At 37.0% G+C, this 288,358-nt stretch overlaps 1 protein-coding gene across 2 annotated transcripts; it reads left to right on the forward strand.

The window, feature by feature from the left end:
• Nucleotides 1-5,876: 5,876 nt before the first annotated feature.
• PHF2 (PHD finger protein 2) lies at nucleotides 5,877-156,964 on the forward strand. 2 transcript variants are annotated; one of them, XM_087954804.1, is made up of 22 exons: nucleotides 5,877-7,174; nucleotides 91,803-91,888; nucleotides 105,086-105,200; nucleotides 110,845-111,005; nucleotides 113,802-113,943; nucleotides 116,054-116,240; nucleotides 117,281-117,443; nucleotides 119,499-119,586; nucleotides 120,691-120,797; nucleotides 122,810-122,901; nucleotides 123,382-123,471; nucleotides 125,067-125,495; nucleotides 126,299-126,418; nucleotides 128,157-128,275; nucleotides 132,838-133,016; nucleotides 133,418-133,491; nucleotides 135,826-135,983; nucleotides 142,043-142,320; nucleotides 146,179-146,274; nucleotides 147,827-147,936; nucleotides 149,454-149,781; nucleotides 153,465-156,964. In XM_087954804.1, exons 1-21 carry the CDS (start codon nucleotides 7,077-7,079, stop codon nucleotides 149,748-149,750), a joined length of 3,189 nt encoding a protein of 1,062 aa, XP_087810930.1. In that variant the 5' UTR covers nucleotides 5,877-7,076; the 3' UTR covers nucleotides 149,751-149,781; nucleotides 153,465-156,964. The 2 variants fall into 2 exon arrangements, with proteins under 2 accessions (XP_087810930.1, XP_026532985.1); XM_026677200.2 differs by having other exon boundaries at nucleotides 149,454-149,715.
• Nucleotides 156,965-288,358: the final 131,394 nt, after the last annotated feature.

A 288,358-nucleotide genomic window follows, 5' to 3' on the forward strand; every position in this document is an offset into this window, starting at 1 on the left:
CCTGTCCATGTTTCTGAGATATTTGCATGTGTCTGACAGTTCATGAAATGGCACAGAATTTGAACTAAATAGTCTTTGGGCTGAGCCTGATCTGGAAGAGCTCATCTCATGTTCTGATAGGGTCCTGGGCACCCTTTTTTTAAACTATTACCATCTGGCAGATGGTACAGGATAATAAAAACAAGGACAAATAGGCTGAAAAACAGCTTCTATCCCAGTAACTCTATTGAATTCTACTGTAAAGTGCAATATTAATGCAATATCAGGGGTTTTCAATTCAATGTATAGAATGTGAAGGATGTGTTTGTGTTTATTTTCATAGTCATAAAGTACACTGAAGATGGTATTTAATTTCATCATATGAGGTGCAATGACAATAAAGTAAACTAAAAACTAAATATCGTAGTTAAAAGTTATTTTTTTCCAGAATTGTTATTAATTGATAATCAGACTCCATTCACACATGAAATTATGGTCACCTGTATGACGGGATGTTGAGCTGCAATGATTTCTGGGGTTATGGTGGCTAGATAATTAGCAGTCCTATAGTTCAGAGTAATATTTCTCTGCAATGATGTGACTGCAAAGTTACTGTGAGGATAATATTATAGTTTAGATGTGCAATTGTCTTCACTCCATCTGACATTATTGGAGCCATAATTTTCCTTTGAAGGAAACAGGGAAAATGTTATGGAATACTTATTTCTCCTCTTGATCAACTTTTCAACTGCACCAAGTTTTGCACACAGAGAAAATATCTCATACATACATTTTAAATTGGAAAACAAATGAATATATCAATCACTACGAAATATCTATTATTTTCCCATAGCGTTTTTTTATGGGAGGGAAAAATATTGCTAGAGTGGTTTATTTTTCTCCGTTCTTTTGTATCACAGAATTAGTTTGTTTTTTCAGGTAAAGTAAGCAACTTTTCAGAAAAGAAATCTTTTTTTGTTTCACATGAGTGCAAAAAAAATATCTTCTTATTTAACTACAAATGGGTTCAGAACAGATCCTAAAGAATTCACACCTCTTAATTATTGCTGGGATATTAATAAACTGTATCTCTGGAATTGTGAAAGAACTGAAATATACTGTAATTCTGTCATAGTCTCCATATTTTCTACAAATCAAGCACTGAACCCCTTTTCCTAAAATGCATTTGGATGTTCTTAGCCTTGATGGACCATTGAGCAAAGAAGGATCATTCATATGACTTACAGATAGGTCCACCTGTAAACTATATGTTGCAATATATAGCTTACAGAGATTCCTTCAGAGAAGAGAGATACCTTAAACCCTGTTTCTTTTTTTTAAAGAAATTTTTATAATTCACCCACTGTATAATTATGGAATAAAATAAACAATGTATGCATTTGTTGCTTTTACAATTGTTGGTTGTGAACCAAGGGTCCTTTAATCCCATTTTGTTGTGGTTAGCAGATGCAGATGGCTGAGGAGAGCGAGGATTCTGATGAGGGGCCAGGACCATCAGGGAGTGGACTGCTGCCTTCAGAGATTGTGGGCGGTGGCAGCAGTGATAAGGAGGTTCCCGAGTAGCCTGTGCCAAGTGCATGTGCATGAAGGATTACTCAGAGGAAAAGAACAATTACAGCAGCACAGGCAACTTGGGAGTAAGGCTGCAAGATAATGGCCCCTCCCTCAAGAGGATAAAAGCCAGGTTTGAAAAAGCATTCTTTGCAGAAAGCAAAGAAGCTCTGAAGCTCAACTTGTGGATATCTTAGTTTGTGTTTGGAGAATCTTGTAAATTAGTTCTTATCTCTGGGGTTTTGGCAGCATTGACGAACTTGACAAGGCTCATTCTTGTTGGAGCTAATTAGTGGAAAGCAGCCTTTTATCTGTAAAGGAACAGAATTTATTATTAAACCTTAAAAGGTGGAGGCTGCTGCCTTTGTCTGTGTTTGCTCTTTGGGAATCCAGTTGGGTCAGAACACATTTTTACAGTCTTTAAAAGCCCCAAAATATCTCTGTATCGATATGTCATGATTTCTGAAGTAAAACTCTGGTTCACACAATTTTCTGAAGGAAATAATTATTAGAATAACCCACCTTCTAAATTTCTGAAAGTTTATTAAAAAGCTTCAGATTTAGTCTTTTCTTATGTCAGTCATCTCCTGGAATATAGCTTTGCAGCTATTTGCACCCCCCACCCCAATCCAGACCTCTTTGTTCCATGCCTCTTCTGTTTTGTGGCCCAGTGACTTCCAGAAACAGCTTTCTTGGAGTCCAATTCAGGAGCTGCAGTGAGGGCACTAAATAGAAACACTGGGGTAAATCTGGAGCTTTTTAATAAAGTACTTGATTTTCCTTTCCTCCAAAGTTTGATATGATTAAACTGCACAGAATGTGTGGTAAGCCCTAGATTGCATTGGTCTCAATGCAATTGTTAACTTTTCTCCTTTTCCAAAATTTAAGAATATCAACTTTAAAACATGTGGGCTTTTTACAGGTGTGTGTTCCCAGGAAAGGTAAGACTTCATTTGGTAGCAGAGAGTTGTGAAATATTCTTTAGTTTGCACTGGGTCAGATCACAATACCTCAGTGCAAATAATTCAGTATAAATATTGAATAAATCCTATAACTATCTCCCAGTTCAATGACAATTAGCATCTTAGCTTCCTTCTCAAAGTTTCAGAGCTTGCTTAGATTCTCTTAGCTTCCTGGACCTTTGCCAGCATAGCTGACAACCAGGTATGTTATATATGCAACTAAGATTGCATTTGTTGCTCTGATCAATTATCTCCTCATAGGAATTGATGGAAGCAATTGGACTATATTGATCCCATTCTGTCTTCTACCAGCACTGCTACCATTTACAAGATTATAGTGACACGAGACAGGATTGGTTATTTATGGGATTCCTTACTGCTTGCTGAATGATTTTAAAGGTTATAGTCAACTTTTCTTTACTAGCATTTCTGGATCCTTTTGGGAAAATACCATAGCAGTTAGATATTATATGAATATTAATAACTAAGTAAATAAAAATGGGTCAACCTGAAAAATAAGCTGGAAATTTTTTATTGCTCTTATTGTTGAGTTCTTTTTGGTGTCAGTAACAAGGCCTTGTCCCAAGGAAGATAAGGTCAAGATAAGGAAAGGAATCGTGGTTCTTCTTTGATTAGTTTCCCTTTTTAAGGAATATAACAATCCACAGTCACTCTCCCTTATGTGAACTGGGGTGGCCTGGCTTGGGTAGGTAGAGGTGAATGTTTAGAAAGTTGGGTTTAGCCATCTGTCACATTGACCCACTAATAATTTAAAGATATAAAAGCTACATAATCCGTCTATCCTTCAAGCCAAGTCAAAATAATTACTGTATGTGGGATGTGGGAAGTGTCTCCAAACAGCCTACATTTAGGCCATGTATTATATCATCACCATCATCATTATGGTCAGTCACAGAGTCATCTGGAGGTTTAGACTGGATTTGGCATTTTATTCACCTATCAAGTCCTTTCCAAGGACATGGGATAGGCAAACGTTGTTGTTTAATACTATTAAAGGTATTGTCACAGGATCTAAGCTGTTTCAATAAGCTGCCTTTTGCAACTGACTGGTGGGGATTTTGTTAATGCCAGTGGTGTGCAATTGGTTGTTCCAGATATTTTGGGATAGCACCCAAGGCATCTATTATTATTGATACTATATTTGCCTTCAATTGCCACAGTCATTTTACTTCTATTTGCAGGTCTCTGTATTTTGTGAATTTTCTCTCTCCTGTTGTCTTCAGGTACTGCCACTTCAGGTACTAATCAGACTTATTTTTCTTATTAACAATAGTTAAATCTGGGGTGCTCTGTGTGGCAGGTGCTTGTCTGTTTGAATTTTAAAATACTTAACTTCTTCATTTTCTATTACTTCATCTATTTTTTGGTCCTACCAGTTCTTGCTTTCAGGCAAATAGTATTTGTTGCAGATATTCCACTGCACCATCATTGCTAGTTTGTTGTGCTGTTGTTTATTATCAGCCTGTGCAATCTTCTTGCAGCAGCTAACCAGGTGGTCCACTGACTTCTTTACAGAGACAGCATTTTCTATCTGTTGTTGTTACATGCATTTGTTCTTAAGGCTGTCTCATGTAGCCTCCTGTATACTGTCTTTAACTTTCTGTTCTCAGTTATTTTCAGGTTTTTGTTGTTTTTAATGTACTGACCATGTAATATCTTGGCTTTCCATGTCTCTTTTCCAGGCATTTCTTTTTTAGTAGTAGCAGAACTACATTTTAATCTCTTTTTAAAAATGTATAACTGAAGGTTGCAAACCAACTGCATATAATACTCCTGCTTCGTATTCTCCTCACAACAACCCTGTGAGGTGAGTTGGACTGAGAGAGAGAGAGAGAGAGAGAGAGAGAGAGAGAGAGAGAGAGAGAGAGAGAGAGAGAGGTGGGCCCAGCCACCCAGTTATTGTTAACTTCATTATTGATAAAGCAGTCTAGGGTTAATCCAGAGCAGAAATTAAGTGAGGACAAACTTTAAAATGGTCTTTGCTAAAGAAGATTTTTAACTTCACATATCTTTGATTTGGGGATGTGCTAAAGCCAAAAGAACGAGGTCACATTCTTGGAAGGTCTACTGCATGGGTGTCAAACTCACGGTGTCATGTTGCTATCACATGACATATTGCGACATTTTCCACAGAGCTGGGGTGGGCATGGCCTATGCGTGATGCATCTGGCCTGTGGGCGGCCAGTTTGACACCCCTGGACTGGGACGTGTTTGTGCTGCAATTAGAAGGCCATTAGTATGAGCAATCCAGCTTGACAACTGCATTCATATTCATATAAAATGCACAATTGCACTTAGCAGCACTAAGAAACAGTAATGTCCATAATCTTGATGATACCAAAAACAATAATGTTCACATGCAAATACCACGATTATGTTCTTGTATTGCTATATCCAAAGGCAACGATTTAAACTTCAACATTTGTGTGATGATGTCATTATGTAGTTACCATCACTGCCCCTCATTGGAGTCCTTGCTCCCCCTTTTCTGCAGACACCCATGTTAAGAATTATTGGAAAATCTGTTAATGTGGGAACCTATTACTGATCTAAGGCAGGAATAAACTCAAAGGATCGGCATTTTAAAACAGCATGGTAACTCTGACCAGGGCAACTACCTTATCACACAAGGAATGACAATGAACGGTGGTAGTTACACATAAAGCTATCTTGATCCTATATAGGACACCTATATATAGAAGAGTCATAATATGCCTGGGGGAGCAACAGGAGGTGGCTATCGTGCCTTGCTGGTAATGTTTTTAAAGCGTCACTATGAAAGCCAAGAATGGCGAACTCACAGCTTTGGCCCCGCACGAGTACTTGGCAGGATTACTAACGTATCCTACCGAAAAATTAAGAAAAGCTAATAATCGGAAGCGAGGGGGGGGGGACGGGGCAGGGGCGGGGGGCTGTACTGCCGCGAGAGTTAACGTATGGCCACCACTGTGAATTAAAGCAAAGCAGCAAAGTGACACGTGGTACTTTCAAAAACTTTTGAGCTGGGAAGGCGGGAGGGGAGGGGCTATGCTGAGAGTAGCGGTTTTTGACAAAGCTACAGGGGGCTTCGTATTAAAAAAAACACACACGCATTTTTAATGGGTTCAGGGGAAATCGCAGAACGCCAAATACCGGAACGCCTAAGACCGGAACTGCTACTTCCTCGGATCAACTCTCAGACTCGCTTCTACTTTCATTAACAATTAGTAAGAAAGGAGGCGGAGTCGCACTTTCGTTTGTTAGGGAGAGAAACCTCCCCAGTTTTGCCCTAGAAGTTTATTACCCCCAGCCAAAGTAACTCGCTCCCTCTTTTTAAAGCCAGTTCTGGTGCAAAATCACGAGGGGGAGGGGAGAAGAAGTCGAGGGAAGGATGGAAAGTATTTCTGGGTTGTTCTCTCAGTTTCTTTATCCTCCAACGTTGGTAAGCTGGAAGAATGAAGAGGAAGCATTCTGTTAAGTTAAAGGTATCTCAAGAGTTTAAATGTTTTAAAACAGAGGGTGTCGTCCAATTTTTCGATCTTCCGTTTTATTACATCAGCTGATGCATCGATTCTTTGCCATCTACATAATTTCCACCCGTCCCTCTTAGCGGGGAAGAGTTTTAAGGACGAGGCTCCCAACTGCAGACGCCACTTTTTTTTGAAGTCGCGGCAATATTCCTCTTCCTTTTAATGAAGCTTCTTCCCTCCCTTCCCGCCTTTCTCATCTCCCAAGAATCCTTGGCTAAAGCGTTTGTAATTTTTTTTAAAAAATCTCCCTCTTTCAGCCGCTTCGCTTTAGCACGCCTCCCTGTTTATTTTCCAGCTTCGAGAGTGGTTGTCTTCCTGTTCCCCACCACCGCCACCCTTTTTAATATTTTGCACGGTGCCAAGCTTGGGAGTTTTCGCATATTCGCCTCCCCTTTTCTGCAGCCTCCCTCCCCAGCCCCATCAGAGGAAATATTACAATGTTGCAAGCTGACGTAAGGACATTACAAGGAAAGGGCTACATTTCGGAGTGTTTATGAAAAGCTTCGGTACTGTACTGTCACCAGGGGGCATGCAATAGAATGCATTTCGTCCAACATTTGGGATAATGATCATTTAGAAACCACTACGACCAAAACAAAAAAGAAAAGCAAGAAAACGGGAAAAAGAACGAGCGAGCGAGCTTTCAGAGAGCTTTGGAACCGGCGCCAGGCAGAAGGAGCCATGCAGTCAAACTTTCGGGAAGCCTTGGGTATTTTTTCTGACATTGCAGCTCGCCCTTGAGGATCGCTCACTGAATTCTCCGGATTTTGTTTTGCTTCTTCCCCCACCCCCCCTCCACCTCCACCTCTCCCGCCGTCTCCAGGCCCGGTTGATTCGCTTTGCCCGTGGCGGCAAAGGAGGAGAGAATCGAGCGAGCTCCCCAACAGCGAGGAAGCCGCAGCAAAACGCCCTGCCTGCCTGCCTGCCTGCCTGCCTGCTTCTCTCCGCTGGCTGGTTGGCTGGCTGGCTGGCTGGCTGACTCCCGCACGGCTCGCTTGCCTTGGGATCCAGTGTTGTTTTGAAGGGAGCTAACATGGCGACGGTGCCCGTCTATTGCATCTGTAGGCTGCCCTACGACGTAACCCGCTTCATGATCGAGTGCGACGCCTGCAAGGACTGGTTTCACGGCAGGTAACACAAAGCGATCGGGCCTTCCTCTTCCCCCCTCCTCTCCGCTCTAGGGCAGAGATCCCCCTTCCTATCGCTCGGGGCCTTTTCGTCTCTTTGGCTCGCCAGGGCAGCAGCAGCGGCGAGAGCGAGCGGGAGAGCGAGGGAGAGATGGTGGGTTCTTGGCTGCTGCTTCTGCTCTGTGCAGTTTTCCAACAGGCCTTTTTGGAGAAGAGGAGGAGGAGGAGGAGCCACTCTCTCGTTTCCCTCTCTTGTATTTTTTTTGTGTGTGTGTGTGCGTGTGTGGTTTTGTTTTTGTTTCGTAAATTGTCGAGCCCGGGCATACACAATGGACTCTCTCTCCCCCCCCCGCTCCCGGGGCTCTGGTGTCAAGGGGCTGCGGGTAGTGGTGGTGGTGGAGAGAGCTATTGTCCTTTACTCGGGGAGGGACGGCGGGCGGGCGGACTGGCTGACTGACTTGCTTGTGCTAAAGGGTGTTTCTAACCCCCCCCCTTTTTTTTCAAATTATTTTATTAGCTCCCGGTTTCTGACCCGCTGCCACCCTGCCCCTCCCCCGATCGGGGTCTTATTGGGAGGGTCCTATGGGGAGGGTTAAGGATTTAAGGTTCGATACTTCCTCCCCTCACTTTTCTCCAGAGAAGGCATGGAGAGAGCAGAACCGGAGGCGGGGAGGGGAGGGGGCAAGGCTGAAGAAAGCGGTTCCACAATGTCTGGCTAAGAGAGAAAAGCCAGACCCGGGAAGGATCCCTATGGAGTAAGCGGCAACCGCAAGGACCGGGGCAGCTGAGCCCGTGCTCCGGGCGGTCACTTGTTTCGCGCCTCCTGAGGGAAGAGGGAGACTTGGGGGAGGGGGGGGGTGTTTCCTCGCCTACTGGGCGCCGCGATTTGGTCGAGGAGCGCGCGGGCCCCGGAATGGCAGCTTGGAGCGAGGAAGCGGAGAGCCAGGGCTTTCCCCTAGAGCCGCGGCCACAGAGGGCATTCCTTGTTTCGCAGGCTGCCGGAGCCCGGCCGCTGACGCCGCTTTCGCCTCGGTTCTGGACTCTTATGGAGCGAGCCAGTCCACTCCGCCAAATAGTGGAACCAGAGCCCCCCGCCAGACTCGCCCCGAAAGGTGGGCGGAAGAGAGCTCAAGAAAGGCGAGACCCCTTTTTGGTCTTCCTGAGGTAGCGCTGTTTTGTGGAAGCCACCCCCCACCCCCGGTTGCCACGTCTGCCTCTGACGCTTTCCCGGTGGCCCCTTTTTTTGTTCCTGTTCCCGAAATGAGATATAAGGGGTGGTGTGGATTCTTCGACCCAGTCGGAGGAGACAGCTGGGGAAAGCTTAATTCCCCGGTCAAAGCTCGGGCTGCTGTCTCCTGGGCGGCAGACTGTTTTAATTCGCCTTGTCCACCGTCAGCAGCGGAATCTGAGACAATGTACGCGGCAGGGGCTTGGAAACTCCCTCGGCCACCCGCCAGTCTCCTTGCTTTTGATTAGTATTTGATTTGTGCAGGAGGAGTGTCCCCCCCTCCCCGCGTCTTTGTCAGGCTTTCTTGGTGCTTTAATTATCACTTCACCTCGCCTTGTTTGCAGGGACGCTCTGGATATGATCTGGCTGATCAACCTGATCTTTGTGCCTCGCGGTGGCGGGGTTGCGTTGCATGCGGAAGGCAGACGCGTCGCTCATTTAAAAAAAAAATATGGAGCTGCAGGAAGAAGAAGAAGGGGAAGGGACTTCATTCAGCTGGATTTCCTAGGAGTTCGGCCTTAGGTCGTTTGCAATATATAGGTCTTGTGGAAACTAAGGCACCTCTGATGGAAGCCGGTGACACTGAAACGATTCGGATCTGTTGCCTCTAGGTCCGAAATTTAAGCTGCCGTGTGAGGCTCTTGGTCGGCTCTCTTCTGATGCCAGTCGGCAGGAGTTTAAAAGACTTCGGTGTTTTGTTTCGAGTGTGTTTAGGGCTTTAGCCGCATGGACGATGAGAGGTCTCCGATGGTTATAATCGTTATAATGGTTATAATGATGGTTATAATTCTATGGTTCACCGCTGAACATCATTGCAACTTGCACAAGGGTCTCTCTTGACAGCAGCTGAGCAAGGGATCAAAAGCAGGTTGACCTTCGGGAAACTCAATTTGGAGTGCAAGGATGGTTGCCTCCCCTCGGAGGAATAGACAAGGTAGCTTTAATTAACTGATGAGGATGATAAGGGTTGCTTTGGTTATGTTGGATGCTTTTGCAGTAGTTTGTTTACTTTAGGGTTTGCCCATTGGTCTGGGAATTATGAATTGTGAAAAACCAGTGACTTATATAAAATAAGTCACTATCAGCTTAAAACTGGGCAAATTTGGTTATAATTTATTGTGAATGATGCACAGAACAAAGTTGTACTTATTCCTTCAAAATCATCCAGCTTTAAAGAGTTGTGAGAATAAGTCCTGTACTTGTATGCAATCCCTAATAACTGTCTTCATCTCTTTGGGGAAGAGGATGGTACTCTCTCTCACATACACACCATGAGTTGCTAAGGAATAATAGTTTTTAAAAAATCTGAAAGGACATTTCAGTACTTGATGCTGAAATAGTAAATAATTTTGTATACTATGAAAACCTTTCTTCAAATAAGATTGATAATAACTCAGTCCAGTCCATTAATTTCAGTTGACTAAGATACTATTATTTATGCTTTTGAGCCAAATTGCTTAAAATTAGCCCATTTATGTTTGGTTTATGAATCATAGGAGAGAGTATTCCTCCTAGGAACAAGCAGATCTTGTCTTGAAATCTTTAGTTGCACATATGTAAGTATTTGAAAAACTATAATTCAAAGAGTATGCTGTAATTAAAAATAGGGTATTGTTAGACTAGTGTATAATTTTTTCCTTTTTAACAATTAAAATTTATTTCACTATAACTTTCCTTTGTGCCATCCATGCATTCAATTTGCCAACAACTATTAAAAATATTATAACATTTTAAAGAAAATAGTTCTGTATTTAATACTCACAAAACTTTTTGCCTCTGTTTAGTTGCAACTGAGCTCTACAGAGAAATATAAAAAAGATGAGTGACTGTTTAGGAATACTGAAATAATGCACAATTGTAAGTTGAAAGCCTTAAATAATGAATTATGTTCCCTCCTTACTATGTACATGATGCAATATGTGAATGCTGTATATTTTTGAGTTCTAAGAATTAAAAGTTGGATAATTCACCTATAAAATTTAAGCATCCATATTTATTGATATATCTATCTGATTTTAGGGTAGGGGAGAGAGAGAGTAGATCCATTATATTGTCTCACCACCCATTAGTTACCTTTTGCAATAAAAAACAGCTATTAAAACAAACAAAAATACATGGAGAAAAGACTTTTAAATAAGATGTTTGTGAAATAATTTTGCTGAGTAATTGAAAACCGGGTAGCATTCAAAACAAATGTACAAACAATACATACATAATATTGTATAATGACAACATTGTCTTGCCGTTATCATTTAAGAGAGGAGCCTCTCAAAAGGATATCTATATACACAGGAAGGGGAAAGTTCAAGAGAGAACAAAAAAAGTACTGCAATAAAGTTTTCCTCTAGAAAATAGGATGATTTTCATTAGCTGAAGTTTGATTATATACAAAATCATAATAGCTAATTGGTATATGACCAATTTAACTGAAAAATAAAAAAAACCTATTTGGAATGATACATTTTTAAAATGTGCTATCTTTATGAGCTATAGGTAAATCCAGCATTATGTTTATATTAATTCAGAAAGTATTGTTTGTGTGTATTTATGAACTAAGATTTGAAGTGTGACACCTTCAGTTCTAAATAAATGCAGATATATGTTTACACCATTACATTTCAATGGATTTCACCAATAATCCTAGACCAATAATCATGCCATTTTGGGAACTGTGATCAGTTCTCAACATATCTGGAGATTACTAAGCTTTTTTAAATTTTAAATTAATTATTGTTTTCATACCTCACACTAATGGTTTTTTAAGTTTTGATTTAACAAGATGTGTATAGATTTAGCAATTGTTTTACATATGATTCTACCTTTGTGTATTCATACTCAGTAGAAAATACTTTTCAGTTGAAGTGTATAGGATTATGCTCTTAAATATCAATACAACTTATCACATCAGGTGTGAATCTGGATTTAAAAATAAGACAATATAATAATGATGTAAGCATTACTGATGCAATCATTAATTATTCCTCATATAATGTGAAAACATTATTTGTTACCTAGTGTCTTAATATTTTAGATGGCAGATAGCTCAACTACACAAAACAACAGGGAGCAGTCCTATTAAGGAATCACTTTGGAGTTGCAGGTGTCATTGGAAATTGTGGTTTGGGCACTTTTATCAGCTTTAGTTAATACCGCCAAGTGAGCTTATTTTGGCATATCTGCTGATATTTAAGCATCCTTTGTCTGGATTATTGCAATCTATGGACTATGTGATGGTCTTTGGCCTTGTGTAGTAATTTCAGTCAGCCTAACTTAGGATGGTAAGGTTATTGCTTTCAGACTGAGAGGAATTCTTCAGTTATTTAACGCAAATCTGTTAGCCTTCACTTTTTTAAGTGTTAAAACTGTGGAGGATGAAATGCTGCCCTTGGAGGTGGTTTAATTTCCATTGCATGTTGACATGGCATTAAATAGAACCTATGTTCCATACCTGAACACGTGTCACCCAGTGACCACAGGGAAGATAAGACAATCAAGTGATGTACGGTAATTTGTGTCATAATCACACTGCGAAAATGATGCAAATAATTTGCATCAGTTGCATCACAACATTACCGATTAAATAATTTGTATTATTTGTACAACGAGATCATGAGGAATGTGAAGTCATTGTGACTTGTGGCTCATGTGCCTATCCCTATGTAAAAAGCACCTGAAATTCCCATAATTATCCCTCACAACTTAAAGATTCTGCCAAATGACATGGATTGCTGCTAAAGAGAAGGCCTCTGCACTGATGACATGGCTGTCTTTAGAAGCTATACTGGTATCAAAATGTCATGGTACAAATGAAGCAGATTGTGTAATTCAGATCATTTGTTCAGTGTCATGATACATGTGATTCACTTGCTTCACTCCCTCAAGATAGTCATGAATGGGTACTCTGACTATCAAATGATCACATCAGAGAAATTGTTTGGTAGTGATAGTTGGGTTTTTTGTGTGTGCTTGTTAAAGATGTTTTCTTTTGACAATTATTTAGTTTTTTAAAGTGCTTGTATTTTCTCATTTTGCATGTCATACTTTTATTTTCATTTTAATTGTATTTTTCTTAGTTTGTTGGTACTATATTTATATTCACTTATTAGCATTTTAGACTGAATATGTTCTGGTCTGGAAAACTGTGTATTATTTATGAAAAATATTTCATAAAATAAGATATGGGAGAAGGAATCCAACAATGAATTTCTTTTGAACAATAATGTTTTACAAATTCTAATCAGTATAATTGTAGAGTAATTAATATTCAGACTTTCAAAAGAAATAAAATATCTTGAGCCATTTTGGTAAAGATTCATGTCATTTTTACTCATACATTGTTCAAAGTAACATTCTTTCCTCGTGTTGAATGAGCTTATTCATCATGAAAAGGAACAGTTTTCTATAATTTTACAGCCTATTTTGAACAGCATTCAAAACATACAATATGATTTAAATAACTGAAACAAATAGAAGTATAAAAAGCATATTTGTTATGGAATTGTAATGGTAATTTTTAAAGAAATCCATGATGTTTTGACAAGTTATAGGCCATGGATAGCAATGAAAAAAAAATACACTAATGAGTAACTATTTCATGAAACATTGCTAATTTATTTATCAAACCTTGTTAAAAATGAAGGGATAAAGAATCTTCCCATTGTAATATTCATTTTGAAGATTTTAGGACATTATGAATTTGAGTAAGTGGCATATTTTCTATATTTTCAGAGGAGTTCTGAAACCTGCTCAGTGCTGTTGCAGATCTCTTATGGAGGGGAAAAGCTTCCTCATTCTACCCCTTTTTTTACTCAGATGAGTACACTTTCAAGCAAAGCACTGAGTTGTAGTTCTTTGTTGTATATTATTATTTCAGGTGTAAAAACTTGTTATGTAATTGGTTACAGATAGTCATTTACTTATGATCATTGGTATAATGACCATTTGAAGTTACAATGGCATTGAAAAAAGTGACTTAAAACTGGTCCTCATATTGATGTAATGTCCCCAAAATCATGTGATCAAAATTCAGATTCTTGGCAATGAGCATGTATTTATATACAGTAGTTGCATCATCCTGGGGGTTGCATTATTGTCATTTATAACCTTCCCAGGGGGTTTCTGACATCAAGGTGGAAAGCCTTATTCACTTAAAGACTGCAGTAAAAATGGTTTTAATATTGGGCATGACTCAATTAATCACAGCATTGCTTACCGATAGAAGTTTTGGTCTCAATTTTGGTTATAAGTTGAGGATACCTGCATAATGCTTTTAATATTTTAAATATTAAAAATTAAAAAAAATGTTAATTAACAATTAAATTTAGGTATTTAAAAAAATACTAAGACTACAGAGGTGTTATTCAGCAGATTCTGACCAGTTCTGGAGAACTGGTAGTGGAAATTTTGAGTAGTTCGGAGAACCAGCAAATACCACCTCTGACTGGAGATTTTACAGTATCTTTCCCCTGCCAGGCCCTCCAAGCTACAGCCACAGAACCGGTAGTAAAAAAAATTGAATCCCACCACAGTAAGACTATTCTAGTTTGATGTAGCCATTGGCCTAGAAACCAGGAGGTTCAGTTCTAGGCGTTCTTTGGATATGAGGACCAACTGGGCAATCTTGGGCCTGTCTCTTTCTCAGCCAAACTTACTTCAACAGAGTGTTTGTGGTGAAAATAGAAGGAGGAAGATGTGTTGGATATGTTTGTTGCCTTGAATTATTTGTAAAAATAATAAAGGCGGGACACAAATAAAATAGACAGATAGATAGATGATAGATAGAGTTAGAAAGAAGATAGATGATGATAGATAATAGAGAGAGAGAGAGATGATAGACAGATGATGAGAGAGAGAGGGAGAGAATGAATGCATGAATCAGATGATACATGGAAACCTCACACCTCCATAAAAGTATCTCTGTGCACTACTAAAGTTGGAGAACCTTTTTTTAGTCTAAGAATCAAATTGAAATATAGAAATACTGCTGAAAACATCAGTCTAATAATGGATGTCATTAAAACCAAAATGTTAAAAATTAAAGCATAATTAGAGGTAAATGAAAAATGCTGATGATTTTTCCATATCATTGTACTTTATAGGTTTTGGATAACATTATGATGGTTTGAAAAGTAGTATCTAGATTAAAGCTCTTAGTTTCCAGACATTAGTGTGTGAGTAAGGGTAAAATTAGCCTTTGACGCTGCTTATGATGTGCTGCCCAAAATGTGCTTGAGCTAACTGTCCTTACTGTTAACATGGAATGATGCTTGTGGTGTGATTAATTTATGCTGGTAACTTATTCTCTGTCTTACTGAAAAGCATTATGTGAAAGTCTGCTTGACCAAAGCTGTCATAAGCAGCAGAAGTCCACATCTTCGGACTCTTCTGGGACATAGAAAATTGGGACTTGGGATGTAAATCTTGGAGAACTTTTATTTATTCCATCTTAAAGAAATTACCTGGCAAAAATTATGACTTTTATTTGACCCTTTTCCTGGCTGACCACTGCTTTGGCGTTGCTCAATTTTGTGCTTCCATACATATCATCTGCTTTTTTTCAGATTTGGCAAATGGTTATTAATGCCCTTTCTTTTTAATTTTAAAATATCTCTATTCATACTTGTTTTATTTTTAGTTTGATTTCTGGCCTAGTGGCTGTGATAGAGATTTGAGCTCATTCAGATTGATTGGAATGGAAGAGGAGTAAACAATAACAGGCATTAATTAACAGGTGAAGTGAAGGAAAGAAAAAATAGATATGTAATGTGCTCATAAACCGAGAAAAAGGGGAAGTATGTACTTCAGTGGTCTGATCTTGTGAAATAGGGAAATAAAGATGTACTAGGTTATAATGTCCCCAAAGGTTGAAATGTATGTCAGCAAAGGTGAATGGGTGACATCTGAATTGAAAGGTTCTTGGTTTTCTTGAGCTTGGTTTTGTCTTGCAGACATTTCATTTTCCAAACTAGGTAACATCACCAGTGTGACTGATACGTTAACCTAGTTTGGTAATGAAACGTCTGCAAGAAAATCAAGCTCAAAGAGTATTGAGGACCTACAAATATTCTCCTGTATTGACATCTAAATTATTGTGATGAAAGTAGGAATTCATAGGCTGATGATAATTGTATGTGGGCACTCTAGTGAACAATGAGAATGGGAGAAAGAACCAGACATGAGTTTTGGGAGGACATTTGGAGATACAGAAATTTTGCCTACTCACAGGGATGGTCTTGTCATTGAATGTGGATTGAGGTGATGTGACATTTTTAATTCTGTGATTAGCCTTCTTTAAGCTGCTATTGGTATAATGGGATAGGAACCCCAATAAGTACATTAAAAAAACTCAAACAAGCAAACACTTTGAAATGTAATCTAAGAGGACAAAATTATCTTGTTAACTGACACTAATGGATAGATGGGAAGAATTAGAAACAACGTAACAAGTGAGAGATACTTGTTAGTTTGACTATTCAAACTCTTTATGTAAAGATGTAATATGGATCCAGAAATTCTTCTATATCCTGTAGGTATATAGGATTGAAGTTTGTAGGAATATAGTGATGATAGAAAATGTAAATTTAAAGTCCACATATTTTTGCTTTTCTAACAAACATTTGTTCTGTATGTATAAAACATAATTACAACAAAGTTGGGAATGGAACAAGTTACTCAAATTAGAATTTTATGCATGTGTAGCAATAAAGTTAAAGAATAGGACAGGCTTTATAAACTAGGAGCTAAGGTAAGCTTGTAAAAATTGTATAGAAGAAAAAAAAAACATTTTGGAAACAAAAATGTCTCAATTATCAAAGGAACATTAAAAAAGCACCTGTAAAAAGAAGCTGTAAAGTGCTGTGAAGTGGTTTATAAGTCTAAGTGCTATTGCTATTGCTATTTTCTACTATAGTGATTTTTCTCTAGAATTTATTGTTTATCTTTAAGCACTCACCAACAGGTCCCTTTAATTGTAGGCCACAATGCCCCACAACCAGTTTTAAAGGGCACAGTCTTATGATGTTGCATTTGTTCCATTCTTAAATTACTTATAGTTCCATTTTTTTAAAGTAAAGTTTTCTAAGCCAATTTTTTTTCTGTGGCCACAGCCTGCACTGTTGCATAGCTGTTCATGACCTTTTTGTTTGTATGCAAGAGAAATCAGGTCCCTGGTTTCTGCAGGGACATCTGCATACATAATGCCAAGACCCAAACTTTGGAAAGGACTGGTAAAGCATTAAACTAGAGACTATCAATAAAGGAGAATATTAGTAGCTCAGGGTGAAATGTGGGGTCCTTGGTGCTCTCTGAACTTGGTTGCTTTCTTGCAGAGGTTTCATTACCCAAACTAGGTAACATCATCAGTGACAGTTACCCCTGTGCTTTCAGCATGCTAAGCAACAGTTGAGTCAAATTGCACTATATCTGCAAACTACACCTGCAATAGCTGAGGCAACCACATTTTTCTGCTTTTAGTACTGGGAGAATATCAATCCAATAAAATATAATAGCATTTCTGGTTAAAAATAAAATAAGTCTTTAGTTGCAATGTGCCTTTATTTTAGCCACGGTTTACTGAACAAGCTGTAATAACTCGATCCAAAGATAATAAAGGCAAACCATGAACCTAATAATATATTAATCCAGCAAAGAATATGAGGTTTTATCATTTGACTATTAAAACATCTAACAAAACAGGTATGACATCTTCCTGCTTGCTTTGTACTGTATAACATCAGAAACCAAATATTCCAATCCAGGATTTACGTTTGAAGCTATAAATGCAACTTATTTATCATTTTGACAAGAAACATCATCATAATATAATAAACAGAGTTTCATAGTTTGCAAAAGTCAATTACTTAAATTTGAAGTATAAATAAATTGGGCAGGAATCTGTTTTTAGTACAGCAAATTATATGAATAGCTGCTTGAATGTCATTATTTATATAGTTTTGGGGTTCTGTTTTGATTATAGTAGTTGCTGCACAGCATACTTAATTGCAGTTTTCATTTTAATCGAATGTTATTTTGGATTGGATTCTGATTAATTCATATTTATATTCCTATTTTTTAAAATGCAAAATAACTTGCATATGTTAATAGTTTTTAAAACCAGTTTTTCCCTTTGCGGTGGCAAATTTGATGCATGTCTCTTTAAAGATTAATATCATTTTCTAAGAAAATAAATATTATTTATTCCATTTCTATTTGGCTCATACACCAGAAAGCTGGTAAAGTAGAGTCAGATTAGTTGGTGGCTCACTATGAGCTTTTTGCAAAGTTCTCAATGGATAACATACTTGGCATGCAGTGTTGGGGCACATTACAAAGTTCTCAATGGATAACATACTTGGCATGCAGTGTTGGGGCACATTACTATGTTGTAACAACAAAAATTATTCGTTGTATTCTTGAAAATCTTTTCAGCTTGTTCACTTTAAGAGTGCAGATATGGTACCTAGAGAGGTGATAACATTTGCTCTGTTGACTCTCTGTTAAATCAGCTAGTTCAGAACTTGTTTATACTAAGAAAAATAATTAAGTTTAGGAGGGATATATTCTTATCAAAAAGCCCTTCCTTAACCCAAATAATCCATCAACTGGTCTCAGATTTCTCATTTTTGTCTAAAGTGATTAGGAATATTGAGTTTTTACATCTCCAAATATATTTGTATAATATTAATTATGTTGATTCGTTTGATTTGAGCATTTGCTGGCATAAGAGGTTGATGTTACTTTAATAAACTTGAGGAACAAGATGAGATAATGTACAGCCTTGCTAGTTATTCTGGATCTTTAGTGGTTTTAAATATTCTCAACCAGGATATCTTCCTTTATTTTGGCTGTCTGGTAAAGCTGTATTTGGTGGTATTAAGTGATACTAGCCACCATTATTTAGCAATTAGTTCTTTCACATTGAATATTTCATAGAATTCCATCTTGTCCTCTGTGGTCCAATATCTTCATGAAACCACTGAGAGAAGACTTCTAGAGTCTTGGAATAAGGTATCATCAATATTCTGATGACACCTAGTTCTGTTGGTCATCTAATTCTAAAGAAGTAGTTTATTTTCTTTGCTAGTACCTAAATCTATAGTGGATTGGATAAGGATGAACAGTGAGGAAGCCAGTTTCACTTAACAACTGCCTCACTTAGCAGCTGAAATGTTGAGATCAATTGTCATAAGTCAAGGACTATCAAGTTGTTTTTTATGTATGAGTGAAAGTATTGGTATTGACCTTTAGAGATCTAAAAACTTGGGGCCTGAAGGACTCCCAAAATCAATAGGAACCTACCCAGTTCTCATAAGATCATCAGGAGATGCTCTTACTTTCTGAGGTCCATTTGGACAAATGAGAAAGTTCTTCTGCTCTGCCCTTCTACAGATTGTGTTATCCCAGACATTACATAAACCATTACTTTTAAACTTTTAGGGAAAAATAAAGATATTCCCCTTTGATCAGGCCTTTTCAAATTCAATTCGTCATGCATAATTTTGATTTTTTTTATTAGATGTGATATAAGGGTTCAGGTTTTGGACTTGGAGTGGAGAGACCCAGGTTCTAGTCCAATCCTCAGCCACTGAACCCCCAGTTGATTAATAAATAAAGTATTATTAGACCCTTCCCTTAGCAGAAAGGTGGGATGTAAATAACAACAAAATTTCCATAATTTGAACAGCTGGATTTGGCCTTCCTGATAAAAGATTCATGACAGTGGTTTTTAAATATGCAAAAGGATCTTATGTAAAAGATATAGCAAAACAGTTCTGAACTACTTCTAAAAGCAAAATTAGAACTCATACTTGGAAAGAGCAGATTTTAACTTACCACTATAAAAGCTATGATAAATGTGAAAATGAAATAAAGCTTGGCTTTATTTGGAGAAAGGATAATGTAGCAATATCCTACACTGAGTAGGAAGTTGAACTGGATACTTTCCAGAATTCTTCCATATCTGGTAGCATTTTGGCCTTCCCCTTGGCCTAGAATTCCAGCTCTGGAATATTGCAAGAATTGTGGTGGAGATTGATGGACATCTACTAGCTTTTAATAATAGAAGGAGCAAATGTCAGACTGCCACCTAATTGATTTTTTTAGAATGGAAATTGAGCAGAAATCCTTTAAAGTTGGGGAAAGATGTTATAGTATTTTAAAGCAAGATATATATTTTACAATGTAAACAGATCTATATTTTTCCCCATTTGGGACCTGTTTTCCTGAAGTAATCAATTGATAATCACACAGGTTTCCCGCTTCTCCAAAACATAAGGTCTTTATTTCCTATGAATGAAAAGATAACAAACTAATAGTACCATAGCATCAGTCTGTTTTTGATTATTATAGGAGATCGCTATGTAGAATGTGGATCATAATGACACCATTAGTAAAATAATTGCATGAAGTCAAGAGCATATAACTAATATAAATGTAAGCAGAATACTATGTGTAACATACAACTATGTCAATTAATAGTGCACACGTATCTATTCTCATAATTGTAAAAAGTTGGAGCTTTTATTTCAGAACTGGATTAGTAGGAATCCTGCACGTGCCTCATCGTTTTTCTAAATGAAACATTTTGCACCACTTCCACTGAAAAGCAGAATAATTAATACAGCAAGACAATCTATAGTTAAGACTATCTATAGTTTTAAGACAATCTATTGTTAAGAATGGGGCTTATTTTAGCAACATTTCAATAACAAAGACAACAATTCAAGTTAAATACACAATGGTTTAAGTTCATTACATGCAAAATCAAGTGAAGGACAGACCTTGGGAACAAAATTCATTCTTAAACTGGGGCTATATATATATTTCCATCCTTGCAGCAGCAGTTTTGTTAATTTTATACAGTTGTGTATGGTTGCTTTGAAATAGCATATTCTCCATTGACATACTGAAAAGGGGCATCTCAGGTAAGGTAATTCATCAGAATTTTTCAGAATTCTATGGAAATAAGCAACATCTTGATGAATATACCTTAGTTGCATTGACCCCAGTTTCTTTCCATGGAAGTTATAGGAAAGGGATCATTCTCAGTCTAAAGACCAGTGGCTTTCTGTGATATCTCTAAAAGTTTTTTTTTTTTTAAATAGCTTTAATTGGACCTCCAGTTCTGTGTTGCAAGGTATCCATAAAATTCCTTTTTCCTACAACTTTTCCTTTTATTAAACAATATAAATATAATATTCTAAAGTAGAAAGTGTTTTAATATTTTATTTGGAATTTCATACATTAACTGAAAAACTATATTAAAGTCTGTTAGAAACTGCAAATAAATGCAGTCATTGGAATGTCACTTTCATAATGTGTTAGGGTTGAGCCATTATAACTTGTAAAGCTCTAGCGATCATATTCCACATTATTACATTTCAAGGAACTGTGTTTTCTTATTTTTTTTGTTCAACTTTTCTCTAATATCAATGGTTCATAATATGATTAAAAAAGAATTTGAAAAGTTTGTCTCATTTCCCCCCCAGTATGTGAATAAAACTTGTCTAGTTATTACAAGTAGCTAATTTGTTATCTGAGATTTTGTTTTGTATGCATGATCAAAACTTTTTTTTTCATTACTTTTGGTATTTCTTTTAAAAGGTATTTTAAAAGGTATTTTCTTGAATTTACCTTGTTTAGAATTTATGCAGCATTGTATATTATAATCTCAAATGGATATAAAGTTCAGTTTTATTACATCCGCACAATGTTTAGGATATAGGATTTTGTTTATATAACTAAACAAGGTTAGGTATAATTAGTATGTAATTTTATAGCATTTTTTTGTTCAGATAAAGTTTTAGGATATAGAGAGTGGAAATCTTTTTGTAGATCAGCCTTTAGAAGAGTTTCTGTATCTCTATTTAATATTTGCAAATTAGTGGACCAGGAAATTCTCTCTACAGAAAACTATATAGAGCAGGGGTGGGCAAACTTTTTGGCTTGGGGGCCGCATTGACTTTTAAAATTTGACAGACGGGCTGGGTCAGCACAAGATTTTTTGGGAATCGCCCCCCCCCCTTCCCCCCCTTCTCCTCCTTCCCCTCCCCTCGGAGGCCCCCTGAGTCAGGAGTTGCTACCGCTGGCGCGGCTCCGCGCGGCTGCAGTCCCGCGTTGCCTCGGGAAGGGAAAGGCAAAAAGGAAGAGCCGCGGCGGTGCTTTGCAACGGGAGCAGCGGCACCGGAGGCTCAGGCTCAGCGGCTCCTGGTTTTGCCTTTTCCTTCCCAAGGCAACGCGGGACTGGAGCCGCGCGGAGCTCCTCCGGCGGTAGCAACTCCTGACAGCCCCAGCCGGACACCTGAGCGGAGCCCGGGCGGAACTGCCTGTTGCTGCTGCCGAAGCACCGTCGGGTCGCCTCGAAGCAGCCTGCCCGCCCACCGGGCTTCCCCTCCGCCGCGTGGCTTGGGGCCAGGCGCGAGCGCCCACGAGTTAAAAGGAAGCCGAAAGTTGCTGGGAAGTTGCTTGGGTGCTGGGAGCAGGCTTTTAAAGTGCTGCCCGAGCAAAGTTTAAGCAGCCCGCCAGCCCACCGGGCGGAACCCTTCCCGCTCCTTGGCGGGAAGACGCTCCAGCCTGCAAACTTTGCCTTTGCAAAGTTTAAGCCTGGAAGCCCCGGAAACCCGAGCAACTTCCCAGCAACTTTCGGCTTCCTTTTAACTCGCAGGCGCTCGCGCCTGGCGGAGGGGAAGCCCGGAGCCTCCTCCAAGCAGTCCACCCGCCTGCCCGCCAGGCTTCCCCTCCGCCGCACGGCTTGGGGCCAGGTGCGAGCGCCCGCGAGGAAAACGGAAGCCGCAAGTTGCTGGGAAGTTGCTCGGGTTTCCGGGGCTTCCAGGCTTAAACTTTGCACAGGCAAAGTTTGCAGGCGGGAGCGTCTTTCCTCCGAGGAGCGGGAAGGGTTCCGCCCGGTGGGCGGGCAGGCTGCTTGGAGGAGGCTGTTAAGCCTGGATTCCCCAATGGGTGTTAAGGAAAACAAACTAAACAGAATGTGCAGCGAAGTCAGATAGGAAGACTCATCATTTTATTATCTTTACCCAAAACAGTTAGGGTAAAACAATGTTATCCCTAACATTGGCGACCCGGCGGCGCTCCGGGTTTCCCCTCCGCCGCGCGGCTCGGGGCCAGGCGCGAGCGCCCGCGAGGAAAAAGGAAGCCGGAAGTTGCTGGGAAGTTGCTCGGGTGCTGGGAGCAGGCTTTTAAAGTGCCACCCGAGCAAAGTTTAAGCAGCCCGCCCACCCGCCGGGCGGAACCCTTCCCGCTCCTCGGCGGGAAGACGCTCCAGCCTGCAAACTTTGCCTTTGCAAAGTTTAAGCCTGGAAGCCCCGGAAAAAAAGGGGGATCGGCGGGGACTCACCTTCGGAGAGGTCGCACTCGAAGGTGATTTCGAACTCCCAGCCGAGGCCTTTGCAAAGTTCTTTTCTTTCCTACCCCGAGAGCGCTCCAAACTGTTTTGCAGCTTTGGGGGCCATGCGGCACAGGGCAATACGCCACGCCCAGCGATTTTTTTTCAGGGGCGGGCCGGATTGGACAGACCAACGGGCCGGATGTGGCCCGCGGGCCGTAGTTTGCCCACCCCTGATATAGAGTGATAACAAGTCCTGTGATATTTGTAATGCTAAAGTGAAATCTATAAATTGTATGAAGTTCATTATTTCTGTTAAATGAGTTTTTGATTAAGCTCATATCAGAAACTCCCTTCAGGCGTCTTATACTTCAGTAATTTAAAACTACTCTCAGCTGATGAAAATTATGAAAGTGTGTGCTCTGTTTAGATGTAAAATGAAATAATGCATTCTGACATATACCCAGATACCCTGTAAAGGCCCATTGTGCTCTGCCTTTGCCATAAGGCAAGGCAGAGTGCAAGTTGAATTAAGGGAAGGGAGGGTATCTGATGCCACTGAATGTAATATGTAGTGTGTGTGTGTGTGTATGTCAGGTTTTTTCTTCAAGACATTGTGCTAAGTGTGTACAAGGTTTGGAGGATGACACTTGGAGATACATGCTACCTATTAAAGTATTCCTGTGATTTGAAAAGTGACAAAAACTTCAGTAGAATTATCAGCTGACCAGGATGATACAAGTAAGCCTCGACTTAACAACCATTCGTTTCATGACTATACAAAGTTATAAAGGCACTAAAAGTGATTGTGATCAGTGCTCACACTTAACAGCCATTATAACGTCCATGATCACATGATCAAAATTAAGGCACTTGACAACTTACATGTGTTTACAATGGTTGCAATGTCCCAGTCATGGAATCACCATTTATGACCTTTCCAGCTGACAGTTCTCCCCCCTCACCCCCAGCACTTCATAGTGGTTTGATACCTACAACTACATTAAACAGAAATATTGTACTTGTTTTCTCTTTGTAGTATTAAGCTGAGACTCAGTAACTTTCAATAATAACAATGCCATTTTTCAATGTTGCTGTTCCTTTATATTTATTACAATTCATTCTGTAGAAAATACTAAGAATGCAATGTGTTCATGGGTGAGAACATCCACAAGCTCTGATTTTATCTCTATTTGTCAAACATATTTTTCTAACAAGAGAAAGGTGATGCCTCTAGGCTTGGAAAATCTCAAAGTGACATCACACACCCATTACAGAAATACAGAAATGCACCATCAATCATCATAATAATAATAATAATAATAATAATAATAATAATAATAATAATAATAATAATATTGTACAGTTTAGTGATAGAACACAATACCATACATAATGCCCCTCCCCAATAAAGACTCATTTCAAACCTGGCATCTCCATATAAGCTAAAAAAGAGTGTATCTGAAATATTAATGAGTTGCTGTGTATGAGTAGACCAGAAGAAGAATTACACGTATCCTCTTTTATTAAGTAAAAGATTTTGTCTGTTTTTGAGAAATGTTAAGAAAGTGCATGAAGGAATTACTGACATCAAGGAAATGTGCAACTAATGTGAAGTTGCTAAGAAGTAAATGAGAGCAAGGATGAGAAGAACTAGAACGAAGAGAAGGAAGAGGAACTTAAAGTAGTAGTCATAGGTAAATGATTGGTTTGTAAGTAGTGTTGAAAGTTATGTTGAGTAAGGGTTGGTTATCATATAGAACTATTGTCATATAGATAAGTTTGTTTAATAGTTATCTAAATAGATAAGATTATATAGAATTATATAGAATTATTCATACATATTTCATAACTACTTTTCTAACTGTTTAATTCTGTAACTAAAGTTATATTTTTGCAGACTATTACCTTTTAACAATGATTTTGGAGTCCTACTGCTGTCTGCAAGTTAGTATGAATTATCACCAAGGTATTTCAGAAGATATTAAAGGAAATATTTAGTAAATTATCAGTTGAATTATATAATAGTACTTCAGATTGTGGAGCTTTTGGAGAAACCCTTAGAACATCATATAATGATTCCAAATAAAGTCAATGGACAACATCTACCTTGATTTTTTGGTTTCTGGCACTAAAGAAATGGAGTAGTATCTAAGAAGCCATATTGAAAACCTTTCTTTTTTCCCTAGGATATAACTCCTTCTTAGGATAGCATTCCATCATTACTTAAATGAAAAAAAGAAAGAAAATTTAAATGCAATGTTGTGATTAAAGTGTTGGTCTGGGATTAAGAAGACTAAACTTCTGATCACACTAAGCTGTAGCACCATTAGCTTTAACGATATAATTGTAATAATAAAATGTTTTTGTGGCTGTATTATCCCAGTGAGTTCTGGTTATCACTGAGTAATCCCAAGGCACTTTCCCTCTCTTTACTTCACAGACTCTTAAAAAAACCCTACAAAACTTAGAAAAGTGATCAGCTGAGCCAACCCAAGTGCTAATACTGTATGTACAGTAGCCCTGCTGCTAGAAATTTGGATCCTGTATTTTTTCTGCCTGGTGAACAGAACAGAAGTGACAAGATCTAGCAATAGACAATACTTGCAGAAGATTATCTTTGTTACCATATACCTTTTAAAATTGTAGCAGATTGCTAGCTGAGGATTAGAAGACAATTATGGAAGGGAGAACTGTGTTTTCTTCCTTACTTCCTTTCTTCGTGTTGCTGTTATAATAATGTGCTCAGCAGAATTTGAATTGATTGTCCCTTGTTCTCTTTTCTATGGACTTTAAAAAAAATCTAATTCTAGAGTGTAACCGGAAGACCTTACTTTAAAAATTCAGTTTGGTTTGATAAAAAGAAAAAAAAAAAGACAATATGTTAAGGATGCAACATTTCATTAAGATAGTTCCTTTTTGCCTTTGCCTCTATTTTTAATTTTATTTTTAAGAAGAGAAGTTCAGGTACAGAATAGGGTACAACATTTCCTTTATTCAATAAACAGTAACAATTTGTACTGCTAAGAGACACAAAATGTGTTTCTTAGCCCATTGTCTTTAAAATGCATTTGTTTCCATTTCACCTGATGTAGACTTCCGGGATATTGGTGTGTCCTAATGAAGTCATTCTGGACACAAACCCTTGTGTAGTGCAATAGCTCTGCCCTCTGTGCTTGGAATACAATGAGATGTGAATAAGGTAGCATAATATTGACATGATGCAATAGATTGGGTCATTTTATGTACTCAGTTGATTGGACCTGCCTTTTTGACTGTTGGATTGTCAGTATTCTCTGCTTAGTGTGCCAGGACCTGACTTCACAGCCTAGGATAGAAGATCTCCAGCTTCCCTAAAGTTCAAAGACCTATTGGCCATGCTCACATGGTTTGGGCTGTCTGCTGAGATAATATATTGGATTGTGGCTGCTGCACATGTTACAGCTACTTGATTCACAGGTGACAACTGAGCACTAAGTGGGAAACAAAAATAAATGAGCCCCTCCTAAAAAGCCCCACCACCACAGTTGCTAATCTTCCTGGGCATCCTATACACATCTGCAGTGTCAAATATCTTATGTTTTATTATGGGAAAACTTCTTTGCAAGTGAAACTTAGTATAGAGGGAGATGTTTGATATATAAGCTATCTCCCTGAATGGTGTATCAGGAAGTCTGTGGTATTGTGGTGTTTTAGTTTTTAAGTGGCACTTCTCCTTGAAATGGCACAATGTGTTTTTCTAAATGTAAATTCTAATCCACTTGTCTGTGACAGGATATGAGGAGCTGGATGAAAAAATAAGAACATCTGTTATACCAGAGCTAGTCCAAATGCACATCTTTTTTTGTAAAAAGTTTTTTATTTTTTCACATTTCAAAAACATATTTTTTAGTGAACAGCATAATTCCAGGTTTTCACATTTCCATACAAACATGACCTTGGTTACATATTCATCTTTCACATTTGATTTCATATCCTATCATTACATTACACATTTTCTATAAATTTTCTCAAATACTTTTCTCAGACTTATTTTATATATTTTCTATTCATTTCTTAACCTATTTATTTTTACTTTAAATAATTCTCATATCTTCATATTCATTATACTTTATACTTTTATCTGTCAGGTTTGCAATTTCCTTTCATATTCTTATTTCATCATTTCAAAAATTCCATCCCAATTCAAACAATTCAAAAAATTTTCCCCCACAATTACCAATTTGACTGTACCACCCCTTTACCTTATATATCATTTAATTGACTCCTCTTTAATTCCCAATAATAATTGATGTTTTAATTATCACCTAAAAAAATTAATAACAATGATCTCCTAACAACTACGTAACACATATGCATTTTAGGCCGGATTCTGCATAGTACTTTCCCCTTCAGTTACATCAAATCATTAATAATTTCAATTAAGTTAATCTATTCAATTGATCATAAAAACTGATGTTAATCTTTTTACAACAATCCTCATAATTAATTTCAACTATATTCTTGAATTCATTAAACATAGTTAATACACTTATCATAGTTTCTCTTTTTCACATTTATTCCATTTATCTCTATGTATAATTTAACAAAAAACAAGTATTCTAATAACAAGAAAACATCAATTCCAATCTTCATTTTAAAAATTTATATTTTCCTACCTTCTACCGTGTTTCTCACATAATAAGGCCGGGCCTTATTTTTGAGCCCAGAAAAACGGCTAGGCCGTCTTTTCAGGGGTGACTTAATTCCCCCCTTGCATCCTCGCCACCAGCCGCTCCTAACGGGCGATCATGGCCAAGCACAAAGAGCTCCCTACTCCCACCTTTGCTGCAGACACCTTTGGCACCCGCCGCTGTTGCTTTCCCTTCTGCCCATTACGCCGCCACATTTGGAGCTGCCGCTTCTGTGATTGGAGCGCGGTCGCCATTTGGAGCTCCAAACGCGAGTGGCAGCTCCAAACATGATGTGGCGATCTTTTATTTTGGTCCACGCAAGTTCAGGCGAGCTGACCAAAATAAAAGATCGCCCACCGTCATGTTTGAGGTTCGCATTTGGAGCTTCCGCCGCCGTTTGGAGCTCCAAACAGCGGCAGTGCTCCAAACACGAAGCCGGTTGCTAAAGAGCCAGAAAGCAGCAAGGGCGCCAGATGGAAAGGACAGGGTCGCGATCACACGGAGATGCCCAAAGCGCAGGAGGGTGAGATGGAGGGAGGACGGAGTCGTGTAATTGACGCAGAGTGAAGGCAGTAGGACGACTCTTCGGGCGGAGTGTTGCTTGGGACGCATGCGCTGCAAGGAGGGAAAGGCGAAAGCTCTTTAGCAAGGCATCGCGGTCTCCTCTCTTGCTTGCTCTGAACTTGCGCGGACCAAAATAAAAAGATCGCCCGCCGTCATGTTTGGAGCTGCCACTTCCGCGTTTGGAGCTCCAATGGCGACCGCTCCCAATCACGGAAGCGGCAGCTCCAAACGTGGCGGCGTAATGGGCAGAAGGGAAAGCAACAGCGGCGGGTGCCAAAGGTGTCTGCAGCAAAGGTGGGAGTAGGGAGCTCTTTGTGCTTGGCCATGATCGCCCGTTAGGAGCGGCTGGTGGTAAGGAATTCCGGCCCGCCGGGCGCTCCTAACGCAAGTCTCCCGCCCTTCCCCCTTATTTTGCATATTTTAAAATAGGCCTAAATTTGGGGGAGGGGCTTAATTGATTTTATGCCCAAAACACATGCTGGGCCTTCCTATTGGTGGAGGCCGTATTGTTGGAGAAACACGGTAAGTAATTTATTACTTCAAATACATTTATAATATACCACATTACCCTTTCTTAATCCTTATCCATTATTTCTATGTCTTTTAAATAAACAATTTCTTTTCATTTTTGTTCGATTTCCATATCTCTTTACTTCCTGGTTCTTTTTCTTATTCTTTTTTCCTTCATTTTTCCCCTCCTTTTCTTGCTCCAGTTTTTATCCCTCTCCCTCTTTAAAGCTTTCTTCTGTAATTCCCTTTTCTGCTGTTTCCTTTTACTTTGTTTGGTTTCCAAACATCCCCCTTTTTAATTGCCTCCTCAAATCTCCAAGTTTTAATTCCCATTCTTTTTCCCCTTCACTTTAATATTCGTTGCTCCAATTGTTCATTGTAGATGGCTTCTTCTTTAATCAACTCCTCCCCTTCTGCCACTTGTTGTTCTTCATACTCCAGAATCGCCATTTCTAACTATTGTAAGGCAAGACAGCACAACTCACCTCTTTCATGTAACATTTCAAATATTTATGGATTTTTTTAATGACTTAGTCCTGCCTTAGAGACCTGCAGTGGTGTGCTGTTATTTTGGCAAAGTGATTCTGTAATTTTGATTAACTCTGCTCCACCTCTCCATTTGTAAATAAAACAGTGTACCACAAAACTGTAGAATAGTCCAATGAAATCAGGTTCATGAAGAGTTTAATATGTGATGGAGATATTTATTAAATATTAAAATTATTTGTGAAATTGGCCTTTGTTTCTTGGTAATTTACACAGCCATTAACAAAATCTGCCTCTTCTATTTTCTTTTTTAAATTTTCTTAGCTTAAATTATGTACTCGATCCTGTAGGGAGGCCAGCTTTCCTTCCATTTGATAACTGTTTTCCATGTCAGGTAAAAATGAGGACTGATCAGGAAGGTATTCATTTTATAAGCAGATAAACCTTCAAGTGGACTCAACGACTCTCTAAAAGAATGCAAATGACCAGCTGTTGGCAAGGAGTATAAATCTTTCCATTCCCTGCCATCCAGCCAGAGCTAAAGAAGCTTCTTGGATGAGAAGCAAAACATCTTCAAAGAAAAACAAGAAAGTCCAGCTGCCTCTTGGAAAAAGCACCTCTGGGACAACCATGATATGGATGACTGATAATCTCCATAGACACTTATATGCAGAAATAATTTTATTCTAAACAAGAGTTTCTGTGATATAGATATACATTGCTTTTGAAAGAAATTATTTGTGTTATTGAAAATTGAAAACTTTAAAGGAGAATATTTGTAGCTCAGGGTTGACATGAAAGGTCCTTGGCGCTCTCTGAGTTTGCTTGTTTTCTTGCGTACATTTCATTACCCAGACCAGGTAAAATCATAAGTGCTAGTAAGGAGAAAGAAGTACAATTCTAGTGGCTTGCCTGGTTAGAAATAACTTTTGAAATGACTGAATATTTTAGTTTAATACATTTTGTTGTAATTAGTATTTGTATTATATAATTGTTTAGCAGATAATGATCTCTGATATTTTTTTCAGGTATACCCAGTTACCTGGTTTGAATTACAGATATAAAACAATCTTATATTTGATTATTAGAAATATTGAAAGATAACCAATGTATTTCTTTTTATTGGCCTATTCTAGTTATTATTTAGATTTGTAGGAGACATCTTCAATTGAAGAACACTATGTACTGTTTATTTTACTTTGCATAAAGTTTTTACTTACTGGAATTTAAATGATTATTCTATTTTAATGTTTTTGTTCCTTACTATAAGCAACTCAGAGAAGCTTTTGTGTCAGAGAAACCATAAAAATTATTTGACAGCGGTCTGTGCAAAATATGTTTGAAAGTAATTGTTGCTGATCTCGGTTTGGATACAGCATATATTGAAGTTCATGTGGGAATCTCATGTTAACTAGTAAGAAATATGCTGGCTTGACTATAATTGTTATTCTCATCTCATTTATAGTACGCCTCTTCTAACTGTAAATATATGATATGCCAAGGAAAAGTTTATTTATTTATTTTGGTTCTTTGTTTTAATTGACTTGCATTGGAATGTTAATCTGAAAGTATCTCACAAAATTTTAAGCAAGGATCTTTAAGAATAACTCAAGATAATACTAAATGTTAAAATAAGGTACATCCATTTGAAAATACATCTCATATTTGAGTGGTGCTTGGAAATACACAATGTACAGATTTCTTGATAAGATTATTAATTCCAAGACTTCTTGTTGATAGAGAAGATGTAATCATTCCAAATAGGATGGAAACCCTTAAGGAAGGGTTTTCAGGAGATTGTAATTAGGAGGAAAGAACTAAACATTATGTCTTAGATTTATTCTTATATTAAAATACAACTAGGGCTCATCCTGCTTGCTATGAAATGAAGGTGTTCCTGAAAGTGGTTTCCATATTAAAATATAATTTTTCTGCTAACTTTATAAAGACTCTTCCAGGCTAGCAATAAAGAGTACCTATAGAAAAATAATTGAATCAGTTTTGGTCAGGGTGATAAATCTGTTTAGCTGTAGATTCAATCCAGCAAATCTGTTATGGGACTACCCTTCTGTCCAATTCCTCGGCATTGCATTATTTGTCTAATGCCAGATATTATACACAAGGCATATACTACAAATAAAGCAGCAGACAGTCTTTAAAGTCCAATGGATTGAGCTACATTTCCCTCTAGAAATATGAAAACCTAATTCTCAATATATGGTAGACACCTAGCTGGGCTGAGATGCCAGGAATGGTGTAGTGACAGATTGGGCTGAGAGATATAGGTAACTGTTCTGCAAATTAAAGACAAAGCAGTTACTGCCTTCTTCTTAACACTGTATCCATGTTTGCGATTGTGAATTTATTACTAAAATAAAGTCTATGGTTTTATGATGGGTTGCTCTGGGATAGGTTTTCCAACCTTGTGTAAGTACTGAATGCAAAAAATTCACGGGGCCAAAAACAAATACGTAAGTGTCACACTGCTCTCACTGCCTCCTTTTTTTTTTTAAGTGCAACTGATGTTGTTGCCTCCTTTTTTTTTTTTTTAAGTGCAACTGATGTTGTTGTCTGGTTTTGAGAAAAGCAGCTGTTTCCTTTACAGAGGAGCACAGCTAAATGCCTAACCAAGAGATAGTATTTTTGTTAGCTTCAGCTGTTGGTGTACTGTACTTGCCAATGCAATGGTGTAGTTCTACTATGGAGTACAAAAAAAGAAAAAGAAAACATGCTGAGAATATTTTTTGTTTTAAATTGTTTTTTTAATGATTTAAATGTATACCCAAATGCTTTTAATGCACCAAATGTTTTTAATATACACTATAGTGTTACAAGGAAATTCATACCCAGAATTGAATGCTGCTGGGAGCTACATTAAAATAATTTGGACTGGCTTCAAAAGAAGCTTTGAATTTATAGTTATTGTCAGGATGATTATCAAAATGTAATAGCCCTAATTTACTGTTGAAAGTTTGGTATATTGTTCAGGCACCAGGCTAGAAATGAGGAGACTAGCTGCTAGTTGTGCCAGCCACCCCATCTCAGCCTTATGAAGGAGCAAGGGCAAACCACTACTGAGAAAAAAATTGCTTCCAGTTGCCAGAAGTCAAGACTGACCTAAAGGCACATTTAAAAAAAAAAAAGAGAGGAAACCGTTTTTTGTTCTTATCACAAACCTAATCTTGAAACCACTGTGAAGAATATTTATTAAATTTGTTTGAGGAGAAAGTCCTTTTTTTTTCTTAGTGTAGACATATTTTCCAATTTTGCATTCAGATAAATATTGTTTTAGAAAATTATGGCAAAGAGAGGAGGAAGGAGGGAGGAATTTGATTAGGATGGAACTGACTCATCTAGAATTTGGATCAGTTTTTTAATTTGTTTTCCCAACTAGGAAAACAAAGATTCTTTAGCTACTTCATCTTTGTTTTGATTATCCTTTGGCCAACAACATTCACTGCTAGATCATTTTTTAAAACTCATTATTTTTAAAATAATTACAAAAACCTTATAAATATAAATATACATACAGTGCAATGAAAAACACACACAAAGAAAGTGCTTTTTTAAAAGAAACAACAAAGAAAAAAAGATTTATCAACAACCTGTTACATCCTTTAAAACTGAAAGCCTACTATTAGTTTCTATAGATATTAATTATTAATAAATAAATTTACTGGGCTGATATTAAGAAATGAGTAGAATAAAGAATCAGAGGTTCCTGTATTGCTTAGATAATGATAGACTGTTTTAACTTTCAGAAAAAGAGTATCAGTAGACTCACAGAATCAAAATAATATTTAAAATATATTGGCATTCTGTTTTGCTTGTATAGAAAATGACTGTTAAAAGCAGCATTTTGTTGGATATATAATAAGAATAATGCTTATCTAAACTATGTTTTTACACTGTCTTACACTTACTAATTTTTTGGAAAAAGTACTAGTTTATATAAATACAACTGTGCAACAAAAGTTAAAATTTTCAGATGACAACATTCTTTTGAAGTACATACTTTGTACTTTTAATTTGGCTATTAAGTCTATTCTCCATGCCCTTATTATGATCAAAAGACTGATGATACAGCATTGGAAAGATACATGAACGTACATCCCTTTCATTCAATGGATTGAGGACCTGCCATTTATGAGCAGGCTGCCTGTAGATGTAGATTTTGAATGTGCAAATATAATGAAATATTAGAATATTTTGTTCAAAATACATTAAAACATGATACTAATATAAATCCATTAGAAATATATATACCTACATACTTGAATAATAATTGCATTAGATAGCTATATATAGAATTGCACCTCTTCACTGGTAGAGCACATCCCAGACTGTGGGCTTCTGTTTCACATTCGAAGCTTAAAGCTAAGAATCCTATTTTAGAAATATGTGTTAATTTATGTTGTATGAAATATTTATTAATGTATTATTTCAGTGTATCAACTTACTGTTAATGGTATGAACATAAGTACACCAAATTAGAAAGTTATAAAATAGCAATAGCAACAGTACAACAATAGCAACAATATTGCTTTTCAGTGCTTTACAGAGTCGGCATCTTGCCCCCAACAATCTGGGTCTTCATTTTACCCACCTCAGAAGAATGGAAGGCTGAATCAACCTTGAGCCTGGTGAGATTTGAAGTGCCAAATTGCAGGCAATCAGCAGTCAGCAGAAGTAGCCTGCAGTACCGCACTCTAATCACTGCGCCACCACGGCTCATAAAATAACAAAAATTATAACTAGTAAAACTTTAAAGGCCTGGTTGTAGAGAAAGGGTTGAATGATATTAACCATTAGATTAAGAAAAGTGTAAGAAAGATCTTAACCTTGAGCTGTGGTGGCACTATGGTTAGAATACAGTATTGCAGGGTAATTCTGCTGATTGCCTGGAGTTCGATCCTGACCGGCTGAAGGTTGACTCAGCCTTCCATCGTTCTGAGGTCGGTAAAATGAGGACCTAAATATGCAGACATTGTAAATCACTCAGAGAGTGTGTAAAGCACTGTGGAGCTGTATATAAGTCTAACTGCTATGGTTAATTCTGTTCCTGATAAGTTAAGGTTTATTTGAATTAATCATCTGATCTTTTACTGTCTAATTATTGATTCAACTTAAACCATGCTAAATCAGTATTATTATCAGACATACTGAATGACATAGAGGTTGAAATGTAATTGGTAGTCTTACATGGGAAGGGCACTGGTATCAGCAGGCTTCATCTGTTGAGTTCACTATCAGTTCTGTACCCCTTCTGTTGCTCATTGCTTTTCATGGGGGACAATGTTTCCTTTAGAATCTGTAATAGCTTTTCTTTGCCATCTTAAATATTTACTTTTTCATTTCTTATTGTGATAACATAGGCATGCCTTATTGGGATTTCAAAAATTAAGACAACCATTTGATAGCAGCAAAGAGTGATTTCATGATTGCTTGCCAGCCCAGAGTCACTTATTTGAGATGGGCAGTTTTAGAAATTGAAGAAATAAAAATGCATACAGAAATAAAGTGAAAAAGAGCTATCTAACTCTTTGGAGCTTTGGATCCCAGATATGGAAACTTATTTCAATAGCATATTGTATTGGGAAATTACTTTGAGGAAGAGAGAGGACCAATAAGGTTAACTCACCTGTTTGTAAACTATTGTGAGGCAATGACAGATAAAATATTCAATTAATTACCTTTAGCTCCACTAATTAATTAATATGTATAATCACTAGATAAAGGCACTCCTCCCTGATTCATCAACTGAGACTGTCATCAGACACTCACCTGCCTACCATTGCCATTAAATTGAATATGGTTTGCTTGCAAATAAGAAATTCTTTCTGGAGAATAAAATATTATAAAAATAAATAATATGATTGTACTGCAAAGAACAGTATTCCTTATGAATAATTTAAGTATGCTTTCCTGGCTATGTTAAGTTGTGTTTGTGTGTATGTATATATACCCAACTGCATCAATTTGGAATTAACTACATCCTAATAAGTATACTATATACCCTTGTATATTCTTTTAAGTTCTTGCCAGTCTTTTAAAGTCTCGGCAAAACTGATTCACTGTAGGCTTGCCTACCCCTCAAACACTGCAAATGGAGCAGACTGGAGTCTTTTCAACCTATGGGAAGAGCTGTTAGATGCTGTAATTTCCATAGTTTGCCTGGGGGGAATTTACGAGCTTATGAATCCTGAAGTGTTAGCAATGTGCTTGCTGAGGAAGGCAAGAAACTGTTAATAACTTGATTATCAGTAGAACCAGTATTTTCAAGAGTGCAAAGGCTTGCTATCATTATATTGTTGGACAATGACAGAGTTATTCACATGATTGGCCATAACAAGGGTAGCAGCCTTACACCATGTCATGTTACAATTCATGTGTCAGTTCTGAGATGAAAAATCACTGATCAGCCTTTAGAAATTACACCAGTGGATAATAATCCCATATTATGAGTTGATGTTATATTCTGTAAGTTTCATATTTTTAATTTTGCAATTATAAGCATTATGCAAAATAGGCCACATGTGAGCCTCCAGGCATTTGTTACTTTGGTTTTCCCTGCCTTTATTATCTTTTATAAGTAATTCAAGATGTCAAACAACTAATATTCCTTCCTCTTCCTATTTTCCCTACAACAATAATTCTGTGCGGTGGGTTGGGCTGAGAGAGAACGACTGATCCAAAGTCACCCAGGCTTTTATATCAAAGAGGGACTAGAACTCACACTCTCCTGGTTTCTAGCCCGTTGCCTAGACCAAAACTGGCAAAAACTAGCTAAACTACAGCTCACAGCACAGCCTTGCTGGATACAGATCCTGAGAATTGGGTTTTAGAAACATCTGGAGGGACATATCTCTTATTTTCAATCTTAATGGTCTCCTCTCCCACAAAATTTTTGAAGTAGTTGCTGCTGCTGCTGATATTTTTACTATTCTCACTGTCTTCCTGAAGATTCAAAGACAGTTCTTATAAGTTATGGCCAAATGCGTAATTTACAGTGTTATCTAACCTGGGGTTTTGTTTGTTTTTTTATTAGTGGAAGTGGAATTTTCTGATGCTATTCCACACATTGGAAATTATTGCATCAGGAGAGCCAAACTTGCAAATAAAGAAATTATTATGCGTAGCAGTAGTAACAATTAAAGCAGGAATACTTCGTGCCAAGAGGGAATAGATTAAACTTTCAGCTCAGTTCCCTTTGGTTTCTTTATTTGAAGAACTAAAATAAAATGAGGGGATAGGGGCCAATGTTATTTGCTGCATAAAATTTGGATCTTGGTTCCTGCACCTGCCACTGTTCAGGAACTGACCGTTGTTTATATTACTTATTAATATCTCACAACATTGGAAAGTTAGAGCATATTTGATTTTTGGTTCTGTATTATTCATAAACAAGCGCAATTGGCTCTGTGTGGTGATGACTGATATTGTCTATTAGATGAATAATGCTATGATGCTAAGTTTTTTTTTAAATGAGTAGTTTGTTGTACTATATTTCAAAATAAAATATATTCCAGTGATATTCTCTTGTCTGCTCTTCTTTTATAATGAACTTCTCTTGAAAAAAATGCCACATACATTAAAAATGAGGGTGATGGTTTTGATTTATATCAGCCTTTCCACCGGACATCTTCCACATGTTCTGGGATTGCAACTTCGAGAATTTTCAGGAAGCCAGCTAGATGGGAATTGTTTGATTGCAGCCCTGAGTTGTTTAGAAAATGATAAGTTAAGGACGATAAATTTTATGAATTAGCCTGCAGATTTTTCTTGGAAAGTTGGTGTGATAGTAGGTAAGTGGTTTTTTTTTTTTTGGGGGGGAAATGAACAGAAATACTCCAGGGAGAAAAATTGCACTAATTTTGCCAGTTAGTACAATAAGTTATTTTTATTTTGTTTGTTATAATCCTAGTCAAAGACCTCAGATGACTTGCAGTCAGGGAGATAATATAAAATCATTACACAACTAAAACAAACCAAAATAAATTTATAAAACACAACTGGACTGGAAAAAAAAAGCTATGGAAACAATATGCTATATTCAAAAGATCTGGGAAGAGAAGAATTATTCATTTAACATTTATGCCACCAGCTCCTTACAAGGTGACTCTGGACAGCTTACAGGTTATAAGACAATTAAAAAAACAGTTAAAAGATGAAAACAATACAAAGTTAAAATATTATTAAGAACAATACTAAAATCTTCATGTTCTTCAGGACACATAATGGCTGGAGCCAGCTCTACTAACTCAGGAGGGACAGAGTGGTTGCTTTCTGAGCCTGTCCCCAAACTGGAGGAAAATATTCAAATATTTTGCAAATGACCTTTGAGCTGGCTTTTCTCAGAAATCAAAGAATTGGTAACAAGTTGATGGTTTTGTTCTTCATTGAGCTGCTCCAAGCATCCAGAGAATAGGAGGTGCTTAGTCTTTGCTCGGAAGGCTGGGCTTAATTGAATAGGATGCTGTAACTCCTCCCTGGCTCCTCCCTAGCGTCCCCCAGTTTTAGCTCAGCCTTTGGTGTGATAGGCAGCTTATCCTTGGCTGGAGCAGGAACATTTCAGCTTTGATTAGATAGTCAGTATTCGAAATTCTTTGACCATCTTTCTCAATTCTGACAGCAATTTGGTAAAAAAAAAAAGGGGGGGGGGAAGCAGTCGGAACAAAGCAGATCGCTTTGGCGATCGGGCCAATTGCCGCCCACAGCAATCGTAATTTGCTTTGTGTTTTCGGTAGCCGCACTTTCCCCAGAGATCGCAGTTTGCTACTCTTTGAATATTTTCTGTCTTGCCATTGCGATTCGAAATTTGAACCGCTTTTAAGATAGCGCGCTCATTCGGTTCCTAATTACCTTTTGCCAGTGGCGTTTCCTCCCCTAGGATTTACAGGGGTGGGGGCGGTAGAGCCCTCCTGGTCCCCTCTTTATCGTTCAGTTGCACAGTATCCTTTTTTTTGTGCCCTTTTAAAACAACTGTGTGACCAAAACAACTGGCTGGCGCCGTTTTAGAGTCGGGCAACGGTCATCTTGGCACGCAATTTGCAGGATTTCACCATTTAATCCACATTGCATTGTGTGGCCGTATTCCTGAATTTTACTTTTCCTGTGAGGAGCTTTAATTTCTTCAAAGCTTAACGCAGCTTATAAAGGAGAATTAAAATTTGCAGCTCCCTTTACTCCGGTTTTGGGGGGGGGTATAAGTAGAGATTGTTGGCTGCCCTCACAGTGAACAAACAAATATATATATGTTTTCTTAAGTTTTCGCGGGTACTTACATGTATGGTATTCAGCTTTGTTTGGGTATTTTCCCACGTGATTGTAGTTGTGCTTTTAAAGTTGTAGCAACATTTCGGCAGAATCTCATCTGCCATCATCAGGCTTCTGTATTGTGTTCGTCTGTGAGTCAGACTATCACAGCCATTTCAGTTTTAAATTTGGGGCAGCCTACTGCTGTGCCAGAATAGTTTTTTCTTCATCCTGATTGGTTGGGAGTCTTGGTCTGTATTTATTGGTCTTGGAGTTTGCTGTGTTCTGCTTGATTGGTGTTTCTAGTATCTTCTGTCTGTTTTGTGGCTCTTTTTGTGTCTTGATTGGCTGGCAACATTTGTGTTCCTTTATTGGAGGCCTTTAGTGCAGCTTGGCTCCGAGTAAATGGACGGCTATCATTTGTTAGGAAGCTAGGTTTCATCTGGGTGCCTGGTTGGGGTGTGTTTGAGCTGGATGTATCAGGGGGGATCTGTTTGTGCCCAGGTGTTTGTCTGGCTAGTGGTGTGGAGATTTTTTTGTTTGTGAGTGCAGGCTTCCAAATGATTCCAAATGAAAGCCATAGGTCATAGCATGAACTTCAATGGCACCAAAACCCTAGCCACTATAGAAAACCCCAGCCACAGAATCATCAGAGAAGCCATATAGATTGAAAAAAGACCTGAAAGCATGAATAGAAGAGATGATTCCACCAGACTGTCAATCATTTGGAAGCCTGCACTCACAAACAAAAAAATCTCCACACCACTAGCCAGACAAACAGATGAGATTCTGCCAAAACGTTGCTACAACTTTAAAAGCACAACTACAATGACGTGGGAAAATATCCGAACAAAGATGAATACTATATATATATATATATATATATATATATATATATATATATATATATATATATATATATATATATATATATATACACACACACACACACACACACACACACACACACATCTATATACATACATCATACATACATACATACACGCACATGCACACACATATATTTGAACTATTTAGCAGTATCAGGCCAGATTAGCCTGCTCAGTCAGTTGTTGAAGGTCTGTTGTTGTTTTCTTTCTTTGAATTGACCTGGCATTGAGCATTATCAAATTAGACCATTTGTAAATAATATTTTTTTATTGCAAAACATTAAAATTCATTAACATAAAATCAGATAATTAAAAAAGGGGAGTGAAAGTGGTGATATGGTCTCTTGCCCTTGTGGTGGTGCAGGACCCTGGATGCGCCAACCGTCCACATATAGATATACTCACAGATATGTATATATATATTATATATTTCAATATATTGTTATTCATACTCTACTACAGATTAACTTATAATCAGAGTAACTACAGAATTGCAATGGCAAACAGAGGTGGTGCTAAGACACGGGCCCTAGATAAGTCCAAGAAATCTAAAGGTCCTTCGAAGGTCGCAGAGAAAGATGCTACCCGACGCCAGAAGGCATTGGAAAAGCAAATTGAGAAACACTCTAAGGAGGCTGAAAGAACTTCCCAGCCTCCTCCCCCAGTTCCACTATCTCAGACTCAACAGCCACCAGTAGCCTTAGACCTGTCCATGACACCCAGGCCGGCGAGCACCTTACAGGCCTTACCAAGTGTAAATATCCCGAGGTGAGCCTCCGAGGCGACCTTCACTCCAACAGTGGCTGCCTACGACAGGAGGAGTTCCTGCCAGATGACGTACCAGAAACTATGAAGGCATGGATGGAGCTTGCAATCCACAGATGCCAGCCTGTTCAGATGGGGAGCTCATTTTCACTCTTGGCTCAAGGGTGTTGGTCAACTGCAGAGCAATCGAACAGCATAAATTGGTTGGAGCTCAGGGCAGTCCACCTGGCCCTTCACAGTTTCCTCCCACATATTCAAAGGAGACACATACTAATACTGACAGACAATATCACGACAAAAGCACATATCAACAGACAAGGGGAGACCCACTCAAAACATCTCATGTGGGAAGCAGAGAGACTGTGCCTTTGGGCAGAAAGGAACTTAGCCTCTATCAGAGCAGAGCATATTTCCGGCCTGACAAACACACAGGCAGACTGGCTAAGCAGGGCCACGATCGACCAATCAGAATGATGTCTGCATCCAGACCTGTTTCAGGAGGCAGTCCAGAGATTTGGTCTGCCTGTTCGCTTCTCCCCTGAACTCGCAGCTCCTGAGATTTTTTTCAAGATACCCATCCCGGGGGATGGAGAACATCAATGCCCTCCAGTGCCGGTGGCCCTGGGGTCTCCTATATGCCTTCCCCCCTCTCCCATTGATACCCAAAGTGGTACAAAAACTACTGGACAAGAAAGCGGACCTGATCTTGGTGGCACCCTACTGGCCCAGGAGGCCGTGGTTTGGAGATCTCAGGGGCCTGTCCACAGAAGAACTGTGGAAAATTCCACCTCACAAAATTCAGCTCACCCAAGGACCGATCCAACACCCGGACCCTCAATGGCTCCACCTAGCCATTTGGAGGTTGAGCGGCAATTTCTAAGAAAGGAGAATTTTTCGGCCAGGGTGATCAATACCATTCAAGCGGCTCAGCGCCCTTCTATGAGCTGCATATATAATCCCACATGGACTATCTTCTTCAAATGGTGCACCAAATCCAGGGGCACCCATTTTTGCCGTCAATTGCACAAGTTTTAGAGTTTCTCCAAGATGGTCTCGACAAGGGCCTCTCTCCAAACACTTTAAGATGACAAGTGGCAGCCATTGCCTCAGTGGTGTCTTGGGAAGGTCTACCATCTATCTCCCATCACCCACAGATAAAGAGTTTTCTTAGGGGCACCACAAATTTGTGTCCGCCAGTGGTGCATCATTACCCCACCTGGGACCTTAACAAGGTACTCATAGCACTCATGAAGAGTCCATTTGAACCCCTGAAAACTGTTAGCTTCCATTTTCTCACATACAAGGTTGTTTTCCTCATGGCTATAACATCAGCACGTCGTATATCAGAAATTGCAGGCCTATCGGCTCGAAAGGACCTCTGTATATTCCACGCTGACAGAGTGGTGCTTCGACCAGACCCCACATTCACGCCTAAAGTCAATTCTGCCTTCCACAGGTCACAAGAACTAGTTCTCCCTAACTTTTGCCCCAGACCTTCTCAGGGCCTAGAGCATCAATGACACCGACTGCAGAGCTCTCCGTACTTACTTACATAGAACGGCTCCTTTCAGAAAAACTGAAGCTCTTTTCGTATCCTTTCAGCCAACCTCTCAGGGGCAGAAAGTTTCCCCTTCGACTATAGGCAAGTGGCTGAAGGCTACGATAGCCGAGGCATACGAGACTCAATCATGTGCCTAGGGGCATCATGGCCCACTCAACAAGGAGCATGGCAACTTCAGCGGCCTGGGCCACATAAGCTCCTATTGCAGAAATATGTAGAGCGGCAACATGGGTCTCCCCATTGCCTTTCATTAGGCATTACAAAATTGATGTATTTGCTTCTGCTGAAGCCTCTTTTTATAGGAGGGTGTTACAATGAGTCCACTTGGACAATGGGGGGGCTCCAACCCAGACGGAGACCCTCCCATAGGACAAGCCAAGCTTTGGTATGTCCCACTCTCTGGATGCTCGGAGCAGCTCAATGGAGAAGGGGCGTTGGTACTTACCTGATACGCCCGTTCTCGGTGAGCTTGCGATGAGCATCCAGCCCCACCCAATATCTGTCTGGTAGGGTCTTGTTCTGGCCAACGACTAATCTGGATATAAGTTTTAAAAAAACACACACAAACAGACCAATATAGAGGATGAGGGTTGCATCACCTCGTCTTCGCCAAAACTGGGGGATGCTAGGGAGGAGCCAGGGAGGAGTAACAGCATCCTATTCAATTAAGCCCAGCCTATCTGAGCAGAGACTAAGCACCTCCCACTCTCTGGATGCTCGTCGCAGCTCACAGAAAGGGCGTATCAGGTAAGTACCAACACCCCTTCCCATCTGAAACTACTTAAGTTGCAATTTGGAAGTGTCTGCACATGTTCCTTCACTGCATAGATTCAACTGACTATCTGGCAAATGTTCCTTAATTAATTTTTTTTGGGGGGGGGGGGAGAGAAAAGAGAGGGAGGTGGGTGGGGACAATCTGCAAAAATATACATTCCATATTCCTGAATTGTTCATATACGAGTTAGTTAATGTTAGGAAAAATGAGAAAATTATGCATAGAAAGTTGTGAATTTTTCCAAATATTTAAATAACCCTCAAATGGAATCCAATTATGGTAAAAAAATTGCATCTTCAAATATTGAAAGTGAAGTTAATTTTCTCAGTTGTACGGATTGGAGAATCCAAAGCGTGGGCTGTCTCCTGCTTCCTTGCTTAAAGATGGAGTCAATCAAAGTTTAGTCCAGTCCCCTTTCCACTGCACATGCCCAGTTTTTGACTCCATCTTCATGCAAAGAGGACACAAGGGGAGAGTGCTCAGAAAGAAAGACAGAACATATAGGATCAACGCTTTGGATTCTTCAAGGAAAAAAAGAAAAGAGAAAGAGTGAAAGTCAGCAAACCTTGAGTAAGTGAAAGAGCCGGGACCTCATCCCAAGACGGGAAAGCCCACATAGCTGTTTGGTGTTAAGAGAATAAGCGGCAGCAGCCTCAGAGCGGGCAGGCTCTCGATTGGCTAGCAAAGAAGGAGGGCAAATTAACTCAGCTTTCCCAGAGCCTTTGTTAAACAAACCAGAAGCCGCACAAACCTCCAGCGCTCTCTTTAATTGGGGGCAAACTCAGTCTTAGGCTGAGCAAGCTTCCAACACAGTCACACAATCCTACCCAGGAGAAAGGGAGGCTAGAGTCCATGCTCAGGCTGGTCTGAGTATACTCTATCAGCAAAAGCCAAAGGGAAAGACTATGGCTGAATTTTCTGAAACAGAGGCAAGCCTAGAGGAACAGGAATCCCCTGCCCCCAGTTTGAGCAGACAGCAAAGCGCAAAGGAGAGCTGGGAGAGCTTCAGAAAAGCCTCTTAGTAGGGTGTCCAAGGCAGATGAGAGGGAGGCATTAAGGAAACAAAGGGCCATTGAGAAATGCTTCCCAAGGGCGGAAAAGGAGGCGGAGAAGAATGGAAATTCCCACGCTCCAACAGGCAAACCAATGAAAGCAAAGTATCAGGAAAGGAGCAAAACACCAGAGGGCGCTGAAGACCAGCCTTTTCAGCCTGTTCTTTGTGTGAACGAAGGATTGGGTGAATCAGAAAGACAATGCTTTCAGGCATGCAGTGAAGAGCCCTACCCCAAGAGAAAGAGATTTTCAACAGAGCATCAGAAGTCAGGGAACAGTCAACTTCCGGTTTGAAGGGCTTCGGCGACAGGCAGGAATCTGCGATCGTGCGTGGTTTCTGCCTGGGCTCGCCGCTGGAGCGCCCCGAGCCGGCTGGTTTCAGGGCTAAGCCACCCCGTAGAGGTGGTGAAGAGGGGGGAGATCGCCAGCAGGGTCGAGGAGAGCCGCATCTCTCCTCCTCAGCTGGTCAAACTCCCTTTCCCGAAGGCGGTAGGAGCGGTGGTCAGAAATGGCCACCTCAAAGAAGCGCTCAACCGGAAAAGAAAGTGCAGGAGGAAGATAAGAAGTGAAAGTTTTGGCTGACTGGGTTAAAAAGCAATAACTAAGTTACCCTGGAATTTAAATATTATAAAAGATAACACCGCTCCCAAAGAAGAGTTGGAAGCAGTGAAAGAAAGTGAAAAGGGAAAGTTTTTTTTCCTCTTCTTCCTTACATTGACAACTAAGAGATCTTAATAAGAAATCGGAAAAATCCGCTTTGGCATTAATAGGCAATTAAGCTGAAAATATAACTAAATACCAAAGGGACAATAAAGATTTCTGGATATTAAAAACTTTTTTTTCTATAAGCAGGAAGGGAGAGGAAAAGAATAAGGGCAGGATCTGGAGGGAGGAGACTGCCTGGAATTCAAAAGAATCTAAAGTAAAATTTCAACAAGACTTCTAAAAGATACATTTTAACTGAAACTTTGCAACTAAATAGTAACCCCAGGAAGAGAAAGTGAAAGTGTAAAAAGAAACAGCCTGTGTGTATTTGGATTGCTTGGTGACTTTTGGATTTTTGGTTATTATATTTGAATGACTAAATCAATTGGGTGGTTGTTTACATTTTTTTACAATGGCATCATTTCTGGATGAATTGAAAATGGAACTTAAAAAAATACAAAGAAGATGCACAAGACGAGAAGGGCTTTTTTGGCTTCGCTTTTCAATTCTTAGAAATGGAGATCTGCAACTACGAGAAACAAAAAGAAAAGACTGCAAAACAAGAAGACTGGGACAAAGAAGAAGCCATCTTTAATGCACAAGTAACTCTATGTGGGGAAGAAGGGGGAAAGGGGGAAAAGAGTACGGAGAATTTAAGACTTAAAAAAACAACCAAAGAAGGGAAAAATAATTTGAAAAGTGGATATAATGTTGGAAAGCAACAGAAAAGGGGAATACAGAAGAGAGAAATGGAGGTGGAGAGACAGGGGGGTAAAAAGGGGAGAGAGAAGAAGAGTGGGGAGAAGGAAAGGAAGAGAAGTTACAAAAGTCTGGAGCAAGAGGTAAAGAAACAGGACCTATTTAGAGATAATGGGTGAAAATCTAACTGAAAAAGGGATTCTGTGAAGGTACATAAGATTGTTTTGTTATATTTGTAATAGAAATAATTTTAGAAAATTGGAAATAACATATGATTAAAAAGAGGGATGTATGGATTGGTGAAATGTTTGTGAATAAAATAAATGAAATAAAATAAATGAGAAAATTGAATCAGGAAGGAACGGGAACATTTTAATTAGTCAATGTTTTATAAAATATAAGTGAAGACGGGGGGAATTAACTATGGAAAGCTTATAATTGTTTCCACAGAAGTATGATACTTATCTGAAAAGTAATGTGCAAAATGTTAAGATTTAAATGAATATTAATATTAATGATAGAATTGAATTGGGATGGATTTTTATTTTAATTATATTATACATTTATAATTTTTTCTTTTTTTTAAGAATACAGTGTGTAGTTTTAGAATGTACCAAGCAGAATCTGAATGGAAGTTATGTATTATATTAAGTGTTATAATTTTAGGGGAAAGATATAAAGGCGTCATACTCCAATCAGTGATTACAGGAGAAATTTTGTTTAATGAGAAGAGATAGTAGACAGTTGAAACAGGACAGACAAAGAATATAAGTACAATGATTTGAATTGAGATGAAATAAATAAAATAAAATTAAGAAAGTTAAAAGAGGGGAAAAGCTATGTAGAAAATGTAGAATAATAATAAGATATGGAATGGAATATAAAAATGAGCATGAACTTGAATTTGTGTCTGTATGAAGAGATGTAACCTGGGATTATGCTGCTTTCAAAAAAAATGTTTTATGTTATGTTTTTTTTAAAACCAATAAAATTTATTTAAAAAAGAAGTCAGGGAACAGTCCTTTAAAGAGGAAATGAGGGCTATGATGAAAGAAATGATGGCAGAATTCAGGGACAGTCAGAGTAACAGACCCAGCCTAATACATAATGAAAGGAGACAGGATGCTCATCATCATTCTACTTGAGCAGGAGGAGTAAGGGAGGAACTGGGCTTCCAGGGAGACAGTTCCAGTAGATCAGACACTCACAGTGAGGCCTCTGTTTCAAGAGAGGAAGAATATGGGGAGTCAGCTTTCTCAGGAAATTAATGAACCAGAAACTCCAATGTTCACAGGTCTATTTCGTCACCAGCTGTTTAAGATGCTGCTGGGGAAGGCGAAGATAGCAACAGGCCTGGGGAGAATCACAGGGACAGAAGGGTCTGAGTTAGAACCATCTGATCCCAAAGATAGATTTTTTGCTAGAACCAAGGTTGAAAGTGAATCCATACCTTCACCTGAATTGTTCAGGGAAGGGGTGGAAGGTCAGTTGGACAGACCAGTTATTTTCCCAATGCCAAAGGGGAATGAGAGGAAATTTTATAATGCGGAACTAACGAACCTATTCCCAGTTCCCACGATAGACAGCCCTGTGGCAGCCTCCACATCTGCTACAGTGTTGGCTAATGAAGTTGAGGATGGTCTAAAAGGGGAGGATAAGAAAACAGAACAGACCCTACAAAAAGTTCACCAGGCCACGGCATGGGCGGTAAAGGCAATGTCCACGGCATCATTTTTCAGCAGAGCAGTCTTGATATGGATTGAACAGGAAAGGATGCCACCTGGAGATCTTTGATTGCAACAGGATTTGAACAAAAGAACTGCTGCAACAGAGTTCATAACAGACACCACACTTAATGGGGTCAAATATGCAACTAAGGCCATCGCAGCTTCAGTGGCTGCAAGGCGACTTGTTTGGCTGCACCATTGGCAGGCAGATCTGAAACATAAATGGAAACTGGCATCACCTCCTGTTAAAGGGGACAAACTTTTCAGGGAGGCCATTGAGCCATTACTGATTGAAACCAAGGACAAGAGGAAGGTCTTACCCAGGAAATTTGGTCAGGCAGATAGGCGACCTTCTCCATATACACAGCAACAGCCCTTTCCTATCTCGGGGGGTGGCTTCAGCCACTCCCCATACACACAGAGACAGTACACACAGACCCTTACTAGACATCCAGATAGGTCAGGATTTAGAGATAGGAGTGGACAACGGTCCCAGGGAAGGCGCCCCTTCCAGAGTTCGACTGGTAGGGCCCTCCAGCATACAAAGTGACGGCCGGAACAATGCACCCATCGGCGGGAGGCTGGGCCTATTCACCAACTGATGGGAGTCGACGACAATGGACAAGCGGGTCCTAGACACATTAAGAAAAGGCCTAGTTCTGGAATTCATCTCCATACCCCCGAGCTCATTCAGAAGATGCCCAACACCAAGGGACAGAACCAGAAGGGTAATTATGGAAACAGCAGTTCAACATCTGCTGGACATTTGGGCGGTACAAGTGGTACCAGAGAACAAACAGGGACAAAGGTTCTATTCAAACCTGTTTGTTGTGCAGAAGGCGTCGGGGGTGGGTGGGGTGGAGACCAATTTTGGATCTCAAATTACTAAACAGGCATATAGTATACAGGAGATTCAAGATGCAGTCCCTGCAAGCTATACTAGGGAGCATAGGGGAGGGAGATGTCCTGACATCAGTAGACCTCACAGATGCTTACCTACACATACCTATTGCCAGGAGGCATCGGAAGTTCCTGCAGTTTTGTTCCGCAGGGAGACACTACCAGTACAGGGCTCTACCATTCGGCCTGTCCTCAGCGCCAAGGACTTTCACCAAGGTCCTGGCAGCAGTAGCAGCCTTCCTCAGGACAAAGCCCATACAGGTCCAATGCTACTTAGATGACATATTAATACAGTCAACATCAACTCTAAGAGCACAGAGCGATCTAGAAACCACGATACAGACATTACAAGAGCATGGCTTTTCAGTGAATTTTGAAAAGAGCCACTTAGAACCAACCAGGCGATTACAACACTTAGGACCTGTAATAGACACCAACTCCTGTGAGGTTTACCTGTCACAGGAAAGGCAGGACCGCATAAGGTCATCAATAAATCAAGTGAGCACAGCTCCGGGGGTGTCCCTGGACTTGCTGTCACAAATACTAGGGAAGATGATATCGTGCATCTTGATAGTACCTTGGGCCAGGCTGCACGCAAGGACATTGCAGTGGTTCCTATTACCTTACCAGAGAACAGGCAAGGGCAATACAGGAACCAAGGTATGAGTCCCCCCCCAGAGTGAAGCAGTCACTCCAGTGGTGGAGATCACCCACAGTGACGAGGGGATGTGGGTTCAAGGAACCCACCCGACTGACTATCACAACAGATGCAAGTTTAGTAGGCTGGGGAGCCCACTGTCAGAGCCAGATTACACAGGGTCAGTGGTCTCAGTCAGACCTCAAGAACAACATCAACTGGTTGGAGTTCAGGGCATCTCACCTGGCTCTAAGGGCCTTCAGGTCAGTGATAGTGGGACAGCATGTGTTGATTCTGACCGATAACATGACCACCAAGGCTCATATCAACCGGCAGGGGTGTACTCACTCCCTAGTGCTCATGCAAGAAGCAGAGTGATTGGGCCGCTGGGTGGAGACGCACCTTCTATTGATCAGGGCAGAACACACATCGGGAGTGGAAAACTTTCAGGCAGATTGGCTCAGCAGAACAATGGTCAACCTCTCAGAGTGGCACCTACACCTGGACCTGTTCAGGGAACTGTCACAGATTCGGGAGAGCAGTCCTGGACCTGTTTGCGACACCAGCAAATGCACAACTTCCGAGATTTTACTCGAGATTCCCAACACAAGGAGCGGAAGGAACCAATGCACTCCAAGGAACATGGCCAAGGGGTTTGCTCTACGCATTCCCCCCATTCCCCTTGATACCAAGGGTAATCAAGAAAGTGATAGAAGAGGGGGCGGAGATCTTAATGGTAGCACCTCACTAGCCCAGGAGGTCATGGTATGCGGATCTGGTACATCTGTCGGTATCCAGACCATGGAGAATTCCCCTAGGCAAGGTAGAACTGAGTCAGGGAGCCATACAACATGCAGAGCCACAATGGCTGCAACTAACCATATGGCACTTGAGAGGACCACGGTAAAGTGTTTAGAGTGCTCAGACAAGGTAATACAGATACTCCAGGCATCCAGGAGACTATCAACCAACATAATTTATGATGCTACTTGGAGAGCATTTGGAACCTGGTGTTCCAAGAAACAAATAGATCCAACCACAATGCTAGTTACTCAAGTGCTGGATTTTCTCCAGGAAGGCCTGGAGAAGGGTTTAATCCCTAACACCTTAAGGAGGCAGGTAGCAGCAATAGCTTTGGGTTGCGGGACGTTGGAGTCCCTCTCACAACACCCCCTAATCTGCAAGTTCATCAGGGGAGCAACCAATCTAAAGCCACCAGTGATACACAGGTACCCTACTTGGGACTTGACAAGGGTGCTAAGGGCACTCATGACTGAGCCCTTTGAACCGCTGAGGTCAGTAGGACTACCTTCACTCACCCTTAAGGTGGCCTTCCTAATAGCCATTACATCAGCCATAATAATTTCAGAGTTGGCAGCATTATCCGTGAGGGAGGATCTCTGTATAGTTCACCCGAATAGGGTAGTATTAAGATTAGACCTGACCTTTATCCCAAAGATCAATTCTATGTTCCATAGAGCACAAGAGTTAGTACTACCAGACTTCTGCCCAGAACCAGTCCATAGCCTAGAAAGGAAGCGGCACTCCTTGGATCTTAGGAGAGCTATATGCATTTATATTAAGAGAACAAGGCCCATTACAAAAACGTTGTTCGTTTCATTTAGACCGAGTTCGTTGGGATAAAGGGTTTCACCATCTACCATAGGCAGATGGATCAAGACATGTATCACAAAAGCTTATGAAAGCCACTCATTGCAATTGCCGGGTAACATAACGGCACATTCAACCAGGAGTGAAACCACATCAGTGGCATGGAACACACAGGCCTTGATTGAAGAGATCTGTAGGGCAGCAACATGGTCATCACCATCTCCATTCATCAGAAATTATAAACTGGATACATTTGCATCAGTGGAAGCATCCTTTGGAAGAAGAGTGCTACAAAGAGTTCACATGGAGATGGGGGCTCAGGACAAGGAGTTGGCCCACCCTCAGGACAATTAGCTTGGGTACGTCCCACGCTTTGGATTCTCCAACCCGTACAACTGAGAAAGAGCGTTGGGCTTACCTGAAATGCATCTTCTAGTTGTACAGGAGGAGAATCCAAATCCCACCCTTAGATAGTTAGTCCCAAGCTCAGAATGGTCAAGAACGAGCACCAAGAACTCTCCAAGTCAACCATCAGCCTTCATCAAAAACTGGGCATGCGCAGTGGAAAGGGGGCTGGACTAAACTTTGATTGACTCCATCTTTAAGCAAGGAAGCATTGTTTTCCAGAGAAAACAATGCAGCTTGCATTATGGAAGAAAACAGTGGCAAACTATGTCTATAAATTGCTAATGAAAACTGTATGGACTTGTGTTGAGTTCAACTCGAGAGAAACATAACTTTATGTAATCCACAGTAACCCACAGTGATATGAATGTGTTCAGGGGACACTACCACACCCCCATTCCCATCTAAAACACTACTCTTTCATAGAGAATATAGTACGGATCCTTCCAATTTCAAGCAGTATGAAGTTCTGCCTTGGGTAGGGTTAGCATTGGGCTGGGCAAACTTTAAGTAGTGATGAGCTATGAAATAATGTAAACTGTTAGCATTTGAGTTGGACTGGGAAAGAAGCACTTTCTTCATGTTTTGGAAACTTTGAAGGTTTCTCCTGTTTCTCATGGTGAGTTTTGCCAGTTCCAAATCAGTTTGCCATTAATGTGATCTTTCACCACATTCCACATTCTTTTTGCTTGATTTCCCTTACAAACTTTTGCTTCTAGTTTACTGGTGGCCAGTAGATTAGTTTCTTGGAAAACCATCAACCAGGCTCTGGCATCATTATAGTATGCAAAGTACACACTTGATCTTGCTAGCTTCTGTAATTTCTTTGAAAATTAAACAGAAGGCTTTCTATATTGCAGTTGCTTGTGCTCTTAAAATGGCACCATTTGGATCAACAGTATTGCAAATCGAATCAGTGAATGAAGTTCCTGTAGTTTTTTATTTATCAGTAGCAAGAATAAAAGTGGTTTTCATAAATTTGGCATATTTTAAATTGAAAAGTATTTCTCAGTTACTACCTCGAGTAATGCTACTGCTTACCCATAACTAAGACCAAACTATGCCCACTAAACAAATACAATGGTCTTACTAATGCTGATTTGGGAATTTTTGTTAGGTTCGAGAAAATCATTTTGTGTTTCGAGAATTTACTATTTCTAAGCAGAACACTGCCTCCACCAATAACAAAACAAAATAAAATGGCGGTATAGTTTAAATTGCTGTGATTTAGCAGCTGTGTGTATTTCATTTAGAAAACAGTATCATCTTATGTCTGCAAAAGACATAAATGCTATTGACCATACAGCAAACAGAATTTGGCTACATAATTCTGACAAGCAGTGCAGCTAAGATGATCTTGCCTAATGCACATTAAAATTGCACATCACTGAAGGGAGGAAGAAAATAATGTGGCATGTGGTTGTACATGATACCACTTTCAGGCTAAAAATTGACATACTTTATTGTTCAATGTGAAACTAAAACAAATGGCTCCAATTTTTCTGTCAAAATGGGAGTTTCATGATCTCAGATACTTCAGAGAGACTCTATGTTATTATCCGTGCATCATAACAGAGGGCAGTTTGAGACGACAGCTTAAAAGCAATTGCTTACTATGATTTAACATAATACATTACCATTATGTTTAGTACTGCTTTGCATAGAAAATGTTTCTCAATATGGTGCTACATGTGTGTATGTGTTTACCATGTACATATGTAAAGTATGTATGTGTATAAACACACACACACACACACACACACACACACTTATATAACCAATTATATAACCTTCATCTATGGAAAGCAAAAAACCAAATATAACACAATAATCATAGTTCAGGCATTCCTAGTATTTCCCAAATTTGTGCATTAATTTAGAAGTAGAAATATCAGAATTTCCAATTATATAATGTGAGGAACTTGGATATGATTGCACATAGTCACCTGTGCTTTGGTAATAGAATTGCTATCATGGGAATGTATAAACTACTAAAACCCATGTTTACCTGTTTGTTTGACTGTACCCTCAAGTTAGCACGAACAATGCATATACTGCAACAATTTTTTAATCCAAGCACCAAAAATCTGCCAATTTAAGAATTCCAATACAATTATTTTTTCTATTTATGTTATATACATAAATAGGGGTTTCCGCGGACCAATACCAGTCCTCAGCCTCTCCAGAACTAGGCCGTGCAAGTGAGCAAAACCCCAACCGCACATGCGTGGGATACAGGCAGCACATGGTACCATGCCCTCCAGGTCCATGGAAAACCCACTTTGCATGGAATTGGTCCCCAGTGCCCAAAAGATTGGGGGCCATTGTCTTAGAATGATCATGGAACTGTCCAGCATTGGGGTAAAAAAATGTGGTTAACCTAAAATTTAATATTCATTCTGTCAAATCAGTCTGCGCTATCTGTCAAAACATAACCCAGTGGGTCACAAGTGGGTCTAATCTTTAAACATATTAGGAAACTTCAGTTGGTTCAAAACACAGTGGATTAGTATTGTTGAAGGCAACAAACTGTCAGAGATCATTCAAAACAAAGCATAAACATTTTGAAACAATTTTTTTTTGCTTCCTGCACATTATTGTGCTCAATTCAAAGGATTCAAAGTGCTTGGTTATGATGGGCTTTTAAAATTGTTTCCAAGAATTGCGTGTGTTTGTATGCCCTGTCTTGAAAACAGCCTTCCCCAGTTTAATGCCCTTTTGGTGTTGAGGGTGGAACTTTACTTTACTTCAAAAGTAAATTTTGTTTACTTTAATCAAAGTAAATCATTTCAAAATAATTTAAAACTTTTTTTGGTGCCCTGGCTTATGAAGAGAGATGGTGACCAAGATCAGGCCTCCTCATACTGTAGCCAAAATCTGATATCTTTTTTTCAGAAATAGCTTAATTTTTAAGAAATGTATTTCAAACATGTCTATAGTTTCTCTTCTTACAATGAACTCTGGGAGGCTCCTAATTTAATCACCATGCTTGCCCAGCCTTTATATAGATATATATGTCATAATTGCATCTACTTACGTAAAGTTTTTAAAAATAATATTTATTAAAATTGTACACATAGTAAACATAGAAACACAACACATAAACATATATAAAAATATAAATCTGCTAATGGACAACTAAACATCTAAAATATTTTTAAAAAACATAGTCTACTTCTGCCCTTCACTTTCCTAATGGCTGCATTAACTATTTCTTTCTGGTTTGTACTGTTGAATTCATTATTTAATTTTTTATTATTTCTCTGTTATCTATAAAGCTCTTTATCATCCAGCTATTTTTCTCTTCTTTTATAACATACCCCTTACATGGTCTTTAATAAAAGCCTCTATAGATTTGTCTCTCTTGAAACATGTCAGTTTTGCCATCTCCACCAAGTTCTTAAATTTAACTATGCAATCATCAACAATTGAAGCAATTTTTCCATTTTTCTGCATATGATATTCTGCAGTGATCTTATACAATATTAAGACAGCATGCTTTTACTGAGTTCTTGTTCCATAAACCCTAATGTCCAGTTTTGGTTTCATCTGAAAATGGATTCCTGTTATTTTCAGGAATGTTCTGGGGATCACGGACCAATTTTTTTTGGCCACTTCACAGGTCCACCATATGTAAGTTCCATCCTGTTTTCTACATTTCTAACTTTTCCTTGAAACATTCTTATACATTTTACATTCTATGCATCATTTTATATTTTTTTTCTTAAATTAATGCACAGAATAAATTTAATATTTTTAGTCCACATTTTCCCCAAATATTTTGTACCAATACAGTGTACCAAGTTCAGTGTCCCTTTTAATATTAAATTCTTCAACATTAGCCTGGGTATGGATAGATGTATATATGTATTTATTCATTCATGTGTTTGTTTTTCATTCTTCTTAACTGCCCATCTATCTCCCTCCCTTTATCCATTTAAACACACACAAAAAAAATCATTAGTATCCACTGTTACTATTTTTTACAGTTTTACTTTCACCTCTGCTGTTCTAATGGTGCTTTCCCATTGTCTGCTGTAAATTCATTCACAACATCTGTGTATAGGTGTATATGCCTTTATTTTTGTTCTGCATGCAAACTTTTTCTTCTACATATTAGCATGGAGACATTTACTAAAATGTATGGCAGGCTTAAAGTGGGAAGAAAACAGGATTATGGGTACAATCTATCCCACTTTATTTTATTTATTTATTTATTTGATTTGCCAATTGTTTACAAGATAATAAGTATAAGTGTATACATAGTTGTGAATACATGAAATGGGTACATATAAGAAAAATAAAAGAAGAATAAGAGAAACAATAGGACAGGGACGGTAGGCACGTTGGTGCGCTTATGCACGCCCCCTACAGACCTCTTAGGAAAGTTCCCTTTACTCTCCATGTATTCAGGTCTCAATCTAGGACTCAAAGCAGGGGTTCTGGATGTTATTAATATGTATAAAAGTATATTTAGATGGGAAACATTGTTTTCCTGATTATTTAGAGTTGTTTGCACTGTATTTTCATTTATTGATTCCATTTTTATAGTAACCCCCCATCTCAATTCATGATTGTGGATGGCTTACAATTCCAAAACTAAAAACATTGAAAACACTAAAAACAAGCAAAATAAATATACACATTAGCCAAAATAACAGTTAACAGTAAAGCCAATAAGAAATGGGGTCCTTAACACATTCAGTGCCCCAGGCTTGGGAACACAGCCAATGTATTATGCATTGGCCCTCTTTATTCTGGCCAGAAGCAACAAAACAAACAAAGAGAAAATAAGGGAACAAATAAGGTTCATGTGAGTGGAACTTTGTATTCAGCAAGAATCTGATACTGACTGGAAGCTAAATAGCAAAACCTAGTTCATTTTAGGTGATCTGGATGTTTTCATCAGCTTGTAGGAAAGCTACAAAGTAATCGCTTGACTGCTCCAGTATTATTGCTAGAAAAGGGAGAATGAAATTTTTGACACATCTAAATATAACAATGTGAAATTGTTTCCCCCAAGGGGCAGAGGCAACAAGATAGAGGAATATTGTGGTATCTTCCTGAGAATAGTGCAGAGGAGAGGGCTTTTAAAACCTGCCTTTGTGAAAGCCTAATAATATTTAGGTGTGTGAAGATAAGATGTCATCACTCTCCAATTAAATATATTGAGGCCCTACCTAAATCCAGGGAAAGTATGAATGTAACTAAAAAAATTGAAGATAAAAATTGAAGATGGCAACATTAACATTTGGGGCATAAATATGTGCATAAATATGTGCATTAATAACAAAAAGTGAACTAATATATATAACTACTTAGCTTCTACATATGTATACCTATATATAGTTGTTTTGGCCTATTTTCAAAACACACTCAAAGGTCTATGGTCTCTCACACACGAGTAAGAATTCTGTGTTATACACTAATAAAATATTAATATTGAATTGAATAGCAAAATAGTTTATTCAACAACAGAACAATTGATTTTTGAAAACATCAAAATATATATCAATATATAAAAGGGAAAGGATTAAAGAGAAAGAACAATAAAGAACAAAATTATTAATAGAGATACATATGGAATGATCGAAATAAAAAATATGACCCTCTTCCTCATTTCCACTAAATATGTGTTTGGAAGGCCAAGAATTTGGCAAATAACTGTGCAGTTGCAAATAAAAACAGAGCTGGAAATTTGGAAAGCCTTATAAACAAACATATAAATAACAGAGAAATAAATGAGACAATTTCCAGAAAATGTAGATAATGAAATTAACTCAAAAATATATAGAGACTGATGTCAGTTAGAAAGATCACCTTATAAAAATTTTAAATTCTCTTATTTCAGCAGTGGACACAAAAAAATGTAATACAGATATGTCTGGTTTTTTTTTTTTTTTAACATGACCAATATTTATTTATTTAAATTTATTGGCCACTCAACTACAGTGCAAATCTCTCCCACATAAGGCATTTTAAATAGTTTTTATACATATTTGGACTGTAACATGATCCATTGTTTCTGTTGTAAAAAATGTTATCTTTTATTTTAGAGATTAAAAAATGTGAGCTATAAAGGACATATATGTGCTATGTATGGCCTCATTCATAAGAATGAAAAAGTGTGCTTCAGTGAAGGTGATTACATTTTGTAAGCTGGTGTTCTACGATTGCTTTACACTCAAACTATTTCTCCTCCAGCTTCTGGCCACGAATGCTAACATATCATTGACCTAGAAAGCTGAGCGATTATTTCTTCTTCTTCTTCTTCTTCTTCTTCTTCTTCTTCTTCTTCTTCTTCTTCTTCTTCTTCTTCTTCTTCTTCTTCTTCTTCTTCTTCTTCTTCTTCTTCTCCTCCTCCTCCTCTTCTTCTTCTTCTTCTTCTTCTTCTTCTTCTTCTTCTTCTTCTTCTTCTTCTTCTTCTTCTTCTTCTTCTTCTTCTTCTTCTTCTTCTTCTTCTTCTCTGTCATGGTTTCTTTTGGGATAAGAGAACTTAGTTCTTTTGTAAACATTCAGAAGATAATTCCAGATAACATCCAATGTCCATGACAAGGATTAGAAAGGCAGGCATGAATGATAAGACTGTCTATTGAAATAAGAGCAATATGAGTGCAAACTAACTCCATTGGATAATTCCATTCCTATTGGAATTATCAAGAGCTATCCAATATCATTGGATTTTACTGTTTTGTCTCTGTCATTTCCTGTACCTGTCAGATCAGGTTGGAGAAGCTGTGGAAAAGCCAAACTCATACTCACTGGAAAGTGATCTAAAATAAAACTTCCAATACTATACTGTTTGTGAAAATACATGATTATAGAATAAGAATAGAAATACTTTTGTTCTGATAATACCATACTCCATAAAGCTGATTGGCGGGAGTTTCAGGATTATTAAAGCTTGACACTTCACAAGATATTCCATCAACAGACACATCGACCTACAACCAGCCTACGAACCCCTGAGAATTCAAATAAACTGCACAATCAAACACGACAGCACAAACCTTCAACCAGCCCCCAACCACCCAACCAGCATTTTGCCACCCAATGATCCTCATCTGACGTGACCCACACTTGACCATCACAAGACCCAGCACAGGGCATTCACCTGATGTGACCCTATCACAAGACCTACTGACCACACGAAGCCCTTATAAGCAGAAGAACACCAACACTGACATTCCCTAAATTCCGCTGAAGATGTTACCTAGTCTGGTAATGAAACATTCAGAAACCAACCCACAACCTCAGAGAACAAACCTCCACTCTTATGACTTATTATGTTTGTATGTAAGTGCAATTTTTTATTGACAAGTAATTTACTTGAATGGAAATGGTTTAAAAATGTATTTCCATTTAGGATTGTTTAAATCTTATTAAATCTTTTTTGTATTGGAATTAAGACAATATTCTAATCTGACAGTCTAAGGCAACTTCATTTGGCATTTCCAATTCAATAATATTTCTTCTGAGAAAACTGACACGATCAGAAATTAAATCTGACAATCGAGATATGCAAAATGCATGTCCTTGGGATTCAAATGTTTTTACTTCTGGTTCGGTGGGCATGGCTTAGTGGGTGTGGCAGGGGAAGGATACTGTAAAATCTTCAGTCAGAGGTGGTATTTGCCGGTTCTCTGAACTACTCAAAATTTCCACTACCGGTTCTCCAGAACTGGTCAGAACCTGCTGAATACTACCTCTGCATTGACCATGTTTTCTTATGACTACAAACACACACACACACACACACACACACACACACACACACACACACACACACACACACACACTGACTCTGGAAACAGCTTAGACAGGGCTGTAAAGCATTGTGATGTGGTATATAAGTCTAACTTATATTCAAAAATCCCAGCAACCAAAGAATTTGTCCTTGGCTTATGCTCTAGCAATGTTTAATTGCTAATCATTAATAGATGGTGCTCAGCAATGGAAAGTGCTTTGCAGCATCTTCCTAAATACATAACACTGTTAAAAATAGTTTTTATTTTAAAAATGGTTTGGTTCTAGACCCCATCATACATAGATTAAATCTACTGGCTAAAGAAGAATTTCACTGAAGAATTTCACTGAAGAATTTCACTGATTTCACTGAGCTTATTCCAGATAAGATAGTTTTGGAATTATTTTTATTTCATACAGTCTTTCTATGCATATTTATTTGTTTCATAGTATATACCAGAAGAGAGAAGTAGTATATGGAGGACTAAACAAAGTTGATGAACTTGTTTGCCAAGTATAGCTGGAATGTCCAGTCAATTTAAAGGAATGTATATTTGGAATGTTGTCTATTCCAAGGTACAGCCATCTGTAAATAGATATTATCAAAAGGGTTGGTGTTAGGATAAACAATAACTTGAAGTGCACAGTTTGTTTATTATTTAACATTCTGGATAAGAGGCAGGATTTATCACATGCTTATTAGCACATGCTTAGTCAGCCAACTAATTAAAAAATAAAGTAAAGGTAAAGGTTCCCCTTGCACATACATGCTAGTCATTTCCGGATCTAGGGGACAGTGCTGTTACAAAGCCAAAGAGCCAGTGCTGTCCAAAGACGTCTTCATGGTCATGTGGCCGGCATAGTTAAATGCCAAAGACACATGGAATGCTGTTACCTTCTGTTGTGGTCCACTGGCAGCCTATGGAGCTGGCAGCAGAGTCAGACAGTTGGAAGGAACATGGGCCAGTTCTGGAGTCTGGGGAGGACTCGAATGAGGGATCTGTGTCCAACACAGAAATGGGGCCAGGGCCATCTGAGAGTTATGTGCTGACTCTGGAGCCTCCAGAAACACCAGTGAGGCAGAGGAACAGGGAGCCTGTTTCCAGTGTGCACTTGCACAGAGCTGACAGAAGGCAAGAACAGTTAAGACAAAAAAGGGAGTAAGGCTTGGAGATGGTTGGCCCCTCCCATAAGACATAAAATAGGAGCAAAGGGACTTGAGCCTTTGCAGGAAGCAACTTTGTTCATTCTGGTTGGTTTAAAATCTGAAGCTCTGTGTTGACTTTGTGCTCCGTTTGGCCTAGTACAGCTAATTGGCAATTTAGTCATTGGCACATTTCAAGGGAGATAAAGGTGGGTGCTTCTCAGCCTTATCTTGAAAGACTGTGGTAGACTTCCGTTGGACTATTCATAAACTGTTTAGGACTCATTACGGACTGTGAATGTATATAATTCACAGCCGTTGAAATAAAAAAAGATTTTGGGGAACAGCGTGTGATTGTTACTGTCCCAGGAAGCCTTAGTCAGAACACCTTCCCACCAAAGTGGTCTCTATTTTTCTACTTGCATTTTTACATGCTTTCGAAGTGCTAGGTTGGCAGAAGCTGGGACAAGTAATGGAAGCTAACTCTGTTATGTGGTGCTAGGGATTCGAACCGCTGAACTGCCAATCTTTCTGATCGACAAGCTCAGTATCTTAGTCACTGAGCCACTGCGTCCCCCCTAAAAACAGAAAAAATTAAAGTTAAAAAATAGATATCCCTAAGGCACAATTTTAGTCAGGGAGAAGGACAGAAGAATGATTATATGATCAAAGCTAAGTTGTTGAAATTCCTGAGTGTCCATTATTCACAGAATCTGTCATCTTTGGCAGCTTTATTTATCAAATTATGCTTGCCTCCATTTGTGTCATTTCTGTAAGATCATCATTATGCAAATTATGTAACATGCAAATGACACAGTCTGAAAAATGAAGGTTCAATATATGTAAATAACTAAAATAAAGTAAATACAACTAGAGTATTGTTATTTGAAATGCTCATTGCATTAAGGTTTATCAAATTGAGGTTTTTTTCGATAAAGATATTTCAGTTTTTTTTAAAGTATAGAACTCTGAAAGGAATTTAAGTTTTAAATTTTGATTATGGTTAAAATTTAGGCTGGCAGTGTATACTGATAAATCCTTTTGTTTAGTTATTGGGCAGGCAAAACTTTATTTTGTATCAGATGATATTGTAATATGTTTAAAACGGGCATTCTGACAGGCATGCAGTTTATTAGCCCAAGAAATACTATGATTTCCTAGGAAAGGAATTTTAGCCCAATTTTCTCCTTACTCTAAACTCTAAGACATAATACCATAAATATACAATATTGATGAATTGCTGGAATGTCATATGTTTCATGCACAGAACTGAACTGCAGAGGACCACAGCATGCTCAGAACTGTGGCCAGACATGAATTTATTTCATAAATATATTGCTATTTTCAAAAATGCTATTGTTGGAAGATCAAATTGTACATAAGCTCCTAACTATTTTTACTTTCAAAATGTTGACATGGCCATTAAGATCTACAATGGAAAAGTCTCCAAGAAGTGAGGTAGATAGCAGAAGGTGAAGCGGCAGATATGGAAAGTGGCAACTTCAGCCAATACTGCAGATGCATGTGGTGACTTGGTTCCAGTAAAACTCTCAAGCTTATTTTGCACACAGTTTTTTATTCAGTCTTGCTAATGTCATTCTTGAGGAATTTAGTAGTGTGTGTTTACTTACCTTGTCTTTCCAACAAGAATTACACTGCATCTTCTATACTTCGATAGCTCTGGAAACGCATATGAGTTTAACAGGGGAAGCGAGTGGAGCAGGAGAAAGAAGAGGGAGAGAAAGGAGAAGAAATATTCTTCACAATAAATCTGTGCATAAAATATTAGCAGGAGCTAGTCTTTGGCCCATTCATTATATCAGTGAAGTCCATGTTACGGAGATATGAATATTAAGCTGTAAGTCTTCAAATTACATCTTTATAAGAAGAGGAACATCTGAAAGTACAATCTTTGAGTCAGATGTGCTCTTTGAAATAAGTATCCTAATTATAGCAGTCATAACTGAACATTAATTTAATGAACATCCTCATTTGTTAAGAAAAGCTTGCCAGAGAGTATGTATTGCCATTAAAACTACAAATCTCCTAATGAGCAGAGACAGCAATGAGTGGGATAAAACAGGTAGATTAAAAGTCAAATCCTGTAATTGAATGCTAGCTACCATGGAAAACCATATATTCACTCATATTTCCTTTTTCACGGTTGTATCCACAGACTCTGAAATTGCCCATGAAATAACTGCATTTGTGATGGATTAAATCTCCCGGTGACCATATTTTATTTTATAATCTGCATTAAAGCATAAAGATCCTTTTTTATTCTAGTTGACAAGTTTAATAGCAACATAAGGATCAGTAGGAACAATCCAGAAGACCAATGATTTGATGGAATGTTTGAACATATTTTTAATTTTAGCACATTTTCATTCTGGCTGGACATTTCTGGTTCAAAGACAATCTACCGGTAATCTTTTCTGAATTCTAAAATATACACTATACTGAAATGTACAGAATATGTCCATATCCTCTGTAGCTTTTTAGATAGCTATATAGCCATATAAACAGACCTGCCTTTGTTTATGAGATTATAGAGGTTGTATTTTAATGTGATTCAAATCTGAAGTATTGGGAATGAATCAGAGGTGGTATTCAGCAGATTCTGACCAGTTCTGGAGAACCGGTAGTGGAAATTTTGAGTAGCTCGGAGAACCAGCTGACTGGCCCTTCCCCTATCTCTTCTCTGCCTCCCGAGTCCCAGCTGATCAGCTGGGTCTTCTTTTGTTGCCCTGCACAGGAGAACAGAGCTGGAAAGCAGGTTAGTGGGGGTGGGGAGGGAATGGGATTTTGCAGTAACCTTCCCTTGCCCTGCCCACCAAGCCATGCCCACCAAGCCAAGCCACACCCACCAAGCCATGCCCACAGTATCGGTAGTAAAATTTGTTGAATCCCAATGAATGTCAGTGACCCTTTTCCTAAATTTATTCTGTCCTGTCTCTCTTCTAGCAAAGTTCAAGTAAAATCTCAAAACTTCCCTTTATATTAATTCAGTTTAGTACGTTTGCTAAATCTTACTATATTATATACTGATCTTTAGTTAGAAATATGCAATTGTCACAACTTGATGTGATCAATCTAAAAATGGAAGCTTCCAGACATGCTGGATGAAAAAGGACACAGAATTCTCCATTTTATGGCTTTGTAACAATCAACAAGAGTTCCAAACATTCCATCTATACAGCTCAGTCCTTAGGAAAGATTGTTGCTATATAAACACTGCAAACTACAATGTTATTACATTAGGATAAAAAGCACAAATATTATAATATATTTTACTTGGACCAGTTAAAACATTTGCTAATTTCTCCCTCTTTTATAATGGTTAAACTAAGCCAATGTGGAGTTTTGGACTAGAATTCGGAAGAGCCCATTTCTAGAGTAGTTCAATCCCAGCCATCGACATTGGTAATTTAGAGCCACTCATTGTCTCTCATCCCGACCTATCCAGAAGAATAATGTAGGAAAATCCCAATACAGATAGTCCTTGACTTATGACCACAATTGAGCCCTCCATTTTTGTTGCTGAGTGAGACATTTGTTAACTGAATTTCGTCCCATTTTACAATCTTTCTTGCTTGTTAAGTGAATTAATACAGTTGTTAAATTAGTAACATGGTTATTAAGTGAATCTGGATTTCCCATTGCATTTGCTTGTCAGAAAAGCAGATCACATGACCCTGGGATACTGCAACCATCATAAATGTGAGTCAGTTCCCGAGAATTTGAATTTTTTTTTTAAAAAAAGTTTTATTATTTTTTTAAGACAAACATAGACAAACAAAACATAAAAACATCAAGCCATCTTCCATATATATATATAGATACGTACAGTGTGTCAGTTGGTTTACAAATTGTTTTGTGCTTCCACTTCGTAGTCTTCAATTACAATTACATTGTATATATTCTCATATTGTCAATCAAATATTCCTAAATACATTGATATCATTATTAATTAATCATTTGACTATACTATTATTCATTCATGTTTTACGAGATAATCCATATTTTATTTAATTTGTTTTATGACAGTTCATATTATCTCAGATCTATCCTACAATTATTTCGTAGATATAATAAAAAAAATACATCTTTAAATATTCATTATGTTCTAAAAATCTACATATTTCATTACCATGTTTTATAGAATAGATCCCAAATTTTATAAAATTGTTTATCATCTTGTTCTCTGATTTCAAATGTCAATCTACTTATTTCAGCACATTCCAATATTTTCTTAATAAATTCCTCCTGTGATGGTATTTTCTCATTTTTCCAGTTTTTGGGCAAATACAATCCTAGCTGCTGTTAATACGTTTACAATCAAATATTTCAATTCTTTACTATATATTTCAGGTAAAATTCCCAATAAAAATATCTCTGGTTTCAAATCTATATGCTTTTTTGTCATTTTTTCCAACCATGCGTGGATTTTAGTCCAATATTTTTGGCATCCGTGCACGTCCACCACATATGGTAATATGAGCCAGGTATCTGATGACATTTCCAACATTTTTCAGACTTGTTCTTGAACATTCTTGCTATTCTTGTTGGGGAAAAATGCCACCTGTAAAACACCTTATACAAATTTTCTTTATATGCTGTTGACATTGTCATTTTATAATTTTGAGACCACAGTTTTTGCCATTTCTCTAAATCAATCCCATATCCAAAATTCTTCCCCCAAGCAATCATTGTTTCTTTAACTTGTTCTTTTTCTAGTTTAATTTCTAATAAATATCCATACAGTTTTTTAATTACCTTTTCATCAGTACCTGTCAAAATCTTATCTAAATCAGTCAATTTATCATAGAAACCTTCTGTTTTAGAATCTTTATCACACCTAGAATGTATTTGTGCATATGAAAACCAATTCATCTTTATACCTTGTTCCTCTAGTTTTTGCATAGATTTAAGTTCACCCTTTTCATTCAATATTTCACCATATCTAACTGTTTGTTCCTTTTTGTATATTATAGGATAGGAAAAAGCTTCAATAGTCAATAGCCAGACTGGAATTTTCAAATAACATTGCCTTTTAGTCTTCTCCCAGTTTAACCACAGAGACTCCCGTATATAATGTCTTCTAAAATACCCCTGTGTTTTAGTTCCTTTATACCATAAAAAAGCATGCCACCCCAACAACAGATCATGTCTTTCTAATGTCAACAATCTAGCATTTCTTAATGTTATCCATTCCTTAACCTACATCAAATTTGTAGCTTGGTAGTACAACTCCCAATTAGGCAAACCAAATCCTCCTCTTATTATAGCATCTTGCAAAAGTTTTAATTTTATTCTCGCTTTCTTACCTTGCCATATATATTTCAACACGATTTTATTTAAATCTTCAAGATAATCTTTTCCAAGCCTAATTGGAATTGTTTGGAACAAATATAAAATTCTGGGTAATATATTCATCTTGATTGTTGATATTCTCCCTATTAATGACAGTTGTAAATTTTCCCATTTTTCCAAATCTAGCGCTATCTGCTGCTTAAGTTTAATATAGTTATTCTCTTTTAGTGTACTACATCTTGCTGTCAAATGTATCCCCAAGTACTTGATCTTATTTGTGACCTGGATTTTTAATACATCTGTCAGTTCTTTCTTTTGTCTTGATAACAGATTATTTGTCAAAATCTTTGTTTTGTCTTTATTTATTTTCAAACCAGCCACCTTCCCATATACCTCTATCTTTTCTATCAATTTTAATGCTGTTTCTAGTGGGTCTTCTAAGATGAAAACCAGATCATCTGCAAATGCTTGCAATTTAAATTCTTCTTTTTTAATTTTCATCCCTTTTATGTCCTTTTCATCTCTAATATTTCTGTTTAGCACTTCCAAGGTTAACACAAGCAACAAAGGTGACAGTGGACACCCTTGTCTTGTTCCTTTTCTTATATCAATAGAGTCCGTTAATTCTCCCTCTATCATTACCTTTGCTGTTCGCTTATGATATATAGCTTCTATTGCATGGATGAATTTTTTACCAAAACCCATCCGTTCCAGCTGTAATAACATGAATCGCCAATTCATATTGTCAAATGCCTTCTGTGCATCTAAGAATATCAAAGCCATTTGTTTTTCAGGGTGTGCCTCGTAGTATTCCAAAGTGTCCAAAATTACTCTCATATTGTCTTTAATTTGTCTCTTTGGCAGAAATCCATTTTGATCAGGATGGATAAAATTATTTAAATATTTTTTAAGTCTTTCTGCCAATATTGAAGCAAAAATTTTATAATCTGTGTTTAGGTGGGAAATAGGTCTGTAATTCTTGATTTGTAATGGGTCGGCCTCCTTCTTTGGGATAAGTGTAATATAAGCTTCTAACCATGATTTAGGTATCTTCTTCTTTGACATAACTTCATTCATAACTTCTAGCAATGGAAGATTCAACAATTCTTGTAATGTTTTATAAAATTCTGCCGGAAGTCCATCTGGGCCTGGTGCCTTTCCATTGTTTTGCTTCTTAAGTGCTTCAGTTAACTCCATCATCGTTATATCGCTTTCTAACATTATTTCAATCTCTTTAGGCATCTGGGGTAGGTTAGCATTCTGTAAGTACTGTTTAACTCTTTCATCATCAATATTCTCTTGTATGTATAGTTTCCCGTAGTAGTCTCGTATAATTTCCTTCTTCTCTTTACTTCCACAGCAAACTTGGCCTTGATCATCTATTAATTGCAATATTTTCCTTGATTCTTTCTCCTTTCTCAGTTTCTCAGCTAACCATCTACCTGGTTTATTTGCATCTTCAAAATAGATCTGTTTCGCACCTCTGATTTTCTGTGCTAATTCTTCTTTTTCCATTAATCCCACTTTATGTTTAATTATATCCATTTTTAACTTAATGTCCTTTTTCTGTGGCATTTTCTGCAACTCTTTTTCAAGTTCTTTATACTCATCCTCTAATGTCTTAGAGGCTAGTCTTTTCATGGTATTTCTTTTCCTTGTATAGTCTATTATCAAGCCTCTGGCATATGCCTTCTTTGTATCCCATACATTCTGCGTTGATGTGTCTTCTTTTTTATTTTCTTTAAAGAAAAAAGCCAATTCTTTCTCCATCCTCTGTATGAAGTCTTTTTCTTTTAGTATAGTATTATTTAACGTCCATCTAGATCTTCTGTGTCCTTTCCATTTAATTGTCATTGGATTATGATCTGCCCAAATACTTGTTTCAATATTTATTTCTTGCATATTGGCTAACAATTCTGTTGACATCCGTATCGTATCTAATCTGGACCATGATGAATGTCTGTTTGAATAGAAGGTGTATTGTTTAGTCTTAGCATTTCTTTCTCTCCATACATTTTTTAAATTTATTTCATCTGTCATTTTAAAAAAGGATTTAGGGAGGGTCTTTCTATTTTGCTTTGTTGTTTTCTGTGTTGTATAGTCCAGTTTATTGTCTACAATTCCATTGAAGTCTCCCATCATAACAATATTAGCATAGTCCAGTTCAATTATTTTCATATGTACTTTTCTATAAAATTCTTCTTGATTGTCATTCGGGGCATAGATTGCGATAACGAGTGTTTTCATATTATTGTCCATTATTTCCACCATTAATAATCTTCCATCGTCATCTGTATAGATCAATTTTATGGGGATAATATCTTTAATGTATAAAACCACTCCTCTTTTCTTGCATTGTGTCAAAGAAGTAAATATTTTCCCTAACTTTGGCTGTATCAACAGTTGTTCATGTTGCTTTTTAATATGTACTTCTTGTAGGCAGGTTATATCAAATTTTAATTTCTCTAATTTATGGAAAGTTTTCCTTCTTTTAACAGCTGAATTAAGTCCCTTTATGTTAATTGTAATCAGTTTTTTCTCTTCCATGTTTATACTTTATAAGTAGGTTTAGCAGCTCTTGTAGATCTTGGTTCACGTTGTTCCTTAACTTCCACCTTTCAACCTACTGCACCTTCTTCTTTTTCAGTCGCTATTTGGCAATCCTCTTGGAATTCAATTAGTAACATTTCTTTTTCTGTCTCCTCCGCTCTCCCTCCAAAGTATTCAGTATAAAACGATTCAGCTTTCTCAATTGACCCAATTCTGTGTCTCTGTTCTTGCCATGTGAACATTAAACCTTCTGGAATCAGCCATCTATAATTCACCTCTTTTTAAAGTAGGATTTTAGTCAGGAATCGGTATTCTCTTCTCATCTCTCTCTCTTCTGGGCACTTGTTTCAGCACCACAATCTCCTTATCTTTATATTTCAATGTTTTCTCTCTTGCCACCTGCAATATTTGTGTTTTAATGGCTTTCTTTGTAAATCTGATGTGAACTTCTCTTGATAAGCTATTTCTCATTGCATATCTTGTGAAGACTCGAAAAACCTCATCTATTCCATCCATCATCTCTTTGGTTATTTCCAGAGCTTCAGCCAAGATTTCTATCATTATCTCAGCTAAGTTTTGTCCGTTTTCTTCCTCTATGTTTTGAAATCTGAGATAAAATTCTGATCTATCCATCTCCCATCTCAGCATCCCACTTTTATCTTGTTCAACCACTGTTAATCTGCCATCAATATCTCCAATCTTCTTATCTCTTTGTTTATCTTCTTCAATTTTTTTGAATTTCTCATCATACTTCATCATCATTTGTTGAATATTCTCCATCTTTTCATCAGTTTTTTCTATTCTCCTTTCAATATTCTCTGTTCTTGCTTGTATGCTTTGAATTCCTTGCATTATCATCTGCAATGTCACCTTTTCCTGTTCTTTTTTTTTGTTGTAACATTGTCTGTATTGAGCGTTGTCCTCCGGATGGTCAAGAGGAAGAAGCAGGAATTGAAGAACCAGCCGCTGTTAGTTTCCTGCTCATTTTGGACAATTCAAAATCTTCAGGTTCTTCTAGATGTTAATCCACTCGTGAAATAACCAATTGTAAATCCAAGTAAAAATAGTGGAAAAAAAGAAGCAAGATAGAAAAAAAAAATTTCTTCAGGTTCTTGTATACCTTAATCCAATCAATTAGTTAAATAGCAGTAAAAGCTCAAAAAAGGAAGAAAAAAAAAAAACCATAAACAGAGAAAGGAAAAAATTGTTAAATCTTGTAGAAGGTAGAGAAATAAAAACTAAAAAACTAAAAAAGAAAAAGGAATTTCTTCAGGTTCTTCAACACCTTAATCCAATTAAAAAGACTCAGGTATGAAAAAGTATTCAAAAAAAAAAAGGAAGCCACACACACACACACACACAAATAATATAGAAGGTAAATAAAAAATGCAGGAGAGGGAGAGAGAAAAAAAGAAAAAGCCTACTCCCTTAAAAAAAAGAAGGAAAACGTTAATACTAAGACTTTTCCTTTAAAATAAAATGCAAAAGTAAAAATAAGACTCCAAAAGCAAAAAGAAAGACAAAAGCAGATTCCAAAAGTCCAGAGATCCAAATAACTATTACAAATAATAAGCTGTTAAGGAGGGGGTGTAAGGAATAGCCCAACTTAAAAAAGAGAAAAAGAACACACTGCACCTATTTAGTTATCCAAGGCTTTTGTTAATTTTATAGCTCTCTTCTCTAGACTCTTATCATCTTTTTTCTGTATACTTCAACACCAGACTCCAGCTACTGATAGAAACCCAGAAGGGCACCTGCAATAACACTCTCCCATGCTCTTCCCTCTATCTTATCAGACAGGCTCAGAGTCCTTGAAAAGAAGTCTGAATTCTTTCTCAGCTTTGTCTGGTTGAGAGAAAAAAAGAGAAACAATATTTCTAAGCCTCTAGTTGGCAGTGTTACAAAGTTTCCTCTGTTTTCACTTTTCCCCTCCTTTTCAAAACAAATTATGATAAAAAAAATTAATTAAAAAGGAAAAAGGGTTTAGAGGAAAAAAAGGCTAAAAGGGGATCTCTAGCCTAAAATATTGTAAAGACAAAAAGGAGAAGAAACAAAAAAGAAAAATAAGATAGAAAAAAAAGACCAGTCCAGATCAAAGTAAAAAATCGTATACAAAGAGTCCAACAAAAAAAAGAAGAAAAAATTAATTTGACTTCCCATTTAAAATCGCCGCTTAATTACTTCTGTCTGAGATTTTACAGATTCTTTCTTTTCCTTAGGGTGTCCTTTTAAATCTTAAAGTAAAGAAAAAATTCTCACCAAACCGGCACACTTTCTCTTTCTATCCTCTTCCGTTTCGGAGTTGTCCCAACTTCAGCAGCTTTAATGGCTGCCTCTTTGTCGCTGGCAAAAAGAGCTTCTCCTGGATCTACCAGGGACTTTGCGGTATCCCTGGGATCGACAGGATGCGCTCTTTACATTCACCGTCTCTTCGGGACGGTTTAGATCCGTTTGGACTGTCCAGTTGCAAAGATATCGGCCGTGATCTCAGACCTCCAAGATTGTATGCCGTATCGTCGCAACGCCAGCTCCGACCTCCAGAATTTGAATTTTTATCACGTGATCATGGAGGTGCTGCAACGGTTGAAAATATGAGAAATGGCCATAAATCACTTTTTTCACTGCTGTTGTAACTTTGAATGGTCACTATGAACTATTGTAAGCTGAGAATTCCCTCTATAAGTTGACTTGACTGTGCAGGAATGATATACAGGTAGTCCTTGAGTTATGACCACAATTGAGCTCAAAATATATGTTGCTAAGTGAAACATTTCTTCGGCCCCATTTTATGACTTTCCTTGCCAGAATTGTTAAGTGAATCATTGCATTTGTTAAGTTGGTTGTTAAGTGACTCTGGATTCCCCATTGATTTGCTTGTCAGAAGATTTCAAAAGCTGATCACATGATCCCTGCAACCATCATAAATATGAACCAGTTGCCAAGTTTCCGAATGTTGATTATGTGACCACGGGGATGCTGCAACAGTTGTGAGTGTGAAAAACAGGTATAAGACACATTTTTCAGTGCCGTAACTTTGAATGGTCACTAAATGAACTGTTGTAAATCAAGGACTACCTGTAATACCTAAATAAGCTACTGTTATTTGTTTTACATTAAATAGCTTGCATTTCTAAACCAACTTTCCTACAGTTGAGTTAGATCAGGGGTGTCAGACTGGATTTCTTCGAGGGCTGGATCAGCGTTGTAATTCTCCTCTGCGGGCCGGTGGAGGGGTGGGGGTGGGGACAGGGGGTGGGGTGGAACATATGCCTCCTGCAAGCACTCTGCCAGCTGAAAATAGGTCACGGGGCCTGTTTCAGGGCCCTTTTCAGCTGACAGAGTGCTGCAGGAGGCCATGGAGGGTGTAAACAAGGCGCAGAGGGTCGCTCGCAGCCTGTTTTAGCTGCCAGAAGCACTGTAAGCCAGTTCTTTGATATTTCCAGACTGGGCCCATAGGGCGGATTTAAGCACCCCGTGGGTCAGATTCAGCCCATGGGCCTTGAGTTTGATACCCCTGAGTTAGATGAAAACAATATCTTTAAATTTGAAAACTTGACATAAAGATTATTTTTAGTTAAATAATTAAAATGAACTTTTGTGGCAAAATAAAGCACAAAATTAGGAAACACATTTAAACACCAAAGTGTTTTCAGAAGCAGCCCAATGTGGAGTGCATTACGATAATTCAACTTCAAAGTAATTGATGTGTGAAGCTCAGCAGAGTGCAAACAAATTATTTGCAACTCATAGAGAGTAAGTCTGGGTTTCTAACACAGCCTGAAAATTCAATAGCAAGATTAGATACACTAATACCCACATATTGTAAATTGTGTCGTCCTCCCTTTATGGTTGAACTCTTTTCCTGTTAAAGTATAGTCAATTTCCCCTCATTTAGATCTTTCTTCCTTACTCAGATGCATATTGATCAAGCCACTTGTTCAGGGACTTCCTGTTTTCACCTGGAATGGATTAAAAACAGCAACAAAATATTATTGGTGACTTCTTTTACCATTGCTTTAATTATCAGAACTGTGAAGAATTCAATAAGACAGATTTTTGAGGGACACTAGCATTTGGCAGCAGTATTCCAAAAAGCCCTCTTCTAGAACTAGAAACCCAGCCATAACATCAAAAAAGCATTCCACATGAATAGAATGAGTTGTGTGTTTTTGAACCAGGATAGTTAACAGATGATGAGTTTGCTAGTCTGTTTCCTTGAAAAGGTTTCAACTTGATTTGAAATAAGGCACAGAGAGATTTCAATCACCTACATAATTTGAAGATGTTTGAAGCAACACATTCTATTAAGTGATCTATCTTTAAAAGACAAGTTAGAATTGGCCAATGATTTGTCAAGGCACTCAGGATGGGAACTAACAATGATCTCTTTTATGCAAAGACAATATTTCCTTTCTCTTCAAAAAAAGATTATTCCTACTTTTGTACCTACCAAGAGTCTGTTTCAAGAGAATAAGCATCTCATCTGCATACCTGAGTGCTATTAAGATTTAAGACATTCACATTGATAGGAAAGTTAAAATGACAACATTTCATTCCCTTAGTTGCCTCATCAGTTAGTTTTATATTTACTGTCTTTATTCTTCGACACACAGTTTAAATCACTTTATAATCCAATTAACCTAACCTGCTCATTGGTTCATAGATAGTTATATTGTTTAAATGTCTCTTTTCAGTTTGACCTTAAAATACATATATCTTCTGATATTCTGGAATTACTTTTGGCTGCATTTCTGAAAAGTCATTTCTACTAAAAATAAATATTGAGCTAAAGTCTGTTCTGAGATTACATATCTAATAATCTAGAATGACAGGGAAAAGTATCCTCTAAATATTGTTACAGAGAACACTGTGTGCAGTCCTTGATATTCTCTGAGCTTGATGGTTTGCTTACAGACATTTTATTATAGACTAGGTAACATCGGTGCTAGTGAGTGTGGGGTTTGTTCATTAAGCAAAACCTATACTCACTAGCATTGATGAAGCTACCTATTTGGCTAATGAAATGTCTGCAAGCAAACCAGCAAGCTCAGAGAAAACCAGGGGCTCCACAATTCAATCCTGAACTACATATATTCTGTACTATTCTATTGATGAGAGCATGGTATTGTTCATGTATTAAGAAACATCAGTACAATATAATACTGTATATCTCTTGAAGTCAGAATTAGAATCCATACCTTACTACGCTATGTTATCAAGTTGATCTGTGAATATTACCAAAATAGGATACTTAAGTAAGTTCCTAAATAAAACATCAGAATATTCCAAGCATGAGGGATTGTGTATAATCTAAGCAAATTTTAAAGGTAAAGAATAAAAAAACACTATATTGCTTAATATGATGAAATATAAGCATTAAGTATAAAGATGTGTTGAGTCACCATCTCATTTATTATGTTTGATACAAATTGCTGGAACAACTGAAAAATTAATGGGCCAAATTTACATAATGGTGTAAGACTGACTGGTACATTTGAACGCAATTATATTAATCAACCCTTTGATATTGAATAAAAATAATATTTTTGTTTGGCTCAAAAATGACCTTAATTTTTTTAGGTTCAGCAACGTTTCTAACGTTTTTAACATTCTTAGGAAAGAATACATGGTTATAATATTTCAAAATTCAACTGCAATTCCAGCGGACTGTGGGTGGAATATAAAACAAAAAACTCCATAAAAACAGATACAACATAAAAGCATGCATACATCCCAACTATAATAATCATAAACAAGAGAGCCAATTTGGTCTAATGGTTAAAGCACCAGGCCAAGAACCAGGAGACTGTGAGTTCTAGTCCCACATTAGGGATAAAAGCCAGCTGGGTGACTTTGGACCAGTCTCTCTCGCTCTCTGCCTAACCTTCTTCATGGGATTGTTATGTGGAAAATAGGAGGAGGAAGAACTATTAGGTATATTTGCTGCCTTGAGTTATTTATAAAAATAATAAAGGCGTGATAAAAAAAATAAAAACATCCTCCCACAAATATAATAAAAAAATACAAAATATATTATCAGGCCTAGGACCAAAGCCAGTTTTAAGAACTTTCCAGAACCCTAGGAGAATGGGTGCGGTCTGTATCTCTGTGGGAATGCTGTTCCAGAGGGTGGAGGCTATGACAGAGAAGGCAAGCTAGCTACCTCAGTCCCACGAGATCACAACATTTAATAGAAGGACCTAGAACACACCTGCTCTGCAACAACGTACGATATTATAGGCCATTAACAATTGTATTACATACACAAACATTATGAGATCATCTAATATATTTATTCAGTATTGCCAAGTGAGATGAGTGTAATATCAAAAAATGAAGTTTTAAGTAGCAGATCCATGGAGTATGTGGTTTCGATGTGCAAATGATTTCATTTGCTGTGAATTTTAGCTTGGCTAATTCTGTTCCCTGCCAAAGGTATGATGGGTGAGGGAGAGAATTCAGCAACAGAAAATTCCATGTTTGGCACTGTATTCTTTGCTTCCTCAGACTTTACATGTAAGAGTTGCTTGCTCCAGCAAGAACTGGGAATAGAAGAGAGCATTATCATCATCTTTATTAGGCTTTTAATCAAGCTTCAGTGTATAAAGGAAAATAAACAGATCAGGAACATATTTCCTTAATGAACCAGCTATTAAAGCATGTAATTAGAGGATTATTATTAGTATTAAAGTATTTCATATAATAGCTTTTAACAGGAGCCTTGGGATGGAAGAAGAAATACAATCAACTGCTTCATTTTTCTGTTTTGTATAGCTACTGTAAAAATAGATGCCTTCATAATTTAAGCCATGCTAGAATACTGTTAGGTATAACATTGATACCAAATATGGTTTGGGTGAATAAATATATAAAACTTAGATATCATGGTTTAAGTGCTTATCACTTTAAGCACAATGCAGCAGGCAATTAGCCGATTAAGGGTGCGGTTAGAAGTTACAATATAAGGAAGCATTAGAAGCTGGAAAGCTTATCTGGCTGTAACTGTCTGTTACTGTAACTGTGTGCTGCTGCGACTTACTGTGTGCTACTGCGACTAACTGAGATTACTGACTGTGAGTGCCTGTGACTGAAATGTTATTGTTTGCTACTGTTTGCTGAATATCCAGCGTTTGTTTCTCTGGAGAGTGAAACCGGAGGAGGAGAAGATATCTTTATCGGCTGATAAAGATATTGCAAGGACTCTTAACTTGGACTATACTAGTGAGTCTTACTGGATGGAAATACTGTGAATGACTTACCAGACTGAATGACAATGCTTAAACTCTAACTGGATTAAAAACTATTTAAACTACAAACAGTGTTTGTATTCAGTGTGTGTATACTCTGGGGCCCTTCCGCTCTCCTTTGGCTTCCTGGCTTGACTACTGCTGCAATACTCTGCTAGGGGTTAACTTCCAAAACCCTAACATTGGTTATGGGCCCAGCAGCATAGTCTAACTAACCAGGATATAGCAGAGAGAGTTGGTGTGAGTTGCACATTACTGTAAAAACAAACTGTTTTAATTAGTTTAAAATAGTCAAAATATCTGAAGAGTAATGGCACAAGTAAATTTGTCACAACTGTCCATGATATCCAGGCTGGATGGAACAAACTATGTTTCATGGTCAATGAAATGTAGTTTACTTCTACGCAGAGAAGGATTGTGGGACATTATAGCAAACCCACCAGATGTGAGTAGATGGGATCCTGCTGATGATGATGATAAAGAAAAGTTACAAGACTTTAAACTGAAGAATGAGCAGGCTTTATGCATCATAGGACTGACTCTCTGTGATCAGCAGCTTGTCCATATTCGTGGAGAAGAAAATGCTGCAAACTGCTGGGAGAACCTCAGGAAGATTTATGTTCGGGACAGTGTAGGAGCACATATAAATCTTACACGGAAGCTTTTCGAACGCATCTTCAGAGGAATGGAGATATGTTAGTTCATTTAAACTGTATGAAGAGCATTTTTCAAGAATTGCAAGAAAAAGAGCTTATATTTAATGAACTGCAACAAGTCTACATAATATTATCTTCATTAGATCAAAGCTATGATGACTATGTGACTTCGTTGGAAGTATTGCCAAAAGAAAGCCTCTCATTAACCGAGATTACAGGCAGGCTACTAGAAGAAGCCAGAAGAAGGCGTGGCGTGACGAGCTGAGAGAAGATAAGAAAGAAGAGAAATTATCTTCAAAGCTTGAAAGAAACCAGCAAAGCAAAGTAAAGCACCTGGAAGAAGAGAATTTATCTTCAACGGTATACACAATTAAAAGGTGTTTTAATTGTGGAGGCAGAGGACATTTGGCAAGATTCTGCAAAAAGAGAAAATGCCAGAATGTAAAAAGCCAAAGAAAGCATTTGAACTAGCCACGTTTAGCAACTCTGATGTGAAGAAGAATTTATGGGTGGTTGACAGTGGCGCATCCCACTGCATCACAAGAGATAAGACAAAATTTATAAAAATGTCTACAAGCTCTCAACATATATCTCTTGCTAACGGCTGGAACCTGAAAGCGAAAGGTCAAGGTTTTGCACGTTGTCCGTACATAAACCAGGATATAAAAATGTTGTATGTACCGCAACTAAAGTTTAATTTGCTTTCAGTAAGGGTATTAGATAAATTAGGTTATGTAATTACTTTTAAGGATAATAATTGCATAATTGAAAAAGATAACAAAAGGGTAACTGCAGCTTTAAATGGAACATTATATGTATTAGATAATAGTAAGAAAGGGGAGGCTCAAACTGTATTTAATAATATTAAGCCTCATGAAGAATGTATCCATTTATTGCATAGGCGTTTGGGGCATGTAAACTTTAAAATGCTAAAACGTACAGTTGAGTTATCTGAAGGAATAAGGTTAAAACTTTGTGATAAATATTTGCGTAATGTTTGCTGTGAAGATAAGAGCAAGGTATTGCCTGCAAATAGGCTAAATGGTTTCAAAACAAAAGAACCTTTAGAAGTGGTATTTGCAGACATAATAGGTCCAAAGAAACCCAGTATGGGGGTGCTAGATATATACTGAGCATTATGGACCATTATTCTAGATATGGGTTTTGCTATTTAATGAAAAGCAAAACTGAAACATATCAACATTTTTCAATTGGCTTAGGTTTGCTGAAAGAAAGTCTAAACGACAACTGATAACCCTGGTGACAGATAATGGCACGGAATTTATTAATAACAAATTCCAGAACAGACTTAAGGTAGCTGGAATAGAGCATAAGAAGTCTGCTCCATACAGGCCAGAACATAACGCTTTTATTGAAAGAAGAGGCCAAACACTACAGGCAATGGTTAGAACAATGTTAAATGATTCTGGGTTACCTGATTCTTTGTGGGGAGGCTATAATGTGTGCTAATAACATATTGAACAACGTTGTTAATACAACAACAGGTGAAATACCATTCACCAGGTGGCATGGCAGGAAACCTGACCTAAGTTACCTGCACACATTTGGTGCACCAGCATGGGTGCATATTCCTGCACAACTCAGAAAAAAAAGGGCAACATAGAGCTAAAAGATTTTTCTTCGTTGGTTATCAGGCAAACCATAGGGCATATAGATTTTGGGAGAAAGGCACATCTAAAGTGTTATGTAGTGCTAGTGCCCAATTTCTAGAACATGAAGGATGGGAGAAATTAGAACAGGATAACAATAAAGATGTAATTATTGAATCCTATAGAAATCCCATTAGTTATCCCTGTAACTTTAAAAATAAAGTAAAGAGACAAATACAGGATGAAATAGTGCCCATAAAGGAAGAAACAGATTCAATAGCTGAACAGGATGAGGAAGATGAACAGGTAGAAGTTCAACAAAGTCCTCCTGTAAGCCCTGTAATTCCCAGAAGAACTACACGTGTATCTAGACCGCCTGATAGGTACCAGGCTAACACAGTGTGCCAGATTAATCAAGTTCCTAATTCTGTAGAAGAAATTAAAAAGTATCCTACTAAGGAAAAAGAAAAATGGTATGCAGCAATGAATAAGGAACTGAATTCATTAAGTGATATGAAGGTGTTTGAAAATGCCAAATTACCTGTAGGAAAGAAATCCATTGGCTGCAAATGGATATTTAAGGTAAAAATAGATAAAGATGGTAATTTAATCCATAAGGCAAGGTTAGTAGCCCAAGGTTTTAGGCAGAATGCTAATGACTACGATGAGGTGTTTGCACCTAGTCTTAAGGCAGCAACCTTGAGGGCAGCTTTAGTGTGGGCAGCTAGTAAAAACTATATAGTTAACCATTTAGATGTGGAAACTGCTTACTTGCACGCCCCATTAAAACATATTATTTATATGAAAAAACCTGTTGGTATTAAAAGTGAAAATAAGGATAATAATGATTGTTGGTTGTTAAAGAAAAGTCTCTATGGTCTTAAACAATCAGGCTATGAATGGAACCAGTATATTGTAAAGGAACTAGACAATATAGGTTTTAAAGCTGGTTTAGCCGATCCATGTCTGTTTAAGAGGGAGACAAATGGGAAAGTATCATTATTATTACTATTCACAGATGACATTGCATTGATAACTGAAACTAATGATGAAGCAAATAAAATAATAACATCATTAGGAAAGAGAATAAAGATCAAGCAATTAGGGAGATAAAGAAGTATCTCGGTTTGAATATAAAGAAAACACGGAAAGGTTTTAAGATATCTCAGGAAGATAAGATAAGCAAATTGCTAAAAGATTACAAGATGGAGCTTTGTAAGCCAGCTAAGACTCCAATGAGTCAGGAGTTTAGCAACACTGATGTACAAAGCCCTGAGTTTGATAAGGTGATTTATCAATCTTTAATTGGTAGTTTGAGTTATATTAGTAATTGGTCTAGACCAGATATATCGTACTCGTGAATCAGTTGGCTAGATTCAATTCTGCACCATGTGAAAGACACTGGATTGCAGCTAAGAGGATATTAAGATATCTTAAAAAGACAATGAATTATTCATTGTATTTAGAACCAAAGGGTGATTTAATTCTGAGTGCTTATGCAGATGCTAGCTTTGCATCAGAAAGAGACACTAGAAAGTCGACTTCAGGAACAGCCATAATGCTAGGTAAGACATTAATAGGCTGGAAGTCAATAAGACAACAGCATATAAGTTTGTCTACTATGGAGGCAGAATTCTCCTGTTTATCATTGTTATGTACAGAATTAATAATGTATAAACAAATGTTAATTGATATAGGTATAACAGTAGATTATCCTATAATTATACATGAAGATAATCAGGCAGCAATTCAAATGGCCACAAATATTGGAGTAAAAACAAGGAGCAAGCATACAGATCTAAGATACCTAAACGTGAGACAATCTGTAAGAAGTAAGATGATTCAGCTAGAGTACTGTATGTCGGAGGACAATTTAGCTGATAATTTTACTAAAGCCCAAGGTGCCAGTAAGCACCAGGAGAGTTGTGAAAAATATGGGATTAGATTGTAAAGGTATTATATATTTATTTCACCCAAAAGGGGAGTATGTTAGGTATAACATTGATACCAAATATGGTTTGGGTGAATAAATATATAAAACTTAGATATCATGGTTTAAGTGCTTATCACTTTAAGCACAATGCAGCAGGCAATTAGCCGATTAAGGGTGCGGTTAGAAGTTACAATATAAGGAAGCATTAGAAGCTGAAAGCTTATCTGGCTGTAACTGTCTGTTACTGTAACTGTGTGCTGCTGCGACTTACTGTGTGCTACTGCGACTAACTGAGATTACTGACTGTGAGTGCCTGTGACTGAAATGTTATTGTTTGCTACTGTTTGCTGAATATCCAGCGTTTGTTTCTCTGGAGAGTGAAACCGGAGGAGGAGAAGATATCTTTATCGGCTGATAAAGATATTGCAAGGACTCTTAACTTGGACTATACTAGTGAGTCTTACTGGATGGAAATACTGTGAATGACTTACCAGACTGAATGACAATGCTTAAACTCTAACTGGATTAAAAACTATTTAAACTACAAACAGTGTTTGTATTCAGTGTGTGTATACTCTGGGGCCCTTCCGCTCTCCTTTGGCTTCCTGGCTTGACTACTGCTGCAATACTCTGCTAGGGGTTAACTTCCAAAACCCTAACAAATACTCCTTTCAATATTTTTGGAATTGCAATATCAGTACCTATTATGCACTGTAGTGGGAAGAGTTACAGTTCTAACCATATCAAAAGGCCAGATTCAGGATGAGTTCCATGCAAAATAAGCAGGTCATTGATCTGTAAAGAATATCTGTTTGGCGTTGGATCTTATGATATAATTGATTCATCTTATGCATTATACTGGTGGCTGGTGTTATGTTCCAGCCCAGGTACCACAGTGGGCAAAATTATCAATAATCTGAGGTCTTCAGGAGAAAAGCTTTTTCTGCATGTATAAAATAGCAACAACAACAACAAAATATACTTAGCGATGTGGTTATAAATCACAAAACCATGTGACCATACCACTTAGCCACCACAGTTCTTGCAGTCCCTGATGCCATCATTGGGGGGGATCACACAGATTGTTAAAGGAGGATCTCACATGACCTTGTCTTATAACTTACTGACAGCTTCCCCATTGGCTTAAGAATTTCTTGTCAGAATTTCTCAGGGAAGGTTGCAAATTGTGATTGCATAACCACAGATATACGCCAATGGCCATAAATACGAGGACAGGCTATAATCACTCTTTCAATGCCATGGTAAATTCTAATTGTAAATTGAGTAATTTGAGACAGAATGATGGTATGAACAATCTAAGATATTAAAGATATACTTGCTAAGAAATTCATTGTTAAATGTACAATAAAAAAGAGAACCTTTCTTGCCAAGTGTCTACAGTCATGTGGCACCCTCATGGACTTCTATGGTTTTACATATCAGGAAATAGTAAAAAACCATCTAAAAATAAAAAATTAAAATTAATAATTCTTACAAGTAGGTCAATAAAACTTCAGATGAGCAACAACACAACATATTACACCATGTTGTCATCTACTTTAGAAAAAGAAAGCTAAAATGGAAAAGCAATGTATGCAAAACTAAGTATACACATGATCAAATTAACTCACAGCACACCATGTATGTAAATATTGAATTTTGTATTTAAAAAAGAGCAACTTTTACCCAAAATCAGGCAAAGTAGGCAGGCAGGTTGAATTGCTCACAGAATCACAGAATCACTTAGAGATCTGTGTTTCTTCCATCGGCTATCTGAGTCTGCACTGAATAATAGAACCTTCAGTCCTAAGGACTAGGAGCTAAAGAGCTAAAGATTAGCTACAAAGCAAGAAATCCAATGATTTCCTGCTTTCTAGCTAATCTAAATCTCCCAGCACAGCAGAACAGCTGATGGTTGGGGGGGGGAAAAGGAAAAATAGCAGGCAAGTTTGCCAGGTAAAGAGCGAGTGGGCAGGGAGGGTTCCCCATGGGCCATGTGGGTGGCACAGCGTTGTGTTCCCATGCAGCCTGGATTAATTGCTTTGAGGGGGTGCTCTGGGGGTAACATTTCTCTGTGGCCCACCAACATTTTCTCGCAGACCATCAGTGGCCCTCCCACCAGTTGGCAACCACTGTCTTAGAGGAACAATTATTGCTGCCCAGAAAGCTAAGAAGGTTTATAAGGCCATTTCCAAACAATTTAAAACCCATCATTCTATAGTGAGGAAGATTATTCATAAGTGGAAAATATTCAATATAATTTCCAATCTTCCCAGAAGTCCCAGCGAATTCACACAAAGGTCAGACTGTGCAGTGCTCAGAGAAATTGCAAAAAATCCAAGAGTTGCATCTCAGACTCTACAGGCCTCAGTTATCATGGGAAATGTTAAAGTTCATGACGGTACAATTAAAAAAAGACTGTACAAGTATGATTTGTTGGAACGGTTGGCAGGAAGAAGCCTCTTCTCTCTAAAGATAACATGGCAGTGAGACTTAGGTTTACAAACCTTGCATCTGAACAAATCACAAGACTTTGGAACAGTGTTCTTTGGACAGATGAGACCAAAGGTAAGGTGTCTGGCCATAGTGCACAGTGCCACATTTGGTGAAAACACAACATATCAGCACAAATATCTTGTAAAATATCTTGTACCAACCATCTAACGTAGTGATGGAGGGGTGATGATTTGGGCTTGTTTTGCAGCCACAGCACATAGGGAACTTGCAGTCATGCAGTTGACCATGAACTGCATATCAAAGTATTCTAGAGTCAAACATGAGGTCATCTGTCTGACATCTAAAGTTTGGGTTATGCAAAAGGACAGTGATTCCAAGCACACCAGCAAATCTACAACAGAATGAAGAAGAAAAGAATCAAGGTGTTGCAATGCCCAGTCAAAGTTCAGATTGAATTGCTGTGGAGGGACCTCAAGAGAGCTCCACAATTAAATGCACACATGCCTCAATGAACTGAAGCAACGTTGTAAAGACGTTCCTCCAGCATGACATGAGAGAGTCATATAGAAAACTATTACTTCAAATTATTGCTGCTAAAGGTGGTTCTGCATTGAATTATAAGGTGTACGCAATTTTTCCACATATGGCTTCTCATCTTGGCTTTCCTTTTCTAAAATAAATGATGACGTGGTGTAACATGTCATGTTATTATTCATGAGGTTGTGTTTATTTACTCTTAAGAACTGCTAAGCACCAGATGATTTTTACTATCTCCTGATACGTAAAACCAGAGAATTTATAGAGAGTGGACTTTTTTTTTTCACATGACTGTATCTGGATGCCGTATAAAATAGACAGTTAAGGCTCTACAGGCATTTAGTTTGTATCACAAAGATCTTTTGGAACTGTGATAATACCTTGATGACTTGGTGACTTTGTTTCATTGTTGTTTCATTGAACCAAGGAGTAGGAGTTGCAATAAATGTCCAGTGTGGTTGTTGATTGGAGTAAAATTGCTACTGTTGTGTTCTGGGTTATATGTCCTCTTCTCTCAGCTTTAAAGGTCGAGAAGGGGTCAGACCTACATTAGTGCAAGTACTAAGTAGACTCCTGGGACCAGAAGAGTTAATTAGGTGAGCAGATGCTTGTTTAATTGCACATAGCATCATCAACTAATGGAAAAACATTGATTTATTCAGGGCATTTTAGGTAGATTCTTATTAAATATGGAAGAAAAATACTGTCCAGAAAAACTTTTTCCTTCAGAATTTCTAGCATGGGATCCACCCCATTTTTTTTCTGAGGAACTTCTTGAAATCTGCTTGATTGACATGAGTAGTAAATATCCAATTAAGCTGGATGATCATATCTTGATCTTATTTACTTATTCACTGCAATTATATCCTTCCTTTTCTCAAGAGATCAAGAAATGTACTATAACGTTTTTCTCTATTTTTTTTTTAATTTATAACAATCATCTTGAATTGTATTTATATTAGAGATGGCGATTGTCTAAAATTCATCCAAACCTTGAATCCAAACTCTTATCCATGATTTCACAATGGATTTTAAGTTTCTAAGATAACATGTTCACTCTTCTTTGTCTTTTATTTTCAACATTAGCCTGTCCATCTCTATTAGCCTGTCCATCTCTATATAATCTATTATTTTCTTTATAACCATGCCCTCTGATGGTATCCTTTTCTCCTTCCAAAACTGCGCATACAAAATCCTTGCAGCTGTTAGTATATGTAATATAATGTACTTATCTTTTTTACTACATTTTTGTGTTATTATACCTAATAAAAAAATTCTGGATTAAATTCAATTTTCTGATTTATAATTTCCTCTAGCCATTGTCTGATTGTATTCCAGTATTTCTTCACTTCTGGGCATGTCCACCAGATATGAAAATAAGTCCTTAACTTACAAAAACAATTGGGACTATAATTTCAATTACTAAGCAAGGCAGGGTTGTTAAATGAACTGAATGCGATTTTATAACCTTTTATGCCATGGTTGTTAAGCAAATCACTGCAGTTGTTAAGGGAATCACGTGGTTGTTAAATAAATCTAGCTTCCCTTATTAAGTCTGCTTGTCATAAGCTGGGTGGGAGGATCGCGAATGGCAACCAGGTGACCCCAGGCTGCTGTAACAATTGTAAATATATGCTGATTGCCAAGTGTGCAAATTTTGCACATGAGCATGGAAATGATGAAACAGTTATAATGAGTTTGAGGACCAAGTAATAAGGCACATTTTTTAGTTTTGAAGTTACATTTTTTTAACTTCAAATGGTCACTAAATGAATGATTGTAAGTGAGGATCAGCTGTAATATACTTTGTGTGTGTGTGTGTGTGTGTGTGTGTGTGTATTTACTCTAAAGTGCCCAGAGAACTTTTGCTTTGTGGTAAGGCAATGAAGCATGCACCTCGCTCTCAAGCCTCACTTGCCTAGCTTCTTTTCAGATAGCGCCTTAAGTACTAATTTCTCCAGTGGAATGGAAGCTTGTGAGCATATTCATCAAAAAGCACAATCACCAGCCTTGTCCCACCTGAGCTCCCTTGAGTTGTGCAGATCAGTTCCCAGAATTCTTTGGCTGAAAATATTTGGGAGATGGAGTGGATGTCACCTTGGATGGGAAAGCTGTATAAAGGCATCTGAATAAACCTGGCAGGCCACATGCTTAATTCTCATGCACATAGTATACTGTAGGCTACATCGTTTTAATGTTTGAAGTATTTGCAATGCTTTGCCGAAGTTCTTTTAAATACAGCAGGACAGTTCCATCACTATATGGATATAGGTGTTTTTTTTCAAACTTTCCTTCGAGAGGCCTTCTTAGCACCTGTGTTTCCAGCATCTGGAATAAAAATTTTTCTGTGTTTATGACAGCTGATGGGTACTAATATTTTGAGTGTCACAATATTTAATGCTGAATTACTGTATTTTTTAAATTAATGCTGTTTTATTATATTCTTGTGATTTTGCTGTGGGTTTTTTTAACAATGGTGTATCTGATTATTGTTATTGGATGTCCCCCCCTCCATTGTTGGGGTTCCTCATATCAATATTGCATCAGAGCCTGGTATTTTGATTGCTATTTTTAACCAGAAACTCCACATTCATTGATAACATCCTGGGAGGAATTGTTGATGATACCCTACTTGTGGTAGAGATTGTTTTTTTCAATTATAGCCTCTGGATTTTTCTAGACTCTTATTTTAGATAACAAGCTTTCCACTTCTGTAACAACCTTTTGGAAGAGGTTAAAGTCTGGAAAGCTTTTGCCAACACCATGTCCTTATGTGGTCTTCTCTTGCTCTCAAATTATTTTTATATGGATTATTGATTGATTGATTTAAAATATTTCTGTGGCTTCCCCTCTTAAAACTTAAGTCTTGATAACTCACAACCAAAGAATAAAAACAATAAACAGCAACAACAGGAAACAATAAAACCATAAACAGAAAAACCTGGCGCCACAATCAAACTTCCCCCAATGTAGTCCACAAATCTCTCTTCCAGCTTTGGTGTCCTTGGGGAATAAGCCAGATCTTTCAAAGACTTTCTGAAAGATTTAAAAGCATTGAGAGCTATTTAATCACAAGGGAAAGAGTGTTCCACAGGGCAGGGGCTGTGGCAGAAAAGGCACACTTCCTTGCCATTTCTTGCAAGATAGCAGCATTTAAGGGAAGGCACTGGTGGAGCGAGCTTAATCTACCTAATCTCAGGGTGAGGGAATCCAACAAATAATTTGACCTCACTCTAAATAGAGTTTTAAATGTGATGACTAGGTTTCACAACATAACTTCATTGAACACAGGTACCCAACACTGTGCATAAGGCTACGTTCTGAACCAGTTTTAGCTTCCTGGTGTTCTTCAGGGCAGCCTCACAAAGAGCCTATAGCATTAGTCCAACTGGGACTACTATTATAGAGATTTCAATGCTTGTACCATGTATTGTATTGCATTGCATTGTTGAATGCTGCTGCGCATCTGATATCCTCTGTGGCAAAATATAAATTGGATAAGCAAGCAAGCAAGCAAGCAGGCAGGCAGATGGAAGAACCAAGGATAAGTAAATACTCCTTTATACCGACCCATTTATTTGCTCATTTACAAACATTCCATCCATATATTCCCCCCTTCTTTTTGTCTCAGAGGCCTTTTCCAGTAGGTAAGGAGAACAAAACACTTCCTAACAATGCTACCCTCCCCTCCCCAAAGATGTTCACCTACTGTATGCAGAGGAGAAAATGAATGTGTTGTTGGCTTTGCAGAGACCCCCCGCACCACCAATAACAGTCACTGCTTCTAGGAAGAAACCACTAGATAAATGCAAAAAATATATAATTAAAAGCATGCGTAGTGTGGCACAGCATTCCTTATTGGACAACTGGGGGAAATACCTGCTATTCTCAGTGATTTGAATGGCAGCAAGAAAGATGACCGTGTGTTTCAAACAGCTTTTGAGGGATGAGGAACTGGGAATATGGAAGTGTCTCCATTTCTTTGGTTCTGTTTGTGCAATTTGAAGAATGAGAGGCAAGCAGATGAATTTTGAAAGTCTTGATTAAGAGCATAGAACTTTGAAAACCATTAGATAGTTAATTTTACTGCCATGATATATGCTCAAAATTATAAACTTGCCTTTCTAGCTTTGTTCATTTCTCTTTGTCAGCTGTTTCTTTTTCAACTCTCACTGAACTGTGGTGTCACAGTGGTTAGAGCGCAGTACTGCTGGCTACTTCTGCTGATTGCCAGTTGCCAACAGTTTGGCAGTTTGAGTCTCACCATACTTGTGAGAGAGAAAATGAAAATAGAGGAAGCATTTCAACTCTTGTTGACCTTATATGGTAGAAGAAAACTGTGTCACCCGGCACTTATACAAAAAGGAATTTAAGGAGTTCAATAAGTAATATTTCTTATTTATTGTAGTAGTAGTAGTATTTAGTAGTATTTATTACAGTAAATAAAATGTAAAATGTTAGATGATTTTTTTCCACCCAATTACAAAAGACCCCTAAACCTCTTGTCTTATTTTCTGTAGGAAATATTTCTGCACTGTACTAGTAGAATAGATGTAAAACAATACAACTAGCTTGCTAAGAAAAGCTTCATTGATTGCATTGTTGTGCTGTCAGAAATATGTTAAGATAATGCTGACTTCTTATAATCCAGCCTTCTCTCAATAAGCATAGAATCTTGCAACCTTGACTATCTAGTCAGCAGTGCAGACCTTGAACCTATTGGCTGGCTTGGAGCTACACAGGAGCTCCTTTTAGAGTGAATCTGCACAATCTTCACAGATTGTTGAAGCAAATATTTGGTGGGTAAATTGCAATAATCCCAACAGGGTCAGACTCAGCAGCTACAATCTCTTGATCAATGCCACCATCATATTTTTAAAGAAATTGTTATATTTTCATTTAGAATTCTTTAGTGGGGGGACAAAAACATGCAAAAAAGAAAGCACGAAGTGAATAAACGACACTTTTATAAGCACAATAGAATTAGATAAGAATGTTCAGTATCGCACTAATAAATTTTACATAACTGAACACATTTTAAAACACATCATTGTTAAAATCCTAATGGTACATAAATATCAACAGAATAATTGTATAAAATCTACATTAAAGGTGGAAATCACACATTTCTGTACAAGCAACAGATTTGTCCTTATTTAACAGATCATTGAAGGGTAAGATAATTTATGTTAAGGGGACATAAATTTGGGGTGTGGTGTATGTGTGTGTGAGAGAGAGGGGGGGGAGGAAAGGAGGGAAGGGGAGAGAGAGAGAGAGGGAGGGAGGGAGAGAGAGAAGGAAAGAGGGAGAGAGAATGAATGATACCCCCCCCAAATCTGAATCTGTGTCAGATTTGCTTTTCAAACATGGTTATTTTGGATATCAAAGCAAACTCCCATAAGCTAGGAATTATAGATGTTTTCCAATACAAACCATAAAATTTTCCTGCAGCTGTTACTATGAGTAAAGCTTGTTCTGGGCATATAAGGTTTAGTAGGAGTTTTAAAAATAGGTTGGAAAGGAAATTCAGCATTTGGAATTTGTTTCTTAATTATAAGTCTTTTTTTTCAAAATTGCTGAGCCTTACAACATTACCACCAAATAGGAAAAGCGATCCAATCTGATTGTTATATTTCCAACAATCTTTTAAAATGAACTGTCCATTTTATCAATCAATAATGGAGTTATGTTCCAGCAGTAAAAGTTCCTATATCAGTTTTTTCTAAGTATAAAATTAATGCTGCTTTTTTTTGAAGCACTCATTGTTGTAATGGGTATCATATTCACTAGGAGTAATGGTCAGTGGTGGGATTCAACCAGTGTAACAACCGGTTCAGTGAGTGTGCGCTTTGTGTTTTAAAAACAGCCATTTTCACCTAATACTTTCTGCTGCAGCCATGGTGAGTAAAACAGCTGAGGCCTGGCAATCCAATGTGCCGTGCGAATCAGCTGGACTTCCAAAAAAGGATATAAAATGAGGACTAGGGGAGAGGTGGGTGGGTGGGGCCAACTAATTGCCAGAACTACTGGTTCACTTGAACCGGCTGAATCCCACCTCTGGTAATGGTATGTGAAACAGGGCATAGAGCCACAGAAGAACAGCTGGATAGGAGGCAGCTTTGACCAGAGAAGGTCACGGCAAATGTCTCTGAAGGGAAATTGTCTAGTTTCTTGATCTTTAAAGGCAATGGGAGAAATATATTTTCAGACTTGCAAGATTCTGCTAATGTAATCTTAAAATAAAGTAGAATTAGTCCATCTGGTTGTGCTTTCTGTCTGGATTACCTTGCCTGGGTTACCTTGCTAGGCTGACATTTATCTTTATGGTTTTGAGGTGGGAATTTTAGCACAACAAGGATGTTTGTTACAGTATAACAAAGATGATCAGGGGACTGGTGACTAAAACATATGAAGAACGGTTGCAGGAATTGAGTCTGATTTAACGAAAAGAGGTTAAGCAGGTTAGCAGTGTTCCATTATCTCAGGGGCTGCCACAAAGAAGGGGGGGTCAAGCTATTCTCCAAAGCACCTGAGGGCAGAACAAGAAACAATGGATGAAAACTAATTAAGGAGAGAAGCAACCTAGAAGTAATGAATAATTTTATGGCAGTGAGAACACTTAATCAATGGAACAATTTGCTTCTAGAATTTCTGGGTACTCCAACATTGGAGGCTTTAAATAAGAGATTGGACAACCATTTGTCTGAAATAGTTTAGGGTTTCTTGCCTGAGCAGGGGGTTAGACTAGAAGACCTCCAAGGTCCCTTCCAACTCTGTTATTCTGTTATAGTAATAGTGGGAAGAATTTGGACAGGTTTTGATCTTATCTCAAGGTTTTTGAATAACCAAATAATGTCACAACTAAGGTATTTATTTGCATCCTGCCTAAACACCACCAAAAAACTCAAGATGGTGTTTAATAATGGCAAACTTAATTCTGGACAAAGAAGGAAGAACTGCAGCTGTCACATTATATAGCAGGAAAGAAACCTCACTTTTTAATGCTAGAAATTGGATGAACGTTTTTCCATCAAAATAGAGAGAACAACATATGCATTGTCCTCATGTTGCATGTGGAAGGACAGAGTATGTGGAACCTAACAATCATGGAGAAAATCCCATGGATAACTATTTGGAGAAAATCTTATGGATAACTATTTCAGTAAATATTTTTCTGTGAAAGTTGGGATTTCTCTTAAGTATTCAAACATGTTTTGTGGATTGGATCCGTTGACTGTTCATGGATCCATTTTTCTTCCATGGTAACTAGTCTAGGACATATTACTGTAAGAGAGAAGTATTTGCAGGTAACATGCGCATATTCACACATAAATGCATCCAAAACTCACATTAGATCATCAAAGCATCAAGAACTCACTTTGAAAATTTTAACTTTTAATAGAATTATATGTCTGTTGGAAGTTGTAGCTGTGATCAATCATTTAATAGTTAAGAGAAGTACTTTGAAGACAGTATCTCTTAAAAGTAATATTAATTCCTTGGAAGATTCTAGTTTCCGTATTTTTAGTTTAAAGACTATCAGTTGAGATTAATCATTGTGAAAGTGCTTCAATGCAGTGCAGTGGAGGCGGAATGAAGAGAGTATAATTGAGCCCAACATTTCTGTTGCTAAGTGAGATGATTGTTAAGTGAGTTCTGCTCCATTTTATTACCTTTCTTGCCACAGTTGTTCAGTGAATCATTACCGTTTATTAAGTTAGTAATACCGTTGTTAAGTGAATTTGGCTTCCCAAATGAAACAAACAAAATGTTAAAAAGTTATTAAATTTATGATTATGTAAATATACATAATATACTTACGTCTATTAAAGTAACCAAAATATCTTTGCAGTCCTCAAGGTATGTCACAGCTTTTGAGCACCCCTAATGTTTGGAAATTGAAAGTTGTTTGTGAGATGGTTGCAAAAGGTGATCATATGACCCCAAGGTCATATGGGTCAGTTGTCAGTCTCCTGAATTTTGATCACCATGACCATGGGGATTCTGCAATGGTCCATTGTAACTCCAAATGGTCATTAAACAAACTGTTGTAAGTTGAGGACTACCTGCATTGCTGAACTCTCCAAATATCACTGAAGCACAAATTCCAATATTTCCTACTCCTGGGCATGTTGACTGTGGCTGCTGGATGTTCAGTAACGTCTGAAAGGCTACCGGTTCCTTCACCTATTTGATCAGCTGCACTCTTTCTCCTCAAGATGATTTTTAACCCGATGCCCTGTGAGAAAGGTCTTGTGATGACCCGGGGCGTGGCACAAAGTCAACACAGTCACATAAGTAAGAAGAATCCTTTTAATACCTCTAACTTTGCCCCCAGTGTCCAGGTTACCTTCAGTTGGAGAAAAAACTCTCCCAAGAACAGTCTTTAAGTGGAGGAAATTAAGTCTGAAAACAAAGTACATACAAACTGTAAATAAAAATCCACACAAACCACGCTGCAGCAATTAACTTGACAGGGCAGGATAAGGAATTGCAGACTTGAAAGGCCAACAAAACACACACAGTTGGGAAGACGCCAGGAACCCAGATAAGCCTCGACAATAACAGATAACTCATGACTTGCTTCCAACAAGTTGCTACCGTGTTTCTCATATAATAAGGCTGGGTCTTATTTTATTTTTTTGAGCCCCGAAAAAATGGTTAGGCCATCTTTTCAGGGGTGACTTAATTCCCCCCCCTTGCATCTTCGGGCGGGCGGCGACGGCTTGGATGTTGACCTCGGCGTTGGTGGGGCACTTCTTATCAGGGTCAACGCAGGCAGCACCATATCCGGGTGTGCAACAAAAGTACTTCCTAACGGCAAGCCTCCCCACCATTCCCCCCCATTTTGCATGTTTTAATATAGGCCTTAATTTGGGGGGAGGGGCTTAATTTCATTTCATGCCTATAAAACATGCTGGGACTTCCTATTGGGGGAGGCTGTATTGTTGGAGAAACAGGGTATGTGCAGCTTTCCTTTTTAAACACTGTGTTCCCAACTGCAGATAATGAAGGGAATCAGATCCCTTTCCTTCCCCGTAAATCACACAACTCATGTTGCTCCCTTCTCCATTCCTCCCTGCATGCCCTAGGATGAAGAGGGGGTGGCCTGGGTCTTCCTTCGAATTCCCTCTCCCTTGCTCTGCTTCTTCCCTGCTCTGCCCAGCTGGACTGTGCCCTTCCCCAGTTTTTTCCACAGCCAACAGAGCCACACTCCCACTCCCTGTCAGTTGCTCGGCCTCCACCTCTGAATCAGATTCTGACAGGGGCAGGACAGATCTTAGCATTGGATATGTGGTTTCTTTGCGGTCTTGTTTCTCTATCGGGCTACATTCAGATGACAGCACAGTGTTGTATCATACTGTAGGCTACTAACTTCAGTGGGTGTTCTGAATATGCGATGTATTTCTGACACTCAAAATGTATTTATGTCCATCTCTGTGCAGCAGAAATTGATTTTGGTAGCGAAATACTTAGTACAAGTCAGATAAATGACTTGTAAATAAATTATATATGATTAGGTGTCAGAAAAGGGGTGAATTGATAAAGTCAGTACACTGCTTCATTTTGATTTTCCAGAATTATTAAAGATACAATTTTACTCTGCTCTGATAGAATTCTGTTCTTTAAAACTTCACTTTTGGTATTCAGAGCAAATTATATAGAATAGGTGTATATGCATGAAGTTTCATACTTAAAATTGGTTGCTCAAATTATTTGGGTATTGCTAGATTTTCGTATGTGTGTGTGTGTGAGAGAGAGAGAGAGAGGGGAGGGAGGGAGGAAGGGAGGGAGGGAGGGAGGGAGGAGGGAGGTAGTCAGAAAAAAAGTGTAACTATACAAATGTGTGTTTCTAAGCATTTGGAACAATAACTGCAGTAGTAATTCTTGGAGTATGTTAAGACTTTATTTGCTGTGAATGTGACCGACTTAGCAATTTTTAACTATTCAGCAGAAGCATCTTTTGATTTTCAGACTCAATCTGCTTTCTTTTGCAGCTATAATCTATTAAGGGAAAACAAAACAGGGAGTAAACACCATAATTTTAGAACATCATCATAATTCTATATTTGTAGCCAAGTCATAAATGACAGCTTCCTATACCCCATAAGGATAATCCATATGGAGCAAAGCATGGATTAAAATGGCATTTTCAAAACAAGTGAAAAATACAAGATAGGACCAATTCCAATTAATTCTCATCCAATGGCACTCACTGTATAATTTTGGGGGAAGGGGGAAGGGGGAATGTTGCTTACTTCTTTAAATAAAAAAAACACCAATTTAGACTAAGAATTAGTGGTCCCTATTGCCTAACTTTACTCAGATGAAAAATATGCATGTCTTTGGTATTGACTTTTGACATTTAATTTAGCTACAACAAAGAAACAGCTATGCTATCGCACTCTATTCCTGTGACCAAGGTCCACCTGACCACTTGCAATCTGACACATTATCTTAGTCGGGAGATTGAAGTATATTAATTTCTAAGTACCACACAAAACTGACAAAGGTCATAAAGAGTCAGCCAAGGTCCTCTTATAGAATTTAAGAAGGTTGGACCTTGGACATAAGAGTTGTTGTATCTTGAAGTATCTGATTATTTTACTTGTTTAACATTGTTGTTTAACAATGACTTGTTTTTTTTAATCAATTTCAGCTGTGTTGGGGTAGAGGAAGATGAGGCACCAGATATTGATATTTACCACTGTCCAAATTGTGAGAAAACCCACGGAAAATCTACTTGTAAGTATATTCTTTGGTCAGATCATTCTCCTCTTCCAAAAACTGACTTTATGGTATTTACTAGAATTCATGGTATTATTTACAAATATTAAAAAAGAGAAGCTAATCAGGCATTTTAATGTTTCAGGGATATGAGTTGGTTCATAGGATTTGTATGTGAAAGAAAACACACACACACACACACACACACACACACACACGAGAATACTACAGAGAGAGAGAGGGAGGGAGAGAAAGAAGGAGAGAGAGAGAGAGAGAGAGAGGAAGAGAGGGAAAAAGAGTGGGGGGAGAGAGAGAAGGAGACAGAAGAAGGTAGAGCGGGGACAGAGAATTAGAGAAGAATCTTCTTGGAAGCTTCTTAGAAACAAAACATTTTCAAATAAAAAAGCAAGAAAGTCCAGTTGCCTTTTGAAAAAGAACCTTTGCCACAATGAATAATCTTGTCTATCTGTCTGCCTTAACTGGGGACCACCACAATCAATGCAATATACTTCAAAATAAATATGAATAGGATTGGGCTGCTCATAAGAGAATTTAAAGTGACTCAATATGGTTAAGATTATATTAAAAATAATTTTGTGTTTGACATAATGTAGCAAACTGTTTTGGGCAAGCAGTAAGAATATATTATAAAGTCTCAACATTTACATCTTTAAAATAGAATTGAAAATGTAAACGCTCTTTCAGAATGTGAACATCTAAAAGGATTCATGTCAAGGGAATAATTTTCAAATTGAATAAGTTATCTGGGAAAGAAGTATTGTGATAGAAAATCCCCCTTGTCAATAATGACCTCCTTATAAGGAATAAAATGTTAATATTCTTTTTTGGCTCCTTGGATGGTTTTCTTCCCTAATAACAGAGCAATACATGTGATTTTTTAAAATTATGACTGAAAAATAAACTTCAGTTATTGAATGAATGAATGTGAATCAGCAGTTGAAAGATAGGTATGCTACCAAGACTGGAAAAATAGGTAGATACTATTACATAAAATACTTTTTTTGGATTACTTATTGTACAATTTAAGATTACATCTGTGAAAACCCTAGTGATAGATTAAATAAAGAGGGAATAATATGTTAACATTTGGGTGCCCTTTTTTCTATTTTTCATTGTCAAAATGGTATGTAGTTTGCTTGTACAATTCTATTAGCTGTTTCTCAGATATGTTTTACTGTTATCAATCGCAGCATATTTTTTAAAAAATGAATTCCACCTCTCTTGTTACTTTTGAAAAACATCATCTATATTTTTGATATTCAAAATAAAAAGGTCTAAACTTTTTGAAAGGATGACCAACTATACTATTTCAGTGTTTATGATAAGCATATTGGGGGTTATTATTATAACTATTAGTGTATGGCATTGTTACAGTAGCCAGGAGACCACACTGCTATTGAGGAGTAGTAGTTTGGCTTGCCAAGGTACCAGCCCTGTTACAGGAAACGCTTGCACACTTCCCAAGGTGCACTGCAGAAGGTGTATCTGCCTTTGCACCAGAGGGAAAAAAGAGTGGCTCTTCCTGCAGTGTCATTCAAGGTCTCCTCCCTTGCCGGAGTTGCCTTGCAAACTGGCGCCACAAACAGGAAGGTTCAGAGTCATCAGGAATCAGACTGCCTGCACAAAACACCAGCTCAAATGGTACTTATCTATTTACTTGCATAGAATATGCTTTCAAGCTATTAGGTGGACAGAAGCTGAGATGACTGACAGGTAGTGCTAGGGCTCTAACCACTGGAGCTGAGACCATCTCCAGCGTCATTAAGTCTCTGAGCCATCATGACATAAGACATAAGAATTTATTTGTCATTACACTCGCAAGCGGGTGCAACGAAATCATGTCTCCCAATACTGGGGATTTGAACAGTCTATAAATGCATACATACATATGCTAGTGTTCCAGCATTTGAACATATGATTCACAACAGATGGCTTCTTTTTGTAAATTGTTTTATACAAATACATTATATAGAAAATCTAAGATATGATAATACATTTATAATCAGGTATTTCAAGTCTTTACTATATATTTCAGGTAAAATTCCCAATAAAAATATTTCTGGTTTCAAGTCTATATGTTTTTTTGTCATTTTTTTCCAACCACATGTGGATTTTAGTCCAGTATTTTTTAGCATCCACACAAGTCCACCACATATGGTAATATGAGCCAGGTGTCTGATAACATTTCCAACATTTTTCAGATTTATTCTTGAACATTCTTGCTATTCTTGTTGGGGGAAAATGCCACCTGTAAAACATCTTATACAAATTTTCTTTATATGCTGTTGACATTGTCATTTTATAATTTTGAGACCACAATTTTTGCCATTTCTCTAAATCAATCCCATATCCAAAATTCTTCCCCCGAGCAATCATAGTTTCTTTAACTTGTTCTTCTTCTAATTTAATTTCTAATAAATATCCATACAATTTTTTAATCACCTTTTCATCAGTACCTGTCAAAATCTTATCTAAATCAGTCAGTTTATCATAGAAACCTTCTGTTTTAGAATCTTTATCATACTTTTGCGCATATGAAAACCAAGTCATCTTTATACCTTGTTCCTCTAGTTTTTGCATAGATTTAAGTTCACCTTTTTCATTCAATATTTGACCATATCTAACTGTTTGTTCCTTGTTATATATTATAGGATACGAAAATGCTTCAATAGTCGATAACCAGACTGGAATTTTCAAATAACATTGTCTTTTAATCTTCTCCCAGTTTAACCACAGAGACTCCCGTATATAATGTCTTCTAAAACAGTGGTCCCCAACCTTTTTGTACCAGGGACCAGTTTCAAGCACAAACACTTTCTCAAGGACCGGGGGGAAAGAATCCGAGTTTGGTGGTTTGCTTGCAGACGTTTCATTACCTGACTAGGTAACATCTGATGTTGTTACCTAGTCGGGTAATAAAATGTCTGCCAGCAAACCACCAAGTTCAGGGAGCGCCTCGGCCCTGCCTCCCTCAGCCCCATCCCTCAGGTGTCTCCCTCCCTCCCTCAGGTGTCTGCCTCGTTCCTCTCTCAGTCGCTCTCTCGCTGCTCCACCAGCCCAGGAAGAAACTGATTCAAAGAAGCGGGTGGGTGGGTGGGTGGCTTTTCCTGTCGCCGCAGCTCCTCCGAAGCACCCGTTTACCCCCACCCCGCCCACCCGCACGCGGTTCAATCCACAGTGCTCCGTTCTACCTGCCTGCCTGCCTTCTTCGTTTCGGAGCAGCTTCGGCTGATAAAAAGAGGCGAATAGTTATTATTCTCAGCCGAAGCTGCTCCCAAACAACCAAACAGGCAGGCAGGCAGAACGGGGCACTGAATTGAACCACGCGCGGGCGGGTGGGATGGGGGTGAATGGGCGCTTCGGAGGCGCTGCGGCGACAGGAAAAGCCACCCCCCCCGGCTTCTTTGAAGCAGTTTCTTCCTGGGCTGGTGGAGCAGCGAGAGAGCGACTGAGAGAGGAACGAGGCGGGAGGAAACCGAAGCTGCTGAGCCAGAGAGCAGGACAGGCTTTGGTTGCTTCCTCCCTCCCCTTCTCTCATTTGTGTCCTTGATCCCCGATCCCAGCAGCATTCACCGAAGGCGAAGAAAGTCGCCATTTTTTTATTTTTTTTTCTTTGCGGCCCGGTACAGAGTGCTCCACGGACCGGGACCGGTCCGCGGCCCGGTGGTTGAGGACCCCTGTTCTAAAATACCCCTGGGTTTTAGTTCCTTTGTACCATAAAAAAGCATGCCACCCCAACAACAAATCATGTCCTTCTAATGTCAACAATCTAGTATTTCTTAGTGTTATCCATTCCTTAACCCACATCAGATTTGTAGCTTGGTAGTACAACTCCCAATTAGGTAAACCAAATCCTCCTCTAATTTTAGCATCTTGCTAAATTTTATTCTCGCTTTCTTACCTTACCATATATAAAGTAGTTCAACACAATTTTATTTAAATCTTCAAAGTAGTCTTTTCCAAGCCTAATTGGAATTGTTTGAAACAAATATAAAATTCTGGGTAATATATTCATCTTGATTGTTGAAATTCTCCCTATTAGTGACAGTTGTAAGTTTTCCAATTTTGCCAAATCTAGCGCTATCTGCTGCTTAAGTTTAATATAATTATTCTCTTTTAGTGTACTACATCTTGCTGTCAAATGTATCCCCAAGTACTTGATCTTATTTGTGACCTGGATTTTTAATACATCCGCCAGTTCTTCCTTTTGTCTTAATAGCATATTCTTTGTCAAAATCTTTGTCTTATCTTTATTTATTTTCAAACCAGCCACCTTTCCATATGTCTCTATCTTTTCTATCAATTTTGATGCTGTTTCTAAAGGGTCTTCTAAGATGCAAACCAGATCATCCGCAAATGCTTGAAGCTTAAATTCTTCCTTTTTGATTTTCATTCCTTTTATATTCTTTTCATCTCTAATATTTCTGTTTAGCACTTCCAAAGTTAACACAAACAACAAAGGTGATAGTGGGTACCCTTGTCTTGTTCCTTTTCTTATATTAATAGAGTCCGTCAGTTCTCCCTCTATCATTACCTTTGCCGTTTGCTTATAGTATATAGCTTCTATTGCTTGAATAAATTTTCTAGCAAAACCCATCTGTTCCAACAGTAATAACATGAATCACCAATTCACATTATCAAATGCCTTCTGTGCATCTAGAAATATCAAAGCCATTTGTTTTTCAGAATGTGCCTCCTAGTATTCCAAAGTATCCAAGATTACTCTCATATTGTCTTTAATTTGTCTCTTTGGCAGAAATCCATTTTGGTCAGATTAAATAAAATTATTTAAATATTTTTTTAAGTCTTTCTGCCAGTATTGAAGCAAAGATTTTATAATCTGCATTTAGTAGAGAAATGGGTCTATAGTTCTTAATTTGTAATGGGTCGGCCTCCTCTTTTGGAATAAGTGTAATATAGGCTTCTGACCATGATTTAGGTATCTTCTTCTTTAACATAACTTTATTCATTCTAGCAATGGAAGATTCAACGATTCTTGTAATATTTTATAAAATTCTGCCAGAAGTCCATCTGGGTGCCTTTCCATTATTTTGCTTCTTGAGTGCTTCAGTTAACTCCATCATCGTTATATTGCTTTCTAACATTTTTTCAGTCTCTTTAGGTATCTGAGGTAAATTAGCATTCTGTAAGTACTGCTTAACTCTTTCCTCATCAATATTCTGTTGCATATATAATTTCCCATAGAAGTCTCGAATGATTTCCTTCTTCTCTTTGCTACCATGGCAAACTTGGCCTTGGTCATCTATTAATTGCAATATTTTCCTTGATTCTTTCTCCTTTCTCAATTTGTATGCTAACCATCTACCTGGTTTGTTTGCGTCTTCAAAGTAGTTCTGTTTAGCACCTCTAATTTTCTGTGCTAATTCTTCTTTTTCTATTTGACCCATTTTGTGTTTAATTATATCCATTTTTAGCTTGATGTCCTTTTTCTGTGGCATTTTCTGTAGCTCTTTTTCAAGTCTTTTATGCTCATCCTCTAGGGCCTTAGCGGATAGCCTTTTCATAGTATTCCTTTTCCTTGTATAGTCTATTATCAAGCCTCTGACATATGCCTTCATTGTATCCCATACATTCTGAATTGATGTATCTTCTTTTTTGTTTTCTCTAAAGAAAAAAGCCAATTCTTTCTCCATCCACTGTGTGAAGTCTTTTTCCTTTAAAATAGCATTATTTAATGTCCATCTAGATCTTCTTTTTTGTCCTTTCCATTTAATTGTCATTGGATTATGATCTGCCCAAGTACTTGTTTCAAAATTTATTTCTTGAATATTAGTTATTAATTCTGTTGACATCCATATCATATCTATTCTGGACCATGATAAGTGTCTATTTGAATAGAAGGTATATTGTTTACTTTTAGCATTTCTTTCTCTCCATGTATCTTTTAAGTTTATTTCATCTACCATTTTAAAAAAAGATTTAGGGAGAGTCTTTCTGTTTTGTTTTATTGTTTTCTGTGCTGTATAGTCCAGTTTATTGTCTACAATTCCATTAAAATCTCCCACCATAACTATATTAGCATAGTCCAGTTCAATTATTTTCATATGTAATTTTTTGTAGAATTCTTCTTGTTTGTCATTCAGAGCATAAATTGCAATCAGGAGTGTTTTCATATTATTGTCCATTATTTCCACCATTAGTATTCTTCCATCATCGTCGGTATAGATCAAATTTGCTGGGGTGGTCTCTTTAATATATAAAACCACTCCTCTTTTCTTACATTGGGTCAAGGAAGTAAACATTTTTCCTAATTTTGGCTGTACCAACAATTGTTCATATTGTTTTTTTAATATGTACTTCTTGTAGACAAATTATATCAAATTTTAATTTCTCTAATTTATGAAAGGTTTTCCTTCTTTTAACGGCTGAGTTAAGTCCATTTATATTAATTGTAATCAATTTTTTCTCTTCCATGGTTATATTTTATAGTTAAGTTTGGCAGCTCTCGTAGATCTTAGTTCACATTGTTCTTTGGCTTCCACCTTTCCACCTACTGCGCCTTCTTCTTTTTCAGTCGCCATTTGGCAGTCTTCTTGGAATTCAATTAGTGAGATCTCTTTTTCTGCCTCTTCCTCTTTCCTTCCAAAAAATTCTGTATAAAATAATTCCACTTTCTCAATTGAGTCAATTCTATGTTTCTGTACTTGCCATGTGAACATTAAACCTTCTGGAATCAGCCATCTATAATTCACCTCTTTTTTAAGTAGCATTTTAGTCAGGAATCGGTATTTTCTTCTCATCTCTCTCACTCTTCTGGGTATTTGTTTCAAGACCACAATCTCCTTGTCTTTGTATTTCAATGTTTTCTCTTTTGCCACTTGCAATATTTGCGTTTTAATGGCTTTCTTTGTAAATCTAATGTGAACTTCTCTTGGTAAGCTATTTCTCATCGCATATCTTGTGAAAACTCGATAAACCTCATCTATTCCATCCATCATCTTCTCTTGAGTTATTTCCAAAGCTTCAGCCAGTATTTCTATCATTATCTCAGCTAAGTTTTGTCCTTTTTCTTCCTCTACGTTTTGGAATCTAAGAAAGAATTCTGATCTATCCATCTCCCATCTCAACATACCACTTTTATCTTGTTCAACCACTGTTAATCTATTATCAATATCTCCAATTTTCTTGTCTCTTTGTTTATCTTCTTCAATTTTTAGGAATCTCTTATCATACTTCAACATCATTTGTTGGATGTTCTCCACTTTTTCATCAGTTATCCCTGTTCTTTGTTCAATGTTCTCTGTTCTTTGTTCAATGTTCTCTATTCTCTTTTCAATATTCTCTGATCTTGCTTGAATATTTTGAATTCCTTGCATAATCATCTGCACTTTTTCTTGTTCTTTTTCTTGCTTTAACATTGTCTGTATTGAACATTGTCCTCCAGATGGTGGAGAGGAAGAAGTAGAAGTTGAAGAACCAGGAGCTGTAAATTTCCTACTCATTTTAAGCAATTCAAAATCTTCAGGTTCTTCTAAACCTTAATCCAATTGTGAAGTAACCAATTATAGTTCAAAATAAAAATAGTAGAAAAAAGCAGCCCAATAATAAAAAAAAAAAAAAAAAAAAAAGGAGGACAAAATTTCTTCAGGTTCTTGTATACCTTAATCCAATCAATAGTTAAATAAAGAAAAAGACTTAAGAAAAAAAAAGAAAAAAAAGGAAAAGGAAAAAAATTCTTCAGTTTCTTCAACACCTTAATCCAACTGAAAGGTCTCAAATAGAAAAAAGTGCATAAAAATAAACCAGAAAGGTAGATGAAAAAACAAAAATACCAGGAAAGGGGAAAAAAAGGCTTTTAAGGCTTTCCCTTTAAAATAAAAAGCAAACGTAGAGATTGGACTTCCAAAAAGAAAAAAGAAAAAAAGAAAAACAAAGACAAGCTCCAACAAAGCCAAAAACCCAAATAGTTATTACAAGAAAAAAAAAAGATAAAATGAAATACAATAAAGCTGGTGAGGAGGGATAGTACAACTTAGGAAAAGTAAAAAGGGCATACTGCACTTTGTTTGATTATCCAAGGCTCTTATTATAACTCTCTTCTCCAAAAACTTATCACCTTTTTTCCCCCTACATTTCAACACCAGACTCCAGCTGTTGATAGAAACCCAGAAGAGCACCTGCAATAATACTCTCTCATGCTCTTCCCTCTATCTTATCAAATAGCAACGTCCTTGAAAAAGAGTCTCAGTTCTTTCTTTCTCAGCTTTGTCTGGACACAGGGAAATAGAATATTTTCAAGCCTCTAGTTGGCAGTGTTACAAAGTTTCTTTGCTCTCACTTTCCCTCTCCTTTTCCAGGCAGGATATAATAAGAATTAATAAAAAAAGAAAAAGATATTTTTAAAAAATGAAATAACTAAAGGGAGCCTCTAGCCTAAAATATTACAAAATCAAAAAGGAGAAGGAAAAAAAAAGATATAAACGAAAAAACCAGTCCAGTTTCAAAATACAAGATCATATATAGAAAATCTAGCAATGAGAAAAAACAAAACATTACTTTGACATTCCTGTTTAAAATCGCTGCTTAATCACTTCTGTCAAAACTTTTACAGATTCTTTCTTTTCCTTGGGGTGTCCTTTCAGATCTTAGAATAAAAAAAAGTTCTCACCAAACCGGCACACTCTCTTTCTGTTCTCTTCCGTTTCTTGCCGCTGGCAAGAAGAGCTTCTCCTGGATCTACCAGGGACTTTGCGGTATCCCTGGGATCGACAGGATGCGCTCTTCACTTTCACCATCTCTTCGGGACGGTTTAGATCCGATAGGACCGTGCAGGAGCAAAGCTATCGGCAGCGATCTCAGACCTCCAAGATCGCAGGCCGTATCATCGCGACGCCAGCTCCGCCCTCCATCATCAGTCCGACTCTTGATGATTCTATGGTCCAAGAGTCTCCACATCTTCTGATATTGCACTGAAAAAATATAATTAGAACTGGGCAATAACTTCCTCATGATTGCAAAAGCAATTGAATCTCTGTAAACTGAAGCCAAATATGCAGTTCAAGCACTAAATGGCTCCTGGCTAGATTCAATGTGCTACAACCTTGGTACTTCCTGAATTGAGACATTTGGAACTATTTTGACTACTTTCAAGAGGACTAGAGGCCATTTGGTGTCATGATCTGCACAATATTAAAACTGAATTTGGCTATAACATTGTTTTGATGAGATTGAAAGAACATTGAATAACATGGTAGGTTTGCAAAAGCATCTCATGTCAATAAAAATAAGTTTTATAGGTTATAAGGGGATTTATAGGTTATAAATCAAAGCTGAAACATGTTAACATGTTACAAATTTGTACAACCTTTTTATTTCTATTTTATTTGACCAGGAAACACTTGAGATAAAATTTTGTACATAAAATACAACTTTGAATAATATGTTAAAGGATATTTACCCATGTGGTAGGGCTGTATTACTTTTATTCTTCTCTTTTTCCTAGTACCTTCTGCTATTGTATCTTATGATTATATTACTTTATAGTTTTATGTACACTGAGAACTTATGCACTAGAGAGAAATTCCTTGAGTGTCCAATCACACTTGGCCAATAAAGAATATTCTAGTCTAGTCTATTTTAAGAGTCATTGTTAAACCCAAACCTTAGTCTGAATTTGAATTTCTTCTTCTACATAGAAGAAAAAAACCACACATCTAACTTTGGCACAACAATCCTCTAGTCATTCTTTAAAAACATATCTACATGTCACAGCCTTCTTCTTATTCCCAATCCATAGCTAGTTTAACCAAGTATTTTTTTTTTCTGATCCAATATGGAAGCAGTGTTTTCTGCCTTCTAACAAAGCATGCTATATAAATGGTTTTGTCCCTGAAGCCGCAGTAATGACTTGCTGATTCTTTTCAGCTGCCAGTCATCCCCCTTTCTGTGTAATTGTTCCCTTTCCTGGCATTTTGGTTAGTGCTGATGGATTGAGATGATATTGGAAGATCATCATCATCATCATCTTATCAATCATTATCAATATTGCTATAAATACTAGGAGACCCCCACCTGTTTAAAGGGATTTACCTATCAGAAAGAACCTGCTTTCTCTAGTGATCTTGTGCTACTTTGTCAATAGTTAATAGTTTTAGCCTCTATGTTGACTACGATACTCCAAGATCATTAGGCAGTCCTGTAAACCATGATTTCTCTAAAGTGCCCAACCTGCCAGCCAAGACTTTTTCCACTTCCTTTGTTTGACAGGCAGTTTGCACGAAGGTTGCTAAAGAAGCACTTACGTTTTTAAAAAAAGCTCCAACAAATGGCTACAACTCCTGTGATGGCATATTTAAAATCAATCGCATTCTAAACTTAGCACTTTCAAGAGACACAGGAGTTGAATAAGAGATGAGAATCCCTACCGTAGGAATCTTGAACATAAACTGAATTCTAAACAGGGAGGACAACCTCGTTGCTATGATTTCTGTAATTACATCTCAACCTAGCCTCTTTCAGTAAATCCTGATCAAAGAAATTTGGAAGGATCTGACTTTTTATGGAGGTGGCTCCTCAAGAAGTTGATTCACATCTCAGCTCTCTGGCAAAACTTTTGCCCTCCCCAGCCCAGAGGGGCAATAATTGGTGAATGTTTTCCCCTCACAGCTAATGATCCCTTTCTATGCCTTAAATGCCCTCAGAAAAATGTGAGGATAGCCCTACTCTTCATCTTCATTCCAGAAATGAGATGGTGTTTACTTAGAAAATATAATGATACTTTACTTTTGTGCTACCTCCCAGACTGTAGAAAAGCATATTAAATGGATTGTCTATCTATGCCTGTATAGTTTGTACTTGATTGGCTTGAAGAAGGCTTCAAGTGATGCTCTCTCTTTCATGACATTTTGGCTGGTGTATATAAAAGGATTTACTTAACATTAGAATGTAGAGGTAAATTAATTAGGAAATTAATTTATTTTGGGGGCAAGTCAGAAAAATGTTCTGTCTTGTCATATTTTGTCAGCTCACTGTTATTTATTTTAGAATTTTAGGTACAAAAGATAAGGGCTGATTGTTGTTATTATGCCACTTACAGGATATTTTTTTAAACAAATGAAAAGAATGTCTGACACACACTCTTTCAGGGATGGATGCCTTCCAAATGTCAATATAAAAATAATTTCTTGTGCTTTCTATTTTGCCACTGTAGCCTGCTGGCTTGCTACTTTATACAACATTAACAATAATTTTGATTTAATGGTGTTTTGGAAGGCTACTATGTAGAATAAATATGCATTTGGTAAAAATGTACTTCTTGAGTAACTTGGGGAAAACAAAATGCCCCAAGGAAGCCAGAATTGCATGTGAATTTTATTGTGATAGAAAACATGATCTAAGTTTTCTCCTGAAAGAGGTCTTAATTCATGTGACCTCTGGCAAACATTTTGAGAGCTGGATTGTTAGTGGTTAAATCTTGAACAAAATTATGGGACTGTTCACACATTACAGCTACATGACAAGCATGTTGGGATAATACTCTACATCTTAGCAACCTTTGTTAGCAGCCATAGCAAGATGGTTATCACAAGTTTCCACATTTTTTTATAGTGAGGACACTGCGGAAGCTAATAGGCTGACTTTGGGCCAAAGGCAATATATAAAAGATGTACGGACAAGAGGTTGGCGAGATTGATTTGAAAGTCTAGAAAGTATACAGATGCATAGGAAATGATATTAATGTAAATTGTATTTAATTCTATTGTTTTTCTCTTATTTCCTGGCTTTCATTCCTTTTACTCAGTACTTTTTTCTCTGCTTTGTATAATGCTCATTCTCTCAAAAGGAAATGGCTTGATGAATAGGCATGTATGTAGACACAGGCACAGATATAGATACAGACAAAGTGACAAAGTGGTTAGAACGTAGTGTCAGAGACACTCTGCTACAAAGAAAACTTGTGATTTTAGGCCACTCTAATTTACCCTTCAGTGAAAATTTCCTCACTGTTTTTGTAAAGTTAAAATCTTTACAATTAGTCCCCATTTTAGCTGCAGTTAAAAGAAACACAGGAGCCATTGCACCAGAGTTTCTCCTGAAGGAAATGTGTACATTGAATGAGTTGATAAGAAACTGGACTTTGGGAACTGCACTACTAAAGGAATCTCTTAAATATTCTCTGTATAGAAAATTAGGGATGCTTTCCTCTTGCTTTAAAACTTCTGTATGTTCTATTAGATAACTCATATTTCCCCCTGACTCGAAGCAAGAGAAGTTTGGGACTTGCCTTAGGAAAGTTAAATAAAATGAGAATCAGAATCCATAGAGGATGAGAAGATACCTCAACAGGAATTATATGCAGAGAACCCTTTTATGATAATGACTGTCAGCCCCTATCCAGTTCACACACTAGAACCATTATATCTAAATTGTAAGTTTTCATAGGCCATGAATTTTGATATAATTAAACTTGCATTACCATCTAAGCATCATAATCATGAATGATAAATGACTGAAAGGGTTGCATCATGAGGGCTTATAAATGTAGAGTTCAGTTTTCATATCTTCCCTTAATCTGATCTGACACATCCTTTGTTTCTTATTGAATAACAGCTAAACAGTGAGCCTTTATTGTGGCAATAGGATTTAATTCATCAATTTTTCAATTGCACATTTTAATCAATAAAATAAACATTATGAAAAGAGACAGATTAAGCTTTTGTTATCTGCCTGGGCTGACTTTCTTCCTTCATACATGATTCAAAGCCTAGGTAAATAATATATTGTACCATGATTTAATTTTATCTTGCACCAGCCCTTGACGTATATGATATGTTCTACATTGCAATTTGAAGTGCTGCTCTTAACAGTGGAGATTAAAAGTATAGCTTAGTAAGCCTGAACTCTATCCAGAATTTACATTTCGCTTTATAAAAAAAACTGTATAGCTCACTAGTTAATTATATGGCTGGCTTGTTCTCAGGGTTACTAAATTATCACAGCTCAGCATACTTCACATAGGCCATAGTGTTAACATTTATAAACAGATGAAAAAATGTCAAATGTCTTTTCAGAACAAAAATGAATTTTATACTATTTTGTTAGAATTAACATTATTATCATTATGTCACACAAGAGGTCCTGTCAACGTTACAGGCAAGTCAAAATGTCAATTTTCTTCATTGTCATCCTCCCACACCCATTGTATCTAATCCCATTAAATCCGTTCTCTTTCAGTAAAAAAGAAAAGAAATTGGCACAAACATGACACTGGTCAAGCAACAGAAGTAAAGCCTGTCCAGAATGGTAGTCAAGTGTTTATCAAAGAACTTCGAAGTCGTACATTCCCCAGGTAAGTTGCTAACCCTATTCTTGTGTCATTGATATTAGAAGGAAGGTTTGGGGGCAGGTAGATTTTCCTTGGTAAAATGTATGTAGGCAATAGCTACGTAGCTTATAAGCTTACTGCATAATTTCATAATGCAAACAAATCCTTTGCTCTGCTTATTGACCAACATTAGGCTGTATTTGATCCTTAGAAAGCCTGGAACAGCTCACAATGGTGGGTGGAAACAGCATATGGTATATAGTACAACTAAAAGAAATAAGTGGCATAAGTTGTTTTCACAACTTATTGGGACGTTTAACACTCCTAAGGCATTGCTTCTCCATAGTTAGTTGGAAACAAAATTAACATGATTATGTCATTTTATTAAGATATCTAAAATTCATATGTTCTTCAAAGAGATTTCATTTTAAGTAATTATGTAACTATGTTCTATCAATTGCCAAGTTTATTTTATGATTAATGAAATATAATTATCTTGTAATATTAAATATCCCTGGCCAAGATCCTTCCATATTATTTATTTGCAAAAATATTGTTCGATAAAATCTCTTGCATCTTTAATTGGATTATTTTGAGTCTTATGTTCATATGGAGCACCCTAATGGTAAACAAACTACTACAGTTCAATTCCATAATATTAAAAAAAAAAGTGGGGGGAGGCATGGAACTGCAATTAATCCCTCACCACGTAGTGAACAGAAACTAAAGGTTATTCATGAAATTCTTCATTACAAATGTTGAGCTGAACAAGAAGCAATTAAAAGCCAAAGGTCAAAGTCATCATTTGACAGGCTGCAATGGTGTGAAACAGCGATCCCCACCCTTTCTGCAGGCTAAGTATTTGATAGAAGAATCACTGGCTGTAAAAAGTTGTGATCTTTTTGTTTTTACAGTTTTGACCTGGAATTGAAATCAGAAGTATGGATAACAGTGTGGCATTTCTGTAAACTGAACTGTGGAGCTTGAGTGCATTGGCAGGCATAACAAAACAATCACTATTTTTTTTTTTATAAAAAAACCCTGCTTTCTTCAACAGCAGTCAGGATTTATCTGTCCTATAGACTCAGATCATTAATGTTCAACTGCTACTTGCATTAAATAGCAAAGAAGAGCCTTCTATCATGTCCGTTTGTTCTTAAATTAAGGAGAAGGCTATAAGCTGTTTGTATCTTTGTCAGTGAACGGAGGAAAAGAGAGATGCACCTTTGCATGTATTTTTATTCAAATTATAGGAACTTATACCTGATCCTTAATTAACTAATTTATTTATTCATCTACCCACCCACATACTAGAGTTTCTAAAGCAGATTTAGAAATCCATTCATACAGGTTTTCTTATCCTGGATGTCCAAAGTGAGTGATCATCAAAGGCACAATTTTTGTATATCATGCTGACGACGGGGCCACTTACCATAATCCTAGGACCGCCTTCACTTGATAATATATATATATTTAAACTGAAGAAAAGTAGCTATTAAAAGATAAGACAGAATGAAACTTTTCCATATTGTCTTACATTGACTTATATGATGCTGTTTAGTAATTAAGAAGAGTTGCGCTAAAGGATTTTCTCTACAAATCAGTGTTGACAGTATGGTGGGAAAAAAGCCAGGATTAGTCAAAGCAAAACCATTTTCATAACAGGATCAGTAATAAGGCATATTAAAAAATTGAGATTTTTTTAAAAAAATTATTTCCCCCTGTTGTAGATGAAAGTGAATAATAACCTCTTAAAGTGTAATTTATACCTTCATTGGCTATCTCCCTTGAAAGTCACTTGTGTGCTTAGAATAAGTGGTGTAGTTTCAAAGAGTCACAGAAGAGGGCACTCATGCCTTACCCTAAAAAGATTTTGGTACTTCTTGGATGCGTGTTATCCCAATGAAATTCTGTGCTTTAGGTGTAAGTACATAAAGCAACTTAATAAAGTTGGCTAAAGTAAAATAACATGCCTTCTTAGAAGAAGCTTTGACCACAATACTCAGATTTTCTGAGTTTCCGTTGACACTGAGATGCTGTTGACAAAACTGACTATTCTGAGACTATATTACTATTAAGCTTGTTTTGCATCACTTCACAAACTGGTAGCTGATTAGAATATTACATCTAACCTGTTTCTAAACATCCAAACAGGAGTTAAGTTAGGATTTGTCAAACTAAGATGGTAGTTTGAATTTGGTTACAAATTTGGTGGATTAAAGCACATCATCAATCATTGGGTGAACGGTTCCATTGAAGGATTTAAGAGCATCAGCCAAAATGTAATGAGTTTTGATCATGCTAACTTACACATCTTTATATAAAGTCTGATGTGTTGTTGGAGAAGAATATTTTCATAACATTGTTATTTAAATTGTATAATTCTAGTATGTGAAGACTGAATATTTTTAAGAACACTTAATGGCAGTGTTTGGTGGTCATTTGAATCAAATATTAATAGCAGAGTCAGGACAAAAAAGTTGTTTTTTTTTTTTGTTTTTGTTTTTTAAATTGAAAATAAACATTTAAAAATTCTTGAACGTGGTGGACTTTCTTTGACATACATTATTAATGTCTTTACATTAATATACTAGAAAAAAACCATTAAGCAATACAAGCATTTATATACATACATACACACACACACACACACACACACACACACACATTTGATCTTTGTGTCATTTTATATCTTAATCATTGTGCTGCATTTCAATTATATCTTAGATTCTAATTTACATTTTATAGACTTCTTTTCATATCCCTCCATACATAGAAATTGTTCCATACTTTATAATGTTCTGATAACGTCTCATTCTTTCAATTCTAATATCGGTCTATCGAGTTCAGCGCATTGAAAAATCTTGTCTATTATTGCTACGTCGTTTGGGATTTCTTTTGACTTCCAAATTTGGGCAAGCAATAATCTTGCTGCTGTAGTAACATGAATAATTAGTAAATATCTGCTTTACTAAAATTATCTTTTATTATTACTTATAGGAACATCTCTGGTATAAAGTTTATTTTTAAACCGAACATTTCTTCCAGCCATGTCTGGATTTTATGCCCAAACTCTTGTATTTTCTTGCAATCCCACCACATGTGATAATAGGTATCCCGTTCTTTCAGACATTTCCAGCATGTGGGCGATGTCAGGACAAAACAGTTGTTTTTTTTGAAAGACATAGGCTGCATGTTGTCACTTGCCAGAAATATGGTCTTCGTCTACAGCAGAGTTGTTTTCTTTGAGTTATCATTCATCAGACAAAGGAGGAAGTATTAGCTTCAGAGACTGAAAGCTCTATTTACAAATAAGAATGATCAATAGTCTGTGTCATCTCTTTTTTTGGCACGGATTTTGAGATCCTGTGTGGGTAGGAAAAAGATAGGAAGAGAGTTGAGTATATAATTGCCGATGCTGTAGTCAGACTCTGTGTAATGACTCTTTCTCTTGCAAGGATCACCTTAAACATTTTTTCAAACCACATCTTCATTTCCATTTTCCTTGTTTCTTCTTATCTTAGATAAATGTCAGCTCAACTACCTGCCCATCCTTCTATTTCCCCTCTCTCTCATGTTCTCCTTCCGTGGTCTTCATTTTGTTTTTAAAGATGATAATTTGATTTTTTTTAAGATTTAGTTTTTTTAACACATTGATTTCATTATTCATTTTTAGTTAAGTTAAGGCTTCCTCCTCATTCAGTCATGGGTTAAATTATTATATTCACTTCTGATTTTTTTTATTCCATAAACAATTATTATAAAATGTTAATATGTACTTGTTTGCCTTCTTTGCTTGTCTTTATCAGTAGCATCTCCCATATTGATCCCATTAATAGGTTTATACTTTTGTGTATTTGATTCTCGTCATTTGTCTTATATCTTGCATCCGTTACTCACACGAGTATCTTTAAGGTGATTAGGCAGCAGTAGAGGAAGAGTGATGCCTGACTTTTCTCATGAGGAGTTGTCATGCCCTCTCCCTAAAAAATTAATGATCAGTATTTGGCTCAATTTTTATTCACTTTTAATACAGAAGATTGCACTATTCTGGAAATGTAGACGAGGAAGAATTGATAAGAGCATGACTAGGAGATTCACATCACCCTGGAATAGTTCCAGAAGAAGGCCAAGAAAATATCTTGGTTTTTTTTTAATCCATGTCACTAGAAGAGGAGAGGGTGATTAAGGAAAATGGTGATGGTATTTTTGCTGAAGAAGAGAATGCAGCAGACTCAGACTGCAGTGACTTGCAGACTCAATGCTCTGGAATAATTCCTAATAACTTTAATATCAAGCTTCATAATTCTAGCAGTAGATGGTATTCCTAAAAAAAAAAATTGGGATGATTTGGAACCATCTGGTAATCTTAGCTCTATGAATGGTGGAATCTGAATATAATACTTCAGTTTCTTCCTCTGGAGACGTTCTTGAGGATTGCCATGGGTGCCTAAGAAAGAGGGAATAAAAAGGAAGCCAATGTTGATATTTTTTTCTTAGTCAGAGAAAATAGGAAAAAAGAAAAAATTGCATGGGGGGATATTTAAAATCAAATATGAATGTTAAAGGCTTCAAATAATAGGCCAGCTCTATAGTGGGTTGGTTAATTAGTTTTCCTAGTGCAGTGATACAAACCTATTGAAATTTGGCCATAACAAAAATTATGGATATGGAATATATTGATCTATTTATTTTTCTGTATTTTGAATAAAGTATTGTAGAACTGATAAGGCTTATCCGGATATTAATATTGTATTCCATTGTATGAAGCACAATTCATTTTAAAAACTGCTTGCCAAGCTCTAATCTAGAGAAAGTAAGTTTCTGCTTTATTGATATTAACAGATTTAAGTTAGTTCAAAAGTTCTAAATCTGAATATAGGATCAAATTATATATGAATAAGCCATCTGAGATACCTATGACTACTAATATTTTCTTAGATTTAACTTCTTTAAACTTTTGTTTAAATGCTTTTTAGATTTTGAGTCTATAGCCCTGGGAATTCCTGTTTGTTCCTCCACGCACTAAGCAGATGTAACTCTATTTAGCTTTTTGAAGATCAGCCAAGATTGGCTGTTGCATGACATTACAGCTAAATTAAGATTTCAACTGACCAGCCCAATTTTTTAAAGAAAACAACTAATTTTCTATGAAAATTTAAAAGTATGCTTTTCCTTTGTCTTTAAAGTGATATTTTGGATGTTGTGTCCTTAAATAAGTTATTGGGAACATAATGGGACCATGAGGACATCCTGAGCTTAAGGATTCCTAGAACGTGTAATTTCAGGACAGTTAACACTTTGGAAAATTATATGTTCTGTTCTGTTAATTTGCATTTACTCAAAAATTTCATTAACAATCCTGAACCAGAAAACAATTTCTCAGAAAATTATGAATTATTTAAAATACAGTCAAAACTTATGACCTGGAAGAGCCTGTATTTCAAATCAGGATGCAATAAATTGAGGGATTAGCTTACGCATAACATAAAGGAAAGAAAATATTTTGAGTTTTTTTCGGAACGATGTAGTTGTCTCATGAAATAAAGCCAACGGGGTCAATACAGAAAGAAGGAGTTTCAGACCTAAGGCCAAAGGATAATACTGACTTTGGTGCGAATTTATTGTATAATTGGACTGCAAATTTTGTTTTGTTTTGAATTTTTAGTGCTGAAGATGTGGTAATAAAAGTGACTGGAAACCAACTAACAATTGAATATTTGGAAGAAAACGGATTCACAGAGCCTATTCTCATTCCAAAGAAGGATGGTTTGGGTTTATCAGTACCAGCACCAACATTTTATGTTAGTGATGTTGAAAACTATGTTGGTATGTATTGTTGTTGATGTTTTACTGAAAATGTGAACAATCCCTGGAGCTTTCAATTTGCGTAATTTCCTATTCAATGGTTAATAGCATGCTCTTTGTAGAGTTGATAGGATCTGCAATCTGAAAGATATCAGATTCGGAGATTTACATTTTTCCATTGTTTCTAATTTCCAATTAAAAATGTATCCTCATGTTTCCTAACTCATATCAGGCCCTACTGCAAGAATTATATATTGCAGCTTGGATTACCAGCAGCCCTCTCTTTAAGACTTAATTTATGACTCAAAAAGTTCAGATTTAATGAATCTGAAACTATACAGCTTAAAATAAAGAAACAGCAACTATATTTCTGACTTTTTGATGAAAGGGATATTCATTTTTTTGGCTGTCTGAAGTTATACAATGCTGAAAAAAGTGGCTTATGACCATAAGTTCTTTCACTTATGGCTGTCCCAGCATCTCATCACAGTCATGTGATTGCAACTTGAATTCTTGGCATTTATGATGGCCACAATATCCCATGGTGATGTGATCACAATTTGCATCCTTCCCAGTCATTTCTGACATGTACAGTCAATGGGGAAGCTGGCAGGAGGCCGCATTTCATGGTCACAGGATGTCTTGAGTAATGGCTATGGATGATTTACTTAATAACTGCAACTGGGATTGCTGGAATTTGCCATTACCAGTTGGGGTGTTCATGTGATGTTTCGCTTAACAATAGCTTTGTTTAGTAATGGAATTGCTGGTCCCAAGGGAACAATATCTATATGCAAATGCAGGACACTTTTTCATTCCACACATAAAGCTATCTTATTGTCATTTTGTCCTGCAATATACAGTATGATACTCATAACTGCTGAAATTAAATTAAAATTAAATAAAATGATAACACCATTAAAATGGATTGATTTTAGTGTTTGTTTCATGCCAGTTTCTAGAGATACAGTTGATAGAATATTAGAAGGCTATTGCCACTTTTGACAATGTGATAGTTTCTTCTCCTATATTAATTCAAAATGTCACTAGCAAGAATCATCCACATCTTTTTGTATAGTCTGGACTAATTAGTGCCTCAAAACCAGCACTTTATATTTAATTATGTTCATATATAATCTGTGTAATATTGTTACTATCTACCTTTAATTCCCTTTATTGTCCTTAGGATTCCCAGGTCAACCAAAATTTAATTTTATGTCAAGGAACTTAATCATACCTTGTTCTTCCTATGCTACCAACGTCAAGCATTCAGAAAATTTTTGATTTTTCTTTTTCTTTTTTTAAATTGTAATGTTGTAGTATATGTGGTATTTAACTAACAATCCATGCATTTTATTATTTTTATAATGTATTATTATTTCATGAACATACAATAATGTATCTCAAATATGATATTTACATTTCTCCTTTGTAAAGTTCTTATGCTGGTGTATGCATAAATATTTCAATTATAATTTTATAGCAGGTCCCATCCAGTTTGTATCTTGGTGGGAATATCATGTTTCTGATCCATCTCCTGTCCTTGGCAGATTTTGCTGCATTACTTGGATGCTTTTAATCTCTGCTGTCCTCTTCTTTTTTAAAAAAATATTATTTTATTGTTTTATTATAAAAAATAAAATAGAAAACAGACAAACAGACAAACAAAATTAAATAAAACAAAAGCATACATTCAACACTAGCAACAAAAAAAAGAAAAACATAGTGTACAAAAAAGTAGTAAAACTGGTCAAATAAAATTTATATTTAACATGTAGGATCTGCTTCTCTGTCTATTGACTGAAGTAACCCTGTCCTAGCCAAGAAAGCTCATCATCATAAACAAGAGAACAAATTAATGAGGGGTTCTTGGTGCTTTCTGAGCTTGGTTGCTCTTGCAGACATTTCATTATCCAAACTAGGCAACATCATCATTACTAGCACTGATGAGAGACTGCTTAAACATTCTAGTTTTAGAAACTTTTTCTCATCACACCTCCATTTAGTGTAATCTTAATGTATATACCTTCCTTAAAAAGCCAAGCATTAAAATGAACACAAATGAACAACGAAAAAAGTTCAGTGAAACTTTGGTGGATTTATTTTAACAAAGTGACTAAAAGAGTCCTTAGACCTTCCCTGGACTGTATCTGGACTTCCTCAAGGGAGGTTGACCAGAGAGTTTGGGAAATGTTGATTTAGATACACAGGCAAATGAATTTTATAACCAACATATGTTTTTACAACATTAATTGAGAAGATGGGAAAGATGCAGATGCCACCAATACATTACTTGAAAAGTCACTTTTAAATGATCTTTGTGCATCAGCTTAGAAAAATGAATAAAAAATAAATTCTCCTGAAAACAATTTAATTAGGAAAATATTTTCCGAACCAGCAAAATAGAATAGTTGCTCATTTTCTCAGGATTCCTTAGCAGCACTCTGCAACTCTCATACAATCCTGGGAACTGACAATTGACTTAAGGAAAGGTACATATTTGTGCTCCCAGTCACTTCAAACTCTTTTGGGGTCTTTAAGTTGAAAGTGTCAGTCAGAGCAACCATAAACATAGACTTGGGTGGCCAGTGAGCTATCTCACTTTCTCAATTATCAAATTATCAATTATCAATTTCCTATTTCTTTAATATCCTTTTGCAACTCAAGTTCTTTTTGTGCTGAAGAGCAAACTTTTTGCATGGGTACATTTTCATGGTTGCATGAAATGAATCTCTGTGAATTATATTTTGCTTTATAACTTGCACTGTATCCATGTTTACATTCCCATTTTCTTGGGTTGGTTGGGGTTTTTTTTAGGACCAGAAAGGAGTGTGGATGTTACAGATGTCACTAAACAGAAGGACTGCAAGATGAAACTAAAAGAATTCGTTGATTACTATTATAGCACAAATCGAAAAAGAGTCCTGAATGTAACTAACTTGGAGTTTTCAGATACAAGGTGAGATAGTACATGAAGCCATAGTTTATAAAGGTCTTTTTACCCATCATATTTAGAATATTTTTAAGAATAGTAACATTTGTAGTCTGTAGAGTAATGGAATCAGTAGTTTGATTTTATTCTATAGATTAGAATATGCTTTCCAGAGAAATTATCCAAATCTGCATCTCTACCTGCCTAAATTAAACTACATAATTTAATTTTTGTGGATTAGGAATGTAGAAAATCAACAAAAAGATTGCTAGGGAAAGAATTCCATTTTATTTGTCAAGAGACTGCAGTGATAATTAATGTAGATTACAAAAAGGCTGAAGGTTGATGGCAAAATCATTTATTTTGTAAAGTCCACATCTTTCTATTATTTATTGTTTTAATAATGTAATCCCCTTTTCATGCAAGCTGCATGATTACAGTTTAGGTGTTTAATTATTTTTTCAGCCTTCAGAAAAAAAAAAGAAAAAAGCATTTTTATTGCAAAGAATTGTTCACATTACAGTATCCTCATATACTACTGATTTAATAACTGGTTAGCAAATATATTCTTCAGCAAAGAGTATAGCATTTTAATAAGCTCTCAAGTTCTGCCTTGACATAGAGGATAACGAAAAAATAGGTTTACAATTAGAGCATTTTATACTTAATACCTCACACAAAGAGGCATTTCAAAAGTAAATTCACATCTCCATCTCAGTTTAATTAAGTTGTTTTCTATCCATTTTGAATAAATAAGCATTCAGAAAGTGCTATTTGCTTGCTCTTTCAATTATGTATGCATTTGGGGTAATAAACCTTTTGCTAAAACAGTCTTCATTTAATTTCTGTTCTGATTTATTTAGAAAAGATTGTCATATTAAAATAAGGCTGTCAGATTTATTTCTTTATATTTAATACATTTGTGCGTGCCTTATTGTACACTTCAAGGATGTTTACAAAGCATAAAAATACAAAATGCAAACCACTTAAAAAGTATAAAAGACAATGAAACTGTATATTTAATTGCTGCCTAATATAATATTTATCCACAGTTTTATGCTTTTATGTTTTATTGTATGCCATCCAGAGTTGCTCTGAGAGTAAGATGGCCATATGTAAATAAAGGAGTGGATGTGATATGTAAACAAATAAAATAAATAAATTTAAGTAGAAGAAACATGAGACCCATAAGGAAAAGTTCCACTATAGAATGCTCTTTTTGGGATGCATCACCGTTCTTACATTTCCCTGTACCCCTATATTTCTAATAGCTAATGGCCCATAAGTGTGCCTGTGAAATGGAGGTATACTCCCATTCTAAACTTTTTTCCTTAAAAATAATAATAAATTCTACACTTGTACAACTTAGTGAATTTCCCAATCTTACCAATTAGTTCTTTCTTTTATACAGGTGATATTAGTTTGTTTAAACCAGGGGTGTCAAACTCGATTTCATTGACGGCTGCATCAGGGTTGTGCTTGACCTCGGGGGACCAGGTTGGGCATGGCCAGGGTGGTTGTGGCCAGTTTGACATCACTGTCGGGGTGCCTGTGATAGTTCGAGGGCTTCTGCCAGCGAAAACGGACTCCCAGGCTCCATTTTCAGTTGCCACGGCCTCCTGCACCCCTCTGCCATCCCATTTCATTCATCCCACTTCCCTGAATTTCCCTTTGTGTTTCAGAAAATAGAATGTATTTCTGGGTTGTTCCTCCCTCTTGCATCTTCCCATTCTACCTTCTCAAATAGACCTGTTTGTGTGTGAATGGCACTGGTTTGGATACTTAAGCAACAGCACTTATAACTGGACTATTGTAAACCATGAGATCCGAAATAAGCTCTTTCAAGAGTTATGGTACCCCATTAGCATTCAATGGATTTCTTGCTCACTTTTCACCTCAAGATGCCTAATTGTAATTCAAATGCAAAATGCACAGTGTTTTTGAATCCCGTATGAATGTTAAAATTAATAAACAGTTAAATGCCTGATAGAAGAGATGTATCTTAACAGCAATAACAAATACAATTCCACGGGGAATGCATTCCTGGCAGAAACAGGAGTGTGAATCAAGAAAACCCTTTCAATGTCCTTTAATTGAGTTCAGATGCTTTATTTTTTTCTTTCCTGTTTTAAAACAGAATGTCCAGTTTTGTAGAGTCTCCTGAAATAGTGAAAAAGCTGTCATGGGTGGAAAATTATTGGCCTGATGATGCTCTGCTAGCAAAACCAAAAGTGACCAAATACTGTCTAATTTGTGTGAAGGACAGCTACACAGATTTCCATATTGACTCTGGTGGAGCCTCTGCCTGGTATCACATCTTAAAAGTAAGATACTTTATTCCAATTAATCATGAGCAATTAATAGTGTAACAAATTCACACTAATCTTTGGCGTTTGCAATTCTTGAAGGTAGAAATAAGAAAAATTAAGACTCTGCATCTGTTGACATGCAATGCTGGCAGTGACCTTGCTGATAGGATCATCAAAAATTTTATTCAATATAAGGAGGGGGTAGCATGGAGAAATAACTTATATTGTTTAAATATCTAAAATGTGTTCTAATGTGCAAGTATGCATGTTTTGTGATGGGTCAAAAATACATTTGAATAAAATAGCAACAGCACTTGGACTTATATACTGCTCCATAGTACAGCACTCTCTGTATGATTTACAGCACTCTCTGTATGATTTACAAATGTCAGCATATTGTCCCCAACAATCTGGGTCCTCATTTTACTCACATTGAAAGGATGGAAGGCTGACTCAACTTCGATCATGTCAGGATCGAATTCCAGACTATGGACAGAGGGGTTGAATAATAAAAAAATAGACTACTTTCTTTTCATTTAAACTTACTATTCCTTAGTCTGTTTTTTAAGACAGCTATCCTGTCTCTATATTCTTTCTTTCTTCAGGATAAACATATAGTCAATGCACTAACTAGTCCTTCTACATTTTTCCTTCCAACCTCTTAGTTGCTTTCTTCTGAACATACTGTAGTTTATCAGTGTCCTTCCTAAAATACAATGCCTAGAACTGGATGTAATATTCTAGAGGTTCTGATAAATGCAGAATAGAATGGAACAATCACTATATATATCTGAAATAGGTAGCTGCTTTATGCTAGGTAAAAACCATAGCCATAGAAGAAGCTTAAGCTATTCATTGGGGACTTCAGATCACTCTAATCTTTGCTTTTCTGTTACAGAGAAATAGGTTAAGAGAAAAAAAAATCTAGGGTTTGGGTTCATGTGATCTAAGAGCTTACTATTCATGATTCCATTCTTCAAAGGCTGAAAGACAAGGGAAGGTTTGAAGATAAGAAACTAAATCTGAATTGACCTTAAAAAAAAATTCTGTTTCAGGGAGAAAAGATATTTTATCTCATCAAACCAACCTCTGCAAATATCTCCCTCTATGAGCGTTGGCAATCAGCAGCAAATCACAGTGAGATGTTTTTTGCTGATCAAGTGGATAAATGTTACAAATGCACAGTTAAACAAGGACAAACACTCTTCATTCCATCAGGTAGGAAAATGGTTGCAGTTAAAAATTAAAAATGAAAGGTTTGCTTTGAACATGCTTGTTGGTTTGAATTTTGGAAGTATAGATCGGAAATGATGAGAGGTAATATAGAGTTATAAATTTTCCAATTAATTTCCTTAGAATATAATTCATTGGTTCTGCAGCATGCAATACCCAGTTATGTATCTGTGTAAAGATTAATTCCAGCAACAAATAAGTAGCATCCCCATGTCAGCTTTTAGTAAACCAGGTTTGGATTTTTCAAAGGGTGAATCTCAATTAGAAATAAGCATCCTCTGGCCTTCCAGACATTACCAAACTACATTTCCCAGAATCTTTCAAAATTGGCCATATTTGTTCAGCTGTTAAGTATTTTAGTTGAGCAATATTGGGTAGGGGAGGTGTTGCAGATTCTTGGACTAGGTGTTACAACACTTATGTATGAGTAGTAGAATGGATAATTCCATATTTAACTCTTGTTGAGTCACCTTGTAAATGCCTCACTGAATTTTTTCATCATTAAGGTCTCAACTAGAAAGCCAGAGATAAGTCTAGCAAAGAATAAGGTGTTCACAAAGAATGTTTATAGGAGATAATAAATTACAAGGGAAGGGCACGATATATTCCTTTTCTTCCAGCAAGTATCTTTTGTTGGTTCCTCCCATTTTAGTCCATTTTCCAGAACACAAAGTTGTTCTCACAGATGTTAGTACAAATGTAAGCAGGACTAGGTGAAGCAAGCATACTTATTGCATGTTTAATATCTTTTTTTTAAATTCTGTACACTTAGTGTATACACAAGTATATTAAAATTAGGCTATTTTTCATCAGACATCATTTATTTTAAATTATCATTTGAGACTCTTGGGTGCCTTCTAGAAGTTCTGCCCACAGATAATCAGATCTGAAGCCTTATTTCTGAAGTTTGGCACTAAGGATCAGACGAGATAGCTTTTGCATTGCAGTTTCTCTGCATGAAAGTTGCCTTACTTGGTCTTGGAATTGAGAACAGGCTGGGAATTTATGGCTATCCTGGCAACTATGGACTTGATCCGTGTTATTGAGGTCACAACCTATATTGGGGAAATCATATGTTAGTTTTTAGTTTTTTGTCTTAGGTAGTACAATATGATCAGTCTCTTATAATTCCCTTAAATTTCTCTGCACCTGCTCCCTGACACTGGGAGGAAGGACTATTTGACTGGTCTACCTCAGTTATATGATGAATCCTACTGGAAGGAGTGGGTCTTGTTGCAACATTTGACTGATTGTTACTTGGAATGACAAGTTAATGATCAGATTGCACCAATCTGGATAGTGTTCAAATCCTGGAGGCTTACATTATTTTTAGAGGAACTCCAGGAGATGATACATCACATAATATTTAGGATTTTAGATTGAGATGGCATTCATTACAGTTATTCATGATCTTTGAAAGTCTCAGGCTAGGATGGTGGATCCATCCTGGCCTTGCTGGATCATGCTATCCTTCTGGATTAGTTTATGAGTAGGGTGAAGGGGGCATAATTCTATGAAGGTTCTTCTCCTTCATTTGAGGCTGATTCTAGTTGGTGTTGGTGGAGAGAAGTCCATCTTAACACCCCGGCACTGTGGGATCTCCATGTGTTACTTTATACTGACTTCTGTTTAACATCTGTTAAGTAACACTGATAAGCTGATGATACTCAGTTGTATATCTCTGCCCCAGGATGCTCAATTAATTTCCTCAGGTTCTTTCTCAGTATCTAAGGACAGCCCTGCTAATTCACTCTTCTTTCCACCCATCCTCTGCTGCAATAATTCCACATATCATGGAAACTTTGAGAATAAAGCCTGCTACGTCTTTCTTACCTAGGAAGCTTTGGAATTATAGCCTGCTTTGACTGTCTGGAAGGTAGAAGTATTACCTATACAGAAAATATAAACCAGTTTCCAAAATCCTCCTGAGCTGAAAGGAGTTCCCAGTGAATTGAAAATATGAACAATGCAGTTAAATTTGTGATTATAATACATGTTTAACAAAAAGGTCTTATATGTTTCCTTGGTTTTTTTTTAAAGGATGGATTTATGCAACTTTAACACCTGTTGATTGCCTGGCCTTTGCAGGACATTTTCTACATAGTTTAAGTGTTGAGATGCAGATGAGGTAAGACAATTGTGGATAACTAATTATATTCCTTTAAAAAAAAGATGAAAATTGGTTACAGCTTTAGGCACATGCCTGAACATGTATATTGAAATAGATTCCCAACTTGTTTTTCCAAGCTGCTATCATATCACACTTAACAATTTTCTAAAGCACATTGAAAGGTGTGTAGCATTTTCCCATATTTTTTATTTCATGTGTTACACCAGGTTTATTAGAATAATTTTATTTTTTTTAAAAAAAGAAACAACACTATTATTTGCAACATTGTTCAATTACTGTAACTGCAGTCATATATTATGAAACGGATCATTTCCACTGTTCTAAACTCTGAATATTTTCTCGTATCTGTTCACAGTTAATGTTCAAGTCTGAATATGAGTAAAGTATGAGTAAATTTTGTGTTAGGCTTCAGGAGAATAAATGTTTTTGGCTATGTTACACTTAACTGAATGAGTCTGATACATTAAGTCAGATTTAATTTTGAGGAATTATGAATAGGATTGTAGTGCCTCCTGTGCAGAGGTGGTATTCAGCAGGTTCTGACCAGTTCTGGAGAACCGGTAGCAGAAATTTTGAGTAGTTCCGAGAACCGGCAAATACCACCTCTGTCTGGAGGTTTTACAGTATCCTTCCTCTGCCATGCCCACCAAGCCACGCCCACAGAACCGGTAGTAAAAAATTTTTGAATCCGACCACTGTATGTCAGGGGTACCCCAACTAGACAACTTTAAGACTTGTGGACTTCAACTCCCAGAGTTGCTGGCTGGAGAATTCTGGGAATTGAAGTCCACAAGTCTTAAAGTTGCCAAGTTTGGAGACCTCTGCTGTATATGTTGTATAATTTTGCTGTACATTTGTTTGGAGTCTGTTATTCCTTTGGTGATGATTACCAAGATCATTTAAAATCAGCAAAGATCATGTAAGACATCCTTTGTTTTGAATTTCTATATTTCTGTAGCAACTGACAATTCTAGATAAGTGCCTGGGAAATTAAAGCCATACCAGATGTATTCTGGGCAATGATAGTAGAAATATATTTTGGGTGCGGGAAAGACTTTTTGTGAGCTTTGCAATTGAAACATTTTTTGCTGTGTTTCCTAGAGCATATGAAGTTGAAAGACGATTAAAAATTGTCAGCTTAACCCAGTTTCCCAACTATGAAACAGCATGTTGGTATACAGGAAGATATCTGCTGGAATCATTTAAAGGTAAATAAAAGTAATTTTCCTGCTCCTGTTTAATAACTTGGTGTTACTTTCAATTAATATTTAAGCTGACGACTATACCTAGCCATATGTTGTAATAATTTGCATGCTTTTTTTTGTGGGGCGGAATAAACTTCACCAACGAAGCACTAAGTTTCAGTCCTAATTATGTATTTATTTATGTGTTCATATCTCACTTTCCTCTAAGGTCTCAGTGGCATATACAGAGGTGTTCCAAAATTTTATTTCCTTTCAGCAACAATATGAAGTAGGTTGAGATTGGTCCACATATCCCCGTTGATCTTTGTGGTTGAATAGAAATTTCAACCTATAATCCCTTGCTTAAGTCCAACCTTTGAATTGCAGTACTACAATACACTAGCTCTAAACTGACCTCAATGTTAATAAGTACCCTTGATCCTGAAGGTGATTTGAGTATAATACGAGCCTGTTTGAAGAAAGGACTGGAATGGTAGCAATCTAGAAGCAAAGATTAACAGGTGAATCCTCTGTATATTTGCCTAACTGCCTTTTAATATTATCACTGTATTTTGTAGTAACAAATTCCATAATTTCACCACCCATTGTATCATGAGTGGGAAATAAGTGTTGGGGGCTGACAGCTTGTAGTTCTGTCATTGGAATGATGCTTAGATAATCAGAAATGACAATACCATTTTTCCTGCACATTTTTTTCTTTTAGAGCTATCTTAAGGGCTGTAATGACATCCATCTTGGAGGCAAACTTCTCCCATTTCTGTCCTTCAATCCCCTTTCCCAAATGCTTAAAAATTGGAGACAAACTGGGTGAATTCCACCAAGCTTGTTTGAGGGAACTTAAATGATTAGCTTTGTAGAAGTTTCCAAATCATGTTCACGCTTTTATTTTGGAAGAAAATATTGTGTCATCCAAATTAACATTTTGTTGTCCTATTTTGCCAGTGAACCCAATAGCTACAAATGGAGTACTTAAGTAGCTTTCAGGATACTTGGTGGCTACTCCTGTACTAGACAAATTGTTACTTGGTCTCAATTCCAAGTTTTGGTCTATATTCTTCTGAAGATAACTTTTTAACATGAACTTTCCAAAGCTTCTTAACTTCCCCTCCATAAACTCATTCCATTTGTTCCTTTATTCTTTGTTCTTGTATTCTTGAAATTATTGTTTACTTTGACCACATGGTTTTTCATCTTGTGAGTTTCTTAAAGTACAATATTGAAAGTGTTCATCATTTCTTAACTATCGTATCAATATAAATAGCCAATTTGGATATTGGTTGCATTTGTCTAAAATACTAAACATTGGACTTTAGTAGGCAAAGGATATAGGAAAAGCTGAATTTGGATTGATATGGCAATTTTTAGTCTGTTGATACACTTATGAGATATTTGCATAGGAACATATAATAATGAATCAACAGATTAGGAATGTTTTGCTTAAATGCTTTACTTTTAAAAATATAAAGTACAGTATTGAGCATGAGAAGCCTATTTGAGTGATGAATTTCTCAAAATCCAAAACTTCCCAATATGGAAACACGGTGAGTTGGGTGGGGGAGACTGAAGTGGAATCTCATTTTGATAAAGTAGATAGAACATGTTTGCATGAATCAGATGTTGCTCGTGCAAATTTCATTTGCCCAATTTTTAGAGAGAGGGCAACAAGGAATAGAGGACATGGGAATGATGTTTCCACTAAGGCAGTGTTGGCTTCAGTTCTATGTCTTTGAATACCAGCATCCCAGATTTTATCAGTTTAGAATATCACCACTAAATCTAGCATTTGTAGTCAAGTCAGAAATTAGCAAAATACAAATGGGAAGTTATGGAAGTTCAAGTTCAAATTCAAAAGTAATCTTTAAGCTTTGGAACTACTGATTTATGATCATAGAAGTTCAATGCACAAGCTTTTTGACAGCCAGCTTAATATCTTACATATATGATTTTAAAAAGCTACATCAATAGACATTTGGTTACATTCATTGATTGGAATTCTATTTTTTTCCTCTATTAAGGTTTGCACAAAGCTGGAAAGCAGCCTCCCTCCCATTTAGTCCAGGGAGCAAAAATTCTAAATGGTGCTTTCAGGTCTTGGACTAAAAAGCAGGTAGGGATCTTTCTGTTGTATAAGTTTGCATGGCAATTCCGAAAAAGAGAACGTGAACAACTTTCTAGAATTTTCTTTCTGTAAGAGCAGAACAGTTTTACATCCAGATTTGTACTGCCATTCAGATGTACTTGTGTCATAGCACTGAAATGAATGGCTGGGAAATGCACTTGAAATTCTAAGAGGGGACCATGGCAGAATGAAGTGCAGGAAAGTGGGAGGTCACATAAAGCATTTGGGTTGGGAAGGAAACAGATTTTTAAAAAATGACACTTTCTTTCCATACATGGCTCTGGACCCCTTCCATATGTAGGCTCTTGCTGTGAATGCAAAAATGTCCTTTCATAATTCTAAACTACTAAATTTTGTCTCATTTGAATGCTCCATAAAGTTAATGCTGCATGATTTTAAATAGCATAACCTTATTAAGTTTCTTGACAATTTTTTTAACTTTCTGTATTTCGTTTTATTCAACTCAAGGCTTTAGTGGACCATGAAGATGAACTCCCAGAACATTTTAAGCCAGCACAACTAATTAAGGACCTTGCCAAAGAAATAAGATTAAGCGAAGTAAGAATATTTTATTGAATAAAATACTTTGTGCATTTTCTCATAAAATACCAGAAAAAGTTATTGTCATGTCTGCATGATCAGTCAAACTCCTTCTCCTTTAATTACAACAGCTATGGCTTGTAGTTTAATGTGGAAAAAAGTATTTATTTTAGGCTATATATCAATGATGTATGTGTTTAAATGTAACAAGGTTATTCCATTACAGTTTGCTTTAACTATCTTTACAGGTAGTTCTTGACTTATGACTGATTGATCACTTAGAGATGGTTCATAGTTATAGTGGGTCCTCCAAAAGCTACTTACAACCTGGTCTCAAAGTTATGGTTGCTACAGCATCCTTACGGAAGGCTCCATAACAGTCATGAGTCATGAGGTTATCCATATATAACTTCTATTAGACACTTCTTTTATCTGCACATAAAAGCAACACGTAAATTTATTTTTCACGCTGAGTTTGTACTTAGTTTGGCAACTTGATAGGGCAACAAACAGTAAATTATGAAATAGGAGAGTTTTGTCAAGAGGTATGGGAACTCCAGAGTGAAGTAGAGTTGCTTTGTCATCTTTGCAACTTTGCTTTGTCATCTTTGCAGCTCTTCATGAAGCTTTGAGATGCACCTTTTACTGTAAAGGATAGTAGCCACGATCTCAATAAAATTGTCTGATTTATATTGGTCTTTTACTGATCATTCTACCTTGACAGCAAAATAAAATTCTCTCTTGCATTTCTTTCAAATTAATTTGAAATGCATTCCTTTAAAACTGATTAGTGTTTTAGATAAGAGGCTATCTTCATTTCTTTTTTTATTTCTATTGTTTTAATAAAAAAGAAAAATTGGAGAAACTAGGATTTTTAAAAAAAACAAATGAATAATAGAAAAAAAACAATTTAACAACTCTATATTTAAAATGATTATATTTTATTGTTATCAAATATTGGTGGGGATGTTTTCTTAATAAAAACATTTTTATAGTGTAAGGCTGACTAGACATGTTTAAGTGAGGCTTTTTCAGATTTATTTACTTACATTAAATTATATGCTGCCCACCTATTTGTTGAGTGACTCTTTTTCTATAGAGTCTGTAGAACTTATACAACACATACAAAGAAATAAAGGTAACCTGCCACATTAACGCTCAGAACCAAAGTATATAACATTTTATGTTGGTGTATAAGGGACATTTTTCTGAAAAAACATACCAAACTGGCATTGCTTTATTGCAATATTACATGTAACACAATAAAAACCCTTTGCAAATTACAAAGATAAATAGTAAGTGGTATAAATTGTGTTTCAATGAATCATACCATTTGGGTTCAATATTCTCAGTCCCATCATGAAATTTAGGAATAAACTATAGGAGTGTAACCATAGAATGAATTATATCCTCAGTTTTCTATAGTTGTCATAAGTGGAGCAAGATATGATAAAACTATGAAGCAACTCTGGCCTGCTCTGTCAATCTTCAGTAGAACAATCTTTATAAATCTTTGGGAAAATTCTGAAAATAATGTTGAAATTTAGCTATTTTGTAGCAACAGAAATATGAAAGTTGATCTGACAATATGCTCATGTTCTCTTTCCCTGAAGAATGCTTTGAAAATCAGCAAACCTGAAGTGGGTGTTAATGTGAATGTTGAGGAAATTACTCCTGTGGAGAAAGAAGAAATACCGTCACCTCCACCACGAACGCCTCCTCCACCTCCTCCACCACCATCGCCACCTCCACCACCACCTCCTCCTCTTCCACCACCGGCTGAAAAAGTCCCTAAGAAAAAGACTCCCAAAGCAATAAAAGCACCGAAACCCACCAAGTTATCTAAACCTCCCAAGCCACCTAAACCTCCCAAGCCACCAAAGCCCCCCAAGCCCCCCAAAACCCCAAAAGTAAAGGGGGAGGGGAAGAAAAAAGGCAAAAAAGTTAAAGAACCGCCTCCACCTGCCATTCCAAATTTAGATCTTCTTGAGGCCCACACAAAAGAGGCCCTAACGAAGATTGAAACACCAAAGAAGGGAAAGGTGAGCAGAATTAATGTTCAGTAATAATTTGCAGCCAGAGATCTCTTGGTTGTTGCTTTCCTCTTTAGCTCATGGTAATAGGTGAGCTTCCAATTTTTTGATATCCAAGCATAATTTATAAACATAATTTCCAAAATTGATATACCTTGCTCAGTCCATGCCCTTGACTTCCAGCTGCCCTGGTTTTGTATGAGTTCCCTTCATGAAATTAGATACGGTGACAGTGAAAGTTTTCTATCTGTGCTTTTTACTAGTTTGTTGGTTTGTTTAAGAGTATAAATCAGTGGATGATCACACTAGAGTGGGGACTAAGATGGACGGTTGTAGTACCTTTACCACTGGCAGTATGAAGAACTTGAACTGATTCTCACAACTTGTGCAATCCATAGAGATCCCCAGCATGTGGACAGAACTTCATTACTTCATTAAGAATTTCCAGGACTTAATAAAGTAATGAAGTTTTGTTTTTGATTAGTCCACGTATTGGAGATTGCTATGGATTGCACAAGTTGTGAGAATTGGTTCATAATATGTAAAAGAGTGTATTAGATTAGCAGATTAACCCGTTTTCCTTATTATCTGTACCTTGTAGTGCTTTTAAAATAAAGAAAAACATTTTTTTGTTTGATGACCTTTGATGTTTTAACTTTCAGTGTTATATTATTTCTAGACAAAGCTTAGCTCCTATTATTTTGAAAATTCATACTAGTCAAATTGACATATGGGAATTAGTAGGAGAGAGGCATGTTTTTTTGTCTTTTTATCTGAAATTATCTGCCAATTTCTTTATTACTTTTAACTAGGTTGCCAAGAATGCTTTGAACACCCCTAATAAAGAACCCATTGATAAACAAAATGAAGTGGAAAAGTTTGAGATTCGGGAGCAGAATAAATCCAAAACTGAAGCAAAATGGAAATATAAGGTATAGCATCTCATATCTTGGACTTCAATAAACATTTTAGTAAGGACCATACTTATGCCTAGTGCTCATTAGGGATACCTATTGGATAAATGTTCTCTGAAATTTCTTCTGACATTTTTTTTTCTTCAACAAACTGCTTTTTAAAGATTTTTTTTTTGATTGAACATTTTTAAACATCTAGCTCTTTTTTATTTTCTTTTTTGAGTATTTAGAAATGGTTATCATGAAACTAATTGAAAGTGAGGGCAAGATTTCCTGTATATCATTAACACTTTTAACCTCTTCTTTTCTGAAAAAATACCAGAAAGTTAATTTGTTTTTTGTTTCAGTTATTTTGGAGGGTGGGGGTTACAGAAAAAAAAAAGGAATTTTTTGCAGCTTCAGTTCAGTACTAGAAAATTATTTCACTTGTTGACTGATCATTTTTGTTCATTTTGGAGTAGGAATGCATTGCCAAAAACAATTGCAAAAAGCATTTTTTTCCAGATTCAACTACAGTCAACTATTTATTTAATTGTTTACATATATGCTGCCCATTTGTTAACTAACAATATTTAAAGACAGTTTGCAATTATGACAGCATATGAAACACAGTATATAAAAAGATATTTGATTAAATAATTAACAATGAAATAAATTAGCCCAAGAAATTATTTGGAATTAAGAATCATATATATGTATGTATGAGAAACAATAATTATTAGCAATATTTGCAATAATATATATTTAACATAGTTCTACTTATGAGACTCTTCTGTTAAGATAAGGAAAAAGAAGCATTTTTTGCTGATATTCTTTCTCCAAATAATTTTGAAATACCAATGTAGTAGTGAAGAGGATATTTGAATAGGATTCTGCAACTAGCCAGGAAAATGTGAACAATGCATCCTTACTCTCTTCTTTCAGCAGTATTGTACATTGAATTTCATTTTGTAGATTGAAATACTTCTATTCTCACAAGAGATCTCAGAATTCAGCTTATTGTGCAATTAGTATAATCATTTGACAAATGTACAGTTCTATTTGTATCATACCAATGTATTTTTAATTGATCTTATAGATGCACATTCATTTCACAATTTAGGAAGTAGTTTTCATCAACACAGCATTCAGAGGCACAGAGCTAGCGTGCAATTCCATCCTGCCGCTGTCCTGTCTCATCATAAATCTCACTGAAGCCTGATTCACATTTTCATGTCCATACAAAGTAAGATGTGGGCTATTCCATAATGATGCAATTGCACATATCTGTGAGATGTCATGGCCCATTGGATTTGGTTGCTGGAAATTTAAGATACAGCACATGTTTTTAACCAATATCCTGTGCCCTTACATACATAAGCAACAAAATGGTAATTGTTTTCTATCACCCCCAATTTCCTTCTGCTTTCCTCTTAGTTTTGTCACATAAAATTGAACTCAATGTTTTAGTCTGCAGTTAAAACTCCATGGCAGTTTTAAGGCTCCAAGGCACATTATTGTTTTAAGCAGCCAACCATGAGAACCATTTCAGTACCCTTGTTGCTGTGTTACTGAACTATTTAGGGTTTTCCTCAGCAGCCCTACTACCAATTAAGTCAACATATGTATTTTCACTTTGTAACAGATTATATGACTCAGAACAGTTCTTATGGGAGGAAAGCTGGGATGTACACTGCTCTATTTATATTCCATTGATTCTATGCAGCAACAAATAGTCTCGCAGCTGATATAATAACGGTTGCCCTCTAATTTTCAGAACAGTAAACCTGATTCATTACTGAAAATGGAAGAGGAGCACAAACTGGAGAAGACACCACTATCAGGAAATAAAGACAATAAATTTATTTTTTCTTTCTCCAACAAGAAAATACTGGGGTAGGTGAACACTGACTAATAAAACCAATACTTGCTCTGATTTTTGAAGGCCTTCCACATTTCATAACTTACTATATATATATCCTATATTATTCCCAGTTAAACATAGATACAAGTACACATGTCTAAACATATTTGTGTTTGATGTAGTAGAATGAAAGGGAAGAAAAAGGAGGGTGGATATAAAGTATTGCTTTTTTCTGCCTTTAACTCAATGAAGAACTCTTATATGGAAACATGATGACCCAGACTTAAGAGTAGATTTGTACCACTGTTAACATGTTATTTTATTAATTTGTTATATTTTTATCCTGCCTGTTTTACCATATTAGTAAGTCAAGGCGGCAAACATACCTAATATTCTTTTCCTCTCCCATTTTCCCCACAATAACAATCCTTAGTGGTTGGGCTGAGAGAGTGATTGGACCACAGTCACCCAGCTGACAGGAGTAGAACTCACAGTCTCCTGGTTTCTAGGCTAATACCTTAACAACTAGACCAGGGGTATCAAACCTGATTTTATTGAGGGTTGTGTTTGAACATGGGGGGCCAGGGTGGGCATGGCTTGGGTGGGCATGGCCTTCTTGAAGTCACTCATGTTGGAGGCACCTGTGATGGCCCAAGCACTCTGCCAACAAAAACAGGCTCCCTAGCTCTGCTTTCAGCTGTGATGGCCTCCTGCAACCTTCTGAAAGCAAAAACTGAGCTCAGGAAGGCCACATGCAGCCCTCGTAAGCTTCGTTTCTGCGTGAGGCCTTCCTGAGCTCTATTTTCACTGGCAGAGGGCTGCCAGAGGCTGTCACAGCCAAAAACAGAGCCTGGGAGGACCATGTGCAGCCTTCCCAAGCTCCGTTTTCGCTGACAGGCATCACAGGCCATTTCTTCACTGTTTCCAGGGCAACCTCATGGGCCAGATCTAAGCACTCCATGGGCTGAATCCAACCCACCACAGGCCTTGAGTTTGACACCTCTGAACTAGACCACCTCTGAACTAGACCAAACTTTTATTCCATAGGGCTATTTGTTCTCAGAACATTGGAGTCTAGAGCTAGAACTACAGAAATGAGTTCATGCCATCTAAATGACTTCAGAAGTAGCCCAAGTTGTTTCAGTGGTCAGGTCATTAATGGAAAAAAGGAGGAAGGGAAGAAGGAAGTGAGAAGGCAAGGAAGCTTTGTTTGCCCATAGTCCTATAGCACGGGGGAAAAAAACAACAATAGATAAGGGCTTAATTTCTCTCAATCAGAGAAAGAAGAACTGACTCTTTCAAAAAGCATTAGGAAGTCTGAGGTTTTATGGGAAGCGCCTGCAATGTAACCCTGTTCTGACGATATTTGGTGCTATGTTTCATGATGATCATAGGCTGAATTGTTGTTCTAATAATGCAAGGTATATTTAATGATATGATTTATTTCCATTATGTCATGAATATGCATTATTTATATTGTACTTTATTGTTGACTATGAGCTACTAAGAATCCTAATGACCAAAGCAGCATAAAAGCATGTGTAATTAAGGACTAAATAAGCAAAGGAACAACTATATGCCTTTTGGATTTTAATTAGAAGAGTGATGTATCCAGAAATGATACATCTCTGTGAAGATATAGAAGTGCTGGAGCTATAGTCTAATTAAAATCTGACTCTTAAAAAAACTGTCAATAAGAATTTCATTTTGGGATAAAATTGTAAGCATAGGAGGAAAACTGAAGAGTTGATAGACGACAGGTCCATCTCTGAAAGATAAACCTTTGACATAGTCTTGGTAGCTTACAGCATCAGACTTGATGGTGCAGTTTTCAGATCCTGGTGGTTTCCAATGTTTTTTCTCACACCGGCAAGAATAAGGAGGCCCAGAGAGGGCGGGGAAAAGAGAAAATTGGCATGATCCTGAGTCGGGAATGACTGATTCAAAGTTAGGATAAAGATTTTCCATTTGCAGCAGAGGGTCCTTGTTACATAATGAAGAACCTTCATTAGGACATGGGGAAGGAATGTTCCTAGCAATGCCTGGTGAGAAGTAATGTTGGATCAAGAACATCTTCAAGAATTTAACTGGAAATCTACACATGCCATTGCATGATGCTATATATGCTGATTTGCTATTAAGAAGACCTTCCATCTGTCCTTCTTGCCTAATCATTTGACTCTATTGGAGTGGTCAACCATTATAAATCCCTTTTCCTTTTTTTCTGACTTCAGTGTGCTTTCATCCTTTTGATTTATAATTTGGGGAAAGGATAGAAAGGAATATAGAAGTCATAACGAATGTAACCATAAACATGTACTTTCATATTGGTACAATCCCATGTCATCACCCTCCCTCTCAATTTTTAAACATCTGCAGCTGCTTTAATCAATGTTATCACCATCATTAATAACATTTCATTTCATTCAGTCTAACCTGAAAGTAATTATTTCATGCTGTGTCTTGACAACTAAGATAAATGAACTCATTTTTGCTACCTTTGTTCAGATTTTTCTTCAGAAGTAAGAAAATCTCTTTTTAGTGATACTAATGATACTGCTCAGTTGGCAAAGACTGAATTCAATAGTACTTGTAGATATTAATAATAGAACATTTGGTTGATAGCATCTTTCATTTTTCATATTATTTTTTTCTGCATAAATGGGTATGTCTGTAGAATGCATATGAACTATTTATTTCAGAGTTTTTATATATGATTATATTATGAACCAGATGGTGCTGCATTTGAATTTAACACAGTAGTTTTTTTTCTAACTTTCAAGATCAATAGAGGTTGATCAGTTCCTTGCAAATGAACACTTTGTATATCAGATGAGTTTTAAAATAAACCACTTAATATTAGTCTACCAATGTTGGTCAAGCATTGATAACTATATTTAAGTTGATTCTCTTAGCAGAATGATAAATACCATCTGCCACATAAAAGGGATAGAATTTTTATTCATAATTATTTGTTTGATTCTTTAGTAATATATTTTTGATACTTCTATTTAAACAAGACATATAATTTTGTTATAGACTGATAATATTGGCCAAACTATAAACAAGGAGAAAATAGGTACCACACTTGATTTCTCTCAGTATTTATTTATTAGTCCTTTATGCTACCTTTGTTACTTTATAATCAGAGGTGGTATTCAGCCGGTTTGGAACGGTTCTGGCATACCGGTTGTGGAAATTTTGAGTAGTTCGTAGAACCGGCAAATACCACCTCTGGCTGGCCCAGGCCACCCACCCCCGCTGTTACCTCTCCTATATTCCCTTGTTTTTTTAGCTCAGCTGATTAGCTCAGCAGAAAGGGTGCTCTCCACAACCGGTAGGAAAAATTTGAAAACCCACCACTGTTTATAATGTACCTAATACTCCTTCCTCCTGTTATTTTCCCAACAACATCCAGCCTGTGAAGTGGGTTGGGCTGACAGAGAGTGATTAGCTCAAGATCATTTGTGGCCTTCCATGTTTAGGGCAGGACTAGAACTTACAGTCACCAAATTGGCTTGGGAACTTCCATTATGTGTGCCCACTTGAAGTGCCTTTAGACAATTCTCATCCATTCTAAGGGGAGTTGTGCAGAATAATATTTCAAATGATTGTTTCCTAAGCATATTTGCTGATGACTCAGTGCCAGAGAGCTTCAATGACTTAATCTACTTTTGCAAATTCACTGTCATAGTTTGTGGAACATATACTTCTATAGCATGTTACTGTTCTGGTTATCACTATCCCAAACAAATCCACTGCAGAAGGCAATGGACTGTTATTTGCCACATTGATCCAGGCACAGCACGTATACAAAGGAATCCAGGAATTTATTTCACATTGCAATCATGTACATGAACAGATACAACTTGTAGTTTAGCAAACAAGTTGAAGAATGAAAATGAAATAAGCAGAATAAGTAATGCCTCATTTTTAATAATGAACTTAAAATTGTATCGTTTTTATCATGAGAATAAATTTTACCCTCTTTCTACTGCTCCCCCCCCCCCATAGTTGGAGTGTGATATCTCACTTTTTTTAGTAAAGGTTATATGTTTCTGAACTGTACCTATGTAATATGTATTTAAAGTGTGGCATAGTGGTTAATGTGCCGGACTAGGAGCCATGAGATCAACATTCTACTTGTCCCTTGTGCACAGAAACTGACCGTGTATCTTTGGGCTGGTCGGGGTCTCTCCTTCTTAGATTGTGAAATGAAAAACTCTCTATCAGTCAGCACTGAACCAGGGTGGTAGATTAAAGCCTATAATCTTCAGTGATGAATTATTTTGCACTGGGTCGATCTGCTGCTGCTGCTGGTGATTGTGATTGTAATGATGGTGGATTTAGATACCTAGTTGATTAAAAAATCCACCAAAGGGATTTTGGTCTCTTATACCATACTGTATATCTTGCTGTCTACTTTCCGGTGATATTGGAAAATGTATTTATGTAGTGCACTGTTTCTCTACATATACCCACTTGTGAATTCTAAATATTTGTTATTTATTGTAGGTCAAAATGACTGTAATGTGATGACATTTCTTCTTTAAAACTTGTTTCAGTATTGCCCTTCCTGATTTAATTTCCTTAGATCAAAAGGAATGAAAACTCAGTTGAATCCTGGTATATTTGGGTCACAGCAAAATTTCAAAGAAGATAAAGCAAAACCTGTGAAGGATGAATATGAATATGTCTCAGATGATGGAGAATTGAAGATAGATGAATTTCCAATTAGAAGGAAGAAAAACACTACAAAAAGAGATTTATCATGTAAGACTGTTTCTACTCTTGTGTAAATTATGCTATTCATCACAGCAAAGCAAAAACAAAACAAACTGAGCTAAGGATAACTTTCCGTTCAAAGTAGTAACTAGCAAAGTTTCTGTGTGGCCCTTAGAGTTGCAAATGTCGAGTCACAGACTCTTGCAGGTGTGAGTCTAATTGTTTGGACAGTGTTCTTTTTTTCCAGCTTTGTTTAACCTATTTGCAGATTTGTTATATTTTGGGATGATTCAGTACATGTGCAGGAAGACCTTTTAGCTAAGAGTGCATGTGCAGAAATGAAATATTACCAGAGTAATTGGAAATACATTTTAAAAATGAGATGGATTGCCTACATGTTGTTTTTTTTATTTAGGAAAGCTAAAAACTCTATTTCAATTTCTTCCTAGTTTTATCAGATAAAAAAGAAACCACACCGCACACTCCAATGAAGAAGCCAAAAGTGGAATCAGTATTATACAAGGTATTCTGTCAGTATGTAATTACTCTCATGCCTAATAGGATTTGTGCCATTTACCAAAATCATAGACATACATTGCATATTTATTACTTTTATACACTGACAAGAAAAGTATTTCCTCCCTACAGTAATGCACAATTCTTTCCCAGATGAACTTAACATCTGTCTATATGCTACAGAGAATTCTGTCAATTTCTCTTTAATTCCTTGCAATCTTCTTCAATTGGTTGTTCAGTGCTCTGGAATTTAGAGCTCTAGGAAGAATCCATTCCACTAAGTGTCTTTTCCAGTGATGAATAAATACACCTTGACACAATATTGTATTTATCATCACACAGAAAAACAAACAAACTCAAAATAGGGCAGAGGAAGTTTTCTGTTGAAACTCTGGGTATCTATTGCAAGTCAATTGTTAATTATATTATGCTAGTTGGATCGGTTATTCGACTGGTTTATTGAAACATCTGGCATCTAGTGCCCCTCTAGTGGCCTTCAACTAACATAGGAGATTTCTTTTTATCCTCTCTGGTGCAACAAACTCTTTGCTCCTTAATAATAATTAATTAATAATTCTGTGAGTTGGAGAATCTTCAGGAACTGGATTTGAGGATATAGAAGCAAACAAGAATTGTCTTCTTAATACATCAGCAGAATCCAATAGAATCATTTAGAACAGAGATCTCCAAACTTGGCAACTTTAAGATTTGTGGACTTCAGCTCCCAGAATTCCTGAGCTAACATGACTAGAGGAGGAATTCTGGGAGTTGAAGTCCACAAGTCTTAAAGCTGTCAAGTTTGAAGACCCCTGGTTTAGAATCTGTCTTTCTAGATTATTAAAAGTAGTGTTTATTATGCAAAATCATTTTACTAATATCTGTCAAATAACAGCTGAATCCAATTAGTATAGTAGTATAGTATAGTATAGTATAGTATAGTATAGTATAGTATAGTATAGTATAGTATAGTATAGTATAGTATAGTATAGTATAGCATTTATTTATTTATTTATTTATTTATTTATTTATTTATTTATTTATTTATTTATTTATTTATTTATTTATTTATTTATTTATTTATTTATTTATTTATTTATTTATTTATTTATTTATTTATTTAGCAGGTTTATACAGTTGCCCATCTCACAAAACATGATTTTGGGTAATGCACAACCATAGCAATAACCAAAACAATATAGCAATTATTAAAATACTAAAGTACAAATAAAAATAGAAAGAAGGAAAACCAAAGCTCCAGGAGAACACTAATCAACTCTTATAACGCAACCATTTCCAAGGCCCCCCCAGTGTATTCTCAGAAGTCACTGGAAAAATGTGTAGCCTTTCTGGAAGGCTAAAAACAGTGGGGCTGAGGTGGGTAGGATGAAGCTTCAGATAGCAAAGGCGACTGGAGAAGATATGTCTTCTGCATCTCATCCGATGGAACTCTTTACTAGATGCCACTTACAGTATACCCATCTAGTAAGGAGTTCCATCTGATGAATCCAGAAGACATGCCTTTGCCACAGTTGCCACAGCTGCTGAATCTAATGTGACAGTAGATATAATTGGGAAGAAGTGGTCCTTCAAATAATGAAGTCCCATGCTATGTACGGTTTTAAAGGTCAAAACCAGCAGGTTGAATTGCATCCAGAAGCAGACTGGCAGCCCACATAGCTCAAGGACAGAAGTGTGACATGCACCACATGCTCAAGTGAAACAAACAAAATGTTAAACAATTATGATATTTATGTAGTTACTTACCAAGCACATCTAAATTATATTAAAGTAACCAAAATATATTTACAATCCCCAAGGCATGTCGCAACTTTTGAGTACCCCAAATGTTTGGAAATTGAAAATTTTGATATGCCCTACACCAGGGGTGTCAAACTGGATTTCTTTGAGGGCCGGATCAGCACTGTAGTTCTCTCCACGGCCCTGCTGGTGGGGGAGATGGGATAGACACCTCCTGCAGCACCTTGCTGGCCAAAACGGGATGCGTGGGGGCCTCACGCAGCCTCCTTGTGCCCTCTTTTCAGCCTGGCGGCCTCCTGCAACACCCTGCTAGCCAAAATAAGGTGTGCCCCCCCCCATTTTGGCTGCCAGAGGCACCACGGGCCAGTCCTTTGCTATTTCCAGGCCAGCCCCACAGGGCGCATTTAAGCACCCTGCCTTGAGTTTGACATCTGCCCTACATCATGCAGCCACACTCTTTAGCATCTGAAGCTTTGGCTGCTCTTCAAGATCAGCCCTATCTAAAGCATGTTATAGTAATCCTCTCTGGAGGTGATCAGGGCATCAGTGACTGTGAGTTATACTCTTCCTTTGACTTTTGCAGAGTGATGACTCCTCTGATGAAGATTCTCTTCACATTGACACAGAGGTCAAGGCAGGGCGCACTTCTAAAGCGAAGAAAGAGGCTGCAAGTTCAGCTGGTATTCTAGATCTTTTGCAGGCAAGCAAAGAAGTTGGGGGTTTGGAGTACAACAGCAACAGGTATGGATAAGTATGGTTAACCTCTTTCTTTACATAATATGTATTTATAATATGTATATATAAAGGTTAAAAGCCAGAGAACTTACCACATGTGGGTGAGTCCACTTCAGAATAAACTAAGAACATATCAATCACAACAGACTCAAATGCCTAGGTAAACAGTCAGGTCTTCAGTGTATTGTGAAAGTCTAGCCGAGTTGGGATTGAATCTTTGGGGAGATGCTGTTCTACCATCATACTAACAAAAATCCTTTTACATTTTAAATAACCTAATTAACAGAATATAAGAATCAATTTATGTAGCGAAATATATATTATTCATTTGCTCATTCTCCTAATTATTGGTTCATTGAAAGGATGCACTAGATAAAGTTGGCTTGGAAAGCTCAGGAGAAAAAAATTGAGAAATCTGTTTTTTTTAAAAAAAACAAAACGGAATTGCTAAAAGGTGCACAGGGAAAAGATTCCCACAGGCAATCTAAATCTCCTTTTCTTGTTACAATAAAGATGCACAACCTATTTCTTCACATTTAAACTGCATTTCTCTGTCTGTGTATACTCTTTACATCAAAAAATAATGGAGAATATGGTGGCATCTTAAAGATTAGTAAACATATTAAGGCAAAAGCTTTCCATTTCACTAATCTATTTAAGGTTGTGCAGAGTAACCTGAATTCTTCAGTGAAGAATTAAAACCAGTTCCTTATTAATTAAATTTCACATAATGTAGTTTAGTGGTTAAAAGAAAAAGTTTTAACCAATGTTGGTAGATTCTTTTTTACAATGCATCATATACGACTCCTAAAAGCTATGGTCCTCAGAATCCAGTCAAAGGTCACCACGATGTTACAGTGATTTAATGTAATTGTAGGGGAAAATGATAAAATATGCAAGAATAATTATATGTATTTATTTGATACAATTTATGTTGTATTAATATAATCAAATTTTGGAGGCTCATCTGATTCTGTCTATCTTTTGAGATTCACCCTCAATATCCCACCCAAAGGCAAATGCAAATCTTAGCTCCCCCCACTTTCCAATCTAAGTTATCTATCCTAGGGTGTTACTCTAGGATAGATATATAGTATGTGCAATCATTAGTAATCCATTGAATTGATAATCTCTGATTTGTTGGGACCAATTAATTTGACTAATCTATTTTTTTTAACAAAATGAACACTTTGCTAGCCTGCATACTGTATTTTTCTCACAATTAATTTCAAAGTAGAACATTATAAGTTTGCTTCAAACAAAGAATTAGGAATAAATGAAACTCCAGAAAAACTCAAAGTGTAAATCATTCTGTTCTTCATCAAGAAGCACTTCTAAATCAATTTGGAGTTGGTCAGGCAAATCTGGACAGATGTTATTAAATCTACGCATGAGAAGTTTATGGACAAAATGCACCTTCCATTGTTGGAACAATCCTTTGTATTGCACAAGCGTATGGTGTCTGAGCTTTGCTGCATTGCAGTATCTCACAATGTATGTTCCAGAACAATTTAGAACACTAATACAGCCATTGATCTGACTGTCCAGTATTCATTATTGCAACAGATGCAATTTATTCATCTAAATAGGTATCTATATCAGTGTTACCATTCTGAAATCACAGGTATCATGTGACAAAGATGCTGTCAGCATTCCAGAAAACCTCCACTCCACCCAGTAACTCTGAGACAGACATCTTCTCAAAAGTTCTTTTTATTTTGGATAGTAAACTGGCACAACTAGGGAATCCTGAATTTGAAAGTTCCGGGCTTCCTTGCAATAAATAAAAACTACAAATCCATCCCCTGAACCCATCATCACATCACATGCCCCAATCACCATCCACCCCAACTTGAGACTTCCCCTCACTTATGCGCAAAATAACATGACCCTGAATTAGAAAAAGAATGTTATTATGTCTAACTACATACACTCCAAGAAATCCCCCCTCCCATTTTCCCAGGCTCAAACTGTGGCAGCATGGGAGCATCTGGTCTCAATATGGCTTCCAAAGCTGACAGATGCAGGTATTGATACCAGATTCATAGCTAGGGAGATGCTAGATCTCTCTGTAGAAAGCAAGTTTTCTTCGCAAATTGGAATTGTATTTGGAGAATCTCCAAACAGGCACAATTTTTGGACCTGTGCTGTAGAAATAATATATGAAGGTAGAGAATAATGGTTCACCAATTTTTCCCTCAGTAAGGTTTCTAATACTTTTTATCACAACCATGTTGCCTTTCTGAATTATTTTGAATTAAGTGGATTCTTAAAAGAGCAGAAATGGAAAAACAAACAGACTGTGTCTGGATAAAAGAACTGGAATTATCTTTTATACTTCACTTTTAGAGAAATAATTATTATTCGTAATGCACTGGAATTTATATTATAATTATATTATCTTCATAGAGAAATGTTTTTTGTAATTACACATAGAATATTAAAAAAATACTTATGAGGCATGAACTGAACAGTTAAAGTTTGTTTATTCAAAACAAAACTGGCGGAATGACAAAACTAATCATAGTTTTGACACATAACCCATAAAATTGGATATGTATTTTTTACTGCACAACCTGCATTTTGCTTTTTCTCTCTAGATACCTTTTTAAATTCAGTTAGTACTAACTAATTAGTACAGCATAGTACAGCAGCATTATATACAAAACCTTTAAAGGATCAACATAACCTTTCATTGATAAACATAAGAATTAAAAGGAGAAGGGGTAGAAGGTGGATAAGCCTGGGAACCATGTTATAAATAGAACAAATTGCTCAAAAGTGTTCCTCCTTACCTTTTGTTGAAAAAAGGATTCATTCAAATGTTGACAATCAAGACTTATCATATATATGTTTTAAAAAGAACAAGGAGATGTATGATTATGCTACTATTATATTCAACCAGAGAACCAATCTTAATGATGTGTAGTATTCTGCACCAGCCATTCACTACGTATGGAAAAAGAACAGTCGCCTTGGTATTTGCTCTCATTAAAGAAAAATATATGCTAATAATCACTACAAGTACAAAAAGGGGATATGATTTTCCAGGGTTTAATAATTGTTTCCTGATTTATATTTTACTTTGAGCAGATCCAGAATTACTAACATGCAAATATCCTTAATGAAAAACACATTGGGCGCAATCCAATGTAAACATTTCTTGCACAGATCTTATTGATATTAAGGAAATTGTTCAAGAATAGGTTTTTGCTTTAAGCCCAAGGCAAAGTGACAGGCAATTCAGTTTAAAAAAACACAGTCTTTTAGGAACCTTTTCCATTTGAGTTCGTGCTTGAATGCTCTGTCACTTTAAGAGTTTGTGAAGAACTTGTTTTCCCTCTGCCTGCCCAGCCACTGGTTTTGATCAGATCCCACAATTTATTTGCTAACACTTACCTTCCTCTAGGCAGTTCCCCTCTAATTTTCCCTTTGGCAGGCAACTGTTGATGGTCCATTTACATTTGATTCAGGATTCAAGGTTTTAAGAGAACTCTTGGAGAAAACAAACAATGTCTTAAATGCTCTTGGAGTTGATGATAGTAATAAAATCAGGTTTGCTAATTTTTGGCATAGCACTACAAAAGGGACAAATTTCTTAAAACACCAACTCCATCCAAAAATGATCCAAACATAACTTGCTGAACATCATAGGGGTGCTTTTCCAGTGTCTAACATATTTTAGAATAGGTTGATGTATTGGCTCTCTTTTCACAAGTCTCTCTTCTGAACTCATTTTCTTAATGAGGGGAAGCGAGTGTTCACCCATATCCTGTACTACTAAAAAGAGCTACCATTTCTGTTTTCATTTCTTCAGGACTCCTCACAAGAAAATTGACTTATAAATACAGTTGCATGGCTGCTGATACATTAGCATGATACAAAGCTCACCAACATATCTTTCTGCAAATGTGTTTGCATGCTGTTTATGTATTCAAAATAATCAATTATCACGGCAGGTGCAAAACTTGCTTTCAGTCAGTAATTTGCAACACCTTTGGTGGAAATAGTAGCTTCACAATATTGTTTTAGCTAGTTGAGCCTTTTGAATTTTCTTCCTGCAAAGGTCTTCCAGCTCAGAAATAGACCTCCTATATGCATTGAAATTCCACCCCGCAATTTTTAATAATATTCTGAGGCTGTGTAGGCCAGTCTGAAACATTTATTTTTCTTTCCTGTCAATACTTCATGGTCAATTTGGATATATACAGTTTTTTGATTTGCTGAAATAGCCAGCTTGTTGTCAACTTCAGTTCCTTCACTCACCTGGGACATTAGGTTCTAGGATATGTTGATATTTAGTTGAATTCCACTCCCCCAGCATTTTCTATAGCAATAGCTGTCACAGAATACCAAAGCATTTTCATCCACCCTTTTTTCCCGCCAAATGTATCTCTTGTGCAATTGTAGCCAAATCAGTTATGGTTTTGTCAGTCCAAGGAATTTTGCTTTAAAACATTTCAGGCTTATCAAGTTTCTTATCAAGTTGCATATTTTGTAGATGGTTCTTATAATGAACTCAGAGAAAGTGTTTCCTTCACTCATGCAGATCACTGTGGAATGAGCATCATTGCGGTGTGGAACTGTAAACAAGCTATCCCAGTGAAATCTAGAATTATACTGTCATCTGCAGTGATCTATAGATTCTGTGTTGCAGATCTGAACATGTCCCAGGCAGTTCTAGAGGATATTTTTCTTGGACTTTTCACTTCTTGCCTAGTTTTGCTTTCAAACATTACATGCAAATTTCCTTACAGTGTTTCTCACTTTAAAAAAATATGGAAATATTTAGATATTTTTTTATGCTTTCCCGTGCTTTGTTAGAATAAATTGATGGAGCCCATTGTTGTTGAAAAATAAGCAAAACAACAATTACAGCCAACCAAACCAAGAGAGATTAGAAGGAGAGAAATATGTGCTTCTCGCTGGGATTGTTTGTCACCTATTTTATCCCTTTTAACAATTTACCTTGTAAGAAAAAAAAATACAATAGCATTTGAATCAGTTGAAAGGAACCATCAACAATTCCTAATTTAGCAATGTAGTGTAACATCACAACATCCATTCTAGAATTTTCATGACAATTGCCCCTTGGTCTTTTGTTTAAATATAATGGATGGATCCAATTAAAATAGTCAATTGATAAAACTGTTTCTTTCAGCAGAACAACAGGGAACAATTCTATATTCTCCTAGAAGAAGGAAATGTTTAAATTATTACAACTCCAGATGGGAGGTGAAAGGACTCTTGTGCTTCAAATGAGCCTCTGAAATCCCCTTCTGCTGGTTTGCTGGTTTCTGTATGCTTCTCCCCACAATGTCCAATTTGATCCTATATCCAGCCCATGTGGGGTTGACCTGTTTGTGGAAAAAAGCCACACATATTACAATGAATGACATAGATGCAATATGTATGTATGTATGTATGTATGTATGTATGTATGTATGTATGTATGTTTTCTTAAGTTTTCGCGGGTACTTACATGTATGGTATTCAGCTTTGTTCGGGTATTTTCCCACGTCATTATAGTTGTGCTTTTAAAGTTGTAGCAACATTTTGGCAGAATCTCATCTGCCATCATCAGGCTTCTGTATTGTGTTCGTCTATCTATCTATCTATCTATCTATCTATCTATCTATCTATCTATCTATCTATCTATCTATCTATCTATCTATCTATCTATCTATCTATCTATCTAACTATCTATCTATCTATCTATCTATCTATCTATCTATCTATCTATCCATCCATCCATCCATCCATCCATCCATCCATCCATCCATCCATCCATCCATCCATCCATCCATCCATCCATCCATCTATCTATCTATCTATCTATCTATCTATCTATCTATCTATCTATCTATCTATCTATCTATCTGGTATTCGGCTTTGTTCGGGTATTTTCTCACGTCATTATAGTTGTGCTTTTAATGCTATAATGACGTGGGAAAATACCTGAACAAAGCCGAATACCATACATGTAAGTACCCATGAAAACTCTATAATTCCTATACTTGCTTTCATTTGAAAGGTTTCTCTTTTCTCTCTTCCTTCTCTTTTAGTCAACCACCTGCATCGCCCAGCACACAGGAAGCTATCCAAGGAATGTTATCAATGGCAAATCTCCAGTCTTCAGACTCTTGCCTACAGCCTTCATGGGGCACCCATCAAGCCAAGAATAATTCCATCTCTGCCACCAATTCCAAAAAATCTGGAAGCAGCCATAGCAAAAATGCAGGCAAACGGTTGTTGAAAAAGACTGCAAAAAACAGCATTGATATTGAAGATTACGATGAAGACCAGGACCACTTAGATGCCTGTTTTAAAGATTCTGATTATGGTATGAAAATCCTAAAGTTCTCTCCTGGATAGTAATCATAGAAAGGCAGTGAAATGTCCAAGGATAGCTCTTCTGAAGCTGAAAAGAATAGCACCCTGTTTCTTTGTCAAAGTTCCTGAAGCAGAGGCCCAAATGTTTGCTGGTGGTCTGACCTGCACAGCTGATACAAAGTGAACATTAGATGCTTTCTCTTTGTGACATAGGGAAAGTTTGCTACAATTTTTTCAGTTGAGAGATTTTCAAAGTAAGGCTAGCAAAAACTTATGCTTGGATGAGTGTTGAGGCTCATGATACATGAGCTGATTGAAGGAAACTGAATATCAGCTCCAAGTTGTAAGTAAGTAAGATCAGCATGATATCAGATTAACAGTTCCAATGCTTATCTTCTGCCTTAATTTGGTAGCAAAATTGTACAGAATTATGTAAGCAGCAGGTTAATTCTGTATAGCTTGCTCACTTGGATAGTATAGTAAAGGCTGTTGGACCCAGGACTTCATCTGTTGTACACTGTTACAACATTGGGTAAAAATTGAAATGATTTTGGTTTATATTCCTATGTGTAAGAATAATTTCTGATGCCTTGGCATACAAACTTTCCTTTTATGTTGATTAAAGCAAATTCCAAGAATTGGGAATCTGTAAGTTCAGAACCATCACTTTAGTTTAGCTATGCAAAATAAAGTTGATTTTCCCAAGTTTTTACTCAAGAAAGTTACTGCCCTTTTTAGTCATAAAATCCCATAAAATCTAGAAATGCGTAGATAGACCCCTCAGTGTTACTCTTCATCATCCTATCAATTAATACTTGTCTTTCGGTTTCCAGTCCATTCTGTATCATATTCTATAAATTTTAAAAGCATGTTGCAGCATGCCAGTCCAGTACTGGGGGAGAAAAGGGGAAAGTTTAAAATGAATGATTGAGTGATTCAGAGCTCTTATTAGTGTTCATCAAAGATAGAATAACTGCATTTTAATGGAATGGAAATAGTAAAAGGTGGGGCATGATGGCTCAGTGCTTAAGGACCCTGAGCTTGTCAGCTGGAAAGTTCAAGACCAAACATCACGCAACAGGCTGAGCTCCCATTACTTGCGCCACCTCCTGCCCACTTATTAGTTCAAAAACATGCAAATACAAGTAGATAAATAGGTAGCAATTTGGTGGAAAGGCAAACAATATGTGCCTCAGCTTATAGTCATGCTGGCTACATGATCACGGAAACATCTTCAGACAGTGCTGGCTGCCTCAGTTAACCAACAGAGATGAGCACCACCCCATAGAATTGGAAATGGATGGACAGGGGAAACCTTTATCTTTACCTGTATAAGGAGAACCAGTTTGGTGTAATGATTAAGACGCCAGTCTAGAAAATGGGACACTGTGAATTTTAGCCTCCTTTGAGATATGAAGGATAGTAGGGTGACTTTGGGCTAGTCATTCTCTCTCAGTCTTAGGAAGAAGGTCATAGCAAGTCACTTCTGAAAATATTGTCAAGAAAACTGCAGAGACTAATTGAGGCAATCACCAGGAGTCAAGATGACTCAAAGGCAGCAGAAAATAAACTAAAAAAGTAACAAACTTTGAATGTATATAAAAGAGATGGAAGGGAGGCAAGGGTGGGGGAGAGGGGGGAGAAGGGAGAGAGAGAGAGAGAGAGAGAGAGAGAGAGAGAAGCAAATAGACAGACAGAATTATTTAGTTTCTAATAAATATATAGATATTAGGGACATGCACAACATTGCATTAAAATAGCTGTCCTTGGTACAACTCTTTAAAAAGATGTCATTTCTCTCTGCTTTTAGCACTATATCTGATGTGCTGAATATATACATATTGAAATTCTCTGAAATTAAATGAAAACGTGACTCTTCATTATACAGATTTGACAAAGCATAAACAGATGTTAAAATTACATTACCTGAAGACATATCACTCAAGTTAAATTAACTTTAAAACTCGGCAAAAGTGTAATGTAGAGACACGCTCTAAATGTGACATCCTGAAAGAAGAGAAGTTTGTTCTGGGGAGATCAACATTCTTGTTAATTATGTATTTACGCTACCACTTAATAGGTTTGCTTTGTTGTAAGATGGTTAGTCCTCCAAGATTCCATTAGTGCCACATCTGGTCAGCACATTTTCATTCAGCGGTTAAACTGATGCAATTACTTCTGCTGCATAAACATTATTGGCCTAACAGAAGAAATAAAAATAAGGTCTCCATTTTGGATATGTTATTTGGTTAACTTGGATTTACTTCAAACTTTAATGCAATTTAGACTAGAAACTGGGAAATACTAAATGGAAAAGAGAAATGTCCCTACAAAGTAACAATGAAGTATTAGGGAGCATTGTTGTAGAGAAAGCAGCACAAGCATGTAGGCCTCACTTAGCAACCACAATTGAAACCAGCAAATTCTTTTGCTAAGTGCCTCAGTTGCAAAGTAGGAAAATCACATGACCATGACAGACTTTTTATTCGGTCATTAAGTGAACTACTACATTTGTAAAATGAAACATCACATTTCTCTGACTTGTATTTAACGTCCACCTTGTCCATTAATCCTGCTTGTCACCAACTGGTTGGAAAACTCAAGTGATCAACATGGTCATACATGGACATAGGTTGACAAGTGCCCAAATCATAATACAAGGACTGGTTGCAAAGGGTTTTTTTCCCCCTTTTACACTGTAACTTCAGATAGATCTTAAACAAGGCAGTCGGTAAGCAAAGACTACCAAAAAAATACACATACATATACACATACCTATACACACATAGGAAATCTTAAACTTCATTTGTTTAGGGATCATTTGAAGTTCCAATGCACCTAAAGAAAGTGACTTATGACCAATCCTTGCACTTACAACTGTCTCAATGTCCAGATGGTCACTTGATCATGATCAGGTGCTTGGCAACCAGTTCACATTTATGATGGTTCCAGCATCCCAGGGTCACATGACCACCATTTATGACCTTTTCATCCAGTTTCTGACAAGCAAAATCAATGGGGAAGCCAAATTATCCAGTCCCAATCATAGCCCTAAATTCTAAATTGAGGAATCTCTCTCTCTTTCTCTCCCTCTCTCCCTCCCTCTCCCTCCTTCCCTCCTCTCTCTCCCACCCTCCCTCCCTCTCCCTCCTTCCCTCCTCTCTCTCCCACCCTCCCTCCCTTCCTCTCCCTCCTTAACTCTCTCCCTCTCCTTCCTCCCTCTCCCCCTCTCTCCCTCTCTCTCCCTCTCTGTCTCACCCTCCCTCTCTCCTTCCCTCCCTCTCCCTCCCCCTCCCTCTCCCTCCCTCCCTCTCTCTCTCCCTCCCCCCTCCCCCTCTCTCCATATGCACATGTATCAGGGCAAATGTGCTATAGGATTAAAGTTTTATTTTATCCTTGTAATGGAAAATGGTCCTTTTGTTTGTTTTTCTTTTTAAACATGTAGTATTGTGGTCCACTTACATATTGGTGACCATGAATAACAGCTTATAAAAGACAGTTTAATGTTTTTAAAATTCAGCAAAAATATTTTTGAAAAAGTGTCAGAACATAAATCACATTGCTCTCTATCTCCTTCCTACTGAACTTTGTCTCATCCTGGGTTATTATCTGAATAGCCTTATTCCACTGTTTTCCCAACTTAGGAGACCAGCCAGCTGCAAAACATAGAAGAGGCAGGAAAAAGCTTCACTCTGTCAGTAGCTAAATCTGTGGCTCTTCTGGTTCATAGCATGAAAAAGCCAAAGTCAGTTATGCAGCCAAATTGTTTTATGGGATTGAGACATTGGTCCATTTTCAACAAGCATGATAGGGTGGCTCTAATTTTTTAATGCTGTACCAGACTCTTATTTTTATTTCTTTTTCATAGTTTATCCCTCCCTTGAATCAGATGAAGATAATCCAGTGTTTAAATCTCGATCAAAAAAGAGGAAAAGTTCCGATGATGCACCATACAGCCCCACAGGTAATATTTTTGATGTTTTAAATGCAAACTCATACAGGACAAAAACTCGTGATACAGTAGATTTCAGTGATATGTGTACATGGTATACATTGAATTGCAATTAAATAAACTTTAATATGGAAAATATCTTGCTCCGAATAGCTTGTCCTGGCCTGTTAGTATCCAGTTTGTTTTCTTTATTACCTTTTAATATTACAAAAGACAAAGATAGAGAGAACTGCACATCATGATTATTTTAAGAATTGGACTTTGGAGATCAGAATCTTGAAGAATTTTTATAAAGTTTTCTGGATCTAATTAAGATCTTCTCAAACAAATTATGTGCACTAATCATATAGTGGCACTGCTTTTCCTTCCTCCTCTTCTTCTTCTTCTTGTTCTTGTTCTTCTTCTTCTTCTTGTTGTTCTTCTTCTTCTTCTTCTTCTTCTTCTTCTTCTTCTTCTTCTTCTTCTTCTTCTTCTTCTTCTTCTTCTTCTTCTTCTTCTTCTTCTTCTTCTTCTTCTTCTTCTTCTTCTTCTTCTTCTTCTTCTTCTTCTTCTTCTTCTTCTTCTTCTTCTTCTTCTTCTTTTTTTATAATCTGAGAAGTTTTGGTGCCAAATGTTCCAAAATGCTTTGAAACACTGATGATCAAAATTGTACTTAGTTCCCTGTCCCGGGGGGAGCGGTGTATGTGTTAGGTTGGGTTGGGAAGTTGGGTTGGGCGGGGGATTTGGGTTGGGGGGAGAACTGTGGGAATTATGGTAAAGTTTGCTTTAATTACAAGAAGTTAATAATATGATCATAGAAATATGTTTACTTAATCTAGCTTTAACAGTGTATGGGAGTCTAGCCTATACATTTATAGGAATAGCACTAGCACTTAGACTTATACACAGGGATGGGATCCTACTGGTTCGGTTCAGTTCTATAGAACTGGTACTCCGAAGAACAGCTGACACTGAACCGGTTCACTGGGATGAGTTTTGGTCTGCTGTTAGGCCCTCCCGCCCTCCTGGGCTCTAGGCTGTCCTTTAGTGGCTGCGTTTTCTTCCTCAGATGCTTTGCGTGGCACAGCTAAGTGCTGTTTGTCAGCTGGAGAAGGTACATGCTTGCCGGAGCCGGTAGCGCACACATGCGTGCAGCACGTGTTTGACGTGCATGCACGTGCTCCCCAAACCAGTTGTTATACCGGTTGGATCCCACCCCTGCTTATATATATTGCCTCACAGTGCTTTACAGAGCTCTCTGGGCTGTTTACAGAGTCAGCCTACTTCCCCCGACAATCTGGCTTCTCATTTTACCACCTCAGAAGGATAGAAGGCTGAGTCAACCTTGAACCCCATCAAGGTTGAACCCCACAATCTGCAGTTCAGATTGTGGACAGAGTTAGCCTGCAATACTGCATTCTAACCACTGCGCATCAGAGTTCAGGCTTTATTTTTTATATTACAGGGCTCGTATTTGTTTCTTTGCAGTGCCTGAAATAATTATGGTCCTGTCATTAGCAATATATATGGATTGTATATGCATTCCATTACCTGTTACCTTTACTGTTTAATTTTCCTTGTGCAGCAAGAGTTGGTCCATCAGTACCACGGCAGGACAGACCAGTCCGAGAAGGTACAAGAGTTGCTTCTATTGAAACTGGACTGGCAGCAGCTGCTGCCAAATTATCTCAGCAGGTGAGCTTTTCAAATAGGGCCCTACCATCGCTTTTCCAAAATGTTGCTTTTGGGAAATATTTAATGGAACATTGTTTTCCATGAACAAATTATCAATGAGAAGATTTATCAAAGGAGGGCCTGCTTTTGGTCTAAAGAATTATTCTATTCTACAATCCTCAGAATTATATGGAAAACCAGCCAATGCTGAGTGTTGCCTTTCCAAATCTTTTTGAGAACTGTGCTTGGAATGCCATGTTAGTCTTTCAAATGGAAGGACTTTTTGGAATTGATATTGATTTCACCTTCTAAAGGATAATGCAGATACCTGAAGGCAGCTCCTGAGCTGCTGCTCCCCTTATCATTCTGCCTCTGTTGCCATTTGGTCTTCCTTTTCTCTGCACTCTACTCACTGCTTCTCCAATGAGGCAGCTCACTGCACACACTTACTCTCCAGGTGGCCATTCTAGAAGTGTCCTTTTGAGTTGTCTTCAGCCCAGTTCAGGTAAACATGCCAACCCCATCACAACACAATAGGTTCTAATGGACCTATTAAAAGAATATTTATAGGGCAGCAAAGTAAAGCAAATTAAGATTTGGATTGCTGCAAATCTTAGTCTCAAGGGTAATTTTTTCCAAAAGGCAACTGGACTATCTTGGTTTTTTTCTGCTGAATCAGTTTTTGAAGTTGTATCAATTGATCTGAATTAAGGATTTATGGACAGTAAAGGTGGTGTCCTTTCAGAAACCCATTCTGCACTTTTTTGGGTGATATTATTATTTCACATCACTTCTCAATGAAGTCCATAGCTTTCTGATTTTGGTTTGTTTTTTTAAGGTGTAGTGACTATCTAGCAAGATATTTGATAATATGCAGACATCTAAAAGCTAAATAGCGCATTTCATTTCTTAATATTTTATCAGTGTATCGCAAAGAAAACACATGATTTCTAAAAAGTATTAAACAGCTCTAATCGTTAATATGTTTTCAACAACCTTAAAATACTTACACACAAGTCATGGGAAAACTTACACAACAGGCAAATATCAGAGGAATATTTTATGATCAACACCCATGAATAGTTCTGGAAAACTGAATTATTGACAAATAATTTGGTGTGAGATTAGAAAATCAGCTCTTTGTATATCAGTTATGCCTCTTGGTCTACATTTTCTCCAATGCTCATCACTTTTCTTGCATACACTGTTTGTGTAGGTGTCAGGTATGAAGAATCGGGGCCATATTTTACTTTGCAGTTCAGAAGATTTATTGCTTAAGCCTATACACAAGAATATAGTCAACTAAAGTTCAGTATTAAATTGGTGTCCGATAAGGCTCAATGGAATTCAAGAGGGGTTGGACTTAGATAGTTTCTGGGAATGTAATGACTCTAGGCTAATGATTAGTTTAACTCTGACTCTCAGCTCTGTCCACTCTTTTCCTACATCAGGACACTTTCCTTAATGACCTATTTATCACTTTTGAAAGCTAATGATTGTTATTTTCTCTCTCTTCCCCTTCTCTCATCATGTGAAAGGAGGAGCAAAAGGGCAAGAAGAAAAAGAATACCAAAAAGAAATTATCTCCCAACAATGCCAATAAAATCCCTCAGGAAGGCAGCTCTCCTGAACCTCGGCTGGAATGCCATAGCAGTAGTTTAGCAGACCATGAGTACACAGCTGGTGCCAGCACGCTTGGGGTGGCCCAAATGAACAGAGGCCCTCAGCCCATGGCCCCAGGAGTTTTCCTTACGCAACGGAGAGCCTCATCATCATCACAAAATAATGCAGCTGCCAAAGGTACTTTCCATAGATTTGTCTCAAGAATGGTGTAAGATTTGGTCAGCCAATCAAAGTTTTTTTTTGGTGAGGCTCAATTTTTTTTATTATTTATTTATTCATTTGTGTGTTTGCTTGTTTATTTATTATTTACTTTTTTTAAATAAAATTTATTGGCCACCCATCTTAACATAGGGTAACTCTGGGCAGTTTATATATCTCAATATGTCTTTTATCATTATCCTATTTTATTTTATTTATATTCTTTAACTTGAAAGGACCATCAAGAAAAAAGAAAAAAAATGGAAAAGATTTACAAGCAACATCAAATGGAATAACTTTCAAAGTTACATTGGATTAATGCTGCATATAAATACGTTTTTCTATCAACGAAGCAATTTAAAACCATTGTTAATATGGAATCCATATTTAGTAATTAACAGAGGCAAACAGTTTAATAAGAGTCATCGGAATAAATAATTAACAGCAAATTTCTATCTTATCCAAGATCTCTATTATAAAAAAAGTGTAATATTCATATTGAAAAAGCAGCTTTGAGACAACCATAACCTGGATGACTGAGAATCTTCATAGATATTTGTAATATTCAAAGTAAATAATATTTATCTTTCATGAGTATTTCTCATTGTTACATATTAATTGTCATGCTTAGTTTATAAATCTATTTAATTATACAATCTTTGACATGTTTAATTTCTGAGTCACATTTCCATAACAATTTGCTCAGTGTTCTGAATTTTGTGTTACAAGCTTTTCAAATTCAGCTAAGTTTCTAAATGTTCCACCTTAGTTTTGCAATTTGTTTTGAACTGCATTACTAATCTGACTAAATTAAAGCCAATGAGGCATTTCTGATCAATCTAAGGGAGAATCTTGAAAGATTTCACCTTTTCTTTAGTTAGGTATTCATTCTATCAAATTTATATAATTTAGATGTATAAAATTGCTTAAATTTCATCAATCTATGCTTTCTGTATTTTTAAAAATAAATTCCTAAGTACTCAATCAGGTTAATAGTTTAACAAAACAATCAGATATATTTATGTTAAAACCCTGGTATTTGCTATAAATACTACGTTTCCAATTCAGATACCTTCCAAGTAGTAATCTGAATATTAATAATCTGATGTGTTCTTCAATTTGTCTGAAAATTAGTACTTATCTTCAGATATTTTGATGTTCAGCTTCACTACGGGATGTCTCCATGCCTTGCTGAGTGCTACCATCCCAAGGTCAACTCTCTTGCAGACTCAGTGTGTCAGGCAGAAATAATCAGGAGTATTCATTGAGTTCAAAGCACAGAAGAGTTTATTATTGCTACCTTTAATATAAGAATCCACTCAATTAACAGTCAAATCTAAATTGGCATTAAATGAGGCTCAACAGAATTCATGGGAGGCTGGACTTAAGTCTCTTGTGGCAATGAAATGACTCCATACTGATGACACTTCTAGCTTAGCCTGCTCTTCTTTTACACAATGACAGTGAAAATAAAGGAAGAAGTAATACCAGAGAAACTAATAAGGGAGCTAAGATAATTGCATTCATTACACAGGTCATCCTCAGATATTCATTAAATAATACTTGAAGAGAAGTTTAGCTTTTTTGTATTTTGTAACTTTTTTCTAATTGAAAGATTTTTTATTCTTAGAAGTGGCAAAGCAAATTTCATTTAACTTTTTCCCAAAGGAATTGGGTAAATTATGGATATTGAGAAAATGTTAGGATCTCTTAAGCCAACTGTCCCCACTCTTTGCAGCTTGGCAGCCCAGCTGGGCGAGAAGGGAACTGGACTACGTGAGAGGCAAGTCAGCGCACATGCATGCAGCCCTTGTGCGAGCAGTGGGCTGGTGCATGAGCATGCAGCTCAACTTGTGTAAATGGCAGACTGGCATGCACATGCATGTGCGCAATTACTCACCAGCCCACCGCTTGCCCAAGTTTCATTCACTGCAGCCAGCCACTCACGTGGCCAATTGTAAATAAGCCATGGTCTGGTAATGGGCTGCGGCCCCATGGTTGGAGACCCCTGGCTAAAGGTATAACCAAAATCGAAGTACATAAACTTTGAATGTAACTTTCAGATCATTTAGCTGCTGTCCAACAGTTACCATAAATACAGTATTTGGCAAATCTCAGTTTCTTGCAGTACTCTCAGTAAAGAAATATCCCAAAAAACCATACAGGTAGTATAAACTAGGAGCATCTGGTTCTTTAGAATCATATGGATATTTTAGCTGAAAAAAGGTGAACAGATGGCTTCCATAGATTCAGTTTTGTTTTTCTTTCCTGGTGCTGTAAATATTCCAGACATTTGTTCATATATGTTTGGAAAGGTGAACAGATGTGGAACACTTCCGAGGAACTGGATGAGTAACAACTGGAGTTTACATTTTTTCAGAAATGGAGGTTCTATTAATACTTGATTCTTTATCCTGGCAGCCTTTGAAAAAGTCCTGGGTTCAGCCTGATACTGAGGTCTAGCACCTGAGAAGTTTGAAGTCATCTTCCACATTAATTCTTAATGATCAAATGCTTCCTTTTCTTCTTTCTTTCTTTCTTTCTTTCTTTCTTTCTTTCTTTCTTTCTTTCTTTCTTTCTTTCTTTCTTTCTTTCTTTCTTTCTTTCTTTCTTTCTTTCTTTCTTTCTTTCTTTTTCTTTCTTTGCTTAGACTAGGAATTCTGAGAGCTCTTGTTCAAATATATTTGACAGCATTAGTTTGGAGAAGACTTTAATGCATTTTAATAGTATGATTGCATACATATGGATTTTGACTGACATAAAACATGAATTAACCAGTCTCTGTATTTCTTATTCATCCTGAAAAATCAGCTTTCCAAGTCACTGAGAGTTTATTCACGAAACCCACAGAGATTTCTTTGTAGCTGTTCAGATAAAAAACTTGTACTCATTTTTATCTGAAAATAATTGTTTTTATTAACTTGAATTGACCATCCAGTATATTGGAACATATGGGGTATTCGTTTTATTGTGAGAGAGGCACGAATGGACAAAATAATGTATAAATTATCCACAGAAACACTTAGGAAATGGGTCCCAAGATAGATCAAATTGTAACCTTCTTCTAATTCAAGGTGCAGCAATGAAAGGAGGAGGCTGGAGATGCGATAAAGAGAATACTTTTAAAAACTCAAATGAATTGAAGATGATACCATTTACTACTTGTTATAAAATCTAAGAACTAATCTGAAAGTACCAGTTGCATAAATCAGGTTCATAAACGAATTTAGGATAAAACGGAGTAACTAAGGAGCTTTTTCTCAACAGATGAAGACAATTCTACTACACTTTAGTGTAGAAGATGATACAATAATAGTTCCTTCTGTGGTGCGTCATTTCTGATGGATCATTTGTACATGTAAAAATTAGTTAAAGCTGCAGTAATTTATTGATGTATGTGCTTCTTAATTCAAGGCATAGAATCATGCAGTAATATAGAGGCTTGGGGAATTATCAGATAAAATATCACTTCAATTTTGAATTGGTTAGGTGGCTATAAGCAGCTGTTCTCTTCATCCACAGCCTTATGGGGTAGGTAGAGATGCTTAAAGCTGGATATTAACTGGATATTAAATGCTTTTGTGTTGAAGAGAAATGCAGTTGAATGTTTTATAAATCCATTTTCAGTCTCATTTGTTTCGTCCTTTTTGGTCTTCAACTTCTAGTTTCTTTTGGTTGCTGCTGCTATTATATCCTGGCTTACCGTGTCTCTCTTCTGTTATTTCCAGGGAAACGTACAAAAAAAGGTATGGCTACAGCTAAACAAAGGCTTGGGAAGATTTTGAAAATTCATCGGAATGGGAAACTTCTCCTTTAAAACCCAGTCATAATTGGGACTATCAAAGCTCAGCATATCCTGAGCTGTCACGCTAGCTCTTCAACTCTTGAAGGACTCCAGTAGTATTGTGCAACATCTTAGGGACAATACCAGTTAACTTTTTGCCACCACTTTAATAAATTCTTTTTAACTTTCGGCAGTTAAAACCTGTACAGATACTGCTATAAATATTTTTTAATATAGATGTCCTTTCTCAAATTGCTGAGAGTGACTAGTTCGCAAAAAGTTAATTCTCCAAGACACTGAGGATCATTCCAGTTTTAGGAAAGTATCCATTTAACTTGTTTATAAGTGAGGAAAAAGTTGTTTTTAAGAGTATGCACATTCATTTCAATCATGCTTCTTTTATCAAATTTGAACCAATTTTAAAGAGTTATCTGGTTAAAAGGCAGAGTTTTAAAAAAAAGTTTCTCAAATTGACTTGTAGACAAGGGAAAGAAATTTATGCCATGACTGTTTGAGATATAATACATGCATGAAACAATATGCATAAAAAATAATTAGTTTTCTTTATCTGGCTCATGATAAATATGTTTTATTCAGAAGAGAAGTTAAAATTGCACTTCAGCACTGCTAAAACTTTCCCTATAACCAGACATTGGAGAACTATGGATGACTTAATTTATTTTATGTGCAATGCAAGATGATTTTTTAAAAACATTATGGATTACAAATCCAATTTAATTGGTTAATGATTTGGATATAGGTAATTAATGAACTGGTGCAGTTCTTTGGACATCAAATGGGGTTTTTTAATTAGCTTTGGTTGGTGTTGGTTTGCATCTCTTTTCATTGATAAATTTTTAGCACTCCCACTGTTTCTTATATATATATTGTTTTAACTTTGGTCCTATGGTATGTTTTCCATGCTCAATGTCTTTTTTCTTATAATTGAATATCAATGAGTGATAGGAATTAAAGATCATGTAAACAGAAAGAACCCTTCTCTTCCTGCTAAACTGTCACAATTATGTGTAATTGAGTAAAACATTACAAATCAATTGGTACCTCAAAGTGAAAATCTGAGAACATTGATTCTTGACTGTACTTATATGACATGGTTTACAGGCCTACAGGGGCTAAAGCAAAATCAAATCAATTGTACTATATCTTAGTATGTTGCGTGGGCCATTATTTTAAACTGTCATTGTTTGCTTTGGCTTCTTATGTGAATAGAGCCTCTGTGTTTTTGTAAACCATAATTAATGGATTAATGTGTTTACATCCAGTCTGAATTTGATGGGTTTTTTCTCTTTCTCTCTCACCTGTTCTAGCTAAAATTTGTTTACATGACCATGGAAACTGGACGTATTCCTTCCCCCATGCCCATATATTTTTAATTTGGCATTGCAGTTTTGAAATTATATCCTCATTAATTTAATTTCATGGCTAGGGTTAGGGTTAGGGTGGAATCAGCCATTAACTTGATGATAGTATTGTAGCTTCTGCTTGAGTGGTCATAATGCATTGATAACATGTGACATTGGAGAATATGTAAGAAAAAAGATGCCAGGTTCATCCCTAGATGCTGCTGCCAAGAATGCCTGTGACAAAACGCCAGTTTTCTTTGTGCGGCCTGAGTGGGTAGCAGGCATATCACGATCATTAGAGAGGGCTGTAAAACACTGTGAAGCAGTATATAAGTGCTATTGCTATTGCTGTCTTATAAAATGGCATCCTTAGTCAAATATCTCTTTCCTTATTTTTTTGAAGGAACTTTTAATCTCCCTCTAGCAATTCTAAACTCTAAAGTTCATGACTGATGATTTACCTCATAAATCACTTACGTTATCTTGAGATGAAACAGAGGAAGACAATGGTTCTTTTTTCACTTCCATTTCCCCGGATCATGGATTAATCCCTGCATCATGTAAACAAATCAAGCAAAGAAGCTCTTGTCCTGGGACTCCAAGCACTTATTTTCTGATCTATAACCAAACCCTTTCCTTGAGCCGCATATCAGGAGAAAAAAATGCACCAAACAAGATTATTCCCCCCCCCCCCCATGCCAACCTTTTAGAGCTTATGAATCCATTTAATAATATAGGTCAGCTGTTTATATAAACCTCAGTTGCAAGCCCTGTAATCAGGTAGAAAGAATGTGCAGCCCTATTGGAGAAGTATTCTGACATTCATATCCATCCAAGCACTTCCTTTCAGATATGCTTGTCTGAAGGAACAAGGGCTGTGCTCACCTAAGGGTCAGGCCAGGTGAGAGCCAAGCTTATCGACAGTTTAACTGGATACTTGTTGCTTCTGAACTCTCTTAGTGTTTGGTGTAGAATGCATTATATTTTACATTAAACTAGCTTGTCTGCATATAAACACTTAGAGCACAATCCTATGCATGTTTACTCGGATATCAAACCTGTTGTGTTCCATGGAACTTACTCTCATGTATAGAGTACTATGTACAGGATTGTAGCCTTAAGGTGTTGCATTTGTTTCTCAGGCAATTCCAGATTTTCATTTATAGATACGTGTCTGAAAGCATATTTTTTCATAGAATCTAGCCTGTAAATAGCTTTTTAAAGTACCTTCTTTTTTATAAGATCAAAGTATCTTTAGACATTTCTTTCTATAGAATAGTTCATTAACCTTTATACAATTTTTTTGCTGAGTATTTTGCCCGAGTATTTTAGGTTCTTGACTCTGAATGGGATACTCTGTTTTTGTCCTTGATTTAATTCCTTTTTCTCCCTTTTTAAATTTTGGCATTGCCTGAAAAACAAGTAAAACTTTGTGCAGCCTTATACAGAATCAAATAATAGTACAAAATTATCTATTTAAGATACAATATGAAGAAGAATCTTTGACTTTATAATACCAGCTCCTTGTCTCAATTCTTGTATTATGAGGGGATACAATTATTTTATTAGCACCTTGTGAAGTGTTTCTGTGTTTTGTGATGATGTAATTTATTAATGTTTGTAGCTTTTTATATTTGTACATTTCTTATGAGCTTTGTTTATATACACATTACCTGGATGTGATGTCCATGAGGAAAAAATAAAACAGCTATAGAAAACAACTGAGGCCTTATTAACTGACCTTTCTAGTTATGGTGAGCGACTGGTTCTGAATTCTCGGCATCAAAAATATTAGTTGAATAGGGCCCCAGAGTTAAGCAAGTTTTTTAAAGCTTCCCTAGTATACTGTTATTGTCAAGCATTTATATAATATAACGCAGACATCATGCTGGTTTTATTATTATGTTTATGTTTATGATTATTATTTTCACAACATGTACATTTCTAACAAAGTTTATTGTGGCTATCTATTACAGTGTTTTATTTACCAATTCATATCAAATGCTCTTGTATCAAGTCCATGAAATCTAAGTAAACTTAGATCAAAATTTTAAAAGTAAAATATTTCAGGTTTTGTATAGAATTTGTGTTGGTGTGTTTATTTATATATTACATTTAAGTTGTTCTCCACCAGTGAGTGAAGAGGATTCCCTGCTTTGTTTCTTTCAAAGATGGTTTTCTGCCACAATATGCCAGTTCTTAAAGGCACATCTTCAGCTTCAAGTCAATATTGCTCAGTCAGTTGAGCTCTGTATTGGAACCCTAATAAGATGGATGGTAATTTTTGGTCCCAGAAAATGAAAAATTTCCTGTCCTAGACAACCTCAATAAAGAAACATGTAGTCTGCCAATTCACATATTTTAAAAGCATTTCTCTTCCCTGAACAAGGATAATCATAGTGACTTTTAGTTCTTATTGGTTTGTGTGTTATTTAGCCAGTGACCTATTCACTTTAATTTCATACTGCAAGCACTGTTTGTGCTTATGTTGGTCTACCCTTATGCTTAGCTCCAAACAGCCATGCTTTAGCTGCTGCCATTTTACTCTGTTCCAATAATAAGGAATATACGCAGTGCAAGAGTTAAACAGTTTCTTGGTGTTCTCTAGGCTTTATTGCTTTTTGGAAGACTTGCCATTACCTGGCTGGGTAACATCACAAATGCAAGGGAAAGTAGGGTTTGCTGGCTGTTCACACAGTATATTGTTTGCTCTGCCAACTTCAACTGGGAAAATATTAAAATTCTAGAGTGGTGTTTCTCAACTACAGCAACTTTACGATATGTGAATTTCAACTCCTAGTCTTCCCAAGCCAGCATGCTGAGAACAAATCCTGGGAATTCCTGGAAGCTTGACATTCAGACAGATTGACCATCAACAGACACTTAGAGATAAACCGCATCAATGTACCATTTAAGAAAAGATGCAACCAGAAATCATTGAAGGAAACAAACAACCCATCTTTCTTAGCAGTCAACATCCAGATAAGAAGAGAATAGCACCAGATAAACAGTCAAAGAAGAAACAATATCCAAATCTAGGTACTGTCAAGGAAGAAACTGCATCCCAATCAATACTGGTAGGGCAACCTTTGTATTAACAGCCAGAAAACTCCAACGTGGAGTCGCAAAACTAAATGCAGTGTTAATGATGCTGTGTTATAAATACACCAGTCTGAAAGTAGGCATCTCATTCTCATGTAAAGTTTATGTAGGGATCACTAGATGCATGTGTTTAAAACTGTACGATAACAACCTTAAAAATTACCTATTAACTTGGATCTAAATACCTGTATATACTGTATGTACTTTTATTTAAATTGTAAAACAGTAATACACACACAAAAAAATGGTATTTAAGAGCTGGTACCTTTATAGCTCCCATGAGTAGAAGGAACCATGGAATTAGCCTGAGCACTTCCTTGCTGTTGGCAATATCGAGGCAAAATTGTTCTTTCTGTTCGTGAAGAATTGTAAAATGGGGCTGGGGATTTATTTACTATACAGCTTTTATATGGCTGCCCAGCTTGTGACCAATTTGACTATAAACGCTGTACAAAAAAAATATATATCAGCAAAGATATCAAAACATAGCAACCAAATAGCTGATATAATTAATTGGGAATTCAAATTTATGGCATTCTTCTAACCATCCTGACTCAGGTGTTCCAGAAAAGAGCCAGGTTTTCACTGCCTTTCTAACAGCGTAGAGGGTTAAGGCCATTCATATGCTGGAAGGAGCCAGGGGGCAGGAGTTGCAGTAGAAAAGGTTTTTTTTTGGTTGCAAAAGATGACATCATTTCAAAGGGGGGGGGGAGCCAGAACAGGCTCACCCTGCTCTTTGGGGGTAGGTAATAAGGGGAGAAGGTGATCCTGCAAACGGGCTGCCGTGTGGGCTATAGGTAATAACCATCACCTTAAATTGCATCCAGAAGTCTGTGGGAAGCTAGTACAGCTTGCAGGTAGTGGTTATTGAGCAACGCCAATTACCTGTGTCACTGTGTTCTGGACATTGTAATTCTAATTCTAGCTTCAAGGCGTCCCCAGGCAAAGGGTATCGCAAGAATCAACAGGATTATTGAGGTGTCTGTAAGTGAGCCCTCTTGATCTAGGAACAAGCACAATGGTGCACATGAAGGTTGTGCAAATTTGGCAAGGCAAACATGCAGGTGCTTAATGAGGGTGGCAACTGGCACAAGTAGCTATTGGGAGGCAAATGAGAAACTTTCACCTTCAGTCCATAAAAATGTACGAGTAGTTTTTGACTTACAACAGTTTGTTTACTGTCCGTTCAAAGTTACATCGCTGAAAAAAGTGACTTGGGACCTTTTTTCATACTTACGACCATTGCAACATCCCCATGGTCACTTGATCGAAATTCAGACACTTGGCAATAGTATTTATAATAGTATTTATGATGGTTGCAGTGTTGTGGCATCATGTAAATCACCTTTGGCAAACCTTCTGACAAGCAAAGTCAGTGAGGAAGCCAGTTTCATTTAACAACCATGCTACTAACTTAATTCTGGTGGTTCACTTAACAACTCTGGCAAGAAAGGTTATAAAATGGGGCAAAATTCAGAAATGTTGGGCTCAGTTGTGGTTGTAAGTCAAGGATTACTTGTACTATGTAATCAAGTTACACAACATTACCAAATACTATATGTCCTGAATGGGCAAGCAATATATAATTTGCAGTATGCCATTATTGCAACAAATATATTGATTTCCTGTGGTGAAAAAAATAAAAAGTAGAATTCTGGTTTGTAATATACTGTAGCATCAGTGTGAATAACTGAAGTTGGATGTTCCTGAATCAGTCAACCTGTTATGGTCACAGATCAGTAAGTAAAAACATTACAACATAATAATAGTAAAAAATAAAAGGCAGACATAATAATGTATTACAATTGGTGGTGTAGTTAAAGTTTGCCTCATTTTACATACAGCATAGCAGAATCCAACCACATTCAGAGAAACTACTTCTCTGACAACAGGAGTTGCATGTAAAGTTTTCCTAAATATTTCTGTTGCATACACATCTATATCTTTAAGCTCTATTATCAGTATTTACCTAATGTGTCACCAGATGCAAAATTATGAGAACATAAAAATAGAAGAGCTGTAAAAACAAAACATGGGATTTACAATAAAGGAGAATATTTGTAGCTCAGGATTGACATGAGGGTCCTTGATGCTCTCTGAGCTTGCTTATTTTCTTGCAGACATTTCATTACCCAAACTAGGAAACATCACCAGTGCTAGTAAGGACTGCTGTTTGCTGTCAGTTTATATTCTGGTGGTTTATCTATCAGTGATGGTGAGGGTGGACTTAGAGATTCTTTGATTGAGCTGTTTGCTGTTGGCTTCTTTGGCAATTTCTTGATTGGGGTATTTTTTACTTGATTGTTGATCTGATGTTAACCTTAGTTACAATCCTAATCCTACTCCTGGTAGCACCTTTATCAACTAACAATTTTTATTAAAAAGCACCAGCTTTCAAGAGCTGCAGGTCATTTCATCCCCTACAGAAGTTGCGGGTGCTCCAATATTGGAGGTTTTTAAGAAGATATTAAACAACCATTTGTCTGAAATGGGGTAGGGTTTCCTGCCAGAGCAGGGGGTTGGACTAGAGGATCTCCAAAGTGCCTTCCAACTCTTATTCTGTTCTGATTGATTCTGTTAAGATGTATGGTGCATTTTGTTGCCACCAGAGTCTAACACCGCTCTAATCCTACAATGTGCTCAATAGCAGAGCAAAGCTGTAGATCTAAGAGCCTGGCAGGATGCATATTCAGAAAGCCAAGGCTTTAGTCTAGAACCTGGACACAGAGCGTATGGGATATGTGGGAAAGATAGGAAAGAACAGGTTGCAAAACTGGAATAATATTTTTCTTGGATATTGAAATGTTTATTCTTGAGTTTTCTGTAACATTTGAGTTCCATAGCTCAGCACAAAAATTTGTACAAAGGTGAGATGCATTGAAACTAATGGGGATTATTCTAATTTTACAAGCACATGGTATATATCTAATCATCTGTATCCTATTTTTTTTTCAATTCTGAAAGCAGTGACTTAGAAAATGCAAATTTATATGATAATCTAGTTTACATCTTCCACCCCGGTTTAATTTCTTATTAGTCTGGAAAGACACTTTCGAAATTCATTGTGTGCCAACCAGAAGACATTTTTTAAAAAAAAATAATGTTTACTGTCCACAAGATGGCGCTCTGCTTCTGCATCAGAGATACCAATACCCTACAGTTATTTTTCATAAAATAAATGAAAAGGGTAGTTCTAAAATGAGGACAAAACTTGTTTAATATTCAGCCTCAAGATTATTCAAGTAGTAGATATTCTCGAGCAGATGCCCGTTTGCAATGACTGACTGGGTCAGAGAAATTGTGCCTATCTTGACCTTGTACAGTACAGGACCTTTCAGCCCATTGCACAAAAAATCATTCTATATTATTTAAACCAGTTTGGAGCTATAAAAAACAATTCCCAAATCCTGAATTTGGCTTGGAAATGTGCTGGCTGCCAATTCAGCTGATGGAGACTTTGGCAACACGATCCTATCAGTCAGACCCGATTCCTAATTTTACAGCTGAACTGTTTCAAGGGGTGCAGCTCATTGCAACAACCCAACTAAGATGTTATCAAAGTACAAACTGGTGTAGCTTTTCCAGCCCAGAAAAATCACAGTTTGAGTATTAATATATGAGCACCCTCGAAATAATGCCTAACACCTTCCAATATAGGCTGAATAATACCTTCCCCACATCTGGAATGCTGTTCAACTTCATCACCTTGATCAGCCACAGATTTAGAACACCTATTGCCTATTAGCTGAAAAGGACGTAAAACTGGCATTTCCATAGACAGGCCACTAGGCATTCCATTTCCAGGTCATTGCTTGCCATTTCGTTATTCTATGATTGCAGAATTAAACGTGCATATACAGATGAACATAACTGCTTGCATTTTACTACTGATTTCTATATTGTAGACTGTTCTGGGAATATAAGTGGAAGATTGCATATCTAAATAAATACATACTGTTCTTCTCTAATGCGCTAACTTTCTAGGTGCAAGGGACTATTTTAATTAAATAATGTGATTACTGTGCTAGTTCATTAAGGCAATGCATACAGATGGTCCTTGTTTAACAAATATTTGTTCAGCAAATGTTAAATTTACAAGCGGTAGTTACGAACAGTCTTCGGAGTTCCAGCATTCCCGCAGTCATGTGACCATTATTTTTGACCTTCCATTCTGGCTTCCCACAAGCAAAATCAAGGGGAAGCTGGTAAGAAGTCAGAAGTCAGGGTCATATGAGATTCTCACTTAACAATTTGTGTATTTATCACTTAACAACTGCAACTGGGACCTTAGGAACTGTCAGTGCTAAGCAGTGCAGTCTCATGATCTCATATTTTACAATGAAACAAAATTTCATTTACAAACACAATGAAATTCACTTAGCAATGAAATTCCAGTCCCCATTGCCATCCAAAATCAAGGACTTGAGTATAATCGGATTTGCTTTGTCTGAACACAAAGCTGTCTTCCTTTCCTTGCCCTGTCCTTACCCAGTCTGCTCATTTACATATACCTTCCAATCTTCTCCCATATATTCCTTTGTCTAAGCATACAAACACTTTTTATTGTTCCCCATTGGACTTGCTTTCTAAACTCCTCCACATTCTGGTCTCCTTCCTTTAAAACATGCCAGTTTTTCAGTGTCCTTTGGGGGGTAATCTAAGCTCTTGGAGGCCCATCGCTTCATCATTAGTCTCAGCAGAGCTTGACAAAACAACTTGCATCTGCAAGCTTGTTTAAAAGTTCTAAAAGGGGATTAGCTAATCTACCAGATTGGTCTGCTGGAAAACATCCTTTATATGAAGGGAACATTTATAAACATCCTTAATAGATACTTGCCTTTTTTTTCCCTTTTGATTTTCCTAAAGAAGTGGTGACAAATAAAACAATGTCAACTTAATGGAAGATCATGTAGAAATGGAATGACCCCAATCCACTGAATCAGCTTGGTCTGTCTTTCAAGAACTACTACCTCTATACCATGACCTTGTCCTTTAATTTCTTTTTAGTTAGCAGTTCCTCTTGGTGAGTTCATTGTGAAAAAAAATCTGGGGTCAATATGCTGGCTCTTCTCCATTTCCTGGACTGTCAGTTTCTCCAAGTAGACGGGACTGCCTGATATTGTGAAAGTAAGTAAATCCCAGATTGCCAATTGCCAAAATAGGAACAAGTTGCCACAGAAGCTACACGCAGAAACTATTTTACCCTCTCTTTTCACTTCTGATGGCACAAACTGGAATGAGTGTGAGAATGCAATCAGAAACACCCTTAGCTTGTCAAGATGTAAATTATTCCAAGCAGACAAACTTTAAATCAAAAATTTTAATGGCTTCTATTTGCATTTCAAACGGACACTGAGTAACCCCTGATGCAAATGAATTTATGTGAACTAAGAGGGATGCCTGTCTTTATTTTATTTATTTATTTATTTAAAACATTTATACGGCTGCCCATTTTATATTGAACTCTGTGCAGCTCCCAAACACAATTAAAACAATATCAATAATAAAACAGCATTATGCATAGAAATTAAGGCCATAAACATTAAAAACTTGGCACCAAAATTCAACTTCCGACATACAGTCCCTTATGAAATCTTCTCATTCACCTGAACCCATCCCAGCACTTGGGGATGTTGGCAGTTTGGCAAGAAAAAGAGAAGTAGGAAATAAATGTATGTCCCTGTTCTCATCAATTTTTGAAATTGTTTTCTGACCAACATGCCCTATGCCATTTTGATGGATTAAAAGACAACACCACCTTGTGTATTCCTCCCTACTCAGCCTCTAGGCTGGACTGATGTGCTTGCCTTAGAAAAATTTGATGGCAGAAATTAAAGAGAGGCTAAATTAATGATGTTATAAAATGTTATATTTACTGCTTTAATGTTTTATACTATGGCTTTTCTTATATTGTAAATTGCACAGCGTCATGTGACAGAGGGATGGCATACAAAGTTAATAAATAAATAAGAACCACATTATTATCGACAGTGACCTTTGCTCCTTTTTCTATATTGCAAGTGTGTTGGGGAAGGAAAAATTATCATTATGGGTTGTAAAGATAGTCAAGATAGATGTCTCACAAGGACTGAGAGTTGTACAACTGCTTTAAAGACGGTGTCTGGCTTTGTGCCTGTGCCCTCATGCATAGCCACATTGCTTTAGTGGAATTTTGAACAAAAGTGTTATTTTCCAATTCCAGGATATATTTCTTTTATTAACAATACAATACAACATTCAAATCAAGGAGGTAGGAAGTCTTCACATTTTGGTAGAGATCAGGCATCATATTTGCACCTATGAGCACCCCACTTGTTTAGCAGATGGCCTGAAATTGAAAGACATATTGAACAGGATAGAGTTTTCCTCAGAACCATCTGTTTCAAAGCTGCAGGAATTAGGATAAGGATGAAAGAACGGACCTGATCCTTCCTAAATCTATTGGCAGTACGAAGATTTAAGCTATCTATTGGCCCTGAGCGTGGGTAACTTAGCCAGGAAGATAGGGGAAAGTAGCAGGGTTAATCCACAGGAATGAAAAGAAACTCCAGATTCTGGCCACAATTACATTAACACTTTTTAATTCATTTATAGAATATGTATACCAGCCACTACACTTGTGTGTCTCTTTTTAAAAAGAGCCACTTCTATTTTGAGGTGATTAATGCCATCTCTTGATTAGAGTCATCTTTTTGCCTTTTGCCTTTCAGGAATATTTCCCTGTTAGATTTCTATTTTACCTTCTCCACAGCTGAAGGAATTATTGATAGTTCTCCTTGCTTTATAACCTGGCTAACTGGTTAACTGTTATTTGTTATCCTTGTGTCAAAAAGTGTATCCTGAATCTCAAGTCTAGGTCGAAATCTTAAAAACCTGAGTGGCATAGGGGACCTGCCGGAAAGTCTCAGAACATAGTAACAGTTAGTGATATGCTCATGACTTGTGTGTTGGCCAAACCATGGAATTCAAAATGAAGGCTTAGTCCCTTGGTGCAGCTAGGTGGGACGGCTCTGTTTGAAGCCTGCCTGTCAGCACACCAGGCGTGAAGCCGAGGGCTGTCAGTGTGCCATCTTGTTCATTAAACGAGGGCTTTCTGTTCTCTTGCAGCATGATTAAAGCAAATAAACCAAAGCTCTTGATTGTGTGTGTGTGTGTGTGTATATATATATATATATATATACATATATATATATTGAACATGGGTAAAATAAGGAATATGGATGTAAACAGAAATACTTGAAGTCAAGCTGTGTATATTACCAAGATCCTGACCATTTGTTAAACAGTGACTTGCTTGGCACCTATTCCTGAGGGTCTTGCTTTTCTTGGTGTAAGGAAGATTGACTCCCTGGGTTTAATAAAGCTCATAGAGCTGCCAATGTCGAGCCTAGAAAGAGTCAACTGAGTAGGCAATTTGCCTTCCAAGGTCTTCAGCCAGTTTTATTGTAATTGACAGGTCAGGCAGCACTTTGAGGTAGAAAACCCACACATGTTTGGCACACGTTTTCCACTGGAGGTTCTTCCAAGTGATGACAGACAGGCCTAAATAGCTTCATGCCCACATACATCCCATTTCCTCTGCTAGACCCTAACCCCAAAAGTGCCGGGATAGGTAAATTAACAATTGCCCCAGGGAAATCTCATTGTTTAGCTTGCCCTATCTGGGTGACAAAAGCTCATCTGGAGGAAAATGAAATGAAATGATAAAATAAGTGAAGCTTTGCTGCATGTGATTTGATAGCTCACTATAGCCTTCATTCTGAATTGGCACTGTTACAGAATAAAGGCCCAAGTTCTGCCAAGGGTTAGCAATTCATTTCGTTTGATCTTCCCCGAATCATTAGTTGCAATGTTGTATAATATTTGGACTCCCAGACAAAGCAGTTCACTATTATTTTGTACAAAACAACATGCATTTACTTGATATCTCAACTGTCTTTCAAGAAATTCAGGGAAGCATATATATACTCACCACATCTTATTTCAGCAATGGTTTTATGAAGTAATTTAGGTTGAGAACAACAATTCAACCCCCATTGCCTCATGAAGATAATGACAAATGGATATTGTCTTTGTCTTCCCTGCATAAAACCACCCAAAGAGATATACAGTTAAGAACTAATACTACTGCAAGTAAAAGTAACAACAGATACAAATGCACATCTCTGTTTAAGTCCAGCCTAGATCAGTGGTTGCCAATCAGTGGGCCGGGGACCACTGGTGGTCCGCGAGAAAATTTTGGTAGTCCGCAGAGAAATGTCACCCTCAAAGTACCCCCTAAAGCAGTTAATCCAGGCTGCATGGGAACACAAGGCTGTGCCGCCCACATGGCCCACAAGGCTTGCGTCCCTTGCATTGTGAACAACACAAGGTAGGGAGGGGGGGAGGGAAGGGGGGAGGGGGGAACTTGCCCCACTCACCCCACGTGCCTGGCCTGGTCACCGGGCTGCTTCTTTCCACTTCTTTCTCCTTCTGCTTTTGGCTGCACACAAGGAAAGCAGCAAAAGTCTTTCTTTCTCTCCCCTAAACTCTGCCAGAAATGAGTCTTTGGGACCCTGCAAGGCATCCTGCTCCAAGAGGCTGTGCCAGCAAGGACTCATTTCTGGTGGAGTTTGGGGGAGAGAAAGAAAGACTTCTGCTGCTTCTGCTGCTTTCCTTGCATGAAGCCAAAAGTCTCTCCCCTCCCCCAAAGAACAGAGTTGGAGACAGTATCCTGTGATCCCAAGTAAAAAATGATCAATTGGTAGGAAAATGGGGTGGGGAATTTTCCTGCAGACTCTTTTTGGGATTTTCCTAGGGTCTCTGGTCCGTGGGATTTAAAATTATGAGTTCAGTGGTCCCTGAGGTCCAAAAGAAGAAGAAGAAGACAGAATAACAGAGTTAGTGATCCCTGGCCTAGATGGCATGCCAGCATACTTACAAAACTACAGACAAACTTCAAATTTATTTTAGCCAAGGTAATAAAATATTTTATCAGTGGGTCTATAATTACTGAAAGGATACTTTTAAATATTTTTCATTAACAGCTCATGATGTTAATATTTAGATAAGCAATTATATTGCTTTCTTAGCCAGCATCTCTCCTTTCTACTAGCTAAATACATATGTATTTGCTTTTGTAGTTCTTTTCTGAATCCTTAAAAAAAAAGTAGTATGTACATTTTTTTTTTAAAAAAAAGGCTCTCTTTTTGAATTCACTTAGCAGAATATTTTGCATGGGTAAATTTGTGATAAAATATTAAAACCAATATTTTGTTTTTGTTTTATTGTTTTGTTTTGTTATTTTATTTTATTTTTTATTTATCACATATATATAACTGCCCATCTGGGTTGTATGCAACAATCTCATGATTTAAATTCTGAGTCTTTACTAATACTGAATGATGATGACCACCAATGTTTAAGGTTAAGGGTAAAATACCTTTAACAATATCATAAACCCACCTGGATCAATTTTGCAACATAATATCTTCCGCCATCTCATTTTTCTTGCATAATAATGGATATAGCAGATCTGACAAATTAAAAGATAAACATTAATTACTAAATAGATAGTGTTTCCTGGAGAGCCTTAATTGGTTGCCCGTCAAAGCAGATCAGTCTAAAGTGTCTCCTTCAAAGGTGTCCTTATCTTTTGTTGTCTGCAGTTTCAACTATGTTTTCAACACCCACATTACAAATGTCCATTACAAGCTTTTGGTCAGGTAGATTACACAATGACATGGTTGGTTAAAGTAGGCAAGCTGCTTTGTCTGTTAAAGCAATGACGGGTGTTTGTATAAATCTTTCATCTGAAACCTTTCAGTGTTTCTAGCATACATTTATCTCGCTAAAAGAAAAGGTGGCTGCGGAGAGTCTCCTTTGTGATAATCATTTGATTAACCTGCCCCCCCACCTTCCTGGTCTATTAATAGGAATCAGCTTTTTAATGGACAGGTTCATTGTTCCGCAAAAATCCACCAAATATTTGAGGGAATACAAGAATTTACGTAAGAATATGCAGATGTTTCAAGAATGTAATGCAAATGGGCAGGCCTTGTTCATTTTATTTGCTAAAACTACAAGGTAGGGAACAAAGGGAGGTCCCAATCATAAATCCAGCCCTTGATGTTTCAGTTTATTTATTTGCGGCATATTTTTCTCTCTCGTTATGATTTTCCTCCATCATTCTAAGCTTCAGCTCAGTGTAACACATCTTCCCAATTCCAGTTAATCTTTGTTTGCACTGGAAAGGGCTTATATGGACATCCAAAGGAATTTAGGGTTGGCTGGATTTAAACCATTCAAGGTCTGCAATTTGGCCAAATACAAAGATTCAGCTAAATGGAGTTTTTCTAGTTTGACCTGCTTGTTTGCTGTAGTATTGCCTTTGATTAGCAGGAGACAGCATAAAACTCAATATAAAAATGCCCAACCATCTTCTTCCGGTACTCTTCTACATAGTGAAATCTTTGAAAACTGCATGCTTGACATGGATTAAATTTTGTTCTATTCAGACAGCAGAACTTAAGCCTGCAATTTTTTTTTAAAAAAAAAAAGCAGGTAAAAGAAATAGGAGTGTGTGTGTGTGTAAGTGTATGTGTGTGTATCTGCCCTTGAACTATTCAGCATTTATCTGATGTTGTTCTAGAAGTGATGTGCTTAGGGTAGGAATACCAACCAATCCTAAACTAGCTATGCTGGTTCTCATCTTACTCACCTTTCAGCCATCATGGGCAAAGTCAAAGAAAGCTGGTTTTAAAATATGGAGAACATAAAACATTGTTTTATTTCTGTTCTGTTGTTTCACTAAGGATTGCAGGAGGATAGCATCTATTCAAAGGTTCGTGCTTGCTAAAGTTGGCCAAGAAATATACCCAAGAGGTCACAGGTAAAAAGTTAGAATATTTCTTCATTTTCATCCTTTTCCTGGCAATATCCCAGTTTACTATGTGAAAAAGATGAAGACTGTATTTTAAAATCAGTGATCTGAAATATTGTGATAGCACATGTTCCTTTAAGGAATTAACTAGGCTAAAAGGGCCTAGTCAATATGTCAAATAGGAGGGCACCATTGACCAGACTTCTACAGAGCAACGGAAGGACACCTTATCTGCTGCTAGCAAACATGTCACCAAGCATCTTATCACTGGAGGTACTGAAGTGAATGCTTTCCACGTTATAGCAGGCACTCTATATTTAACAGAGTACAAATCAATCAATTTATTGACTATTGTTTGAACATGGCGATTAGGAAGTAGGGATTGTCATATATGTTTATTTCTGTGTGGTCCTAAACTAGGTAATGTTGGAGAAGTCCTTGTAAACTTGGTATTTTTGGAAACAATGCAACTTAAATATAGCAGTTATTTTGTTTCAGCTGGGTTTAGTTAAAATTAATCTACATGATACTTGGAATGTGTGACGCCACTTTTCATATGAGTTTTCTTTTTAAAGAAAAAGATATATGGAATCAGCTTTTTCATGGACAGATTCCTTGTTCAGCAAAATTCAGCTTAATGTAGTGCCAGTTTGGCCTAGTGGTTAAGGCACCAAACTAAAAGATGGAGACCATGAGTTCTAGTCCCGCCTTAGCTGTGAAGGCCAGCTGGATGACTTTGGACCTATTACACTCTCTCTTCTGAACTCACCTCACAGAACTGTGAGGGAGAATAGGAGGAGAAAGGTATGTGGAATATAGTTGCCACCTTGAGTTATTTGTAAAAATAATAAAGGGGAGGGGATACAAATTAAATAAATAATATTGAAAAAAGACACATGACTCAATATGATAAAGCAAATGAGGATTTAATTCAAAGGTGTGATTCAATCCAAATGTTCTCAGTCTCAGATTTAACGCTTTCTACTTAAAGATTCCTAAAACCCAGCATTCTTTTCAAAGGAAATAATAACTGGTAGGCAGTCCCTGAGCCCTCCCAGGCCATGCCACAGGATGTCAGGGGATTGATTGCTGAAAACTGGTGCAATTTTCAGCTTTCTTTTAAAAGCATAACAGACTTCGCATACTAAAAAGAAAAACCTCAATAAAATATCATGGAAAATGAGATCTGTGCTGTCCCAGCCAGTCTGTGGGAATTGGATAGTTACTTAGGAATTATGAGCTGTCCCCTTAAGGGAATGCATCATGGTAAATGTAGCTAAAGGTATCCTGGGAAACATAGTTCATGTCACGTGGCCACATCTGTAATCCCGATTGGTCACTAATTTGACCCTCAATGGATTGGGGAAGTTTCCCTCACTTTTGCCTGAACTCCCTAACTCATGGGAGCTGCTTTCTATCGCTATGAGATGGGTTAGGAGTTAACCATCTTTTACTACAAAGCAGATATACAAAGGATTGGTTATTAAAGAAGAACTTTGTCACAAATGTGAGTTATGAGGATACCTGATGAACCAATAAATGTACTGTGTTATGGATGTCTTGTTGAGTTATCTATCTGCATCTGTACAGTTTACAAATCCACTTCTGTACAGGATACAGAAAAGTAAAAGATGCTCGATCAAATATTAAATACAGTATTAAATATTGAGATCAAATATTAAACACAGATAGAAAATCTTTAGCATACATTTTAATATTTAGAAAAGTACTTTAAGAGCACTCAACCCCACTAGAGGAGAGAAAAAGAATATTGATATTTTTATTTGCCTTAGATTAGGTCAACATTCACACTGTCTAATAACTGTATGGTGCAAAATTGCAATATCTAAGATTGAATCGCCAATAATTCAATGCCTACATTAAGAAACAAGTAAAATATTCTTGCCATAAGCTAAGGGACATCTTAAGGAAACTGCTAATTCAAGTAATTTCAACTCTTAAAGTAACAGCACTTTTTCTTCAGTTTCTCATGAAAATGAAAAGAAACAGGTGGTGTACTCATGCATCACTTCTTCAAAATTGTTTGTGGACATTACATGTACAGCCCTATGATCTTTATTTAGATATAAGACATTTCCAACATCCTCTAATCACTAACTACCTTTAGCGTTCAACATCTGGAAAACAGACGAATATATACCAGATTGAAACTCCTTTGCATAGGATTGCAAGAAATTGCTTGTTTAAGTGTTAGTGGGTTCAAAAGCATTCTTATCTTCATTAAATGTATCTTCATTAAATCATTCATCCATTAATTTCCATATATAAGTAAGAAATTGAGTCATTAAACTGCATCAAGGAGAAATAATCATGGCTCTTGTAGAAAAATCAGAAGTATAGACAACCCTAGGAATACAATATTCTTCTACTTCTTGAAAAAAACTGCCACAACAATTTTTTCAAGAAGCATCTCTTCAAAGCACCACTTCCAAGTAAAGTGGTGATCCATTTTAAAGGACTGAAATGGATTGGCTGCATGGCTTTATTGCAGTCCTTTCCTTTAGCAAATATGACATCTCTTCAAAGCACTTTGTTACATCAAGGTATTATATATTGGTGTCCTGCCTGCAGATAACATTCATCATTCTTTAAGTTTTCAAAAGAAGTGGGATATGTTAGAATCAAACTTTCTTTCCCCATTTTTCCTGTTTTGATAAATCATTTTTCACCTTCGAAGAAGCACTTAAATATTTTTTATGCGTCAAGGAACCCTTGCATACCTCTCTTTCTCTCCCTCTCCCTCCCTCTCCCTCTCTCTCAAACACACACTCTGAACATTTCACAATACAATTTATTTCTAACCTATACAATCTACATTTATATTTACAGTAGTAAAGCAACAGGCCTGCAGCATTCCCATTACCTCAAGAGCTAAAATAATGCAGCGCACAAAGTTCATGAAACTACTTTTTTTAAAAAAATCACACTCTCTCAAGAAATTCATAGCAACCCTCTAGCACAGTGATCCCCAACCTTTTTATGCCGCAGCCCGGTACCAGCATCAGCTGGGCGCCGCCATCTTTTTGATGAAAAGTGCTTCCGGTGACCTCACCGGAAGCACTTTTGAATCAAAGATGGCGCCGCCGCCGTGAGCTTTTCCGGAGAAATGGCTTTCTACCCGGAAAAGCTCACGAAGCACTGCGCCGCCATCTTTTGATGAAAAAGTGCTTCTGGTGAGCTTTCTACCCGAAAAGTTCACCGGAAGCGCTGGCGCCATCTTTTTGATGAAAAGTGCTTCCGGTGAGCTTTCTACCCGGAAAAGTTCACCGAAGCGTGGTGCCCATCTTTTTGATGAAAAATGCTTCCGGTGAGCTTTCTACCCGAAAAGCTCACCGGAAGCACTTTTTCATCAAAAAGATGGCGGCGCCCAGCAACCAGCGGCCCGGTAGGACTTGTTCCGCGGACCGGCACCGGTCCGCGGACCGGTGGTTGGGGACCCCTGCTCTAGCAGACTCCCAGTTGAGAAAGGCAGCTACAGACATCCCCAAACAAACAGACAAACAAAAACTACATCAGAGGCTGATTTCCTTTAACTCAGCTTCATGCTGGACAGGTAGAATGAGAATTGGCTAGAACAGTGATGGCTAAGCTTTTTGGCACCAAGTGCCCAAAGCATGCACATGCATGCACATCGCCAAAATACAATGTGTGCATGCCCCCGCATATGCGCCCACTCCCCACATGTGCGGCAGAGACCCAAAGACCAGCTGGCTGGTGGGAAGTGCACACGTATGCATGGCAGAACTGAGCTGCACCCAGAGAGAGGGCTCTGAGTGCCACCTCTGCAATGGTTTACCATCATGGGCCTAGAAGATACTTCATTGGTTCTGCCCAGGTGTCTAAACTGAAGATACTTCTATCCTTCTGAAAAACCTTTTCTCGATGAGCTTGCTTTGAACTCCAATGGCTGTTTCAGCTACGGGGTCCCTGAGAATCTATCGAAAAATTCTTAAAGATTAAGGTTACCAATATATTTAGATAGCTACATCCAATAGTAGCAATGTCTATATTTTGTTTTCTTTTAATTTGCAGCTGTCCTGACTCCTTTCAGTTGTATCTTTAATTAGGCAAGAGGGAGCTGAAGTGGATTTTGCCTTTTTTTGTCCCATGTGGGGTCTTCTCTTGTGTCACACTTCTGGGGGCAAGCAAATCTGGCTCTCAAGGAGAGAAATGGGAAACTCTGGAGAAAAAGCTTAGCTATTTTCAGAAGTGAAACCCTTAGCCCTGGATTTTTGTGTTCTGCTTGTGGCTTAGCTGTCAGTATATACCTAATATACAGTATACAAGGGTATAATATAATACAGTACAATAAGGGTGTAGCATAATGCTTATACTGAAATATACATTATAAAAGCTAGCCTGTTAAACAGGATATGGTGGGTGAGAACTCTTTGGTTTATAGAGTTTTGAATACTATAGGGATATCTTAATTTCAGGTTTGGATGTTTGGGGATTTTTGAGGGTACAGACTTGGAACTTGACTTGAAAACAAATTGTAAGCATCATCAGTCTACTTTACAACTTAAAAATTCAGAAGATGCTGTACTTTTTAAAATTAAACATTTTATTTATTTTTTAATTGAATCTCAGTTGCTTTTTACAAAGGATAATGATATCACAGATCCCCAATTCTTTACAGAACTATATATACTGTGCAGGGGTGGGATGCAAATATTTTTACTACTGGTTCTGTGGGCGTGGCTAGGTGGGTATGGCCATGTGACTGGGTAGGCGTGGCTTCTTCTTTTTTTGCAGCAACCTTAGGAGGCCATTTTTGCTCCCAGGAGGCTTCCCTGAGGCCCAGGAGGCCAAAAATTGAGTGTGTGTGTGTGTGTCGGGGGGGGGGGTTTTACACAGCACCTGTGCTCTGAGTTTTTTTGCCTCCTGGGCAAAGCAGTAAGACAGTGAGGGGGATCCCAGCACAGCTTATCACCGGAACAGCTGATCTTCCGGAGGAAAAAAAAAGAAATACTGCTTCAGCTGAACCGGTAGCTGTTTTTTTACTACCAGTTCGGCCGAATGGTAACATTTTTTATTACCAGTCCACCCAACTGGGCTGAACTGGAAGAATACCGCCACTGATACTGTGAGATAATAGAATGAGAAGCTGTACTGATCTGATGAAATTTGGCTTTTTCTCTCCTTTGAATATCACTTCTACAAGACCATATAAAACCTTACATTTGCATTATATTAACTATACTGGAAATATAGTTATAGTATAAGTACCTGAGAAACATGGAAAATAGCTTTGACACATTTCATCTTGGGCACTTCTTATATCCTGTTATTTCAATCTTACCTTACCCAAAGGTAAGAATAAAGTATTTAGGTCTCTTTTCAAAGCTTTTAATTTGACATTCGATATTTATCTCAAGTTGGCTCTTGGTTTCCAAATTCGAAGTGGTTTCCCTTCAGGTGTATGCTTTTAGTCTGTGTGCCTTGCTTTCATTTCTCTATTTCTTCACTGGGAAAGTAGGATTTAGTCATCCTAACCCTGTGCTGTAGCATGGAAGACATTGTCATCTGCTTTGACCAAAGAGAGCAATCCAACTTTGGACCTAAAGGTTTTCTGCATGTGACATATTTCCTGGTTCTCCTTATCTACTGCAAAAAAAACCCCTCAAATTTTACATTACAACTAAAGTTATCTAAGACTTACACATTTAGGATTCCAAAGGCCCATGGATTGCTGAAGAGGTGTGCTTTCTTGTTCACTTCAGTTGAGGGCACAGCTATGTGTTCACAAAGGATGTGAGAATATCCTTCCCTGGGGGGAGGGGGAGGTCACAGGATCCATAAATACAGTGCATTCTACACCAAATCTTGGATTAAACATATTAGTTCCTAATATATTCATGTGTGTAATAGAAACCAAGCCAGTATAATATAAAGAGAAAACAGACTGATTTTTCATGATTCTAGCTTCATTTTACATCAGGACTTTCAGAGGTGGTATTCAGCAGGTTCTGACCAGTTCTGGAGAACCGGTAGCGGAAATTTTGTGTAGTTCGGAGAACAGGCAAATACCACCTCTGACTGCAGATTTTACAGTATCCTTCCCCTGCCACGCCTACCAAGCCGCTCCCACAGAACCGGTAGTAAAAAAATTGGAACTGAGGACTTTGTCTATTATAGCTTAACATTTTCATCCGCCTCCACTGTTTGTAGTAGTTAACTCCAGATGAGTTTCATTAACAAAGCAATGGACAGCGCTGATTTTTTTTTTTTTTTTTGGTCTGTTGACCAAATTGTCCTAGTCTAAGCAGTGAGAAACTAACAAGGCATAATAAAAACAGAAGAATAGTTAAACATTTTTTTCATAAAAATTTCCTTTCTTTTATTTACATAAAAGTTCAACTGAAGTAGCTAGTTACACCCACATCAGGGAAAGAATTCGGTTTTAAACATTCAGGGACAAAATTATTTATTAAATGTTTGCCAATATAGAAAACCTGTAAGAATTATTAGTGTACAATTTTTTTTTCATGAGGGGAAGAAGTAAGTATACTTTATGATTGACTTTTATGGTGACCAGCAACTGGAAACACTTCATAAATCTACTACTTTCCAAACAAAGGATGCCATTAGCAAAGAGGTAATTTCTGCATGGATTATATGTGATGGAGCTGTCTGTCCGCTGCAGATAAATTATCGCTAATAAAAATTTTGTTTCTACTGTTTCTCTGCTCAGACCAATGAGAGTCTTTCCAAAACTGACACTTGGCACCATCCCACATCAATCTTGCATAGGTTGCATTCATTTTGGCAGTCCAGCTAAATTAGAGAAAAGCATGCGTGTTATTTTAAACAATGGCAGGTTGCCATATCCCTATAAAAAGGTTGAGATTTCCATTAGCATCTGACATCAGTTTGGACACAGAAACAGCAGATTTCACAGCAGTTCAGTAAACAGTTTAAATTTGTTCCCCAAAGACGATGTGAAACCCTGCTTCTTCTCTGCTTTTAAATGTATAATAATGATAATGAATTAGAAGGTTTTCTGCTTTGCAGAGGCTGCAGATATACAGGCTTGGGGCCTATTGCAGCTTATGTTATTTCAAACTTGAAATAATTCTGACCTTACTCTCCTGCATTTGCTAAATATTTATCTCAAATGGGTTTTTTTCTGATTAGAGGCAGAAAAAAATAAAGACAGTTGAAGATTAGCTATAATTTCCTTTATGTCACTGTGTTGTGACATAAACATACACACTAGAAAGAAGGAAGCTTGTATATTTTCTTAAGAGGCATTGTGGGTACTCTGCTCCCCTACTAAATTTCACAGAGATGCTATCCAACTCTATCCGTTTAGTCCAAGTGTGTTATTGGTGGAATGTTGCATTAATTTTAATACAGATAACAACGCTTCCTACCAGCTGCAATCAGAAATCATAAACTGCACCGTGTACAATCACAGAAAAAATTGTTGAGGATAAAGAAAGAACAACTAGTTTTAAAATATTTCTTTTTCACAGATGTTGCTTACTATTAGATAAATTGTAAATGCTGAAAATGTTTCTACCTCCCTAACCCCAGATATAGTACAAGGCATTTAAGAATCTGATAGCACGGGGACTTAGGATATTTTTCTAATAATTGTTTCATTTAGATATTCAAACAGACCTTATTAAAAGTAAACACACACACACACACACACCACACACAAAGCATCCAACACATCTGTCAAACCTGTTTCAGGTTCCCCAAGTGAGCAACAGCTGTCCTTCAACCTCTGAACAGCAGTTTTTACTCCAACTGAAGCTAATATTCTGAGCTTTTTTCAACATATCCTGATCATTTCAAATGCTAAAAACTACTTCAATTCTTACAGATATCACAATGATTTCTAAGCAGACATTAACGCTTTTTTTTTCTAGTCTCTGGCTACCCACAATCCACAACCTAAATCACCGCAAATGATTCATATGCATTCCATTTATGAGCCTCTAGTTCAGGGCTGCCAAATTCGTGGCCCGATGCATCACACGCAGGCCACGCCCCTGCCCGGTTTAGAAAAGAGGAGAAAAGTCCCGATATGTCATTTGAGGCTGCTGTGACGATGCGAGATAATATCCATACTATGTAAGGTTTGTGGTGTTGATTTCCCCAAACATATTTGTGGATAACAAGCCATTCAAAAACACTTTGTAACTATAATAACAACACTGGGAATAACTTCCAGAGATACCTAATCTCTGTTCATCTAGAACTGTGTTTCTCAGCCTCAGCATCTTTAAGATGGATCAACATCAATTTGTCAGAATATTCATGAACTGGAAGAGGCATGGTAACAAGGTCAGCCAATGAATAGGCATAGCAACTAAGTCAGCCAATGAGGACTGTTTGGAAACTGAAACTGGAAGGAGTCTAGGCATCGCTCTATATTAAGCTCTGAGCTCTGACTCTGAAAGTCTTGTCTGCAACTGCTGAATTGAAAGTGAAACTGGTCTTTGCTCTGAGCTGCTGCTTGTGTTTTTGCCTGTAACTCTCTACCATGTTGGAAGAACCTACACTGGTATTGTACATTTCCTTTTATGTTATATGTATATAAAGAAGTTAATGAATCCCGCTGAATCAGTCATCTGTGTGTGCTTTCTGGATTTGAATTTCTGCTGTAAAATCTAATACAATTCCTCATGCTGGCTGAGGAATTCTGGGAATTGATGTCCATCCATCTTAAAGCTGCTGAAGTTGAGAAATCCTGGCCTAGAGAAACAAGATTGACAAAGAGGTCAACGGCACCTTAAATTTTGGGTAGCTTGTTATGGAGCAAGCTTCCATGTAATAAAATCAGCCAGTTTGTGGTGGTACCAGCTCCAATCCGCTGACTGGATTGTGCAGTGCTGGCAGATAAAGCTGAGAGAATTGACTGGAGGAAGGTTATGGCTTTCTGTTTGGTTGTGTCCTGTTAACAGGGCCCTTTTGTTCCTTTTCTTTAAATAATAAAGGACACTTGGTATTTGTTCTGTAAAGGTAAAATACAGAAAGTAAAACTGTGGCTGAAATCTCAACATCAGGGTTCTTTCTTGACCTTTGGCAGCACGAAGTCTGATTTGGAAGCCACATTTTTTTTTGCTGATTCAATGGCTTGCTGAGAAAAAAAAAATCACTGTCTTTCCACTGCCAATGACAGCAGGCAATCACCAGCTTCAGCTGGGATCACTAAGGGGGCAGGAGAGGAAGCCTTCCCAGTCTAAATAACCGTGCTTGGCTGATCATGCCTAATCTCTGCCCAGCTGTCTACAAGCAAGGTTGCTGAAAGAAGCCACGGTGGTTGGTGGATAAATGAGTAAGGTAGGTACATGGATTGTGGCTTGTGTGTGAGCATGCAACTCCTATTTCTGCTTTTGATGCAGCTCTGGAAGTAAAACATTGCCCATCCCTGGCTTAAGGGTCTCACTGGAAGGAAATCAAGAGTTTTATTTTAAAAAGAGGCTGGGCAGCCATTTTGTCTGAAATGGTACAGGTGCTTGAGCTGGGGGTTGGACTAGAACAGGGGTGACAAACTGGAGGCCCACGGCTGAATATGTCATGCATAGGCTATGCCCACTCCAGCTCCAAAAGTCACAAAAGGTCACATGACGGCAACGTGACATGGCAATTTTGACACCTGTGGACTAGAAGATTTCCAAGGTCCCTTCTGACTCTGTTATTCAGATTAGTCTGAGATAAGTGATTTCATGAAGAAGGACTGTTGGAGCAGGCAGGCACTCGCAACAATTGAAGGTTTGGGCAATAGCCATTAATGAAGCTAAAAGAAATGATTAGGGGACTGGAGACTAAGGCATACAAAGAATGGTTACAGAAACTGGGCTTGGCTAGTCTAGTGAAGAGAAGGCTCAGAGGAGACATCATAGCAGTCTTCCAATATTTGAGGGGCTGCCACAGAGAGGAAGGGGTCAAGCTATTTTCTAAAGTGCTCAAAGGCCAGACAAGGAATAATGGATGGAAACTGAACAAGGAGAGATTTAACCTGGAAATAACGAGAAACTTTCTGACAGTGAGAACAATCAACCAATGGAACAGCTTGCCCTCGGAAGTTGTGGGAGCGCCATCAGTTGAGACTTTCAAGAAGAGATTGGACTGCCATTTGTCAGAAATGATGTAGGCTCTCCCTTTTGGGTGGGGGTTGGATTAGATGACCTATAAGGTCCTTCCAACTCTGATTATCTGTTAAATAACAGCAAGAAATGCACATTTCCCTCTCCCTTGGCTCCCCTAACCTCCATTGTTGAGGTCTTTACTCTCCAAATGACTTTACTGTTGAAATAACTTATCGTTTGAAAAACTTTTGTGAAAAACTAAAATCTTCTTTGCAAGCTCATATTAGGATTTCCTTTTGAGTTTCTTTATGAATACTGCAAAGATTAAAAAATGTACTGGGGATATTTTTTTGAAGGCAGTCCAAATACCAGATATTCAAAGTACACCTAGTCCTTGTTTGTTCTAATTTTCTTTCTTTGTTCTCTTGCTGTCTATCTCCTTGAGGCTCTTTCACTTATTAAATGAATCATAATTCATATAATTATGATTATTGTGAATAAACCAGAGTTTTGAATTTTAATATATCACTGATTTCTCTTGTGAGGAGTGAAAGAATCACTGCTATTGAATAACTGATGACTGAACTTATTTTAAATCTACAAAATGAAGGTGTAAATGGGAAGGGTTTCATATACATCACTCCTATTCATTTTATAGCAACACCTAGATTGCTTTTGTATTTATTCTGTGTTGTTATGAGTTTGGACATAAATGAGAAAAAATGGATACTTGTATGCTCTTTTTATGGATGAGTCATGCCTAATTCATTTGGCCACTTGATCTATCATTGGGGAAGTGTCTGCAGCTACAGGTCTGCAGCCAAATTCAATTGATCTGCAGTGTTTCCCCTCTGTTTTTTTCAGAAACACCAGGAACATGAATTGACTATTTATTTTTTTTAAAGTTAAGAAAATTATCTATGATAAAGTGTGGTGGCAAAAGTGGTTAGAATACCGTCTTATAGGCTAACTCTGCTGACAGCCAGGAGTTTGATCCTGACAGACTCAATAGCAATAACAATAGCACTTAGACTTATATACTACTTCATGGTGCTTCTACAGCCCTCTCTAAGCAGAGCCACCATATTGCCCCCAACAATTTGGGTCCTGATTTTACCCACCTCGGAAGGATGGAAGGCTGAGTCAACCTTGAGCCTGGTGAGATTTGAACTGCCAAATTGCAGGAGCCAGCAGTCAGCAGAAGTAGCCTGCAGTACTGCACTCTAACCACTGTGCCACTGTAGCTCAAGGTTGACTCAGCCTTTGATCCTTCCAAGGTTGTACACTGTAAATGCCCCAGACAGAGAGTGCTGTAAAGCACTATGGAGCAGTATATAAGTCTAAGTGCTATTGCTATAAATTGAAATATAATTTACTTGGAAATTATAAATACAAAATCATGTCTTGCCTTTTTTCAAATCCTTCTTTATATTTTGCTTTGGTGCCCTTGAATAAGTGTTGACTCCTGACAACTGCCTAGACTAGATCATGCAGTTTTCTTGGCAAGGATTTTCAGAAATGGTTAGCCATTTCTTTCGTCCTTCAGGGTTGAGACAGAGTGACTGGCCCAAGGACACCCAATATAGGACTACAGCTCACAGCTTCCTGGCTTCTAGCCTGATGTCTTAACTACTACACCAACCTGGCTTTCTTTATACAGTTTAAGGCTTTCAGAAATAATTTGTCAGATCTGTTCACAGATGAATATTACTGAGAATCAACTGAATATTTATAAAATAAATTTAAGATTATAATATAAGCAATAGTTTTTCAAAAACATACTGACAATGATGCTACTCCCAATTTATTTGCATTTTTTATCTTAATGTAACAAAATGTTTGCTTATTTGATAATTACTTTAGGCCTTAACCCAGCTTTTCAACAGATTTTGCCTGAAGAAGAGGCATTGTTTTGATACCTTTTCATCATTTTCCTGGCAGCATTCCAAAAGGACCACTGAAGTCTATCAAGAAAGCACCTTTTTTCTTTTCTTTTTTTACAAAAACCAATTTGACAATACAGGTAGTCCTTGACTTACAAGAGTTCATTTAGTGACCGTTCAAAATTACAACGCTACTGAAAAAAGTGTCATGACCATTTTTCAGAGATACGACCTTTTCAGCATCCACACAATCATATGATCAAAATTCAGGTGCTTACAACTGGTTCTTAGTTACAACCATTGCAGTGCTCCAGGGTAATGTAATCACATTTTGACTTGGTTCTCACATCAAGGTAAACTGTATCTCATGATTTGTCTTAATATAATTTGCCAGCCCAATTTTTGAGTCCTTGTGCAAATTCATGTATTAACCATTAAGCAGACTAAGCACGTGCTTAGGGCATCAGACCCAAAGGGGGCACCACAAAGTTGAGAATATGGCTTCGTTTGTACAGTAGGTACAAAGGATGGGAGCACCAAGATTTGTCAGTGCTTAGGGCACCAGTGAGCCTTAATCCGCCACTGTGCCATATAAATCCGTGCAAGTACAAATCAATGGACAGAGAGACCTTGCTATTGGAACATCCCCTTTCCTCCCTTGCTATTGAATTGGTGTCTGTCTGTCTGTCTGTCTGTCTGTCTCTCTCTCTCTCTCTCTCTGTGTGTGTGTGTGTGTGAAATGTGTCATGGACATTGGACTTGGACAGTGATGATACTGGTCGTCTATTGACATCTATGGTAAAGGAAATATAAAATTCTACTCAAGAGCCCTTTTCTTAATTTTCAGCTTTAATCCAGCTCCTTGACCACCTACTCAGTTTGTTTTATGACAATGTAAGTGTAAAGTACTTTTCAGTGGCTTTGGGTGAAAAATTAATGCCTCAGCAGAATACAAAATATGACTGACTCTGGGAAAGGAGGGAAAGAATTTGTGGGTGGGATAGCAAAAAGGAGAATGCTGGAGATTTCTCAACAAAGTTGCAGATAAACATTTCAGCTAAGCCATAAAACAAGACATGGGATAATGTGCAAATTGCATATTATAAGCGTAGCTTTTTGCCTCATAAAAGCAAAAGCTATAATTTCATTTTCTAGCATTTATATGAATACATGGATAACAGGGCAGCTTCTTTTATTTCAAGCCTGCAAACGTTTCTCAAGAGATTTTTTTAAAACTGGATTTTTTCTAATGGAATGAAATATTAATTGGGTTCAAAATGTAATATAATCTTTGCCAGTTTGGGTGGCCTCTCTGAGACTATACCAAATTTGGGCTCTTTTCATCATACCTGGCCTTCTGAAACCTTGAAACAGCTCTATTTGTGGTGCTTTTCTTCACCAAATTCAACAGGAACTCTTCCCTCCACCCCATCAGCTTAATAGGAACACTAACTCTAACTAGGCCATGGTTGTCTAGAAGGGGTGACTTGAAGTCAGGCTGTGGCCACTGTTTAGTCAAACTGGTGACCTGCAGGCCACGCCCACCCCAGCTCCGCAAAGTAGAAAATTGTTGTGATGTGTCAATGTGATGGCAATGTGATGCTGTGAGTTTGACACCCTTGGTTTAGCGCAAGGTACAGTACTATTTAGTCAGTGGAAACCACTTAGTCAGTGGAAGCTGGATGCAGCCTATTACAAACCCCATGTCAGCAGTGAAGAATCAGGATCACACTAAAGTTCCAGTTAGAATGTAGTCAACTAAAGTTCAATACTAAATTGGCACTAAATAAGGATCAGCGGAATTCAAGGAGGGCTGGACTTAGAGTGTCTGTGGACATGTAATGATTCTAGGCTGAGTCCTCTCTTGATTCCACCTCCAGGCTCTGCCTGCTCTTCTCTGACACACTAGGCAGTCCTGAAATAAATATTCTGAACATCATGCAGGCCAAACCAATATTTTGTTCTCTGTTGATTTCATCATTCCTGTATTCCATGAACTGTTTAAGATTAATTAGTCAGTAATTAATTCCTGAGTAATTAATTCCGGAGGGATGACAATCTGGGTAAAACAATTCCAGGAAAATAATAAGCTTTTTCAGAAAGTGGAATCAGATTTGCATGTTGCCACTGACTAGTAAATTCTAATTTTAGACATTTGAAGATCAATGCTTCCCATAATTGTTTATCCAAGGAAGGGGATCTGGAAGAAATACTTCCAATGCTAGTCAGATTTCATGACTATTAGATTATTCATTACATTTATACTCAATTTTTCTGCTTAGGTAAGCATACCTGAATTAAAACAAAATACAAATGCAATATAAATGCACATATTATAAGAATAAAATAAATATAATTGGATTAAATTAACCATTAAAAGCTTGGTGAAAGATTCTGAACAGGGAATGTGTGAATCCATTCCAAAACTCCAAATTAGCCCCCCAAATAATTTCAGGCATAAGCGCTCTATTTGTTGAAACCTGTTCTGATCCAGCCTTCGCAGAAGCAAGAAACAGATTTTCCTCAAAGAAAGCCCCCTCTTTATTTACACATTGGGAATTAACTGCATTCACCAACAGAAAGTCTAGGCAAGAGTACTGCAAGAAATTAATTGAAACAATAGTCCTTATCAGCTCGTTATGATAAATGGAAGGCTGTGAGTTCCCAGTCAGGAGGCTGCAAATTAAGTCAGTTCAAACAGAGAAATAGACAAACCTCAGTTCTGGCAAGGCAGTCTTTGTTCCACAAAACACACAAGGAACAAACTTTTTAGAAATGCAAGTCCAGATAATCAGTTTCTTGTAGTCATAGATGGATCTGTGGAACCATTAACTTCCCAATAATAGCAATAGCACTTCGACTTATTTACTGCTTCATGGTGCTTTATAGCCTTCTTTAAGCAGATTTATACGGTCAACCTATTGCCCCCAACAATCTAGGTCCTCATTTTACCGACCTCAGAAGGATAGATGGCTGAGTCAGCCTTGAGCTGGTGAGATTTGAACTGCTGGCAGCTAGCAGTCAGCAGAAGTAGGCTGCAGTACTGCATTCTAACCACTGTGCCACTATGGCTCTTGATAATAATTACAAAGATCTTCTGTTCCATAAAGGGCACTTTTAATTAAAAGAATTTATAGCTGTAATATATAAACTCTAATAAAGGTCTTAAAAATGTAAGTATAATATTAAAGTAAAACTGCATATAACTATAGTTATAATTGTTACTACTATAACATTATAACTTTAAGGGCTCATTCCCAATGCATGAAAGGGGCCATTCATAGACTGTGGTTATGAATAGCAGAACCTCAATAATAAAGTTTGTATTATCATATGATTCTAACTGCCATCTATCAATCAATGATAGAGGATCTGATGCGATCCCAGCGGAACTCTATAAGGATGGTGGTGCAGTGCTTGTCAACAAACTCACTCAGCTGTTCCAATCCTTCTGGAAACAAGGATTCATTCCTCAGGAACTGAAAGATGTGTCCATTGTACACCTCTACAAGAGCAAAGGGAACCAACAAGTCTGTGATAAACATAGAGGAATGTTACTGCTTTCCACCGCAGGCAAGATCCTTCCACGAGTGTTGCTGAACCACCTGACTGACCACCTGGAACAGGATCTATTATCTGAGACTCAGTGCGGTTTTCACAAAGAGGGTGGTACTGTGGACATGATCTTCATAGCCAGACAGCTCCAAGAGAAGTGTCAAGAGCAGAATCATGAATTGTGCACCATCTTCATGGATCTCACCAAGGCTTTTGACACTGTCAGTCGCAAAGGTCTGTGGCACATCATGTCAAAGTTTGGATGCCCTAACAGATTCATCCTGGTGGTATGTCAGTTCCACAATGGCATGATGGCTCATGTTCTGGACAACAAAGAAGCTTCAGAGGCCTTTCCCATTACAAATGGTGTCAAACAAGGGTGTGTATTGGCACCAACCCTGTTCAATGTTTTCAGCCATTTTGTCAGACACCTTTCAGAACAGTTCCTTGGGAGTTAATCTGAGATACAGGACCGATGGGAAACTGTTCAACTTGCAAAGGCTCCAGGCTGTCACCAAGATAAAGGAGACTGTGCTATGAGACCTCCTTTTTGCGGATGACTGTGCCCTGAATGCTGGATTAGAGCAGGAAATGCAAGCCAGTGTGGACAAATTTGTGACAACTTCAGCTTCCTCATTAACACAAAGAAGACTGAAGTGATGCACCAGCCAGCTCCAAAAGCCCAATACTAAAAGCCCACCATCACAGTGAAGGGACAAAAGCTACAAGCAGTGTACCACTGGCAGCACCCTCTCCTGTGCAGTGACAATTGACATTGAGGTCAACTGCAGAATCGCCAAGGCAAGCTGACCAACACGTGGGACTGCCATGAAATAAGCTTTGCTACAAAGCTCAAAGTCTACCAAGCAGTAGTGCTAACTACCCTGATGTATGCCAGTGAGACTTGGACTGTATACAGTAGGCATGCTAGGCAAGTGAACCACTTCCACACAACCTGTCTCCGCAGACTACTGAAGATCCGATGGCAGGACAAGGTACCAGACACAGAAGCCCTCTCTAGAACAGGCCTGCCACCAGTCCATACCCTGCTGTTGAAAGCCCAGACATGTGGGGCAGGCCATGTTGCAAGGATACCAGACCATCACATCCCTAAACAGATCCTCTATGGTGAGCTGTCTCAAGGAAAGTGATCGCAAGGGGGACAAAGGAAGTGATACAAAGACACATTGAAAGCCTCCTTCAAGTCCCTGGACATCAACACCACCTCCTGGGAAACCCTGATACAAGATCAATTGACATGGCACACATTGATCCACCAAGGCTGCCAGACATTTGAAGACAAAAGAACTACCACAGCACAAAAGAAGCGAGCACTCCGCAAAGCCAGAGCTGCAAATGCTGCAACAATGGGGTCCACACATGTCTGCCTGACATGTGGCAGAACATTCCATGCCCATATGGGCCTTACCAGCCACCCGTGGACACACCATGGACAGCCCACAACCCATTAGATGTTGATGTCCTCTTTGAATACGACGGACGAACATCATCAATAAGAATGGGAAAAATTTAACAATAATATCGGCAGAAAACAGAGCTTGTCCAGAGGGTGTTTGAAGGCTATGCCCGACATCTGGGATAGATGTTCTTGTATTTTTGACCCACAGGGGGTCACACACAGGCCATGCCCACCCCAGCTCCGCGAATGAGAAAAAGTCACAAAACATCACGTGTTGCAGTGAGTTTAACACCCCTGGACTAGAGCCTTTTTTTTTGGTATTGTTAATCTCTCTCTCTCTTTCTTCTTATGTTTTAAGCTGCCGAGAGTCTGCACACAACTATAATAAATATTTACCACTGAAACTATAAACATTTATTATTTTGCCACAATAAATTAACGTGGTGTCATGATAATAAAAATGTTTGGATACAACAGACCATGCTAAGTTCTGTTTTTATCAACTAGTTCTCTATAAACTTTTGACTCCAAAGAAACATTTGGCATTCTGCTGTCTTCCGATTAAAGCATTTTCTACCTTGGTTGATGATTGTTTTTTAATGCTATTGTAACAACAAGGTCTTTATTCCTTAAGCAAAGTTAGGCATGAAAGGTTTTTTTCCCCACATGATTTCAAACATCTCGACCTGCTGAATGACAATGATGAGAGCAGTAATAAATCTGTCATTTAAAAAAAAAAGCATGCAAAGCAATTTATTTTTTGTTTAAAAGTCATGGTTAACTAGCAATGAAAAGAGCTTATGGACTGTATTACTGCGGTAATGGCAGTTCTCCCCCTACCCCACCCCCGTTTGTTCAAATGGATATCCTCAGGCATGTTACCTCTGACTGGAAGCCAAAATTGTTCGGTTGAAACTGTTTATGGGAAGGCTTATTATCCCTGAAATGAAAAAAGGATGATAATAAAACTTTACCTTTTCACCTTACCTGAGAGTGGAAATACAGTTGGAAGAAACTACAAGCAATTTAGTCCAAGTGCCCTGCTCTCGGTGCGCCCTATTTGAGAAACTTCACTATTAAATACACAGCCAGTAATGTGATTTAGAAAACACCTACAAGTACACACCTCTGCTCAACAGACCATATAAAATGTTGGCTTTGTCACATTCCTGGAAATTCTAGCAAACAAGGCACCAGTAGAACCATTGTCGGTCCTCGTTTTGAAAACATTAATTTACTAGACTTAAACCCTGATATGTTACCAACAGATGCATCCACAAAAACTTTCTATTTTGAGCTGAAATTTAAATATTGGGTGAAAGATAAGCCTCTTGTCAGATAGTAAATCCTGTCTGTTTTTCTCTCCCTTTCTATACTATAAACAATTATTTTTCATTTAAAAGCAAGACAATTCATAAGCTCTTAAAAGTTTCCTGTTTGGTCTTGTTCACAACATTTATAATAATAATAAAAAAAGTCCAAGTTCATTGTAATTCATTATCTTTCTTTCTCCATATGCTCCCAGTCCCACTGTAGGAAACAAAGAAAAATGTTCAGCCAACCACAGTGAATCATTCAGACTTGGCAATAGGATATTCTTATAGTAATTTATTTGTGAGAAGAAAGAAGAGACTCTCTAACTATTCTCTACAACAGGGGTCCCCAAACTTGGCAACTTTAAGACTTGTGGATTTGAAATTCCAGAATTCTCCAGTCAGCTATGCTGGGTGGAGAATTCTGGGAGTTGAAGCAGAGGTGGTATTCAGCAGGTTCAATTCTGGGAGTTGAAGCAGAGGTGGTATTCAGCAGGTTCTGGAGAACCGGTAGTGGAAATTTTGAGTAGTTCAGAGAATTGGCAAACATCACCTCTGACTGGGGATATTATAGTATCTTTCCCCTGCCACACCCACCAAGCTACGCCCACAGAACCGGTAGTAAAAAAAATTGAATCCCACCACTGAGTTGAAGTCTACGAGCCTTAAAGTTGACAAGGTTGGAGACCTCTGCTCTAGAATAACAGCACCATAGAGTGACAATTCATACCTTCTATCAGTTGAGAGTTGCAGCAAGTTTAACATGGCAAGTAGAAGATGAAAAATGGACATGGATAGAACATTTTTGGGAGGGAGAATTCAGAAACTTGAAGCAGTGAAATGGGTGCTTTTGGCATCTGTTTATGGATGCTTAAGACACTGGTTTTCCTTATAATCTCCCACTGCTAAAAACACCCCATTTAAAAAGACATCTACTCTGTGGGAATGAGCTATGAGACTATCAAAGGGCTATTTCTGAGTTACATGGGCCTTTGAGATTGGCCTGAGTCCAATCCTCTACTGAGTGCAAAGATCCAAATTAAAGTATTCCTGGCTGCCTATGGCTGCCTATGGCTAGATTTTAAATGATGCACACGTAACAAAGCTGGAGTAGTGTGAGGGATTTGGTCCGAATATGATGCAGGTTGCCAGGGAAACCAACATTGAAGCCTGGAGCAGATTAATAGCTGTTTGGGGCAAAAAGGTATGCTAGCAGAAGACTTTCCTAAGCCAATGAAATTTTTATAAAACAAATACAATGTTGCCCAATGATTAATAGACTGGCAGGAAGACATGGATATTTTTGTGTTAGAGGTATAACTTTTTAAAAATTGTCAAGTTGCAAAAATTCCTCCGCTTCCAACACTTTGTTGCAATTTGGGTGAGTTGTTTTTTTTAAAAAAAAAAAAAAACAACAAACAACAAAATAACATTAGTTTTTAAGTTTAATGGGTCTTAACTCACCTATTTTTTTCTTTTGTTTTTTAGGAACAGGAACACATATTAGACCACATATTTCTGCCAAAGAACTTCCCCCTCTTTGCAAAAAACAAGCTCTAATCTAAAACATTAAAGGATAGTACTTTTGTAACATCCACGGATTTTCTCCAGGAGAGCCTTGAGAATCCTTACATCAGTTCTGCAAGTCCATGTCAATGTGGACATTGAGGATTTGAGGTGCTGTATTCAAATAAAAATCCTGTAGCAAAAGTTCTATATCTGCAGATTGTGATCCATTTTTTATTATCACAACTTGTAGTGTGCTATATCTAGCAAATACATTTTGGTATCCTAATTGGAGTTGGTGTTACAAGTCCTCTAGTTGCACTATCATGGATAATTTGTCATCTTAATATAAAGCTACTCAGGACTGCAGGTTTTCCATTGTTCTTCCCTAATTTATTGCCTTTATAAATAGATTCTTCATTAGCCTGGATTAAAGCTGTTCCAAGAATTATATCAATCTGTCTAAAATTAGTTAAAGATAACAGCCTGTACAGCAATTCACCCATAAATACTGCATATAAAGTAGTACTGTACTTCATTACGCCACCAGACTCGAAATTCTAAAACTAGAAAACCTCGAATTACGCCGTCTTGGTCCGACTTAAGCATGGTATATAAAATCATACATTGCAATGTCCTACCTGTCAATGAATACTTCAGCTTTAACCATAACAACACAAGAGCACACAACAGATACAAACTCAAAGTAAACCGCACCAAACTTGATTGCAGGAAATACGACTTCAGCAATAGAGTGGTCAATGTCTGGAATGCTCTACCCGACTCTGTGGTCTCTTCCCCAAACCCCAAAAACTTTAACCTTAGACTGTCTACTATTGACCTCACCCCTTTCCTAAGAGGTCTGTAGGGGCGTGCATAAGCGCACCAACGTGCCTACCGTCCCTGTCCTATTGTTTCTCTTATTCTTTTATTTTTCTTATATGTACCCATTTCATATATTCACAACTATGTATACACTTGTACTTATTATCTTGTAAACAATTGACAAATCAAAATAAATAAAAATAAAAATAAATTTTTATCAGTCCTGAACATATTAAGATACAGAGAATCAGAGTTGGAAAGGACCTTGTGTGAACCCAAATTACAAGATTTAAAATACAAAATTCTTATAATATTTATAAAAGCGTATTTTATACATGTTTAACCTAAATTAAAAAGAATTGGGACCTCCTGATACTTTAGTTTTGAATTAGCCATTTCATTCTTCAGATATCCAGATACATGCAATATTTTAACTGTGTTTTAATATTTTTTAAAATGACCTTCCTGTTGCTGTTTTGTGGCTGCTAATTGTAGTTTCTAAGTAGTTTCTGATATTACAAAGGATATCAGCTTTTTTGAATTTCCTTAAATTAATTGATGTAAATATTTAATATCAAATTGAGATAATTCCATTCTTTTCCAGTAAATTAAAATATGTGAGATTTGTTTTTTGAAAAGATGGGGGATGAGGAATGGTGAGGAAGTCATTGCAATCTGTTCAGTAGGGAGCAAATGGAAATCAGTAACTTTAACCACTTTGCTTGCAATTCTCTGATGGATTTTTAAAATGCTCTGCAATCAGTTAGTCAATCAATTCAGTCTACAATCACTACCATTCCCCAGAAAAACAGTCCAACTCTTTCCTAGTAGTCTAATACATAATGAAGAAGAAAAAGAGAAAATATATTTTAGAAAATGGAAGGAAAAAGAAATGCCAATTATAGAGATACTAAGAGTACTCATATCTTTCTTTTCAATAGAGAAGAGAAACTTCTCTATTGAACAACCTCCTCCTCCTCCTCCTCCTCCTCCTCCTCCTTCTTCTTTTTTCTCTTCTTTTCACATCTTTCTCGTCAGCAGAAGATTTTAGAAAAGAGTAATCCGCAGAAGATTTTAGAAAAGAGTAATCCTCATCAGAAAAGCAGTTATATACAAGAGAATATATGGATAGAACTTATCATATTGCCATTGAACTGTGCCTTCTTTTCTTCCAGAGGAATTAAGCTAAATAAATTTGTAACCACTTATTATTTGGGGAGTGGGCTTCAATTCTGGATAATCACCACCATCTTTAATTCTTTACCATTTGTGTTTAAATGGATAGAAAGATTGCACAGAACTATTCTACATGTTAGGAACAGAAACTACTTTTTTAGAAGTCAATAGAAATAATGGTCTAAGAGGAATATATTAGCAAGCAAGCAATTTTCACATTGGCTTCCTAACAGCCTGACCAATGGTTTGGGAAGATCAATTCATTTATGAGGAAAAGATAAGAAAAGTCTTCTTCCAGTATTAAAAACTCCTTTCTTGGATTGAATTTGTGACATTCCAAACTAAATGTAATCAGGATCATTTACAATCCCTTTTGCAAATTGATACAGTCATGAGAGAATTCATGTTTCTCTTATTTCTAGATGAGCTTCAATTGGGATAGTTTCAAACAATTTTGGCTATGGATGTGGAATGAGATCAAATATATTGTGGTCTAGAAAATTGTAATTCTGTTTGGTTTGGGATGCAGGTTTCTCTGGAACCTTACACAGATCAAATTTGGAATAAAAAAACCTAACTTGGAAATCTTGCATGCAATCTCTGAAGCTGCCTTTCCTAGGAACATATGAAGTAGCCTACATTTGAGCAAGTTAAAAGGATTGGTCTAATTAATATTTGCTACCTTGTCTGGAAATGACTCACTTTTCCAAAAAACAGTAATGACTGAACCTGAAGCTGCTCTACTATTAATGGAAAGTTCTTTACTCAATGACAGCAAATGACTGCCTCTCGATGTCCAAATATACAATTCACACAAAAGGAAAGGTGCAGTTATTGTTCTGTTGCGTCCCTAACAAATTATTTGTATTTGTAGATCAGCTACCCCAAGCAACTTATTTCAACCATGAGCCATAAATAAATAAATAAAGCCTACTCTCAAGAGAGGTTATGGATGTAATGGAGAAAAAGTCTGGCATATCCATGGTGGAAAAAAATGCATTTAGGAAAATGGTCCTGCAGTGCACAATGTTTGGAAATGTGAGTCCAACTGATCTGGTAGGTTTTTAAAAGTCTGAGCTTAGACTTTTATTATTTAAAAGGTTTTATAAATATGTTCTAAATAGACCATAGAATTAGTCTAGCAATTTTAGGGGCTGGAAATTACTCAGCCATTTGGTTCTTATTTTATGAAATGAACAAGCATTTGAACACTCATTTGATATGCTTGTTGATGCATCACGAAAAGGAGATATGCTTTGAATTCTCCTTAAAAACCCCATGTAAACATACAGCTTATGGATAATTGCAACAAAATACCATCTCCTTAGAAAGTGCTTTCACATGCAATTTCCTCTTTGACTACTGCATGTAAACATAGTTATTGAATTTGGGGAAACTTGTGGGCTTTAAATGGTGCAACTGGGATCAATATCTTAACAAATGCAAATTATATTTTACAGCGTCCTTGCTCTGGAGCAAAATACCTGCCTCATAAGAGGGACAGAAAAAATAACAGGTACATTTCATCAAGCAGAAGAAATTAATCTGGATAATGATTCAATTCCCCAGTTTGGATATTCCATCCTTCTGAAACTTTCGGTCTGGGCATTACTTGGGGGGCTGAACAATATGCTGCCATCCAGTTGTTTTTAAATGTAATTCTTATAAACACCCAATTTGTTGGGCCCATGCTCTGAGATTGTAGGAGCCATATGCGAAAACATTTGGTGGTTTTACGTCTGTACCCCTTTCAGTGAGCAGAAATATTTCATTTGGCATTAAGACATTAGGAAATTGTTTTATACCCAACCAGAATGTTGATTTATCAAGTTTAATATTACTTGTGCTGATTGGCACCAGCATATCAGAATTTCATTTTGACATCTGTCACTTCTGCCTGGAATTGTTTGAGTTTGAATTTGCTTTTGGGGGGATACAAAGCATGTGTTATATTACAGAGCTATGGTCCCCTCCCTAATTCCTTTACTCATGGGAAATGCAGCTGTGTACCACTGATTTGGACTAAAATCAGATTTACACTGATCCCATACTTTGCCCAAGGGAGAGAGACAAGGAGAGAGAGAGGGAGAGAGGGGGGAGGGAGGGAGAGGGAGAGAGAGAGGGAGGATAGGAAGGCAGTAATTTGTAGAGCTGATCAATTGATAGCAAGAGGATATTTATCTTCAGTTATATCTCTGCTACAAATAATCAGTTTTTGAGGTCCCTATAATGAAAAAATAATTCATGTATGGACATATTAATATGCTCAAATTCATACAATATGGATATGCTAATATGCTCAAATACATACAGATGGAGTAAAATCAGAGGTGGTATTCAGCAGATTCTGACCAGTTCTGGAGAACCGGTAGTGGAAATTTTGAGTAGTTTGGAGAATCACCTCTGACTGGAGATTTTACAGTATCCTTCCCCTGCCATGGCCACCAAGCCATGCCCACAGAATTTGAACTCCATCACTGACTAAAATACCTTGGACATATGACAGACATTTTATTGGGAGTATCTTTTACAGAAGGAGGGGAGGGAGGGAGGGAGGGAGGGAGGGAGGGAGGGAGGGAGGAAGGAAGGAAGGAAGGAAGGAAGGAAGGAAGGAAGGAAGGAGATATCAGAATAAAAATGTGTTGAATGCAGCAGTTGCCCACAACAGTAACCAATTACCCAATTCTACTGGTAATCCATCCTGAAAGAAAGATTATATTGCTATTGCCATTACATGTGAAGACTTTGTTTCTCTCCTTTCTTCTCCAAGTCATTAGTAGGCAGATAACAAATTCTATCATTTTATTATATTTTTAAGGAGACCTGTTTATTTTTTTTGTCATTCTGACAATTACTTTGTAAAGGAAATCTAATATTATTACCAATATAGAGGAGTCTAAAAATACTACTGAAATCAATTCAGCATTACCAGAACAATGTAATAAGACTTCAAATTTAGTCTTTCAAATTTGTATATACAGAACTGTCCGTTTTTGTGTAAATATGACAAATTCCATTTTACGTTACTTTTCTTCTTTCACAGAGACTGTATGGCATTTTTGCTTTCTTATGTTCAATATTTCTTGGAATATATTCAAGGAATCCCCAAGTTATTACCTCAAGCTATTCTTAACACTCAAGGGACAAGGTCCTTTTTTTTTCCAAACATATTACACATTTTGAAAATTTGCTTCTTTTTTATCTGCTGTCCCCCTCCAAGTGACTTTTGTGGAAAAACAAAACTCACTGATGTATAGCAGTAGGATATACCTGATTTAATTTTATTTTATCAAGGTAACTAGGTTCCATGTGGTCTTCAAAGGCAGTTCCATGAAGAGAACATTGCAAATCTTCCAGTTCTGTAATAAAAAACGTTAAATACTGATACCTTTAAGCATAGAGGAATTAGAGGAATCTTTTTGCAACAAAATGGGCAAACAGATTTAATGAGAGTAAGTTGGATATAGGACACTCCATTTTTATCAAAATAATAATTTATAGTCCTATTTGCAGTAAAGATAATATGGCCACCTTATACAACATTTCATCATTTCCCAATTCACCTAGATTAAAACACCCGTATCACACAGAAGGCAACCGTTCTACTGCAGGAGAAGGCTTTCCATAAAAATCCAATGCAGAATTGTTGAACTTATTTTTTTTTTAATCCTGGGAGGACCTCTCTCCCTTTCCTTTTCAGGTAATATTTAATTGCAACAATAATATTTGTCGTGTCACAGTCTGATAATGAGTTCTCTCATTTCTTTCAGGTAATTGCATATTAGTGAAAACAAACAAACAAACAAAAAGGAGGTAATGTCCCCCAGCCACAAGGTCATTCAGGGCATAACATGAAAGGAAATAGGTATTTTAGGTAACCGTGGGCATGGTTTTTATTTTCACTAATTTTCAGATTACTCTCAATGAGGTCTCCTCAGAGTCCAAACGTCTTGATGTGAAAAAGATACATGCTCTAAATCATTAGAACTCATTCACTAACATGTGCCACTTTTTAGGGCAATTAAACCTGACCTTGGGGTTACCTTGCTGAACACTCTCTGACCTGGGGCACTTCCTCTGAATATGAATAAAGCTGTAATACAAATACAGTCAGGAAAAACAGGGTCCCAGCTCCTGGCACAGAGATTAGATGGTTAAATGGAATTGAAAGGCTGAATGTGGCCTCATGTGGCCCTGGAATATGTAGGTTATTGATTAAGAACATTCTCAGTTGGGATTAACCTGGATTGTTGTTGTTTTTTAAAGATGACATCTGGAGTCTACCCTTTCAAACCCCCCTCAGTATGCAACCCTGTTAACCCTAGGTTCGAAATAAAAGGAAGGATAGAACCTGGACTAAATTTCACCATCAGTTTTATGCCAGAAAAGTTTATATTCATATTTTTGTCAGTTTCTGATATATATCAAGCCAAGCCCCTATATTTCCATCAAAATTTCTCTCTAGGCAGACCCACATATTCCTATTCAATTGCAAAGTTATTTCTTTGTACTCACAAGTTTTAGAGTTATTCCTGAGATTTAAATGGATAGCACCTGCACACCAGATTTATAGCCTTTTGATCTTCACGTATTTATTAGACAATATTCTCCCATGCATCCTGTGGATGAACAAACTCCTCAGGCACTCAGGCTCAGGAAACCTTTAGATATATATAAACAGTATATATGATGATGGCAGATGAGATTCTGCCGAAACATCACTACAACTTTAAAAGCACAACTATAATGACGTGGGAAAATACCCGAACAAAGCTGAATACCATACATGTAAGTACCCACGAAAACTTAAGAATATACAGGCATCACATCAAGACTGCCTTCAAAACTGACAGAAAAATAGCAGCCATCCTAAGAAACCCCAAAGATAAAATTGACCTGGAAAACCAAGGTGTATATGAAGTCCCCTGTGCATCATGCCCTGCCACATACATTGGACAGACCAATAGAAGAATAAGTACCCGCCTAGATGAACACAAAAATGCAGTAAAAAAGCTGGAACACACTTCCTCACTAGTCCAACACATGAAAGCCACAGGTCATAGCATTGACTTCAATGGCACCAAAACCCTAGCCACTGTAGAAAACCCCAGCTACAGAATTATCAGAGAAGCCATAGAGATTGAAAAAAGACCTGAAAGCATGAATAGAAGAGATGAGTCCACCAGACTGTCCATTATCTGGAAGCCTGCACTCTCAAACAAAAAAATCTCCACACCACAAGCCAGGAAAACACCTGGGCACAAACAGATCCCCCCTGATACCTTCAGCTCAAACACACCCCAACCAGGCACCCAGATGAAACCTAGCTTCCTAATAAATGATAGCTGTCCGTTTACTCGGAGCCAAGCCACACTAAAAGCCTCCAATACAGGAAACACAATGTTGCCAGCCAATCAAGACAAAAAAAAAGCCACAAAACAGACAGAAGATATTAGAAACACCAATCAAGCAGAACACAGCAAACTCCAAGACCAATAAACACAGACCAAGACTCCCAACCAATCAGGATGAAGAAAAAAACATTCTGGCACAGCAGATGGCTAGCACCAAATTTAAAACAGAAACGGTCTGACTCACAGACGAACCAATACAGAAGCCTGATGATGGCAGATGAGATTCTGCTGAAACGTTGCTACAACTTTAAAAGCACAACTATAATGATGTGGGAAAATAGCCGAACAAAGCTGAATACCATGTGTGTGTGTACACACACACACACACACACACACACACACACATATAATGGAGGCTAGAAAAGGGAAGCCAGCTGCTTCCTTTTATATAATGTAATAATATAATATAATATAAAACAATAATTATCAGGATCTGTTAAAATAATGGAACAACTTTCCCTATCTGATATTGTCCAGATGCATTGGAGGTGCAGCTATCAAAAGCCAGCTAGCATGGGGAATGATTATTTTGGCTGGGTATTCTGGGAGTTGTAGTCAACCATATCTGAAAGCCCGCATAACATTAGAAAACCATTATATGCCAGTTGCAACAAACAGCAATATTTACCTGCAAGATGAATGGGTCATTTATGTTTTCCAGCTATGGTTAATACTTAACAGTCCAGAGAAAGGCCCCAATAAACTTATTTCACTCTTCATGCAAGCTCTAAAGGAAGAGGAAGTAAGAACACATGGAATTCTTTAGCCTGGCAGTGTGTCTTATCTTAATAGACGCTGCCCAGAAATCTTATCCCCCCAGGGACCTTCTTGGGAAAGCCTGGGCCCCACCTGTTCCCTAAAAATGGTGTTCTGGGGAAACATTCATGGATTACTAATAGAGGGCAATTTGCAACTGCTTTTTTTCTTGGACATATGGGAAACAACCATCTAGCTGTGTTTGTCTAGAAATAAAAGGCTCCCCAGATCCAAAATGCAACAGAGGTCCAACAAGCTGACAGATGCATTTTGTTTAATAGGGCAATCACTGCCATGCTTGAGATACTCAGTAATCTAGTAATAGAAAAAAAATTACAGCCTAATTCAGAACAATTTCGTGCATAGTGACATAATTCTATGTGGCCCACTAACAATTCATCCATGCAGTATATGTTGCTCACAATTGGCACATATTTGGAATATATTTTAATTGTACATTGTTTGTATATATGGTGTGTTGTAGTTTGTATTTAATAAATTGCATTCCTGTTTTGTTTTTTTACTCATAAAACATTAAAAATAACTGGCAGCAGAAATAATTTTGAAGGATCTAAATTTTGTGAGTACAATATTTATAAATAAATAACATGAAGGAACATGCCATTTATTGAACAACATTTTTATTAAATATAGAATAAATGGGAGTGTACATAGAATGTGGCGATACAATATCACCTATCGTTTTCTCAGCCTGCCTTGAAGAAGTATTTCACAAACTACAGTAGATTGGGTAAAAGATGGAATAAAAATTAATGGTGCCTATTTAAACCACTTAAGATTTGTACATGGTGAATGTTCTCTTTTCACAAGACCCAGAAGAGCTACAAAGAGACACACAAGAGCTACACAAAGCAGAACTATTTGGCTTAAAATAAACCTGATAAAGAACCAGGGTTAATAAATTCACCAAAGAAAGAAAAAATAATATATCTGGAGAAGAACTTGATATAGTAAACCACTGCATGTGCCTTGGCCAATGGAGCTCAATGGAAGGTGATACAAAAAAGGAAATTGGTGTGGTAAATGAGGTTGGCAGGCATTTGGTAACTTAAGTGTAATTTTCAAGAACAACCTCCCCCTATGCCTGAAGAGAAAAGTTTTCGATCAGTGTGTACTACCAGCAAAACATAGACACTAACCTCACAACCTATACAAAAGCTATGAGTGGTATAAAGACCCATGGAAAGATACATGCTCAGCATTACAAGACAAGATAGAAAGACCAGCACGTGGATTAAAGAACAAACAAAAATATATGATGCCATCAAAAGAGTAAAAGAATTGAAATGGAAATGGGCTGGCCACATGTTGAAGAACTAATGGCAGGTGAATTAATGCAGTCATAGAATGGATCCCACTTGATAAAAAAAAAAAGGATCCACAAAAAAGATGGATGACAACATCAGCAGTGTTGTGGGTCCAATTGGTAAAGGAAATCTGAGGACCATACAGTTTGGAAACATGTGGAAGAGGCCTTCATTCTGCAGTGGATAGACAATGGCTAGAATGATTAATCGGGAGTTTTATTTTAACTTGAGATGATTTGCATTGATTGTTTTAAGATGAAAATGTTTTCTTTGCTTTCCTAATATATTCGGCAACACTTCTAAAGATTTTGGAGCAGAAAGAAACATAAGAAACTGTGTAGGCAATAGGCATGGAGTAAGATGCTTAGGAATCACTGTAGAGGTGAAGCTGACTATCCAGTTCCAGGCTTCATCCATGCACAGCATGAATATTTTATTTATTTATTTATTTATTTGATTTGCCAATTGTTTACAAGATAATAAGTATAAGTGTATACATAGTTGTGAATACATGAAATGGGTACATATAAGAAAAATAAAAGAATAAGAGAAACAATAGGACAGGGACGGTAGGCACGTTGGTGCGCTTATGCACGCCCCCTACAGACCTCTTAGGAAAGGGGTACCCGGAAGTAATGCAGTTGGAGACAGAAACTGAAAGATTCAACTGAACTCTGTGCAAACGGTGGCTTCTTATGTCCACTGTTCTGTGGCTTCAGCATTGCAAGGAGATTGTCCTTTGATTGAATTTATTCATTTTTGTCATGATTGGAACAGATCAATAATAATTCCGTTTCTTTCCTGCCTCCCCTCTGTCATCACAACACTGCATTATCTTTATTGTAGAGATATATTTGTAGTCAAAGTGGCTTAATCCTGTTCATTGCTAAATGTGCCTCTTTGTAGCCTGACACCTTCCTGACACCGAGTCCAAGGGCTCAGGAAAGCAAACATTAGAACATTGTGATCATTTTATCAGATTTAGACCTCAGGGAGGAGCTATCTGATCATCAAGCCCTGTCTAGGTCTTCAATATTCTTGACTGTATCTTGTACCAACAATTTGTGTGTGGGAAAAATTAAAAAAAATAATCAACTGCTCCTCTGAGGATAATGCACTCTTTGCAAGGTGCCCCAATCAGATGAGCCAGGGCTTTTGACCTTTGAACTCACTGAGGATAATTAATTGGGACCAGTTTTGAGAAAATCATTGCCTTCAGCAAGAACCTGCTCTCAGCATTCAGTTCTGCACATCAAACTTCAGTGTTAGACTAACCACTGACATGCCAGGCAATGAAAGAAACCTGTTGTTAAGAGGCTGAGTCACATGGTTCCCAATACATCTTGCAGAAAGAGAAAGAAAGAAAGAAAGAAAGAAAGAAAGAAAGAAAGAAAGAAAGAAAGAAAGAAAGAAAGAAAGAAAGAAAGAAAGAAAGAAAGAAAGAAAGAAAGAAAGAAAGAGAGTCAGCATGTCCACCATCTTAAATTTTTCAACAAAGGGTTGACTGAAATCTCCAGAATGACATTCAGGAACAGTGGTAAGGATGACAATGTTACTAACTAAAAATAACAGCCTGGCATATGTGAATGTGTGAATGATTCCTAAGAGATGGGAAGATGGTACATACAGGTGGTCCTAGACTTATGACTGTTTGATGTTCAGACTACAATAGCCACGGACAAAAGTGCTTTATGACCTGTACTCACATTCAGGATCCTTGCACCACCTCCCTCAGTTGTGTCATTGCAATTTGAGTGCTTGGCAACCAGGGGTGCATTTACAATTAGTTGCCGTGTCCTGCAATCATGTGATTGTGATTTGTGACATTTGGGGGGGGGCTAGTTTCTTGCAAAAAATGGCAAAAACATTTATTGGTGAAGTTGGATTTCCTTAACAACCATGTGATTTAGTGAATGACCACAGTCATTAATCAGGGAGTGTGGTGGCTTGCAGGGTTGGAGATTAGCGAGCCCATGTTTGAGACCTGAGTACTGCTGTGTGGAGGGGTGAGCTCCCATCATTTATTTCAGCTCTTTGACAAAAACATGAAAAAAGTCCTCACAGGTGTCTTCCCAGACAACATGTCACTGGCTAATCCTTTCAACCTAGAAGCACCTTAACTGGTGACTCTGACATGAACTGGATGGGGCCACAGTGATTAATTTTACAACCATGTAAAAACAGTCATAAAATCAGGTCCAGTCATATGATCACTCAGTTATGACTGTCCTGATTTATGCTCGACATTCTGGCCCCAATTGTAGTTGTATATCAAGGACTATTTGTATGCCATCCAGATGCAGCATGGCCTGTTTTTCAAGGACCCATCATTCTTTGATTTAGAGACAGCATCGTCTCTATATACACCCAATAGAAGACTTCCTGCCAGGGACTGTGGGATAATGTCAGTGTCATGCAGCACTTTCCACACTTGTCTTCTTCAATCATTCCATCTATTGTCATTCCCTAATTCTCAGAACTGAGGAGAGAGCCATGAAATCCACACTGAATCTTTCTCTAAATCTAATGTTTTAACATATGCAGGTATTAAAATTACGGAAAAAAGGAGAATCAAATTTGCAAGAGTTCCCCTTTTTATGTACCACATCTCTCTGTACACAAATGCTACAACATCCCATTTTTGTGTATTTACTCTAAATACAACTTTTGCTTCTTTAGTTAAAATAACAACTCCAAGATTTTTTGTTCATTCATTCGTTCATTCATTCATACATATATTTATATTTCACAATAGCCAGTAAAGTATTGTGATTACGGTGCTTGATTAGGATTGATGGAACCCAGCTTGGTAGCTTTGGGTTGGTACCTCACTTTCTGAGCACTAAACTGGGAAGTTAAAAACCCACTTGTATTGAACTGGTAAACAAAAGTCCACATCATTCAATGAAAAGGACTTTGTATTGCATTGGATTGACTTAATGTAAGATTGATTAACAACATTACTTTTCAGAGTGAGATGGGTGGCATTTAAATTTGATAGATTAATAAACAGATAAATTAATACATTATTGTTTGTGGGAAATGCATAAGAAATAGTTATGAGGAGCACCTTCTTGTTTTCATTTAATCATCTTTTATCATGCCCTTCAGTGCGATTGTGCTTATAGTGACTCTTCCTCACCCTATTTAACTTCCTATAAAGTAGTAGAGATTGACATAATTGAATTTATTTTATTGCAGTCACACACCGGTGCAGATTAAGTGACTGGAGGTGAACTTCATTATTGGTCCATAATCTGAAGATGAACTTTCTACAGTCTTAGTTCACACTGTCTTAGTCTCACAACAGTTTTGGTGTAGAAAAACAATTTGTTTCTTATGCTTTTATCAAAAGCTACCTTAAATTTCCTGTTTATTGTTATGGAAGTGTGAAATTGGAGAAAATGCATTATTATTAAAATGGGGGGGGGATAATTTTTTTGTATAAAGTAGCATGTTTCTTAAATATTGAAGATTTTACAGAGTAGGGAAGTCCATGTCTAGGTAATGTGCGTGTCTGTAAAGTGCCAATTCCTATCTGACATATATTTAAATTGGAAATTCTCTTCGGATAGAGATTAAATAGAATAGGGATCAGTAGAACAGAAAATATACTGGGATTTATTGAGAATCATCAGTGATTTCTGAATCTTTTTAAAAAAGAATAAAGCCACAAATTAAAGTAGCTACAGGAAAATTCTAAATGGAATTTGGCAAAAGCAGAATAGATTACTGGCTTGGTTTTGGCAGTGAAAAAAAAGCAGAGTGAGATAGATTCAGTCATATTCTGTTTAATTTTAAGGATACATCTATTCTTCTTTATAAACCAGTGTTTATTAGTTTCTAATCTTCTCAAACAGAATGTACTCTTTTGCAAAGAAAAAACCCACATGCTTACAGAGTATTTTAATAAGTGGTTAGCATCCAATAAAGTAAAATTTAGGGAAACTATTCATTCAGAACAAAAGCAGGTTCAATAGATGCAGTCATGTTTAAATAGGAATGTATATTGAACAAATGTTTTGGAACACCACAAATACTTTAAAAACCATTACCTCCTCCCTAATTTTCAGAGTTAGTATCACTGGAACTTGGAGACCAGCCCCACTTAAGTCATTTTAGCATTTTATTGCTTTCCAGGTGAGTTCAGAAACTATTCTAGGAGAATAACAACCAAACATTTCTTCATAAGCACTATAATTTTATAACATTTTAAATAGAGCATGCTGAAAGCATTATTTAATCTATTGTTAGTCTAAATGAAATTTCCTTTCAGAATTAGGCATAGCACAATAAATAACAGATACTTAAATAGTTGCAGAAAGACTGGTAATAACTCAGAAGATACTCAGCATCAAGCGGTTAAAAGTTCAGAAGAATCTTCATTACAGTATTGTGTCCTATTGTAATTAATGGTTAAAAAATTGTTTCAACAGCCTGCAAATTAAGAGATTCCTTATTGTTGGAAACCCATACAATACTTACTATGAATTAAACTTTTCCAGTTGAAGCTATAATTTAGAAATTATTTAAGCCCTTTGTTCCAAGTTTGAAACAAAGGATAGTTTATCTTCTTTAGTGAGTGAAATATCATTGAGAAAGACAGGTTTAAAAAGGGGAATAATTTACTGTTCCTTTTATGAACCGCATACTGTGATTCTATCCATCTTTCAGTCCGGGTTGAACAACTTCCTGTTAGTGACTTATTAGCAGGTATTTTAAAGACTGACTGACTGGATGTTATCACACTGGGAAGCAGAGCTGTGCGTGTTGTAACCAATCTGATTTACTGAAGTGCCATATTGTGGCTGCAGTGGTGAGAGAAATAATCTTTGCTTTGCAGGCAACAAACTGAAAAAGTTGTCAGTTCAGAATCAATGGTGAAAAAAGATATTGTGCCAGTGAAATGTTAAGTTTTCACCCACTGTTTTGTCTGGCAGGACTGATGTTTTGTCTAAAGCACGGAAAGTCTTTTAAAAACAGAATATTTATATATATATATATATATATATATATATATATATATATATATATATATATATATATATATATATATATATATATATATTTGTAATATACTCATTAGGCAGTTGACAGATTTGTTCTGTTTTACTACTTATAAACAGCCAGTTTTTCACAACGTTAAAGCTTAGCTTGCAGAAATGGTGGGTGAGAACCTCAGCAGTCATACTTGACTTAGAGGTGGCCCAATTTACTCACACACAAAGTTAATAATTTATTTAGAATTCACTGTGTGAGTTGTAGTATTACTTTGCTTATGTTGGGTTTATCTGGGTACCGGGCCCATAACTTGTTAGAAAATTCTAGAAATGGTAGCAGATGGTTATTATACAGCCATACAGATAGGTAGCAGAGGATGGTTACATAGCCATACAGATCAAAATAAAGTGTATAGTATACAGTCTTGCTGCTTAACAGTTTCAACTGTCATAGGAAACTTTCCTTGGAACATAAAGGAACCATAGATTATAACCATAGATGCAAACTAAACACTGCCATCTACTGGGGGATTAATTATGTAGTTGTTGCAATACAAAATACATTCTAACATGTATTCCAATAGCTTATCTGTCTGTTGTAGTTTCCTGATTTTTCATTAGCCATTACAAGGTCTGCCTGTAGTGAGAAATGTTGACTCGGATGGCTTTATAAGAGCAGCACCTTGCCTTTCGTTCAATGAATTCAAGCCAATATGTAAATTCTCCTTTTCTCAACAACAGCACAGGTGTCTATGGAAGGGGGGCTCACCCATTTTTACCATATGTTGTGCACATGATTGCATAGTTGTCTTAATGATGCAAATCTCTGCAGAATCCAATCTGGGTCAGTCACCAGGACCAGAGGTTTAGTGGTGACCAACCCAGATTGGATCCTAAAACATTATCCTAGGAGAAATATATTTGTCTTTATTCATGCAAATCTCTATTCTTTGGAATTCAATGTAGTCTGGCAGATGAACTGTCATATCAAAATGTCCTACCTGTCAATGAATACTTCAGCTTCAACCATAACAACACAAGAGCAAACAATAGATACAAACTCAAGGTTAATCGCACCAAACTTGATTGCAGGAAATACGACTTCAGCAACACAATCCTTACAGGATTAGGCCAGTAATTTCTTCTAACAACTCGTTCTCTGAACTGCTTAGAATGTTAACAACCGTTTCTAGCAAAAGGTGTGAACCTGTAGAATCCCACTCCTGCCCAAAATAGAATACTATTGGAAATCTGTAGAGACATCTGCAGGGAGATCTAAGAATATTTCTGAATCAAAAGATTTATGGGAAAAGAGCGAGAAAAAATATTCCAAAAGCAAGAATAGAATGATTCTTAAATGGCTATAGATATTTGGAAGCTGTTATTTCTGATGAAAAAGTTGCTTTAAAGTAGTGTGGAAAAAGGTGTCCACAGTTTTGCAGCTACTGTATTCATTATGTTTATATTTTGAATCCATAAACAGCTGCCTATAAATGGTAAATTTCTAAACTTATGTCATTATCTACTCACTCAGAGATTCATTGAAAATATATACAGTATATATAAATTGACCAGGTGTGCTTCAGTGTTTCTATGTAACTATAATAATAATTTTCTCTTCTGTCGGAGACTAGAAAAACCATGTAGCCCAAACAAATCAAAGCCTGATCTTTCCAAGATCCCTTCCAGGTCTTACTTTCTATGATTCTGTGATGTAGTTTCCAATGCAGTGATTGTGTTGTCCCAGCCAGCCAGGGAATTGGATAGTTACTTAGGAATTATGAGCTGTCCCCTTAAGGGAATGCATCATGGTAAATGTAGTTAAAGGTATCCTGGGAAATGTAGTTCATGTCACGTGGCCACATCTGTAATCCTGATTGATCACTAAATTGACCCTCGAGGGGTTGGGGGAGGTTTCCCTCCATTCTTGCCTGGACTCATGAACTGATAGCAGCCTTTCTACTGCTACGAGATGGGTTAGGAGATAACCATCTTTTACCTGTAAGGCTGATATACAAAGGATTGGTCATTATAGAGGAACTTCGTCACAAATGTGAGTTATGAAGATACCTAATGTACCAATAAATGTACTTTGTTATGGATGTTTTGTGGAATTTATTTATCTGTATCAGCACATCTACAAATCCACCTCTGTGCATGAGACAGGACAGTAAAAGATGATTCCTAACCCATCAGAAAAGTAAAATTGTTAATTGGATTTATGATAAAGCAAAGTAATATTGAAGCCAGGAATGAATGCTAAGTTCTGGGCCTCAGTTTGAATTACAGGGAAGGGCAAGAATCCCCCCTCCCCTTTTGTGCAAGAGATTTTCCAAATATCCTATGCTCTGGCTTTCAATGGCTATCAAATTTGTTGCTGAGGCAGGATTCCTTTGTTTTTGCATCAAGCCAGAAAGGGACAAATTCCCCCTCCTTTTCTCATCAGCGAAAGATTTGCTGTGTCTCAAATTACAACTCCTAACTGGGAAGAGTCAATTTGTAAAACAAAGGGAGGAGCCAGGTTTTACCAATCTGCCCTGCTTCTCCCCAGTTACTGCTTACAATTTTTTCCCCCAAACACAGTTGAATCTACAATTCTCAGCAACTGAAGATAATTTGCTACCCTTTTCTTCCTTTTTCCTTCTGAGACAAAGTCTGGATCTAGCTAGCCATTCCAACCAAAAGCTTCCACAGGAAGTCAGTCATTAAAATACCTAACAGACCCCTTTGTCTTAAACTCTCTACATGCTGTTTGCATGGTGGGAGGGGCTGGAGTCTCCCACATGCTACAAACAAAGAACTTTCTGAGCCACCCACCTCTCTTCTCTGCTCAACTTCTCTTCCTGCTATTTCAAAGACTCATTTTAAATAACAAGAGAGAAAGCAAACTTCCCATCTTTCAAGGGACAGACAAGCAGCTTCCTTTATTTCATCTCTCCCTGAGCTAACTTGGGGCTATAAATCACAGCTGCAACAAGTAAGCTATGTGAACAAAAGCAATTTCCTTTCCCTCACAAAGCATACAGTTTATCCATCTTATTTCTATGCTAGGAATTTTTTTAGCATAACAAGGATTGCAAATAATCCTTTGAACTGTTGTACTTGTTTGATTAATTTCTCTTCCATTGAGTAAGGATTAAATACCTTTGAGACCCAACCAGCCCTCTTCCTAACGGGCAACACCACATCTTGGTAAATCAGCCTACAGCCCCATCTGGTGGTCAAGGAGAAATTTCCCAAACTTTGATTTTATTTTTTTACATAGTTTCTCAAATATTGACCAGAGTGTTTCTCCAATGATAACCCCCTTTGAAACTATTGTGGACAATTTATTCAATTTGACCAGAGTGATTATCCAATGACAATTCCTTTTTTGAAACTATTATGCCATTTAATCAACTTAATTCAAAGGTCCAAAGAGTATCTGCAACCTAACATGGGCATAACAACAGCGTCTTACTGACCCTCTGCTGTCACCTTGTGAAGCAAGTGGCCCTTATAGGCATATTTCTGTGTTCTACCCTCAAGTTTTCAGACTACGCGATGCATATTTCTGCATTCAGCCATCTAGTCTTCAGACTTCATGATGCAACCTCTAGTGCCCCCTTCTGTTGCAAGCTCACAATGCACCCTAGAAGCAGCCATACTGTGTGCTGTGCTAGCATTGCCCAGACTCTGCAGTGCCACCTACGTGCTCAAGTATTAAATTCAGCAGCAATTCTACTATCTGCAACCTGCTTGAAGCGCACCCTAGTACAAAAGAAGGAATTGCACGAAAAACCACTAAATTTTTCAAAATTCTCCCTTTGCCAATTTGAAGCATGGAAACTTCTTCAGCCATGACAGATGTTTCTGATGTACCAGAAGACCCGATTCCTCCACCCACCCTTGTTGTAAACATGGAGCCTGATTCCCAACAACCACCTTTAGATGTCCAACCCTCTGGAGAAGCCACAATATCTCAGAAGGCCTATGACCTCAGACAGCATAGGAAGCTTACCTCACCTGCGGTGACACACTTTAAAGATGATTGGAAAAGGCAGTATCACCGTCATGCAGATGCATGGACAGAGCTGGTCAAGATCTGTGACACCCCCAAAAGCAAGTTGCCCCTCGAGACCCTCTTCCTAATGCAGAAGGAGTTAGAGGAGCACCTCGCACAGTGGAGAGACAGTGAAAATAATCATATATACATACAGTCGAATCTGGATGAACCAGAGTTCCAGGAACACATTCATTGCTTTGAGGAGGCAAACAAAGAACACGAAGACAGCGTTCGGGAAGGCAGAAACTCCCTCCAGGCCGTGCTCCTTGTTGCGCTACAGAAGGAGCAAATACCGAGGGAGAAGTCCACATCCGACATAGGTCTTCAATCACAAGCAGCTTCTTCCCACCATTCTAAGAATGCCTCCTCCCTCCATCCCAAATCAGTTAGATCGCAGGCAGGTTCCAGTGTCTTGCACCAATTCTCTGCTGCCAGCTCTCACTATCCTTCCAGAGCATCTTGCCATCATAGCGGCGCATCTAAGGCCTCCAAAGCAACAAGTTACACCGAACGGGCTGAAGAAACTGAAGTAGAAGCTGCAGCAGCAGATGCAGAGCTACGCACCACAGAGGAGGTAACACGGCAGCAGGCAGCAATAGCGGCTCAACAGGCTGAAATAGCGGCTCAACAGGCTGAAATAGTGGCTCGACAGGCCAAAGCCCAGGCCAGTCAACAGGCAGAAATAGTCAAAGCCCAGGCCAGACAACAGGCGGAAATAGCCAAAGCGCAGGCCAAATTGGAATTGGCTGAACGGCAAATAGACGTCGCAACAAAGACGTGCCGCAGTATGGTGGAAGATGGCCCACAACACTTCCCTCCAATTCAACTTCAAAGAGTTGGGAGAAGAGAGCCCATATACACGGGTCAAGGCCTACGTGGACGAGCAGCACTCGCTACAAAACAAACAGATGGAACCAACTCCGTTGCCTAACAGTCTCCCACAATAAGAGAGGCACAAGGATGAATCTCAACCACAGACTCTACATGTCAGTTATGCAACTGACTATGTATGACCTAAAGTACGAGATTCACTTCCCTCCAACAGCAAACCTTCCCCAACTGATCTTGTACGTAATAAGGTCCGAGATTCTCTTCCCAACACTAGCAACCCTACTCCAACGTCTCATGGCCTGCCAGGTGAGCAAATTAGCCCACCGGTGCTCACAACAACTTCTCAGCCAGTTGACCTGTAACCAATCACAATTGCCACACTCAATCCTCAGGCTAAAGAGTTCTCACCACAACCGCTAAACAACTCTGTCATACAGCATGGAAACTACACCCAACCTCAAACGGTACTACCTACATATTTGGGGGCGGATACTGACCTCCTCATAAAGTACTCTCTGGCGAACCACGTACCATCCACAACACATGCCCTTGAGCCAGAACACCATGCCTACGATGACATCATACGAAGAGATGACTTGCCCTCACAGAGAAGTAACAGAGAACCATCACTAAGGTGTGGAAGGTTAGACTTAGCAGCCAGCGGTGTGTACAAATTCAGTGACAAGCCAGGCAGAGAATACTTACTATGGAAGTCTATTTTCATGAGCAACGTCCAAAGCGAACAGCTGCTTCCTGGCGAAGAACTTAAATTTCTGTTGGCACGGCTAGGACCACGGCTACATGGTGAAACAAATTTACACAGGCTTACTTAATGACCCAGACACCGCCCTAAAACGAGCGTGGGATTCTTTGAACTGGAAATATGGCGAAGACACATAGATGGAATACTCGCTCCTAGAACAACTTTACAGTTTCCTGTGTATAGCCATCCATGAAACCCGAAAACTAGAGGACTTTTCCAACATCCTTACGGAGCTGCGAATAGCCAAAGAATGTTCTGACTTACCAGGACTGGTCTCTTCATAATGCAAGAAGCAATCATTGCCAAACTCCCAAAAGAAATATTAGACCGATGGATTGTTTTGTCCAACACCTTTCTGGCCGCAAACCGCAGACGAGACCCACCCTTTGCCTTTCTCCAAGAATTTGTCTTCCGGCAAACAGAGTCCTACAACAGCTTCAGAAACCTTCGCCTCAGACGCAGAGTTTACCAACCTAACAGAGACTGCCACTGAAACTCTGGACCTTTCCAGCCTCTACTGCACATCTCTACAGATCATCACCAAACATCAACGCATAACACCGAGATCGACTCCTCATCCACACACAGTTGGGGAGATAACTCATCTGATACAACCCACTTTAGATATACGAACACAAGGAGAATACAGTTTTGCCCTATGCACAACACTCGTCACTCGCTGAATAGCTGCACTGGGTTTGCAGCGAAATCACTGTCCCAATGAAAGAATTGCTAAGAGAGTACCAATACTGCTACAAGTGTTGCGAATCCAACATTCACCCAAATACTGCACAACCAAAGTGCAATGTCACATCTGCAAAAGTGACCAGCACCTGACTGCGCTGCATCCAGATGCCGAGCCACCATGGCAGATAACTCGTAACCCTCCTTCAGACAAGGAGCCGCAATGTAACACAGAAGCATGCAGGGTTCCTCGGCAGACTGACAAATTGCAACTAACACCAAGGATGAGTGTCCACTCACAACCAACACCAAGGATGAGTGTCAACTGCACAACACTGTGCGCTGACTCACCATGTCTTCATTCATGTCTTCCCATCTGCTTAGCCAAAGTGTACCCTGAAGGACGCCCTGAAGATGCTGTGAAAATGTACATGCGGATAGACACTCCAAGCTCCTGCACCCTAGCCGGATCCGCATTCTTTGAACTCTTTGAGGTGCAACAGGATGAACTTCACTTCACTGTATCAACGTGCCATGGACCAAGAAGCACGGTGGGGAGGAAAGCTACTGGACTTTGCGTAGAGTCATTAGATGGAAGTACCCGGTTCCCACTACCACCCATATTTGAATGCGATGGGATACCGAAGGACCGCAGTCAGATCGCAACACCCGAGGTCATAAGTAGCATGCCTCACCTACAGCACCTGGCTCATCACTTCCCCCCTCTAGATCCAGCGGCTGATATCCTACTCTTGCTGGGAAATAATGCCCCACACGCCTTTCTCTTCTCCAAGTCAGGTGGCGGCCCTGTAGACGGCCCAGTGGCTATCAAATCTCCACTAGGGTGGGGGATAGTAGGAATTGTCAGTGACGTTCAGATGCAGGCTCCAACCCAGGCAAATGCCTTAGCACCATCCATTCCAACCACTTTCCGACGCCTTTTAGCACCATCGAAAACAAGAATGACGTTCCAGCCTTAAAGGCCGTCACCGATCAATACACGTTTGCTGGGACACCCTAAATGGCCGCCAGCAACCACCAGACATCCACTAAGATGCTCTACAGGAGCATATGCCTCTGCAACACCTTTTCCAACAGCTTCCTGACGCCCTTTGACATCGTGGAAGCAAGAGTACTGTTCCAACCTAGAAGGCCGCCAGAAGCTACCTCCAGACTTTCACCTTTGCCACGAAGTGTACCTGTCAACCCTAAAAGGCTGCCAGAAGCGACCACCAGACTTTCACCTTTGCCAACAAGAGTACCTGTGCACCCTACAAGGCCGCCAGAGTTGACTAGCAGACTTGCACCAAGAGGCCGAACTTGAAGATTGAACCTCAAGCTTTGCATGCTTTGCTTTGTTTGATGCTTTATTAATGTTTACTGTTTTTTTCTTAGTTATATAGCTAACTGTTTATCTTAGTTATATAGTTATATGCTATTCAGTTAGTATTACTGTTTATTGCTTATCTTAGTTTATAGTTAATTTTTTTTCTTTTCTTTTAATAGTGGAATTTACAATTCCAGGCGGGGAGTGTGCTGTCCCAGCCAGTTTATGGGAATTGGATAGTTACTTCGGAATTATGAGCTGTCCCCTTAAGGGAATGCATCATGGTAAATGTAGTTAAAGGTATCCTGGGAAATGTAGTTCATGTCACGTGGCCACATATGTAATCCTGATTGGTCACTAAATTGACCCTCGAGGGGTTGGGGGAGGTTTCCCTCCATTCTTGCCTGGACTCATGAACTGATAGCATCCTTTCTACTGCTACGAGATGGGTTAGGAGATAACCATCTTTTACCTGTAAGGCTGATATACAAAGGATTGGTCATTATAGAGGAACTTCGTCACAAATGTGAGTTATGAAGATACCTGATGTACCAATAAATGTACTTTGTTATGGATGTTTTGTGGAATTTATCTATCTGTATCTGCACAGCTACAAATCCACCTCTGTGCATGAGACAGGACAGTGATCAAATCACAGCTCACTAGATCATGAAGGAACTTTACGCCTATTTACTTCAAATATTTGTTTTTTGTTTAATATGTTTATTTTAATCAACACGAACAGTATTATATGACTGTTGGATGATATGGTACAACCAAATTTCCTTCAGAGCCTTTGAAAGATTTATTTTGGACTTGCCAGAACAAGTCTGATGACCATATTCAGATTTGAGAAAAAACTTTGTTTCTGGAACGTTTATAGTTAAGACGCTGATTACATCATTCACTGGGTTACTTTGAGTTTATTTATTTATTTATTAAATTTATATAAAAGTAGAATGTTAACTACTTTCTGTCTAATCTTCCTTGGTTGTAGTAATAAAAGAAAAGTGGATTGGGAGGAGGAGAGCAAAAGAGGGATTTTAATCCTTAAATACTGCTCACATATTTGTATTGCAATGATGTTGCAAATTGGCCAAAAGGCTTATAATAGTTTCTTCTTCAGCTACAATTTTTTTATACTCATGCTGATTTAGGTTGTAACAACTATTTGGTGAGGCACTATAAATATATTATTATATTTGAATTAAAGCCATATTTATATAATGGATGTGTTACTGAACTTTAAGGATCTTGGCAGAAAAACAGATTTATTTCAGGAACTGAGGAAAAAATCTACTGAACATTGGTGTCAAAATGTACCCAGGTATTATTCAATGGTGAATAATTGGAAATGTGTACTGGATGGAGGGCAATGTATGCCTTTTTCTTTTACATCCATGCAATATTTGAAATGTTTAGATGTTTGAAAATATGGAGAAATTGAGAAATTGTTGACATTCTTTATGGTTCTCTTAACATTCTTAAAAAATGTACGGTTTTGGACTCCCGTATTAGAAATATTCAGACTCTTTAAATCTGTGGTTGCCAACTGGTGGGCTGCAGCCCACTGGTGGTCCGTGAGAAAATTTTGGTGGGCCGCAGAGAAATGTCACCCCCAGAGCACCTCTTTGAAACTGATCACAGTTGCTGCATCCATCTCTCGTCCACTGTTGCTTTTTTCTGAAAGGATAGCAAACTTATTCTGTAGTCTATTAAAAGGCATTGCTTATCTTTCTCCTCCACTGTGCTGTTCTACAGAATGCCAGTGTTCTCAAATAAAATAAATGAACTGTCAAAATATTGAACTGAGATTTAGGAATTTACTAGCATAGGAAGATTAAGACAATTATAGCTTAAATTGGTACCATTTTGGGCTAATTGGTTGCAGATATAGAGCAATGCCTGAATGTGTTGATTTGAGAAAGAAGCATGATTGTATTTAACTGTTAGTACAGAAGAATGAAACAGGAAGACAATTAAATTAAAGGTGTAAATCTGCATACCTATGCTAGAACATCAAGTCCACCTGATGGTCTAAACTGGTATTAAAAAGAATGTTACAAAATAGAAATGTACAAGCATGTTTAGCAATACAACTGCGGCATAATTAAGGAGCACATTATTAATTAAAACTTGTCTACAAAATGTGCACTGTAGGAGAATTGCATAGAAAATCATAGAACTATCAAGAGTTCTATGCAATTCTCCTACAATGCAGTCAATGCATTCCTCCTCCCTGCTTTTAAATCATCTTCTCAGATTGATGTGAAAACAAATTGGGAAAATAAGAAAATGAAAAAAGGAAGTTGATAGATCCATCCATCCATCCGTCCATCTATTCATCCCTTCTAACTAGTTGAAGGCAAACAACAAATTAATACAGCTAGCTATTATCATTAGACATAATTTTTCCAAAATGTGTATAGGTTTTTTTAATTTAGAAGAAGGAAAGAATTTGGGCAGTGGAAGTGGAAGATGGTTGTTCGTAGTAGTGGGATTGTTAATCTTTTCCCTCTCTAACATTTCCCCAGATTTATAGCCTGAACATATTTTAGCTCCAGTAGGAGAAATATCAGAAGAGGCTGTTTTATCCTTTGCTACAGTCTCAGGTTACGATGTTTTATCTCAGCATAATGGCAAGCCTGTTTTGTAGTTCATTTGTTTATTTTCTATTTCCAAAGTTGTCTTCAAAGGGCAGCAGATATACAGTTGCCTAGGCCTTAATTATGGGAGTGAGGTGCGACTATCCAAAATGTACTTTGGGGATGAAAATGATCAAATAGATCAGGGGTGTCAAACTCATGTCATCACATGATATATTGCAACTTTTTCCCCCTTCGCTAAACTGGGGGTGGGGGTGGCCAGCGCATGATGCATCTGGCCATCAGGCTGCCAGTTTGACACCCCTGAAATAGATGTTTGTGCATTATTTCATTATTGTGAAATGCAAGATGGCTTACAACAAACTATACAGATTATAAAACAGAACAGAGTCAATGCAGTTGAAAACAATGCCAATACTGAAATTAATTAAGAGCTTGTCTTACCTTCTCCTGAAATATTGTGAGTGAACCAGGGGTGCATTCAGTAGGTTGAGTGTTACACCAGAGAAAATCTTTTCTCAAGTCCTGGAGAGATGAGCTTTTAGTAACAGAGCATCTTAAAAAATGGCTGTCTTGATTATTTTAGTATCCCGAAAGGTTCATAGTGGTGAGGGACTGCTTTGGTATCATTGTCATCATACAATAGCTATAGGCATGTTCAGGAGCCAAAAGGGATAAAATCCACATGAGCTGAGGCTGATTTTAAAATTCATGCTGACTTGTTCTAAAAAAATATAGAGTGGCAGCTGTTTGAATTACATACCAATGTCTAACTATCCATAAATTATAATGAATGAATCTTAAATTTAAATATTAACATGTAGACTTTAACTTACCTGAGTTCTACTATCTGAGCCTGCTTGCCATGAGGTAAAACACAGACCTGGAACATGCTCAAACCTTGAAGTTATAAGTGGACCCAAATTTTCAAAGAAACCATACAATTACCATTAGCTATTAGTGTATATTGGGAAACACCCACAAATTTTAGCCTTATTGTCAGCTGTGTATGCTGCTTAAACAGACACACACATGTATGCACATGCACACACAATGCATACAAGCTGACAGGAATTATAAATGTATTAACCAAATGCAACAGCGTTGTTTTCCATTTAAGGAACCAATTGGATATAAATAACTTCTTGCTAAAAACCTTTGATTGAAAGGAGAATCCTTCAGAACTGGGAAAATTAATGTTGCTTTCAACAAAAGAGCAAATAGAAAGTCACCATCAAAGGCAGACAAATCTTAAGATTTAGTCACAAACTCTAATGCATACGGTAATTAGTACCAAAGTCGATAGGCTGTGGTAGCATATGAAACAGATCTGAGCTTGAATCAAACACTACACTTGAATGCCCTGGGTGTCTGTTTTAAATCAGAGCGAGGCTGCTTGGATCCATCTTTATTCTCAAAACTGCAAGGGTTTCTTCTAATTGTTGTGGCTCCTGCACATGTGTGATTTAACACATATGTGCAAAAATATAGTTCAGGTGGCTTCATTTTGCTTCAAAATACTTTGCAAATAATCTTGTCCAGTAAGCTGATAAAAATCAGGTTAGAGTTCACTATTTTCAGTTAGTCTGTAAGTTATTTCTGTTTGTAAAGTTTCTTGTTTGCAATGTTGGTGTCAGACTCTGGAGCTAGTCTTACCAATCTTTGTAAAGTATTACGAGCAATTAATATGTACAGAGGGGAAAAAACTACATTTTGATAGAGGCCTTACTTGGATTTTCAACAGCTAAGATCACTAGGATATGTCTTCATTCATAAATTCAGCTTTTATGTCTGTCCATGATTCTGAGTGACTAAATTTATGTACCAGACAGCAGAATCAATCGGTTCTTCTGGACTTCATCTGCAGAAACAGTAGCAGGACTTTTCAATCAGCCTTTTTGAAATATCAGTTCCATCTGGTTTCTTTTTTTCTCTGAAGTATATCTAATAAATATTTAAGTCAAAACTACACAGGAACCTTGGGAGGACATATTGATAAGCACATCGCTTTTATTGCCATCTATCAAACGTTTTGTTTTATTTTTAAGAAATGTATATGACTACCCAAAGCTTATAACATTTCACAATCACACATATAATTTCACATTCAATAAAAATGGATCCAATCTGAAGTTTTGATCAAAGTATCTGGTTGTAGCTAGCTGTGGATGGCCAAATGTTACCCCTAACTTCAATTATGCTTATGGGTTTTATGTAAGAACTATTGTAGTTCAATTATGTTTTTAGTTTAATTTTGGTTGATATTTTTCACTAATACATGCTGCACAGAGTACGTACTTCCACATTATACCACTGGGAAAGGGGGAACTGGTTGAAGTCTTCTTCCCACTGAGGGTGAAGAAGGCTGATAAAGACCATGGCATGCTATAAGTTGCCTTGAATTTCTGACCAGACGGTCCTCTGTTAGGAAGAGCAGCTTGGACATTTTTGCAACTTTTAGCCCTTCACAATGTCAGTTATAGATAAATGTAAGAAAATATACTGGGGCTTTGAATGAGGTCTGAGGGTTAACATGCAACAAATCACAGGACCCTCAAAACTGAGGAGATATTTAAGACACCCTTGAGAAACTGAAACAAAGTAGTCATTATCTGAAATAGAACGAGGATATGTGCAAAGTCTGGATCTCCTTTTTGGAGGGTTTCATATTCCAAAGTATTGAGATTAACTATAATGGTTCCTTTAAAAAACATACCAGATCTGAAACCTGCTCAGAATAGCTGCACGAGGCTGAGTCACCGTCTGCTGTTAGTTGATTAGAGACATCTTGAAAGAATTGTTGAAGCAGCCTTTCTCGCAAGTCTGGAGTTAGCCTTCTGTCATTTGGGTGCTCTTTCACAATTGAGTTCATGCATGCAAGAAAACAGTTGATTGGAAGCTTCAAGGACCTGCATGTAATCAAAAGCTTTGAACTCTTTGTAGTTTGTGAAGTTCCCTTACCCCTAGCTACAGGGTCTATCAGAATATATTACAATGACCTAAACCAGCATCGCCAGCAACAGCTGTGAATTTAATCCATACATTATTTCATTAATTCACAGTAAAATATTTTCAGCTTGCCTCTCATGCCACAGATAGGAATGTTTTGGGTGTTTGGCAAAACATATAGTTCACTGAAACTTAAACTTTTAACCAATTGTGTAGGTACTGTTCTGGTCTGTTAGGATTTCTGTTGAGCATTCTATTTTTTTCTAGTGCTTTTAAACTAAGAGTCCTTCTGTAAACATATTGATATATTTATATTGATTTAAAGCTGCATTGCAAACATAGGATGAGCACCATCTGGATGAATTTTCTAATCCTTATTTCAAGGATTACTGTAACGCTTTCTGTGGAGGTACTAAATATGTAGGCAGTCATGGGGAGTCAGGGATTTGGAATTTTGAAAGTATGTGATTTGTTTACTGTCCTGTATTGCCAAATGTCTGTCAAAATGCACATTCCTTTGGGCTAGACTGCAAAAATCTAGATAACCACCAAGATGGCAGCACAGAGATATAGAATGTCTCTATAGAGAATTTACATCATCTACTTTAAAATAACAATAAATGATGCACTAGAACAGGGGTGTCAAACTCATGTTGTCATGGCAGCCTCACATGATGTCTTGTGACTTTTTCCTCTTTGCTAAACTGGGCACGGGCATGGCCAGCATGTGACACATCCAGCCAATGGGCCACAAGTTTGACAGCCCTGCACTAGAATATCTATGCATTGATAGATAATCACATTGCTTGGATTCACATATATATTATGCCAATACATTATGACATCCTAGGCTCTTGGATGTCTTTAGACATCCTTAGCCATGATGGCGCAGTGGGCAGAATGCGGTATTGTAGGCTAACTCTGCCACTGCCAGGAGTTCAATTCTCACTGGCTCAAGGTTGACTCAGCCTTCCATCCTTCTGAAGTCGGTAAAAGGAGGACCCAGATTGTTGGGTTTGATTGTCATATACATTATTGTCAACATGCTGACTCTGTAAATCACTTAGAGAGTTCTGTAAAGCACTATGAAGCAGCATATAAATCTAAGTGCTGTTGTTCTTCTTGGTAAGAACTTGATGTGTAAAGCTAAAGGACTGGCAGCTATGACTGCATTGTTGTGAACAGATAATAACAATGCATTTCCCTCATTTTTAATCATCTTAGTGCTACACTTTCAACTAACCAATCATTATGATCATTGAAGTGGCAGATGATTGAGCTCTGTTGTGACACGTCTTCACCATGCCTTTATGGTTAGTGCTATTTTTGGTAAGAGTGCATGAAAGGGTATGAATTAAATTTGAACAAAACCATGATTTCAATGTGTGTGTGCAATTTTTAAAATAGTTTAAAATTAGTCTTTTCAGTATGCTAATACTTCCCTAATGATAGTTATTATGTTGCATCCAGTAGTAAGAAGAATGTAATGAGATGTTCCACTGCTCTTGCTCATGAAGCTGCTTAAAGCACAGGAGAGCTAGTTACCTAGATGGATTAAAACTTCAGATATTATTATGGATATGGCAACTAGGTGGAGCCATTCTTCTAGGTGCCCTGCCTGGCAATGCTATTTGCTGCTAGTACCACAAAATAAGCAAAATGCTCTATTTGTTTGTACATATGTGATTGCTGGGATGTGGTTCTGTAGCAGGCAAGAAAATTAGGAAAAAAATTAGGAGGGAAAAGGGATTCATGTATACTTCTGGAATTTGGCATGCCTTAAATCTAACGTGGCATCCTGGGAAATGACCATTAGTGAAAGACAGCCTTTCTTAATTACTGACCACTGGTACAGGCATACAAAACACTCTATACCCCCAAAGCGTTTAAATTCAGTTGTGATTTCACATGCAGAGGAAGAATTGTAATAGGCTGGTGTTGGTAGCCAGGCCCAGAAATAGTTTAGATACAAAGAAGAAACTAAGCTGAGGTCTCTAATTGAGACCAAAGCCACTACCTTCTGGTTCCATTTACTATAGACATATTCAGATAAAGTCATTTGGATCCTCTCAGAGTTGGATTCTGGATGTACAAGTCCCTTGAAGCCAACTTAGGCATGGTTTAACATGGTTTGCTGGGGAGAGTTAAAGCCTGAGGAATTGGACAGAATCTTTATAGCTATGAGTATGCTCACCTTGTGTATTCTGGCTGGTTGTGAGGTTATCAGTATGGGTGTCATCAATATGTCATGTTCTTTCCTAGCATCTGGGTTCTGTATGAATCTGAATGGCTTCAACTTACCAAGACTTTGGGGGGGTCTCTGTTTTGGGGGACTTTCCATCTTTAGTTCTAAGTGGGAGAACATTTTCTTCATTTGGGTTCTTGTGGCTTGTAGTGGAAGTGCAGGTGTAGCCATGATCAAGACGGACTTTGCTGAAATCCATCCTGTGCACCAATTGTGCCCTTCCAGGATTGGGAGGAACTGCTTGTGATGATTCATGCCTTGATCACTTACCATTTGGAGTAAGGCAGCATGTTGCAGATGTGATAAAGGAAGACCATATAAAAGAAGCCAATTGGTCCAGACTATAGTAGCATGGATAGTTATGGGTACACCATGGAAACCCATGTAAGGCCAAGTATTTTGTGGGCTGCACTGTTCCCCTATGGTTTTCTGGGTGCAATTTGTGGTGCAAATGATGACATATGAAGATCTTCATGGCCCATGGATGAGTTCTTTGCAGGACAACCTGTCTTTGATGGTCTCTGCTTGTCCTACAAGATTCTTTAGAATGGCATGTTTCAGATCTCTTCTATGAAAAAATAGCATCCAGTGTATGCCTTTGGGAACTGCCTCCCCATCTCCCAAGATTCAGATGACTCAATATTCCTGGCCATCTGGAAGGTATTGAAACCCTGGTTTTCCACCCAGGCACTAGGTCAGAACATTGGATGAGCCTGTCCTGAAATGACTTGGAATTGGAATGCTGTGGTTTGGCCTTGGTTACCATGTTTTGGATGTTTTGTTTGATGTCACTGGTTGTATATGTGTAACTACTATACATGTAAGCCACTCAAAGTCATTATTTGCTAGTTGAGCGGCCATATAAATATCTCAAAACTCCTCTAGGCTGTTTTTCAATATTCATTCACCATTTGGCAGCTGTTTCTGAGTGGAAGAGCAATTGCTCTAGATTACTATACCCTAGGGGTGTCAAACTCATGTTGTCACGGCAGCATCACCCAACATATTGGGACTTCCCTCCCCCTTTGCTAAAATCAGGTGTGGGCATGGCCAGCACGTGACACATCTCGCCCACAGGCCCGGAGTTTGATAGCCCTGCTATAGTCCAATTGTACATTGGTATGTATGTTCCAAGGAAGAAATTATGGTACATTTCCCCCACCCCTTTGTCATGGCCGAATAGCTGTGATGGAAAGCCTTGCCTTGCATGAACTCCCTCAATACAAATGTCTTCTTCTGTACAAATAGAATATGAATTTTCTTGAGATCTTTTTCCACACACATAACTGAGACATGCCACAGGAAGGATCTAATGAAGAACTCGAAATTTCTTGCTCCAAATTTTATTCATTTAGGAGACCAAGTCTATAATAAAGTACTCTGTATTCCATTTTGTGGCCTGATAGAATATTTGAAGAATGTTTTTAGATTCAACTTTAAGATGTTTGGACTTCAACTCCAGAATTCCCCAGCCAGAAACACTCTGTGAGGCTCTGCAGCCTGCTCCTTCTGTGTTTCAGAGTATTTTGGTTTTTCTATACCACATCTTAACGCTTTTAAAATTCATATAGCAGTTTCTTAGGAAATCAACTATTTCCTTTTATTTAGATATTTTTCTTGGTGGAGTAGAATGCAGAGAGTTCACATTCTCTGTTTACCTAGGCTGGTTGAGATATTTCATCTGGATAACTGATTTGCTTGCAGGTGGACTCCATTCCTATGTGCAGAGGAAGAAGGAAAATCAGACAAAGTTCAATTATGACAATTTCCATAATCCTAATTGTAATCTAAAATTTAAAAACTAAGTAATCATTTTGGATGTGTTCAGGTGATTATGAAAATATTGTTCTGTAACATACAATTTTGTTCAATAACAAGTGGACAACTTGACCTAAAATTTATAAATGCTGCAATATCAAGTGTTCTTTTTCAGATTGCAAATAGCTAGCAGTCTTTCATATCATGTCATGTTGTTGCCCTTTTAGTCTGTCTCTGCTTCTGTTCCTCACATGCCCAAACATTCAATCCTAACATCTTTGGAATGATATTTTGCAAATGTCACCTGTGTTACATCTCAGTGTCCTTTTTCTCCCATAATTCTTCCCATTTGCCACAAATTTTGGCATTCTCACAAGGATTCAGATTTCTCCTTGTCTTCAGAGTCCTCCCTTAGATTGAGCAGCTGCCACTAAACCCTGGAAAAGATGCAGCTATTTTCAGGATGCTCTCTGAGCTTCCCTTGCACCCCCGGGAATTTTTGGGCCTCAACCCAAAAGAGTTGTATAGCTCTAATATTGTATTCTTTATTGATTTTTTCTAAGCTTGTATCAGAAGTTTCTATATTCTTTTATATAGAATACTATACTTATTTTGAGTTGCAATATTGGATCCTATCAAGCCCTTCTTTGGGCAAACTATTGGTATACAGCTCATTTAATTTGGCCATATTTGCAAATTTCCTTTAATTTCTATATCTAATCCAATGCAAAGTTTTTTGGGCATTTTCAGACATCTCTTCTGCCTTCCAAGAATCAAATCCTGAGAACTTTGATCGTAGCAGTCCTCCTGTCCAAGAATCTAAGCTCCAGGTTTCTGCTGTGCTATGATCCAGTCAGAATTAATGGAACATTAATCTAAAGATAAAAATATGTACTTATTTTCTTCCACTGAAATTCAGTCCTGTCAATGAGACTTGAACATGTTTATGTCATCCTGAATCGTAGCTTAATTTGTGCTTCTCTTTCCATAAAAAATGTATATGTGTAAGGGTAGATTTGATTCCAAATGGCAGTGGATTTTCCAAAAGGATAAACTTTCATTTAGGGTAACTTCAAAAGTGCTTAGTATTGCAAAACAGCAAGAATTAATGTAATGATTAAAAAGTATAATGCTGTACGTTTCTGCAATTTATATTTTGTTGATTGCAGTTCTTCGAGGTTTCTATTTGTATTTTTGTTTTGTTTTGCTTTGGTCCAATAGAATTAAATCCAACTAACATTGGAAAAAGCAGAGGGCAGGCGGGGGGCGGGGGGGAGTGTGCTCTCTGTACCATATGTGGCATAAAAAGCACATGCTGTCACAGTTTGACAGGTGTGTGCTCGGGCGCTGCTGAAACAGCTCTTGCCCAGAGTTACTCATGAAATCCGAGAGTGTTAGTAAACAGTCTGTACTTTCTCAAAGGTGCCCTGGAGATTTGTTACAGGAAGTCAAATTGCTCAAATCTACCTAATTTGGCACGATACGCTGAAAGCACGCTTGAGTGGTCATAATTGCAGGGGGACTGACTTCATTTAGCAATCTTGGGCCATACCTTTCCAATAACAACTGCAGGCGATATAAATTCAATCTCTTGTTTGTTTCTGAAAGTGATTAGTACGAAAAATTTGGAATTTAAACACTCATAATTGCAAAGTGTTATTTACATTCACTTTTGATTAAATTCAACAACAAAAGCAACAGCAAAAGAAAAAAGAAAAGAAAGAAATTAAAGGAGAGTCACCTTCCTTTGGGAGATGGGAACTCAAGACAGCGTTTATTTGGAATAATGATGGTATGAGAACATCTAGAAATAAGGTACTGTTGCCCTTACAAACCTTTGTACTTCCTACAGACAGAACTGTAAGAAATGATGTTTTAAAGATGTGCAAAAATGGATTACACTGTGGAAATGTCATACCTTAAATATTGAGATACAACTGAAATTATATGAAGGGTTGCTTGCAAGTTCCGAGGAATAATTGTTTAGTTTGGGATAATTTCCTCCTTAATCTGTGTTTGGGGAAAGGGATCTAATGGAATGTTGCCTTTAATCCTGAATTCTGCTGCTTTCTTTCAGCAACATTGTTGGCTGAATGTATGCCTTTATACAATTCTATAAAAGTTGCTTTAGTCATAGATTTAGTAATAGTGCACTCTATTCAACTTAATACCCATCTCACTTTAGCAAACCATCTTCATGACAGCAGCATTAAATACTTAGGCACTGCCTTGTTGAAAGTCTTTGTGAAAAGAACTTTTTAAATGCATTTTGTAAATCCAAAGTAAATAAGCACAGCCAATTTTTCTACTTCCATTTTTTTAATGTGCAAGATAAATATATCTGTATTTTGTACTTCAGGGAGAATGTATTTCTTGGATAAATTATATGTGGCAGATTCAAACTATCGATATCCACAGATTTCTATATTACCTCACTAATTCAATGTTGAATCAAGTAGTTTCTTTTCATACTACACACATTAAGTTAACAAAGCAAGAACATCTTGAATGCCCACAACAGTTTTGTAAATGGCACTACATAACGTATTGGGCTTTTTGGGGGGGGGGGGAGTTTTTAAGATACCACAAGAATATTTATTGTTTTAGTCTCAAAAAGATACTTTAGTTAAATTTTGTCCCATACTTATTCTGAAAGTTCAGAATCATGTATGTAGATTGAGTGTCGAAACTTTTGTATTAACACTATTTCTGCTCCCTGGTGCTTTTTAAAGTTTCTCTGCATTTATCTTCACTTTGTTAGCCTCAAAATGCCAAGAGCATGTAAGAGCTCTTCAATGCGCCATGAAACTGACCAATAAAAGAGCACACAGAATGATATTTGATCAGTTCCCTCTTCTAAGCAGCTGCCCTTCTTGCAGTAAAAAACAAAAACAAAAGCCCCTCATGTGCATCCACGAAGGATACAAAATTATAAAGCTTCCTTGTATATTTGGGGGTTATTATGAAAGGTGGAGCTGGCATGGCGGTGCAATATATTTCATCAATTGGGTATCATCATGATTAAGAATGTACACTTATGACCCCCTACTTCATTAAAAAAGAAGAAGATACCATTGCTGGTGCTTCCTCATCTCTGACTACGTTCATTTTGTGAGCAGTGGTTTTGTCACTTCCCAATAAGAGACAGTGAGTGTGCGCTTGAGCAATTCCAATGAAGCAAAGCTATAATTCTTCTGTTGCATTAAAAAGATTCAATGGAACAGGATCCAGAAGGAGGCAAGAATGCTTGCTAATGAGAAAATAGTCCATCTATAAATTCTGCAGAGCTTCAACTACTTTTTCTAAATTTTCATACATCCAGCTTATCTCATCTCCCAGGTGTGGTTGTAAAAAATCAAACAAGTCTGAAGCTGATTCTGAACTGCTAGAAAGTCTCCATGTACAAGTACAACATGTACTTAGCCATCTAATTATTCTACTTGCTCTTGGGATCTGAATCCTGGTGTTCTTGGTTCCTAGGGTTCCCAGGCCAGCACTTAAAGCCCTCCACCACTTTTCAGCCTGCAGTCTATAGAGGTGCCTTTGAATGGAGAAGCCATAGGAAATGGAACCTTTTCAGAACCCAAATATTAAAAGCTTGGCTTTTGTTGCATTGTTTCAAAAGTATCCTAATAATCTTTAGGGAAGGCTCAATATTATTTCTCAGAAGACAATAATGACTGAATAATCAGTTCCTTTTTCCTGTATACACTATTGAAATATGGAAGAAAGTAGTTAAGTGAACACGGGAAAGCTGGAAAAACAGGTAAATGATGCTTTCTTCAACAGAAGAGGTGCAGGAGGGGGAGGCCCATTGTTCTTTCCATGATCATAAGTACATAACTGTCAACAGTTTCCTTTTAGTTTGGCCAGGCCAATTAAGGTGACAGCTCCTGTCAACAGATGAGTTACTAAGAAGTTTATCTGAACATAGCTGGTTTTCACATTCTGTCTGTAGCTCATTGTCAGCCTAGCACATTAATGGAAAGCATGCTGTGGAAATTGTACACTTGTGGCTATTAAGTTCTGTCATTGCTGCAAGGGATATTACTTGTCATTTTAGGTTTAATTGTAAATCAAGTGTCTCAGCAGTGGAAAAGCATTTAAAGTAGAAGCAAACATGATAAAATATATATCCTTTCTTGACTAGAACAGTCTTTTCCAGATACGTTTGGCTATGACTTTCACAATAATCAATTAGTATGTATTTAAAAAGGCAGTTGACACAATGGGTTAGGCTGATTTAAAAACACAAATTTGCCAGAAGACTAACTGATGAGTTAGTTGGGATTCTTACATTAAAATAATATACAGTATTTCACATGCATCCAGAACCTGAATATTACATGGTTCTTTATCTGAACAGAACACTACAATTGAAAAGTGCATATGTGCAGATCTGATTGGGGTAAATTGTAATAGTGGAACAAAAATATGACCTGCATTTCCTTTTCTCTATTTGTAAATGCCTTGTTTTGTTTTGTTTTCTCTATTTTGTTACACATGATCTTATTGTTCTATATTTTATATTCTAATATGACCTAATGGCTATTCAATAATTTAAAATTTCTTTATATATGCCTCAAGGTAACAGCAAAATAAGAGCAATAGGATGATGTGGAATACAAAAAACATCAAGTACAAAACTTTCCCACTTTTTATAATATAACTTATTATATTATCTTATATATAACTTACATATAGAATATAGAATAACAGAGTGGAAAGGGACCTTGGAGGTTTTCTAATCCAACCCCCTGCTTAGGCAGGAAACTCTACACCATTTCAGACAAATGGTTATCCAATCTCTTCTTAAAAACTTCTAGCGTTGGAGCATTCACAACTTCTGGAGGCAAGTTGCTCCACTGATTGTTTTAATTGTCAGGAAAATTCTCCTTAGTTCTAAGTTGCTTCTTTCCTTGGTTGGTTTGCACCCATTGCTTCTTGTCCTACCCTCAGGTACTTTGGAGAATAGCTTTGTGGCAGCCCCTGAAATATCATTTCACCCCTAGTCCTTCTTTTTATCAGACTAGACATACCCAGTTCCAGCAACCGTTCTTTATTTGTTTTAGCCTCCAGCCCTCTAATCATCTTTCTTGCTCTTCTCTGCACTCTTTCTAGAGTCTCAACATCTTTTTACATCGTGGCGACCAAAACTGGATACAGTATTCCAACTGTGGCTTTACCAAGGCATTATAAAGTGGTATTAACACTTGACTCTATCTTCTGCTTATGCAACCTAGAACTGTGTTGGCTCTCTTGTCAGCTGCAGCACACTGCTTGCTCATATTTAAATGATTGTCCACTAGGACTCCAAGATCCCTGTAACAGTTACTTCTATTGAGCAAGGTACCACATATATTGTACCTGTGCATTTTGTTTTTCTTGCCTACGTATAGAACCTTGCCATTGAAATTCATTTTGTTAGATAGTGTCAATATTCAACTCTGTCAAGATCCTTCTGTATCTTAAGCTTATTCTGGAGTGTTGGCTATTCCTGCTAGTTTGGTGTCACCTGCAAATTTGATAAGTTTCTCCATCTATCACCTCATGCAAATCATCGATGAAGATGTACTGGGCCTAAAACAGAGCCTCGGGGTACCCCACTGCATACTTCCCTCCATGTAGATGCAGTTCCGTTAAGGACTATACATTGAATGTGTTTGGTCAGGCAGTTACGAATCCATCTGGTGGTGATAATGTCTAACCCACGTTTTTCTATTTTATCAAGTAGTAGGTTATGGTCTACTTTATCAAATGCCTTTACTGAATTCCAACTAATTTTGTCACTTTGTCAAAGTCACTTTGTCAAAGCAATAAGATTAGTCTGGCATGATCTGTTTTTGACAAACCCATGTTGGCTTTTGGTTATTACTTTGTTTGCTTCCAGGTGTTCTCTGATTCATTGCTTGGTTATCTTTTCCAGAATCTTCCCTGGTATTGAAGTCAGGCTGATAGATCTGTAGTTTCCTGGATCTATTTTTCTTTTTCTTTTTTGAAGATGGGAACTGCATCAGCTCTTTTCCAGTCCTCTGGCAGTTCCCTGGTGCTCCAGGATCTTTGAAAGATATAGTTCAGTTGTTCTGAGATCTTGTCTGCCAGTTTCCTTCAAAACCTTGGGGTGTAGCCCATCTGGTTCTGGTGATTTGAACTCGTCTAGGGTAGATAGGTGCTCACTTATCATTTTCTTCCCTATTTTAACTTGTGTTCCTAATCTGTTTTTTGTGGCGCTGTTTTTGATAGGTTGGACTGTTTTTTCCCTTTATGTAAAGATAGATGCAAATGCAAATGTGTAAGATCTGTATCTGTCTGTCTGTCTGTCTGTCTGTTTATATATCTGTCTGTCTGTCTCTGTCTCTATCTTTATCTCTATCTCTCTGTCTATATGTCGATCTATTGATTTATCCACCCATGCATCTTACAGGTCGTGATGGGGAGAAATATGGATCCATATTGTTTTATTACATTTGAAAATAAGTAAAATTATTCCTATTATTATACAAGATATATAGTAAGACCAAAGTTTAAATTTAATCGTATCACAGAGATGAATGATTCCAAATCATTTTCTAGGAATAAATATGACCATGTACTGACTATTCTATCTTCTTATATTTCTAACCATAACAATGTACCAAAAAGAAAACAATTCAATAAACAAACGAGAAGAAAATGGTATGAAATGTCACCTAATGGGACTCACAGTTATTTTAGAGGCAGCCCAACAGTTAGACTTATCTCAGAGTTTTTCTTTCCCTTTACACATTCCCTGATGTGACAGGATATTCTACGCAGAAGGTCAATAAAAAGCAAATAACAGAAATTTCAATAAACATGAAAGGCCATAGGTACTTTAAAGAATAAAAGCACTGATTCCCTTTCTTCAGTGTGCCTCCCCTGAGGATAAGTTTATAGAATCATTTTTGACACAAAAAGGTCACCCCTGCTGAGATTTCCTTGTCAGTCTTCCATTTCCTGTCATTTCCTTGATTCTGTAATCCCTGTTTTTCTTTCATTTCTGATTTATTCATTCTTTTCAGCAGATTGCAACCAGTTCACCAATACTTATTAACAAGATTAGCTAAATACAAAAGACAAACGAGGCAACTGATTCAAGGGCTTCATAATTTTTTAGTTAGTGATCATGGCTCTCGTTATCAGATTACTCATATTTCACACACAGAGATCCACAGAGACCCAGACCCAAACACACACAGACACACAGACACACACACAGAGAGAAATTTTTGCCAAACTTCTAATAAGGATGGGCTGTGGCAAACATCTAAATTTAAATCAATTGAATGAATAACCACTTTCAATTCTTTTTCTGTAAATTAACATATTCTTTTTATAAACCTCTCTTCTATTAAAAAAAACAAATCTTCAACCTAACGTTCAAAAGCGCCCACACTTTTCTGCCATGAGTTCTACAGTTATTTGCATTATTTTCAAAAGTATATTTTTTCCCAGTGTATGGAAGACAATGGGTCCTTCCCATTCACCTCATACTTGACAAGAGGGGAGAAATTCCATTCATGTAGCTATGGTACATTTCACATAGAAAAGTGTTACAACAAACATCTATTCACAAAACAGTGTGTGCATGTGTGTGTGTCTGTGTGATTCATGCAGGTGAAGGTTCTTACTAGCAGGTCCTATGATTGTGATACCTATGTGCGGATGTATGACATGGATAAAAATTAGACCTAAATTAGTATGTTAGGTTGAAGTTGGAATGAATAACGTTGTCGACGTGATGCTTTGCATTGATTTCTTGGAAGTCATGCTTCCAAATGTGGCTGAAGTAAGACATATACAAACTTGATTTAAGATACCCTAATAGCTGTTGTGGGATTTTTTTGTGTTTTCAAGTCAGAGTTGAATAAGCAGGATGAGCAGTCATAGTCTCTCAGTTTCTAGCTTGGTGTTTTTAGTGATCGTGGGATATTGTTTTAAGAGACTGTGTGTCATGCCCCCCTTGGAGTCCGAGGAGGGAGACAAACAGCAGTCAGGGAGCGGGAGAGTTTGGCTGTGGAGGAAACTGGGGAAGGGCAAAGTCAGGCTGGGCAGAGCAGAGAAGAGGTAAAACAAGGGAGAGGGGGTTCAGAGGAAGACCATAACCTACCCCCCTCTTCATCTTAGAGCACGCAGGGAAGAACGGAGAAGAGAGCAACATGGGTTGTGTGGCTTATGAGGGAGGAAAGGGCCCTGATTCCCTTCACAAGACATACCTGGGAAGGGAGTTTAAAGGAGAACCAATTGGGAGGGGCATTTGCCGGAACAAACATTCAGTTTATCTTGTGTTGGCTACTGTTATGAGTTCCTAGCATTCTCCCAATTGGTTTGATTTATTACCTTATTTTGCCTTGTTGGATTTATAGTTTAAAGTTTTCAGTTTACAATGTTTGGACTAGAATATCTGCAGCCAAAGGCTGGTGCAGGTTTGTGGGAGAGTTTTTCTCCAGACTAGAAGGTAACCAGGTCATTTGGGGCAAAGTTGGAGCTAATAAAGGGACCTCTACTTATTATCTGGCTGGGTTGTGTTTGTGCCACTCCCCGGGGCATCACACTATGTGTCATTGCAATTGATCATAAAAATGCCTGAAATGCAACCATGTGATTGTGGGGGGAAGGGGCATGGCAACTGAAACTTCAAGGAGGTTTCAAAGTAACTTTTAGGGATGTTTATTGTAACTTTGAATGATCATTAAGTCATTGGATGTTAAGTAAGGGTTACCTGCATGGCAATACATCATGACATCCTAGGTTCCTAGAAACAACTTGATGTGTATGAAGGCCAACACTAGCTAAAGAGCTGGCAGCTGTAACTTCATATTGTCGTGAATGGATAATAATAAAATTTTATCTAATTGACAGATTCAAAACATTAACACTACATTTTTATTTAATACACTGCAAGTGAAAAGATCCCCGCTCAGGGATAGTATCTGAATTCAATTCTGAGCCATTACAAAGATATGACTCAGCTGCAGACTACTGAATTTATCACATTTCTTGCAAAACCAAATAATATGTGAAAAAGTAAACATTGGATCTGGTACTGAACTAATGGAGAAAAATGAGTGATTATGATCTCCATAAACCAGATACCCTGGTCTTGAAAGTCCCTAGACTTAAATTAAAAATTGCTGGCATTCCAGTGGCACTTAAATAATAAAATAATTTTATGTTATTAAAGCATATAAAGCCAGGGGGGAACTTATCCCTCACAAAAAAATATTTGATTCACAATCCTCCTCTCTCCCCAAAAATCATTATTTTCAAGACGTACAAACAGATTAGAAGTACAAACAGATAAATAAGTAAAGTGCTACCAATCATGACCAAGGCGATTGTGTTGCTTTTTATTAATAGGTTTAATATTTAATTAATAAGATGGGGGAACGCATATAATAACAATATATTACATTAAGATTATTTTCCACTTTTATGAGTCTTCCTTTAAAAATATTCTTATACATTTTTGGGGGGGCTATAATAGTTTTCATGCAAAAATTGTAGAGTGTATAACAAATACACTTCATATCTTTATTGACTATTGGAGTCCTATTTTGATTTAATTTTGTAAGAAAATTCAACTACTTAAATGTCTGTATAAAAATTAAACAACAAACATATATTTGGTTAGGGCCAAGCATGCCAATAAATAATAATAAATAATCTATGCACATATTCTCTACACCAACATTGCCTTCCTACTAAAGGGCATGAAATTACATAGATACCTACTTAGTCATTCATTCTCTTTCCTTCTGGAATAAGCAAGAGTAAGAAATACTAAGCCAGTGTAATTAAAGGCCTGAGATGAGAACTAAAACTGAACTAGTCACATTGACATTTATCACTAGGAATGTTCAAATCTTCTAATATATGAGCTGTTTCATACATAGCTTGACTGGTTTGGAGTTAGGGATCAAATGAAAATGTATATACACAGCAAAATGGGGCTGATGGGTCAAAGCCCAGATGTTGTGGGCAGAAGTGAGTTGGTGGAGTTAAAAGCAGGAAAGGCAGATGGGGTTCAGAATGGGCAGCAAAGATGCTTTGAAGACAAGAGATAGGCCAACCAATGGGAACTTTTACATTGGGAGTCTTGTCATTTATGGATGTCACAGGGAGGGAGTCAAAAAAAAAAAGTCATGATGGCATTCCTAATCATGCAGTCAAGAGCCCATTGACTTCAAGTTCTGCCTTAACCATGAAAGCTGGTTGGGTGACCTTGGACCAGTCACTTTCTCTCAGCCCAGTTCACTTCACAGAGTTGTTGTTGTGGGAAAAATAGGATGAGCAAGGTACACTGGATATGTTCACGGTCTTGAGATTTATGAAAATAATAAAGGTGGGATATCAACAAATGAATAAGTAAATTAAATAAATCAAAGTCTCAACCCTTATTTATGATGCCTTTTAAAAGAATGTGCCTTTCAACTCATGGTTGTGGCATAAATATTTCTGGTTTAGTGTAAGACTGTGAATTCATTTAGTCACTGGAACACATATAACGTTACTGGACATGTTTCTAAGAAGTAACATTCCATGGAAGTCAGATGGTTCATAAAACATGCTCCACCATTTTAGTTGTACACTTTGCTTTATTTGACTATGTAGAGTTACTTAGAAGGAACCTGAATCTGAACACCCAGGAACAGACTGCTTGATGTGATGGAAGAGAGAGAAATACAAAAAACTAACTTGAATGCCTGATGTTCAGATGGAGTCACTCCATATAGCACATTGAAGTGCCAAGTTTTCTTTGTTGACATGAAGCTTGTGTTATCTCCCTGCTTGAACAAGCAATGAGAAGATCTTCAAAGGAAAATGTTTTTTTTAAAAAATTCTCCATTCTTAATGACAATACTGTCTGGTTAAAGTGTTGCCCAGAGTATGCTTTAGATCTGACACTGTCAGTGTGAGCTGTAATAAATCAGAGCCCTGCTAGAACCCAAAAACCAGTCAGAAAATTAACAGCTTAATTAGGAATTGATAAATAACAGCCTCATTGGACATTTGATGCAACCCATTTTCAGCAGGACCCGGGCCTTGTATCTTGATATAGCAAGTGTTTATGTGCTTGTAACAAGGGCCTGAGGGGTCTGCATTTTGTCAGACTTTGGATTCCTTCATGACCTCCTATCCTACTTTACTTAGCCCATTTATTGTCTCTATTTAACTGAGCAATTGCGTTGGATCAGTCAAGATGCTGGGCAGTTCCAAAAGGAATTACATAATTTGGCTTTTGGAGAGTAAAGCCTTCTGTTTAGTTCATCCACACATTCAAACTGGTTAATCAATCTGCTTTCGCTGTTCTGAATGGGGAATCTCATTCAAGAAGCAAAGCAGTTAAAAACATGTCGGCTGTGGTACTAGCAGTTGTTAGCTGACCTACAGCAGGGCCAACTAGGTGTTAAAATACTTCTGTGCCACAGTTGGAAAATGATACAGATTGCAAGATAATTACAGAAAATGTGATCTGAGTCATTTTGCTTTTTTAGGATCAGGTTAAGATAACTGAGGATACACCCTACCTCCTCAGCAGGCTGATGAAATTGTCTGAGGGAAAGTCTTCAGGCAACAATATCCAAAGCAAGGTTTTTTTTTGCCCTCAGCAGACACCCCTGATGTTGCTGCATAATGAATAAACAAATATGGACCAAACAACATTAATCTGTAATACATTACCTAATATTTATGTTCCTTTAACTAAAATGATTTTTGCTTATGTTATCCAAGCCTTTTAAACAAGATTTAAAAACAAAAGAAAGAAAAAATACTCCAGGATTTCTAAGTTTTCTAAAAAAACAAAAACCCATAACATTTTCTAAAAAGTGAAAAATTCTAAAAACTATTTCTTTGTATATCAAAAGCCTTTCAGTAGCAAACATAATGTATAGTCAATTAAGTGTACAGAAAAAGTTCCTACTGCAGAATAAGGCACTTAATGTGTGGGGAGCAACTTGTGGTTACGTTTAAAACCTGCAATTTTGGATCCCTCTTTAAGTAAAGGAAATAATAATGGGGACCTTAATTGCAAAAAATTACCGTTGTTACTTTGAGTTTGACATGTGCTTAATGATGAGGTGGATGGAAATGTTAAGGCTAATACTATTTGGCAGACAACTGGGGTTGATAATCACTTCTTTTAATGCTATTGGGGATAACTATGGACCTATTTGGCTAATTCCAAGCAGAAGTGGTTTATTGTGTAAGAATAAGTTTTAGCCTGCAGCAGCAAACATCCAGTATTTGCAGACCCCAAAGAGGATGAATATTAAGAGAGACAAAATGTTTGTTCAAGCATTTTTGTTCTTTTTACAGGAAGGCAATTTTTTTTGCCACACATTTAGTCAGCTAAGAAGGCTTAGAATGAACTGGGATTGTAATAGGGGGAGGAATGACAAGGTAGCTCCCAGAATGAAATTCCTGACAAAGGGGAAGTAGCATTAACTATCAATAATAACCTACATTTTGTGAATTATGATATTCCCATTATTTGTAACCCTGGCCAGTTGCTGGCTCGGCTTCTTCCTCCCACAACAATTATGTAACTGAGCTGTGTATTAAATCTCTCAGTTGGTGCAGATGGCTGAGGTGATTGTGGCTTGGAAGAAGTGTGGGGGGTGGTATTCTATAGAGAAAACCCATCCTGGATTCTCCAGAAATGAGGAAATACAAATTATCTTCCCACCTCTTCTCTGGATCAAATGTTAGCCAACCTTCATGCAGAGACAGAATCCCATTCCTGATAAGGAAGAAAATAGTGTGTTTCTGCCACTACAGAAGGGCCCCCACAATTGTTTTCATTTTCTGGAGAATCTGAAGTTGGCTTGTAGGTGCAATTTTTTTCCTGGAAGCAAATTGTGCCTGTTCTCTTTTTATACTTGTTGAGTGAGTGAGATGAGAAGGTGTTAATGGGGAGCATGCTGAGAGGATTGTGCAGCCAGCTACTAGGAGTTGACACTCACTATTTATTTATTGTATGATAGTGTTACATCAGCCAGGAGACTACAATGTTCATACAGAGTAGTTATTTGGCTGCCTTAAGACTGCTAGATCACACTTGTGTGGTATCCATGGTACACCACAGGGGGAGAGCTAGTTCTGCACCAGAAAGAAAGATGAACATCATCCTGCAGCGTCATCAAAATCAACTTGCAAGTGGGTGTTGCATCTGGAGAGGTCCAGCATTGGCAGGGATCTAACCATCTGCACAAAGCACTAGCTTGTCTTTCCACCAAAATGGTATCTATTTATCTACTTGCATATAAGATAATTTCAAATTGCTGGGTGGGCAGAAACAGAGACAAGTGACGGGAGCTCACTCCATCAAGTTGGGGTGCTAAACCAAAGACCTTCTCCAATGTCATTAAGCCAGTGATCCACCCTGCCTCTTTAAAGGTCGACACTGAGCAGCAAAGTCCACTGCATTAAGTCAGGCAGCCCAGCTTAGTGAAAGATTGGATCGAGAGAAGAGGGCAGTGGAGCACTGGAAGCAACCCTGTGGATAATAAGCATGGGCAGCCCCAAAGTGAGGGAGGGGCTTTGGTGTTCCAGCTTTAACCTATTTTATATATGTAGCAACAGCAGGCTTGAGATGGGAAGCACAGCATGAGCTGTTTCTGGCTCCAGATGCCATTAGATATGTTGTTACTCCTGTCAGCTAACTTAGCCAGTCGGAGTCAGCAAACCATCGGAAAGCATTTTCGCTTGCATGGTGCCATGCGCTTCCATCAGCCATCCTGTAGGGCAAGTATAAAAAGACACCATTGACAGAAAGACTCTGTTCCTGTGGCTCAGGAGAGGTGGAGACCGTTGGTTACATATCCCTTTGATGTTCCTTTTACAGAGAGATTCAGAAAAAACATTCTTCCAAGAATTGCTAGGCTGTTGCAACTGGCTGTTCCAACACTGGTTATCTCCAGTGGCTACTTAAGGATGAAGAGTCCATAACTACCGCGCAGGTGGGTAGATTCTGCCTAGCAGCACTGGTGATTTGCCGGAAACACGTGTCTTCTCCACCATAGGTATTTTATACAACAAATGTGGCAAACCCTTTCTTTTCACTGCTTATTTCTTTCCCTTTCAGTATTAAACTGACAACAGGCCATACAGTTTGTGGATTGTAATTTGAGTATAGTTAGACCATGTATAATTGATAGACTGGATTTTATCATAGATTTTAGTTGTTATTTATTCTTTTATACTAGAATTTTTAATTGTATATTTACTAAGTGTTTTTATTTGTTCTGGTCTGCAATGACTGTAATAAACAGTATTTGTTGGACAGAGATGATACATCCAGCAAGGAGGAGCAAAGTGTTTCTGCAGTAGCACATAAAATACATGTGGGCAGTGCTAATTTTGTTCTGATGTTCTTAAGATGGTAACTTATTATCATTATAGTATAGCTTATTATATACTACTGCTTTTTAAAACTGGTTTGATTCAATGTTGAAGCCATGTAAAAGTACTTGTAATAAATGAATAAAATAAATCTCTCTCTCACACACGGATATCTGTCTGCTCTTATTTGTCCCTATAGTATTACCTATATATCTATTTGGATTAGTTAGGGTTGGGAATTGATTTAGTTGGACACAATGTTGTAGTTATTGTGTTTTCTTTTTAACCTGAACTTCATAAAGAAATGTAAATTACAAGTATTAATACCTGTGTTAATTGTTAGCAACCATATAGATAGATTTTCTCCATACAATCTGTCCATAATCTAATATTAAGGTTTTCCAACACTATTACAGAATTAGTAAAAAAAAAAAACTCATATATTGCCATTCTTGCTATACTTTATACTATAAATGAGTGTGTCTGTAAAGCTTTTCTCATTTCCTTCAGTCCCATCACTGAATTGACAATGACATTTACATATATACATACTATATAGTTGTAGAAACTATATTCAAGAGTTTTTGTAAGGAAAGTATACTGGTATGACATATTTTCCTTGTTGTTAAAAGCCACATTTTATGATATTTGGAAATCTATATGTATTGGGAGAAAATTCTACTTGGAAACAACAAAAAATTGATATGGTGGGGAAGAAAAATCCTGAATCTTAAACTGACCCTGAAAGACATAGTTAGCAATAGTAATAGCACTTAGACTTATTTACCGCTTCACAGTGCTTTGCAGCCCTTTCTAAGTGGTTTACAGAGTCAGCATATTGCCCCCAACAATCTGGCTCCTCATTTTACTGACTTTGGAAGGATGGAAGGCTGAGTCAACCTTAAGCCAGTAAGATTTGAACTGCCAAATTTCTGACAGCCGGCAATCAGCAGAAAAGCCTGCAGTACTGCATTCTAACCACGGTGCCCCCATGGCTCTTAGAAGTTAGAAGGTAAGTCACCTATAGGTTTTATACTGTTTTATTTCATACATATGTTTTGTTAAGTGGTCAGAATTATTTGGTTAAGGTGGACAGCCATGTCCACTTAAATGAAAACTAATTATATAAATTACAGTCAAAGACATTTAATCTTCCATAGCAAAATTACAGTATTCATGCATATCTCATAACTATTTATTTTTGATGCCAGGGAGTTTGTGTTGCTTAGTTGCTAGATCAGAAAAATGTAAATTCAGTCTGTTGATTGGTAACATATGTGCAAGGACATACGTAGTACATAATATGTAGTACACACTTTAGTCCATAGAATAGTAAAGTAGTTTGACTCTTTTTTCCCCTGCATTGAATTTGTGCAGTTGGGAAAAAAATCCTAGGTCAAAAACTTAATTTAATATATAAAACTTTATAGATGTATATGCTATGTACTTTGAAGGTGTAAAGTCTGATTAGCATAGGCATCATGTGTATAAACTGTGGAACTAAGTTACTAGGCAACTGTATATTCAAAATTATCATTCAATGGCAAAAGGGGAAACACGTTTATAGCAATAGCAATTGACTTATATACCACTTCACAGTGTTTTACAGGCCTCTCTAAGTGGTTTACAGAGTCAGCATATTGCACACAACAATCGGAGTCATCATTTTACCAATCTCAGAAGGATGGAAGGCTGAGTCAACCTTGAGCCCATCAGGATCAAACTGCTGGCAATCAGCAGAATTAGCCTGCAATACTGCATTTAACCACTGCGCCACCACCATTATCCATGCACCTCTTGTGGTTTTAAAATGTTGATAGTTATAATGTATTTGTTTCCATGCATGTTTGTTTCTCTTGTGTCCAGTATAACATGTTAAAATGAAGGCCTGTTAATTCATGATCAAATATATATTTTCTTGGGACAACCAAGAATAAGTAAAGATGATATTTAATTGAAACAGGATGATGACAGCCACATGCTGCTTGGATCCAGGCTTGTTTCAAGTAATAAATGCTCTTAAGGAAGGGGATTCAAATGGGTGATAGAGATTGTGTAAGCCTCCTTGAAAGGAAATGTTGAACTGGTTTCACTAACAAGTTATGGTAAAATCTTGACAAGATGATTGTTTTCCCGTACTGTAGTGCCAATTTAGTGCTGTAAATTAATGTGAAAGATTATTCTGCACAATCAGGGTTATAAGGCTATATAACATACGGATTTGTTGTATTATAATTTTAACATGACTTCTAATTCTATTATATTTATTTCTTTATTTATTATATTCATTATATTGATTTTGTTTGTTTTTCATTTTATGGATAGTTTTAATTAGTACTTTTATTGTACATTATTCCATATGACAGTAGAAAATTACTTTATTAATTAAATTAAATTATACACATATAATTTTCTATTGACATTTGTGATGATAAGTATAAAGCATATAATTTAATGAAAAGTCCGGGAAACATTGCAATGGCCATAGATCCTTAACTCTGAAACAGATGTCAGGAAGAACAGTACAAAATTATGCAGATCCCAAACTCTAACACTCTGGAGATTAAATCAAAGATAAAAAACATAAGAATATCTAGACTTCACATCCAGCAAATCATCCTGTACATTGAACAAACAAGATAGAATAGATATATTTGTTAGATGTACTAACAAACTACTATATCCAACAAAATATTCACTAAAATATAGGAATACAGTACAAATCGCTTGTTTGTTGGGCAGAAGAAAACCTAGTGTACATACCTTGGTATGTGTGTATTCAACAGTATTCTTTGGCCATTGACCCACCATGGTAACATTTATATTAGGCCCATGTGTGGCAGCTTTGATTTGGTTTGACAAGGTGTTTCATGCAGCTAATGTAAGCCAATTCATCTTAAAAAGCAAAATGGAAACATAATTTGTCTTGATGATGTATTGCTTGATGCTTCATAGAGGCAAAATTTGCTTTGACAAAGTGCTTTGCATCAACCCCAGCCTTTACTTTGACCCAGTGAAACAGTGAAACAGAAGGTTTGCCTGGCTGTTACAAGAGCTACAGGAGATGGTAGAAGAGAGCAAAGTCGAGTGATGTGAAGCTGTGCAATACACTCCTAGAAACACCAAAACCACACTTGTTACAAAGTGGTTTCAAGGGAATATTTCAATCAAACCTTATCAAGAAGATCTGCACTGTCCTATATAGTATATATGCTCAATTGATATGAATCTACCCATTTTTAATTGAGCAATAAGAAAGGATGTTATTCTGAACATATAATTATGTCTGAACACCAAATGTGTCTATAGTTCTATCCAGTCCCTGTCTTCACCTCCAAAATCATGTATTTACAAAAAAAAATGTCTTGGTTTTTACATTTAGCATTTAAGTATTTTTTAGAAAATAAGAATGTTGAATAGCTGCAGCCAAATGTTCTGCTTATAAATGTTTAGGATAAAAAGGGAAAAAATGATAAAGATAAAATAAGTTAGTTGGGAATTAGAAAAGATGTCAAGGAACAATCACATCACCCTGTCTTCTAGCACGGTGGTGTTTTATAACTGCCTATATTCACCCAGGTGGTCATTATTTTATGGACAATCACCATCTCCCATTGCGGGCATTTTTAGCAGCACATTCACAACAAATTCTACAAAACATTATGTGTATCTATCTGTTAATCCGAAACATCAATCCCTTCTAATACAAGCACAGAAGCAAAGTTAATTAATTTTAGTTGTGTTATAAAGTAAATAAGGGCATTTAGTTATCATACAAAAATGCAGCTTTCTATAGTTTAACCTGGAGAGATTTAACTTGGAAATAAGGATAAACTTTTTGACAGTGAGAACAATCAACCAATGGAACAGCTTGCCTTCAGAAGTTGTGGGAGCTTCATCGCTTGAGACTTTCAAGAAGAGATTGGACTGCCATTTGTCAGAAATGGTGTAGGGTCTCCTGCTTGGATGGGGGGTTGGACAAGCTGACCTAAAAGGTCCCTTCCAACTCTATTAATCTGTTAATCTGTTAATATTTCTGTAGATCATTGCTACAGAGAGATCAGATCCTCAGAAATAGGCTCTTGAGACTCTTTTCTCCAATTAGCCCTTCCATCCTTGAATCTGTTCTGTTGGGTTATGTAGCACTAATAGCTGCTGGAGATCACTATTTATTTTCTTGACAATACCTCAGTTATTGGAAATGCGCCTCTTAGGACAGGGCTATCAAACTCATGGCCCGCAGGCCGGATGTGTCACAGAATGGCCACGCTACGCTCAGTTTAGCAAGGGGGGGGGAGTCACAATATGTCACGTGACAACACGAGTTTGACACCCCTGTCTTAGGAGGTTATACATGTCAGGTGTGGATATAGCCAGGAAGCTTGGATTGTGGCAGATTCCTGAGAAGCTGGTGTTTATGTCAACCCTGTATGTTTCAGCCTCTATTGGTTTGCACTCTGGCATTTCATTTTATGGTGATGTTTCTTTCAAACAGCCTGCAGTTTCTTACCCTCTTGAGTCAGGAGAAAGAGAGGAAGACAGAGTGTGTGGTCTGAATATTTGACTTGTTTTATTAATGGGAATAAGATCCCATGAAATTGTCCATATCTTGTAACTCCATGTTCAACAATTTTTCCTGAAAAAACCAATAGCTGCTATAAATGTAAAGTCATGGCAAATTTAAACTGAACAGAAAACAGTGTTTTCTACTTAATTTGTAACCCATAACCTTTCAAGTAATACATAACACAGCTTGCTTCTTTCCAAAGGAAATAATTGCACAAGTAAAACATTTTTCCTACTAGTGCAAGACAGCAACAGTGCAATGTCACTCATTCAGAACCTAGCCCGTTCCATCACAGCCTGCAAGCCAAAGTGCTTGAGCCAATGACATGCATGCAGTGAGGTATCTCAGAGGATCAATCTATGCCAGTCTGTGTATTTGGCTCTTTCTTCCATGAGTCTTTTGCCAAAGACTCATGGAAGAAACAGACGTATAAGGAAGATTCCTTAGAACATCTGGGTTTCACAAGCAAAAAGCAAAGATCCTTTCCCCCAAAAATGTACAGTTGGAAAGCTGATTGTGAAGAAACCAGAACACATACTGTACATACACACACACAAAAGAAGAGGGGGGGAGAAGTCTTGTAAATAGGCTGTAAAAATCAATATGTATACATGCATGCAAAAATTGATTTTGGCTTGAAACAACCATAGACAAGATTGTTGCCAAAATCCAGTGTGAGATGGTATTTTGGCCTTTTGAAATCAGTGGGATTTGCACTTTTGGTCTACAAGGATAACAGAAACACTTCCCAAAAATGTGGTCATTATATAAATGCATTATAAGAAAACAAACAAACAAACAAACAGAGGTTTCCTGGATGAGTCATTTAAGGAAGCAGTGAATTTCACATGACTGACAATAATCCAGTTGCAGAAATGTTTGTTACATTTATATCCCATCTTTCTTCTAAGAGTTCATGATAACTTACATGAGGATACCTTTCATTTTATCCTACAAAAGAAATCTTATGAGGTGATGTGGATGGAGAGAGAGTGATTGGCTCAAAGCCACACAATGAATATCCATAATAAATGTAGATTGAACCTGACCCTAACCCTAACCCTCTTCTAAGACCTAGTCCAACCCCTCACAGGGCTCAAAAACAGCATATTCTTAAAACAGTCTTAATTTTATATACTTTCTTAAACCACTTAACTATTGCATGAACTAATGCCACACGATAAAATGATTAATTTCATAAGCATCAATATTCTTTCTATCCTTCTCATTCAAAGTCCAACTTCTGCTTCCTTAGAGAGCCACAGGGAAAATTATTGTCTGCACAATACTAATATTTCTAATTTAAATAACCTAATATGTTGAAATAGCTTAACTTTGTTTTTAAGTATTTTAACATTTTAAATACAATTGTTTCTAAAACCTGTGTTTTAAATATATTTTTGTAAAAGAGAAAATTTAGTGATTTTGCAGTAAGGATAGAGGTTTGAAAAAATGTAAGATGTAAACATCTTCCACTGATTGCATTCTTTGATTATCTTTTTTATTATACACAGTGGTTTGTCCTTTTAATGTTTTAAACTACTTGTGCACACTCTAGCCAGATTGAATTAATTTGGTTATTGCATTAACATTTTAGTGACATTTTATCTCAGAGTTCATGGAATGCTTTAAAAATCCCAGCTTAATGGAGGCCAATCAATCATCACATTTTTTCAAAGCACAAATTATTTTAAGTTTTTGTACTACATGGGAATAATCACTGCAGAGAGATAGGCATATCCTATTGTTTTGACTGATGTCATTCATTTCTCTTGAGGCCGACCCAACTGATGGCTGATGGCTTAAGTGCTGAAGTTAAGTGGGCAAATTGATGTGTTTTTCCAGGGGTGTTTCCACTGCAGCTGCCTTCTCAGCTCTAAAAATGCCAAATCACTGATAGCAGCCTGCAGCTGCTTCAACTCAAAAGTGCTGAAATGAGTTGGAGTGGGCAGTGGCAGCACATGTTGGTCGCTTTTCATCATCACCCCTTAAAAGTGGTGACCTATCACATTTTTTTTTTGCAAATTTCAGCTGGGAGGAGAGCACTCCTGAATGCTGGGGGTCCCCCAGGAAAACTTCAGGAATGGACCACTTTTAACCTTATTTGTTCCCCTCCTTTCCAACTTGTAAGTGGGAAATCTTTTCATTTCAAAGTGAACCTGGTTAGACCAGGAGGCTTGCAATAGTCCAAACTAAAAGAGGTAAGTTTTCCCATCAACTCAATACAAAAGTTCCTGCCTTCTTTCTGTCCCCAATGTCCTATTAAATTAACAGGATTCATGAATTCTTCCAATCATTTTCTCCTCTCCAAATCCTGTTAATATGACTTTATTTTAATCAGTATGCAGATGTTTATCTCTCCATTTGAAACTGGGAATTGGAACAGATTAGTCAATTAGTTTCCAGTCATGTGATATTTTAATATTATTATCCTTCCTTTTCCTTCCAATATCTTTCCAAAGTCACTCAGGAGATGGGATAAGCAATCTCTAAATTTGAGAAGGAAGGAAGGAAGGAAGGAAGGAAGGAAGGAAGGAAGGAAGGAAGGAAGGAAGGAAGGAAGGAAGGAAGGAAGGAAGGAAGGAAGGAAGGAAGGAAGACTGATGGAACAAACTCTGTCTTGCTCTTCTCTCCATCTTAGTATAATCCCTCTATAACAGTATCCCCAAATTCCTCTGTCTCCTTGCTTAATTTGATTAATAAATGATCTGTCCATTTATTTTCTTTCCAAAATAGTCAACCATAACACATGCTTTCTTAAATAGTTTGTTATTTTTTTCATTTGAGCTGATACATAAACGGACATAGAGTAGTAACCATGAGGGATCCTTGAAAAATTAGTTGGTTGATTTGCTTGTTTTTAAAAGTACAGCTGAAGTGTAAAATGCTTATGTGAGCACTGTGTGTTCCCCAAACATCTCTATCATGGAGAAATAATTTTAGTAGAATAAGTACAGCATCCTCTCTTTCTGTACATAAGTGACACTTGCTATCAAAGTCTTCTCTCTAAAACGCCTTGAATAGTGAAAAGAAATATTTTCTGTCTTTCTGTCTTTCAAAACAGTAGTGTAACTTTAATGATAATTAGGAGTTTTCTTTTCTTTTTTAAAATACTTATATTTATTAATGTATTTAATATTCTACTTTTCCATCTAGATAAGGCCCATAAAAGAACTTAGGAAATCAAAACATAACCACTAAAAATAATAAAAATAAATGAAATGATTGAACAACAAAAGGAAGATAAAAGATTAAATCAGCAAGAAATCAGCAGTTAAATCAATGTATCACTCAGAGGCATTTGGAAATTATACAGTTCAACATTTTAACTTGTCTCATAAAAAAGGACATAATGAAATGTTTGTTCTTCCAACCTAAATGAATTACATATTTGCTCAAGACTGACCAGATTTATTTAAAAAATATAATTGTTTCAGTTTATGAGTCCCCTAAAAAATGAATCTGAAAGAGAATTTAGTATGTTTCAATACAGTCTTATACACTTAACTTGCATTGGATCTCATATTCCTGAATGTAAAATTTATGCATGTGGCAAATATTTATCTATTTTCCGCCTTTATTATTTTTACAAATAACTCAAGGTGGTGAACATATCCAACATATCTTTCTTCTTATTGTTCTTTTCTTATTGTTCTTTCCACAACAATAACCCTGTGAGGTAAGTTGGGATGAGAGAGAGAGTGACTGGCCCAAAGTCACTCAGCTGCCCTTCATGGCCAAGGCAAGACTCACAACCTCCTGCTTTCTAGCCTGGTGCCTTAACCACTAGACCAAACTGACTCAATTGCAGCATGAAGGATTTGGCAATCAAGGGAGGACATTTTTTTAATGTTTACTGGACATTCTTAATTATCATTCTTTATAACTTTGAGAAACCCTGCCACCGAATATTAAATTGAAATAAATTAGTTTAGGATCTTGACTGGATCAAAATACTTTCTTTTGTCTTGCTCAGCTGTACTTGGATGCAAAAGAAGGCTGGTGGAACACTTCATCTCACATCAAATGACAATGATTCTCCTATATAGCACAAGTATGCTAATTTTGAGAATGTCAGTGACTTGCTGGAACATATTGAAGTGGTTTTTTGGCTTAGTGGTTTAATGACAAAAGTCCTGTGAGCATAGCAATACAAGAGATAAGTTTACTGTAATATAATTACTAAGACATTGACTATATTTCATTGGGGTCAAAGGTAATAGCAATAAAAATAGCAGTAGCATTTAGACTTATATACCATTCCATAGTGCTTTACAGCACTCTGTGAGCAGTTTATGAATCTCAGCATATTGCCTCGAACAATCTGGGTCTTCATTTTACCAATTCGGAACGATGGAAGGCTGAGTCAACTTTGAGCTGGTCAGGATCAAACTCCTCCCTATGGGCAGACTTAGCTTGTAAAACTACATTCTAACCACTGTGCCATTATGGGATCAGCATCAATACAGCAATCCATGGGCTCTGTCGTATGTTCCCCTCCCCATGCCCAGTGGCAAAGCCAAATGAAAAACCACAGAGATTAATCTCTGGAGAGACTATATTCCAAACAGCAGATGCCATGATAGAAAGGCTTTCTTTCTAGGTTCTGCCAGATGGCAGTCTCTAATAGGATGCTTCCCCTACCATATCTCATATGGTATATAGACACAATTGGAAAGAATTAGCAAGAAAGCCAGTTCCTGCCATGAAACGCTTTGTAGGTAACTATGAGGACCTTGAATTAACCCAGAAGTACAGTGACAACCAATGTAGTTCACAGAAGTTGCACTTAACTGCATTTTGCACCCACCTTAAATTCCAGATGCTCTCCAGTTGCAGTCCCATGTAAAGCGCAGTGTAGTAATCCTTTCAGGAGGTGACTGGTCCGATTTTCTCCCAATGCGATTGAATACAACCATTTCTTTGTATTGTGACATTTCTCCTGCAGAAAAAGCAGCAGAAGGAAGACAAATGGCAAAGCATTCTTCTCATCTAGCTTTAGCTGCTCAATGGAAGAGGGGAATAGCAATTTTGAGGAAGGATAAATGTTTCGGGGGAGTATCTGAAATTGTTGATTTAGTGTAATTTTCTGTTTTTTCCTCTAGCCATGATGCAGAAACATTGTCAAGATGTTTCTGTAATTTAGTGCTGTCAGTTGTGTACACAATGAAACAAATCTCATTTACATTTAACATAAACCCCTGTCTTGACTCCCATTAACTTCTAAAGTTCTGTAGATTAATTATTTAGGAAAATCTTTACAAGGTATGTAAACAAATTGCCAAAGAAACACAAGGTCAAGAATTAGATCTTTATTCTGTGTGCTCATTCCAAATCAATGTTTTGTTATTTCCTGCCTCCATGATATATACAAAATAGATGATACTTCACTTTCCCTGGGGTATAAGCAGGAAATGGCCTTTTTAACCAGTGAATTTGAAAACTGATCAAAATAGCATTTCTGTTCTGCCCATTGCAGACAATCACAGGTATATAGTAATACTGGTGGCATCATTTATCCAATAGATCTCTCAAAATTAAAAGGGGCTTTTACTTTAATGCATTGTAAAGCTCTCATTTTGGCTGTCTTGGAGGATTCATGGCTTAGTCATTTAATACAGTAATGCAGTAACCCCTGCATGAGGTGAATTCCAGCAGTATAACAACTGGTTTGGTAATTGCGTGCTCGGCGCACGCGCTCCACATTTTTAAAAGTTCCAATACTTACTTTCTACAGGAGTTGTGTGAATAAAACAGGTGAAGCATAGCAAATCGCTCTGCCATGCGAATCAGCTGTGCGCTAACAAAAGAAATAAAGCACAGGAAAGAGCAGGAGTGGGCAGGTAGGCCCACATGATCATCGCAGCCAGCTGATCTTCGGAGCAAATGGTTTGCCCGAACCAGTTTGAACCAGAAGAATCCCACCCCTGAGTAACCCCTTGATTATTAAACTAATGGAAGAAGGAATGAATATGAAATTTGAGTGGGATTTACTGAATGTGTTTTAAAAATATTTTATGCTTATCATGCATATGTAAAATGAGGAATGAGTTTTTAGGCATACCAAAAGCATGCAGTATACAAGGCATATTTTGTCAAACCAAACTCCATTAAGGAGGATGTGTTGTATTCAAAGAAGGGCTGCAAAACTTTAGCTAACCCTGAGTGAGGATTGGATTAAGAGTCATGCTGAATAGCCATGGGAGCAAACCAAGATAAAATGGGCTGTTTTCCAAATTGTGGTCAGTACATACTGTTGAGCCCTTATGTTAAACTATGAACCCATTTTGCTTCAAGGCTATTGAACATATTTGAGTAGAAGTAATACTTTCTCATGAGAAAACCTTCATAAAATACAAAAAAAAAAGGATTGATTAAAGTAAATATGTCATTTGTACATAATGGGGGAAAGTTCTGAATTTTTAAAAACCCAGTATCCCAGTTGGCCAGCATAAAATCTACACATCTGGAAGAAATAAAATGCAATCAAAAATCCATTCCACATCTTTATTCAAACACTATTCAGCTTACTTCTTTGGACAATTTGATCAAAGTATTTTACAATCCTTAATATATTTATATTCATAACATCCCTTTGAGGTGAAGTGTTTTGGCTTTTCTTTCTTTCCTTTTTTCCTTTTTTTGGTGCCAGAACAGATGGTAGTCAGAGAGACCAATTTTAATATTGAGAGAATTTTTTTCTCTGATCTGATGAACTCTGACTTCAATTTCATTTCACAAAGCCTCCAATGCATTCTCTCTGTAACATTAATGCCACCAATAAACCAAATGTCCATCTAATAATGCCAACATTTAAGGAACTAAACAGGCATTTATTCTATAATATTCTACATATCTGTTGAGAAATAGGCTCCATAATATTTCAATAGGGATTATTTCAAAAATTCTTCCTTGAGATGTATGTTCTTAAACTTTTCCCTCTTTTCTGCATTCCTTGGTTATTAATTGTAGTATGTAGTGCATTATTTCATGCAACATCAAGGTCCCTTTGGTTATCAGTCTTCTTCACTCAAAAGAGTTTCAGAAAGGAAACCTGATTATATCAGTTTTGATTTCTATCTTATCTAACATGTTCTTTCAAAAGAAAGAAAGAAAGAAAAAAGAAAGAGGAAAAAAGAAGAAAGAGAAAGAAGACAAAGAAAGAAGAGACAGAGAGAAAGAAAGATAAAAAGAAGGAAGGAAGGAAGGAAGGAAGGAAGGAAGGAAGGAAGGAAGGAAGGAAGGAAGGAAGGAAGGAAGGAAGGAAGGAAGGAAGGCAGGCTTCCCTGAGCAACTGGAATTCTGTGAAATTTGGTACTCAATGTTGGCCCTTGAGATGCAAGCTCCAACAACTATTTTTTCTTCTCCCTTGCAACAAAAAAGAAGCACAAATAATGAATATAATAACAAATATGACACTTTTATGACATGCCAAATCTGCTGTCAGAGGGAATAATTTGACTGTACTAATGATGTAGTTGATTTTGCTAAGTGGAATATCAGCAGACAGTGGCCCTGTGTTGTTTACATGCTGAAACACACATAGAAATAGGAGATCACGCTTTCTTGCATGATTTCTGATGGCTGAATTTGCATATATTCAGAAAATGCCAGTTGTATAATAAAATACAAAGAATCTTCATCAATCTGACACAAGTGAAGTTTGGATAGCACTTTCGATAGATCTGAATAGAGACATAGAGCAGCATGCACAGTATCTCCATATTTATTTATTTATTGGAATTTGTCAATCAAAAATGAGAACAAGAATAAGAGAATAAAAATACAACGACAGGGATGATACGTTAGTGTACTCATGCATGCCCCCTCTATATCAGTGGGAAAAATGGAAGCTACAACTCTATTGCTACCCATTCAAATATAAATCTTATTGAATTCATTGGTATGTATTTCTGAGTGCATTTGAACCGAGTTGTGCATAAATGTGATACTATTTACTGCAGATTCAGAGAACTAAAGCTTTTTTAAAAATAGCTTTTGGAATATTTATTTATGTATTCAATTTCTATAGCCACCCATCTCAACCAGTGACTCTAAGTTGCTTACAACTGAAATGTGACTCTACAGGTACTTTCAAATCCCATAGCAGCATCAACATAATAGCGATAAGCTTAACTGGAATATAACTATGTGAAAAAAATGGAACTTTTCCATTAAATCCATTATTCACAATATCGCTCAGATTCAATAATACAGGTAGTCCTTGACTTACAACCACAATTAAACCCAATATTGCTGTTGCTAAGTGAGACATTTGTTCAGTGAATTTTGTCCTATTTTTACGATCTTTCTTGCCACGTTTGTTAAGTTTGTGACTCTGGCTTTCCCATTGACTTTGCTTGTCACAAAAGGTCACATGACGCCAGCACATTGCAACTTCATAAATATGAACCAGTTGCCAAGCGCTCAAATTTTGATCATGTGACTACAGCGATGCTGCAATGGTTGTAAGTGTGAAAAATGGTCATAAGTCACTTTTTTCAGTGCCATTGCAATTTCAAATAATTACTAAGCGAACTCTTGTAAATCGAGGACTATCTGTATAGAACAGGGGTGTCAAACACGTGAACACATCATCACGTGATGTATCACAACTCTTTTCTGCTTCGTTAAAATGGGGGTGGCTGTGGTCAGCATGTGACACATCTGGGCCGTGAGTTTGACACACCTGGAGTAGATTATTGCAAATTGTTTATTCGTGAAATATTATTATTATTATTATTATTATTATTATTATTATTATTATTATTATTATTATTATTATTAAATCTTTGGTGAGCTTTACAGGCTTTGGGGCTGGTTGGTAGCTCAACAGTTCGAGTCCTAACCAAGGACCTAGGAACTGCTCAGGTAGCGTCGGAGGATACAAGCTGTTCCAAGTAAGGTTGTTTTTTTGTAGAATCAGGGTATTCAAGTTTGATAAATTCATGATTTCCAAATAGCAAGGCAGCCCTTTAGGTATTGCTCCAAGGGCTCCAATTACAATTGGGATAACACATGATTTCTTTTTCCAAAGTCGCTCAACTTCAATTTGTAAGTTCCGATACTTTGTGATTTTTTTTTCTTGCTGCGTGTCTACAATTCGTGCATCACCAGGTATTGCAATGTCATCATCATCATCATCATCATCATCATCATCATCAGTAGTAGTAGTAGTGGTAGTGGTAGTAGTAGTAGTATAGTATAGTAAACATTTTTAGCCTTCTTTAATTTTATATATCATTATAAACAAACTCATGTAGAGTCTATGTTTCTGGTCATTAATCCATGTGTTAGATAGACTCTGAGTAATCTTAATAAATAATTTTTCCAAAGGGTGTATAACTAGAATTTATTAATGTATTGTATTTACTGCCACAGGGAATGTGGTTTCACCTGTGTATTCTTCAGCAAAGGGGTGTGTTGTTTTTAAAGCAGGATACAGGTGTTTGTACCTGACTTGTATTGGTTCTGATGGGAGTTTTTACTTATAGAAGAGTGTGTGAAGTCATTAAATATCATTTAAAATATATCTGAAGTTCTCTTGTAAACAATTGTGTGATGGGATGGACTTTCATTTTTGTCTACACACATAAAATCTAATGTAGATCCAAAAATGTTTAGTGCCTTTTATTTCACTACCAAAGCTTAAACAACCAAAACAAAACGTTGATAGCAGCAAATGAACGAGTGAACAGAAATAAAATAGTCTATATTATTAATGCTAGGAAATGGAACAGCTTAGCGGCAACTATAAAGACAAGGCTGGGGGTTGACTGTGGAACCAATCACGAGGTAAAGCAGAAGAATAAAGCCAACCAATTTCTACACTGTGATTTTGAGCATATAACTACATTTTCAAGAAGAACATCAGAAAATACTGAAGTCCTGAATCTCACCAAGTTTTCAAGATCTCTTGGGAATAAAATTGTTAAGGATGAATGCCAGAACAAACAGTCAAAGACTAAGAAACAGAATTATCAGTGATTTCTGTTGGAGGATGCTCAGGAAAATAGGCTAGGGGATGTGTGTAGGGTTTGGTGTCATGAACTGTCCACTATATTTGAATATAAAATTACTTCAACAAGACTAAAACAGAAACAAGGAATCTGTGACTATTCATGAGGTCCAGAACTATAGCTTGAACCACATCTCTGATAGTTACCCAATGGAACATATTCATTATGGTGACAGAAAGGTAAAATAATTTGCTGTATCAATATTGCACACAAATGCAGATTAGTAGCATCTTTTTAGTAAGACTGCCAAAGCTTAAGCAAAGAAGAAAATGTACATCATCTTTGTGGGATCTGAGTATTTTACAGTTCAACATATATTTTCTAAATAGGATTTTTGGAGAAAGTGAAGATGCCTATAGTATCAATTATCTTCTATTAGATGGTTTCATAATAATCTGATTTGTTAGCAATATACAGTCTGCTCATTCAAAAATTGTTCCAAATCTTAAAACTTCATAGAGTTAATGTAAACATCCGATACAGATAATTGTACCTAACCAGATGAACTGCTATTTACAACAAAAAGTTTCTATTTATATCAGCAAATTGTAATTATTAAAAACCCAGAATGGCAACAGATGTTTGGCAATATTTAATACTGAATTCACTACATAAGAAATCAATTATCAGTTAAAGTAATGTAGTGACCCTGTATATTTATACATCCAGCTGACTACTCAGTACCTGAATTCTGCTAGATTTACTAAGATTTGTTATTTAAAGGAAAATGCATTCCGATGGAATTGCTAATCTTTGAAAGTTTTGCATATATATAAATGTAGTACTATTTCAAGGAAGTTAGTGACCTTGCAGGTGAAATTCTCATGCCAAACTATTTAGCAGTGTATTATGGCAATTGTCCAGGGTGACAGAAATGTTAACTTTTAGCCAGAATCATTACATGCTAGATTTAAACTGGGTCTCTACAAATGAGAGCCCTGAATGTTTAAAATGACTAGGTTCTGTAATTCCCAGAGGTTTTTGAAAGTGTTATGCTAAGGGAATCACATTAAAATTCAAGGCAAAACCTAAATAGATATTATTAACAATCATGGCATATTTTTTTAACTGTGTGACAATTGCTAAATCATAGAACAAGAGGCCAAACTAAGCATAAGAGGCAATCACTGCATGCATAGAAGGCAAGAGCACCGGGCTTATACCTTTCCCCTATACACATTAACTGTGGGGAAATATGGTTCTTCAGATTTGAAACCTTTTCCTGGCTTCACATAGTAAATAAATAATTAGTTCATTTACTTAAGGACCATCTTGGTACACATTGTTAGTGTGCATTCATTAACTCAAACACATATTTTCTTGTGACTCTGTAGTTATCATTCGGATCAAAGAAAACTCATTTTTTAAAAGGAAGTGTGAATAGGTCCAATAAATTTCATAGTGCTCACTTTGAAGCACATTTTGTCAGATCTGAATAACAACTTGTCTTTAACTAATTGTCTTCCAATAGACACTGAGGACTCCATTAATAATGTCATTTTCAATCATATGGTGAGCAGTCCATACATATGCTTGAGGGGGGTGGGGGTGGAGTCACTTGAAATAAAGAACAAGATGAAGCTCTTCTCAAATCCCCAAACCATCTGAATTGGTATCTGAATGATGTTCAGAACCTGTGATGGGAAGTCCAAGGATCATAAATCCTTCAGCACCTGACCATCTCTCAAGATTCTTCAACATCTGCTGCCTGCCCTGACTAATGGTGGGCCAGCCTTGTCATTTGGAACAATTAGACATGTTTACATGAATGGAACATCACATAAGAACACTTAGGCTGGGAACATTTAATTAGCATTTTCTACTGAAATTGCCAATAAACTGTTGTTCCTAAAAATAATTATTTCTTCATGTTTACAGATTAAAATGACATTTTGAGATTGGTTTTTATAACTCGCCTTTAAGAAGAAACATATTTTTTGCCGTTTCTTTTAAGTTCATCTGTTTGGTGAAAGTTGAACATCTGTCTATTTCTATGCACTCAGAGTGATTACTGTCTCATATGAGCCTGCTGTAGTCTTCTATAAAAAAAATTGTATTGAAGATGTCTTCCCCATTAATGGAAGTGGGAGGAAATAAGGAAACTGTATATTTTTTTACATCATTAGGAATTAACAGGAAAATCTTATCTTCAGTTTCAATCAGTGAGTTCTTTTAAGGTTTCAAGCGTTCTAATTTACCATAGTCACCCTATTATTATCCATGATAGCATCATAGCATGCAAGAATTTATAAGATTTATGGATTTATAAGAATTTTAATAGGGTATCACTAAACACATTCCATAGTATGGTTTTGTTTTCCTCGCTTTCTATAAATAAGCTACATTATATGAACAATTCTGACTTGTGGAATGTCTTGGGGGGAAAAGAATCATTAGATAAAATCAAGCAGTTGTAAAGGTGTTTTTTTTTTTAAAAAAGAAACAAGATTCACATTTTAATGCTATGATTCAGCTACAAAAATCCTTTATGTCCTGTGATCCAAACATGATGCATAGTCTTTCAGATGGTTTCAAAATTATGGTTTATTTGCAGACCATTTTTTATTTGTAAGAGTCATCTTTTTCAAGATCTGCAATATTACAAATGTAACTAAATTGAAATAGAAGCATTATTAGACCTTTTATGAATTAATTGCTTTTGTCCCACTGCTGAGAATATTAGCCCAATTTAAATTCAACTGAAATCAATACTTCAAGTTGATTTCTAATATAGGGCATTGCCAGTCCTTATTGTTGCTTTTTATTCTATTTCATATTGCATATATATTTATTTTATAAACTTCCAAGAACAATTTGATGAGGTGGTATATAAATGATTGTACAACTACATTCATAATAAATAAGTAAAAATGGATTGGAGTAAGTATAAATGTAAGTGGTATGTAGAGTACAGAAGAAAAATTCTTTTGATTTCTTAGCAGTGGGATTTGGATTATCCTAGTAAGGGATTCAGGGATTACAATGCATATAGAATACACTACTGTGAGATTTAGCAATAACTTTAAAGAGGTATTTAAAAATCATGAGAGCTATCAGTAGTTAGCAATTATGATGGAAATACCATCAGATACAATATACCTCTCACTATCAATAGCTTAGAGATATATGATTAGAGATATATGACTGGAGATATATGACTATGGTCATATTCTTCTCAAGAGCTTCCCAAACTGTATGGCTGGCCAATGTGGGAGAATGCTGGAATAAAAATGTGATAGTTAATATTTCAGTTTTCAGGTTGGATTCAGAATTCAAAGCATTTTTTCCTGACTCTCTCTATTCTTCTGCAAAATTTACCTCAGAAAGCAGAAACATGTTTCAGAACAGTGTGAAAACTAAAGGGGAAGTAGTGAAAGTTAAAGGGGGAAAAGGAGAATTGGTGAAAATTGCCTGTGGCCCATTTCTCTTCACAGATCCTTCTATTCATAGTATGGGACAACCCATTAGTGGAAGAATCTCTTCTATTCATGGAAGACCATATTTGAATGTAACCTGTTATGTATATCTCTTGTTATCCTACTGAAATGCATGGAAAATGCATAAGGCTTTCATCATAGGTTTGAAGGGAGTAGATTGGGGAACAGTCATAGTAGGATGATGAGTTGATTTGTTTCTTGCAAGTATGTAATTATAGGGAACAGACATAATTCAAACTGTTTTTTTGTTGTGGCTCAAAACATTCTGAATTAAAATAGCAATGATACAGGATTGCAGCCAGGCACAAAGTAATTGTTAAATTGTACCTCAAGGTACAAAAAAGGTGCAGACCTATATTGTTAACTCTGCAGGGATTTGCTTAGAAACTGAATCATGGAAGTTTTCTGGGCTTCAGATATGCTGTGAATATTATACACTAGTTTTCTAGTGTATTTTCTAGTGTATTGTGAGGAAAAATATGGTATATGGTTAGGGAACAACTGAACGTACATTTTTGTTGCTGTTACAAAATAATTAACATGAAGACAACAACAAGAAGTTTGGGGGAAAATTGTCTCTTTGTTTGAGACTGGAGGTATTTCAGACTTTTCCTGCTCTGGATTCTTCCATAGATCTCAAGATTTTTCTCAATTTTTCTTATGTGGTACATTTTGGCTATACAAGGATATGACATTGGAGAATTGGGTTTATTATTCTCATGTACCAGGAATTCTTGAATTTTAGGTATGCTAATGCCAATTGTACATTTCTGAATTCTTCTTTCCTTCCTTCCTTCCTTCCTTCCTTCCTTCCTTCCTTCCTTCCTTCCTTCCTTCCTCCCTCCCTCCCTCCCTCCCTCCCTCCCTCCCTCCCATATATCCATCCTTGACCATGAAGTCATTCAAAGTGCTGACATGAATGAGGATTTTTCTGTCTTCTTCACAGTAGTGGATTATTAAGCTGTGCAGATGCAGGTAGATAACTCAACAAGACATCCATAACAAAGTACATTTATTGGTTCATCAGGTATCCTCAAAGCTCACATTTGTGACAAAGTTCTTCTTTAATGACCAATCCTTTACATATATGCCTTGTAGTAAAAGATGGTTATCTCCTAACCCATCTTGTAATGATAGAAAGCAACTGCCATGAGTTAGGGAGTTCAGGCAAAAGTGAAGAAAACTCCCCCAACCCATCAAGGGTCAATTTAGTGACCAGTCAGGATTACAGATGTGGTCACGTGATATGGACTACATTTCCCAGGATACCTTAACTACATTTACTATGATGCATTCCCTTAAGGGGACAGCTCATAATTCCTAAGTAACTATCCAATTCCCATAGACTGGCTGGGACAGCAAAAGGATAATGTTCTTCCTCTTGAGCCATACTAAGTTCCTTATTCAAATCAAATTTTTATTTTGGTCATAGACCAGTATAAGATTCTTTATCCATGATTGAAATATGTTGCAACATTTTTCTAGCTGTGGCTGTGGATCCTATTATAATGGACATGAATGTAATTATAAAGATATTTGAATGTAAAAGTGTGGTAATGACTTTTAAGAAAAAGAAAAAGGCATTATTTTCTGCATCCACCTGTACAAGAAAAAGCATCATACAAAGTTATTACTTAGGTAAAATAGGAACATCCTTCTATACATCTGTGTTCTTTGATGAAGAGAAGACAATTTCTACATATATGTATGTATGTATGTACATACATACGTACATACATACAATGAATCAATAACTGAATTAATGAATTTAAAATAACATTACTAAAATAACTGACAAAACTTTCCAAAAGTTTTTCAATTATTGCTTCCCTGACTAGACTAATACTGTTTCTACTCACTGGTGTGAAAGAGGCCCACAACATATAGTCAGTAAGAAATCCCAAGCAGAGTGTAAAGTTAAATATAAATTATTTGGACATTTGTTACACTAATGTATAAAAACACATAATTCTATCAAGTAGAATGAGATGACTGTCAGAAAGCAAAATCCAACATGCAAAGTGAGTATGAGATAACCAGTCTGTTTAAAAAAAAAAGCTGTAATCCTTTTAAGGGATTTTTAAAAATGTGCATATTAACTTGTGGTTTTTAGCTTTCCTTTGTGGTTTCAGGAAAGTTTCTGGCAACATGGAGATTTTACAAATAGATTTAAAATTAATCAACATCTATTTATGAGAAAGTTTAAACCATTACTAATTCAGTACAAATATAACTATCTCTCCATCTAAAGAAGTGGCCTTTTGTGCCTGCCATCTGCTAAATTGTTGTAATCACATTTTTTTCAAAGTACAGTCATAATTAATTATACTTCTTGGGAAAGGAGGATCTTTAAATACATTAGCAACATTTTAAATTCCACTTGTGGAATGCAAAATTTTCCTACTGCTCTCTGTGAAAAGAAGAAGAAGGAAAAAAAACAAAAAACACCAGAGCCACATGGCTGTGTGACTGAAAACCGGTTGAGCAATGCTTGACTTGTGGTAAGATCTGTGAACATTTTGTTTTAATCTATGGTGCAGAGTGTAAATATTAGAATTTTTATAAAATAAATAAATGAACACTAACACTCATTTTCCCAAAGTACTTGAAAGTACTTGATCTTCTAGCATGCATAGAGATGACGTTCAAGCATAAACACAAATGTTTCATTAAGTTCAAAACTGTAGTACACAGGAACTGAAGTGTTATTATTGTGTCCCTTTCTTTAGTTTAACTGTTGATATATTTGAACACGTACACATATAGACCAAAAAAGTACCCATTTACTAGATACCGCTTGGACAATCTGCTAGTCCACAACTGTAGGTAACCAAAAGAGTCCACTCTTATGTAGTTATTTTCCTCCTTCCATTAGATACAAGGAAGAGTAATCCTCCATTCATCTACCTTAAAGTAGGTTGAATTCACAATTTTTATTTCTGAACAGATTATAGAACTGCACTGAAAATATATTTAGGAATTTAACCTTATCTTATATTGAAAAAATGTTTTGCATTAATTGGTATTGCCTACATTGGCAGAAGCTCTCCTAGGTGTCATGTAGGATTGTTTTCCAGATCTATCTTGTGGCAACTCTGAAAGTGTTGTGAGTTTGAATTTGTTGTCTTTCAAGCAGAGGCTTATGACATCTTAGAGCAGAGTTTTTCAGCATGCTGACTGCGGAATTATGGGAGTTAAAGTCCATACATTTTAAAATGTAACTTCCTTACAGAATGGTCAGAACTCAGTTCCAAATTAGTGAAAATAAGTTATTTCAAACCAGAAATAATTGTTTCAAAGTTAAATATTTTAAGCTTGAAATATTTCATCTTCAAAATGTTTTGTAGCATCCCTAACAATGAACACATACTTCTGCAAAGAAAAATAGGCAAAAACAAGGAGACTTTCATTGAGGATCTACTGATGCTAGAAAGTGAGCCACAAACTCCAAGCACACGAGAATGACATTGTTGATAAGCAACCTCCATTAGTGGCTAAGGATCCTAGAAGGGTAAAAAAATATTTAGAGCAGTTGGAGGCACCGGATATATTTACCTGGCAAAAAGATACCTGTAGCTTGTTCTACTTGAAGGGCTGTAATGTAGAAGATAGGGCAGAGATGTTCAGAGTTGGTCCAAAAAACTGGACTTCAAATTATAGGTTTAAAGTACAAGGGAGTAACTTTCAGGTAGTAACTTTTGGGAATTTTTTTCTAATAGTAAAGCTATTCAATAGTTTGCCTTTCAAGGTTGTGGACTCTCCTTCACTGGAGGTGTTTAAGCAAGGCTGGATAATATCTCAGTAGGAAATGTCTGCACAGGGTATGAAGAAGAACTGCTCAATGTCCAAGAACTTTCCAACTCTTCTACATATATTCTCCAAGTTGATTCTAGTTAACAATATAGTGAATTAAGCTGATGCTGGTGATTTCATGAAACTTCTGGGTTGACAACCAGTATTGTGCTTATAGTGTTCATACTGCAACATTTCCCATTGTCTCTTTTCCCCTATAGTTCCTGTCTACCCCAAATCTGCTCTGGAAAATGCATTAATCTTCTTGAACATATATGGAGGAATAAGAGAAATCTGCTCAGCAGATGGACTGAATGCTAACTTCTCTATGAAAAAAATAAAAGAAGTAAACAGTGCATAAGCTCTGGGGATGAGATGATATTGTATGGGTGTTCCGATTTAGTTGTAATAATCTGTCCTGCAGCTGATGTAGCTGAAAAACAGACATAAAAAGAGAAACATAGACTTTCACATACTTTCTCACATGGTTTCTTTCTTGAGGGTTTGATCAGATTTGTGGGTAATGTGGATGCTTTCTTCTGTATTATATATTGCAGCTTCACAAATGCCTAAGCAAGCAAAACAGCATTATCACACTGAAATAACACACTGAAACTGATGAATAAGGACTCAAGAAATACAGCACATCTCAAATTTCTGGAATTTATGGATTTTTCCATGCCCACAAAAATCATTTGTCCAAAGAATGTGCTTTTATTTTATTTTTGAGTTATTAAAAAAAATTCCAAGAGCTTATAAATTTCCAAATACCAATGTCAGCATAGTTAGTTGCAAGGAAGATCCCAAAATATTGCTCGGCTTCAGCTAGTGACTAATCACTAAACAGCATGGTAAACTCTTAGCCAATAAATATATGACTGTTAGAAGACACCAATGTTCTAATAGCTGTAATTGATTAACTGGGATGATTGCAAAATCTAATTATCTGGGAAATGATTTTTCTGAAAATGAATTTAATGTGAATAAATGTGTGCTGTTTCTTCCATCAATGTGGCAAAATATTCATATGCTGACTAAGTAAAGAGGTAGGTAGAGAAAATATAAAGTTAAATACATGTATGCAATATACATATACATGCGTGCGTGCATACACACACACACACACACAGAGACACAGACACAGACATATGAGATGAGAATAAGACAATGAAACCAAACTTAGTTCTCCAATCATGTAATCTTTTGCTAACCATAGCAATGTATTTTCTGTTGTTAGTGTAAAAATGTATTATTTATATGACACAATCTATTTTACAGTTTGAGTTTCATCAGTTTAGTCATAAAATGTTATCCTTGTTTAAGATATCTTGGTTATTTTATTTTTTAAAAATCACATATCCATTTAAAATCTAAACAAGTCTGCATGTAGTTGAATGTTGTATATTTTAAATAAAAGTCTTATTGAATACAATAATTATAGACTCATAGAATTGGAGGGGATGGTAGAGATTATTTAGCCTGTTCTGTTAATTTATAGATTGTACAATCAGGAAGTTCTCACTGATGATTTAGCCTGAACTGCTTCCTGATAGTTTTAACCACTAGTTCTAGTCCTGCCCTCAAGGATAATAGATAGTAAATCCATTCTCTCTTCTGTGTGACTGCCTTTGTATAATCTGAAGATTATTTCTCTTCAGCTATCTTTTCTATTGGCTAAACAAACCAGGCCTACTATATAGGGCTTTCTCATCACCATTTCCAGGCTCCCAAACTAGACAATGTTGATTCAAATTTAACCTCCTTGGAATTACTGTTTGACAGCCAGGTGCCACTATCAAGAAAGTCTTATTGTCCGTGACAACAGATTAGGCTTTTTTTTTAATATAGTGTAACCAGAGGAAATCCCTGATTATTTCAATTGATGAGCAGTAAAATACAAAGAAAGATACTCCCTGCAGGAGTTAAAGAACAAAAGGTAGGATTAACAGGGTAGTGGGAAAAGTGTCAGAATGAGCACTTTGCTAGTCTGCAATATTAATGGATTTGCATTAAAATGCTTTTTCTACATAGTGGGTGAAAAATAACATAATGGCCATGCATATCCAAGAAAGAACTGCTCTTGTCAGCAGTTAAAAACACATTAAAAATGCCATAGTACAACTTTCCACAAAGATCAATGTTTTATTTAAAAGCAATAAAAACAGGAGTGAAAAATGGCTGCAGTGGTTGACACAAAGGTGAAATTTTGTATTCCCTTTTTTACAGGGTTTCACTCTTCTTAGAATGTTAAAAATAGATATATTTAGACCTCTCTCTCTCTTTGAAAAATGATATATTTTATTACTATGTCATGCCCTGACTGCTGTCCTTTCATAAACTCATCCAAGTCCTAAAGCGAATGAGATTTTAAAAATTTAACTGAGAAGTTTTAATAGTTTATTTTTATTTATTTATTTATTTTGATTTATTTATTTTGTCAAGCGATTATAAGATAACAGGTATAATTATAAACATAGTTATGAATACATGAAATGGATACATATAAGAAAAATAAAAAGAAACAATAGGACAGGGACGGTAGGCACATTGGTGTGCTTATGCACGCCCCCTACAGACCTCTTAGGAAAGGGGTGAGGTCAATAGTAGACAGTCTAAGGTTAAAGTTTTTGGGGTTTGGGGAAGAAACCACAGAGTCAGGTAGAGTGTTCCAGACATTTACCACTCTGTTGCTGAAGCCGTATTTCCTGCAATCAAGTTTGGTGCAGTTTACCTTGAGTTTGTATCTATTGTGTGCTCTTGTATTGTTATGGTTGAAGCTGAAGTATTCATTGACAGGTAGGACATTGCAATATATAATTTTATGTACTATACTTAGATCGGACCGAAGGCGGCGTAGTTCTAGGTTTTCTAGGTCTAGAATTTCAAGTCTGGTGGCATAAGGTATTCTGCAATGGGTAGAGGAGTGGAGAACTCTTCTTGTGAAATATTTCTGGCCTTTCTCAACTGTATTAATATCAGATACGTAATGTGGGTTCCAGACTGATGAGCTGTATTCAAGTATTGGTCTAGCAAATGTTTTGTATGCTCTAGTTAGTAGTGTGATATTACCAGAGAAAAAGCTACGTAGGATTAGGTTAACAACTCTTAATGCTTTTTTGGCTATGTAGTTACAGTGGACTCTAGCACTTAGATAATTAGAGATGAGTACTCCAAGGTCCTTGACAGAGTTTGGATCATCAACAAGGTCTTGATTATTCAGCTTCTATTTTATTTTCTGATTTTTTTTGCCAATATGTAAGACAGAGCATTTATTTGTTGAGATTTGAAGTTGCCATTTGTTTGACCATTCTGATACATAGTTGAGGTCTTTTTGAAGGGTAACAGTATTGTCTGTGGTGTTAAATAGCTTTACATCATCAGCAAAGAGAATGCAATTGCTCTTAATATGATCACAGAGGTCATTTCTGTAGAGTATGAAGAGGTCCTAGAACACTGCCTTGGGGGACACCACTGTTGACAGGTACAGAATTCGATAGGACACTCCCAATTTTGACCTTTTGTTGTATGTTTGACAGGAATGCTTCTATCCAGTTATGCAGGTGTCCAGAGATACCATAAGATTTTAGTTTTAGGAGTAGTTTGTCATGTACCACTGAATCAAAGGCTTTACAGAAATCTATGTAGATTGTGTCTATTGCTTTGCCCTGATCGAGTTGTGTAGTCCATATGTTTTTGCAATGTACGAGTTGCAGATTACAGGATAGTTTTTTTCTGAAACCAAATTGTTTATTAGAGAATAGGTTGTTTGTCTCTAAGTGGAGGATGATAGATTGGTTAATAATTGTTTCCATGACTTTACAGGTGACGCAGCATAAAGAGATTGATCTGTAATTTTCAACTAGGCTGGGATCTCCTTTTTTGAAGATGGGGATGACTGTGGCTAGTGACCATAGGTTTGGCAAGGAGCTGGTCCTGAAAGATTTTTCAAAGATTATGCTTAGAGGTTCGGCTATGGCAATGGATAGCTTTTTTAAGAAGTAGGCACATATTCCTTCCAGTCCAAGAGAGAGAGATGGCTTTAGATTGTGTAGTGCTTTTTCAACATTGTCTTCTGTAAAATCAATATGTATTAGATCATTGTAGTTGTCTGTGGTTCGACTAGGAAATACTGGGCATGATCCATTGCTGTTTACAAATACTGAGCCAAAGAATGTGCTAAAGAGGTTGGCTTTAATGGTGTCATCATTGCAGTCTTTACCATTAAGTCCTTTCAACGGTAAGATGGACCTTGAGTCTCTTAGTTTGTTGTTTACAAAATTGTAGAAAGTGCGGGTGGAATTGGTGTGTAGAAGGTTTTCCTCTTGTTTAATGTAATAATTGATTCATTCAGTCTTTATCTGGTGGCATAAATTTTTGTATCGGTTTTTGAAGTTGGCAACGTGACCAGATTTGTTTTTCTACCAAAGTGATTTCTTTTTGGATTGACATTCCTTATTTTTATGGGTAATTTGTTTTTTTGGTTTTGGGAGTTGTTATTGGTACATATAGTTTGATGACTCTTTTGACTTCAAGTAAAAATATGTTGTAATGGTCTTCAACAGTACTGCATCCAGTGAATAGAAATTGCCAATCAAGCGATGAGAGATCGTTGTCTATAAGATCATAGTTGCCTTTTTTGAAGTTATAATTGGGGATCCCACCATTATGATGATTTTTGTGTGGACGTATGGTGAGACAAAAGTCAATCATGTTGGAAAAGGGTTCTTTAATTTGTATTCCATAAATTGAGTTCAAACTATTGCAGAAGATGAGATTGAGGCAGTTGTTAAGTCTAGCATTGTTGGTTACTAGTTGTTCCAGTCCCAGGTTTGTTACAGCATTGTAGAAGTTTGCATGTATGGGTTCAGTTTTACATTCATTTAGGATCCAGTTAATATGAGGTAGATTGAAGTCACCAAGAAAGATAAACGCATGTGGGCAGGATGTTGCCCATGTTAGTAGTGAATTTAACTTGTTTACATGTTCGATGTCATAATCAGGGGCTCTGTAACATAATAAGAATTGAAATGTGATATATAAGGACAGTTCACAGACGATGGTCTCAGGAAAAGCAAGCTCCTGGGTAATTTGGGTGTTTTTTAGATGTAGGGACTTTTGATAGAAGATAGCAACACCACCTCCTCTATGGATTTCGCGATCTGATAGGTAAACATGATAGTCTCTTACTGTGGTAATGGGGTCAGGGAAAGATGTGTTGAGCCATGTTTCACAGACAAATATGATGTTGAATTTAGCCGTATTTAGTAAGAGGAGAAATTCAGGTATTTTATTTACAAGGCTTCTTGCATTGAGTAGTTTGCATTTAAGGCCAGTTGTAGTTGGAATTGAGGTACTTAGGGGCATGCGTGCCTAATTTTGAGTGATGGTGGATTGGAAGAGGTAGGGTTGGATGCGGAGTTGTGGGTTGTGTGACTTACTTTTGATACCATCAGTATGGTAGTCAATGTACAGGTCCTTCTCTCCATTGTCTAGACATTTTTTGAGTTCTGTGCAGAGTTCACGGGAGTGGATTCTTTGCAATATGGATAAGTTTGGCCTTGAGTGAAGTTTTTTATGGTTGGGATTGGTTTTTTGCAATGGTGTTTATTGTATGAATGAATATACGTTTGCTGGACTCATTTTTGCAAACAACTCTACAAAATCTTGAGCCATCATTGTATTTGAACTCAGGGCCATCTCTGGTTATTTCAATGATATCTTCAGGAGAGATGTTTGTTGTATTTGAGTTGCTTATGATATTGCAAACTTAGGTGATGTCATCTGATTCGTTGGTGTCTTCAAGACCAAATAAGATGGCATTTGGATGTTTCTGATCACGTTCCATGATGTCTTTGATGAGTAAGGGGATATCATTTGTGGAATTATTTGATGGGATAGTAGTTATTTGGGGCTGTAGTTTGGTGGTTATTTTTGGTTGTAGTGATTGTAGTTGAGGTAGTAGTTGTGGTAGTGGTTGTTGAGTTGGGATTTGATTTTGAGCTGATAGGTATTCACTTATCTGTGCTGTATTTTTTTTTCAAGAGAGATGAGGCTTGCTTGTATAGTGTTTCAAAACGTGCTAGTAATTATTCTTCTATTGAGTGAATGAGTGATTCTATGCTTTCAACTCTGTCAGGCAGGGTACTTTGTTTAGCTTAGGAAAACAAGATGGACATAGACAAGGGAATGTATCTGATGTTTTTAGGAGATCAGCTAGGCTTTTGTTTAAGTTTAAGCAGGCAAGGTGGGCTTGATTGTCACAAAGGTGACATTTGACGTTATTTTCGCTTTCATTGATGGTTTCAAGACATTTGAAGCATGCCAGGAGTCTGGGAGGTCATTGGTAGAGATATTGTTCTTTTGTTGTTGTTTGGTAGTGGAGGATTTGGAGTTTTTGGCTTGCATGGTCAATGACAAAAGTACACTAAACAATTACAATAGCTAATTAATGTGATAGGTAGACAGTTACTTTATGAATGTTGGTAATTAATAAATGTTAATTGATAAGTTAGAGAGCAAATCAAAGGTGAAGTTACTTCTTACTAAAAATCAATCAATCAATCGACTAGATAATCAATGATACAGTATTAAATCTCTAACACTATCTCTTCACTATCAATTCAGTGAATCAGTAAATTAGTGGTTATTTAACAATTAATTATTATACTATTAGATGATAAATCAATTATTTTAGACAAAGCATTATCTATCAATATTTGGTCTTGAGGTACTGAAATAGTGGAGGTAGTGAAGTATTGGAGGTTTGTAGTGAAAAGTTCCTTTGTTTTTCCTTAAAGCCACATTGTTTGGTTTTTGTTTTATTTTGTTTTTGTTTTTAAAGAGGAAGCGTTGCTGCTTGATAGATTTGAACGGAGAAGATTTGAATGAACTCACCAATCATCTAGTTGGGAGTTTGGAATGGATGAGATTTGGGTGGGGGTTAGGTGGAGGTTGTCCAATCAGCTGAGTGGGAATTTAAATGCAGGCTGACTAATCAGCTGGGTGATTTAAATGGAGACTGGGTCTATCGATTCTCCGTGAGTCTCCTCAGTTCTCCGCAATTCATGGTCGTTCAGAATCACACTCTCTTGCTCTCCTCTAGTCCTGACTCTTTTTCAGATGTTTAGGATCACCCTCTGTCAGTTCCATCTCTTTCTCTACAGTTCAGAATCACACTCTCCACCAGTCACAGCTCATTTCATGCCGTTTAATCTATGCCACTCAGAATGGCTCTCAGAATCAGTCTCTCTGTAAGTGTCCGAATCACACTCTCAATCACAGCTCGTCCCGGCTCTTATCACTATCCACTCTCTACTATCCAGTCTTTGCTCTCTGCACAGTATCACCCTATTCGCTATCCACCAGTCCAGTTCTTTAGGTCTCACCCATTTGAAATGGCATCCTACAGAATGAAGTCTTGGACTCTGCTTGGGATGGTGTCCTGGCCTCTTGGCTCACTCTCTCCACTCTCGGGATTGCCGGCAAGTTCTAAGTTCTCGGAACCTTCTGAAACTTTCCGACAGTCCCAGTTAAAGTAGATCACAGCTCTGTTGGCCCCAGACCCCAGACCCCATCTCCAGAGAAGCGGTTAGGCATTTGCCTCGATCGCCATCAGGAGTAAGATTAAGAGTCCAAATGATTCAGCTTACATCATTATCCATTCTGTTATCCAAACATGGGGTTAAAGGAAATCAAATTAGTTTACTAATGTTTCTTAATGCTAATCTGACATTATTACATTTTCTATCCAATTCAGAGAGCAAATGTCAGAATATTGTCCTTACTAACCAAATAATCACTCTCCTTGCTATCTATGGGCATGTCCTTTTCTGACTGCACTTGAACCTAGACAGATTGTGAAGTGATATTTCTACTTCTATTGGAAGGTTGTAAAAAAATTACTAATTGCTATTTCCTCCCTGTCCCCTGTCCATTTCATCTATTTGGTTACTGTAAAAAGAAAAAAACCCTCTTGAAAGCTACCTCAAATGGATGAAGACCTGGGGGAACACTCTTCTTGGATATCATGTTCAGTGGTGGAATTCAATTTTTTTTTACTACTGGTTCTGTGGGTCTAGCTTGGTGGACGTGGTGTGGCTTGGCGGGCATGGCTTGGTGGGTGTGGCAGGGGAATGATACTGTAAAATCTCCATTCCCTCCCCACTCCTAGGGGAAGGTTACCACCGGTTCTTCGAATTACTCAAAATTTCCGCTACTGGTTCTCCAAAACTGCTCAGAACCTATTGAATACCACCTCTGATCATGTTCCAGAAGGACCACCTTCCAGGTGAAAAATTTAGAAATGTCTGTATTTGGGACATTTTTAAAGAAAAAGTTTACAGATTGAAATCTTTAAATTACATTCCTGCAGGGAGTTGGATCCCATGGCTGATTGACCAGTTTGATGATTCTATATTGATATCTTCAGAACAACCAGGACATTTTGTATAGATGGCCATTCTGGTAATAGTCTGAAATGATCATCTATTTTGGATATGAAGTTAGCTGGATGACCTGGAGGCAGTCACTTTATCTCATGCCTAGAAAGTAGGCAATGTCAAACCACTCCTGAAAAACCTTACCAAGAAAACAGCGGGATCCAGACAGTTGTCAGGAGTCAAGACTGATTCAAGGGCACCAATTAAAATAAATTAAAAATGAAGAAATTGATCCACCTTCATTCAATAGCATTATTGACACTTGCTAGATAGTTGGGAAGTTGTTAACACAGCTTGGAGGCCCCAAAGTGGAATGAAACAGCCCCAAAGTAGTCAAAATTCAATCTAACTATATGTTAAATCTAAAATATAGAATGATGTATTGGATGGGTCTTAGTAGGAAGAGGATTGGTTTTTGAATTATTATCTGTTTACACTACAAAAACTGCTCAAATGCTTCCACCTGTATTTGCTTGCTTCTGTGTAGTGTTGACCAAAGTGACTCAGTACAGGTGTTAACCAGTACAGGTGTTAACAACTGTGTGTGTGTGGGAGGGGACAATTAATGTATAAACTGTCAGCTCTACAAAAGAAGGTAAGCTTCAAATTCATTTTGTTCATAGAGCTTGTCATTACAGCTGCTTCTGGGACTTTATCCTTTTGTTCAACTAGAGTTCACCCTACCGGAAAGAAGTTATCATTTAACCTTCCTTTTCAACACCCCTTTGTCACGTTTTCCTCTGCACTAGTGAAGCCGCATGCCTTTGCCATTAGAAGCATTTCACCCCACCCTCTCCAACCCTAGACAATATTTGGGTGAGATTTTCAGACTAGCAAAGCCACCTGAAGACAACATTGCAAACATTCAAGAGCCATATATAGTTATAATTGGCAAAAAAATAATAATAATCTAACCAGGACTTCAACTGAACTCCATTTCCCGAGGGGGATGAGAAGCTAGATTCAACATTTCCATGAATTTCAGTTCCATGGATTCTAGGCATGACTTGTGCTGCTATGCTTCTTTATAATACTAGATAATATTCTAGATAACCACTAATACGTAGATAATTTTAAGTGCATTTGTACTGCGTTTTGGATTAGGCAGTGCATTTTGGAAAGATTATTCTTTAGAGATTCTTTACTTGACTTGAGATAGAAAGTAGCAAATCCTTTCTGACTAGCAGCTGCAAGATGTCATTTGTGAAATATTTCATTTTCCCTATTTTTACTTTTTTAATCACCAGGATGGCAGCAAAGACTGTGAAAGTCCTCTATCATCCACTGGCTCAGGAGAGTTGCCTTCTGAAAACTAAGTAGTGATAGCAGGAGCTATCAATCCATACTGGACCAGTATGTAGAGATCAAAATTACTTCTGAGAAAGGGTTATGAGGCTTCTAATCTTCCACCTTATGGAATCAGTTGTTTCACTACACAGTTATACAATGGTGTTATCACACCCAGCAATTAATTTTTAACTCCATATTTTTGCAATTCCATAATGCAAGTCTATTCATTTTATCATGCAATAAACATTAAATTCTTGCATTAAAAGAATTCTCAGTTACTTGTCAATATCTGATCTGTATCCCTTTTGCCTAGTGTAAATGCACACTGCAAGTTCCCATATTTGCTCATTGCCATCTTTTTAATCTTTCAGTCAGAATTCTGTCAAAAACATTGCCAATACACTAATAAAGACTAATCTACCTATGCATTTAATATTCACTCTTACCATTTCCTTTGCATAATAAAATAATTCTTTTGAATTATGGTGTTCTTCCGATTACCAATGATGCTGTCTTTATTCAGTTAACAGAACTGAATAGAAGGAAAAAAGAAACACAAGATCAGCCATTCCATAACCAAACCCCATCCATATTTAACATTTTGCAATTGTACCATCTACTGCTGCAGCAATTTATAGTATTCATTTCAATTCTGTTCTTCAACATGTCATTAATATGAAGAGTTGGAATATGAACTCAATCATGTGACCAAATGCTTGCTCATATAAGTGTAGTATTACATGATTTTAGTTGTATTTCTGTGATGTCAACATTAAGAAAAGTATAATTACTGCTCTGCCATGTTGTTCCTTCAGTGACTAATTGATTAAATAACTTAATCTTGAAAGGAGGATATAAGGATGAGTATTGTTATGTTTCTTTGTCTCTCTCTGCCTTTCCACAATGAGATAAGGGGTCAGCTTGTGATAATAACAATTAGAGCCTTGACATTTCTCATAAATCACAGCTGCTATGTTGCCTTTCAAAGAATGTAATGTTTTCATACTATGAAGGATAAGTCTCCTTTATCTGCTTATCTTATTCCCTGTCAGATGTAAAGTTGTAAAACAATTTTTTCTCCATGGGGGCTTCCTATTAATACATACAAAAATTCTGTATAACCTTGTGGTTCTTGTCCTTGGTTCATCTGCTGAATTTGGAAGATAAAATTGTTACGGACTAAGCAAACGCACTATTTAAAATCCTAATAGTTTTACTTCTATGGCAGGTTCGTAATCCTGCACTTCTGATTGGCCCGCGAGCAGCGGATCCTGATTGGTCAATTCTGGCCGATCTGATTGGCTGTTAACGGGCGCCACTGATTGGCCGCTCCCAGTGCGGCAAACTCAAAAGCATTGGCTGTTGTGACAGTAGCCAGCCCTATAAAAGGGCTGCTGCTGCCCAAGTATTTCGCTCTGTTCTGAAGTCACTAATAAAGAGTTGAGTCACTACCCGTTCCTTGCGCCCACGCTCCAGACATAACAAAAATACTTGCTGATTTTGGAAGATAAAACAGTAATTTATATCCTGTCCTCTAATTGGCATATATTGGATGAGTTTACCAATAAATATGTAGATAAAATATTATAATTTCCATTCAAATGGCAATGGGAACAGATCCTCCTGGATAAAATCTATCTATGTGGTTGCTAAGAATTGATCCCAACTTGATGGCACTTAATATTTTATTCCAAGGCGGAATCTGAAATGCTTTGGATTTCATATGGAGACATAAACTTCATGTTGCTCTTGGAGTTTTTTCTTGCAAAAGAAAATGCTTTAATTTTATGCTACTTTTATAATAATACATCATGTTGAGAGAGCTTGTGTAATGGTTAAAAGCATTAGGTTAGAAATTTGAAGACCACATATCCTAATTTTGATATAGGCATGAAGCCATCAGGGTGACTTCAGCCAATCACTTTCTCTCAGCCCTAGGAAGGAGATGGGCAGCTAAGCAATATTGCCAAGAAAACTTCATGGGCTTATCCAGGAAGTCACCAGAAGTCAAGATTCACTCAAAAGCTCATTCCCAAAATATATCTAACAGATGTAGTGGATACATTAACTATGCATGATGGGAACTATAGTCATTAAATCTGGGGAAAACTAGATAGCCACAGCAAATTTAAAATGGGCCTACAACGTAAGGCAATAACTCTGTCCTCATTTCCCATAAACTCAGATAAGCAGTTATGTTATACAATAAGATCACATAGCAAAAATGTGTTAATTTAAAGATAATTATCACCTGCTAGTATAATATATAACAGGTTCCAGTACATAAGTGTTATGCATATCCAAAAAAAGGGAAGAAGTTACATTTTTATATAAATAGAACTCTGTCCAACATGAATGAAACTAAAGCAAAGGGGGGAAATTACTAATTGGAACCTGAAGCACAGAGAAATCCAAGCATTAGTTTCAAAATCAAGTCTCAAAAGAACTTATAAAATAGTATAACACTTGAGCTTAGTTCTACTATTTGAAATCCAGTAGACTGGTTTAGAGATCAAGTCATCCAGGTAATACAGTCAAAATGCTCCCTTAAACAACTCTTTTGGGCAATGGTCCCATCTGAATTACCAAAATAAATTTATTTACCAAAATAAATTGTCTTTGATATTGGACAATCTAACAGTTGTACATGAGATCATTAGTTAGCTTTTTCTTGAAAGATGAGAAGTTTAACCCTCAACTTGGTGACATCATCACACCTGAATCCATCTATGGTTTCATATATAATTAAAAGGCTATCCATGTGGGTAGGTCTGATATATACATTTGTCTATTACATCAACAGCAGGTGCTAAAATTGGGAGAAGGAGTATCAAAACATTTGAATGGGGTTGGTTTAGCAATGAATAAAATCATGGTTGTATGCAAAACAAATCATTGAAACTCAATAGGTCTAATGGAATAAAACTCTAATTCACAAATATTCAGTGGAGAAATTTTATCTAGCACATACTGTTCCATTCGTTCATCAACTGTAAGATAAAATGCTGAGACATCAGAGCAATCTGTGGCAGGAAAAATATCAGAATTATATCATGCTTCAAGTATCAGAGTCTCCAATGCATGTTAATCAAACAGTTATAAAACTATGGAATGTTGCTTATGAAATTTGAAACAATTCTGTATCAGGATATTTCAATTCATGAAGTTGGCAGCATTGAAAATTCACAAGAATTCAAATATCAGGAAATGGAGAAGCTTGCATTTTTGGAAGAAGTCCTTGGAAGTTCAAGTTCCTCCCTATTGACAGGAAGACTAGGAATATATGAAAGAAAAATATAGGCGAGCATGATTGACAAGAGCAACATGAGGAAACAATATAATATTTGGAAAATGGAAGTGAACCACTGTTTTGAAGCAACATCAAAATTTCTTAAAGCAGAACAATAGACACTGGATATTCTGTCTAAAGCAGAGTATGAGACATTGTCAAAAGACTTGGAAGGGAATGGAAGAGATAACAAACCATGACATTCACAAGGCAGTCATAAGCAAATTAGTTGACAACTTACCTCATCAAAAGCAACTTAGCCCAGATGGCAAGAAACCGAGGATAAAGAGTTTTAAACAATTCTGTCTTAATTAATCCCCTATTGGGAAATTTCTTCTAAGAGATTTCAAATGTTTATATTTACCCAGATTAATATCAAATACATCTTACTGGAACCTGGATAGTTTTTGCTTCCTTAATTTTGCCTAGCTTCAAGGGACTTTCAGGTATCTTTTGTTGCTAACTTTATAGGAGTTAAAGCATTGCATTGAGAGGAGAATTTAAAAAAAGATTAAAAAAGAAATTCTAGACCAGTATTTTTCTTGGCAAACTTGGCAACCTTAAGATGTGTGGAGTTAACTCCCAGAATTCCCTAGTCAGCATGCTGTATGGGGAATTCTGGGAGTGAAAGTCTACACATCTTAAAGTTGCCAAGTTTGAAAAACACTGGATTAGGTGGGTAGGAATTGAGTTCTGAAGTCAAAGGGACCTAATTGAATTAAGCTTGTATATTTTCAAAGAATTTTATAAAATAGAAGCTTCTGCCAGTTGTGGCTTCTGCTGTCATTGCAATTTAGTAGTTTGGCCCTTCTTCAGAGGGCTGGATTTCCTGGACTGAGATTTTCAGCAAAGTTTTATATAGGTTCAATCACATCTTCCTAAGGCATCCATATTTAATTTCATTTTCTCAAACCTGTATCATTTCTTGAAATACTTGGGGGAATAGGAATATCTGAATTACCAATCTTTGCCCATTTTATTAAATATTAACCTTAACTGAAGTAGCTTGTTTTACCTTTTTGCTGATGAATTTCATACAAATCAAGGAATTTAATAATGATGAAAATGGTCCAGTGTGTCAGTTTTAATGGTATGGAACAATAGGTTTGGGTTTTCTCCTTAGAATAATATACCACAATAATAATACCAAAAAATGCCATAAAATGTGACTACAAAGAACACTTTTAAAAAACGGGCAAAAATTTCACTGTCACAAATGAAAATATGAAAAAACAAACTCCAGAAGTAATGTGATCTTATACTGAAACATAGCTTGCTTGGTTACATAAAATAAATTAAAATAAAATCTCAACAACTCCTTTAAACTTTGCCATTTTTGAAAAGTAATATAACCCTTTTTCAAAGAGTCACATGCAATTATTGTGAGTGTTTGAAAAGCTCAGAAAATCTTTAGGCATTGAAACGTGATTCGAGAAGCATAGAAATTTTAACATCAAGAAAGTCTGATCATAACCAAAAAGCGATTTGTGATTGTGTTCAGCTCATTTATGAATGTTTTGTGATCCTTAAAATGAAACATTTTCCTTAGCCCTAAAGGAACCTGATAAGTGGCAGCTGAGTTATATATAATTCAGTGTGCCAAATACACTGTTAAAGTACTCTATATTTTACTGGATGTTGAAGAACAGAAGAAATCTAGGAAGATTTTAATCTAGATATTCACAGAATGTATTAGAACTTATAAATTGAGCCTGTGGCACTACTTTATATCTCTATCATATGGAGAAATCCAGAGGGGGGGGATGTGATTAATTTGTTTATATGAACAAGTGACTCTCAAGAAACAATGAGAGCAGGACTAATTTTATAATTAATTTAATTTTATATATGCCGTATCTTTTTTGTCTTTTCCTGATAACTCCTAGTGTTTAAGTTCTCATTTCAATTATAAGGACTGTTCAGGGTCTTCCCAGCTTGCTCAATGAAGACAGTTCCAAAAGGGAAAAAGAATTACAGACTTTTCTTGTAAAAGATATTTTTACAGACTTTACAGACTCATGAATTCAGCATGAGAAGAAACTGCATCAGGATTCCTCAGGATCCTCACTTCTAGGATGCAGTTATCGTAGACCACTTCTTAAACTACCAAAATATTCAGATTGGCAGATACTACTTTTCCCTGGCAAAGACCTTGGTGCAGTTAGGTATGATAGAGTCTACGAAAGAGGATTACTTTTTATGGGTTTTGCAACTAAAGAAACTATGAGCCCAATAGGAGAAGTGTTCTGTACTGAATTCATTACATGTACTTAGTCAAAATACATAGTGAGAGAAGACTGCCTACAATTAATTTTGTACCTGAAGTACACAGAAGTACTGTGTACCTGAAGTACACAGAGAACACACACACACACACACACACACACTCCCTTCTAACCTTGCTGGAACCGGTGATTGGACTAGAATAGATATCTCATTATCTTTCTCCTCCCTGCCTCCCTCCTTCTTTATTTCTTTTCCTTTCTGTCCCGTCCTTCCACACACCCCTTTCTTCATCTGTCCCTTTTTCTTTCTTTCCCTTTTCTCTTTCTTTTCTTCCTTCTCTCTTTCTCTCTCTCTTTCTTTCCCTCTCTCAGGCTCACCCCATTGACTTGGTGCACTGCTTCACTCAGACTTTTTTGGGCAGGTCCCTCCGGTGCAGCAGGCTCAATGGGGTGGACCTGCAGGGCCGGCACCTAAAACGCGGCAGTGGTGGCATGTTTGAAAAGTCGAGCAAAGCCAGAGGTTGGTAATTTTTGCTGCAAAGAATCACAAAAGCGTCTGGGTTGTGCACAAGAAGGGACACACATGTCAATGCAATTCAGCAACATAAAATAAAGAAATACAAATAAAACAAATCAACAAGAATCGGCAAAGCATCTCTGATTAGATTTTATTCACTACTAGAATCTACTCAGAGATGCTTTGCCGATTCTAGTCCAATGACCTGCTCCGGCAGGGTTAGAAGGGAGTGTGTGTGTACATGGCTGTCAAAACTCCAAAAACAGGTCAAGTATCTCTGGAGAGGCCAGTCATAAATTAGAACACTTGCTAAACAACTGGACATTAAGTGAGGACCACTTGTATTTGGTCCCACCCAGTCACATGACCACCAAACCAAACCTATCCGGTCATGTGACCAGCAAGCCATGCCCAGCCAGCAAGCTACACCAGCCAGTCACATGACCAGCAAGCCACGGCCACCCAGTCATGTGACGAACAAGCCGCACCCTCAAATTAGACCACACCCACAGAAATTTAAATCCCACCCCTGGGTGGGGGCACCGAGGATGAGTTTGTGACTGAAAAAGTTTGGGAACCACTGATGTAGAGCATTGTTTCTCAATGTTGGGAACTTTAAGATGGGTGGATTTCAGCTTCCAGAATTCCCCAGTTAGCAATTCTGGTAGTTGAAGTCCACCCATATTAAAGTTGCAAAGGTTGAGAAACATTGATGTAGAGCACTGAGAACTTTTACCTGTTACTGAGTTTCTGCATATGAAATGCAATTACTTCCCTTCTGTGTAGTTAAACAATTTTAGGAACTTTTAGTTCAGGGCTGTCAAACTCCCGGCCTGTAAGCTGGATGCATCAAGTGCTGGCCACACCCATGCCGGATTTAATGAAGGAGAAAAAAGTCCCAATATGTCGTGTGATGCTGCTGTGGTGATGTGAGTTTGAAACCCCTGTTTTAGTTGCAGGATTGAGTTATGATGTGTGTTTTAGAACACTGGTGATAGCTGGTAGCTATGATAGTAGTCACTTGGCCACTCTGCAGCTCAGTTGATCAAAAAAGGAAAAATCAGGCCAAGTTCTGGTGATTATGTTACATGGAATAGACCAGAACTGAGTTTGCCTATACCCTGATAAAATAATACTAGGCTAGCAGCATGGGATTTATTTACCCATCAGTATGACCTGTCTTTTAAAAGCTCTAAGTTTGGAACCCTGTTTTGGACCATGTTCTTTCAGGCCTAGGGCCACCACAGCAACAGCTGCTCAAACAGTCTGGGAAAAAGCATACAGCATACAGGAATCATTCATGATAGACATAACCAGGAACATATTATATTGAATGTTTACCTCATGAACTTCGAGACATCCAGTGGTTATTGCACTGGGCCACAACATTCTAGTTTTATGTTCAGTGGTGGGATTCAAATTTTTTTACTACCAGTTCTATGGGCATGGCTTGGTGGGCGTGGCAGGGGAAGGATACTGTAAAATCTCCAGTCAGACGTGGTATTTGCCAGTTCTCCGAACTACTCAAAATTTCCGTTACCTGTTCTCCAGAACTGGTCAGAACCTGCTGAATACCACCTCTGTTTATGTTTACAGCACAATCCAAAATTAGCTAGGCATTTATAGCAGAGACTTCATTGACTGGAAAATGAAGAATGAAAATGGAGACTGAGAAAACTGCAGCATAATTTGTAGGTTATTTTTCCAATGCTTCTCCATCCTTGACTACTGCCCAGTAAAAGTAATTAGAAGCTTAAACAATAAAATTATATGCCCTTAGAAAGCAATCCAAGGGGTGTCATAATGGAAACAGTAGCCAACTGAAAGTCCCTTACATTGACCTATCTACCTACTGAGAAAGTTTGAAGGAAAGGTCAGAATCTCACCGAGATTTCTGAGGGGAACAATGTTTAACAAATACATACTTTCTCCACAAATATCTGTTTCTCATTTAAAATGATTTGGCTACATATTTTTATAACAAATGCAACTCCTTTTCTTCTGAGAGTTGCAAGTTATCTTCTTATCAGATTTCCCTTCTTTTTTAACTGATGCCTTGCTCTGATCCTTTCCATCTAGGACCCAGAAGTGAATTAATTACCTTTATTGTCAGAGTGCAACATGTGTGCAATGAGATTGGCTGAGCCTCCCTTCGTGCACCCCACCCCCCAACACAACTCACAGTGAGGACAGAAGTCCCTAACCCAGACCCAATCTTATTACTCTATGTGACCTTGTTGCACAACGCGCCAGCCCCGCAAGTCTGTCATTAAGTTATTTTCCGTTCAGAAGTCTGGCAGCCCATAGATAGAACCTGTTCTTCAACCTATTGGTGTGGCTGGCTATGCTTCCATATCTCCTATATGGAAGGAGAGTAAAGAAGTGGTGTGAGTCGTCCCTGAGAATTTTCTCACTCTTCTAAGGCTGCGAGCCCTAGCAATATCATCTAGTGGTATCAGGGAACTGCCCACGAAATTTTGTGCTGTGCTCACCACCCTCCTTAATGTCTTTCTATCCGTGGCTGTCAATCTTCCCTGGTCTGGAAATATCAGGTGGGACAAGGATCAGGAAGACTCTGGTTGAAAGGACTTCCTCCTCTGTCATTTCCTCTGCTGCATAAAACTGAATTAATAGTAACTCTCCAAGGATTTAAGAAGAGAAAGCACATGAACAATTGATGATGACTTACATTAAGTATTAGAAATCTCAACCCCAGATTACAATTAATGACCAAAACGTTAGGCAAGTTTGGATTGATTCCATCAAGTAAAGTGACCGTTCACTAACTTGATCTGACTGATCATTCATTCATTCATTTTCTATAGCCACCCAACTTAACCAAGTGACTCTGAAATTAATCAACTGCACTTTTACATGAGAAACGAGAGTTAATATTTTTAAAGAAGTCTTTGAGATATGAAATAAAAAGGAAATGCAAAAGATAGTTTCTTTGCTGTTCATTGTAATAAGTTTTGATGACTTAATTCATACTTTTCACCAAAATATGAAAAACGACCTGACACTCTTTCTTTCTTTTCTTTTCTTTTTTTGTATATGTTTTATTTGCAGTTTTTACCTGACAACTGTTTCTGACTGTCAAAAGTCAGTGGTGCTAAATTAATAAAAAGTGCTGCTATTACAACAAAGGCTAGCGAGGAGTGCTTATGGAGGCTCAGCATAAGCTGAGTGGGGGAGAAAGTGAAGCTAATACTGCTTTCGATCTTGTGGAAATTTTATTCTGGCTCAATGATGAGGAGTTGGCTCCTGCATAGTCCACTGCAGTTCTTTGTGCATCCTCCTTGAAAATGGGAAAGATATACTGAGGTCTGCAGTGGATATCTTCAGGCAGCATCAAAAGAGTCAAGAACACAGCTGTGATCATACAATTAAACCCCAACCTCCCCCGCAATGCAATGCAATGGAGGTAAAAATGGGATAGGGTTTTGATTACACTATTGAACCTGCCACCTTGACTTATCTCAAGCTCCCTATCCCTGCTTCAGGGGAAGACAACATCCTATTGTAGTCATGTTCTTCATGTGACTCAGAAAATAAGAATTCATTGTAAGAAATTTGTTTTTAATCCCTTTGTGTCTCAACTGATTCTTGATGTAAATTGCATGGTCGATGTTGTAAAAAAAAGTCTGCGAGTGCCTCTCTGAACACTTTATGAAGAGTTAAAACTTTAGAAGTTCACATACAATTTTTCCAGTTTAAGTAGTTTCCCATTTAAATAGTCCATATTTGGCCAAAAAGCTATGCAGACTATATAAAACCTTCTACTGTAAATCATTTATTTCATAGAATCCCTGGTCTTAAAGCACACTGTTGCTGAGAACCAGAATAGTATATAAAACCTCAGCCTTTTTTCTTACTTTACTATAAATACTAAAATTGCAATGTCCAGTGACAGCTAGCAAAATGCAAATCATTATAATCACTTGATGAAAAAAAAAATTTCCACTGGTCTCTCTCTCTCTCTCTCTCTCTCTCTGTGCATGTGTGTATTTGTATGTGTTTGTGTTTGCCTTGATTTCTGCCAAGGTTCCTCATTTACTTTATAATTTTCTTATCTAGAATCAATTAAAAATGTTCTCGTTGGATTAACACTTTGACTACAATGTTAAGAGATTGTAGGGCACACTTAATGTAAGGATATGGCTTCTAAAACTAAATGAGAAAAACAAATGAGTTTAGTTAAATTGTTTTAACTTAAATGTTATATTCATTTTCCCTTTCAATAACCCAAAAGGCACCTTTCACCCTTCTCTATAATTTTTATTTCCTCACATATATGCCCCCCATATTTAATTCACTGAAATAACCATTTACATAGAAGACTCAACACTTCCAAACTTCATACATTCAAGAATATTTCTTGAGCATAACTCTGTGAATCCCCACTCCCCAATCTAAAAGATTATTTTTGTGGTCTTCGTTTTTGGAAATAGTATAACTAAGAGCTTTTAAAACATTTGCCATTAGATTTTTCTTTTTCTTTTAACCAGTGATAACTACACTGGGAACATGCCATCTACATTGTACTTTATTTACTGATTGAAGAGATTTGTGTGTGCCTGTATACATATACACATATGTACAATTAGTGTTACATACGCTTTTTAAAACAGTCATCCTAATACTGCCTCTTAAAGTATTAATCAGGGCTGAAATGAAACAGGTAAGCAAGCTTTTCAGCTTTTCTTGAAAATTTTCCAAGGGTTTCTAATCAGATGTATGCATAACTGTATCTCCCACTGCATGGATGTATGTGTGAGTGTTTCTCTGTAGTGAAATAGTTTATTGAAAATTTAAAAGATTATTTGAATGGAAACACTACTTTGTGTGATATTGCAGAGTGAAAGCATTTCTATTTCTGCTTCTTGGGAAATTAGCCATTTCCTCTCTTCATAATACCTTTGTTTTTCTTTCTTTTGTAACCATCTCCTTGACTTCTCTCTTTAGATGGAACTGCATCTAAAGCAAACACAAGAAAAGCTCCCCAAAGCACTTACTTGTAAGGCATGAATTCTATTTAAATTATCCAAAGTTCAAATTGCTCATAATAAAGAACAGCCCACACTTCTCTTTGCACAAATAAGTGTCTAATAGAAATTACTCTACGATTTTTAATCCTTTTTTTTAATGTAATAAGCCTCATGAATGTAGCATGCTAAGCAGAGGCATCCACAGAGAATTGTTTTTTTAAATCACACCGACCACAGCTATGAGATCAAAGTCTCTTTGTCTTAGAATAACAAACATTGAATACAATTATACTCAGTGGACTTAGCAGTCTTATCTGCGGTTGAATATTTTTTTCCCTATAAAACAAAAAGTAAGAGGGAAACAATTCAGTGTCATTTCATATTTCTCAGGGTAATTCTGCAAGACTGACTTTCACAATGAACAAATGGATCACAAAAGTGGGAGAAGCATTTCTGGCCCAAGGTACTGTAGTTTATACAGGTAGAACATTTTAGAAGAAATGAAAGAATTAGCAATCTGACATTATTAAAGTAATCTAACATTAGGCTCTAAATCATTGCACTTAAAAAAATGTTTGGTCATTTTGCCGATCTGTACATTTTTAAAAATATCAAAATCATTCTAGGCATATGGTATGCTAGAAGATAGTCAATCAGGGGCTTCCAGTTTTGAGCTTCTTCGGCGACAGACAGAAATCCGCAATCAGTCTGGGCTCGCTGCTGGAGCACCCCGAGCCGGCTGGTTTCGGGGCTAAGCCACCCCGTAGAGGTGGTGAAGAGGGGGGAGACTGCCAGCAGGGTTGAGGAGAGCCACATCTCTCCTCCTCAGCTGGCCATTACTCCCTTTCCCGAAGGAGGTTGCAGCGGTGGTCAGAAATGGCCACCTCAAAGAAGAACTCGACCGGAAAAGAATGTGCAGGAGGAAGATAAGAAGTGAAAGTTTTGGCTGACCGGGTTAAATTGCAAAAGCAACAACTAAGGTACCCTGGAATTTAAACTTTCAAAAAAATAACATCGTTCCCAAAGAAGAGTCTGAAGCAGCGAAGGAAAGTGAAAAGTGAAAGGTTTGGTTTTTTCTTTCTTCTCTCCCTTTCCCTATACTGACAACTAAGAGACCTAAATAAGAAATCGGAAAAATCCGCTTTGACATCAACAGGCAATTAAGCTGAAAATAAAACAAAATGTCAAAGGGATAACAAAGATTTCTGGACACTAAAAAAATTTTCATAAGCAGGAAAGGAGAGAAAAAGAATAAAAGGGCAGGATCTGAAAAGAGGGAGGAGACTGCCTGGAATTGAAAGTAATCTACAGTAAAACTTCAACAAGACTTCTAAAAGATACATTTTAACTGAAACTTTGTAACTAAACACTAGAGCCCCAGGAAGAGAAAGTGAAAATAAAAGCAAAAAGAAACAGCTTGCGTGTATTTGGATTACTTGGTGATCTTTGGATTCTTGGTTATTGCACTTGAATGACTAAAATTAATCGGGTGGTTGTTTAAAAATTTATACAATGGCACGACTTCTGGATGAATTGAAAATGGAACTTAAAATGTACAAAGAAGATGCACAAGAAGGGAGGGGTTCTTTTGGCTTCGTTTTTCAATTCTTAGAAATGGAGATTTGGAACTATGAGAAACAACAAGAAACATCTGCAAAACAAGAAGACTGGGACGAAGAAGAAGCCATCTTTAATGAACAAGTAATTCTATGTGGGGAAGAAAAAGGAATGGGGGGAAAGAGAATGGAGAATTTAAGACTTAAAAAAACAACCAAAGAAAAGAAAAATAATTCAAAAAATAAGTATAATATTGGAAAGCAACAGAAGAGGGGAATACAGAAGAGAGAAATGGAGGTAGAGAGACATGGGGGTAAAAAGGGGAGAGAGAAGAAGAGAGGGAAGAAGGAAAGGAAAGAAGTTACAAAGGACCAAAACAAGATATAGAGAAACAGGGCCTATTTAGAGATAATGGGTGAAAATTTAACTGAAAAAGGGATTCTGTAAAGGTACATAAGATTGTATTGTTATATTAGTAATAGAAATAACTTTAGAAAATTGGAAATAATGTATGATTAAAATGAGGGATAAAATAGTTAGTGTAATTTAGTGAAATGTTTGTTAATAAAATAAATGAAAATAAATAAATGAGAAAACTGAATTAGGAAGGGACGGGAACATTTTAATTAGTTAATGCTTTATAAAATATCAGTGAAGGGGGGGGGGAATTAATCATGGTAAGCTTATAACTGTTCCCATAGAAGTATGATATTTAATTGAAAAGTAATGTTAAAGAAGTTAAGATTTTAATGAATATTAACATTAATGATAGAATTGAATTGGAATGGAATGCATTGTTTTAATTACATATATTTATAATCTTTTTTTTAAAAGAATATAGTATGTATTTTAAGAATGTACCAAGCAGAATCCGAATAGAAGTTATGTATTATATTGAATGTTAAAACTTTAAGGTATATATTGAAGCCTAAATAAGAGTTAAATGGATAAACTTAAAAGATATAAAGGTGTCATACTCTAATTAGCAACTACAGGAGAAACTTTGTTTAATGAGAAAAGATAATATGAAATTGAAACAGGACAGACAAAAAATACAAATATAATGATTTGAATTGAGATGAGATAATTAAAATAAAATTGAGAAAATTAAAAGAGGGGAGAAGCTATGTAGAAAATGTAAAACAGTAATAAGATATGGAATAGAACATAAAAATGAGCATGAAATTGAATTTGTGTCTGTACGAAGAAATGCAACCCGGGATCACGCTACTTTCAAAAAAGATGTTTTATTTGTTTTTGTTTTTTTGTGAAAACTCAAATAAAATTTACAAAAAAAAAAGATAGTCAATCACAATATTTAGAGAATGACTTTTAAAAATCTATTCTATTTCTCTAGAATTCAGAAGGATCCATAAGGATTACTACTTCAATTACCTTGGAAATGATTAATGTTGTCATCTCTTTTTTTTTTTTTTAGCATTCTGAACTTTCAAAACATGAGAAATTTGCTGTTCTGTTTCTGATGTCCTGTTTTTTTGTGTTTAACAGGATCTCAATTCAGTGATTATATGGAATCCAATTAAAAATTTGAGCCATTATATTCCTGCATTTCACTAAACAAGCAATAAACAATCAAGTTAAAGTTATATTGATCTTCACAAATACTGTATATCTTGTACTAGTTCAACCTCTTCCCAACTTAAATCAATTTTACTGTATTGTTTTCATTTGATTATGAGTTAGAGTGAATAAATAAAGCTTTCAGAGACAAACACTGTAAGGTTTGCTAGCATCAACCTGAAGGAGAGAAAAAAAACATTTTCCCCACTTCTTCCTTTGACTGACAGAAATCCTTTATCAGCTGGAATACTGTTTTCTAGTATGAGAGCAAAGGGTACCCTGTATATGCTTCCTTTAATTCTTTTTTTTTAAAGTTAACAATGTGTTTATAGCTCCTATATCATTGGCTTTTAAGGAGTGTTCAAAAATGAACTGAAATAAAGAAGCTGAATTAATATCCGCAGTACTGGTGTGCCACTTCAAAATAAAATGTAAATTCCCTATATCTCCCCACCCCAGCCTATATGTTCTTTTAATTGCTGCCATCATATATTCTCCAAATGGAACATTCCTTTGGATGTTTAATGTTAAGATTCAATAAGTAAAATTATGTATTTTTATTCAATATTTTTTTTTCTTAGCATTATCATGTGCTGGGTCCCCAAATGAGAACTGCCAACATTGTGCAAACAGGCAAACTGTGTAGGCTGTAAAACTAGGGACCAATGATTCAGATTTCACAAATACGTAAGTACCAAGAGTTCAGGCTGAAGATTGAGCTGTCATTTTAAATTTTGAAAAAAAACTTTTTCTATGTCAATGCAGAAAGAGGGCAGAATTATAAGTTAGTTTTGAAAGAACTGAATTAGGGAAGAACTATGATTTGCAAACATTTATGTCTTTTCTTGCAGTGAGCGGCTTAGCATTCGAAACTGGGTGCAGCCGAATTGAGGTAGTGCAATCCCTCCTATAGAAAATTCTTTTTCTCCGGGCCTTGCTTTATTTTGGTTTCAATGACAGACACTCCTAATTTGCAGAAAGCATGACCTCTAGGCCTCCTCTCTTCTCCCTTGGGGAGGGCCAATCAGTCAGATTTCTCTATGTCTCCTTTGCTACCAGAGTATTTCAACTGTTTTCCCTAATTTCTGCTAATTCCCATTTCCTTTATAATCACAGGCTTTTATGTGACTTGCTGGCCAAGCGATTTTCAGGGGAACGATAATTGCTGGGGGTCTTAAACATTAACCCTGCCAGGTGTCAGTGCAGGAATGACTTTGGCATTTGATTAATGAGACCAGAGGTAAAAAAAAAAAAAAGTGTTTTTAAGTGGAACTTCTGTTTTTCTTCTTGTTCTCTAGACCTACTTGCACACTTGCAAACATGCACACATTAACATCTGAAATGCCACTGAAACCATCTAATAGTTTTGTTGGCTAGGAAAAAAAATGTTGCTTTTTGTTAAGTATATTCAACTGGTAAACAATTGCATGCAACCTTAAATGGAAGAAAATTGGAAGAAATACACTGGTCTTAGCAAGTACACTTTTTTAAAAATCAGATGCTTAATACAGCCATGCACTGAACATCAACAGTACTTACAGCTTTGGTTTTTATACAGAGAAGTAAACACAGTTCCACACAGTGCAGTGAAACTTACTTCAAAGTGAATCTGTATTGAATCAGGTTATCAGACCCATTGATCTATAAATAAAATGCTCATTTCTATTAGTATCAGGGAGATATGACATCATTTACATTTTCCAAATAGCACCTGCAGGTTATAGTCTAATAAAATGAAGTCCTATTTAGTTCTGGACAGCTTAAAATGCAATTGTTGTTTAACACTAATTTTATAGTAATAATAATGAGTCTGATCTGATCAGCGTTGGGTCTTCATTTGCTCATATAAGGCTTATTTAGTCGAGCTACAAATTTCTGGTGCAACTATTGGCAATAAAATACCTGTATGTTATGCATACTTGTTATGCATACTTGTATCTGATTAAAGACTGGATACAAAGTTTGCACTTTATCTTCAGTGCTTTTAAAACTATATCATTTTATTCCCCTTAGATCTGTTTTAATAGAGTGCTATCCTTGAAAACAAAACCCCAAACCAGCCCCAATTTGTTTAACAAAATGTCCAGGAACCAAAGACTTAAAAAAAGAAACTATATCACTTTTTATTTGCTGTTAAGATCATATTAGAATAACTACAAATTTGCTACTGACACTTAATTTAATCAACATTTTATTAGGAAGATCACCTTGGCTATTTTAAGCTTTTGTTCTCAAGCACCCCAATAATGGATACATCACTCCAATTTAGTTATTCATTACCTGAACAGGAAATCACTATGCAATTAAAATGATTTTGTTTGGTCCAAGTTTAACATTAGAATTAGAACTTTGTTCTGCACCTGAATCCTAGTATGCTTTTTCTGTTTTATCTTTTCTGCTTACTGTTGTGGGAGTTATGATACACTAAAACTTGTCCTTGCAATACACTAACTGCAGCAATAAATAAACTTTCTGAAAAATTAAAGGGGCTTAGTGAATAACAAGAGATTTCAATGTTCAATTTCAGAATAGCATTAACACCTAGACTCCTGTGGTGCTTCCTCTTCCTATTTTAACTTGGAATAGAATGTGTGTGTGTGTGTGTGTGTGTGTGTGTGTGTGTGTGTGTGTGTTGGAATTTGGCCTTGAGCATCATGTATCCAGAGCAATACAGGAAATTATAATAGAAATTGGAATTAAGTTTAAACTACAGCATTTCACAGCAAATGATTATTCAAACTATTTGTTTCAGACATTTTTGATGTATATTTCCTGTAGATTTGGCTCAATCTGTAATAAAGAAAGCCAAAGCTAGAAGTGAAGATGTATTTGTAACAAGATTTACTACTAATAAGAATGCAAAGTTGACATCAGAAGGGACAGAGGTAAGTGGCATATAGAAAACCACAGTTGGTGATTTCTTGTCTCTAAACTGTCTAGATACACATGCTAACAAAGCTCCAGATGAGTGCTGAAGGGACATATGTCATTTCAATTAAGCATATAATAATTTTAGTTGACATTTTAAAACATTCCATGGAAAAGCATTTGATATATAATATGGGGATGCCAATAAGAATACATTCTTAATACATTGCAGATTATATGTGATCTTAAGTTTAAGATTACCATTCCACAGAAAACTAATTGAAGCAGATGTTTCTCCTGCCTACACTGTTTGCATTGCCATCTTTTTAAATGCAAACTTCAAAATCTTCTTCATCTGATATGCATAGAGGAGGAATGGTTTTAATTTTTCCAATTCCATTGCAAATATACTGTATTTAAACGTTTTATTATTAAGGGGGCAGGATTTACATTTGCTTTGGTTGGTTTTACCAATGTATCTGTTATGAATCATGTTCACATTTAAAGTTCATTTAAACCTGACTTATAGATTACTTTTTTTAAAAAAAAATGATGCATTTCTGAGTTACAATAATAATCTAAATTATTATAATAATCTAAATTTTTATTGTTATTGTTGTTGGTATTATTATCATTATCATTATCATTATTATATGTTCACAACATTGTGAAGTCAATTCTTTAGCTGGGATTGGCCTTCCTACATACTGAGTTCTTTCCAAAAATCTAGGAGGTCATTATGTGTTGACATAATATATATAAAGGATCCAAGCAGTATAGCCTTTTGCAATTGACAGAAATTTCATCAGTTAACATTTCTAGATTTATTTATTTTTGGTATCGCACCCAATGTGCCAATAATCACTGGGATCACCATGGCCAGTTTATGTCATAGTATTTCAGCTTTGATTTTCAGATCTTGATACTTTATGATCTTCTCCTGTTCTTTGTATTCTATTCTACTATCCCCTGGTATTTCCCTTTCTTCTTTCCAACCATTTATATCTGGCATGTTATGAGTCAAGTTTTCTCAGTCTGTTCAGAAATCCCACAATATTTTAAACTACTCATTTTCAACTACTTTTTCAATTCTACCAATTTTTAGTTCCTGGAACGTAACAATTTTTACAGATGTTCCAATGAATCATTTGTTATTTATAATCAATTTGTGCAACCTGAATATACTCTTTACTGTTTCTTTTGCTTCTTTGCACAATTTGAATTTTAAATCATTTGATGATTTTTCAGTTCTGCTCTTGATTGAATAGCTTGCTCTTAACCAGCCAAAATGAACCCTTCAGTTTTTTTCAGGTCCAGTTGTAATCCATTGCCAGGTTTTATCTTTATCCATGTTCCCTTTGATCTTTTGCAGAAAATGACCATGTAATGCTTTTCCTTGAAAGCATTTTATTCATGTTTAATTATCTTATTTTGATATTCATGTTTTGTTTCCTGCACATTCAATAAGTTCCAGTTTTTACCTTGCCTCAATGCTTGGTCTTGGTTATCTTTTGTGTAATTTGTCAACCCATGATTTCCTTGGTCAACAGTTTGCTTGAACAGTTTGCTTGAAAAGTAAACTTTTACTTTTATTTTGGAGGGACAGGTAGAATCTATCGATATCACTATGGGGATGTAATTCATAGTGTACAGTCATCAGTTTTTCTTGCTTTTCAGTTAATAATTCCAGCAATAGGCATGGTCCAGGTATTGATTGCTTTGATGGTGTTTCCACCATTCAGTTTTGTCTTTATCAATTTCCTCACTCTTAGGATGTATTCTTTACTAATTACATTTTAACTTGTCCATGTTTGATGTTATCCAAATATAAAATGCCCAGATATATGTTAGCTTCATCCTGATGGCTCTTGATGGTTTCGCCATTCATCATTCCATTCAGTTATTGTTAGTGATTTTATCCCAATGCATTGCTACTTAAGCACATTTCTCTAGGACAAATTCCACAGCTATATCTGTGCTAATTTTTTTCCACTATTTGTCAATGAATGGATTTTGATTTCTAATTTTCCATAAAGCTTTGGATCATCTATATAAAGCAGATGTGAGATTTTGTTAGCATTTTTGCTGTTTGATAACCAAGATTTGTTTTCTTTAAAGTCACTGAAAGGAGGAACATAGTAATGAGAAATAATAAGGGTGATAATGAATCACCCTTATTATTTGTCATTGGAAAAATGCCTGACTTAATGCTGACAAACCATATTTTTCTCATTTTCAATCACCAATTATGTTTTCCACTGCTTCAGTATTTTTTCTATGAAATCTAATGTTTTAATCGACACTGGTAGGTTCCAAATATTTGATTATTATCTAATTATGTGATAAAGAATAAAACACCTTATTATTATCAATCAAGATCATGTATAAATTGGTTGTCTGATTTCTACTGTTCTCCAGAATGATTTCTGCTGTTATTATTAATTCTTCCATATTTCCCATTCTTCAAATTATTTTATCCATCCAGCCTTTTTGTTAAAGTCTTTTTGTTATTCCCCCCATAGATCTTTCAAAACTGGATGGGTTTTTTTCTGTTAGTTTTTTCATTTTTAGAATTTCTATTGCCAGTTTACATTGGAAGAATCACCTCTGGTCTGATTGAAATAGCTGATTTTGCCCCCAGCCTAAAAGATGTGAATATCTTCCCCCAAATTTAGAGTTCACTTTCCCTCATTGTAAGGAACTATGTCTACTCACACCATCCTGCCTACATGCTAACATCCGATATGAAAGATCTTCTTTATGTTCCATTTGAGTACACAAGAAGTCATTAATTTACAACCATTTGTTTAATGATCATTCAAAGTTACAGCAGCACTGAAAAAGTGACTTATGACTGGTCCTCGCAGTTACAACTGTCACAGCATCACCACAGGCATATGATCAAAATCCAGGCACTTGGCAACTGGCATGTATTTATAACCGTTGCAGTGTCCTGGGGTGATATGATCATGATTCGCAACCTTCTCAGTCAGTTTCCAATGAGCAAAGTCAATGGGGAAAAACAGATTTGCTTAATGACCAGCTGATTTACTTAACTGCTGTGATTTACTTAATAAGTGATTATATTAAGTTTAATTACTTAATATTACTTTTAATTACTTAATCACTTTTAATTACTTAATCACTTATCACTTATTAATAAATAATTATTAATAAGTAATACGTTCTCTGATCTACTTTTCCATCCATGATTTCTAATTTAGGAAGGTATTTTCCTTGTCTGATATTTTGCAACATGCTGCCTTTTTAAAAAAAAAAAATCTAATAATTTGTTTAATGCTTTCTTGAAATTGCTCTAATTTCAAGAAATTGTCCATAAAAATTAAAAGGGCTAAAAATAAAAGGTCATAATGATATAAACAAAAATATAAAACTCCTTCAATAATTACATGCCTAATGATATTAGTACCATTGCTATAAATTGAAACTTGAACACTGTCATTGCCTAAAAAGTGGATTAGAAGCAGTACTCATCATTCAGTACCCTTACAAGCTCTTTATAGATGAAATTATTCCAACCATAAATAATTAGATTTTGTGGTTCACTTTTAAATGCTTGCAAGATACAGAACAAAAACTTGAAAATATAACATCTTCCTGGGTGGAGGAAGAGGTACAGCATATAGGAAATATAATTTAAATTCAACAAATATTTTAAAAAGCATAAGCATATTACACTTAATTTCTCAAAAGTGAAACAATATCTCCACAGTTTATAAAAGAAAACACTATAAAAGATCTATGCCTTGTAAAAAGATAACGTCAGTGTCAAACCCTATGTCTATACTTAAATGAGCTTAAGAACAGGCAAAGACTAGTTTTACTCAATACTAGCCTTGATAATCGTTAGTGTAGGGGAAAAACCCATCCTGCTTATATAAACTAGTGCTCTTTCTAAGACATGTGTTTTGAATTGTTGAGCTACCATCATTTCTAATTTTGCATGCACATCAATAAATAACCACAAGTAATAATAAGACTTCGAGCCAAATCATTTACATACTTGGCTTTTATGAGATATGGCAACTTTGACCGTATAACATATTTAACATAATTCACAAGCCCTTGTAGTGATTTATTTTCAATCTGGAGACAAAAGATTGATATGCACCATAGACAAGCTTCTGTTCATTGTGATGACAGAACGCTGCTCTGGAAACAAAAAAAATCAGGCTACCTTGTGATTAGTGGCAATGGCAGGACTCAGGTGATCATCATAGGAGGTAATAGTAAGTATTAAAATTTCACCTTTGCTCACTGCATTATCTCAGCATGATTGTAAAAAATCTATGGTGGGACTATATACAACATATACATATAAACCATAACCTTACAATTTAAAGATCGCAAAGGTACTTTTTCAAAAGGCAACTGGACTTTCTGATTTTTCTTTGAAGACGTTTTGCTTCTCATCCAAGAAGTTTCTTCAACTCTGGATGGTGAGGAATGGAAGGATTTATACTCCTTGCAGACAGCTGGTCACTGCATAAATTTTGAAAAAAGCACCTTTGGAATTTAAAATCTTTCCATATAGCTTCAAAGAAAAACCAGAACATCCAGTTTCCTCTTGAAAAAGCACCTTTGGGAGAACCATGACCTGGATGACTGAAAATATCGATAGTCAACCAGTAAAGATGAATATGATTTGTTAAACTTCCACCTTTTCCAGGAAGTATTAGTTCATTATATGCCATCAGGTCAGTGACCATATAGATACACATCATTTTCCCATGACAATCCTTCCCTAATCTGGTCTTTCAGGTAGTGCAATAGTGCACCTATCATTGCTATAACTGAGTCCATCCCGAGTGTTCTTCTCTTTCCTTCCATCTTTCCCTGCATTAAAACCTTCTTCTGAGAACTATATCTTTGCATAATATATTCCAAATAGAGATTCTATTATTATAGCCAATCTCCATAAAAGTCTGTTGAAAGGTGTCAAAATGCCTTTCCTTCGAGGATTCGATTTTCCCGCTGGGAGAGCTCTGGTGCAAGCATACGGACAACTGCTTGAAAGCTGGATCTTTTTATTTTTCAGGAAGGCGAGGGACAGCAAGAAGCCTGCGTTCCTGGGCTAGCTAGCTTCGTATGGTAAGTCCCTGGTTCT

This window comes from Notechis scutatus, chromosome 2 (assembly GCF_049901735.1).
Source record: "Notechis scutatus isolate UNSWTSFEM ecotype Mainland chromosome 2, rNotScu1.2, whole genome shotgun sequence".
NCBI lineage: Eukaryota > Metazoa > Chordata > Lepidosauria > Squamata > Elapidae > Notechis > Notechis scutatus.

Coding starts and splice junctions, on each gene's coding strand:
- PHF2 (XM_026677200.2), top strand. CDS start 7,077: ATGGCGACGGTGCCCGTCTATTGCATCTGTAGGCTGCCCTACGACGTA. Junction 91,889..105,085: donor AACCCACGGAAAATCTACTT/GTAAGTATATTC, acceptor GTTCTCTTTCAG/TAAAAAAGAAAAGAAATTGG. Junction 125,496..126,298: donor AAACACCAAAGAAGGGAAAG/GTGAGCAGAATT, acceptor ACTTTTAACTAG/GTTGCCAAGAATGCTTTGAA.